At 43.8% G+C, this 260,632-nt stretch overlaps 3 protein-coding genes across 7 annotated transcripts in view; 2 read left to right on the forward strand and 1 right to left on the reverse strand.

Moving 5' to 3' along the window:
* TRAF6 (TNF receptor associated factor 6) overlaps positions 1-7,146 on the forward strand; it is a 26,370-nt gene extending 19,224 nt beyond the window's left edge. The window contains exons 5-7 of the mRNA XM_032166251.2: positions 1,540-1,611; positions 3,969-4,046; positions 5,964-7,146. Coding sequence (XP_032022142.1) covers positions 1,540-1,611; positions 3,969-4,046; positions 5,964-6,776 — 963 coding nt within the window. The 3' untranslated portion in view covers positions 6,777-7,146. The remainder of the gene's footprint in view (positions 1-1,539; positions 1,612-3,968; positions 4,047-5,963) is intronic.
* A 28,366-nt stretch (positions 7,147-35,512) lies between these two features.
* Positions 35,513-205,132, reverse strand: PRR5L (proline rich 5 like). Of its 5 annotated transcripts, none has more exons than XM_058446694.1 (11): positions 204,962-205,132; positions 203,671-203,798; positions 198,195-198,343; positions 95,677-95,963; positions 93,589-93,669; positions 79,550-79,598; positions 67,005-67,062; positions 61,140-61,231; positions 52,143-52,283; positions 47,227-47,353; positions 35,513-36,059 (listed from the first exon to the last, which is right to left on the reverse strand). In XM_058446694.1, the coding sequence occupies exons 4-11, from the start codon at positions 95,838-95,840 to the stop codon at positions 35,665-35,667; spliced, it is 1,107 nt and encodes a 368-aa protein (XP_058302677.1). In that variant the 5' UTR covers positions 95,841-95,963; positions 198,195-198,343; positions 203,671-203,798; positions 204,962-205,132; the 3' UTR covers positions 35,513-35,664. The 5 variants fall into 5 exon arrangements, with proteins under 5 accessions (XP_058302677.1, XP_058302678.1, XP_058302679.1 ...); XM_058446695.1 differs by having other exon boundaries at positions 203,671-203,824; XM_058446696.1 differs by lacking the exon at positions 204,962-205,132 and adding an exon at positions 204,594-204,657.
* A 49-nt stretch (positions 205,133-205,181) lies between these two features.
* COMMD9 (COMM domain containing 9) lies at positions 205,182-221,948 on the forward strand. Its single transcript, XM_032166254.2, has 6 exons — positions 205,182-205,275; positions 213,373-213,498; positions 215,544-215,683; positions 217,028-217,062; positions 217,899-218,002; positions 219,404-221,948. Exons 1-6 carry the CDS (start codon positions 205,225-205,227, stop codon positions 219,542-219,544), a joined length of 597 nt encoding a protein of 198 aa, XP_032022145.1. The 5' UTR covers positions 205,182-205,224; the 3' UTR covers positions 219,545-221,948.
* Positions 221,949-260,632: the final 38,684 nt, after the last annotated feature.

Raw genomic sequence — 260,632 nt, forward strand, 5'->3', positions numbered from 1 at the left:
TTTTTTTTTTTTGGAGATGGAGTTTCACTCTTGTTGCCCAGGCTGGAGTGCAGTGGCGTGATCTCAGCTCACCAGAACCTCAGCCTCCTGGGTTCAAATGATTCTCCTGCCTCAGCCTCCTGAGTAGCTGGGATTACAGGCATGTGCCACCTTGCCTGGCTAATATTTTTGTATTTTTAGTAGAGGCGAGGTTTCTCCATGTTGGTCAGGCTGGTCTCGAACTCCCGACCCCAGGTGATCCGCCCGCCTCGGCCTCCCAAAGTGCTGGGATTACAGGCACGAGCCACCACGCCAGGCCAAAAGTTTATCTTTTAAAAAGAAATTTGGAGTGCCTAACAGCATCATGATTATAGGACAGTTTTTATATTCAGAAACTGAGATAGATTAAGTAGACTTGTATTAATAGTGCCAATAAAAAAAGCTAACACTGAAATCTAAGCCCTTGATCCCTATCCTATGTATACTTTTATAAAATAACCTACATATAATTTATGTTCTTTTATTCTATTACTTAGATACTTCCTTAAACTACAGTTTTTATAAATTCACGTTGGCAGTTTTTCCCCACTTTGAGATCAAGCATATTATATCCATTACATTGATAAAATATTCAAAAAAAGTCAGCTAACTTGTTATAAATGTAGAGAAGTCTCAGTCGTAGAGTAAAATGACAACTGTTTTTTGTTTTTTTTTTTTTTGAGACGGAGTTTCACTCCTGTTGCCCAGGCTGGAATGCAATGGTACAATCTCGGCTTACCACAACCTCTGCCTCCTGGGTTCAAGCGATTCTCCTGCCTCAGTCTCCCAAGTAGCTGGGATTACAGGCGTGCACCACCACGCCCAGCTAATTTTGTATTTTTAGTAGAGATGGGGTTTCTCCCTGTTAGGCGGCTGGTCTCGAACTCCTGACCTCAGGTGATCTGCCCTCTTTGGCCTCCCAAAATGCTGGGATTACAGACGTGAGCCACCGCGCCTGGCCCGAAAACTCCTTTCTAAACTTTAGTAAATTAGATTGACTTAACCTGGAAGGCTAATTATTTCTCAGCACATCAACTAAAGTCATTATATTCTAGAAAATAAGGCTCACCCTTCTGGGGCATATGAGAACCTGAGCACCAAACCCTCATGTCCTAATAAAAGATTTGTTCTTTAACTCTACTGACAAGAAATTTTAATTAAATCATCATGCTGCTGCTGAAAATTTTTGGAAGAAGATTACCTTTGGAGAATTATAGCCTCGGCAGATGATGTCCAAAGTAGATACAGGTGTACCGCCTCAGGATAAAAGGAAGGGATTTGAAAAATTATTTTTTATATACTACCCTGCTCTTTTAAAGAGCTGGAAGTCGAATGAATCTCATTATTACACTGGGAAAGAGAAAGAAAATAGCCTTTATATATTACTTTCACTGACTTTTGCTTTGTACAAATTGATGTCCTTATTTGTTTATAGTGAAAAATTGCTTTTTATCAAAATTAGTTGTTTTCACTTTTTCAGATATTCTCATGCTTTAATTATATTTCTCTAATAAAATTCAGATCCATGACCAGAACTGTCCTTTGGCAAATGTCATCTGTGAATACTGCAATACCATACTCATCAGAGAACAGGTATTATTCATTTTCATAAATTATTATTTTCATAAACAGCTTAAAGAAGTGAATTAGTTTTTTAATTGAAAATTTGTATCAATAAGGCAAAGAAATACAGATTGAAGAAGTATTAGAGCTGTGTGAAAAATTTTTATATAAGTTAATATAAGTAATAAATACTTTCAGTGAGAACAAAACATCAAGCCCTTTTTAAGAACTTAAAATTCCTAGGTCATTAATGTAATACCTGTGCTTTTGTATATTCATAAAAGTTCCCAACAAAACCAATTTTAAGATAAAAATAATCAAAAGTAAGCATCCCCATTTAAAGAAAGAAAAAACTAAGATATATATATATTTACACACTGTGAAATGAGGATCTCAAGTGTCCAGAGATTGGCTGAAAGAATAAGAGGGAACAATGAAATAAAGGAAAGCAGTTCTGTTCAGTAGGAGAATATTATTTGTAGCTGTAATCCCTGAGGCATACAGGGACGTTTTCAGATTTTCAGGACCTGTAGCCCTTCTGTTCAGTTGTCCTGTAGGCCACTGACCGGGCATCATTAGAAGTGGTAATTATAATAGAAAATTATATGGTGGGTTTTTTTTGTTTTTTGAGATAGAGTCTCAGGCTCACTCTGTTGCCCAAGCTGGAGTGCACTGACACAATCATGGCTCACTGCAGCCTCAAATTCCTGGCTCAGGCAATCCTCCTACCTCACTCCCCCAAAGAGCTGGGACTACAGGCGTGCACCACCATGCCTGGCTAATTTTTTATTTTTTTAGATTTTTTGTAGAAATGGGGTCTTGATATATTGCCTAGACTGGTCTTGAGCTCCTGAGCTCAAGCAGTCTACCCACTTTGGCCTCCCACAGTGCTGGAATTATAGGTGTGAGCCACCAAGCCCAGCCCAAAGATTGTTTTGACTATTAGTAGAGAAAGGAAAATTCCATCTGATTGCTATCTTCTGACATTTGGGGAGTTACCCACAAAATATGAATATTAACCATTAAATATTTATATACCCATGAAATCTGTAAACCCAGAGATCATTATTGATATACCTTACTGAGAAGCAGCAAGCAAAACCTGTCACTGGACAAGTTTGTTAACCTTAAAATGTTTTCATTAGTTTGTTAACAGACTCTTAATTTTTCCAACAAAGCCTTAATTTGAAGGTGTTAAACTTCTTTTGCTTATGAAGTCCTAACTCGTTTTCCTTTTTGCTCTCTTTTAGTATTTAAAGGAAACCATGCAACAAATTAAAACCCAGCAAAAGAAAATACAGGAAAAAACCCTAGGCTAAGAGGCAGAAAACCTGGGTTTTAGTCCTAGGTTTAAACTATATTAACTGTGGTTTTAACTGTGCCCTCTCATCTTTAACAAGTTGACATTCTAAATAGATCTGGGATCAGCAAACTGGCCTGCCAGCTAGATCTGTCTCACTACCTGTTTTTGTAAATAAAGTTTTATTGAAAGACAGTCATGCCCATGTGCGTATGTCTTGTGTGTGACTACTTTTGTATGACAATGGTAGAGTTTAATACTTGGGACAGAGGCAGTACAGCCCGTATTTACTATCTGATCCTTTACAAAAAATTTTATTGGCCCCTGTTCTACACTGTTCCCTCTTGAGAAATGAAGGGTTGAATTATAATAAATGGTCTCAGGTACTTCCTGTTTGAAATATCTACAACTATAGCTACATTAAATTTCTAAAGGGAATTTGGCACCTCTTTGAAAAAATATGATTGAGTATAATGGATCTTACCTTAGAGAATGTGTCTTAGAGTCCCAAAATCCAGGACTGAGACTTTCTTTAGAGCTTTTATTAGTGTGTTTAAAGTACCTTCTAACATCTGAGTCTCCCCATTGTAGCTGAAATATGCCCAGCTTAACAAAAGTTAAGAAGAGTTTTGAAAGGTGGTCAAAGATGATTTTTGAAAGGTGGTTATGAGGCAAGTATGGGTGTAGTCAGTGGCTTCAGTGCATGCAGTTGACTGGTTCCTATTAAATGGCCTAGACCATAGTGGGAGTCTTAATCCAGTTTGCACTTGTAGCTATTGTCAGGTGTTTTTTTCTGTAAAGTGCCACTAGAGGGTGCCAGTTCCCAGCAAGAGGAACAAATTTCATTTTCTTGAAATGAATTTTGAATAATTGGAGGGGATATTATGAGATGTTGATATTTCCTTTCTCTATAACTTTTGGAAGTAGATGTTCTTTTAATTTTTGTGGGTAATGGTTTATGCTGCACCTATTCAACTGCCAGTGTGGTACAAAAGCAGCCATTGACAATACAGTTTAAATGTGATCGCATCAAACTAGAAAATGATATGCAAGGAAGAGATTTTTCAGCCTTTGTTTTGGATTTCAGATGCCTAATCATTATGATCTAGACTGCCCTACAGCCCCAATTCCATGCACATTCAGTACTTTTGGTTGCCATGAAAAGGTAAGGTTTTTTTTTCTTTTAATTCTTGAATATAAGTAAAAAAAAAAAATACTCCGTTACATCATGTAGTGGAGAATAACAACAAGAATGTAGATGTAGTTGTAAAGCAGTGTAATAAGTTATATAATAGAGTTATTCGTGGATGCTGTGAGCAGAAGCAAAGGCATACTTAGCAATGCCTAAAGCATTCAGACAGACTTGACAAAACATGATGCTTTGGGCTGAATCTTGACAGGTGAAATAGTTTTCCAAGAAGACAAGGGAGAGAAGACCAGTGAGAAAGAGTGAGCATGGTGATTTGAGGAACTAACTACAAGTAGTTTGTGTTGTGCTAGTTCAACCCAATAGCAATGTAGATGATTTGAGGTGGAGGTGGGGGTACTAGTACCTGAGCTGTTGGAATACCTAAGTGAAGACAGCTTGAATTATGGTGATGACCGTGAAGATAGACCTAGGAGCCAGTACATATTTAGGAGAGAAGATCTGTTGCCTGTGTGACTAAATAAATGTGATGAGTGAAGGAGAGGGAGGCATCTAGAATGACTCTTGGTTTCTGGCCTTTGTCACTGGGTAGATGGGAGGGCCATTCAGCAAAAAAGAGTGAACACAGGAAGAACTGATTAGAGGTAGAGTTTAAAAAAAAAATCTGTTTTAATGAATTGAGTTACAGATAATGACTTCACCCAGCTAGGGAACAGGTGGGATGACTGACATCCATTATGTGCTGTCTTAAGCCCCAAAGAGAAATTAGGACTCGGGGTATTGCTTTGGGGAAGTGACTTGTGATAATGGAAAGTGTGATTGAGATCATATAGAGTATGTACAGGAAAGAGAAGTACACCAAGGAAAAGAGCCATGAACAAACAGTATAAGAAACAGATGAACCAGGCAAAGAGACAGTATTATTATGGTCTCCAAAATTAGTTTCAAGATTCATAATCAGTAGTGTCAAATGTCTGAGGTGGATCATTGTTTATGATATGTCTTTCTTTTTGGAGAGTGCAGTTACACTTTTGCTTTTCCATAATACTTTTTTTTCCTGACTTATATATAACAAACATACATTTAATAATTTAAAAAATAAAATGAGCAAAATGGTATGGTTATATTTTGTGGAAAAATTCTGTATTATTGTGCTTAGAGAAAAAGACTTGAAAGAAATAAAATGTTAATGGAAGTTAGGTGAGATATTAGGTAACATACTTTCTTTTTGGTCATCTATATTTTCCAGGTTTTTTAAAAGACTATATGACCTTTTATAATAAAAATTGTTGTATTATGAATGTTTTTCATATAATAGAGTGTTCTTAATGACCTTAGAATAGCATGATGCCAGGAAAAATTCCAATTTGCAATAGATTTATATACTAGGAATTGCAGACAATATAGGTAGACTATATTCTTGACTTTAAAAAAAAAGAAAATAATATTAACTAGAGAGAGACAAAAGATCTTCGGAGAGGTTTGTCCTTTTTTGATGGGAAAGATTTTAATAATTGTATTCTAAAGGCAAGTGTTAGAGGAAGAGATGTTTGAAGATGAAAAACCACTGAGTAAAATCTCTGGGGTGTTGCAACAGGTCAGGTGCCATTTAGAGCACAGGTAGAATGTTAATCTCGGAGAGGACAGGCATCTCAGAAAAGAAGGATGTGTGTAAAGACTGACATTTTTTGTAGGTGGGAGGGAGATTTAAATGAGTGAAAGCTGGGAAAGTAGTCATCAGATAGTCTGTTTTTCAGTGAACTAAGAGGCAGAGTCGCCTCATTGGATCAAGAATCTGTTGAAGGCAAAGGAAAATTGTAGAGAATTGAAGGAAGTGGTGTGACTACTTGAAAACTTCTTATTTGACCTGGCCAGGTCCTTTTCCTACTCCTCACGGTATCTATTCCCAGCCTAAGGCTTGTGCTTGATTTTTAGATGCAGAGGAATCACTTGGCACGCCACCTACAAGAGAACACCCAGTCACACATGAGAATGTTGGCCCAGGCTGTTCATAGTTTGAGCCTTATACCCGACTCTGGGTATATCTCAGAGGTCCGGAATTTCCAGGAAACTATTCACCAGTTAGAGGGTCGCCTTGTAAGACAAGACCATCAAATCCGGGAGCTGACTGCTAAAATGGAAACTCAGAGTATGTATGTAAGTGAGCTCAAACGAACCATTCGAACCCTTGAGGACAAAGTTGCTGAAATTGAAGCACAGCAGTGCAATGGAATTTATATTTGGAAGATTGGCAACTTTGGAATGCATTTGAAATGTCAAGAAGAGGAGAAACCTGTTGTGATTCATAGCCCTGGATTCTACACTGGCAAACCCGGGTACAAACTGTGCATGCGCTTGCACCTTCAGTTACCGACTGCTCAGCGCTGTGCAAACTATATATCCCTTTTTGTCCACACAATGCAAGGAGAATATGACAGCCACCTCCCTTGGCCCTTCCAGGGTACAATACGCCTTACAATTCTTGATCAGTCTGAAGCACCTGTAAGGCAAAACCACGAAGAGATAATGGATGCCAAACCAGAGCTGCTTGCTTTCCAGCGACCCACAATCCCACGGAACCCAAAAGGTTTTGGCTATGTAACTTTTATGCATCTGGAAGCCCTAAGACAAAGAACTTTCATTAAGGATGACACATTATTAGTGCGCTGTGAGGTCTCCACCCGCTTTGACATGGGTAGCCTTCGGAGGGAGGGTTTTCAGCCACGAAGTACTGATGCAGGGGTATAGCTTGCCCTCACTTGTTCAAAAACAACTACCTGGAGAAAACAGTGCCTTTCCTTGCCCTGTTCTCAATAACATGCAAACAAACAAGCCATGGGAAATATGTAATATCTACTAGTGAGTGTTGTTAGAGAGGTCACTTACTATTTCTTCCTATTACAAATGATCTGAGGCAGTTTTTTCCTGGGAATCCACACGTTCCATGCTTTTTCAGAAATGTTAGGCCTGAAGTGCCTGTGGCGTGTTGCAGCAGCTATTTTGCCAATTACCTCTTTGTTGTACTTTCTTGGGCTTTTGCTCTGGTGTATTTTATTGTCAGAAAGCCCAGACTCAAGAGTACTAAACTTTTAACAATAATAATAGACTTTCCTTAAAACTTCAGTCTATTTTTATAGTATTATATGTAATATATTAAAAGTGAAAATCACTACCGCCTTGTGCTAGTGCCCTCGAGAAGAGTTATTGCTCTAGAAAGTTGAGTTCTCATTTTTTTAACCTGTTATAGATTTCAGAGGATTTGAACCATAATCCTTGGAAAACTTAAGTTCTCATTCACCCCAGTTTTTCCTCCATGTTGTTACTAAGGATATTCAGGGATGAGTTTAAACCGTAAATATAACCTTACTTATTTAGTGTAAACATGTCTGTTGAATAATACTTGTTTAAGTGTTCCTTCTGCCTTGCTTACATATTTCCTTGAGGTTACAAAGTAGCATCTTCCCCAGAGTTTATTATGCTGAGAACCATGTGGATATCAACTGCTCATTGTTATGCTATGTAACCCTTTTTGTCTATTCAGTGCAGAGTGAATTTCACAGCTCTGCATATGTCTTCATTTGTTTAATGCTTACAAGACGGGAGATGCACACATACAATCAGCAACAAAAATTGAAAGTAACCCAAGTAGTCAGCGTATGTGGCATCTCATTGGTGGTGACAGAAGCTATGTGAGCCAGAAGCTTTCAGCTCTTTTGAATACCCTCTGGTTTAGTTCGATTAAAAAGAACAAAATTGATTTCCTAAAATCAGAATTTTTTAAAACTTGGGAGATGATTGGAGATACCTAGGAAGTCACCAAACTAAGATTAGAAGTCATAGTGGTTGTATCACAACTTAGCTTGAGTACGTTGCTGTAGCCTAACAACTGCAGGTTCTGAGAAGGATCCTGTGGAATCCTGGAAGTAGCCAGATTTTCCTAATAGGGAGATATGATTTTTTTGTGTGCCATCATGTATTTGTTAAAGGCCTGTATATAGATATAAAATATCGTGGAATCTAGTTCTCAGGGAGACCTGCAACTAGTATAAGCTTATAAAGGATCTAAAGATCCATCCACCATTTAAAGTTGTCTGGTAATGAGAGATGACATTGTATCCCCCAGAGAGGCCAAATCAGAGTCCCCAGCCAGGGTTCTAGATCAGCCTTAATTTCAAGAGAAAGCCAAGGGCCTCATCTGCAGGGGAGTGTGGTTTTCAGCCCCAGCGAGTGTCACTTTGAACTTTCCCTTTGCTTTTTTCTCTCTTCTCCCTCCCCACCCACCCTTAGGCTCCTGATCTGGTGAGTTTGTTATGGAGTGAAAATAAAAGTCAAGCAGAGACCTTGTTTCCTGTGCCACCATTAGTACCACAAGCTCATGGCTAGTTACCACATTATTTCCTGGCAGTTTGTGTCCCTCAGCTCTGCCTTCCAACCAGCGCCTGAGAATCACTGCATACCACCCTCTAGGTAGGGAAACCTACACTGCTGCTGTTCCTGTGATTGTTTTACAATGAATAAATAATTGTCAACTTCCGTTTAAAAACTAAACAGTATTATTTTTGTATTTGCATAGAAAAAGCCTGAAGGAAATATACTAAACTTTTTGTTGGTTTATTTTCCTTTGCGCTTATATTTTTTACATTTTCTACAGTAAGTGTGTACTTTTATCAGAGAAAAAAAATGTTGCCACAAAACATTCAATCTCTACGCCCGCAGCTCAAAAAAGGAAATGATATTTAAAAGCTTCCTGGTCAGATTTCTATTAAAAGCATTGGCTGTGCATTAGGTTCAAAGAGGAGTCATTTCCTGCCTTGGTGATACTATTTTTTTCTACTAACTCAAGAGTCTTTAAAAAAAAAAAAAAAAAAAAAAGTTGTTTTGCCTAATTTCAGCTTTTAGCAAGCTTCCCATCTGTAAAATGAGTTGGACTAGATATTTCTACAGTCCCCTCCAGCCATAACATTCTGTCTCAAATTAAGTTCCAACCAGCAGAACATTGACAATACTTAATGAAAGTATTTTGCCAGTAGAAAATGTCTTTAACTTACTCTTTGCTGACACTGATACTTTCCTCTAATTTAGTGTCTGTCAGCTGGGTCACATCTTAAGTAAAATGAGCAATTTTAACCCCCAACTTTTGGCATTTTGTCATAAACCAGCCAGTTACTTTATGCTGGTCATTCATCATGACTACAAAGTAGAATAGTCAAGCTGTCATTCCAAATAGAAAACTTTTGACTTCAATCAGAATTAAGCCTTAACCTGGAAAGTTGGTTTCTTCCTTACATTTTCCCAATCTCCTACTCTATTCTTAAACATGCTAGTTTCACTCAGTTGGGTACACAAGCCTTTGGGCTTTATGTTGTATGTTACTAACCACCTTTTAACATTTATCTTTTGGCATCATTCTGGGACATTACTAAATTAAAAAAGAGATTGTTTCTTCTTTTTCTGGAGATGTCCAACCAAAGGTTTTTGTTTTGTTTTGTTTTTTGTTTTGAGACCGTCTCGCCCTGACACTCAGGCTCGAGTGCAGTGGTGCAACCTCGGCTCACTGCAACCTCCACCTCCCGGGCTCAAGCGATTCTCCTGCCTCAGCCTCCCAAGTAGCTGGGATTACAGGCGCCCACCACCACGCCCAGCTAATTTTTTTGTATTTTGAGTAGAGACGGGGTTTCACCATATTGGCCAGGCTGGTCTGGAACTCCTGACCTCAGATGATCCGCCTGCCTCAGCCTCCCAAAGTGCTGGGATTACAGGCATGAGCCACCACACCCAGCGTCCAACCCAATGTTGGATGAAACTTGCTGCATGTCATACATTTTGCTATTGGCAAACAAGTCTGAATGTTGAAGTTTGGTAGTTTATTACTATATTAGCAGCAAAGACTGTTTATTGGTGTACTACAATATGATTTAACTTTTATTTTGGGGATAAATAGTAGAAAAAAGTGAAAGAATGAAGGCAGGTGTTTTTTATCCTAATGATGGAATAATACAGAGATATTGGATGATCTCTAGCAATTAATTTTTGTGACCCATATAAAATTATACAGGTCACAGTATAATTCTCCATTACTGTTTTTATACCAGTAAGTCTTAGATAAACTAAGAGCATGCTTATGAATTATGTGTACAGTTAGAATGCATTATTTTTACAGAGGAACAATTGCTTGTATGTACTAACACTGTTCTCTTCTTGGCTTGCCTCAAGTTCTACTCATTATTTTATATAAAATACCATTAGGCTGGGCACGGTGGCTTAAGCCTGTAATCCCAGCACTTTGGGAGGTGGAGGCTGGCGGATTGCTTGAAGCCAGGAGTTCGAGACCAGCCTGGCCAAAACGGTGAAATCCCATCTCTATAAAAATACAAAAATTAGCCAGGTGTCATGATGCATGCCTGTAATCCCAGCTTCTTGGGAGGCTGAGGCACGGGAATCGCTTGAACCCGGGAAGCAGAGGTTGCAGTGAGCCGAGATCACGCCACTGCACCCCAGCCTGGGTGACAGAGTGTGACACTGTCTCACAAAACAAAACAAAAACATCAGATTCTGTTTATGATGCCTAGTTGCTTACAACCTAAGCAGTGCAATGCCTTAAGGAAATGAAAAGGAGCCATAAGTAGTCATTTATATTTTTATTTTGAAGTGTGCTTTTTCTAAACTCCCAGATTGACATGATGGACTGTAAGTTTCTCCGTTTCTATCCTTGTGCTTGTAGAGTGTACTTGGCACTTAACAAATTCCCAGTATCCAGAAAGATGATCTGATGAAATCAAATTGGATGGATCTTGGCAGACTGTGACACTCAGTTACAGCCTTCACTTTCAGTCAAAAACGGACACTTGCAAGGAGATGCCTGGTTGTTTCACTAAATATCACTTGTGTCTGTAATATTTTAAAGCTTTTTCCCCCACAGGAAATTCGGGTTATAAAATCCCAAAAAATAACTCTAGGTGGGAAAAACATTTTAGGAAATGAGAGATGTGGTGCTGCTTTTCCTCTCTCAGAGTGCTTTCTCAGCAGGACACTAGCCCTGCCTTTAAGATGGGGAAGCTGGGGCATGTGCCTCTGCTCTTAATGTCTGCAGCTCTGAAGGTAGGTGCTGTCCCACTCGGACAATCGCCCAAGCAGTAGTGACCATAGTTCTCTTCTGTGCAAGTCCCCAGGAGAAGGTAAACTCTGTGGAATGGGGATGTGTTCTGGTTGCTGCTGAATCCCCTCTTCTTACCACAGTGCCTGGCACATTGCACACACTCAAATACGTAATAATGAACATTTAGTGAAAGCAGCAGTTGAAGCTGACCAATTGCTGGTGCCTTAATTGTCATGTAAATTTTAGATGGTAAGGTGCAGATGTTACTTTTTTTCTTCAGCACTTTATGAAATTTCCCAAACGTGCAGAAATGTTGAAAGACTTGTATAGTGAACATCTGCCACCTAGAATCTGCAGTAATATTATGTTACTTTTGCTTTATCACTTGATAGATGTTACTTTTAATGAGACTTCAAGTTTGGTTTCTCTAAACAAAATATTCTAAAATAACTGAACAACTTTAATCAATTTGTCTTAAGTTCTTTGGGGGAACTTGGGACATTTGCTTCGTAACTGGAATTGTAGCCCTCACTTTAAGCTAATTTTAAACTTTGTACATTTGTTATGCTGAATTTCAGTCTTATTTATTTTGCCTGAAGGGGTATTTTTTATAATGGATTTATTTGAAGTTCCTTGATAAATTGTGCAGAATATTCTTGTGTTATTTTTGCACTTGATAAATTATCTAATTTCTGTGGTGAGAATGTAATTTGGGGCCTATTTTGTTTATACAAGCTTCCAGAATTATGCTCTCAGAGGGATGAAAAGGTATAATTTAGCATATACGTCACTAAATTAGGAGCTAAGACAGATTTTCTCCTGATTGACCATGGGTCAGTCAGTTTTGTCTTCGTGTCCTTTTCCCTGTAAAGTAGAAACTAGAATTTGAAATTTAAATATTAAATAATGGGTAACATTCATCAATGTGTGAATCTATTAAGAAAGACACTGTGAATCCAGGGAGGCTTCTCATAATTCTATAAACTGTATGAGAAGCTGTGGAATGAAATCTGACTTTTGAAAATTGAAACACATCCAATGGTCTTAGCACAAAGCCTGCTGTTCCTCAGAACTTAACTATTGCCACGGAATTTGTAAGCAGTTATCCTAATCCATCTGGACTCTGAAAATATATCCTTTACGAGAGGGAGTGAATGCAAAGATAAGGGTGGGGAAACAATCATGAAAAGAATGAAAATCAGTGTTCAGTTTTAAGAGCAGGTTGTATTGAAGGAAGGTATTAAAGGAATTATCCAGATTTGAGGCGGCACATCTTCCACCACTCCCCGCACCATCAGTATGCACGGAGCGCATAAAACAAGCCCTGCTCCTAATGGCAGTGAAACCTCGGATGGCCTCCATCAGGTTAATACAACTGAATTGCTGGGCTGACTTAAGAGTGAAGGACTCCATTTTAGTAAGTAGAGAAGTGTGACCTTTCTAAACCCAGGTTATGAATGTGGATTCACACTTACCTCACAAAGGCACCTGGAATTTTAACTTTATGTCATGTCTCAGTACTGGTTGCAAGGTATGACCAAAACTGTTCCTTGAATGGCACCTTTTTGAATATTAATTTAGAAGAAAACATGCCAGACTGACATACCTACCCCCTCCCCACTGTTATTACTTCCTTACCAGCCCTATGGACTGCATCGATGTCTACAAGAAAGCACTCTTCGTTAAAATGAAATATATATATTAAAATATGATAGTCCAAGTGGTTTTTGTTTTTGTTTGAGACAGAGTCTCGCTCTGTCGCCCAGGCTGGAGTGCAGTGGTGGGATCTCAGCTCACTGCAAGCTTTGCCTCCCAGGTTCACGCCACTCTCCTGTCTCAGCCTCCCGAGTAGCTGAAACTACAGGTGCCCGTCACCACGCCCGGCTAATTTTTTTTTTTTTTTTTTTGTATTTTTAGTAGAGACAGGGTTTCACCGTGTTAGCCAGGATGGTCTCGATCTCCTGACCTCGTGATCAACCCACCTCAGCCTCCCAAAGTGCATGGATTACAGGCATGAGCCACCGCGCCCGGCCCAGGTGGTTTTTAATGAGATAACTATACTTTGGTTTTTGCTTCATAGTTGTTCTATTTGGGGGACTGTGTAACTCACTATATTGGAAGAGAACAGTTTCAGGCACTAGTTTTCACTTGAAATAACTAATACTTGCTCCTTCAGGAAATGGTAAGTGAGGTTTCATTTTACTCCTTGGTGTGGGCTGTGGTTTCTGCCCTGGGGCCTTTAAGACTGCATTTTATGAAACAAAATTAAGCCTAAAGAGAGAGGAACTTCCATAACTACTTTAGGTCCAGTGAGAAAAACAGATAAATTGAAAGTGTGAAGCCAGATAACATGAATTTATTCCCAAAAAATAGAGGCAGAAAGGGCTGTGGCTGTCTCTGCCTTCTCCCTAGTTACCAAACTCCCTGATTGGGTTTTTAAGCAAAGCTGCCTCTATTGTGGAGCTATTAACAGCATTTTTAGGAAAATTTCTGTGGGTCAACCCCTTTCTGTTCTAAAGTAGACTCAACTTCCCTAAATGGAGTACAAAAGCTGGTAAGATATATAATTACTTTATAAATGCCACCTTAATTTTTAAATTAAAATTCCACTGTTAATTCCAGAGTAAGCAATAAATTTTTAAAAAATATTCCACTTATTATTTTTGGTTAACTTCTCAACACTTCTATCTTCTAGTCTATTTTGTACATGTCTGTTACTCTGTTGTCAGATTTTTAAAATTAACTGTTTTACCAGGGCCAGCAGTGGCAAGAATACTTTACCATGACACTTGTAACCTTGTCAGGGAATGATGCATAATCACAGTAATTTTTGCTTCGCTTGCGTAGGGTTTTGCATATTTCCATAGAAAAGCAAGTCTGATTGTCACAGAACTTACACTCCTGAAAGGTAAATTATAAAACCACACTGAAAAATAGATTCCCAAATTCTGAGAAATAATTGTTCCTGTCCTTCCCACTTTCCCACTTGTTCTAATCTGATTAGCAGAGACTGAATTTTGTTTTTAATGTGAGTATTGGGGGTGGGGGACACTTGTCCAGGGAGGTCTGGCCTGTCTTAATCCTAGCTTCATTTCCCCCCAGGTCACTTAACCTGAAGCTAAATAGATAAAGTAGACAAAGCCCCAGCAAAAGTGTTTAAAGTAATAGTGGTGACTCAGCACTTTGGGAGGCCCAGGCATGAGGATCACTTGAGGCCAGGAGTTTGAGACCCCAATATAGTGAGACCCCACCTCTACAGGAAAAAAAAAATTAAGTAGCTAGTCATTGCCTTTATAATAAGTAGGAACCTGAAAGTAAAATTTATTTCAGCCCTAATGTAGTATTCCTTTGGCGCCATTGTGAAAGGAGAAAAGGAAAGCTCAGGTTTTCTGAATACAGCTGGGCTAATAGAGTTAAATTTGACTTTTTAAAATGCCTTTAGGGTCAGTTTTTTGCAATTTTTTTTCCTTTGGCTCAGAACCCACAGTAAAATTATATAGATTGATCACAGAAAGAAAATACGCATACTAACTCAGCTGAAACAAAAGGTTTATGAAACACTTCCCTTTACCACATTCTATGCTTTCTGGTAATTTCTGCCCTTTTTTTAACTTTTAAAATGTAGTCCAGGACACAAATGAGTTTATAAGACTGCAGTTTGCCTCTTGAGTCAAGACTGCCCAGAAGGTTAGAGGCCAAATTTGTTCACACACACACACACGAACACTGTCAAGGATCTTTAGTCCACAGGGGTCAGCCTGACCTCCCAGGACCCTATTTTCAGGGCTCCCCACCCCAGCGCAGCCTTGCTCTAATTCCATGTGGTCTGGGCTCCAGTCCATCCAGCTCCTGCAGCCTCGCCTCTCAGGGCCTGGTCCTGTTGCTTCTGCCTCTCCCTCCTTCCCCCAATCTGAGGTAATCTCGTTTTCTAGAAGGAAAAACCCCATCTCCTCTCTTTTCCCCCAACATTCGGGTCCTCTCCCACTCCACTTCTCTAAACTCTTGGAAGAACTTGAGCTTTAGGAAAACAAGGTCCAGAAAGATTTACAAACTCCTTTGTTGTATTTTTTGTTAGTTTTGCCCCTGCCTCCCGAGGCAATGAGATAGGGTCTTTACTGTTTGAATGAGAGCAAAAGGGAAAAGAGGGTTGGGACATCTCAAAAAAATTATTTTCAACACTGAACTCTCCTTAATTAGACTGTGCACTTTCAAGAAAGGGCCAGACTTTTGTAGTTAGGAATCAAAGATACCTATTTTTGGCCCTTGTTAAAGAATAATTTTCAAAAAAGCATAATGACTCTCAAAACAAATACCAAATGAGCTCATGTGAAAGGTTTTATTTCACTCTGAGGAAATAAGGCACGTTATAACTGACTCAAAGGAGAATCCAAAGAAAAGATACTCTTATGGACCAGGAATATTGAAATAAATATGCAAATGGAGCCAAAACTAGCTTCTTCCACACTGCAGGGAGAAAGTCAAGAGAACCTCCTGGATAAGACAAAATTTGCATTTCTAGAACAATTATTTTGCATTGTTACCAGTTATGTACAGGACAGAGTTGTAAATTAAGCCCCTTTAGACTCAAAACCAGATAGCCCTGTTATTCTATTCCAACTCTCATTTTAAGCCTTCTTAGAATCAGCTATAAGCTGAAGAGTGTGCATAGACTAGACAATGCATAGTGTGCACAAATTTTTCACCACATTTGCAATAATTCAATTCAGTGTTTGAATTATAAATAAATAGGCTTTTGGTGCCCATTTCAGCCTAGAATTTGACTTCTCTTGTCGATTGGTGTGAGATGATAGCTGCTTATAGCTCCTACAAAACTCCCAACTGGAGGACATTGACAAGGCAAGAATAGAGCAAACCCAGCTCAAGAACCACGTGGCAGTAGGTGGCAGCAAAACTCTTTCTAAAGAATGCAGCCTTCGGGAAATGCAGCCTTCAAAAAAAAATTGTAAAATAGGATTAACCTCGAGTCCTCGGACCTTTAAGGAGTCCATAAATCCCCCTGAGATTGTATGCAAAAGGTTACACTTGGTGCATTTTTCTAGGAAGAGGATTATTAAATTTTTGCTCTAAGTATGGTGAAAATTACAAAGCATTTTCCGCAAATATTGGAAATCTTCTGTCCCAACTGTCATATTAATGAGTTAGCCGCCAAATCAGCTTCGAGTTAGAAACAGCTGAGGAATTATTACGTCAAGGCATATGAAACTGATATTTTTTAAGGTCAATTAAAAAGTCAAATATCAGCCATGTCATGTGATTCAACCTATTTATACAGATTCCTGGTGGTTCCCAGCCCCACCTGCTTTCTGATACAGCCAATAAGTGGATGAACACCTGAGATCACCTACCACATCCAAACTGAAGTTTACGAAAATGGATTGTTGGATTCCAGCCCATCCCAGGCCTCAATGTTAAACTTCAGCTAACTCCATCCACTCTGAACAGTGTGAATCCATATGGCCTTAGATCATCACCAGCACCTAGTTTACCAGGCGATGTTCTCAAGGTGTCTAGTCTGAGTACCATCAGCTTCAGAATCTCCTGTGGAGCTTATTAAAATGCAACCACCAAGGCCCACGTCAACCTCCCTGAATTAGACTCTGATGGTGGGAGCTGGAAGGGGGAAGAATCTACATTCAAACAGGCTCCCAGGTAGCTCTTCTGCACCTAAAGAGTAAGCACAGTGGATAGGAGGAGAAAGTATGAGTTAAGGTATATCAGCTATATCAAAGTGTAATTGATAAAATGTTAAAATTGTGACTCCCATTCAAATATAGACATATGTCAAAGGTTTTATTCAGCTCGTTAGCTTATGATGGAGCCATTAGCTGGGAAAGCTGATTCTTGCAAAAGCACTCGAGGAAAAAGGCTTTAAATAATCCACCAGGAAAAAATATTTTCAAAATGAAAAAAGTTAAAATTAGATTGCTAGGTTACGGATGAAACTGGTTAGTGTCCTGCAGGCTAATAAAATCATAACCTTTGGAGTTATCTCTCTTACCAGAAAGGAAAATACAATTAACATGTAACTTCACAGTATCTAAATAGCAAAGTCAAACACATATACATTCTTCTAGAAAATTAAATGATCCTTGTGTGGACTTGTTAAATACTTCTTCAGTGTGACATTGAAAGAACATGCCACTCAACTTTTTGCCTTATGTTCAGGTTTTAAATAACTCTTTTATACAGTGAATGCAACAGAACATAAATGGGTGGACTCTACAACTCTGGGTAAGACAATTCAGGCAGTTCAGGCTGGAGCAGATATATTCAAAAGCAAGAACCAATTCAGAGGGAGAAGAAAACTGACTAATACAGAGAATTGATAACCTCTTGGATTTATTTTAGACACTTAACTACAATCATCCTCCTCCTTTTTTAACAAGCGATTTGTCCTCTTCTTAGTGTTTTGTTTATAAGCTAGCCATTCCCTAATGATTTCTCTTAGAAGTTTATCCTAAAAGTTTACTAAATTTTTGAACTTTGTTCTTTTGTTTTTAATCTAAAAATTTGGGTGCTGTGTTTGTTTAAACATCAGAAATGTCCTCTGATTTTTAAGAAACAGTTACCAATCTGGGGGATTAAACTGTGACCATCAAGAAACATGAATCTAAATAGAAAAACCATGTGTTCCAAGCCAACCTCAATGTTTTCTCGTAACTTCTTTTGCCTTTAGAGGGAGAGATTAGGAATGAGTATCTCTGTTGTAAATAAACATCTAAAGTTCACCAACTTCATTTCAATTCCTTCTACTAATTTCAAGTAAAATTAAAATACAGTAATTTTTTGTAAAGTAATCTTGATGGTTATCTCTAAGTAGGATTACAGACGTTTATTTTCTTCTTTGTACTTTTCTGTATTTTTCTTTTCTGTATTTTTTAACCCAAAAAATAATTTTTTAGCTAACTTAATTTAATTAGCTTGTTAATAAATTAACTTGATTTTTAAAAACCTACTTCATTGATCAAATTTACCATTCTTTAAGTTACTGATAATATCAACATCTACCATTTATTGGCAATTTAATTTTTTTAAATTGATGTTTTATTTTAAAATAACTATATTGAGGTATATTTTACATATCGTAGAATTCACCAATATCAAGATATTTATACACCAATATTCATAGCAGCATTATTCACAATAGCTAAAATGTGGAAACAACTCAAATGTTCATCAGTGGATGAATGGGTAAACAAAATGTGTTATATATATGCAATGAAATATTTCAGCCTTAAAAAGGAAGGAAATTTTGACAAATGGTACAACATGGATGAACCTTGAAGATATTAAGCCAAGTGAAATAAGCCAGATACAAAAGGACATATTTTGCATGATTCCATTTATATGAGGCACTAAGAGTAGCAAAATTCATAAGAGACAGAAAATAGAATGGTGGCTGCCAAGGGCTAGGGGAAGAGGGGATCGGGGAGTTAGTGTTTAATAGGTACAGAATTTCTGTTGGGGAAGATGAAAACATTATGGAGATGGGTGGTGGTGATGGTTGTACAACAACATGAATGTACTTAATGCCACAAAACTACACTAAAATATGGTTAAAATGTTAAATTTTAGCTTATGTGAGTATTTTACCACAATAAAACACACACATACAGAATGAAATTCTGATACATGCTACAACTTGGATGAATCTTGAAGACATTATGCTAAGTGAAGCCAGGCACAAAAGAACATATATTGCATTATTTCACTGAAAAGAAGTACCTAGGGCAGTCAAATTCAGAGAAAGCAGAATGGTGGTTGTCAGGAGCTGGGGGAAGGAGGGGATGTAGAGTTATTGTGTAATGGGTAGAGATTCTGTTTGGAAAGATGGAGAAAGTTCTGGAGGTGGATCATGTAGTAATGTAAATGTACTTCATGCTACTGAACTGTACACCCAAAACTGTTAAAATGGCAAAGTTACGCTATGCATATTCTACTGCAATTTAAAAAATAACCAGTATCAGGTGTACAATAATTTTTAGTAACTTTACCAAATGGTGCAACCCTCAGCATCAATTAGTTTTAGAACATTTTCATCCCTGCAGTAAGATCCCTGATGCCCATTTACATTTAATCCCCATTGCCATCCAGAGCCCCAAACAATTAGTAATCTACTTCTGTCTCTATAAATTATATTCAGCTCCCCTGGACATTTCATATAAATGGAATCATGCAGTAGGTGGTCTCTTGCATATCACTTCTTTCATTTAGCATGTTTTTGAGTTCTGTTCATGATGTAGCATGTGTCAGCAGTTTGTTTCCTTTTGATTGCTGATTAGAATTCCACTGTATAGATATGCTTTGTTTGGTCTATCCATGCATGTCTCAGTTGATGGGCATTTAGGTTGTTTACAGTTTTGGCTATCATACATAATGCTACTATGAATACTCTCATGCAAGTTTTTGTGTAGACATGTTTTCATTTCTCTTAGATACCTAGGAATGGAATTGCCAACTCATATGGTAGTTTTAGGTTTAGGTTTTGAGTAACTGCCAAACTGTTTTTCCAAGTGGCTCCACTATTTTACATTCCAACCAACAATATAAAAGGGTTCTCATTTTCTCCATATCCTTGCCAACATTTGTTATTGTCTATCCTACTATGTCCATTCTAGTAAATGTGAAATGGTATCTCACACTGGTTTTGCATTTTGCTGATGACTAATGATGTTGAGCATCATTTCATGTGCTTTTTAGCCATTTGTATATTTTATTTGATAAAATGCCTGTTCGGCAGAAATAAAGATGTTCTTTGAAACCAACGAGAACAAAGACACAACATACCAGAATCTCTGGGACACATTCAAAGTAGTGTGTAGAGGGAAATTTATAGCACTAAATGCCCACAAGAGAAAGCAGGAAAGATCCAAAATTGACACCCTAACATCACAATTAAAAGAACTAGAAAAGCAAGAGCAAACACATTCAAAAGCTAGCAGAAGGCAAGAAATAACTAAAATCAGAGCAGAACTGAAGGAAATAGAGACACAAAAAACCCTTCAAAAAATTAATGAATCCAGGAGCTGGTTTTTTGAAATGATCAACAGAATTGATAGACCGCTAGCAAGACTAATAAGAAAAGAGAGAAGAATCAAATAGATGCAATAAAAAATGATAAAGGGGATATCACCACCGATCCCACAGAAATACAATCTGCCATCAGAGAATACTACAAACACCTCTACACAAATAAACTAGAAAATCTAGAAGAAATGGATAAATTCCTCGACAAATACACCCTCCCAAGACTACACCAGGAAGAAGTTGAATCTCTGAATAGACCAATAACAGGCTCTGAAATTGTGGCAATAATCAATAGCTTACCAACCAAAAAGAGTCCAGGACCTGATGGATTCACAGCCAAATTCTATCAGAGGTACAAGGAGGAACAGGTACCATTCCTTCTGAAACTATTCCAATCAATAGAAAAAGAGGGAATCCTCCCTAACACATTTTATGAGGCCAGCATCATCCTGATACCAAAGCCCAGCAGAGACACAACCAAAAAAGAGAATTTCAGACCAATATCCTTGATGAACATTGATGCAAAAATCCTCAATAAAATACTGACAAACCGAATCCAGCAGCACATCAAAAAGCTTATCCACCATGATCAAGTGGGCTTCATCCCTGGGATGCAAGGCTGGTTCAACATATGCAGATCAATAAATGTAATCCAGCATATAAACAGAACCAAAGACAAAAACCACATTATTATCTCAATAGATGCAGAAAAGGCCTTTGACAAAATTCAACAACCCTTCATGCTAAAAACTCTCAATAAATTAGGTATTGATGGGACATATCTCAAAATAATAAGAGGTATCTGTGACAAACCCACAGCCAATATCATACTGAATGGGCAAAAACTGGAAGCATTCCCTTTGAAAACTGGCACAAGACAGGGATGCCCTCTCTCACCACTCCTATTCAACATAGTGCTGGAAGTTCTGGCCAGGGCAATCAGGCAGGAGAAGGAAATAAAGGGTATTCAATTAGGAAAAGAGGAAGTCAAATTGTCCCTGTTTGCAGATGATATGATTGTATATCTAGAAAACCCCATTGTCTCAGCCCAAAATCTCCTTAAGCTGATAAGCACAGTCTCAGGATACAAAATCAATGTACAAAAATCACAAGCATTCTTGTACACCAATCACAGACAAACACAGAGCCAAATCGTGAGTGAACTCGCATTCACAATTGCTTCAAAGAGAATAAAATACCTAGGAATCCAACTTACAAGGGATGTGAAGGACCTCTTCAAGGAGAACTACAAACCACTGCTCAATGAAATAAAAGAGGATACAAACAAATGGAAGAACATTCCATGCTCATGGGTTGGAAGAATCAATATCGTGAAAATGGCCATACTGCCCAAGGTAATTTATAGATTCAGTGCCATCCCCATCAAGCTATCAATGACTTTCTTCACAGAATTGGAAAAAACTACTTTAAAGTTCATATGGAACCAAAAAAGAGCCCGCATCGCCAAGTCAATCCTAAGCCAAAAGAACAAAGCTGGAGGCATCATGCTACCTGACTTCAAAACTATACTGCAAGGCTACAGTAACCAAAACAGCATGGTACTGGTACCACAACAGAGACATAGATCAATGGATCAGAACAGAGCCCTCAGAAATAATGCCGCATATCTACAACTATCTGATCTTTGACAAACCTGACAAAAACAAGCAATGGGAAAAGGATTCCCTATTTAATAAATGGTGCTGGGAAAACTGGCTAGCCATATGTAGAAAGCTGAAACTGGATCCCTTCCTTACACCTTATACAAAACTTAATTCAAGATGGATTAAAGACTTACATGTTAGACCTAAAACCATAAAAACCCTAGAAGAAAACCTAGGCAATACCATTCAGGACATAGGCATGGGCAAGGACTTCATGTCTAAAACACCAAAAGCAATGGCAACAAAAGTCAAAATTGACAAATGGGATCTAATTAAACTAAAGAGCTTCTGCACAGCAAAAGAAACTACCATCAAAGTGAACAGGCAACATACAGAATGGGAGAAAATTTTTGCAACCTACTCATCTGACAAAGGGCTAATATCCAGAATCTACAATGAACTCAAACAAATTTACAAGAAAAAAACAACCCCATCAAAAAGTGGGTGAAGGACATGAACAGACACTTCTCAAAAGAAGACATTTATGCAGCCAAAAAACACATGAAAAAATGCTCATCATCACTGGCCATCAGAGAAATGCAAATCAAAACCACAATGAGATACCATCTCACACCAGTTAGAATGGCCATCATTAAAAAGTCAGGAAACAACAGGTGCAGGAGAGGATGTGGAGAAATAGGAACACTTCTACACTGTTGGTGGGACTGTAAACTAGTTCAACCATTGTGGAAGTCAGTGTGGCGATTCCTCAGGGATCTAGAATTAGAAATACCATTTGACCCAGCCATCCCATTACTGGGTATATACCCAAAGGACTATAAATCATGCTGCTATAAAGACACATGCACACGTATGTTTATTGCGGCACTATTTACAATAGCAAAGACTTGGAACCAACCCAAATGTCCAACAATGATAGACTGGATTAAGAAAACGTGGCCAGGTGCGATCACGAGGTCAGGAGATCGAGACCACGGTGAAACCCCGTCTCTACTAAAAATACAAAAAAATTAGCTGGGCGTGGTGACGGGCACCTGTAGTCCCAGCTCTTCAGAGAGGCTGAGGCAGGAGAATGGCGTGAACCTGGGAGGCGGAGCTTACAAAAAAGTGAGCCGAGATTGCGCCACTGCACTCCAGCCTCCGCGACAGAGCAAGACTCCGTCTCAAAAAAAAAAAAAAAATGTGGCACATATACACCATGGAATACTATGCAGCCACAAAAAATGATGAGTTCATGTCCTTTGTAGGGACATGGATGAAACTGGAAACCATCATTCTCAGTAAACTATCGCAAGGACAAAAAACCAAACACCGCATTTTCTCACTCATAGGTGGGAATTGAACAATGAGAACACATGGACACAGGAAGGGGAACATCACACTCTGGGGACTGTTGTGTGGTGGGGGGAGGGGGGAGGGACAGCATTAGGAGACATACCTAATGCTAAATGACGAGTTAATGGGTGCAGCACACCAACATGGCACATGGATACATATGTAACAAACCTGCACATTGTGCACATGTACCCTAAAACTTACTTAAAGTATAATAATAATAATTTAAAAATGCCTGTTCGGTTCTTTTGCCTCTTTGATTGGGATGTTTGTCATCTTTTTAATGATTTCTAAGAGTGCTTTGTTAATTCTGAGTGCAATCCTTGAACAGATATGTGTTTTACAAATACTTTCTCCCAACCTGCTGCTTATTTTTTCCGGTTTTTAATGGTGTTTTTTAAACTGCAAAAGTTTTGAACTTTGATGAAGTCTAATTAATGGTTTTCTTTTATGGACCATGCATTTGATAGCATATCTAAGAAATATTTGACTAAGTCAGTATCTCAACAATTTTCTTCTCTGTTTTCTTCTAAAGTTTTATTGTTTTAGCTCTTACATTAAGCCTGCAATCTATTGTTGATTTTTCTGTATGGTGTGAGGTGAGTATCTAATTGTCCCACCACTAGTTGTTGAACAATGTAGAACAGTTCTCCAATCAATTGCCTTGCATCTTTGTAAAAAAAAAATTGACTATAAATATAAGGATTTATTTCTGGACTCTCAGTTCTGTTTCATTGATCTGTCTATCTTTGTGGTAGTAGCATTTTGTCTTTATTACTGTAGCTATAATAAGTTTTGAAATTTAGAAGTGAAAGTCCACCAACTTTGCTCTTCCCTTTCAAAATCATTTTAGCTAGTATAAATATTTTGTATTTCAACCTTAATTTTAGGATCTGCTTCTCAATTTCCACCCAAAAAGCCTGCTGAAATTGTGATCAGAATTGCATTGAATTTGTAGATCAGCTTGGGTACAATTGCCATCTTTGCAACACTGAGTCTCCCAATTCATGAACATAAAGTGTCTCTCCCACTATTTACATCTTCCTTAATTTCCCTCAACAAAAATGTACACTTCTTTCATCAGATTTATTCTGGAATATTGTATTCTTTTTGATGCTATTGTAAGTGGAAGGTTATTCTTAATTTCATTTTTGGACTATTTATTGCTCACATATAGAAATACATCAATCTTGTATCCTTTGACCTTGTTGTATTATAGTTGTCTTTTCCTTCTAAGAGGGGCTTGTGGGTGTGTGTATGCCTCAAGATTTTCCACATAAAGGATCATGTCATCTGAAATAAAGACAGCTTTGCTTTTTCCTTTTCAAACTGGATGCCTTTGTTTTTCCTTTTTGCCTGACTGCCCTGGCTAAAATCTGCAGGACTATGTTGAATGGAAGAGGCAAAAACGGGCATCCTGTCCTTGCTGCTGATCTTTGGGAGAAAGCATTCAGTCCCTCACCATCACATATGATGTTTTGCTGTAGGTTTTTGCAGATGTCCTTCATCAGGTTGAGGAAATTCCCTCTATTCTAAGTTTGTTAAATTGTTTTTTTTTTTTTTTTTTTTTTATCATGAATGGTGTTGGAATTTTGAAGTTTTTTAACTCTATTCATAGTAAAGACATCACATGCCAATTACAGAAATTAGGAACATATAGACAACTAAAAAGAGCAATATAACATTCAACACTCATGATTTTACCTACTCAGAGACAGCCTAAACCTTTTCTCTGCCATATGTATGTATATGTGTATGAATACGTGTGTGTGTGTGTGTGTGTGTGTACCTTCTAATCCTGCAAGGTAGGCAGACATGATTAACTATAGTTTGCAGAAGAGAAAAAGACTTGCCAAAGGCTACACAGCTAGTTTAGCTGGGCATGAGAAAGGATCTGACTGATGGCAGTGGCAGCAGAGTGACAGAGAAAAAAGAAGGTGGGGTTTAAACCCTAAATAGTGACCCCTGATTTCTCTGTGAGCTGGTTCCCTACCTTGTGCCCACTGGCTTTCTGGTGGCAGGTTTTGGGGCTGAGCCTCATGGCTCTCACACATTGTGTTGGGGGAACCCACAGAAGGGATTTCTCTTGAGTGGAGCAACTTCCCTGTGGGAAACCAGGGGCTCTGAGGGGCTGCCCAGCAAGCTCTTGCCTTTCTCAATGACTGTAATTCTGCTTGGCAATTGATACTACATTTTCCAAAGAGTGGAGGAGTTTACATTGGAGTTAAAAGCAAAGTCTCTGGAGCTGAATTATGTCTTGGCCCACATTCTGGGGCTGCCACTTATTAATTACTCCATGGCCTTGAACAAGTTAACTTACCATCTCTGTGCCTCAGTTTCTTCATGTGTAAAATATTAATAATAATAGTATCTACCTCACTGGGTTGATATGAGGGTTAAAGGAGATAATATAGAGAAAGCAAGGATTATGCTAGCAACTGGCTACAGTAAACCCTAAATAAGTATTAAATGTTATTATTACAATTATTTGCCACAGAAATATCCTTGGAGATCTCAGAAGCTTGGAAAACACACAGGTCTTTTGGACTCCCCCTACATAATTCTAGTTGTCCATCACCATAGCAGATGCCACAAACTTAGCCCATTTTTTCTGGAGGCTTTTCCAATTGCACCTGCCCAGATAGTAAGAGGAGCAGCAGTTGATGGCAATATTCTGAGAGAAAGTGCCCCTCTGGTAGCTCAAGGGCAGATATAAGGCTGCATCCCCAGACTGCCCACTTTAGGAAGTGCTTTATTTCGTGGTTTCCTCCATGTTCCCCCTCCCACCCTGAAGACGGGCCCATTTGCTTCTCACTCTCAGGGCTCCCAAGCCCCTTCTGCATAAGCCTGCTGCCTGTCCCCTCTTTCAGCCATATTTACATTTGGGGGAAAGAACATGGTTAGAGGTTGCTTGGGAAAGATTATCTGAATTTTTCTGCTCTGGCCACCCACATATGCATGCATGGATTCAGCCCAGGGCAAATGAGTCTCTCTTTATCCCCAAGAACTGCTGAACCCTTCCCCTTCAACTCCAAGGGAAGGACTTAACAGAGGTGAAGTCTAAAACCATGTGAGATGGTGCTCCTTAGAAGCAGCTGGTTGGATCAGGGATGGATTCATGATTCTTGAATCAGTCAGATTCTTGAGAATTTGGCACAAGAAATTCAAAGAAGCTAGGCTGTGGTCTGTGAATTGGAAGGTTCCTTAGACTCAGATTGGGATAGCCTTTTGGGGATCATGTGTACCCAAAGGCAGAGCATTTACAAAGAAGTGTGTGTGTGTGTGAGAGAGAGAGTCAGACAGACTACCTTTTTCAGTCCAGAGTTCCAAGAGTCCCTGCAGAATGTCCTGCCCTTGGGTTAAATAATACTCCTGTGTGCACAGGACCTCTCCAACTAGTTCAGGCAAGCATACCACAGGCAGTATGGTGCTTAGAGAGCACAGCAGCGATTAAAAGCTCTTTGGCAAGAGATCAGACAAAACTAGGTTTGAATGCTCGCTCTACCATTTTCTGGTTGTGTGACCTTAGGCAAGTTGCTCAAGTTGCTCGATGTCTCTGAGCTTTAATTTCCTCATCTAGTAAAATGGGGATGATAATATTTACTTCATAAAATTGCTCAGAGGACTACACAAAACAAAGAATATGAAATAGGATGGTGCTTGGCATATAGTCGATGACCAGTAAATGATAATTTATGTACAGGTTAAGCATCCCAAATCCAAAAATTCAAAATCTGAAATGCCCCCAAATCCAAAACTTTTTGAGCACCAACATAATGCCCAAAGGAAGTTCTCACTGGAGCATTTTGGATTTTGGATTTTCTGATTTGCGATTCTTACTTGGTAGGTAGGTATAATGCAAATATTCTAAAATCTGAAAAAACCCTGAAATCTGAAGCACTTCTGGTTCCAAGCATTTTGGATAAGGGATACTCAACCTGTATTACAATTCATATCTTCTCTTTGAATTGACCTTTTATCATTATGAAATTTCCATGATACTAAATTGGTAACACTGTTTCTTTTGCTAGTGTTTACATGGTGTATCATTTTCCATTCTTTTATTTTCAATCTTTCTGTGTCCTTATATTCAATGTGTGTCTCTTATAAACAACATATTATTTTTTATCTTGTTTTACTAAACTTTGTTTTTTCATCAGAGTGTTTACTCCATACATAATTACTGATATAGTTGTGTTTAAGTCTACTAGCTTGCTTTGGGGCATGACCCTTACTCCCAGACTGTGGCCCTTTGGGGGTCTCAACCAAAGCCCAGGATGGTTGCCAAAGCCCTTGCACCTCAGTAGGACTTGAACCTCTAGCTCCTCAGCATTATGTGGCAGCTGAACTTGGTTCACATATTTAGCATCCCAGTTGTTTTCCTTTCTGCTGATTTCCTCTAGTTCTCACTGTACGCGTGCATCTTAGAAGTCAGTCAACAACTTGAGGGGAACTTGTGTGCATATTTCTCATTCAGCCCTTCCTATCATTTTACCTTCAAACTCCAGCAGCTCTGGCAGCTTTAAACTCTCCTCTTAGCCTAGTCAGACTGCTGCTTTCTGCTGTTTACTCCCTTGTACCCTCACCCACTCCAGGGACTCGGGGAAATCCTCTCAGGGGAAAAGCCAGGAAGAATGTGGAGCTTTCCTCATGTTTCCTTTCTCTTGGGGATCACAGCCTCTCAGGTCCTGCCTGCACTGGATGTTCTCCAGTTCCTTTCAACAGTTCCTTTATATATTTTGCCCAGCTTTCCTAATTATTTTATAAGGACAACTAATCTGATACCAGCCATTCCCATATGGCCAGAACCAGAAGCCTCATGCGATTTCCACTTATTGAACCCTTCTCAAAACTGCTCTAGACTAGGCAGCAAAAGTTTCTGTTGGCAGTCAAATGACTTAATCCTTACTTCAGCCTACAGAGAATGAAATGACCTCATAATTTGGACCGCAAACAAAGCTATCTGAGATATTTAACTGATATCAGACTGAAATTTAAGCACTTGTTAAGAGTTATGCAGTCTTGAGAATATAAAAGAATTCAGAAGTCTATTTGGTTCAAGGTATTTACATGGCCTAGGATTTCTCTCAAAAGTCATTAGACCTAGGCTAGAATCACTAAGGAAATGAAAAGCCAATCTAATGAGCAACTTAGTGAGAAATGCATACTGCTGAAGGTAACTGAAGAACTAGGCAATTGTACGATACAGGAACAAGGGCTCTGAGGTCACTTCTTTGAAGCTATGAAGTCATTGACTAAGCAACCACAAATAGGACCCAGTGTCTCTTGGGGACTCAGACAAGAATCAGTCATGCTCCACCTATAAACTCAAGAATGCTGAGAAGCAACCACCAAAATTACTGGAAGGGATATAGTTTTCTTAGGTGGGAGGAGAAGAAGCCACTCAATGTCTGCAGCTCTGGGTCTCACACCCAAAGGAAATTTCTGGTAGTGATTTGCCTTGGTTACCTGGAATGGTTATTATCTTCTTTAGTGGATATTTTTTCAACCCTGGTTCATCAGTCAGTGCCTAGTCAGAGAACAAAGGCCACATCGATTAACAGAGAGAATTTAATATAAAGAATTATTAATCAAAAATTGGACAAATAAAATGGCAAAGAGGGGACCCAGAGGAATCACAGAGGTGGTAACTACAGGAAGCAACTACCACCCTTAGAACTGGGGAAACAAAAAGAAGTGTTAGGGGTCATTGAAATTTAAAAAGTTAGAGGAGGGGCCCCAGAGGGCTTCAGAATTCTGAGGAGGGGCCCCAGGCTGGACAGCGCTTATATCTCTAAGAGGAGATGTTGAGGCTGGTTCTGGGAATGTGGATAAACTGCAAACAGTAACTCAACACTGCTGCTGGACCCAGCTGTCTGTGCCAGGTGATGTGGACAAAGACAGGATGAGCCCAACTCCTCTCCCTCCACCAGTCCCCCAGGCTCCCTCTAGAGCCCTCCATTGGCAGAACCTACCAGGGACCCAGCTGACAAAAGCAGCAATGTGGTCTGCAGAATCCCAGCCACAGCATCATAAAAAAAGGAAAAGGCTCGAAACTGAGAGACAATATCTCTCCAACACTTCAGGAAGGTTTAGATTTAAGGGTAGAAGTATTTAAAAGAAACAAAACCATAGCATTAATATTTTATATTAGGAAGGAATATGTGCCTATTTGGTGTTTCAGAATGTGATGTTTAAGCGAATAAAGCCCATTAGACTGACAGTTTTACAACTCCACTTTAAAATGTATAATTGAGAATTAATTTAGACTTGAGATTTTTTTAATGGTGACATCTAAGTTTAAGTAGAGTATAAAAACATTTAAGAGCACTTAGATTTATCTTTTAAGTTAAATTTATTAGCTTCTATAAGAGTTTAAAATTTGGGATGATTTTGCTTGTGGTCAGAAAAACCAAAGTACTTAAAAAATAAATATATTAAATTTCTAAATCTGTTTTAAAATGTTTGAAGTGCTGAGCTATGCTTGTAAATAAGAGCAAGCATTATTCAAACACTCCTCCAAAGTTATTGCCAAGATCTGCTAGACTTATAAAATAGAATAATATTTGTAAGCTGAATTTAAAAGCATAAAAAAGTTTAAACTTTGCATCTGAAATGGAATAGATTTTAAAGACAAAATTATATTTATTAAATTAAACTTACTAAATTATTACTTTTTTAAAGACAAATTTTAACATAAGTTTTTTTTAAAAGCCCCAAAATCTTTTCTACATAAGAAATTTACTGGCCAGGATACCAGAGTCCCTACGCCATGAGGTTTTCCAGAAATCATTGCAGAAAAGCAAGAGATGCAGCTTTGTTCCTCAGCTTTTCTAGAAACGCTGGAACATCTCTTACCTTGTAGCAAGCTGAGGAGATTATGCGCCTGGCTTAGCTGTTCTTCATTTTCTATCAGGCTGGGGTACCTCCTAGAATAGAAAGGGATGACCACTGGACTTGTGGCGAACCTGAGGTCAAGTCCCAGCTCCATTGCTTAAAAGACTTAAGGCTCAGTTTGCTCATCTGCAAAATGGGGGTGATACCTGCCTTGCGAGGTTGTGAGGAACAGCATAGTACTCGGCCCTCAAGCTAGATTCCTGAATGCAGAGAGGGTTGGGGCAAGGAGGCTCTCACCTGAGCTCACTGGTCTGGGACACTCCCTCTTCTTGGCAGGAGAGCTTCTTCAAAGAGATGGCCCTATGGCAAACAACAGGTGCTCTCACTGTCCTCAGGACTGCCAGGTCCCAAAGCAGTCTCTTACCACAGACAGAAAGAGGGCAGGCCAAGAAAATGAGCTGGCTCTGGAGCAAAACATCAGCCCCGTGAACAGGGTTAACTCTCTGCAGGGAAGTGGCAGACATTGGCTGGAGCAAAGACGATGAGTTGCAAGAAGGGCTCAGACTCCCACCTGTGTTCACTGGGTCACCTGGCCACACAGCCTCAGTTGGAACATGCTTGGAGAGAGCTGCATGAGGAAGATCCCTACCTAGAGAAAAAGGAGAGAGGTAGTGTCCTTTCTGCGCATACCTGGGAGGGGCGGGGTGGAGATCAGAATTACACCATCCCATTCATGTATTCAATGCACATGACTTAGAAACTTCTCTGTATTGTGAGGCCCTAAGCCTGCAAATATAAATCCTACACATTCTTGCCTTCCTGGATTAAGTCCCTGAGAATGTATAGAGGTTGAAGTGCCTGCTTCTATCCGGAGAAGTGGTGGGGAGGGCCCCCAGGGAGAGGGAACAGTGGGAGCATGGCAGGAGGTGTGGAGATGGAAGGCAGCTTCCTGGGACAATGAACAGTCCTGGTGAAGCTGTTGGTCTCCAACTCAAGGGAGTCAAAGAGCAGCCAATGAGGCTGGGAAGGTAGGTGGGGCCAGCTTGTGAAAGACCTTGAAGTCAAGTTCAGGCGTATGGATTATATTGAAAGCCAAGGAAAAGTTTTAAGCAGGGCTTGCATCTTAGATCAAATGGGAATGTCCATAAGGGAGAGATGGAGTCTGTACACAAATACAGGAAGTACCAAGTTGTATAAGTCCAGACTGGGGATGGTGAGGGCCTGACAGAAGGCAATGAGGCAATTAGAGATTGGAGCCTGGGACTACAGAATCGTGGTCTCTGTGGGAGTCTGGGCCATGGTGGGTGGAGGTCAGGCCATAAGGTCCCCAGGCCATGTCACCCAGTCTCCCTTGGACACTGAGACCAGCACTTGTATGCTGCAGTTTCATCTTCCCAGGCTCCCCAGTACATCCCATGGCTGGCCTTTCTCCTGCTGGGAGAGAGATTTCAGCAGAGGAGGCAGCAGAGCAGTACCCACAGAAATCTTCAGTCCAGCTGAGGAGGGATGGAGACAATAAGAAGCATGCCAGAGAGGACACCAGTGCATCTCTGGCCAGCTGAGGGGCTCAAGGACATTTAAGGACTTTCAGAAGAGCTTCAGCCAACTTACCACTGCTCCTTAGCGTGAAGGCAGGGTGAGCCCCTGGGGTGGACACTTTTTGTCCATCTTGCTTTCCTTCTCTTTTCCCATCAGATTCCACTGGGCTGGAGGACAAGGAGTTTCCTCAGTAGCTAAGCTGTTCTTTCAGGAGCTTGCTACCCACAAAGAGTAATCAGTAGAAAAAGCAAAAACTAAGGATTATGTGGTAATCATTATTCTGTGGGGTAGAATAAAGACCTCCCCCATCAAGGATGTCCACATCCTAATCCACAGTACCTGCGATGTATCCTACAAGGCAAAAGGGACTTTGCAGATGTGATTAAAGACCTTGAGTTGGGAGATAATCCTGGATTATCTGGATGGGCTCCATGTAATCAACAAGAGTCCTAGGGAGGCTGAATGTAGTTTGGAGTGATGCCATGTGAAGGGGACTCAACCCACCATTCACTGCTGGCTTTGAAGACGGAGGAAGAAAGCCACAAGCCAAGGAATATGGGCAGCCTCTAAAAGCTGGCAGAGGTAAGGAAACAGATTATCCCTGAAAGCTTCCAGAAAGGAATGCAGCCCTGACACCACCTTGATTTCAGCTGAGACCCGTCAGACTTCCAACCGATGAACTGTAATAATAAATGTGTTGTTTTGAGCTGCTGAGTCTGTTATAGTTATGGCAGTGATCGGAAACAAAGCAGATTGTAAGGCTGGCTCCTTGTCACTCAGCTCTTGGATCAGTTGACTTGGAGAGAGACCTCCTTTGGCCATTCTACCCACAGTCATCCTTTCTTCACTCTCCAGTCACTGGCACTTTGCCATTTCATCCAGTGTTGTTTGGTAGTTGTGATGCTTGTGTTGACCTGATTTCCACCCTTCCTCCCTGCAGTGTAAGCTCCATGAGAGCAGGCACCTTGGTTATTTGTCCATCACCGTATCCCTAGTACCAAGAAAAGTGCCTACACACAATGGAAGCTCCACAAATGTTTGATGGGTAGATGGGTGGATGAATGAATATGATGGTGCACTGCTATGTCATGGGCACACTAATGACATGAAACCTATTGAGGCAGAATGCTCAGTGGTTATTTACCATAGTTATGACCTGCAAAGGCTCAACCAAACATACACAGTCTCCTTTTACATCCTACAGGATTACTAACCAGTCATACCTCTTCAAAGGCTCTTATTAAGTCTTTAGAGGTCTCAGACTGTTGCTGCTATAGGCCTCCTAGAAGTATTTATGCAGAGTAAAACATTATAAATTTCCTCTGCCAAACAGAATCAGAGGGGAATATATGAGATCATCCATGAGTACATATGGTAACTGTTCCCTCTAGGTCAAGTAACTCTGGGAAGACAGGCCAAGCTGGTTTTAGAAAAAGTGTTGGCTTCTCAGACTTTTTTTCAGTATTTTCTAGCTCCACAATCTGTTTCTCCAGGAAATGAGTTGCCAATCCAGTCCAGGATTGCAAACAAAACCCAGGGAAGACTGGCTGAGCTAAGGCTGCTGTCTGACTGTGGAGTAGAGGCAACAAGAAAAGAGGAGGCAGAAGTAGGGGCAGGGAGTTTGAGGGAAGGATGCATCAAGATCTAATTTGGGAAAAAAAAAAAAAAGATCTAATTTGACTGCTATACTTGCAAATTCGATCAAGACACCCTTGGGGCACCCAGCATGAGAATAGGGTAACATGGACAAAATGTTGTTTATTGAATCCGTTTTGGAAACAGACAACATGAAAGGTTTCTGTGAGCTCACTCGAAGAGTCATGATTGCTTCCTGTCATCAAATGTCAACCATAAGAAAATCCTAGCATAAATAATGAAAATGAATCTAGGAGACAAAAAGTGGTTAAGAACACCCCAGCTGTCACTCTTCCAACAGCTCTCTGATAGCTAACATGACCATAAACATCAATAAAATTTTTATAAGTACAGTCTATTTACTGCACAAATACCAAATGTGTACATCGATGGTAAAGTTGTAAACTGGCTAACAGTCATCAGCAATTAAGTACACTGGGTCTATACTGACACTCCCATTCTCATTTTAAGAGCCTATATATTTAATTGGTGACTGCTCTCCTCATCAGGGACATTTAAGACATGGAAAAGGCATTTATATACACATGCACGCATGCACATATGATTAACCTTACAAACTGAAAAAGTAAGCCCAAGCATGATTAATTACTTTGCCTGGATCAATAAATACTAGTCTCAAATGTTAAGTGTACTAATAAGGACAGAAGCTATCAGTTACATAAATCATCATGTTGCTACCTACTGATGCTCCATTTGCTAATGCATGTTAGTCAATCTGTAGACTTTATCCAACACATACATAGAGATTATTTTTTTGTTTGAAATTCTCAGCAGATCACTTTTGGACATCTCTCTCCCATCGCTCTTAGGATGAAAATGAAATAACTCTTAAAATAAAATTTCTGAATTCCCAGCCATCAAGAGCACAATTCTAATCATATTTCAGATCTTCACCCAGAAGGGAAATGCCATCATGAGTTAAATGAGAAGGTCTCATCACCATGGCAGCTTAGACTGATCTTCACCTTCTCTCAGCACCCTCTTGCCATATTGGAAGCCAAGGTGGCTCATCTCTTTGAGATTTCATAAACACCAACAGGAAGGGTCAGAGGGGGAGCCTTGTCTTTGTTTCTGGAGCTATTATCAGTGAGACCGACAACTGCAAAGAGGAGGATAGGGATTCAAGGTGGATAAAAGCCCCCAGACCTGGAGGGAGCAGTAGAAGGATGCAGCACCGTGCCAAGGCCTGTTGCCCCCATGTGCTTCACATGCTAGAAATTCTCGGCATTTCTTTAACCACAGGGAATAAACATCCTTCCAAAAGGTCCTGCTCACATCTCCCCTCTCTCCCCACACTGTAAAGCATGGAAACATTCATTTTCCATACTTCCTGGAGAATCCTCTGCCTATGAGGCAAACCGGGTCTCCCTACCCCAATGCAGCTTTTCCTAGAAACCATGAAATTTACAAATTTACGCAAGCCATTGTGGATTCAAGTCCAGCTGCTTCTAGAGCTCTGTGACCTAAGAGCCCTGCCCACCATGGATCTCTTTATCCTGAACCACTTCCAGTCTCTTTTCCCAGGAGCTCTGCTTGTGTTTTTAGTGTGAAGACTCACTCCATTGGAAATGAACAGTGCAAGATCCTATGTGCAAAATTTGCAAACATTTTTTTTGAAACGATACACGTTTTAAAAATTCAAGTCAAATCCAGGTACAGGCCAGTTGGTTGGTATCAGTTGGCCCCTCACACCCACCATAGGAAAGCATGATGAGAAAAGTCGGTTTCTGAAATGAGAGAGACAAGAGGCACCAGCTTCTTACCTGGGGGTGAGTTCCTTAAGCTTGAGAGGAAGCCTGAGAGGGAAATGCTGAGGCTCAATGAAAGACAGGGCAGCTCCAGCCTCTCAGCCCTCCTGGGTCAAAAGCCAAAGGCCTCTGTGCAACCAGCACATAGGATCTGGATGTAGGTGAGGATAGATCCTCACCCACCAGTGGGGTAACTTTCCCAGCAATTCTGAAACTAAAATAAGGAAGGCACATTCCCAGAGCCCTGCTGAGTAGGGGCTGCAGACTATTTTCACTCTACACAAAATGGGGGAGAGGAGTTCTCTCTCCACTAATTTTTCACCCATAAATCTCCACATCACAAGGAACCTAAAGGGGAACTCCAAAGGCCAACACATCCTTGGTGGTTGTGTGTGTGGTCCTGACAACCTCCTGCTCCAGAAATGCCAGGGGCATTGGATATGTCATTGGGAGCATCAGGCAGTCCAACATCGGAGGGGGGAAGGCCCAGAGATGAGGATCTGAGTCAGGCTGGCAAGGCTGGAGTCAGAAAGTGACCATTAGGCAATTGGTCACTACAATTGGTGGCTACAAAGAAGTGGTCACAGTCACCAAAATAAAGAGGTTTACAACAACGGTTTTGACCAGGACAGTGCCCTAAAAGAAATAAGGCAGCATCGCAAGAGCAAGAGCCCCCCTCGGTAGTCCACAGAGATGGAGGGGTCCTCATGCTGGTTGCAGAACAGGAGGTGGAAAGGCCTGGGGGTGGCGACTCAGCTGAGGGAAGCACAGTTCAGCTCCGAGCCCTCCTGGCTGCCCCTGGCCCCCTCCTCCAGTCCATCAGGGCTGTCGGTGATGTTGGGCTCACTGGAGCACTGCCGGTGGGGTGGGGGGAAGCTGGGTGGCAGGAGCAGGCACTTGTCCTCACTGCCGGCCTCCTCTCCCAGGCCCGAGTGCATCATGGTGGCCATGGCCAGCAGCTGGATGTCCGAGTGGGCATTGGCCACCGTGTGCCGCCGCACACTGCCACACTTCTCCAGGTAGGCTTCCCCCTCCTGTTCTGTCAGTGGGGTCAAGACCATCTCATTCAGTGGCCGGCTGACTGTGGTTATTGGGGAGGCATAGTTCAGGACAGTCACCTTGGGCCGGACCCTGGAGTGCCGCCTGGCTGCAAGAGAAAAATCAGCAAAGACTGTTATTGGGGAGGGGGTATTGGTGCTCAAAAGCTCCTAATCCAACGGGGAAAAGAACAAGGTGGTCGCTCAACCTTTAGGAGCAGCTCTTAGGTGCAGCCCTGCTACAATGCAAGGGAGGAATCTGGTGATACCTAAATGTTTCTCTTGCAACTTTACCTGTTTATGCCAGATCCTGCCTGTAATCAACACTACCCCACATATTAGGTGGTCACCAACAGACTTTCCTTGACAGATAAGAGTCAAGGGAATCTGGTATGTTTCTCAGCTGCTGCCCAAGCTTCATTGGATTTGCCCTAAATTCCCTTTCAATCAATGTCCTCTGAGGACCTGGGCATGGGATGGCCAGCTTCCAGAAGAAGCACCCTGGCTTCCTGCAGGAGTGGCCTCTCCCAATGCCAACAGGTGACATAAAAGAGCCGTCATAAGCTGAAATCCAGAGGAAGAGATAACTGGGGAGTTACCTCAGTTGTCAAACCCAAGGTAGCAGGACTATCTTGCAAATCATACAGAACCACGACTATCAATGGCCCTCATCTCCTCCCAGGTCAAGGGTCTCAGACTATGTTCTGTTCAAGTCAATTCTTCTGGACTCAAACAGCCTTTAGCATCATCAAAGAACAGGCTAGGTTCCATGGATCACCCCAAGGAGGCAGACACAGGAAGGCTGGATACTAATTATAAAACTGCTGCTTTTTGTGGTTTTTTTTTGAGACAGTTTTGCTCTTGTTACCCAGGCTGGAGTGCAATGGTATGATCTCAGCTCACTGCAACCTCCGCGTCCCAGGTTCAAGTGATTCTCCTGCCTCAGCCTCCTGAGTTGCTGGGACTACAGGCGCCCACCACCATGCACAGCTAATTTTTGTATTTTTACTAGAGATGGGGTTTCACCATGTTGGCCAGGGTGGTCCTGAACTCCTGACCTCAGGTGATGCACCCGCCTCAGCCTCCCAAAGTGCTGGGATTAAAGGTGTGAGCCACCACGTCCAGCCTAAACTGCTGCTTTTGAATTCTCATCACGTTCCAGAAGCTGTGCTAAACCTAGACATTTTAGCTTTTGAATCCTCCCCAAAACTGAACCTAAGTCATGGTATAGTATCAGTTTCCACTTTCCAGATGAGAAAACTGAGTCTAGAGAGGGAATAGCTTACCCAAGGACATAGAGATAGAAGGTAGTTTAAGCTGGGACTCAAACAAGGTCTGTCTCTCTCCAGCCCCTTGCTCTTCTAGCTGCCCATCCAAGGCCCACAGGTAACTAGGGTAGGGGAAATACCTTAAGGGAAGGATGAGCCAAGTGGAGGGGCTTCAAGGGCCGGAAAAAGCACGCCCATCTGGAGATAGGAAACTTGCCTGGAGGATGTACACTGGAGATGGACCTTTAGGATGGCAGAACTCCCAGAAGCGGGAAAGGGGAGACAGAGTTCTGAGCAATGGCAGCAGCCTGAGAAAGCTGCTGAGACAGGTGTACCATCAGGTCACAACCTGGCTGGAACAGACTCCAGGAGACAGTGGAGAGGTGCCCGGACAGGCAGATGGAAGCACCCGTGGTACCAGGTCACAGCAGAGCTGCGGGGACGCAGTTAACATCAAAGGTCATAGGGCAGGATGGACTGTGCTCAGGAAGCTTCCTTGGGCAGAAGTGTGGCAGAATGGGCTGGAGCCAGCGAGGCCAGCAGCGAGGAAAGCCAGGGAGAAGGCTCAGGTATTATATTCTATAATAAATAGGGATCGCATGTGAAATTATCTATTATTATTATTCCATAATATTATACATATATTATATAGTTTCTATATATAATATATATTATAGTTATATATAATATATATAGTTTCTATATATATTATATATAGAAATTACTATTCTATAATAAATAGGGATTGCATATGACAAAAGGTAATGCTAACATCAGTGTCAAAGTGAGAGGTGATCAGGAAAGGAAGTAGAGTTGTGGTGATGAGAGTAAGGTGAGGAGGATGGCCGCTGGAGACACCACAGAGACACTACAGAGATACTACAGAACCCCACAACTAAGAGATCGTGGGAGTGGGGCAGGGAGGAGGAGCTGTGGGACGGAACAAGGGAACGGCAGACTTGGGGGAGGGGCGACGGATGGGGAGGATGCAGAGGAGGCAGATCCTGAGACCCAGCGCCAAGTCCTGGTCACATCACATCTGAGATGCTGAAGGGGCAACCTCATCGGCCGACAGACATGCAGTTTTGAGCTGGAAAAAGAAGTTTTTATCTAAAGACAGAAATCTGATCATTTTCAAATAATATTTAAGGACAGTGAGAAATGATAATATTTGGTGACAAAAGCAGGATATAAACAACAGTATTATATGCATTTTGTCCCTTTTTAAGCAAAACTGGGGTTATACTGGGTGTTGTATTCACCCACCACACCTATGCACCTTGGGAAAGGCTACATCAAAATACCTAGTTACCATCTCTGGGTAAAGGTATTACCCGGTGATTTTTAAAATTTCATTATCTTTTTATTGATACGTCTTTAAAATTTTCATTCCATATGTGGGCATTTTACGACAAGAAGAAAACATTTTAGGATATGAAAATCAAAGTCCTCTGGAACTTAGTAATGTCTGGGGCCCTCTGAGTAGCTGTGACCTCTCTGAAAATGAAGATGGGGTAAAGGACTACATTATTCAAATGTGTACACCTATGCTGGGTGGACAAAATGAGAGGGGCTAACAGCACTACTTTCAGAGGGGCTAAAGTATTAACAGCTAACACACAGGATAGCACTTAAGAATGTTGGGTGCTGATCTGAGCATCTTGTATCTGTGAATAATTAAATCCTCTCAACCCAATGAGGTGGGTACTGTTATCACCACTGCCACTTTACAGATGGGGAAATTAAAGCACAGAGAGGTTAAATAACTTGTTCAACATTGCAAAGAAGAGGCAAAGCTGGGACTGGAGCACAGACGGCAGCCTCCAAAAACCAGGTGAGCCCCATTGCCTTTCCAGAAGGAAGGAAACCCTAGGGTGGGTCAGAGAGGCAGGAGAAGAACCAAAACACTCAGGTAACTGAAGCCTGGGGAGTAGAGTCCCAAGAGAGGAAGCAAATCTGACAGCGACACCCCAGCTCCCAGGGCCTCTGCTCTCCCACCTTCACATGGGCTGCGCTAGGGCAGAAACCTGCAGAGTTTGGAATAGAGTAAGCACCATGACAAGGCTGGGTCCCTTGGTCCCAGAGAAGTCCCCCAACCCATGCTCCTCTTGAGGCAGTGCTGCCTCCTCTGCCACCTAGGCCTGGTATCATGTCACGAGCTGAGCGGCTCTGGACCTGAGAGAGGCAGAAGTATGGGATGGTCCAGCCACTGCAACCGGTCTGGCCGGGAAAGAGTGAGTTTGAAGGCACGGCCATGGGAGAAACACAGCTTCAGAGGGCTAGGGGATGGGTGGGTTCTGTTCTGGGCCTTCTTTTCAGCCTCCCTTTCTGCCAGTGCACACCTCTCCCCAGCTTCCCAATCACACACATCATTTCACCTGTCCCTGCCTTCCACAGTGCCCATTATCTCTGACACCCTGAGGACCCAAGAGAAAGGTGTTCCCTCTGCCAGCCAGGCAGGACAATGCTGTGGGGAGAAAGGGAGCGGGGCCCGATGGTATCAGTATTTCCACCACACTCAGACAGGAGGGGGAACACCCCACTTTCCAAGAGGAAAGCAAACCATGCTGTTCACAGACTGGCCATGGGGACACGTGGCTCATGCTGCTTTAGTTTACTCTCTGCTCTTCCAGTGGATCTGGAGGGCCCTAGACATGTGTGTCAGCCACTTCCAGAGCCCATGCTCCCGGAAGGAGATCACAGCAAGACCTGCCCACATCCGTCTGCAAAGCTCACAGCAGCTCCCGTCATCGGACTGTTGTGTGTGTGTATAAATAATGAAGAGAATGAAATTCTAACCCTTTGGACTAAATCTTGAGTCTACTGGCTCAGAAGCCCAAAGGGCCTATTTGGTGGTAACAATAACAATGTTTCAAAATCAAAGGATAATACATAGAATTTAGAGTGTAGAGTGTGTCCCCACCCATGATCTCGCTGTTTAGTCCCAATCTCCCTCCAAAACAGAGTTGTTCTCGGTATCCCCACTGCACAGATGAGGAAGACTGAGGCTCAGTCCCGTTTCTCTTGGGTTCTAGATGGCAGTGCCCAAACTTTCCCCACTACGCGCTGCTGTGTCTCAGGGGACTGCTGCTGCCCTCAGAAGACATGTTACTTGAAGCGGCCCACCCACTGAAGTCAAGTAATAGCAAACACTGCCCCCCAGCAGATGCTAGACAAGAAGCTGACACTGGCGCCCCTCTTTGGTGTTAAGAGACAAAACGCCAAGGAGCAACCAAGAATGTGCCAGGCATTGGCAGCGGTTCCTTCTGAAGCATGGATGCTCGCACTCTCCAAGTTCCACATTTCTATAATTTTCCGGCATTCTTATAATAACCTGTATTACTTTTATGATCTCCAAAATCAATAACTATAAAACAGAAGCACCAGAAGAGTTCAAAGCAGCAGGGATCCCATTGGAAAACTGTCCTTAAAAAAAAAAATGCCCTTCAGAACAATTCATTTCTCTCTCACTGCTGATAGAAGTACACACTTCAGATTGCTGTTGGGAAACCCATATTGGGACCTGAACCCTACAACTAGTCTAGCAGGAGACGGGACGAGACCTGTCTGGAGAGCATTTGCTGCATGCAGATGTCTGGGCCTCTGAGACTGGGTACGTACCTGCCAGGAGGGGTTTGTGCAAAGGGTAGGGTCAAAGAGGTAGACAGTAGTGACATTATTTCTAATGTTGCTAGAGATTTCAATGTTTTATTTTGTTTTTTGTTTTTTTGAGACGGAGTCTTGCCCTGTCGCCCAGGCTGGGGTGCAATGGTGCGATCTTGGCTCACTACAAGCGCCGCCTGCTGGGTTCATGCCATTCTCCCGCCTCAGCCTCCAGAGTAGCTGGGACTACAGGCGCCCACCACCACGCCCAGCTAATTTTTTGTATTTTTAGTAGAGACGGGGTTTCACCGTGTTAGCCAGGATGGTCTCGAACTCCTGACCTCGTGATCCGCCCACCTCGGCCTCCCAAAGTGCTGGGATTACAGCGTGAGCCACTGCGCCCGGCCTCGATAATGTTTTATAAGAGTATGGGAGACTCCTCTCTTTGGGGAAGGGGTATCTGGAAAGATACAGTATTAATGTTAGATTTGATAACATGGCTGAAACTTGGAAGAAAGGCTGGGACCAGAGAGGACAGAGGGTAAATCGAGAGAACAGGAAATCAACTTGCTTGGCAGACACACGCAGCATCTTTTTAGGAAATGAGAATTCGTCTGATGATTTCCGCAGGTCCCAACCCACAGGGATGAGCCAGGGAAAGGTGTCTCCAATGATCCTTGGAGGGCCCAGGCAGCAAATGGACAAGAGAAGCCACTCTGGCTGCTCACAGGCCAAGAGCTGGAGCCAGAGTGAGGGGGGCTGCCCTGGAGGAGGAGACCCCAACACCACCTGTCCCCACCTTCAACAAACACTACTACCTGTACATGCAAAATGCTGCACTAGCTGCAGAGAAGAAAAGAAACATAAACCTGATGTGGGGCCCCCAACAGGGGCTTGAGCCCAGCACACTTGTGTACCTCCATGCATGTATGTTCACATGTCAGGAGAAAGAGTTCTTAGGAGCAGCTATTGGCTGAGCGTCTATGATATGCTAAGTACTGCACCAAAAAGGAGGCGCTCCACTGATGGCTTCTAGCCACTTTGCAGAAGAACCTCAAGTTGAGATGTGGAATAACTACAGTCATAGTGATGAAACCAGGACTCAAACCCAGAGCTGAGAGCACAGGCCCAGCTCATGACCCCCACACACAAATAACTGTTAGAACAGGTCAGTGTGGCAAATGTCAGGTCAGAGATACAGACGACAGCACCCTGGAAATTGAAAGGAGAAGGAAGAGAAGTCACAAAGAAAGCCTATTTCAGATGGGCTGTGCTTCTCTAGGCTTGACTTACAGACTGAACCACTCACTCACAGGAGAGGTCTGTGCCAGGTCCTGGGATGCAAAATCCCTGCTCTCAACGAGCGAGCTCAGTGTAAAGGAGCGGCTGAGAAATAGGACATGGCAATACAGCAAGGCAAGGCCACGGATGTGGTTTGGGATCCAGGGGAGGGATTGGAGAGGTACACACAACCTCCTTGGGGAGTGATTCCACGGGCGCCAGGCCGCCTTTAGCTGGGCGTCCATAACACAGCAGGCAGCTCTACCCGGCCCTTCCCTGAGACAGGGCAGCTTCTTCCTCCTGCTGGCTCTGAATGGAAGGACAGGGCCTCTGTGCTCAGCCCTCTGTGGCTCAGAAGTTGCTCCAGGCCACACAGCTGAGCCCCAGCTCTTGTGGTTTCCAAGGCCCTGCTCTCTCCACAGCTGCCTCAGCCTTCTCTCCCCCTGCTGATGACTCACAGGAGAGGCCACAGCTCTTCCTTCTACTTCTGGGTGGAATGTTTTCATTCCCAAGATTGGGTGTGGGCAGAGCCGGGACCACAGGGACCGCAAGGCTGTGTTGAGTCCCCCAGGCAGACAGCGTTTCCTTGCTAAGTTCCCGCCAGACTTCAGAGCCAAGCCTCAGACAAGTGCGTCAGCTGTGTCCCCACTGGGAGGTCAGGCCTGCTGGGCCCCTTGGGAGGCCTTAAAACTGAACGCCAGGCCCGGGGCTGGCAGACAGCGACCGACACTCTTGCATCTTGTTCTCCTCCCCAACCTTTTTCTTCTTTGCTCCCGGGAAGACAGGGCCCTGTCACCCAGGGAAGGGAATCTCCCACTAAGGGACTGATTACCCTGTGGGTACCCCCTGGGGCTCCAAACCAGCCCTTCCCTTGCAGTGGTGCCCTTTTAGCGGGAAGAGGGCCAGGTCCTGCCATTTCAGCTGGCATCTCCAGGCCACCTCTGCCTCCTCCTCTTCCCTTTCACATGGGGTGAGGCCAAGGGGAGGCTTTATTCCGTCCTCACTCACCAGGAGCCCTGCTGAGCACTGGCATTCACTGGCATTCATCCCCTCCTTTCAGACCCCCAGAGAGAAGCAAAGCCTGGAGAAGGCCGTCCTCGGGCCCTTTGTTGGGGACTTGGTTCTCAGGCTTTTGATCTCCCAGGCTCCCTGGCCAGGCCCCACCGGAGCGACCGCCATAATACGGCCATCGTGACCCCAGCACACCAAGCCCGTGGTGGGCGTCCCTCTCCAGGCTGGCACCTGAAAGCCGTGAATGCTGGCTTGTCACGCAGAGAAGTTACAGTATCCTGAAAGAGAAGGGCCCTCCCCCAGGGAGTCACAATGGACGGAGGCCTGTGGGAGGCCAGGGCCTTTGTGTGGGAGAAGTCGAGCGTGCTGCTGAGCGTGTGCTCGGGAGGGCCCTGCAAACATCAGGGAAACAGCCGGGAGACTTCAGGGACTTGAAAGACACGGCAAAGGCCAGCCTCTGAGGAGTCGGCCTTTTAAAAAAAGTTTCACTATCCTCTTCCTCCTCCCTCACCAGCTCCCACTGTTGCAGACAAGTGGCTGCTTTGGAGAGGGGGGCACATTCTCTCACTCTCATCATGGGCCTCTGACCCATGCATACCCAGGGGTGAGGCCGGGCTGGCAGGAAGGGACACCTCCCGAGAATCCTCGTGCAGTCAAACACAGATGCGGGCGCGTGGGTGCAGTGCGGAGCCCCGGGAATAAACCGCTTCTCTGGCTCTGGTCACCTACCCTGTGGGTGACCTGGAGACTGAAAGCACAACAGTACCTTGGAGGATGGAATGAGTTACGTGCCAAAACCCTGGTCAGTCATCCAGTGTGAGTGGCGGCTTCTGAGGGGATGGGTGGCCCCGGAGCCCGGCCCACTGCCTGCGACCACGCCTACCTGCGACCACGCCTACCTGCGACCACGCCTACCTATCCTCTGGCCCAAGTGAGCTGCGGCAAAGCCCTCCCATACGTAAAGGGGTTTATCACCCCCAGCCGGACTCCTTAGTTTTTACTTCAGCCAGCGATCTCAATGCTCCCCTCCCACAGGCAAAATAAACCTTTTACTAAGGGGTAGACGGAGGCCCTGAGAGTCCTCTCTTTATCTGGAAAGCAGTGTCCCCGGTCAGGATGGGCACCGCTGTGACCACTTTAGCTTCTTAGTATCCAGAGACATGGGGTGAAATGTCTGGCTTAGGATCCCTCTTGGGCTAAGGAACACCTCCTGGGCTGTCCCTTAATAAAGTCACCTCCTCAAAGTTGGCAGCGGTCAGTGGGGGTGGGGGCGATGGTAGAGCATGTGGGGCAGCTGATAAAGTATCCACAGCTTGAGGCATTGGAATCGTGGCTCCATGTGACCTTAATCCTCACTTGCTTCCCCTGTAAACCTGGGAACAGCAGTGTCTGCTCCATGGCCCAGCATCCAGCACCCCCAGCACCATGCCCAGGACGAGGTCTGTGTCCAGTAGCTTCCCTTGCCATCAGCTTCCTTGCAACGCTGAAGCCCTTTCAGTTCCTCTAACGCTCCTTCCTCTTGCTCACCTCCTGTCCTCCAAACCCTCCCAAGGTCCTCCCCTTGGCCTTGGGATAGTCATCCCTCTCTGTTTACTCAGCTAACTTATATTCATCCTGCAGGTCCCATCACAGACACCATTACTTCCTCCAGGTAGTCTTCCCTGATTCCCTAGTCAAGATGAAGTCCCTGTGCCCTGGGACCCGTGGCCCCTGTACTTTCCCCCTCAGAACATGTGTACACTGATGAGACACTGCCTTGTTTGTGACTTCTTCCCTGGGCTGTGTGCACTGGAGGGCAGGGATGGGTTGGCTTCATTTACGGATATATCTATAGCACCTCCCAGGGTGCTAGGACAGGGTCTTAGTACACATTTGCTGAAATGATAATTTAAAATTAACCAGAAGAGGGTCACATCCTTCCCTCCCTGCCCCTAGTGCGACAACTCTCCAGAGGCAGGGACTGTCCTAGGTACAAGAATAAAACCTTGAGTCTTTGCTTTATAATTTGGCAAAAGTGTGCGTTATTCTTATTTTAGGTGGAAAGCTAAAGCTATCCCCTCTTAGAGTGAGTCCTCACTGAACAAATGTCCCAATCGACTCTTGTTCCTGGGATAGGACACCAGAATATGCCACCACAAAATATGCCTCTTGGGCATAAGGATTTATGAACTGAAGGCAGTTAAGAAGCAGACAGAGGAAGCTCTCTGTCCTCCCTCTATTTGCTTAAAGACAGGATATAGATGTATAAAGACAAACGGTATCCCATCCCACTTCTACCAGGGAGAGCAAAGGTTAACCACTGAAGACAATTTTAGACCCTTATCAGCCAGCAATGGCATCAGAGAAACCTACGTGAACAAGCCTCACTAACCAGCCCTTATCTGCCATCTATTTCCCTTGCCACAAGCTGCCACTTCTGAAGACTCAAAGTTGTTTTTCTTTGCCTTGTCACTTCTCTAGAAATTTATTTTTTGTTGTTGAAGATGCTATATAAGCTGGAATTCAAAGCCACGTATTTAAGAACTACTAACTCCCTGGGTGTGACCCATGTATGTATGAAACATACAATATTAATAAGCTGCCGTTTTTCTCCTGTTAATGTGTTACAGGGGTCTGTTCCAACTAAGAGCTTAGGAGAGTTGGAAGAAAAACTGTTTTTCTTCCTCTACACTGGCATTAGGCCCAAACAATGGTGGCGTTCCTGCCATGGCCCAGCTAACCTGCTGACGTCCTGACAGCTCCCTGGATGCCCCCATCCCCCAAATTTGGTGAGCTGAGCCAGCAGGAAGGTGGGCTCTAGGGAGACCGCAGCAACATGGCGCCCAGCTCAGAGTGGGGCTGCAGAAGACTGTTTTCCTTCAGTGTCATTGAAACTCTGGCTCATTGCAGCTCCTGGGAGGAATGAGTGAGGAAGGGAGGGAGGAGGGAGAAGAACCAGCAGGCAGCAGGCTAGGGCCAGCACCCTCTGATCTGTGGTGGCTGTGGTTAAGCTAGTGTCTCCAGAAAAACATGAGCAGGGTGGTGAAAACTGCCAGCTGGCCCTGGCTCTTGCTGTGGTAGAGAGGCCCAGGAAGGGGCAGGAACCTCACTGGAGGACACTCCTTTCTTTGAAGCTCAACAACTACAACTCCATTAAAGCGAGAAGAGGGGGCATCAGGTTCCCAATTTGAGTAATCAATTTCCGCCTCTGCATCTCTCTGTGGATGCTGGTTCCCCTGGCCCCGAAGTACTGTTGCTGCCATCATCTAACATTTTTTGAGTGCCTACTATATGCCGGGCACCATTCCTGGGGACAGAACAATGAATAAAACTTTTCTGCATTTTGAGCGTTTATATTTCAGACAGTAACTGGGTTTATTATTATTATCATTACTGGAAGCCTTATCATACAGCTATTTCTACAAAGACTGGTCTGAGAGCTATTTTGTATTATATTATAGAGATATTTGTACTGAACCCATCTAGACTGCAGTGTCACTGAGAGAAGGAACAGATCTGATTCATCTCCAGATTTTCCAAGGTGCCTGGTACAGAGCCTGACACTCACTGATGCTAGGTTTACAGCCATCAAAAAAAGGCCCCAACAGGATTTGTCCCCAAATCCAGGAGCCCCTCTCCTTGCCATGTGGTGGTACCTACAGAAATGGAGTGGGAGACAGCAACTCGGTAACATCTGGCCATGCATACAAGTTGGCCTGACATTTCCAGTTGGTTTCAAAGGGAAATCCATCACAGGCGGTTTCTCTACTCAACCAGAGGGAGGGTGTAACAAAGCACAGTTTCTGGTGTCAGATACAGAAAGATTAATGTCCTAGGCACACCAAAATAATCAAAGCCACTGATCAAAGATGTGGATCAGACAAGCACCACCACAGAGGCACAGTATCGGTCCTTGGGGAGGAATCATCAAGGGGGAAAAGGTTACTGCAACCTCCAGAGGCCAGGAACGTGAGTGCTTAAGATGCACGGATTTGCACTGACCCGCACAGGAAGCAAAAGGCTGTGCTCTGTTAAACAGTGCTGGTATCAATGCTCAGTTAAACAGTACTCAGTTAAACAGTGCTTGTATCATGATCACTGCGCCTCTTGACAACTTGAGAGCCGCACTCCTTACCCAGCGTGTACGTGGGGCCTGAGAAGCTACGGTCCCCGCTGATGCCGAGGAAAGGAGAAACCACTTGCTTCACCAGCTCCTCCAGTTGCAAATAACTCTCGCTTGGGCCTGTGGGCTCGTGAACACTCTGGAAAATGAACAGCCAAGATACACAAAGGTCAGTGTTCATTGCCATGACGAGCAGGTTCGCACTCAACAAATCCTGATTGTCCTCCTCCAATGTACAAGGCTGTGTTGCTGGCAGGCAGCATCCTTGCAGTTAGAATGAAGGAAACTGAGGCCTGAAGCCTTAGTCACTTGTCATGGGTCACTGCAATTAGAACTGTGCATGGTTAGTACCACAGCAGCCTCTCCCATTGGGCCACCAATGCAGTGTGGGTGTCCCACCTCCAAGGCTGGGATCTGGCTGGTCTCAAAGACAATAATCCTACCCATACTGTCATCGTGACAGGTTCATAAACAGCACAGAGACATGTAACATATATTAATGCACGGAGGTCTCCTGACAATGCAAAGAGGAAGGTGCTCTTATTATCCCTCTTCTATGGATGAAGAACTAAAGACCCAGAGAGCTTAAATACCTTGAACAGAAAAACACAGCCAGTAAATGGCAAAAACCCTGGACTGGAACCCAGACTATCTGGCTCTGATCCCCTCTTCTGCCACTTGCTAACAGCCTAGAAAAGAAGAGAGGGAAGAATATGGAAAAGTTCAGGGCTATAAGAGAAAGGGATAATTCCTTCTGAGCCAGGAATAGTTTTAGCACCAAGATGAAGAGCCAATTAAAAACCCCGGCATGACAGGAGTCCTCAAAGCGAAGCCCTGAGTAAAGAATGGTCAAAACCAGAAAGGAGCCAGTAACCAATGTTTTCTAGAAAACTGGCAGACTCCTGGGGAGTTCAGCTTCTTGCTGGAAAGGACTCAAACATGCTGTCATGTTGAGGGGCTGCAAAGAAGCAAAGACCACCTGGCAGGAGAGGGGACTGGCCAGGAAAGAAACAAATCTCCATGGGGCTGTGCCCAGCCCAAGGGGTTAACAAGCAAATTCTTGAAATGGAGTAGACTCTAAATCACTTTCACTTTCACAGTAGACTCCACTCCACTGCGGTGTTGCAGGGATTGAAGGGGAAGCTGTTCAGGTAATGAGGCAGGAAGGGCTGACTCCTGCATGTTGGCAACCCCAGGGGGAGAGGTAAGGTGCTAAGGAAACAGGCTCTTCCTTGGCCCCTTTTTGGTACCATTACACCGAGATGGGTGCGGCCAGGGGCTGAGGGAGAGAGGACACAGCTTCAGGAAATACAAGGAGGCTGAGGATGGGGCTACGGTGAAGATTTGGAGGTAGAAACAGGGCCAGAAGAGATGCAGAGAAAATGAGTGGCTTCTCCCCCAAACCTTCCATACATGCTAAACAGGGAGGAACCACAGAATAAGGAGAAGTGGCAAAAGGTGAGAAGAAAACGGATAATGAACACGTGATTTGGAGCTGGAGGGTTTTCTCTCAGAAAAGTTGCTGCTGAGAACTTGGCTTGTTCACGGCCCTCTAGGAAGGTGCTGTCCTCAGCCCTTGGCTTGGCTGCCAAACAGCTATGGAATTTGTGTGGTCCAGCGTAAAATGAAAATGCAGGGCCTCGTGTTCAAAAATCAGTAAGAATGTCAAATGGTGATGGGAGAAAATAAAACCAAGCTCAGGGTCCTCTGAACACAGGCTGCACACCCTGCCTGGCTGGGGCCCCTGAGAATGCACCATTCTTACGGTGGTCTCAGGACCTGTCTGCATCAGCTGGGAGGAAACAGATCTTCACACTGGTCAATATCTCTGATTCTGCCTCTCACTGGGGCAGTTTGAAGGCAGAGCACATGGCCCACTGTAGGAGTATTTGTACATCTTGGGAAGGGTGGAGTTGGGTCAGGGACATTGTGGAAGAGCGACAGAAATGACAGAGCTGAAGGCCTAAGAGCTCTTTTCTCTGTAGCAGGGTCAGGTAGTTTTGAAAAATATCAGCCCCAGGTCTCATGGCACTGTGGAAAGTGCAGGTCTAGCGAGAGAATGGACAATTCTAAGTACCGAGGCCTAAATTTCCTGTAGCAGATATGGCCCCAGGGCAGTGCCACCTGGAAGTTCCATTCAGATCCAGAGGCCGTTGCCCTTGCTGCTCAAGATGGACGTGGGCCGGGAAAGATCCAGGTTCTTCACAGTCACACCCCTGCCCCAGGCCCAGGCTCTAGAGCTCCTGGCGAGGAAGAACGTGGGCCAAAGGCACCATTCCCAGGAAGCCTGCAGGGGAAGTGATGCCAGATGCCCTGCAGGAGAGAGGGACGATCTTTAATGATCTGTAGGATGCCTGTGGGGCATTTCCGAGTACCCTGGGAGACTGCAGAAGGGAGGCAGTAGTTGCCTAGAAAGGCTAAATGGAGGTAGGAAGACAAGGGCTAAGGGATGGGGAGCAATCCAGCTCTCTTATAAATGAGTACAAGACCTTGAGAAAGGTCGCCACCTTCTCTGAACCTCTATCTCAGCTGTGAGATGGGAAAAATCATGGTATAAACACAGGAGGAACCATTCCTTTGCCTGACTTTCTGGAAATTCACCATGATCCCAGAGCTTCTTTGACTGTACTTCCTTCTGCCAAGAGAATAAGCCCTACATGACGGTCACCAACATGGGTGTGAGGTCAGGGACCCAGCATCAGTCCTGCTCAACCTTCTACTGGCTGGTGCTATATTCCCTGGACAGTGTTTAATTAATACCTATTATGTGCCAAAGACTGTGCTGGGTGCTGAGGGCACAAGGGCAAGGAGAAAACATTGACCTGCCTTGATTAGACAGGGGCTTGAGGAGCCCGGAAGACAAAGTGTTCTGAGCAGGAGGAATGGTGAGCACAAAGATCCCATGGCAGCCAGGAGAAGCCAAGAAGACCAGGGCAGTGGGGAAGTCAGGTTCCAGGCAGGGATGGAAGGCTGGGAGATGCTGAAGGCCAGGCTGCAGACTTGGGCTGTTTTTCTAAGATTGATTGGAAACCACTGAAGAGTTTGAGGCCATCCCATGGAGAGCAAATGGGGGCGGGGACCAGAGTGCATGAGGGTAGATTCTCCTGGGCAAGCAGTCTCACCTGTCTTTGGGGACTCAGGGGCATGATGACAGCTTTCTCATATGGTTGCAGGGCTACCTGGCACAGAGCCCGGAATGTTGGAATGTGATAGGCGTTTTTCATTATAGACACAGGCCCTCCTGTTCCAGCAGCAACAGGTGAGAGCCTTCACCTGCAGGACTGGACCAATTCTCCTTCCCACAAAACCAAACAAACCACCACCGCCCAAAACAAAGGAATCGCTTCTCAGCCCTCAACTGTTATAAACTGAAATGGGAAGATGGGAGCCTAACTTCCCGAATTTTCCTATCAGAATCCCAAAGGGCTCATTTTCAAGACTCCTTATTCAGGAAGCATATTCTAATTAAGGCTTCTCAGACCCGAGCCCCACATGCATCTTTCTATCCCTCTCCTTCTCCATCTCTTCCATAAAAATACTTGACCTGGCATTCCGGCCAATTACACCCACCCTCATCCTATTAGGCAACTCTTCCTCCTCTCTAATTATAGGAAAGGGGGAGAATGCCCAGAAGGATGGCCCAGCTTCAAGGACTGAAAGAGAACACCAGCTGGGGGATGTGGGGGAAGGATTGGGGCCCCAATGCCTGACATTCTATAGCTGCTGTGAGGGCAGCAAGGGGTCACCACTAGCCTGATCAAGGATGAAGCCATCTTCCAGCTTCAGAGGGCTCAGAGCTAATGCTGCAGCATCTGAACTTGTTACAGAGGTGAAGAGGCATAGTAGTCACCTCTTGGGGCTGTCCCTAGCCAAAAACCCTACTCTTTGAGAATTGTGTGTCCCCACCCATAGGAATGAGTTTGCCAAGCCCATGTTTATACTGCTTGATCTTATTCAAGGGTCATGGCTGATTGGGCAAAGAGGAATCATCTAGCCCAAGCTGGACCAATTAAATTATTTCCTCTGGGGAGGAAGCACGGTGTGCATAATTCCAAATCTTATTGCCTCTTCCTAGCTGAGGGACCTCAGGCAAGCACACAAACTTACTAGGTTTCATTTTCCTCACCTCTAAAATGGGAATAACAACAATGCCTACTTTATACAGTGATTGTCTGGATTATCTGATTAAGGAAACAACACACTTAAAGTCCTTGGCCTGTGCCTGGCACATAGCCAAGGATCAATAAGTGTTAGCTCAAATTCCTAGTATTGATTTAGAATTGGGATTGAGTGACACTAGGCAGCCACTGGGCAGTCTCTTACTGGAGGCACATCAGCTGTGAGGTGTCACATTCGATCAGGTACAAACCAAACACAGAACATAAGCCTGCAGGGAGAAAAAGACCAAGTCCAGGAAAGATAGGACAAGATGAAGACAGACAAGGTAGCCTAGACAGACAAGGCTAGCCCAAAGTAGAGACTAGGAAGTAGAGAGAGGATGGTGGCTTCATGGCCTGGGACAGCCTCATTCCTGGTTGTAATCCTTCCTGAAGTCCATGTGCCCTGGGAGCTTTTCAGGGAGTTCCTCATCGGCTTAAGCTAGGCCAAAGTGTATTCTTTGCTGTGACTTGCAACTTGTGGCTCCCTGGCATCACTGGAGAGGGGAAAAGGGCATCTACTTCCTGAACGAAAGACTATGCTTCCCTCACTCCCCAGTGTAGTCCTGGCACCAAGCACAGCACCAGGACCTAACAGGTGCTCAGTGAATGCACCTCAAATGAACAAATGAATGAATGAATGAACAAGGGCCAACAAACTAAATAGTAGTAAGCCAAGCTAAGGTGCTCTGGTCACTAGGTTCCTTCCCCCTCAATCTCTTCCCTCACTCCCTCCCTCCGCCTTGGGGCAAGTCTCCAGCACAGCCTCACCTGCAGGATGAGCAACATCTGGACAATGGACGAGGGCAGCTTGGACTGGGCCAGCAGCAGCAGGTCACCCAGCTTCACCTTCAGCAGGACCAGGTCTCGGAAGCCCAGCAGGGAGATCTGGCGGATAGTCAGCTCCTGGCCCTAGAGAGGACAGAGAGAGGGCCAGGAGGTGAGAGCTTACTGAATCTGCCACCAACCATGCGGGGTTCAAAACAACATGTTTATATAGCACCAAAGATGGGATGAGGCGTCTGCAAGGGCCAGTGTGTCTTTCAAAGAGCCAAAGACCTGGCTCCTCTAGAATTAAAAAATGTTGTTAAGATAAGGCATGACTCAACCTGCCTACCTAAATGACCCAAAGACAATACAAGACACATATAATCAGGGCCACACTATTATAAGTGCTATGAGTGGTCAGGAAGGAGAGAAAGAGCAAAATGGGAGAAACAAAGAGAAGATCAATACTACCTCCCTACATTCAAGGCTGTTTTCTCAACTTCATCTATAATATATCTGAACACCTATCATACAAATAAAGAAGGAAAACACAGGACCTCTTAGATTGTTGTATAAATACCGGTAATTTAGGAAGAAAAATAAACAGGAAAGTAGGAGGAAAGGGATTTGTTCAATTGTGGGGATGGAGTAGGGAGAAGAAGGTGAAAATAATAACTATAAATAAGTTAATATGTATTAAATTCTATGGGCCAGGCATGATTCTACATAGTTTAGATGTCAACAACACATGTAATCCCCACAACCACCCTTTGAGATAGATACCATTATAAAACCCACTTCACAGATGAAACACCCAAAAATCCAGAGAGTTACTATAATTCAACCAAAGTGGAGCTGTGTTTCAAACCCAAACTTCTTGATTTTAGAGCTGCTCAAGTTTCCCGAGCCCAAAAGAGAAAGGACGGTGCACTTTTCAGACTCTCCTTTGCACAATACATACAATGTGCACTAAAAATCGGTTGTTCTTGGTAGAGCCAAACCCATGTCACAGATGAAACACCTGAAAACCCAGAGACTTACTATAATACACCCAAAGTAGAGCTGGGTTTCAAACCCAAACTTCTTGATTTTAGAGCTCAAGTTTTTCAAGAACAAAAGAGAAAAGAGGGTGTATTTTTCAGACTCTCCTTTGCACACATACATACAAATGCACTCTAAAAGTCGGTTGTTCCTGGTAGAACCAAAGACATCATTAGGGTACCCTCCCAAGCTGACCAAGGTTTAAGGATGTTTTATATTTCCTGCAACTCTGTAGAGTTTTATAGAAACATGGTCAAGAGTGGTTTTGCTATCTCCATATCCCCGGACCCCCCCACATCCAACAGATACACAAAATCACCACCCGTACCTTTCAATAACATAAAAAATTATAAATAGAGCTCACATTATGTTGGGTGCTTTAAATAAGTTATCTTATAATGAGGGACTTTGATTGGGGTTTTATTCCTTCAATATCTTTTATAAGTTGGACAGTTGGTACTACCTCTGTTGGATGGATTGATGGACAGAGATGCTGAGGAAACAGGAGAGAGCCAGCATTAGGCAGCATTATTCTGGCCAGGTCCTGGCTCTTTGTCCTGTGTGATGCTGGAAGCAGAGGGGACATAAACAACTTTTTGTTCACTACCTTCCAGGGAAGTGAACAATAGAACTGTCTGATTTAAACTATAGAATGTGGGAAGAGAGAAAAAGGAAGACTGGGGCAGGCAACCTTCTAGAAATTAGAACAGCAATTCTGGTAGGAAGGAAAGACTGCACGGCAAAAGGAAACAATTCTAGGACCTCCTGCTCCAACAACTGCCAAATCACTTTCCAGAACTGATTATCTAGGAATTCCCTAGAAGGTCATCAAGGCATCCCGCAGGACTCTTCATTCCCCCGAGCTGCACTCCAAATAGACAATTATTTTGCCTTATTGTTTTTGGTTTTGTATTTACATTATAAAACATTTAAAGGCAAAGATTAAAACAGATCGAAAAGGGGCTTAAGGTAAAGTTACAAGTCCTCTTCGTCTAATCTCTTATTCTCACTCCACACTGGTAACTGCTCCTTGAGGTTTTTATTTATGTTCTGGATTTCTCCAGAAAGTTCCTATATCCACAAAATCACATATAAAACCTTTAAACCCACACAGAGATTATACCCCTCCTACTGTTCTGCAGCTTGCTTTTGTTTCACTTTGTGTATTTTGGACATCTTTTCAAACCAGCACATATTGACCTCCCTCACTCTTAAGGCTGCATAATATTCTACCACTATATGAACACACTCTGTGTAACCAACCATCTCCTGACCAAGATGCTTTCATTTGCACACGTGTGTGTGTGTTTCAAACATATTTATCCATGCCACATGGGCATATTTTATCAGCATATCCAGATTATTCTCCTGCAAAGGAAAATTACTCAATCCAAAGATGCCTTTAAAAAGTCTTTAAAAAATTCTGCCATGTTGCTCTCCAAAAAGATTGCATCCATTTGTACTCCCAGCAACAGCGTATAAGAGAGCCTACTGTCTTACACCAACTGGGGGAATGATTTCCTAAGTAGCATGACTAGGAAAATACCGGTCATAACCCCACTTAAGGCAACTCTCAGGAGCTGTGCCTACACTTCCATAACAGTGCCAGTATATGGTAGACACTCAACAGTCACCCATTGTCAACTCATCTGCTCAGCCCATGACATGGGAAAAACTCGTCCAAATAACTGGATTATCTGCTGTGATTCCAACACATTTTATTGTGCAGAGAATAATAATGATAATGATATTGATGATGATGGCGACAATTCTTAAGCCCTTACTGTATGTCATATGCAAGATTAGGTGCTTTTCATGTATTATCTCACTTACTCTTCTTAACACTCCTGTGAAGCAAGTTTTATTATTTTCTAGAAGAAAACCAAGGCTCAGAGAGGCAAAGTTACCTTCCCAAGAATATCAAGATGGTAAGTGGCAGACTGACGATGTGAACCCAGGTCAGTGACATGGTTTGGATATTCGTCCCCTCCAAATCTCATGTTGAAATGTTTTCTCCAGTGTTATAGGTGGGGCCTAGTAGGAGGTGTTTGGGTCATGAGAGCGGATCCCTCATGAATGGCTTAGGTGCCCTCCCCTTGGTGATAAGTGAGTTCTCAATTAATTCACATGAGAGCTAATTGTTTAAAAGAGCCTGGTGCCTCTTCCCCCATCTCTTGCTTCCTTCTTTCATCATGTGATACACTGGCTCCCCATCACCTTCTGCCACGGTTATAAGCTTCCAGAAGCCTCACCAGGAGCAGATGCTGATACTGTGTTTCATATACAGCCTGAAGGACTATAAGCCAAATAATAAACCTTGCTTTTTAAAATAAATAAATTATCCAGTCTCAGGTATTCCGTTATAGCAATGCAAAATGAACTAATACAGAAAATTGGTGCTAAGCAGTAGAATGTTGCTATGAAGATACCTGAAAGTGTGGGTAATGAGCAGAGGTTGGAAGAGTTTGGAGGGCTCAGGGCTCAAAAGATGACAAAAAGACAAGGGAAGGTTTGGACCTTCTTTGAGACTAGTTAAATGGTTATAACTAAAATACTAATAGAAATATGGACAGCAAAGGCCAGGCTGAGGTGGTCTCAAATGGAAATGAGGAAGTTATTGGGAACTGGAATAAAGATTACCTTTTTTATGCCCTAGCAAATAACTTGTCTGTATTGTGTCCATGCCCTGGGGATTTGTGGGAGGTTGAACTTAAGAGTGATGACTTAGAGTATCTGGTAAAATAAATTTCTAGGGTGGGCGTGGTAGCTCACACTTGTAATCCCAGCACTTTGGAAGGCCAAGGCGGGTGGATCACAAGGTCAGGAGTTTGAGACCAGCCTAGCCAATATGGTGAAACCCCATCTCTACTAAAAATACAAAAATTAGCCAGGCGTGGTGGTGGGCACCTGTAATCCCAGCTACTTGGGAGGCTGAGGCAGGAGAATAGCTTAAACCCAGGAGGTGGAGGTTGTAGTGAGCTGAGATTGTGCCACTGCACTCCAGCCTGGGTGACAGAGTGAGACTCTATCTCAAAAAAAAAAAAAAAAAAAAAAAAAATTCTAGGCAGCAAAGCATTCAAGATGTGGCATGGCTGCTTCTAACAGACTAAGATCAGGAATAGGGGTTAAGGAATGACTTAAAGTTGGAACTTATAATTAAAAGGAAAACAGCATAAAAATTTGGAAAATTTGCAGCCTGGCCATGCAGTGAAGAAGGAAAAGGCATTTGCAGGAGGGAAATACAAGGGAGCTGTGGAACAATCACTTCCTAGAGAGATTTGCATGACTAAAAGGGAAACAGGTGCTGATAGCCAAGACCACAGTTTAAAAAAGGCCTTGAAGTCATTTCAGAAACCTCTGGGACAGTCCCTCCCATTACAGGCCCAGAAGCCTAAAAGGAAATAATGGTTTTGGAGGCCATGCTCAGGGGATGCCCAGTGCTACCTCAAGACACTGCTGCCCACATCCTAGTTTCTCTGGCTCCAGCAGTGGCTCAAAGTGCCCCAGGTACCATTCCAGCTGTTACTCTGGAGGGAGCAAGCTATAAGCCTTGGTGGCTTCCAGATAGTGCTAAGTCTACAGGTGCACAGAGTGCAAGAGAGAAAGAGGCTTCGCAGCTTCCACCTAGATTTCAGAAGATGTATGGAAAAGCCTGGGTGCCCAAGCAGAAGCCTACTGCAGGGGTGAAGCTCCTACAAAGAGACTCTACCAGGGCAGTGCCAAGGGGATATGTGGGGTCGGAGCCCCTGACACTTCCTAATGGAGCTGTGGGAAGGGGGTTCCTGCCCTCTAGACCCAAGAAGGGTAGAGTCACCAGCTTGCACCCTGAGCCTGGAAAAACCACAGGCACTCAACTCCAATCTGTGAGAGCAGACCCAGGGGCTGGCACCCTTCAAAGCCACAGGGGCAGAGCTGTCCAGGGCCTTGGGAGCCCATCCTTTGCATCAGTGTGCCCTGGATGTGGAACATGGGGTCAAAGACTATTTTGGAGCTTTAAGATTTAATATCTACTCTGCTGTGTTTCAGACTGAAGTGGGGCCTGCTGTCCCTTTCTTTTGGCCAAATTCTCCCTTTTGGAATGGGAATGTGTACCCAATGCCTGTGCCACCATTGTATCTTATAAGTAAATAACTTATTCTTGATTTTACAAGCTCATAGGTGCAAGAAACTTGCCTTGAGTCTCAGATGAGACTTTGAACTTTGGACTGAGTTGATGCTGGAAGAAGTTAAGACTTTAGGGGCCTACTGGGCAGGAATGATTGTATTTTGCGATGTGAGAAGGACATGAGATTTGGAGTACCAGGGGCAGAAAATATGGCTTAGATATTTGTCCCCTCCAAACCTCATGTTGAAATGTGATCTCCAATGTTGGAGGCGGGGCCTAGTAGAAGGTAGAGTCATGGGGATAGATCCCTCATGAACGGCTTGGTGCCCTCCCCTTGGTAATGAGTGGGCTCTCACTCTTTAGTGAGTTTTCACTGTATTAGTTCTCACTCTATTAGTATGAGAGAGCTAGTTGTTTTAAAAAGTCTGCCACCTCCTCCCTATCTCTTGCTTCCTCTCGCCATGTGATACACTGGCTCCCCTGTTGCCTTCCACCATGAGTGAAGGCTTGCTGTGGCCTCACCCGGGGCAGATGCTGGCAACTACACTTCTTGTTCAGCCTACAGAACCATGAGCCAAACAAGCCTCTTTTCTTCATAAATTACCCAGTCTCGGGTATTCCTTTATAGCAACACAAACAGACTAACACAGTCAGTCACGAGCTAACTCTGCATCTCATGCTTTGAACCACTTTGTTCCTCTTTGGTGCTGCTCCCCCTCCCACATTTCTTCCCCAGCTTATTCTGTTGCCATCACTTCTTCACATGAAATACCTGTAGTCATTTGGGTCTAGACTGGGCATGGGTAGTTATAGCACTCACCTGGAGAACATAACGGATTTTGCCTTTGGGACTTCTAAGCCCATGGTTAAAAATTATACTCTCAGAAGAAAAGGCCTGGATTTATAAGCGACCAGCAGGGCATACTGAATCAGTTCCCAGTACCTCCTGTGTTTAAAGGTGAGTTTAACCGGGCCAAGGACAGCAACATGCCACCATCATTTATGTTAGAACTGGCTCCAATATCCCAATCTCTCAATATCTAAATTCCTCCCCAGCATGGGTAGGGGGGAAATTTTATCTTGAGAACTGCTCACTGGTTCCCAACCCATAAAGACTTTTCTATATGCAGAATCTGGCCTTTGATGCAAGCAGAAAATACTTTTAAGGGAGGGTATGGGGTACCCGGTTTATACCAACCTGCCACATAAACAAGTTAATCATTGCTTTCTTAGAGGATCATTTGGGGCCATTAACCAGAGCACTGGCTTGTTACCAGGCCTTAGCCATCTCTTAGGCCCACAATGAGTCAGAGAAGGAATTCATACTAATCCAGAATTCACTTTTCTTTTCTTGTTTTAGGCTTGATAGGGAAAGCATAACAAAACCAAGCCTGTCTCCTAACAAACTACGTACTCCAAAAACAATAACAGTGCATATCCCTGTTACCCAAATGCCATCCAGTTTCTCTAGGCTAAGCACAAAGAAAAAGTAAAGCCTAAGAGCATACAGTTCTATGAAACTATAAATATGTGAACCTGGATCAGCTGAGAACGAAAAGGAGGAGGAAGGCACAGTTTGCCTTTTTCTGGGTATGCTATATACCTTTGATGACCATTTGCTACAGATCTTCGCCACCTCCCCAGAATATTCCCTGTCCACAATCTGAATTTGGACACGCCCATCTCACCCAAACCCAATTCAGCTAATTGAATAAAGCAGGGTTAGCACACGCGAATGGCCTCAGGAGTTGACAGGAAAAGGGAAGCCAGCAAGGTAGGGGGGCCATGGCAAACTCCAGAAGAGAAGCAGAATTCAAGTCAGTCATTGGGGAGTGAGGAGGTGAACAGGGGCAATATTATTTGTTGCCAGATCTTACCATATTTCAAGAGAACCAAATCAGAGCTATCCTTAGACCCGCATGTCTGGGCTCCTGCCTGGCTCTGAGCTTTTAAAACCCCCCTCCCCCACCTTTGCACTCTTGACTATACTGGGGCTATGTCCACCCAGATCCTGCATTCTCCATTCTAGAACCATCTGGACACCTCCACCCTGGAATTCCCTACACAAATGGTCCGAAGAGAGACCCAGGGCCCCTCGAAATGGTGGTACCAGGTTGCTGTCCTGGGTCTGGTTCAGCTTGCCTTTAAACACAGGAGGCACCAGGTACTGATTCAACATGCCCCTTTGTCCACCTACAAATCCAGGTCTTTTCTGCACACCCCTTCTAGTAGGGTTGCCAGATAAAAACACAGGATGCCCAGTTAAATTTGAAGAGTTTTTCAGTATAAATATGTCCCAAATATTGCATTATTTGCTTATACGTGCAATTCAAATATAACTCAACATCCTGTATTATTTATTTATTTTGAGACTGGGTTTTGCTCTGTTACCCAGGTTGTAGTGCAGTGGTGCAATCTCAGCTCACTGCAGCTTCGATCTTCTGGGCTCAAGTGATCCTCCTACTTCAGCCTCCCTTGTACCTGAGACTACAGACACAAGCCACCATGCCTGGCTAATTTTTTTTTAATAGAGATGGGTTGTCATCATGTTACCCAGCCTGGTCTCAAACTCCTGGGCTCAAGCTATCCACCCGCCTCAGCCTCCCAAAGTGCTGTGCCTGGCCAACATCCTGTATTTTTATTTGCTTAATCTGGCAACCTTATCCCCATGTGTATCTTCCTGAGAGAAGACTCACTAATGGCTGATGGGTGACTACTGTAAGGAAGTGGAAGGTTTCTGCAGGCTACAGGACAGAGGCTTCTATCTGTACTATCTTACTGGAAATGTTATGGGGTAGGTCTAACATGGAAAATGGAATCTGTAAGCATAACCTCCCAGGTTTTAAATATTTGACAAATGTTTTCAGCAATCCAAAATTCCTTTAAAGCACTGTTCAGACCAAACAATCTACGTGGGCCTTGATCTCTGGCATAAGGTAATTCTACCCATTGCTTAATGGCTGTGTTCCTCTGCATACGACACCCACACTTCAACAATACCTAATTACATATGAAGCCTCAACCCCAGCGGGAGGAGAAAAGAGTGAGTACACTGCAGCTTAAGTGAGAGAGACATGTATTTTGGAGAGGAACATCTATAGGTCAACCTCCCTTAGGGGTGGCTTCGACCTGGCAGTGATCATCGTAGCATTAGCTCTACAGAGACAAGGGGGCAAGGGTATCAACACAAATGGTGGAAGGAGTGGAGGACACAGAATAAGAATACTAGAGGTGTCATTCATATTTTATTCTAAATTCCTCGTTTTGAAGGAGATACAATGGAGCTCTGCTCACAGAAGATAAATGACTCTGCCCAAACCCACACTGTTGAATCTAAGTCTACAGATTCCTAGTCCAGTGTTCTTCCTACTGAATCACGTAGGATCCCTTACAGAGGAACACGGAATGTTACTCCTTTTTCATGATTTGAAGGCAACAGCAAACTTGCTTTAAAATTGTGCTTTAAAAAAAAAAAAAAAAAAAAAGGCGGGGAGAGAAGAAAGATAGAGGCAGGGGAGAAAGAAAGAAAAGAAACAAGAAATCTCCCTTCCCCCATCTTCTCTACTTCTGAAAACTAAGAAAAACAAACCACTCCAAGAATATAAAGACATACTCAAAACCAAGAGGGTAACAAGAGCCTACAAATTGCTAGTTCTGCAGGCACTCTTCTTCACTTGAAGTTAGGTACTAAATATAGAACCAGAGAGCCCTTAAATAATCTCTAAACTCCTTAACCAATGCAAGCGCCCAATCTCCAAGGTTTCTCCCATTTACCAGGAGCCCCCAGGCCGCAAGGGCCAGGAGAGAAGACAGATCGCTGAGGATGGCAGGAAGTGGTCCCCAGTGAGACTAACCTGAACTGGATAAAATATTGCCTGCAGGGTAGGGAGAGTCTCAGTGAAGAAGTGGTCCCAGACTTCAGCCAGAACCTCAATGCGATTTTCACCTACAAGAGGGCGAGAAGATGGGAAGGGAGGAAGAAAGAAAAGAATTCGTCATTACTTGTAGGAGAGGCCAGAAGACAGTTCCACATAAAATGTCAAGCTGCACATGCTAAAAAACTTGCAGCCAGGAGCTATCAAAGCCCAGAGAGCAGAGATGTGGTGCTATAGGATCTTAATTCCAGGCTAAGACCAACAGAAATTCTCAGGGCAGAAATATATTCCATCTCACAAGGGTGCATGTAATGATCCTAACTCTCTGGTCTTACTAATAAGTAATCTAAACTTACTAGTCTTCACTAGTAAGACTCTGAATGGGAGGCGCAGCATTAGGTGTGGGGAGGAAAGGGAGCACATTACTTACATTTGATCTACAAGGTTTTACTATAGTAAATGTAGGACTGGGTGGGAAAACTCAACTGAAAATATGCAAATATGCCTTTCCATCCTCCAATCCAGAAAAGGGAGCTGACATCTTAAAATCACATAGTAATTGTTATTACATGAATGGTTACAACATTATCCAGCACTATGCTAGTTTACTTACCTATAAGATATCTCATGACTAGACTCTAATACCCCTGCTTTACAGGCTCAGAGAGGCCAACTAACTGCCCCAAAGTCACACAGCTCGAAGGCAGAGCTGGGATGCCAGAACCCATGCTCTTGGCCAGTCTTATCCAGGAAGATCATGTGCACAGCTATATACTGTTTTGTTTTCTTACTCATTAAGATACTGGCTTTATTCTGGGTTTCAGCTGTCAATGGAGAGAGACAGAAAGAGGACCTGGAAACTGTTTTCTCCACCCACTTCTTTACAGTAACTGGGAAGGCAGCATTCTCTGAAAAGGCCATCTGCAAAACACAGCACCTGCCTCCTGATGCTGTCCCTACTCACCCCGAGGATCAGGAAGCCTAAGCTATGGCCAAGTGTCCCTGCAACCCCAGGCTGGAGAGCACACAGGTCACCCAATGCCATCGGAAGGCTGTGTGAGGAACTCTGCACCTCCAGGAAAGACGGGCCCTGGCAGAGAGAAGCCTGCACAGCAGTTGCTGTTTAATGACCTAGATATCAGAGCTGATACTGGTCACTGCCTCTGCTCATCCCAGGCAGAGAAACTGGGTCAGCCAAGATTAGACACTGAGAGACGCGTTTGGCAAGACACCGCCAGTTCCACTGAATAAATCTTGAAAGATTCATTTGGCGCCTCCCGTCTATTATTTTAATGGGCAATAAAAGCAGTGGCTGGGGAGAGAGAATAGAACAAGGGCATGACTAGTAGCCAGCAGGTCCAAAGATGTGCAGATTTTGAAAGGTCAGGGTGAAATTCACAGGGGGAAATTGCAAATCCAGGGCACCCTCAACTTTCCTGTGCAAACCACTGATCACACTTTATTGGAATGGCTTATTCACTTCTTCTCGTCACTGGAACGGGAGTGGGAATGGAGCCCCATCTGTCTTGCTCATCATAGTGCTTAGCATGGTGCAGCCACTTCAATAAATCAATCTTTTAAAATCTTTGCATGAACGGATGGAAAGTGCCAAGTGTATAGATTTTTGCAGATACCGGGGCTGGTGAGTGGAAGGAGGTTACCATTTAACCCAAATATGGGACAGTGTAGAACAGGACTTAATAGTTAGCATGAACATTTTCCTTTGCTCCTAGGATAAGAAAACCTCAATAATATGATCTACACAGCCCAGGAGAATCCACCTCCTCCTTCTGGGTCTTGATCCTCTCTTCTGTATTCCTGTCAGCCTTTGGGCTCTAATCATCCCTCTTTCAGTCACCCTTCTCTGTCATGCCACAGGGCCTTTGCATGTGCTAGCCCTTCTGCCTTGACTGCTCTTTCTCTCCCTTCTTTACCTAACCTACTTCTGTTTATCTTTCTAGTTGCAGCTTGAACATCACTTCTAGGGGAAAGTCTCTTCCCATCGGTCAAACCACCCCGCTGCAGATTATATTCTTTTTTTTTTTTTTGAGACGGAGTCTCGCTCTGTCACCCAGGCTGGAGTGCAGTGGTGCAATGTTGGCTCACTGCAAGCTCCGCCTCCCGGGTTCACGCCATTCTCCTGCCTCAGCCTCTCCAAGTAGCTGGGACTACAGGCGCCCGCCACCACGCCCGGCTAATTTTTTTTGTATTTTTTAGTAGAGACGGGGTTTCACTGTGGTCTCGATCTCCTGACCTCGTGATCCGCCCGCCTCGGCCTCCCAAAGTGCTGGGATTACAAGCGTGAGCCACCGCGCCTGGCCAGATTACATTCTTAGTACTTGTCCTAGGTACAGTTTTATACTTGGTGATGATTTGATTCATGTGTGAGCTCCATGAGGGCCTGTAACACTGTGATGGTTTTTCTGAGTCCTGACTCCCCAGCACCTAGCAAAGTACTGGCTCATCTCATAGTAGATAATCAAATAAACAATCAAATAAACATTTGATTGAAGCAGTCACTATCCTCTTTCAAATATAGGCTATGCTGTTTCACTGCAGGGAGGAGGAGGGGGAAGTCTAAAAGGACCCTCTCAAATACTGAGTCATCCTGGTCCCTAAAACCAAGGTGAACTCCAGCACCTGGATAATGTACCCCAGAGGGCAAAAGGTTACTCCGGCTTCTTTGTTGATGTCCCTTATCTTAAGCCTTCTACAACCAAGACAAGCAAAGGCCCTCTTGATCTGAAGGAGGGGAAGAAGAGAGAACCTTGCAGGTCAGCACTGGTGCCTACTTACTCCCCCTTTCAATACCAAGACAGAATGCTCATTGGCACACAAGGTAATTCTGCAACCCAGCAGCAATAAAATGCCTCCCAAGAACCCAGGTCTAATTGCTGGCTGAAAACTTCGGAGAGTAATGGAGGTTTTGGAAAGTGTTCAGAGAAGAACATCAGACGGACACAGACACAGCAACAGGGTAGCCCTGGGGGAGAAAGAGTTAAAGAACACAGGTGCCTTCCCTTCCAGAAACAGCCCATAAGTCAAGGACTTAGCTCCCTGCAAAAATGAAGGGAGTTGGATGGACGGTTCTAGATGACTGTCCTATAAATCTGCCCTCTAATGTAACACAGCAGTTTAGGTCACCAGAAGTATACAGGTAAGCATAAGAAACTTCCTAAGACTCAAGGTCACTAAGGCTCTAGAAAAGATAAAGTTAACATGGCGTCTTCTGCCCACAAAACAGCAACAAGTGGATATGAACAGCCACCTGTCTTTTCTGCAGCAGTAAAGAAGGGGTGTGTATATATAGACATGTAAGTACCTAAGCAGAGATGTCAACAAAGAGGAGTTTGTTCAGTGACTGGACAGATCATATTAATTATTTTCAAACTCTGTTTTATAGCAAGAGAATCCTTTTATCCAAACAAAATTTTTCTTGGAGTTCTAATACATAAAATTAAAAAGTAGAGATGTCTGGTTGAAGATGGCAGAGCCCCTTAAAGGTTCCCCACATGCCCATTCATTGTACAGAAAAGGCCCCAACACCCAGAACCCTAGGACTAGAAGAGACTCAAAGAGAATACCCAGGCCTGGTGCTCTCAGGCCATGCCAGGGCAGGGGCACAGAATCTTGGATGAACTTTGTTCATCCTGTCTAGCCCCATCTCTGAGTTTTCACTCTGAGTGTATCTATGATGAGGGTTACTTGGGTGAGAGACATTCAACTTCCCCTTTTAAAGGCACTTGAACCTCTGGTTTTATTCAGTATCTTTTTCATAGAGCTGTTTTTCCACATTTCCAGGAGCTTATAATAACTCCCCAGATAACATACACACAATTAATATGGCCAGGGATAATGTTTCTTTTCCCTCCCTTTACCACCCAGTTGTCTTCCACATTTTTGTACTAGCCTGACTCCAAAATGCAAAAGAGGGCCAGGCACGGTGGCTCATGCCTGTAATCCCAGCACTTTGGGAGGCCAAGGAGGTGGATCATTTGAGGTCAGGAGTCAAGACCAGCCTGGCCAACATGGTGAAATGCCTACTAAAAACACAAAAATTAGCTGAGCGTGGTGGCACGTGCCTGTAATCCCAGCTATTCAAGAGGCTGAGGCATGAGAATCACTTGAACCTGGGAGGTAGAGATTGCAGTGAGCCAAAATCATGCCACTGTACTCCAGCCTGGGCCACAGAAGTGAGACTCTGTCTCAAAAAAAAAAAAAAGCAAAAGAGCCACTAAATTCTTGGTCAAAGCAAGTCACCTAATAAGCCCCTTCCTTTGACACATGAGAGGATAAAGCTAATGTAGCATACACATACGATGGAATATTGGCCTTAAAATAAGAAGGGAATCCTGTCACATGCTACAACATGAATTTGAGGACCTTATGCTGAATGAAACTCAGCCAGTCTCAAAAGGACAAACACCGTATGATTCCACTTATAAGACGCCTAGAGTAGTCAAAGCATGGAAACAAAAAATAAGATGGTGGCTGTCGGGGGCTGAGGAAAGGGGGCAATGTTGGGAGTTGTTCAATGGACGTGGAGTTTCCATTTTGCAAGATAAAGTTCTAGAGATCTGTTACACAACAATGTGAATATAATTAACACTACTCAACTGTAAAGTACTGAAATTACAAAGAGGGTATATTTTATATTCTGTGGGGTTTTGTTTAACCACAATTTAAAATTTCTTTTCTAAAGGCCTTAGGTTATTGGGTATTTATAAGGTTGAAAAAAAATGTTATCGATGTATTCAAGGGAAGAATGGCTACAGGTTCAGCCAACTCTCAAATGTGCAAAGGTTAATTTCTAACTTCTATTCTTCCCAAGGCTTGGTAAGCATTTACTGTATGTCAGACCTTGGAATTTTCCAGCGTCAGTTTCTCATTTTTCTTCCTACTTTGTCTTTCTAGGAGTCCCTTTCCTGGACACAGTAGTGTCTTTCCCAGGGAATGGGAAGAAACAAAAGGATGATGACATGACACCTAATAAGTCTGGATCTGGAAGTAAGTTTGATCTACGGGTCATCAGGCTGCAGCAGAAAAAAAAAGAAAGGATCCAGTATGCTTGCCTGCTGTGTGCCAGGTATGGTGTTAGCCACTCATGTGCCTTATGTTCCCTACAACCCCTCACCCCAATTTATCACTTCAAAAATGATAAAAGCTGAGACTTGGAGAAACTAGTAACTAACCAAAAGTCACCCAAGAAGGAGGTGGCAAGCTAAGATCAAGCCCCACTTTGGTGGGAGCTAAGAGTAGCCCTTGGTAGAGTCATGGGGTTGGCTAATTCTTGCCTTTGGAACCTGTTTCCATCTCCATTCAGTTCCTTTCTTTCCTGTCAGTTGGACTTTAAACTCTAAGATCAGGAAATTTCCCTTCATCTATCAAATCATACCCTATTGAGTGACTGCCTGCTTAGCCTAATGTCCCCCAAATGGACAGGACTCCTCTCTTCTATGACTCCCCAGAAATATTACAAAGGCCTGTAGGAAATAGCTCAGGACAGACCAGAGGAAATAGCATGGAGGATTCACAGTACAATTTATACCTTCAAAGGAGACCACCAGCCTGCGTCCCATTAAAAAAAAAAACAAAACCCTGAACAAGGTCTCCAAAGAAACCACCACCACCCATCCCACTACATTTTTCTGAAACATAGTTCTGACTTGCACTGCTGTGAGCAGCTGATTCAAATGAAAGTGCTGCCGCCTAGGTAGGGAGGAAACGGACAGGGTGAATCACTCGCTTGGGGCCTGCCCCTTCTGGACAGAAGCATCTCAGCTGTCCAGACATCAAAGGCTGAGTCACAGAGGCCCCAGTCTACCAGGGCTGTCTTGTACTTGCCTTCACACAGCTTGATCTTCTCCTCCACAAAGAACAGTCCTTTTGCAAGAAGCTGGTTCTGCCAAAAGAGAACAAAGAACATAAGAATTTGGGCAACTCCAGAGCGTGAGTGATGAACCCTCTTCCACTTCCAGTGGGCAAGGGCACAGAGTTCTAGGCACTTGTGTTCTAGCCATGACTCGGAGTTTAAGAAGCCTTTTTTCCTCTTGGAAGGCCAAGGCTTCAGGAGAAGACAGTAAGACTTCCCATAGCAAAAGAGCGAGTGAGATAAGAGGCAAACCCAACCGCCGCCCTCATCCCTCAGACCAGGGAAGAGGCATGACACAAACTTGGATGAATTCGCTATTGTTGACACCCAGTGTCCTAGAGGCCCTTAGTGATCTAAACCACAAAAGGGAGCATTGAGGTAATGGGAAACTACGCAGAAATAACATATTTTTTTAAAAAAAAGATAAATTTGGGCTTCTCACACTAGCATGAAAGAGACTGCGTGCAAAATCTTAAGCAGCAGTGAATATGCATCTGTCAATGAATGTGTGCATGGGAAATTGTGGAAAGGGGAAGTAAAGTCCTCTTGCAACTGCAACTAACAATTGTTGAATGTCCTGTCTACATCATAAGCTTTATATCCTTCATCTCATTTAATTCAGTCCTATCAAGTTGGTGCTACTTTCCTCACTTTACTGATGGTCAGTGAAGAGACTGCTCAAGGGAGACAGACCTGGTCTTCCTGGGTCTGTAAGCCATGTTCTTTCCACTCCACTTCACTGCCTTCTAGCAAGTCTTCCCACCCAGACCCCTTTCTTCCCTTGAAAGGCTATAGCTGGCCCCCTAAGACTTCTGCAAGTCACAGAAGCTCAGAGATCAATGACGGGCTGGTGTCTTTACACTCATGTCACATTATTAGATTACCTAGGCCTATGATTATGGGAGAGGCAGCTGCAAAGGTGATACGTATCTTACCAAAAGACCTAATGCATTCTTTAGCCTTCTCCTTTATAAAACCCTAGACCCTATTGCAATGATAAAAGAAGCATATGGAGCAGAGTGGAAATAACTTAGGTATCAGTTCAAGTTCCAGCTCAGCTACATTCTAGCTGTGTCTTTTTGTATTTAATTTCCCTGAGTCCCAAGCTCCTCATCTGTAAAATGGCATAATACTAGCAATACCATAACGTTCTTCATTATAATCATTATAAACACATTAATCATTATAAACACATACACACAGTATTTTATGTCCTTAGTAATCAGCACTGGTGGTAGCAATAGTAATAGCTGCTATCTCAGCCCAACTTCTTCAAAAAAGGAGTGGGAGGCTGAGAGTCAGTAGTGAATGGGCCTTTATAAAATGTACTAATAGAACATTTTATCAAAGGTACTATCCTATTTCTGCAATGGATACACAATTTTAACCAAATTCATACTCCTATTAAGATTTACAAAATATGATCTAATTTGAAAAAGTAACTGGTCATCATGTAGTTCTTTCTTTTGAGACGGAGTCTTGATCTGTCACCCAGGCTGGAGTGCAGTAGTGGGATCTTGGCTCACTGCAACCTCCGTCTCCCAGGTTCACGCAATTCTCCCACCTCAGCCTCCTGTGTAGATGGGATTACAGGCACCAGCCACCATGCCCAGCTAATTTTTGTACTTTTTTGGTAGAGATGGGGTTTCACCATGTTGGCCAGGCTGGTCTTAAACTTTTGACCTCAAGTGATCTGCCCACCTCGGCCTCCCAAAGTGTTGGGATTACAGGTGTGAGACACCACACCCAGCCACCACATAGTTTCAAGATGGCAGATAGAACACCAAATCAAAGTCACAGTGACACCATATAGGAATACACCAACTTTGTTAGTTAAAGAAAAAAAAAGCAATTCCTTCACAAAGAATTGTGAAACACACAGGCAATAAAGACAAAGCCCTAACCTGTTCTTTAGCTTCCAGCCGAGTTCATGAATCCCAGCTGGGTCATGGCAAGATTTTCCGGGTCAGAAAGCAAGAAAATACTCTAGCACCAAGTCAACATCTTGTGACAGCTGAGCTTGACATGAGTGGTCTGTTGAGGTGTGTTCAGATGGCAACCACTCCATCTGAATGCTTCTGAGCACAAATGTCAATTGTGCCCTGCGTCTCTGCCTGGTTGGTCCCTTTCACCTAGTCCAGGTGAGGTTCTCAGAACATCCCCTTAGCATTCTGTGCACGGGCTCCTGAATGCCATTCTTCTCAGCACCTCTAGTGTCAACACTGATGTCCCAGGCTTCTATTAAAACAACTTTCCTAACCCTCCCTAATTTCACATTTCTGAGATGCACCTATAGAGGTAATAGAGATTGCCTTTGTGATGCAATTTTCATCATGTTGTTCTATCGCTATAATTATCTACATGGGGGGAGGATAGGGGGAACTGAGGAATGGACAGAAATAAAAACCTAGTCCAGGTGATAGCATGAGTTAACAGAAATTAATTCAAACCATTCATTTGTTAGAATTTTAGGTCCTTAGGAGTGAGGACCATATCTTATTTTAGTTAGTACCCTTGGCTCCTGGTATAGTACCTAGAACATAGTAGGTACCTAATAAATATTTACTGAATATATATACTATTTTAGTGATAAAGATTTTTTTATTTTTAAGAAGCCAAGATAAAAGACAGAATATTTTAAAGAAGAATAAGTGCTATAGGGTCCCTAAGTTTGTTGCCATTTTCTTCATTTGAATTAGAAAATCATTTGAAAATTACATTGTCCATATCTTATGGAATAAACCTCAAAACATGGCCTGGATTTTCCTTCCTTTCTTCTCCTTTTTAGGTCTTCTCCCTTCAAGGAGACATTAGGAAAAAAAATCTTTTTTATATATTTTCAAGGAAAAGTAATTATTCCTATATTATGGAGAAATGATAAAGAAAATACTCTTTTAAAATTTGTCACAATACACAGCATGGAAATTCTATAGCTTAGACCAAAATAAGAGAAACACAAACTTGAGGTTAGAAGGGGTCTTAAGAATCATCTATACATTCTCTCCTCTCCCCAGTCCTACGGTCAAAATCAATTGATCACACACATTTTGATGATATTTAGTGGATCCATTTCCATTTTCCATGAGGCTAAAGTACCTTTCAAAGGCATCTTGAAAATCCTTATATAACCCCCTGCCCCCAAGAGTCTGTAGATTTTGCTCTTATCTTATAGTTGTATAAACCGAAGCTAGACGTAGGGTCTCCCTCTCCAAAATTCCAATAAAAGACATGAGAGTGAGGCTCAGTCTCTCTACTACTCATGTTTTATTCAGCACACCCTATCAGAGTAAGGATCTTTTGAGTTAGCCAAGCCCCAGGACTCTCTTCACTGGGGAACCACTGCCATCCACCCAATGGAGCTGTGCCCATTCATTCATGCTCCAACAACCGAGCCACAGCTGCATCTTCCAGCTTTGCTAATGGGTCTCATACTGAACCCCAAATCTACTCTCTAGAGAATTTGAACCCCAAAGGGTCTTGCATTCTTAAGGGCCTTGTACTCTGAAGGCCTCCACTTGCAGTTGGGTGCTCTGCAGTTGATTCTTAGGATTTTTATCTTTGAATTTGTGTTTTATAAGTGAAGTCTGAAGGGATAACAGAATATGCACTGGGGTCTAAAGCCCCAGCTCACTCATGGCCCTGCCTCCTCACCACCTCCCCAGGAGGGATTTTCAGGCACCTACACCTCACCCCTGGTGCCTGGGCTCCACCACCAATGTCACCCTACTCCCAAGGTGCTGACAGAGTCATGTTGGTGGAGGCCTCCGCACCGGTACAGGGAGAGTCAGGACTGGGCATGCACCCCACAACGTCTTGGGGAGAGGCATAGTGCCAGCCATCCTGCACTCCCTGGGCTGGCAGTGCTGCGCAATTGCTGCTGACTCGAAGGGGACCTCTCACCCACCCTCCATCCAGGTACCAAGAGTGCCCAGTGCAGACGTGCAATCTCTTGAGATTACCCGCCCACTATGAGCTGCAGTGGCAGGCCCATGGGAAGGGGCCCATGGGAAGGGGAGATTGGCATCCCCACACCAGTCTGGTTAGTAGAGTTGTTTTAGAAGAAGCCAGGGACACCAGTGTTGACATTAGAGGTGGTGAGAAGAATGGCATTCAGGAGTCCTTGCACAGAATGCTGAGTACCCACATGTTCCTTCTGCACTGGGCTCTGCAAATTATGAAGCTCACCCTGTCACTTCACCTAAAGATATGCCAACCTGACATCTGTGGGGCTTAAGACTGCTCAACTGGGTTGAAGGCGGGGCAAAACCCAGCCTTGGCTCAGGCAGCCATCTTGCACTGTTCGTTCTTCCTAAGTGTCCAGTCTTCCTGGACCTCACCTCACAGTATTCCCATCCCCTGATGAATGCCTGACTCCAGAAGTTTCTGAGTGTTTGCTGGCTGCTGAGCTGTTGTAGTGATGGAGCCGTATGGTAACAGAGCTGGAGATGACCCAAGTTTCTCTTGTCCCACTCCTTGCCTGATGGCACCAACCCTACCACCTCCCCAGGCGGAAGACTAAGCCAAAAACGGTTACTAAATAGTAACCACCCAGAAAGCAACTTGGGACTTGGAACTGGGCCCATTGTTACTTAATGCATCCTCTCCTCACTCACCCCATAAATGAACTTGGACACAGTCAAGTCGCACTATAATGAAGTGGCAAAGGAGATGGAAGTGAAAAAGAAAAACAGCTGATATATCTAATTTTCCTAAGACATAGAAAAACGGGCTGCAAACAGAAAAATGACGCTTAGCTAGGAAAAATGTAAACAAGATGTTTGGGGAAAGGCGTCTAAAACCACCCAGTCTTCAGTGGACAGGAAAGACCCAGCTCCTCCTGGGTCATCACAGAGGGCGGGTTGGAAGTGTAGGCAGAACAGAGCAGAGGGTGGCCATGGGTGGTGCGGGGCTACCAATGATGCATGCCTCCTGCCAAGCAGTTACCTTCCCAACCCGGGGGGATGGACCCAGATGAGATGGGTAACCAAGAAGGCTAGGTACAGGGAGAACCCCATGTTCCCAGCAGGAAGAACTTTCCACACAGACCAGGAAGCAGGAATTCTGTAAACGCTCAGGCTGCTAGCTACCGTCCCTTTTAATGTTTTAGTGGTGATGATAATGCAGTAAGAATGTCAGTGGAGTCAGTTATTGGTTTCTACTCAGTGTCAGACACTGTCTTACAGTCTTTTCCTGCCTTCTCACATTTTACTTTCGCCACAACCTATCCACTTTTTACAAATAAAGAACTTGAGGCTCAAAGAAGCAACTAGCAAGTGTGAGACCAGACTTTGCACCAAGGTTGGTCTGAATCCAAAGCCCATATCTTTCCCCTGTTATATTCTTCTGGTTTACTTAGCAATAGTAATAAAAATACTGATACAAATACTTATCACTCGTTGACTGCTCACTATGTGATCAGGCACTTTGTGTACGTCATCTCACTTAGTAACCACATCAACCATATGAAGTAGTTCCCATGATTCCACCTGGATTACTATTAAGAAAACTGAGCATCAGAGAGGCTAAGTAACAGGGCTGAGAGCACACAGCTAGTAAGTGTTCTAACAAGGATTAGAACCCAGACCTACTGGCAGAAGGGCTGGTGCTTTTAGACATCATGCTCTCCTGCCTTAGAGAGGTTTCTTATGTCCTTGCCCAGAGAAGAAAGCAGATGGGATCCATTACAGATTCAGATACTGGGGCAGTTGGCTTGGCAATCTCAGGCCATGGAACTGGGTTCTGCCACAGGGCTTCCACCCAGCTGGGCCTTCCTCTCGACTATCCACATTCAACATCTAGCAAGGGGAGTGCCTGGCACTCGAGTGGATTCCATTTCCAAATGAGATATTCTTTCCTACCCCAGAGGGGTGGCAGCTGTGTTGCTCTGCCTTCCCAGAACCTGCGTTAACCAGTTTCACTCCAGACATTTACTTCTGGTGATATCAATGTCTTAGAAGGTTCCTGTTGTTTGGCATAAACCCAGGGCTATAAATTATAGGCCACTTCCAGTTTTTTTTTTTCCGCTATGACTTTGAAAGGCCAGCCATCACCTCTAACGATGTGCACATCTCCTGTGAACCTGGATGCCTTCCTAGATAAACAACAAAGTCTTACAAACACAACTCACTCCCAGGCCCAGAGAGTTCCTAATAAGCCAATGTTGGTGTGGGTGGGTGTGATGAGACCCACGAGAAGTCCCCAGATGGAGATTGAAGAAGTGGAATTGGTGCTAATGCTAATTCTTCATTTAGCACTGTTTCGGCCATAGTGAAAGTGTGCATTGGGGCCTTTAAAAGGTTATGTTTATAAGCAAGAAGGAAGACAGTCCATGTCTGACTTGCTGAACACTCAACACAAAAACAACAACAAATAAAGTAACCCTGGAACTCCTCCTGCCTGGGTTTTTGGATTTTTTCCTGGGGATTCCTTGAGGGCATTTAAAATACAATGCAAGAGATTTTTCTTCTGTGGCCAGATGACCTGGACTGTGTCTTCATGCCACCATTTACTAGCTGTATGTATTTGTATCTTAGACAAATAACCCCCATCTCTGAGCCTCAGTGGCAGCATCTGTAAAAGGGGGATACGTAATAACAGAACCATCCTCATCAGTTATCAGGAGGAATAAATGAGTTAGCCCAGGAGAAATGCTGAAAGCATTGCCAGACTTGAGCATGCCTCACAATCATGCAGGACTCATCAAAACACAGATCGTGGCTGGGGACGGTGGCTCACGCCTGTAATCCCAGCACTTTGGGAGGCCGAGGTGGGTGGATCACCTGAGGTCAGGAGTTCGAGACCAGCCTAACCAATATGGTGAAACTCCATCTCTACTAAAAATTACAAAAATTAGTCAGGCATGGTGGGGTGCGCCTGTAATCCCAACTACTCGGGAGGCTGAGCCAGGAGAATCACTTGAATCCGGGAGGCGGAGGTTGCATTGAGCCGAGATCATGCCATTGCACTCCAGCCTGGGTGACAAGAGCAAGACTTTGTCTTAAAAAAAAAAAAAAAAAAAAAAAATAGATCACTTGGGCCCTAATCCCAGAGTTTCTGATTCAGTTAAAATTTGCTTCTCTAACAGATTCCCAGCTGATACTGAAGCTCCTGGTTCGGGGACCATACTTTGAGAACCTTCAGCTTAGAACAATGGCCAGCATATACGTGCTTGAAAATGTTAGCTGTCATTACCATTATCATTAATTCTGTTCTCCTTATAGCTCTTCAAGAGCCTCAGAGAAAGTCACCTTATTGCTTTCCATATCGAACAAAAATTTCCCGACGCTTCCAACTCGGTTTCTACTTCTCATGCCCACTGAATCACTGAGTGCTTCCACTATTTTAATACCACGTTGTTTCCAGCATCTACTCCTACCTTTTATGCCTCCCCCATCAATGCCCTAAGCTTGGCTCCTGCCATTCCTTTCTCATCTACAGTAAATCACCAAATTCCATACATAATGAGTTCCTGCAAATACATACTCGTATAGAATACCACACTTCCATGATTTAGGAGGAATTCTGTCCTCATAGAGCTTGAAAGGATTATAAAATCCCTAATTACACCTCATCTTCAGAGCTCATTTTCGGGTGATATATTTTCAGCCTTTGGTACCCATGTGTTCCTTTCTTCCACAACCTGAGTCCAATGAGGATAAAGATTTGCCACTTCTGCAAGCCTATTGATTTTCATCTTTATCTCAATTATATTAAGACCTGTGGTCATCAATTTCAAGATCCATTTTTTTCCACAGAGACTCATAAAGTACGATAAAAGTACAATCAAAATATTCAACTAATTGTACAAAATTCAAATAATTGCTAAGGAGATTAAGAATGGCAAAGCTGCTGAGAAGTGACCTCTGGCAGGCAGCCAGCCCCACAGCAAGTAGCCCAAGACACCCAGGGGTGCTTCTCGAAGCCCCCAGTCTGGCTCCACCTCATTCTTGCCCCTCACAGTGGCCAGTGGGAGCTTCTAGGCCACCCCAAAGCTTATAGATTCCACAATGCTGTTCTTCTCTAAGTACTGGCCAAATCAAAAAATGCAACCTCTGATGACCTCTCACCTAAAATCATAACTTCTCCTCTGTCTTCTCACCTGCTCCACTTGTTCAAAAACCCCCTGTGTAGATAGGCCCCAATTTTACCTTCAAAGCAGAGTGTATGTGGAATTCCTTTTACTACTTTCTGTTCACCCAATTAGTTCTTTTTCCATTTTGGGAGTCCTGCTTGTTAGAGAAGCCTGTCCAGCTGATCAAAGAACAGCTGAAACTTCTCTCTCCTCCTCAATTTGGATTTAGAAATCACAAAAGTTACCTTCACCACTCTTGATCTTTTCTCCATCCAGCTTGCCATGAATCCTTGGAAGTCCTATCTGTCCCAACAAAGTATAATTGCTTTTTCTGGGCCTGATTTAAACTCTTTGCCATCCATCCAGGTCTTCGGTTAATGCTACACTCCCTTCAGCTCTCTGCCATATGCTGTAAACTCTAGGGGAAACTGGCCTCCCGGGACTCTTGCAGATAAGAGCAGCAAATGGAAAAATACATATATATGCATACATGCACCCACACATACACATACATGCACACAAATGTATCTCACACATTACCAGGTATCCATGACCTATTGACAACTGTAGTAGCTAAGTTTCCTCTCTTCCTAGTATTAACCCATTCAAAGCCACTGACTCTAGCCTGAGTTTCTATATCAAGCAAAACTCCAGTTCCAAAAAAGGAATTGAACTTTCTGGGCTTGGGGGAAAAGGTTATAACACACACAACAAAGCCAGTAGATAGAGAATGGCAGAAAGTGCAATCTGCAAACACGCCCATGCTGTGAACCACCAAGATACCTAATTAGGTAAATAGGAAAATCCAGAACATTTCATATCATCAATTTCAAAAATTACAAGAAACCAATTATCCCTCAAAGCTGTCACTAGTATATAGCATTTCTCTCGGAAACCTAATTTACCTTACGGGCACAATTCAAAACAGAGGGAAAGGAAAAAAAATCAATACTGGAAATGTCAGAGATTTTTCCAGCCAGTGCCTTATGGATGTCTAGCTGGGCTTCTGCAGATCACACAGCTTGTCTTCTCTGTGTGCAGGCATGAGATAAGCACAATTTTCCTACCTGCTTTCTCTTGGCCTCACCTGGGGTCATTTTCATTATTCCCCACTCAGGACATTCTGTGTTAAGACTCACAGAATGTAAAATGAGAATGTTCACTTTCAAAAGCAGAGTCACATAAAGGGCTGCACGAGTGGCAAGCTCAGAGTTGGGGGTCAGGGTGAGGAGACAGACTTGACTGCTGAATGCAGATGCCTGGGCATGGCCATCTGAGCCTCTGCAGCGTGGAGCCCAGCACCCAGGAAGCCCATCTTTCACCTTTCCCGACAGCCAGGTCCATGGTTTTGGTGACTTTCCTGTCCACCCCTGGGTTCCATTCCTCATCTGTCCCCAGGCCTTCCTTCTGCCCCTTTACTGGAGGAACACACTTTCTGGAGTTCCTCCTGACTTTCCCTCCTGAAATGACATCTGACAGTCGAATGTGAAGGCTAAGCTCGCCTCTACAAGCCTTCCCTCTGGGACGTGTCTCCTTATACGGAGATTTCTTCTGTAAAGTGAATGGTTTGAAACCAGTGCATTTTTAAGCAGTGCCTGGTAATGGGCTTTCCAAATCTGAGTCTCTTTTGAACCACCTGCATGACTAGGGCCAGAGCCAGGGCCACCTACACGATTATTCTTTGCATGCTATTTTTCTTATATCAATCCACTTTTTAAACACGTAAACATGTTTAAAACAGAAACCATAGCAACATCATTTACACTAAGTGGAATGGAACTCAATGATCAACTCAATGCCAACAAAATAACGTTAAGAAATCCTAACTAGTCAGTGTCCCTAGCTGAAGACACTAAGTTCGAGGACTGCTCCTCCTTCTTCAAACAAGGGAGATTGCCACGTCCTGGAGGAGGGGAGAGGACACCATGGTGCAACTCAAGATCCTCTCTAGCACAATTCCAAGGGCAAAAGGAAAAAGAGGAGAGCAGTTTCTAACCACAAGCCCTAATGTTATTTAATGTCATTGCATGCATCGCCTAAAATCATTTCAGTGATCTGTGGCAGAAAATCCCTCCCTCTCTCCCAGGAAGGTTTACTGAGTATCTACTTTGTTCCAGGAACTTTGCAGGGAGTGAGGAACCAAAAGACAAAGAAAGAAAAAAAAGCTGTGTGCCCACATGACACTTAAAATCTATTTAAAAAAACAAACAAACAAAAAAAAACTGTATCTAGGAGAGCCTTCTTTCCAGATCAGCACCTTAAATAAACTTCGATTTAAAACTGTGAAAACCAGTCCTCGCCCCACACCCCGGCAAGAGACTCTGTATTCACAAAGCAGCTTCTCTGATTATGTTCCCGATAGGAAATGACAAGTGGTTATTAGTTTTTAAGCATCTGGCATGCTTCATAAGCAGTATTAACCACCCCCAAAAACCTCAGGGCTTCCCAGATAAACAAGTCCCCACCCAAACACCCTTTCCTATCTGTCCTAGGGGTAACCCCCAGCGCCAAAAGACAAATGACATTTAAAACCTGATTGAAACCATACCAAACCATGGAGCTTTTAAATGTCAAGGAGGAAGGCAATTCAACCCAGTAGGTTTCTCCAGGACTGGCTGAAAAACCACTTCTCTGCAGTTAGATTTTAAAAAAATCAATCAGTAGAGACAGCAAGAGAAGAGAATGAGGCCAAGACTGACCTTTGAGTCAAGGGCGACTGCAATGATTCACATTTGTGACTACTTATCTCTCTCTTAATCTTTATGTTTGTCTCTCCCTGAACAGGAGCTGTCTTCCAAGCAGCTGAGACATATGACCCGATTGAATTCCAGGCTTCTGTTGGGTCTTGGTTTGTCCAGATTTAGAGGAGCTGTCCGTGTGTGTGTGTGTGTGTGTGTGTGTGTGTGTGTGTGTGTTTAAACAACTGACATGTCATTCTTTTAAAGTGCACGTAAAAGTTTAAGCTTCCTGAATCTCATAAAAAAAAAAAAATTATAAAAGGATGCCTGTACTGTTTTCAAAACCTAAAATCTCTTTAAACTGTCTTAAAAGTATGCTCTATTTGGATACAGAATAACATTGCTAACTTGAAACCAAGATGTTATGCATTTCATGCTACTTTCCCATTAAAAGAGATGGATTACACCTTAGAATAACACACAGGCACTTATATAAATTTAATAAGCACTTATTACTGTCTTACTCTCTGCTAGACACTGAGCACTTTTTATAAATAACTTATTTAGTCTTCACAACAACCCTATAAGGTTTGGTCCTATTACCGCTGTTTCACAGAAAAGGAAATGCAGAGAGGTAAAGCAACTTGCTCAAGGTCACATAGCTAGTAAGTGGCTATGCTGGGCACTGAACCCAAGCACTCTGCCTCTAAAGGCTGTGATCTTGACCACTACCCTATACTGCCCCTCTACACACTACGTACAGAGTGCTTTACATGTGTTATTTCACATAAAGCATATAATAACCTTTTAAGGTAAGTTGTATTTTTAGTCCCATTTTACAGATGAGGAAACTGAGGCACAGGGAGGTGAAACAGCTTGCCCACTCAGCAAATGAGTGAGAAGTAGGGATTCTGACTTCACTAAAGTGCCGTCCAGTCAGTGACTCCAACACTCCCCATTCCCTCTCCACCATATGCCTTTGGTTAGAGTCACGAAAACAGCTTGTGTCTGTGAATTAGAAACCATCCTCTGATTGGTCCTGGAAGCTTAAACTCACTAGCTTTATACCAACAACGTATAGACAGGGGAGAAGTCTGACTATCTGATCCAGACAGTGGATCCAGATGTGGTATGATTCAGGGTCCCCTGGGGGACCCCCACTACCCAAACTCTTTCAAGGGATCCCCATGGTCAAAACTATTTTCTCAGTAAGACTAAGCTATTTGTTTTTTTCCCTTACATTCTCCACGAGTTTACAGTGGAATTTTCCCAAAACTACGTGACATGCAATATCATTACAAATTGAAAGTGAAGCAGATAGAAGAATCCAACTGTCTTCTATGAAGCCAGACAATGCAGAGATCTCCTTACTATTTTATTCTGAGAGTTGTTTTTCATAAAAATATAATTAGCACTAGTATGTAATAGGCTTATCACTTAAATACATTAAGACATATTTTAAAGCTCTTCAGGTTTAATTTGTATTATGGTAAAGATAGACATAACCCAAATAAGCAATACATTTTACAAGTGTAAAGCGGTCCTGAGACCAAATGCCTGAGAACTGCTGCATGGGACTGTGATCTCCATTAACTGCCGGGACACACAGGCCTGGTGCCCCTCTGCAATGTGCAGCACAGAGCGGGGACTTGAGATACCTAATTTTGGCTGTTGAAGGAATGTCCAACTGTACAGTATTGGCCACCCCCTTTAGGTCCATGCCCCCACATGCATGATAATGATGGATGCTCAGATCCACACAGCTTACCTGAAAATAGTCTGTAATGAATGATCCGAGTTCACTCTTCAACAGCCGCCTGGGGAGAAGGGAGAAGAGAAACACTGTCAAGCAGCCCTTGACGGTACAGCTCATGGTGACAATGTGCTCACCAGTGGCACGGGGTGGGGCCAGGTCTGAGATGTTGAGGGCACTTTCTTAGGTCCTGGTCCCCGTTCCCCCATTGTTATCATGGAATTGCAGTGATGGGAATCCTAGAAGGAGATGCATTCCTCAGTTCACTCTGAGAAAGTAGCACTGTGAAGAGGGCAGCTGGCCACAGGAAATCCTAATTCTAGCAGAGCTGCTAGGGGCAGGCCAGGGCACCTGACTTTATATGAAGCAAAAGGAAGGAAGAGAAAGACAATCATTTTGCACTCCTCCACATCTGCAGAGCACTTTATAGTTTAAAACACATTTTTCATATATTCTTCAACTAAGGATTATAAACTGTATGTGGGGTGGAGTAGAAGTAATTATTATTCTTCCTGTACAGATTCTAAAAATTATGCCTCAGAGAGTTCCCCAAAATAAGTCAGTGGCAGAGCCAAGATTCGAACCTAGACGTTCTGCAAATTCAACATCTTTTCCCATAACTCCACCCTGTCTCTCCTCCAAATCCAGAACCCCCTCCCCTCACCCTAACTTAAAATTCAACTTGGTACCATGGTTTGGGTGGTCTTACAACCCATGCCCAATGGACTGAGGCAGTCTTCCCAGGGGACCACAGCAGGGAGAATAGAGAGATTTTATTTATCCAGCAACGAAGATGTATTGAGCGGCTCTTCATGTGTTACACGTTGTTCTAGCACAAGGAGTTCAAAGGTGAATGAGACAGACAAGGTCTCTGCTCTCTTCTTGGGGGCTGATGGATAGATAGCACGTTAATAAATATACTCACAAGATGATTTCAATGAATCTTAAATGCTAATAAAATACAAATGGAAAATAGGGCTATTGACACCAGCTCTCCTTTTCCCTGTGACAAATAATGGATCCATCCATACTATTCTTTATTTTGATCCAGACAAGGTAAGGGAACAAAAAACAAGAATAACTGGCTCCCCAGATCCAGTTAGTAAACCCTTCATGATTTCAAATGATTTTCTTTACTCATCCCATTGGCTATGGCTATTAAGGAGCAAATGCTCAAGTTTCCGACAACCCTTGCTGAGTATTCACTCCCCCAAAACACGTTCACTCACGTCACTGAAGGATAAACAGGCGGTTACAGCAAGATGTTATGTGCAGAGAAAACAGGCACAATAAAATTAAGACAAAAGAATAGAGAACCACCCATGATTTGAATTACTGTAGCAGAAAAAGCCCTGGAAAGCCACAAACACATGTTGAACAAAGAAAATACCTTCCTTTTCCCATGACAGAATATATGTCTGTTGTGGATGCTGCATTTTGAGGGCCAATTTAAAGGCAGTCTCATGGAGGGCCACCCCGTCAACACAACCCAGGAGTTCTCCTAGATGTGGGCAGGTCTGATCCGAGAGAGGGAAGCTTTCATCAAAAGCCACTGGACTAAGAGCAGGTTGGCCCTCACTAGTCTTTGAGGCAGAGGCTAGACGTGTCTCTCAGACAGGAAACAGCAACCTAAGGGGCAGCCCCAAGTGGACGGAGGCTTTGAAACAGGAAGAGGTAAGGAGATTGCTTCTGACCACAGGAGGGAGAAACACCTCCTAACAAAGTCTTCGTGGTCCTTGGGAAGTCTCAAAACCATAGGTGAAGAAGCCAAGCTTTGCGCACAAGTGGAAAAACAAGTCCTACCGATAGGCTACTTAGGGAAGAGCTTCCCAAGGAGATATCTTGGGTACTCATGATGCTGAGGGACTAATGTGGTTCTGAGATCAAATAATACACTGTGGAATTGGTGTCCCAAGGAACCCACAGTGGGAAAACGCTATGGTCATGAAGATGCCATGGGTAAGATTGAAAAAGAAAGAGGTCGGGGTTAAGGGGGCCTTCAAAATAAAAAAATATGGACACCCTCCTGGAGAGCAGCATGCAGGAGGGATCTATGATGGTGTAATAATTGTGAGTTTGGGCTGGATATGATTGAACAAGTAAAGGTTGCCCTGGGCATCTCACAGCGGGATGCAGAAAAGCATCCGGATGCTACCCAGTTGAGGAATCCAAGACATCTCCTCCCCTCCTATCAGGGAGGGCAGGAAGGGGCTTCACTCTACAGGGAGGGTGGAAGCACAGCAGCCTTACATTGCAGCTAGGGTGCAGCAAGCCATAGCCAAGGCCAGAATTCCGCAGTGTCCCAGGAAGAGAAAAGTCTAGGTAGAAATCAGCCAATAACGGGGCAGAAGCTAAAGAGCAGACATGCAAATTCCAAGACAAAGACTTAGCAGAAAGGACCCTGAAGCTAGAAGCAGCTGTAACAGGGGGGATGAGATGGTAATGGGTAAGAATAAAGAAGCAGAACATGAAGAGGGGCCTTTCGCCATGCTGACAGTGATAACCATTTCTTTACTGAGGAGGAACCAGACACGACGTGGTACTGCTTCATATACTTTAAATGTAATGGGCCATAGCCAGGTACAGTAGGAGAACCACACACTTGTCCTTTTATCAAATGCAAAATGCAAAACCTTCTCCACTAGGTACTGTTCATAGAATTATCTGAACAGAAAAGACCTTTCTTAATCATTTAAGTCAAGATTCTATTGCTCTACATGGACAAATCAGTAAGCTACACTGTCCTTATCCCTTACAAAATCCTGCCTTCTGTCTGGGCATGATAACATGGTTAGACAGGGTCACATGTTATATATATGCAGAGTTTTTCACTGCAGCAAAATATAGAAATCAACATAAATATGCACCAATAAAGTGCTAATAAAAAGATTATGTTCATCCAGGCAATGGAATTCTATGCAACTATTTTAAAAAGGGAGTGAAGAAGTGCTCTAAATAATGATACGAAAGATCTAATTCATAGTAAGCAAAGAAACAATGCAAGATACAGAGCAGTGTGTACATACAACAGGCTACCTTGTAAAATGGGAAGAGAAAAATAAGAATACACATTTTAGTTTACACAACACTAGCACATTTGTTGGTCAATTCCACTCTTATAACTTGCTGTTCAAGTCTGTATTACTATATGAATGGGTTTCCCCATAGGCCCTTAGAATTGAAATATATATCTCCTTGATTTTTCAACACAGAGAACACATATGCATTTTATTTATTTTTTAATTAATTAACTGTTTTTTATTGAGACAGAGTCGCACCCTGTTGCCCAAGCTGGAGTACAGTGGTGCGATCTCAGCTCACTGCAACCTCCACCTCCCGGGCTCAAGCGATTCTGATGCCTCAGCCTCCTGAGTAGCTGGGAGAGCAGGCGCCCAACACTGCTCCTGGCTAATTTTTCTATTTTTGGTAGAGATAGGGTTTCACCCTGCTGGGCAGACTGACCTCAAACTCCTGACCTCAGGTGATCCGCCCACCTTGGCCTCCCAAAGTGCTGGGATTACAGGCATGAGCCACTGTGCCCGGCCCACATATGCATTTTTAAAGATCATACGTAAAAAAGCACTGGGTTGTGTGTCCTCTTCTCCATGTCTACACGTAAAGCCTTGGAGAAGCTTGAAGTTGTTGCTGGAAATTACGTAAGGCAACACAACACTTCAGCCAGCTTGATTCCCTGAAGTTCCAGGAAGACGCTCTCCTGTAAATACCACATCACCAGACCCCAGTCTAGTCCGCAGACCCTGTATAAAGCATCCAGTATCATCAGCTGTGTTTCCATATGTATTCCTTATACACGCATAAAGAAACTCCGGAAGAATACCCAATAAGCTACTGTTACTAATACTTATCTTTAAGGAAAAGAGAATGGAAAACTGGTGTCTGGGATACAGGGGTGGAGACTCTGCTGTATACCCTTGCTATATGTGTAAAATTTTCGAACCATGTCAATACAAGCCTATTCAGAAACAAATTTTTAAGATTCTGAAGTTAATAACCACCACCAAGATTACCGCAGAATGGCCAGAAGCCCGAGAAAGAATCGCAGGAGTAAGTCCCTACCAAGGGCACAACATGAGGAAGCAGGGTGTGTACCAGCTAACAGAGAATCCCACAAGTCCCGGGAACCCACCAGTCCAGACCTGCCTCAAGCTGGTAACCCAAGAACCCTTGTTCCCAGGACTGTAGAGTGAAGAGATGAGGAAAGAGGGCCAGGAGTCCCCAGCAGTGCTGGCTAGGCCAGCCTGTGAGCAGACTGTGGCTGAGTCATGTTGCAAATCTACAATCCATGTCTATACTCTGTTTATTCTGCTTGCATTGGTTGATAAGGAAAGAATGCTTCTGAAGAAAACCTCTATTCTTGTCTCAGCTGAATTGAGAGAAGGGGATTTTCCACACCTCTGTTCCGATACACCATCTCCAGTGGAACTTGGCAGATGCTTCCCCACTTAAAAGCTACCTTCCCCCCACCAAAAAAAGAGGAACTGAGTGGAGACCCCATTCATTAATTCTTTGAATCTTAACCATTTACTGAAAACATAATGTTATGTGTTAGACATGGTGCTGGATGCTAGAAGAAAAGGATGAAACAGAGCTCAATGATTTCTCCTGGGCCCTGTGAGAGAGTGATCTGGGCCACTCTCTTATAGGGCCCAGGAGGTTCATCTTACCCAAAAGATGAAAGTAAAAAATATCAAGGCATTAGATACCTAGGCCAAAATCACAATGGGACAATTCACCCTGTAGCCTTACTTACTTTTACCAATTTAATTTGTAAAGGACAAGAAAGAAGAGAAAAGCTGGAGAGAGACAGCCAAATTAAAGAGGCTGTGGTTTGTGGTTCCCTAGATGCAGGAAAGATGAAAATCCTGATTCCTAATACCTAGGCCGTAAGCTCCTTTGAGGCTCAGGCCTAGAATCTGGCAGCCCCCCTTCCACTTTTCCCACTCTATCCTAGGGTTGCTGCCCTGTCAACAGAAAAGCAATTACACGTTAGAACAAACAATCATCGTCATCATAAGGAATAATAAACAAATTGCTCTTAGGATGGAACCCGGCATTTTTTCTCCAATTAAAGTTTATTGAGCACATTGTCCAGTGGGTACTGGACACCACTGTCAACAATGTAGGCATTCCTACATTTAAGCCTAAAACAGAACTGTAAGCAGCAGTAATATCCTCAATTTTAATACACAAGGAAACTGACCCGAGCAAGCACAGGCCAGAGATAACAAGTGTCTTGTTGAGATCAGGGAGCCCAGAGCTGCCTGGCTCTGCATCCTGGCAGCCACTTAGTAGCTGTTGTTAGCCATGACCTGGGAAAATTCACTGGTTCTTCATACTTCAATTTCCTCACCTAGAATGTGGGGAGGATAAGGATACCTACTTCACGGGATTACTGCACAAGTAAAATGGGTTAATCCTCATCAAATTGCTAGAACACTGCCAGGCCCACAGCAAAGCTTGGCAAGCATGAGCTACTATGATTTCACCCAGGACTCTGAAGCCCGGGGTCTTGAAAACCCCAGCCCACTGCTTCTCAGCATCTTCCTACAAGGACAGCCACACTAGCATTTCCTACACCTGGGATTGAGGACCCAGGAGAAATTCATAAAGCAGGTAATATGTTAGGTAGGGCCAGACCAGCTGATGAAAGGATAAGAAGGTAGGAAGGTGGAGGCAGAGCTTTGGAGAAAAGAATTGCCGGGACGTGTAACTGACATGAAAGCAACCCCTCAGCCTCAGCAGCCCCCATATGCCATCTGTTTCACATATTGGACTTCCATGCCTGGTTTCATTTGAAAACAGAATTCTGCTGCTACCAACCACCACAAGCCACTGAGCTAGAAAAAGGGAAGCCGGGAGCTGAGGGTAATGTGAAGGGGACACTTACATGGGGCCTGACCAAAATGAGAAACTGGGCATGAAGTTCAGCCAGAAGCCAAAAGAAGCCATAACAGCGGGAAAATATGGGGAAGCACTGACTGGTCTACATTATCTCACCCTTTCTCCCTCCCGGGCTGACCAGCTGAGACACCACCCCAGTTGACAGGATTTCCTGTTATTACACAGACCTGCGATCTCACGCCTCACCGTCTTGTCAACTCAACTTCCCACTTCTGTGGGCTTAAAGGTAAAGGAGGCATTACTAAAAGCTGGAATCAAGCTGGTGGAGAGGCGCAGGGACAGCAGGATGGCAGCAGAGTGGGCAAGCGCAGAAGTGACACAGGGAAATCACCTCGGACGGAGTCAGTCTGCCTTGCACACAGAGAAAGACCCAAGGAGGCAAAATCCCGCTGCTTGTCCCAACTCTCTTCCCACATGAGGTTAAGGAGGATGAGGCAGCTTGCAAGAAGTGCTGCAGGTTAGCCAAGATAAGTTGGAATAACCATATCAGTAGTTAATATTTCTGCGCCATCTGGCAAGTAGGGTTTGCCCCAAGTTCTCTGGCCCTGCACCCTGGCCCTTTGGCGAGATCTGCCCAGACCGCCTCAAGATCCAGGAACAGCAGGGGTCCTCCAGAGTCCTGTGCCCAATGCTGTAGCTGGTCAGTGCCCATCTAGCCTGACTGCTGAATGCTCTGAAATCACCCACCTCAATTCTGCAATAGGATATGTTTCAAGGAGGCAGCTTCTCTTAAGCAGGAACAGATAGAAAGGCCCCCTCCCCTTCTCTGGTCCATTCCATGGGAGCCCATGGGAGGTGGTGTCCTTGACTCAGGACATGGAGTACTCACACCCTTCGGGTGTCTGCATCCTAGTGGGTGGCAGTGGGAATAGTGAGAAACATGGAGGAAACTGACAGAGCATTTATTGAGCTCCTAGCTATGTGGCACACTATGCTCGGCAGTCTGCACACAGAATCTCAAATTCTCCAACAGCCTTACAGGTAGGAGTGTATCCTCATTTTGCAGATAAGATTGATGCTCAGAGCTTTGCCACTGGTAGATCCCAACTCAAATGGAGGCCAACCTAATCAGGCAGTGGTACCCCCCATGCTACAGGGGCAGGCGGGCAAGGAAGGGAGGCAAGTGAGTGTGTACTGTAAGGACCAAGAAAGTCCCTCTAAAGCCAGCAGCCAGGCCTCAGCTCCCCTGATAGGCTCCATGCCAGACCATGAGTCCAGTGCCCAGATCTGACCTTTCCAGAGAGGCTGGAAACCTGGAGTTTTAGGTGAGACGTCCAGATTTCTAAACAACTTTTAGGCCAAATCACATGCGCCAACCCCATGGGTTTCCAATCTGCCATTTCTAACAACCCTTCTTAACCTGAAAGCCAAGTATGTTATTCAGCCACAGCAGGTACAAGGTAGTAACACAGCATCACGCAGAGTCACCCGGACCAAGAAGAGACCTCATCTTAATCCCTCCAAAACTAGGCTCCTCAGAAGGGCAGTGGCCCCCCTTACCTCATGATCTATTCATGAACCTATGCCCAGGTACATCAAGCCCAAATCTGGATCATGCCAGCTCTGTGTGGCTCTTGCAGCCCACTTACTAAGGGTTTAAGTATGTGGGAAGCTTGGGTTCAAATCCCAGCTCAGGCACTTACTGGCTACATGACTCTGGGTGAGTTATTCCACCTCTCTGTATCTGTACTTCCTCCTTGTAAGACAGGGATACAGTATCTATCTCACAGGGTGTGGGGAGTTTTAAAAGAGTTGACGCATATGAAGCACTTGGAGCCTGGCACATACTAAAGGCTAAGCAAGTGTCTGCAGTTATCATTACCTTGTGGCATCAGGCCTGGGACTGGTCTACGGTATCAGCCTGTGAGCTGGATCCAGGCTCACCTTCCTCCCGTCCCCTCCCAGCTCTCCCCCCTACTGTGGGTCCCCCTCTCCTACAGTCAACACTGTTAATGAGATGGAAAAATTGGAGGTGGATTTCCCTTTGGGTTTCAGGCAACCAACTGACTCAGAAGGAAGATATTTCAACTCAGACCTGTCAGGGATCAAACACAATTCTTGGAACCTCCTCTTTCCTTGAAAATCTCTGGGGTTTTCTTCACACCACCTCCTCCCTCCCAACAAGAACAGAAGCAGGTTGGTCGGAGAGGGAAGGAAAATGTGCGTTTCCTGTCTCAGGCCGGCTGCAGATAACTCATCTCTGGTTTCCGGAAACCTCATCTCTGAGCATTTATTTCTGCAGAGAAAAAGTCCTCCCAGGGAGTTTGAAGAGGCGGGAGGGCATGGAGTGAGTGGTGGTGGCAAGAATGTTAGATGCTCAACTGCCCTTTCTGCCTGCTCCCACTTCCGATTTCAACTTGGGTATCATTTTCTCCTAGGTCTAATTATGTGCCCATCCTCCACATGCCCCCAGCACTCCAGATTCCACCATCACCCCTCTAAAAGCGTTGCCTGAGAACTACCTGCCCAGTTCCTCTCTCATTCTACTGTAAGATCTCCAAAACACAAACCACCTACTCAATGACCACCCCAGTACACAGCCCAGTACTGGGCAGAGCACTCCACATTTATTCAATAAATAAATCAATGAATCAATGGCCCCTCCTTCGACACACATACCCCAACACTCAAAGACTGAAAGCCCTTATAAGAACATTGGCAATCAGGTTCTTCAAAGAACCAGCAAACATCAATCTTGCTTTTTTCACGCTTTCCTAATTCTTCTCGGTCACATAAAATCAGTGGGAGAGTTGGCAGAAAAGACTGTTTAGGGAGAGTGTGCTCCTGTGTCAGCTTAGCTGCTCTTGTTCTTGGAAGGGCTCATGAAACCCAAACCTCTAACCCTGACTTTTCCTCGCTGCCAAAATGCAGCCACATCAGGGGTGAGGCTGGAGAGGGGTGTTAAAAACCGCACTAACACCCCATTGAGAATTCAAAACAAGAAGACTCCCAGAATGAGCCCGAACTCCGGCAGATGGAAATTTAGGGAAGCCAGAATTGTTGATTGTGATGCCTGGGGATTTAGCTAGAATACGTCTATTCTGAAAGGTCATTTTCTTGCCTTGAGAGATATTACAATGTGCAAGCTGTGCCTCCTAAGGCAGTTTCAATAGGAAATATTCCGATTTATGGTTTTCATATCAATAGACCACGTACCCTGACTTTTACATGGGGCAACATTGGCTGCTTTATTGAGGTGAGACATTTCTGATGGATTTTTTTTTTTTGAGACAAAGTCTCGCTCTGTACCCCAGGCTGGAGTGCAGTGTGGCACGATCTTGGCTCACTGCAACCTCTGTCTCCCAGGTTCAAGCGATTCTCCTGCCTCAGCCTCCCAAAAATAGCTGGCTGGGATTACAGGCGCACACCACCACACCTGGCTAATTTTTGTATTTTTAGTAGAGTCGGGGTTTTGCCATGTTGGCCAGGCTGGTCTCAAACTCCTGACCTCAGATGATCCACCCGCCTTAGCCTCTCAAAGTTCTGGTACTACAGGGTGAGCTGCCGCACCTGGCCTGACGGATTTATTCTTAAAGTGTGGAGAAACCTGTCTTTGGATCCAATACTGTGTTTTAGAATTTGACCGTCCTCAGTCCCAAGTTCTTCCTCATAATTACTTCAAAGTCTATCTGCTAACACTTAAACTAGAGTCTATTTTCAAAGACATGTCTTAAATGGAAAGGCCACTTATAATAATGACTGCATTACAAGACCCAGTTACATAAAACATCTACCTTCCTAGTCATCCTTTGCATTGACTACTATTTAAATAAATTTGTATTTCCCAGGTACATACTAACCCTACAGATAGAAAGTGGCCAGGGTGGCTGGGATGAGTGACCCAAAGAATCTGATTTAGGCTTTGACCCCAGACTTGGACACTCCATCAAAAAGTTTATTACCACTTGGCTTCAGTAGAATGGAGAACTGAGAAAGTCATTTCCTCTTGTTCTTTTCTCTGTGGAATGGAGAAACAGCTGGCTCTCCTTGTAACAACTTAGCCTCACCCAAACTTCAACTCCAGGCACCACTCTTTGTGGATTCTATCCCGGACTCTCTAGTTCAGAGTGAGCTCACCTCATCCAAACTGCTGGAGAAGTTTTTTCTGAGACAGGCTCTTGCTCTGTTGCCCAGGCTGGAGTGCAGTGTGCATCATCACGCCCAGCTTTTCATTTTATTTGTATTTTTTGAAGAAACCGGGGTTTCATTATGCTGCCCAAGCTGGTCTCAAACACCTGGACTCAAGCGATCCTCCTGCCTCAGCCTCCCAAAGAGCTGGGATTACAGGTGGGAGCATGACACCTGGCCTGGAGAGGGTTATACACAGCACTATTCACGGGGTAATTCATCACATCGGCCTGTGCTCTCATGCATCGTACTCACCCATTATGTATCACTTTAATATTTCTTAACTGTTCACAGTAATAAGAATCCTATGGCTAACATTTATTAAACCTTTATTAAATCACCAGACCCTGTACTAAGGATGCTTTTAGCATTATCTCAATCCTTCCAATGACAATGAGGTTAATGCTATTATTATCCTCATTTCATAAAAGACAAAACAGACTTAGAAAAATGAAGTCACTTGCCCAAGGTCACACAGCTAGCCCAGTCTTGATCCCTGGTCTCTCTGAATCCAGAAACTGCTCTCTTCGGTTAAAAATTTCTATTAAACTTAGCACAAATCCTCTTGATATAACAGGACTGTCACAACTGAAAAATGGGCTGAAGAACTGAGGCTTCTCTGTTTGCACATCTCTTTCTGACATCCCTACCATCCTGTGCCCCACCCTCTCCACCAGTCCTGCCTCAACCATGTTGAGTTGATAGATCTATTCTGCAAACAAGTCTTCCAAAAGGAAAATCAAAGCCCAAGTGTCTACTTGAATGTAACAGAGAGCAGCCTATTTCAGTGTTTAAGACGCTGGAATAAAGGCAGCTGTGTTTACCTCCACACAGGCACTTGCTGATGTGGGAGGGCTAGCTTCATTCAACTTGGGACATCCAGGTCACATCAATGCCTGGGAGATGCTTCACATTCTCAGTTATATTCTGCATCTCTGATGTGAAAGCCTATCTCCATCCTCTGGCCTTCTCTAAAATAGTGTGGCTAGAATGCAAGGTACAGAAATATGGGGAAGGAAAGCTCTAATTTTTTTTTTTAAGTTTTGGCTTATTCTGGGCTCAATTTATATCTGGGCGAATAGTTTCAAACCTCAACCATATGTATTTCCCACTAGTGTGAAAAATCACTGCAGACACAGAGGAACATCTAGCACCCCTAACCCCAACACTGGAAAGGAGGGCTGGGGGAGTGTCCTGCTCCTCAGGATGGTGTTAGTCACAGGATGTGATAAGAGATGGGCTCACAGAGACCTTGGGAAAGGAACGATGGCAGAAAAAAAGATCAGGAACCATCAACTTAATCCTTCTCCCAACGTAAGACCTCTCTTTCTGACACTACAATACAGTGCAAAGAACAAAGGTGTTGCTATGAGTCCCCCCAAAATTTATATGTCACAGCCTTAACCCCCAATTTGATGGGATTTGGAGATGGGCCTTTGAGAGATACTTGGGGTTAGATGAGGTCATAAGAGTAGGGCCCACATGATTAGTGTTGTTACAAGAGACATCAGAGAGCTCTCTCTCCCCATCGAGTGCAAAAGAGGTCATGTGTACACGCAGTACACATCTTCAAGCCGGGAAGAGGGCCATCACCAGGAATGGAAATGACCAGCACCTTGATCTTGGACTTCCCAGCCTCCAGAACATTGAGAAATAAATTTTTGTTGTTGAAGTCATCCAGTCAATGGTATTTGTTATGGCAGCCCCAGTAGACTACTACAGGTATCTAAGTCAGAAAGGAGTTCAAATCCTTTTGCCACTGCTCATTGCTGTGTGACTTTGGACAAGTTATTTAATTTCTCTATTGCAGGATTTTCTCATTTATCAACTACTCATAACAAAGGGCTGTGGGGAGGGTTGAATGTGTTGATGTAGGAGGAAGGCACCTAGCATTTTCTGGGACTCAACACCCCGAAGCAGCAATGCCTCCCCAATGCATGCAACAGCTGGTATTATAAAAGGGCAGCTTCTTGGCCATATTCAATCCACAGATGTGTTTTGTTTGGCCTACACCAATGTTTGGGGAAATTTGGATTATTTAACAATATTTAAAAGTCAGAAAATTTACATAAACATCTCCATTTCCAGTTCTTCTTGAAAAATAACAGATGTATCGGTGGGCCTGTGTTCTACCAGGGTAATCCTCTTTCGACAGACGGCACCATCTCACCACCAGGCACCCACGCCAGCTTCACCCATTCAGAAGACCTTCTTGGTACCTGAAGTCTTTTGAGTTAGCAGCCCCTGGGCTACCTGAGCTGGTGAAATCTGGCTTGGCCTGTACTTCTCCCAGCTGTCCACAGAGCTTTTAAGTACAATTTCAGGATCAGCCTCCCAAAGTGAAAAACAATTAGCACATTCCTGAGTCCCTGTTTTATTTATTTATACTTCTATTGTGAACTAAAGAACCTCATGGAAAGGCCAGAATTTTAGTTCTTAGAGAAAAATGAAGCTTTGCAACGTGGGGGTTGGCTGACCCTGCTTTGCCCCTGTCACTCAACTTCTTGGGGCCTCAGTTTCCTCCTTTGTAAAATGAGGCCTTGGGCTAGATATCTTTTGACTTTTCCCATATTTATGTAAGTATGATGTGAAATTTAAGAACATGGATGGAAATTTAATACAATTCTAAAGACTTTAATGAAAGTAGAGCTCTTAAAACACCTCAATGACCTTAATGCAGGCCTTAACGAACTGTAAACAGGACCAAACAACAAAGAACAATGGACTTGTTTATTGTTCTGCCCACTCCAGGGTTGGGTCTTTAGCCTTGAAGTTCTGCACTTAACATATCCAGAAACAGATGAATACCAGGGCATAAAAAGACCTGATGGAGGCAAGGCATGGTGGCTCACGCCTGTAATCCCAGCACTTTGGGAGGCTGAGGTGGGTGGATCACGAGGTCAGTTCAAGACCAGCCTGGCCAAGATGATGAAACCTCATCTCTACTAAAAATACTAAAATTAGCCAGGCATGGTGGCAGGCACCTGTGATCCCAGCTTGGGAGGCTGAGGCAGAGAATTGCTTGATCCCAGGAGGCGGAGGTTGCAGTGAGCCGAGATGGCGCCACTGCACTCCAGCCTGGGCAACAGAGCAAGACTCAGTGTCAAAAAAAAAAAAAAACCTGATGGATCGATCTCCTGTCCCTAGAAGATCCTGGTGCACTGAGCCCTGCCTGACTTGCTGCTCTCATTTCACCAAAACATACACCTAACTGCACAGCTACCCAACTTCTGGTGCTCTATGCATGTGGATGGGCCTTCTTTTGGTTCCTTGCTCATTGCAACCACAGGAACTTTGCATGCGCAGTTTCTACCAACTGGAGCCCTGTTCACCTAGGTAATTTCCATGGATGTTTCAGATCACAGCAGCAGCATCACATCCACCACTCCTGGCCTCCTTGACAAACATCAAGTCATTTTAACATATGCTTTCATCACATCAGCTGTGTTGGAGTAGCTGTCTTAGTTGCACTTTTACATTTCACATGTGTGGCTAGTTGACTAATGATTCTCTTCCCAATGAATATAAATTCCAGGAGAGCAGGGTCCATGTCTGTCTTTGGTCCTTGCTGTCTCTCCAGTGCCTGGCCAACAGAGATGCACTCAAATGTTTGCTAGTAAGTCACTTAGTAAAACGAAGAACGCAATAAAGCCCCAAGCAGTCTGGTTCCAACAGCTAAGCTGAATTACCTGTTATGATGCCTAATGGTTAGGAAGGGCACAATAAATGCTTACAGAATAAATGACAGCTGCCATCTATCAACCTCTACCCCTTCCCCCACAAAACACACTACCTACTGAACAAATGATTCTCTCTGGATCAGAAGTCTAGACAGACACAGGTCTCAGAACGCAACAGCCATGAAAGCAGCATAGCTGACAGAAGAAGCAATAAGAATCAAGCAGGGAAAAAAAAAAAAACCATAAAGTCTCCTAAGGGGGTAGCCCTCTGCCCCTGCTCAGGATTATAGGGGAAAATGGCACCAAGTCTGGCCTGCCACATACCTGATGTTTTCATTCAGGGCATAGAGCTCGTTGCTTTGCAAGCCGCCCCCTTTGAAAACGTTGATCACAGCGGTCTGAACGCTACAGGAAAAGAGAATAACCCTTGGTTAGAGAATCTCCCTTCTTGGGCCATTTCAATAGCAGCTCAGGGCTGAAGGTGGGTGGAGTGACCAGGAAGCTCATAGCACAAACCTGGCCACACACTCCATCCATCCTCCATTTCCTCCTCAGTGTCCTTGGAGAGAAAGGAAGACCGAAGCCGAAAGGACTCAAAAGCAGCCCCCACTTTCTTGCAAGCCAGCAGGTCTTCCTCCCTCACCTCGCTGGTGGTCCTGCTGGTGCAGCCACACTCAAGGGCAGCCAGTGGTATCTGATCGCAGGAAACTGCATGGGCCTGGGAGATTCCAAATGGCATTTCCTGCAAGCAGAAGCTGACCCATGCCTGCGGTTCTTTCACAGCCACTGTCTTTACAGGGAAGCTTGGTGGCCCTGAGCTAACATGAACCGGTAATTCCTTTCCTTTTTAACAGCACTTTCCTTGGAAGAATTTCTCGCAGTCCAGCCTTACAGGCCCCTCATATTTCCACTCCTGTGAGGTGTACCGGCAGCAGAGTTAGTCCCTTGAGAGGCCATATCGGGGCTTACTCCACAGCCCCTGGGATGACAGCCCAGTGTTTCAGCAAAGGAGCTGCTTACGATCTTGTCTATATTAAGGGCCCTGGCGTTTTCTTTAAAGAACAGGGATCCATTTAACACCAAAACATTTTGGAGCCCCCTCTCTCCATCCCTATCATCAGAGTCATGCTTTCTGTGTCCATTCATTGAAAATATCCGTAGTGGGCCAGGCACGGTGGCTCACGCCTGTAATCCCAGCACTTTGGGAGGCAGAGGCTGGTGGATCACTTGGGGTCAGGAGTTCGAGACCAGCCTTACCAACATGGTGAAACCCCATCTCTACTAAAAATAGAAAATCAGTCAGGTGTGGTGGCGCACACCTGTAAACCCAGCTACTCAGGAGGCTGAGGCAAGAGAATCACTTGAACCCGGGAGGCAGAGGTTGCAGTGAGCCAAGATCGCACCACTGCACTCCAGCCTGGGCAACAGAGCAAGACTGTCTCAAGAAAAGAAGAAAGAGAAAAGATCCATAACGATCCAAACTACAAAGAATTCAGTCATGCTTCAAAATAATGATGCATTTAATTACTCCAATGTCTGCAAAGATTTGAAAAACAGTAGCCCACAAGCATATAAGACATAGTGCTGATTCAGTCTGCTCAATTCTTGGTGCACAAAAGGTTGGCGAGACACCTAACAAAGCTCTGTGCCTCCTCTTCCAAGCACCTGTGGCTCACAGGTCTTCATAATCTTGGGTTTATGCCAATCATTTAATTTTTCACAGACATGTTTTATCTTCCCAAGTGGGAAGTAGGTTACTTAAGGTTTCTTAAAGAAGCCCACTCTCGGATATGCTGACAGTTTCAGGTGTGACTAATGAGCTTGAATAGTGACTGTAAATTCCAGTGCAACTGTCCCAGTCTGGTAAACTGACTCTCCTGACAGGCCAGAGGCTCTCAGTGGTCTATTTTCTGGCTACTGAAACAAAGAAAGCTAACAGACACACTGGATATAAAAAAAACTTGCTCTCTTGGCCAGGTGTGGTAGCTCACACCCATAATCCCAGCGCTTTGGAAGGCTGAGGTGGGAGTGATCCCTTGAGGCCAGGAGTTCAAGGCCAGCCTGGGCAGTATAGTGAGACCCCCCATCTCTTTAAAAAAATTGCTTTTTTAATTAGCTGGGTGTGGTGGCATGTGCCTGTAGTCCCAGCTACTGGGGAGGCTGGGGCAGGAGGATCGCTCGAGCCCAGAAGTTTGAGGCTGCAGTGAACTATAATTGCACCACCGCACTCCAGCCTGGGTGACAGAGTGAGACTATGTCTCTAAAAAAAGGAAAAAAAAGAAAATTTGCTCTCATCATTATTTACCCCCATAATCACGGCCTTCCCAGAATCAGCAGAAGCTCAGTCAGCCCCCGGATGCCTGCCTCCCCGCCATGGCCCTTGGCAGCCCTCCACCCCACATCCTCCTTCACCTGTTCCAGGCTGAGCTGGAGCTCAGCTGCAGAGCCTGCCGAGTCGCTTGGAATCGGGGAAGGTCGCTGAGCACGGGGGAGCTCATGAAGCGCGGTCTAGGCCTGCGGAAGGAGCCCATCTTGTGGAACTCGACGGGCAGAATGGGAGCGAAGCCGCGGGTCATAAGTCCTGGTGACAGTTCAGCTTCACCTCTAGGACCAGAAGGTTCTGAATGCCCTCAGAAAGGGCTTCTCCAGGGGCTGCCTTCAGGCCCTCAGGCTTTCTTAAAACCACAAATAGCCAACACCTGAAAAGAGAGGGCAGCTTTTATTGAGAACTCCTGGCCTGAGAACACCTCTTAGAGGAAGTTGGCTGGGACTTTCCAGCTTAACTACCCCGAAAACAACTGCGGGACCCAGCAACAGCATCTATTCCCTTGCAGGTTCCCATTCACAAGTTTGTACAGGTCTCTTTTCGGTTGTAACAGTGTGGTCACCCTCAGGTGGGAAGACAGTGACCATGGGGCCAGCCTAAGGCCAGTCCTGCAGAAAAATTATTTCTAAGCTGTGCTAGACTCCGGTTCCAATATGCACCCATCAGTTTGGGCACTGCCTGGGTTCCTGTGGCCCACGATGTTGTGCAGTAAGAGATGGATTTTTAAAAAATGTCTCAAGGAGGACACAAGAGCTCCTCATCCTGGCATTGATGACCTTCCATGATATGCCCTTACCATGCCAGTCTGCATATATTGCTCAGTTTTTCTCAAAGTATCAGTGACTCTTCACTCGAGCACATCTCACCTTCCCTTACCTGCTGTTCCTTCACTCATTTCATCAGGACACACTCACTGAGTGTTTGCTATCTATTAACCACTGTGAGTTGTAGAACATCCAAAGATTTCTAAGACCAAATCCCTGCCCTCAGGGTACTCAGTCTACGGAGAAGATAACTGTCTTTTTAAGCATTCTCTCATGCAATAAATGTTTATTGAGCAGCTACTATGCACAGGCACTTAGGCACTGGGAGGTATAAGATGGCTCCAGAGGCCCTGGTGCCCTGCCCCATGGAGCTCGCAACCAGCAGGCACTCTTCTATGTCATGCACAGTCCTTCCCCCACGCTTTTGCTCGTACCAACTACTCCTCTTGCCCAGAATTCTCTTCCTTTTTCCCTCTGCTTATTTAAACCCAACTCGCCCTGCAGGGTTGGGTTCAAGGACACTGTCCCCTTGTAGCAGTTGCTGGGAGACTTCATGGCTTCGAGGTTAAAGGCAGTGGCTTCAGGTTTGAGTCTTAACTTGGCCACTCCCAAGTTGTGTGACTTTGAACACACTGAGTCTAAAGTCCTCAGCTGTTACTAATGCCCACTTTCCAGGACTGGAGGGACGAAGTGAGATCATGTGACATGGCTGGCAGAATGGCAGAGCCATGGGCCTCAAAGACTGGCTATTTCTATTCACATGAATTTCTTTCTTTCCTCGACACCTTTGGACCTGTAATTTCAGTCTCTTATTCTTTAGTGACTCTAAAGTCTAAATGAATGACTTAAAAGGTGAATATTAGAGTTCAGCAGAGTGAAGGACAAAAGGAAACACCACGAGTCTCATAGTCACTTTTTACTTGAGGGTTTAGTAGGTTTAGCCCAGAAGTATTTTCACTGCCATCTCTCTCACCAGCTAACTCTGCTATGTCCCAAACACTAGTGATGCAAGAAAAAGATATTCTAGCCTTAAGTCAACCTTCAGGTTGCCAGGGGAGAAGGTTTTGCAGCTCCAGCTGGTTAGCATTTGAAGAAGGGGGAACTGAAGTCTCACCTCCAAATCAAACACGCTGTTGTGGTCAGAAGAGTGAGTTAAGCCACTCAGATGGACCCGGAGGCAAGCCATCCAGAGGGCACAGGAGGTGTTAGCAGCTATCTGCAGGCAACAGGCATAGCAACAAGGAAATTGTAATACGAAGAGGCAGAAAAGAAATGGCTTGTCCTGTCTCTTAACTTTTTTCTTTTAAGGAAAGCAGACTTACGTCCTGTTTTCCTGGACAGTCTTTGCCCCTTCACCTCCTGCTCAGAATGAGTTCAACAGTTTGTTAAACTTTATTAACAAAAGAAGCATAACAGGCCTGTCAAGTTTCAGAAGGCCTCAGCAGCTTCATAAATGCCACTGCAGCATGGAAAGATCTACACAAACCAACGAATGAGGTGACGAAGAAATAAAAAGCCACAGAAGGTCCTTCCGTATCCTTAAACTGGCTAGCTTTGAGGTTTCACTTGCCCAGTAAAGGTCACACTACTGAGACAGGATCCATTTCGCTGCCCTTCTTCAAATGGGCCTGCTAAGTGCAATTCACCTGTGTGAATTAACTCCCTTTGTGAGGATCTTAAACGAGTGAACCGAGCTGCCTCTCATTCCATGGCGCTGGTACAGGGAAGTAGAAAAGTGAGCAGAATGGATCGTTCCAGGTGTTTACCCATCACCTTCCTGCCAAAACACCCACTTCTCCAGGAAACTGTAAGACACTGAGGATCGCAGCCTGGCTTCTGTCCCCGTCCACTTCTCAGTTAGTGTCCCCAGGCTGCCTAGTCCAGCAAAGCACCTGGGCAGCCCCATCCACACACTCAGCCTCTCTTAAATAAGGGTCATTTTCAGCCTATGACTGTGGCTCCTGTGGACTCAGATAAACCGCAGAGTCACACACAACGAGTTGCCACTGACTCATTTTTCTCCTCCAGAATTCGCCACTCTCGATCCTGACAGCTGAAGAGAACGTGAAGCTTTCTTTGTCTCCACCGTTCCTACTGCTGGGCGGAGCCAAGAGACCTCCCCAGAGCAGCACAGGGTGGAAGGAGGAGGCCATTGGGAGCACTGACAAGAGTGGCCTAAAGGGAAACGCTGATACACCCTGGGTTCACCTGCTACAGCGCTGGCCCCACAGGCGCAGGCCTGTCCTGACCTGTATCTGACAAGTCAGAAAATGACAGAACAGACGGTGCCTGGGAGTGGGGCCAGTCCAGGTCCCATTTACAGATGACAAAGGTATAGCAAAGAAGCAAAGAAACACGTCCAAGGTGCTCGAGGCGGGAAGACAGCCAGGACTGTGAGAGCTGTTCCCCGACACCTGTTTGAGCATGTTCCCCAGCTCCCCCAGGCCATTTTGCAAACTCCTTGAAGACAGGTGTCGGGCTTTATTCACCTCTGTATCCTCAAGACTAAGCTCACTGCTTAGCCTGGAATCCCAGCACTTTGGGAGGCCGAGGTGGGTGGATCACCTGAGGTCGGGAGTTCAAGACCAGCCTGACCAACATGGAGAAACCCCGTCTCTACTAAAAATACAAAATGAGCCAGGCATGGAGGGGGTGCATGCCTGTAATCCCAGCAACTCGGGGGGCTGAGGCAGGAGAATCAGTTGAACCTGGGAGGCAGAGGTTGCAGTGATCTGAGATCGTGCCACTGCACTCTAGCCTGGGCAACAAGAGCAAAACTCGTCTCAAAAAAAAAAAAAAGAAAGAAAGAAAGAAAGAAAAGACAAGAAAACAAAGAAAAAGATGAAGGAAAAGAATTAAGAAGGCCGGGCACAGTCCCTCGCATCTGTAATCCCGGCCAAGGCAGGCAGATCACTTGAGGTCAGGAGTTCGAGATGAGCCTGGCCAATATGGCAAAACCCTGTCTCTATTAAAAGTACAAAAATTAGCCGGGCATGGTGGTGCGTGCCTGTGGTCCCAGCTGCTCAGGAGGCTGAGGCAGGAGAATCACTTGAACCCAAGAGGCGGAGGTTGCAGTGAGCCGAGATCGCACCACTGCACTCCAGCCTGGGCGACAGAGCAAGACTCCATCTCAAAACAAACAAACAAACAAACAAAAAAAACAAACAAACACACAAAAAAAACTTGAACATCAGAGATGCTAAGTAACCTAGCCAAAGTCACACAGCTAGTGAGTGGCAGATCAGTGACTGGTGCCTCATTCTCCAGCCCATTCCCACTTTTCCATGCTACCAAACTCAGCCAGAAAACCAGAATCGAAGCCACTAAGTTAGGAACTAAATTTCCTATCAAAAGTTCAGTCTCATGCTGAGATAAATAAACTGGCATAAGGAACTCTATGACCAGTTCCTTATGGAACTGGAAGTGGTGGCAAGAGGAGTGGTGAGAAAGGATGAAAGGAGAAAGCACAGCTGCCTTAGACACCCACTCCCTACGAGCTGTGTGACCTTGATCAAGTTACTTGACCTCTCTGAGTCTCAAATTCCTCCCACATGAAATGACCCTGAGTGACTACCTGAGGGTTGGAGGATTAAATGAGTAAATATTTGTCAAGCACTTAGAACTGTACCTGGCAAAGAAGTGCTACATAAGAGCTCATTCAATAAATAAAACCATGTTGTCGTAGTTATTTCTAAATTGCCAAGCCATGACAGCAGTAGGGATACAATAGCAGCTCCCTCTGCTTCTGGTGACCCAGCAGCGTCTGGAAATACTCCACTGAGGAGCAGACAAGTCCTCTGAGCCCCCATCCCCATCACAGTGCACCCAGGCTTGCCTCCTTAGCCCTTTGATAACTCGTGACGTTATTTACTGACCTACACCTCTGTGTAGCAAGTTCCTCAGCTTGAAAGTGTTCTTCTACACATGGTGTGCTTCTAAGTCTTACCTCAGTCCTGTAAGGCAGATGGAGCAGACTCTGTCACAAATTAAGAAACTGAGGCCTGAGCAGGTGCCTGACTTGGCCATGGCTGGAAAGCTGTCAGGTCAGGGATTCAGCCCTGGCCGGAAGTCTCCCAGCCTCACGCCTGGCTCACTGTTGAGGCTGCCAGGAGATTCCTTTTTTCTTTTTTCCTACATATTTCAAAATATTTTCATTACGAAACATACTTTTAAAGTTTATACACACACAAACATACATTTTAAATAATAATAATAGGCCAGGCATAGTGGCCCACACCTATAATCCCAGCACTTTGGGAGGCTGAGGCGGGCGGATTGCTTGAGCCCAGGAGGTTGAGACCAGAATGGGCAACGTAGTGAGACCCTGTCTCTACAAAAAATAAAAATAAAAATAAATTATTCAGGCATGGTAGTGTTTGCCCGTATTCTTAGCTATTCAGGAGGCTAAGGCAGGAGGATCGCTTGAGCCCAGGAGTTCAAGGTTACAGTGAGCTGTGATCATGTCACTGCATCCCACCCTAGGCAACGGAGCAAAACCCTGTTTCTATTAAAAAAAAAAAACTAATAAATAAATAATGATGAACTAGTACCTACTTAAGAAATAGAATGTTACCTTGGAAACTCTATGTGCCCCTATTTTTCTGATAATAGCATACTTGGTCAATTTTTATAAAAAACATAAGCATTCACATAACTCTATAACAAACACAGTGAAAGGCCTCTTTCTAGCCACTTAGCATAGAGCAGCTCTATCTTGTAGAACTTCGAGATGACAGAAATGTTCCGTATTTGTGCTCTCCAATATGGTAGCCACTAGCCATACATGGCTATTGAGAACTTGAAATGTGGGTAGTGCAACTGAGGAACTGAATTTTAATTTTATTTAATTTTTAATAGCTGCACACATGTGTACACACACATTCTTCTTAATATCCTAATAAGAATGAGTAATGTTTTTCTTTCCTTTTAATAACACATCATGGCCATCTTCCCATATCACTACATATTGATCTGCTTTATTATGTTTAATGGTAGCTTGACTATTCCATTTAGGAGGTATTACGTTTTATTTCACCAGTCCCCTATGGGTAGATATTTAGGGAGTTTCCCCTTTTTTTTGTTACTAGAAAGAATGAGCATATCTGTGGGTCTTAGGCATGACATGAGCATGTTTGTAAGGTGCCTTCTCAGCAGTGGAACTTCTGAGTCAAAGGGCCCAGAAATTCTTAGTTACGACTTAATATCCACCCCCACCAGAGCCTAGAAATAGCATTGCAGAAAAGATGTTGAGAAGTATAATGCTTATAGTTCTGAAGGAGGTACAGCCACAAGTGTGTATCACTCAGAGCTTTGGGGGCAGATAAACCCTAAAATCAGTGGTCACGTTGACATTCGCTCACTGCGTTAGGCAGAAAAACATCTCCCCACCCCCCATAAAGACACATTCACTTGTCACCAAAACCTGTGAATATTATCTTATATGGCAAAAGATGTGATTCAGTAAGAATTTTGAGAAGAGAAGCTGGTCCCGGATTATCCAGGTGGGCCATAAACGCAATCACATGTGTCCTTATAAAGGGGATGCAGAAGGTACTAGAGACAGAAGAGGAGAAGACACAGACACACATAGAGAAGAAGGTGATGTGGAGACAGAGGCAGAGACTGGAGTAATGCAGCCACCAGGAGCTGAAAGAGAAAAGAAGCAGATTCCCCCCTAGAGGGAGTACAGCCCTGCCCCACCTTAATTCTGCACTTATGGCCTCCAGAACCAGGAAAGAATATATTTCTGTTGTTTGAAGCCATGAAAGCTGTGGTCATTTGTTATAGCAGCCACAAGAAACCAATACACACACAGTGTGACCTTGGACACCTCTGAGCTGCAGTTTCTACATCTGAAAAGTGGGAACAGGAAGAGTTACCTTGGAGAGTTGTATTGACTAGAAAGATTGTCTATGAAGTACTTTGCATGGTTCCTGCAACTGTATAGGTGCTAGACACAGGTCCAGTGGAGGCTGAGAGAAAAGGCACCCAAGTCAGGCTGGTGTCACCACTTCCTGTGGGGCATTGAGCAGGTAATTTAGGATTTGCAAGATATTGGATGAGATGACTCAAGTAGGGCTTAGAACACTCCTTGAACACAGCAAGTGCTTGATAAATGCTACCTATGGTTTCTTTTATTGCCTCCATTACTACTACCCCTGTATTAGCCTGTTCAAACTGCTATTACAAAATACAGCAGCCTGCATGGCTTACACGACAGAAATTTGTTTTCTTACAGTTCTGGAGGCTAGAAGTCCATGATCAAGGTGTCAGCAGGGTTGATTTCCTTTGAGGTCTCTCTCCTTGGTTTACAGATGGCTGCCTTGTAGCCATGCCCTCACATGGTCTTTCCTCTGTGCACTCATGCCCTTGATGTTTCTCTTTATGTCCAAATTGCCTCTTCTAGGACACACACACAAAAATGGAAAGACATTCCATGTTCACTGATAGAAAGAATCATTATTGTTAAAATGTCCATACTATCTAAAGCAACCTACAGATTGAATGCAATTCCAATCAAAATACTAATGACATTCTTCACAGAAATAGGAAAAAAAATCCTAAAATTTATATGAAACCATAAAAGACCCAGAATTGCCAAAGTCTCCAGAGCAAAAAGAACAAAACTGGAGGAATCACATTACCTGACTTCAAATTATACTACAGAGCTGTAGTAACCAAAACAGCATAGTACTGGCATAAAAAACAGACACACAGATTAATGGAGCAGAGTAGAGAAACTGGAAACAAATCCATACATTTATAGTGAACTCATTTTTGACAAAGGTGCCAAGAACATACACTGAGGAAAGGACAGTCTCTTTAATAAATGGTGCTGGGAAAACTGGATATTCATATGCAGAAGAATGAAACTAGACCCCTATCTTATATATAAAAATCAAATCAAAATAGGTTAAAGACTTAAACCTAAGACCTTATACTATGAAACTACTAAAAGAAAGAATTAGGGAAACTCTCCAGGACATTGGACTGGGCAAAGATTTCTTGAGTAATACCCCATGAGCACAGGAAACCAAAGCAAAAATGGACAAATGAGATCACATTGAGCTAAAAAGCTTCTGCCCAGAGAAAGATACAAATCAACAAAGTGAAGAGACAACCCACAGAATGGGAGAAAATATTTGCAAACTATCCTTGTGACAAGGGATTAACAAAGAGAACATATAAGAAGCTCAAACAACTCTACAGGAAAGAAATATAATAATCAGATTTTTAAAATGGCCAAAATACCTGAATAGATGTTTCTCAAAAGAAGACCTACAAATGGCAAACAGGTATGTGAAAAGATGTGCAACGTCATTTGATGTGGTTTGGCTCTGTGTCCCCACCCAAATCTCACATTGAATTATAATCCCCATGTGTCAGGAGAGGGACCTGGTGGGAGATGATTGGATCATGGAGGCAGTTTCCTCCATGCTGTTCTCATGAAAGTGAGTGAGTTCTCATGAGATCTGATGGTTTTAAAGTGTGTGGCAGTTCCAGCCTTGCTCTCTCTCTGTCTCTCTCTCCTGTCACTATGCTTTCCCTTTGCCTTCCCCCATGATTGTAAGTTTCCTGAGGCCTCCCTAGCCATGCGGAACTGTGACTCAATTAAAACTCTTTGCTTTATAAATTACCCAGTCTCAGGTAGTTCTTTACAGCAGTGTGAAAATAGACTAATACATCATTGATCATCAGAGAAATGCAAATCAAAACTACAATGAGATATCATCTCCCCCCAATTAAAATGGCTTTTATGCAAAAGACAGGCAATAGCAAATGCCGGCGAGGATGTGAAGAAAACGGAACCTTCATATACTGTTGGTGGGAATGTAAATCGGTGCAACCACTATAGAGAACAGTTTGGAGGTTCCTCAAAAAACAAAAACTAGGGCAGCCATATGATTCAGCAATCTCACTGCTGAGTATATACCCAAAAGAAAGGAAATCAGAATACAAAGGAGATATCTGCACTCCCATGTTTATTGCAGCACTATTCAAAATAGCCAAGATCTGTATGCAATCTAAGTGTCCATCAACAGATGAATAGATAAAGCAAATGTGGTACATATACATAATGGAGTACTCTTCATCCATAAAAAAGAATGAGATCCTGTCACTTGCAACAACGTGGGTGGAACTGGAGATCATTATGTTGAGTGAAATAAGCCAGGCACAGAACAACAGACTTCACATGTTCTCATTTATTTGTGGTAGCTAAAAATTAAAATGATTGAACTCATGGAGATAGGAAAATGATGTCCACTAGAGACTTGGAAGGGGTAGTGGTGGTGGGAGGAAGGGGAGATGTTAAATGGGTAAAAAAACATAGGTAAAATGAACAAGATCTTGTATGTGATAGCACCATAGGGTGACTACAGTCAACTGTGTTTTAAAATAACTAAGAGTGGGCCGGGCGCGGTGGCTCACACTTGTAATCCCAGCACTTTGGGAGGCTGAGGCGGGCAGATCACAAGGTCAGGAGATCGAGACCACGGTGAAACCCCGTCTCTACTAAAAATACAAAAAAAAAAATTAGCCAGGCGTGGTGGCGGGCGCCTGTAGTCCCAGCTACTCGGGGAGGCTGAGGCAGGAGAATGGCGTGAACCCGGGAGGCGGAGCTTGCGGTGAGCCGAGATCGCGCCACTGCACTCCAGCCTGGGCGACAGAGCGAGACTCCGTCTCAAAAAAATAAATAAATAAAATAAATAAAATAAATAAAAAATAAAATAAAATAACTAAGAGTATAATTGGAATGTTTGTAACACGAAGAAAGGAGAAATGCTTGAAGTGATGGATACCCCATTTACCCTGATGTGATTATTATGCATTGCATGCCTGTACAAAAATATCTCATGTACCCCATAAATATATACACTAAGTACCCACAAAAATTAAAAATTAAAAGAAATGTTCTATGCCCAATGTCTCCGAGTTAGAGAAACTAGAATTTTGGTCCATATTCCTTTCTGAAGGACCAATGCCATTTACATTAAGAAAAATTCCCTTCAAAAGCAACTTAAAAGTTTTGGTGCTGAAAGGGTTAACTTCAGTTATCTGGAAAGCCCAGGCCCTGGGTCCAGGAAATTCCGTGGCAGTTACAGGGTTACTGGGAGGTGTCACAGGCCTTGCTAACACTCAGCTTATATGAGTTTCTTCCAAAACTTCCAAGATGTGTTTCTTGGAGAAAAAGAATGTGTCATCTCACTTTCTCCTCGCAGCTGTCACACCAGGGCATGGAGATGGGGCAGAGCCCTGCCTGCTGGGGCAGTGGGTAGAGGAAGATGCTGCACTTAGTGGAAAATGCAAATGAATTCCACTAGGGCTCCAACCTTTGACTCTGAAAAGGGAAGTAGAATCATGGCCCAACAACTTAAAATAAAGAAGTGGGTGGCTTATAATAACTCTGAGGCTTCCAGGAAAAAGCCATTCTGAGTGTGAATAACAAAGAAGTCAAAGAAAACAGCCATGCCATCTGATGTGACTGCCTGGAAAACAAGGAGAAACTAGTTCCCAGGGAAACAAGAGAGATGGCCTCTTTTACACATAACCCTTGGAAGCTTCTGCAGTCAGAAAGCCCAGCATGCCAATCCTTCCCTGGACCATGAACACAGGAATGACCCAATGTCCTTCCACACCACCAGGATTTAGATAATGATCGGTCAAACTCAACTGATCCATTCTCTAATTGCAGTCAGAATGGTCTTTCTAATGACAACCTTGATGATCATGATAGCACCATTTACTGACTGCCAACTGTGAGGTGGGCACTTGACATGTATTATCTCAGCATTTTAAAAATGAACTTAGAGGGTCTTGACTTTTAGTGAAATAGAATAGAAAATATCGGAGTGCATCACATTTGGAGAAAATAAACTTATTCATGTTTACTGGGTTAAAATGCCTCATTTATTTCATACCTCATATGGCACTCAAAACTACATAAAAGCCACCTGTTTGGAAGCACCTGTGTCTGATCTTACAACCACCAGAAGGCAGGTGCTATTACCAGCCCCAGCTTACAGAAAAGCAAATGGAGGTACCGAGTGTTTAACTTGTCTCAGGTCACACAGCTCATGAGAAAGATGCTGGAACTAGAACCCACCAGTCCATAGCCCACAATGCTTATGTCACTGTTTGCTGCGATGCCTTCAAATGTTCCCCACAAGTCTTAGAATAAATTCACAAACTCCATCCTCACAGGCAGCCTTCTCACCACTCTGCAGTTCTGCGCATTGGCCTTCCTTCAGGTCTTCCACCAGCACCTGCTCTGCCCCGCCTCAGGATCCTTCCATGTGCTGTGGCCTCTATGTGAAATATTTCCCACCCAACTCTCCAGGTTCAAACCTGCACCCCCTTTATAGCCCACCTTCACTTGCTCAGAGACACCCTCCTTTCTCCTCACCCCTGATTAGGTTCCCCAGAGAGCACCCTCCCCACTTCCTTTGTCGTCTTGTCATAATCTGCCTTAATAAATGACTACAGAATTATTTGTTATAGGTTTGTGAGGCCCATAAGGACAGGCACTGTCTGTCATGTTCTCAGGTACATCTCCAGGGCTTAGCACAGGGCTTAGTGAAGCAGGAATTCCATAGATTTTCTCTGAATGAGTAAATGAGCCAGCTGTGTGTGAGGCATCATTGCTGAGAGACAGGAACCATAAGCAGGTGTTGGCTCAGAACACCAACATTTAAAATTACATGGACATTTTGGGAGGCCAAGGCGGGTGGATCACCTGAGCTCAGGAGTTCAAGTTCAGCCTGGCCAACATGGCAAAATCCCGTCTCTATCAAAAATACAAAAACTAGCCAGGCATGGTGGCGGACACCTGTAATCCCAGCTACTCAGGAGGCTAAGGCAGGAGAATTGCTTGAACCTGGGAGGCAGAGGTTGCAGTGAGCCAAGATCGCACCATTGCACTCCAGCCTGGGTGACAAGAGCAAAACTCTACCAAAAAAAAAAAAAAATTACATGGGGCTTCTCCATGGGTAAACACCATGGTATTGAACTCTGACTAACTTGGCTTCAAAGCCAGCCTCTACAGCTTACTAGCTGGATGACCCGTGTACGTTCCTCATAGGCTCTGAATTTCAGTGTCCTTGTCTGTCAAATGGTTGTAATGCTTATGTGCATGTTGTTAAGATGAAAATGAGATAACCTAGATCACGGCCTCGCCCTGAGTAGGGGCCCAAAAAGCTATAGTTAGTATTAATATTTTTATACAACGTTGTGTTCTTCACAAAACCCTCTTAGGCTTCACAAGGTGATGGGTGGTGGGGTTGAGGGAGACAGGCACTCAACACGCATCGCTGGAGGGAGAGCAGTCTGAATTGACTGCTGTGGAAGGAAATGTGACAAGATCTACCGAAGTGACAAAGGCCATACCCTCTGACCCAACAAATCTATTTCCAAGAATTTTATTCAAGGCACATCAAGTGGCTTATGTAACACGGGTTTTTACTGCAGCCTTCCTTATAACAACAATGAGCTGGAAATACCCTAAGTGCTCACCAACAGGGAACTGACCATATGTAAACTATGGTGTCCCATATACTGGAAGGCGATGCAGCTCTAAGAAAGAGCCGACCTTGGGCCGATCGCGGTGGCTCACGCCTGTAATCCCAGCACTTTGGGAGGCCGAGGCAGGCAGATCACGACGTCAGGAGATCGAGACCATCCTGGCTAACACGATGAAACCCCGTCTCTACTAAAAATACAAAAAATCAGCCGGGCGTGGTGGCAGGCGCCTGTAGTCCCAGCTACTCCGGAGGCTGAGGCAGGAGAATGGCGTGAACCCGGGAGGCGGAGCTTGCAGTGAGCCGAGATCGTGCTACTGCACTCCAGCCTGGGCGACAGAGCGAGACTCTGTCTCAAAAAAAAAGAAAGAGCCGCTCTTGAATGAAAGAAAGGCTAAACACAGAGCCACGTGTACATTATGCTACCATCTATGTAAAAAAGATAAAAAAGAGCATTTACCCTTTTCATTGCATGTGCGTAAAATGTCTCTGGAAGGGCAAACCAGCAACAGATAACACTGGTTTCCCCTAGGGCAAGGAGCTGGGTAGCAGCAACACGGTAGGGAAGTCTTTTCTCTATAAGCCCTTTTGGACTTTTTGAATTCAGAAACATGAAAATGCCTTACTTCTTCAAATACATAAGTGTAAGGCAATAGTGACTCCCCTAACCTCCTTTCCCCAAAAGGAAGACAACAAATAAAGGTCATATGATTTCTTCAAAGTCACCCAGCTGTTAGGAGGAAGTCAGGATTCAGCTTCTGATCCCAAGTTGGGCTCTAGCAATGACAGTTCATTCATTTGACACCAATTTTATTTATTCAGCATTTATTTCACAATAGGAGTGACCCTGTGCAGGAACATATGGGCTAGCAAATAAACACTGGCAGGAAAAAGAGATGAAAGGAAAAACCGATATCTTTTCTTTTTTCTGCACTATGCATCATAAATGAGCCAAAAGGGCCAGGCTGGGACCAGCTTAGGGAGTGAGGCAGGTGTGGACAGTAAGCTTGCTTTACTACCAGCACCTGTCCTGGCTAAAGGAGGCAGCCACTACTCAATCTGATCTGGTGTTTGCCATCTTAGGATATAAGCCCAGTTTTGCCAGATCTGATTTTTCCCAAGAAAAGCCAAAAATCCAAATTTTTAGAAATGTGAAAATCACTGGATTTGTAAGTGTTGGCAACTAATTCACCAGGCCAACCAGCACTGTGAAGGCCAAACATGTAGGTTTGTGACCTTTATTCTACCCCATCACAGCTCCAGCCTCCAGCCTTCTTAGACCTTTCATGCGGAGCCTAAGCCAGGTATAAGGTAAGCCTGCACTAATCAGTCCCTGTGGCCTTGGGCAAGTCACTTCACTTCTCTGGGTCTGCTGACTCACCAGTTAATTAACGGTTTGGCCCAGCTGATGGCCACGATGATCTTTCACCATCTCTGGCTGTGCATTCAGCCCCTACCCTGGGAGCCATACACACTGAGAACCTTTGAGAGAGGAGGCAGGGGCGGATACCCTAACACAACACAAACTCAGAACCGTCCCTTAGCCATGTTTGAACTCCCACCTACCACATCATCTAATTCACCAGCCTCTTAACTTAGCGGCTGTCTGTCTTATCTCACTGTCAGCCCATCACCAATTTATTTTTTTTTATACTTTAAGTTCTAGGGTACATGTGCACAACATGCAGGTTTGTTACATATGTATACATGTGCCATGTTGGTGTGCTGCACCCATTAACTCATCATTTACATTAGGTATATCTCCTAATGCTATCCTTCCCCCCTCCCCCCACCCCACAACAGGCCCCAGTGTGTGGTGCTCCCCACCCTGTGTCCAAGTGTTCTCATTGTTCAATTCCCACCTATGAATGAGAACATGCGGCCCATCACCGATTTCCTATGAAGCCTTATGTATGTATATAATACATACTCCCCTATGTATTATATACACACCCAGATACAGGATAAGCCAGCAGCACCCAAGGTACTGCTAAAGGAAACACACAGAAGGCAGAACCCTCCAAGCCAGCACAGGAGACTAGATCTGGACCCCACGCCTGCCCCTGCACCAGCCCATTGGATGGAAACCAGGTCACAAGCAGATTTTTCAAAAGTGGTGGGGCCATTTGGTCAAATCAATTGTCAACCATGACTATTTTGTTATCATTATGACTGCCGATTAGAATAATATTAACTATCATCAGAGGCTGGCCATGATGGTCAGGACTGTGTCAAGCCTCCATTTGCATCTATTACCTCAGTTAATTTCTACTCTAAACCAATGAGGTAGGTTTCATTAGGCTCATTTTGCAGATGAAGAAACCGAAGCATAGGGATTCACTTGCCCAAAGGCAGAAGACTAGGAAGAGGAACCAAGAGGCAAATCCTGTGTGACTCCAGAGCCTGAACTCCTGACCCCTCTGTTTTAAACGATGCTCGTGGGTGCCACACACAGAGCCGAGAGATTAAACGCCACCCATTGCTTCCCTTCGTAAACATCACCCATAGCTTCTTACCCTAGAGCAAGAGGACTCTGCCCCTCAAGGAAGGAGTCTCTGTTTCCTTGTGGCACCCAGACCAGGCTGCAGTTGTTGTGTTTGTTTACTTGTTCAGTGTCTGATGAGCCCTGACAGTATGGAAGCTCCTTAAAGGCAAAAATCTTGCCCGTCTTGTTCACTATTATATCCTGGAGCCTAGCACAGTACTGAGCACATAAAAGGTACCAAATAAATATTTTTATTTTATTTATTTTTAATGTATTTTTAATTATTTTTACTTTTTTTTTGAGACAAGGTCTCGCTCTGTCACCCAGGCTGGAGTATGGTGGCACAATCATAGCCCACTGCAGCCTTGACCTCCTGGCTCAAGCAATCCTCCCACCTCAGCCTCCTGAGTAGCTAGGACTACAAGTGTGTACCACCACACTCGGCTAATTTTTTGTAGAGACAGGTCTTGCTGTGTTACCCAAACTAGTCTTGAACTCCTGGCTTCAAGTGATCCTTCCATCGCTGCCTCTCAAATTATTGGGATTACAGGTGTGAGCCACCATGCCTGTCCAAATATTTTTAAACGATAGAATAAAAGGTGCATTTCCAAGCCACCAGGAAGAGTGGCCTTCCCATTTCTGAGAGATCAGAATAATTTTCTTTGCTGCTGACTAAACTTGGGTCCACCTAGACATTATTGTCCACAGGGACGTAGACCTGGGCCACATGGGTGAGCAATCCTGAGTCTGTTTGCTGGTCAGTGGAGCCTACAGACATAACAGAGCAGAAGTGCCTGCTACATAGCAGAGCATATTTGTTTCTATTAAGGACCGATCTTTGCAACCCTTAGGAGACAAAAGCCGGCCAAGGAATGAACACTGACTCTTAAAAACAAGAAAATGTTAGGGGTCAACTGTGAACTATGGAAAGGGCTCAACAGGAAGCAAGAGAACTTTCTCAGGCGCTACTGGAAACCGAGTGCAGACAGAAGAGTCTGAGAGTCCAAATTTGCGCAACAATAAATATTAGGGCAAACAGGATACACGCTCAAGTGTTTATCTCTGCTTAACGGTGTTCACTAAATGTCCACAGGATTCAGAAAGCTGACAATTTAGATGCACCTAGAAGTAATTATATCATCACATCATCATCACATTGGACTGCAAGTCACTGTATAATCACCAGAAAAATCCCCTTCTGTGGTACAAGTTAAGCAAAGTTGTGGGAAATAACCACACATCTTATTTACTCATGTATAAGCCCACTTTAAGTATCAAGTTTCTTGGAGTGCATATTGTCTGGGTGTGACCCCCAAATGTCATCCAGAGTGATTCTGCAGCGCCTACCAGATGGTAAGCCAAAAAGTCTAGACACAAGCAGTAGCTAAGACTGACCATTATGTGGGTGGGCAATTACATTTCTGACATGTAACATATATCAAACCCTGGTGAGTGAAAGAGTAGTCAAAAGCTACAGTCTGGCGGCCAACAAGAGTTTTAAGTGTGGGAAAATGTGCTCTAGATTAAAATGTGCAACTTACTTTAAAAAATTAGCTCCACTCTCTCATTTTAGAAATAAGATAAAATGTTTTTTTCATAAAAAAAGGATATGAGGCTGGGTGCAGTGCCTCACACCTATAATCCCAGCACTTTGGAAGGCCAAAGTGGGAGAATCCCTTGAGGCCAGGAGTTTGAGACCAGTCTGGACAATATAGCCAGATCCCATCTCTAAAAAAAAAAAAAAAAAAAAAAAGCCAGGCATGGAGGTACATGCCTGTAGTCCTACCTACTCAGGTGGCTGAGGCAGGAGGATCCCTTGAGCCCAAGAGTTCAAGGCTGCAGTGAGCTATAATCACGCCACTGCACTCCAGCCCGTGTGACAAAGTGAGACACTATCTCCAAAAAGAAAGAAAGAAAGAAAGAAAGAAAGAAAGAAAGAAAGAAAGAAAAAAGAAAGAAAGAAAGAAAGAAAGAAAGAAAGAAAGAAAGAAAGAAAGAAAGAAAAGAAAAGAGAAGAAAAGAAAAGAAAAAAGAAAAGAAGAGAAAAAGAGATGAAAGGAAGGGAAATTTCTTCTCAGGTAATATAGCCAGGTATAACAGGCATTGAATAGAGGCTCAGAAAACTGATGGAAATATCCACATATGATCATCTCATGGAGGTAATGATTAATTCAAGTCCATTTAACTCAACCAAACATTAGAGTGTCCACTGGATGCCAGGATCTGAGTAAAGGAAGTTACAGGGTACAAAGAAGAATAAATTATCTTCTCCCAGGGAGCTCAGGGTTTCTAAGGAAATATCCAAAAGTAATACTATAAATGCAGACACCAAGGGCTGTAATTGCAGATGGACAACTGAGACAAGGTTGAGGCAGAAAGGTTAACTAACATTCTGGAATTACGAGGCAAAGCTAATGAAAGGTCAACTGAAAACTACAGGTTCTCCACTTCCTTGCCCATAACTCTAAAGAATACGGGGCCTGGAGACTGGAAAGGAAATTTTGAGAAGGAAAAACAAGCTTTCGTAGGTAAGAAGCTTTAAAAGTTCAAGGTGTATCCAAGGTCTTAACTATGAAAGATCAGGTGTAGGATGAAAATATCACATTTCAACAAATATCTAGGGAGTACCTACTACCCTTGCCACAAAGATGAGCCAGATATGGCTCCTACAATAATATAATAATAAAAGGGAATAGTAATTGGTCATGATTAAAGAAAAAGACAGGGGAGGCTGAGGTGGGCAGATCACCTGAGGTCAGGAGTTTGAGACCAGCCCGGCCAACCTGATGAAACCTCATCTCTACTAAAAATACAAAAATTAGCTGGGCGTGGTGGCAGGCACCTGTAATTCCAGCTACTCAGGAGGCTGAGGCAGGAGAATCACTTGAACCCGGGAGGCAGTGGTTGCAGTGATCCGTGATCGCACCATTGCACTCCAGCCTGGGTGACAGAGCAAGACTCCATGTCAAAAAAAAGGGAAAAGAAAGAAAAAGACAGGAAAGCCTAATGCTGGGATGGGAAACAATGCTTACAGCAGACCGAAGCAGAGAACATGAACAAGATTAGCAGGCCAGGTGGGGAATGTGGCAAACTAAAGAGAGTCAGACTCCTTTCGGTTTATTACAGAAAAGCTGAAAACCTGTGTTCAGATGTCAACTCTCCCAACTTTTAAATACTGGAAAAAATCATCTTGTTTTCTTCTTTTCCCCAAAATACAATGCAAGCCAAACAGTACATGTCTGATGCCAAAGTTTGGCCCACGGGCTGCCAGTATGCGACCCTTGCATGGGACTGAGTGGGGACAAATGTACACAGCTGTTGACTGTGAGGGCCAAAGGAATGATGAAAAGAGATATTGTGAAGGTTACAGAGCTAAGCCTCGAGAAAAAGAAATACAGCCCTGGGAAAAATAAATAAAGTAATTGAACCAAAAAAATTAAACTCCAGAGGCCTGTGGTATAACAGTTGCCACTAACATCTGCACAGCACTTTATAGTTACTAAGGCTCTTCCTCATGTTATCCTACTTGGCCCCCAACAATCCTAGGAGGTAGACACTATTATTATTCCTATTTTAGAAGTGGAGAGTTTCTGGTTCAGAGCATTTAAGCAACTTGCCTGTGTGGTCCCATAGCTATAGAGGGATAACACCAGAACTCAGGTGTAGATCTTGTACTTTTACAGACTCTCAAAGAGAAGAATTCCAGGCCATCTCTATCACCTTATTTTTAAAGAATATAGATTCCTGGGCCCTCCCCTAGTCATTTTCATTCACTGGGCCCAAGATACCTAAATTTGTACTTCCCAGATATCTTCCAAGTGATTCTGATGCACAACTAGGCTTGATAACACTGGTCTAGACCAATGTCCTCAACTAGGGGCGATTTTGTCCCGCTGCCTGGAGACACTTTTTGATAGTCGTAACTATGGGAGTGGAGGGTGCTATGAGCATCTAATGGGTAGAGGCCAAGGACACTGCCAAAAATCCTACTATGCACAGGACAGCCCCCACCACAAAGAATTATCCGCCAAAACCATCAATAGGGCCAAGGTTGGGAAGCCCTGACCAAGGCTCTAGTGCCCTGCTACCCACATTGTAGTCTGGGAATCAACAGAATCAACATGGCCTGGGAGCTTCTGAGACACTCTGGCCCCAGCCCAGACCTACTAAATCGGATTCTGTGGTTTAACGGGATCTCCAGGTGATGCATGTGCGCTTTCAGAAGCACAGCTCCAGACTACGCTTCGTTGGCCATCAGGGAATTTTAGAACAGAATGGAACCTTAGTGGTAGGCCAAAGTCATTACTTTGTAAATAGGGAAACTGAGGCCCAGAATAACTGAGCAACTCACCATGGTCATCTCCGCTTGCTTATGGCAGAGCTGAGATCAGATTCCGGATCTCAATTCCTCAACCTGTGCTGTCTCCATGATGCCCGTTAGGACCAAAATGAGGGCTCATTCAACAACCCTGCCTCTCTGAAAAGTTGATACTAACCTTGGTGGGGAGGTTTTCTTTTGTTTGAGATGGAGTCTCACTCTGTCACCCAGGCTGGAGTGAAGTGGCGCGATCTCGGCTCACTGCAGCCTCTGCCTCCCGGGTTCAAGTGATTCTCCTGCCTCAGCCTCCCAAGTAGCTGGGACTACAGGCAAGTGCCACCATGCCCTGCTAATTTTTTGTATTTTTAGTAGAGACAGGGTTTCACCATGCTGGTCGGGATGGTCTCGATCTCCTGACCTCATGATCCACCCGCCTCGGCCTCTCAAAGTGCTGGGATTATAGATGTGAGCCACCGCGCCTGGCTGGTGGGGAGCTTTTTTGAGGCCTGAAAGGAATCTATTGTCCTGTTGGTGAATAATTTAAAAAAAAATTATCCCAAACACCACAAAAGAGTACCATGTTTACCCACTAATTCAGCCTGTGAGATTTTTTACAAGGAAAGTGGCCATACTGCTCCCATAGTGGTGGTGTCTGGGAGCTGGCATGATGAAACAGTTCTCCAAAATGATGGCAGCAGTCGATGTGGTCTCCTCAGAGACATCTGGTGAATGATATTGAACCAGTTCCAGAGAAGTATTTAGAATTAAATGGCAAGCGTAAAAGGGTTTACACCAAGGATTTATGTGGCTGAGGTCACAAGCAGGTTGTGACAGGGTTTGAGGCAGCTTAGTTCAGTCTGATACAGACACACATCACAGCCAATGGTAGATTTTTCTCCCCCTCCCCACCCACCCCTACCCTGCCCCCTGTCCTTGGGAAAAAGACAAAAACAAATCCTTTCAGCTATTCTTCCAGGCTCAACTTAAGCTAACATATACTCCAGTTCCTAAACAGCTGAGTCCATTGCAGTCCCTTAATCCTAGTATTTGCTGGAAACCCAACTGCTGTCAAAGATGCCATCAACAAAATACAGGACGCGTCCTGTGTCAAAAAGAACCAGCAAAGTTGGAGAAAGTACTGTAATAGGTAAAGTAAGGAGAGAACGGGAAAGTGGAAGTGTTGCCGGCATTTGGCAACCAGCTAAAGTGAAACCAGAATATTGATGTGTGGCTGAGGGAAACATATTTGCATCTCAAAATTGAGGGGAGAAAAAGAAGAATGAAAGCTTTGCAAGTTTAATACATGAGTAAATACATAATTTTATGTAACATATAATTATATACTAAATAAATTGAACAAATAATTAATGACAGGTTGTTTGGAGGGGGTAGATGTTTATGAGGTCTTCCCACAGGCCACGGTCAGATGGATTTCTACCGCTCTCCACAAACCCTTCTAGCTGAGCCTAGCCGTGAGCTTCTGCTTTTTAATGAAGCTAGTATATAGTGATGTCATTTATTATCCTGCTCCAGAAATGCAATAGTTTTTAAAAGGGGGGGGGAAGTAGAGAATGTCCTCTACACATTTGAAGAATATATAAAAGCCTCTAAAATCTCAGAATATGTTACAGCTGGAAATTTCAGGGAGTTTTAAAAAAAAGTCAGCTTAAATTTAATAGACTGTTTAAATTCTTAGCAAGCGGCATTTCTTTAAGCGCTGCTAGACAGAACTTAATCCAATTTAGGTAATCACTAACCTTTGCTTTTTTTCTCTCTTTCTCTCTCCGGTACATGAAATCCGAGGATTGATCTACAAAGGCCATAAACTGGCAAAGCATAAAAAAAGAATATTTAAAGAGGGAGACTGAGTGACTGGAACCTCAAAGGGCCAAGTCTAATTAAAATGGAAACAGGTCCCACAGGCTCCCTAATTTATATTGACTATAAAGCCAACACTGGGCAGCAGAAGGCATCGGGAGGGAGGTGGAGACACTTCCCCACTCTTGCCTTCTGGGAACCTCATCTGGTGTGTTCTGCAATGTGACAGCCATCCTCGCCCAGGCCAATGCTAGTAATTCTCTATATTCAGAATATCCACAGGTCTGACTTTCCTTCTTCTGTGGCATCACTACTGTCAGAATTATCCAGACTATCCTTTCAGGCTTCACTGTTCACCCACCTCCTGTCCCCTCATTTTAGAGTCCCTGAATAGCTCCGGCCTTGACTTCTGATCCAGAAACTTCCATGTGAACCACTAGGATTTTCTTGAGAACTTGGGACCCTGGGTTCTCCATGGAAGGCCTTCAAGGGTAGATATCAAAATGTACTGAAAAGAACAAGACGCTTGAGTTCATGGCTGTGTGACACTGGGAAAGTAACAACCCTCTCTGAGCCTCTGCTTTCTCATCTGAAAATAGAGAAAATACCTTCCTACCTGAGTTGTTGGGAGGCACAAATACCATTACCATAGCTATACCTGGCTCACAGAAGTTGCCCAATAAATAAGTCAGCTCATTTGTTTTCACTGTACAAGTTTCAAAGTAAATCTTGGATCCCCAGGTACTGACAAAAATGTGAATTAACTCAAGTTCACCTCTGATGCCCCATCACTGCCATCCATCCCCCTCCTTGGCTCCATGTGAAATCTTCTCTTGTAAAACAGTGCTTTCTGCTTATCAGGGTACCACTCTCTTTGTTCCCCAATTCCAAACCCCATAATATTCTGTACAAAATATTTTATTCCTATATTTCAGCAACTAAAATATTAATTCACACCGACTTGTTAACAAAAGGTCATTTCTACAAGCATTGCCTTTAACACGTATTTACATTTTACATACAGAGAGGCAGCTCTTGAGAACAAACCTTTAATGATGAACATCTGACATTGTAAGGATCTTTCAGAGAAACTCACACACTATTTTTCAAATCAATTCTGTATTGGGTCTAGCTCTGCAAAAAGAATGAAAAGGAAAAAGGCTGCAATTTAAAAGAGATTTCAGCATATTTTACCTTATACGAAAGGAACAGCCACAGGAAAACAGACACATGCATACCTACAAATCATTAGTATGGAGAAATCTGAAAAAAATTAAGTAATCCACAAAGTCCTTACTGAATTCAATTTTCTACAGATAAATGGCTTTAATGTTGAAGATACATTAAGTCAAGGAGCAAAGTGAGGATTATGATTTAGGTCTGGACTATCAGCAAGAGATTTTCAGATAATCAGTATAACAGTTTTCTAAAGACAAGATTAGGGCTTTTTTCCCCAATAACTGAGCCAATCTGTAACATTCTGTGAAACTTTAAAAATAAATAAAAAGCCATCAATCTAATCAACTATAACGTGAGCTAATCAACGATGGAGAATTGAAGGGAAAGACATGTCCAGACTATGAGTCTGGAGTAACAAATCTGTAATCCATTCTCAGCTCCATCCCTGCGTGTATGGCCTTAGACAAATTACTTAAATTCTCCAAGCCTCAGTGGGCTCATCTATATGATAGGGATATGATAGCACCTATATCATTGTTTGCATGAGGAGTATATAATATTATCAAAGTCTCTCAGTGCAAAGTTTAAGACATCATAAGACCTCAAGAGGTGTTTGCACCTTTCCCCTTTTTAAAACAAGTGGCACATATTTGTAATGTTCTAAGACAGAACATTATTGAAATTTCACCCCACAGAAATAAATATATATCCATGGCCCTCTGGACCTGAAAGAAATGAGGTCCCACCCTTGAGAAACAAACCAATCTAAACTAAGCCTTTGAGAAATAAGCTAGTTAGACTTTCTTATTTCTAGTGCCTTTCTTCTTTTACATATTAATGGTTCCAGTTGTTAGAAGCATCAGTAACAGACTCAAAGAACAATGGTTGCAGTTGGAAAAACTGAAGACAACTTTGTGGATTGACCAAGCATCACTTCCCTTATCTGCAAGGCTACATTCTACAGAAACCGCTCTAAACAGCACCCTTGATCCTGATTCTAGGGCTGCAACCAGGGAAGACTAACCAGCCAGGTTCCACAGACAGGAGCCCTGCACCTTCCTCAGTCATAATGGGAACCTTATCAGGGGCTAAATTTTAAATGTGGCTAAATTAGTTTCTGCAAGCTCCATTTCCCCTCCTGACCCGCTAGCTGCTTCGTGTTGTCAGTAACAGCGCCTTCCACCCCAGAGCAATTTACCACAGCTCAGCACTTTGAAATTTTGCAGTATGTAGGGCAATGAAATGTCATGACTGCAAATTTCTACGGTGATCAGGATCACCAAAGAGAGGTCAAAAAGGGTAGTCTCCCGGGCTTGATCAGCAAGGGTCCCTTGAGGATGGTGGGGGATGAAGGCAGTCCATTGGGCCGGTGGCATCCCTTTGGTCCTTAGCATGGGTCATCTAAATGTGCACGTGTCGTCTGGGCAACAGGTCCAGAACTCTGCCCAAGCAGGGAAGCCCGGAGATTCCAGCCCAGAGCTTTTTCCGCGCGGGTCTCCGGGGCAGACGTGCAGCTCAGACGCAGCGCGTGAACCTTTCGTCTTGTGGGGCGCATCGCAGTAATTGAAACCTTGCACACCGCAGGACTGCTGTGGCGTCTATAAATACTCAACGCCTAACTGCTGACAAACAAAACGCGGGCTCCTGGCACCGCGGGGGAAGAGGCGGCGGCAGCATGTGACCGAGGACAGGGGCTGGGTAGAACTGGGGGAAACCCCTTTTGCCAGACAGGAAGGCATCCCTGAGCGGATTCCTGAAGCACAGTTAGCAAGCACACAGCCTGGTCCCACCCGGGGCTGCGGCCTCTAGGAAAATGGGCCGGAGGGTTGGGCAGGCAGGGTCCCAGCTGCCCGGGCGGGGCCCCCAGAGCGCCCCCTGCGTGCAGCGAGCTCGGCGTGCCCGCACAGTAAGCGCGCAGAGGAAAGCCTCGCCGAAAGGAGGGCAGGCGGGAGAAATAAAACGGAAGGGGGATACTGCGGGCTCCCAGCGCGGGGTCAGCAGCCGGGCCGTCCCAGGGCTTGCTCGCAGCCGGTCCCGGCGGGATCCCCACCGGCTGGGCCCTGGCCCGCCCTAGTCCGCAGAGCGCGCCCGTGCAGCAGCGCACGGGACAAAGTGGCTCCCTTCCCTGCCCTTCTCTCCCACGCCTCCCTCCAGAGAAAGGGGGACCGCCGGGAAAAGGCTGCTGCAGGCGCGACATCACCCGCGCTTAAGCGGGGACAGCTCTTTGGATTTGCCCTCCAGACCCAGGGAGAACGAGAGAGTCAAACAAGCCGACTTTCTTTTTCGACCTCCCGGCTCAGCCTAGGTCCCACGATCACCAGCATCCCCATCCCACCCCACGGCGGTACCTCAACCACCCTAAACAGCAGACCGGGAGCGTGGCCTGCCCACCGCCCCACCATGGTGGTCGCGAGTAGGATCCGCTACGCCTGACTGCAGCGTCCGATCGGAGGATCCTTAACCATGCAGGAGTTCCCACCTGGTTGCCCCCCAAATGTGACACTTTTCCCCAGCTCCTACCCCCGCCACGCCCCGCCCCGTCACATTAGTGCGCGGTAATTTTCTGCTCGATCCTGCGCGGTTGCTGAGCCTATGACTCCGGCCCCTCTCAGAGACGCCCCCCACCCACCACTCACCTCCTTGGGGTCTCCGGCGTGAATCACCCCGAGTCGCGCACACCCGCCGCCCGCCTCCGCCCCAGACTCCGCGCGCCTAGGAAAAAGTTTCCGGTCTTCCCGAGGAAGTTTTCTCACCGGAGGGAAATGAGAGACCTGGATGGTTCTCCCCGTCGCGCTCTGCCCAGCTCTCCCTCCCTCCCTCCCTCCTCCCCCAGCTCTGCCTTCCGATGGGGTCCCGTCCAGCCTCGGTTCCTCTCCAGCGCGAGTCAACAAACGCTTCGGCCGCGGAGCTCCCACAGCCAGGCTGGTGACACGTTTCCCTCCTCTCTCATCTTACGGCCTCCTCCTCCTCCTCCCCTCTTCCTCCTCCTCCTCCCGCTTTTCCTGTCCCAGGCACCTCGCTTTAGTTTCTCTCCAACAGCCCCCACCTCACTTCACCCCATCCCACTCCCCCTCCCCTTCAGCAACTCTCACCCTGCTTGGGAGAGCAGAGGGCGGGGGGGCCCTGCACTTACATCGAGTTCAACAATTTCAGGAAATCCAAGCTTTTTGACTTAAAAAAAAAAATGCCGAGGAGGATGCAGCAGGTCAAGGGAGCTCCGTGCTTGCGTTTCTCTCACACAAGGGGAGATCTGCAGCCCCCACCCCGGCCCCGCTGCCCCGCTGCCCCGCTGCCCCGCAGTGGGAAACTGCCAAGTCAAGAGGTGATTCTGGGGCTCACTTAAAAGGAGCAGGGCGGAGCTGAACAGAGGACTGGAGCCTGGAACTCTTTTTTTTTTTTTTTAAGGAATAGTCCCTAGGGCGATTCCAGAAGTTGTTTTAAGCGCATTGATGAAAATATAATGCAAGTGAAATCTTTCCCTTGTTTGCAAATTCTTTTAAAGCTCCCAAACTCATTTTCTAACTGCAGGTTTAATGAATTAGAGGGTCCTTCAGAATTTGAAACCACAGAAAGCCAACAAGCCAAAAATTAAAAACAATGCATAATTATTTTGAAAACTGTTGGTGTGTGTGTGTGGTTTTTTTTTTTTTTTGGCAGGTGTTAAGAATTTAGTGCAGCTGTTTGCAGGACTCACTACTTGCATCATTTCACCCTATGGTTGAGCAGGAAATACTTTTAAAATGCTGCCCGATCGCACATCACACACAGGCTTTGAAACCACAGTGGCATTTGCTGAAGAAAAAGATGTGCATGTCCTTTTATCTCAAAACTGAGCAAGACTCATTTTCATTTTTTGATTTGGTCATTGCGACCCTACAAAACCTATGTGTTAGGGTGGTGTGGGCATGGGAGCGGGTTGAGGAAGTTCTGGGTGTCTCATTTGTCCTGCGATATTAGATAAAGTTAAAAGATCCTCAACAGAAGCCCTAGAATGATGAAGGGCTTTAGATTTCATCCCAGGAATCACACACAATGAAAGAGACTGGGCATGGGACACGTGCCTGGGAAACAAAATCTTTTTTTTTTTTTTGAGACAGTTTCCCCTCTGTCATCCAGGCTGGAGTGCAGTGGCATGATCTCGGCTCCCTGCAACCTCCACCTCCCCAGGTTCAAGCAATTCTCATGCTTCAGCCTCCCGAGTAGCTGGGATTACAGGCATGCGCCACCATACCCGGCTAATTTTTGTATTTTTAGTAGAGACAGGGTTTCACATGTTGGCCAGGCTGGTGTAGAACTCCTGACCTCAAGTGATCCACATGTCTCGGCCTCCCAAAGAGCTGGGATTATAGGCATAAGCCACCGTGCCTGGCCAGAAACTGAGAAGACAATGGGCAGGGAGGAGACCTAAAAGAGGCTGGTCTGAGGGATTCAGAGGCAAAGCCTGGAGCCAAAATGGCAAGGTCTCTACAGCAGCTCCTCTTCTTCCCATCCTCTGGTTATTAGCCAAGTTACTTAACTTTGCTGTGCCTCAGTTTACTCATATGAAAAGGGGATAAAAGTAGTAGCTATGTCTTAGGGTGGCTATGAGGATTTAGTGAATTCACACAGAAAAAGTGCTTAGAATCCCTGCTGGGATTCAAAGGATATTAAGCTATCATTATTCCTATCATTATCCCTAGGGCCTGGGAAGTGGAAAGGGAGCTAGTTCTACCCGGCTGCAGGGAGATCAGTTTGGGAACATCCATTCTACATTGCTAACTCTCTCAATCTCCTTCGAGTTTTATTTCAATGAGACCTACCCTATTCCACCTATTTAAAGTTGTAATTCGCCCCTCCCTCCTAGCCTCCCTCATTCAACTCTGCTTTTTTTTTTTTTTTAATAACATCTATAACCTTGTAACATATTGTATGGTTTACTTTAAGAAAAAAATTATGGCTGGGTGGGGTGGCTCACGCCTGTAATCCCAGCACTTTGGGAGGCCCAGGCGGGTGGATCACGAGGTCAGGAGTTCAAGACGAGCCTGGCCAACATAGCGAAACCCCAACTCTACTAAAAATACAAGAATTAGCCGGGCATGGTGGCGGGTGCCTGTAATCCCAGCTACTTGGGAGACTGAAGCAGAGAATTGCTTGAACCCGTGAGGTGGAGGGTGCAGTGAGCCGACATCACACCACTGCCCCCCAGCCTGAGAGACAAAGCAAGACTCGGTCTCAAAAAAAAAAAAAAAAAAGAGAGAGAGAGAAAGAAAAATTTTAAAAATTATTATCTCTCTTTTACCACCTCCTACTTTCAGGGTAGAACATCAGCTCTATAAGGGATCGCTTTAGTTAAACAAATCCGATTTTTTTAATTCACTGATATTGCCCAAGTTTCTAGAACAGTGTCTGGCACATAGTATGTACTCAGCAAATGCCATAGAAATGAACTAATTTAGCATATGCTGTACTGATTGCCTATGGTGGGCAGGGCATTGTGCAATAAGAAAAAAAAGTTAATCATGAGGCCTATCTAAAGATGAAAGAGGCTCCTCTGGAAGAAGCGTACTTCCTGGTAAAGAGAAGTATTCACAACATAGAAGCATGCCATAAAAAAGTATTGAAGGACTGAAAGGGAAGTTTAAAGAGGTTAAATTCTTTTCTAACCCTAAGAGTTTCTCATTTTGTAAGCAGATATTTTTTCTTTCTTTCTTTTTTTTTTTTTTAAACAGGGTCTTGCTCTCTCGCCTAGGCTGGACTGCAGTGTCTTAATCATAGCTCATCATGGCCTCACATTTCTGGGCTCAACTGAGCCTTTGCCTCAGCCTCCCAAAGCACTGGGATCACAGCCACCACGCCAAGCCAGAATTTTCTTAAGATGAGAAGTACTCAGTATTTCCATGGAAATCAGAGCTTCTCCTTAAGGACCATTAATGCCAATATATGATGCTTGTCACCACCCAAATTCTAACCAAAATTCTACCTAAATGTCAATGGGACTTTGCTTTTTCTTATTAAGAAACAGAATCTTCATAGGAGAAACCAGTGTTGGTCATTCTATTTAAACATTAATTTATGAGGAGGAAATTCTAGGTCTTTATTAGATATATACACAGCTTGCCATGTCCACAACCTCTGAAATGGAAGTCAGTCTAATCAAGGCTCCTGTTGAAAGAGTAGCTATCCCTTAGGCAGCCCCCTTTAAGACTAAGGGTGGGCACCTAACCCAGGTGCATCCAATCCATAGATTTGTCCTGTGAAAATTTTGGCCCCAAAAAGTACACTTCACCAGTAAGATTACACTTTAGGAATATGAACACACACACACACACACACACACACACACACACACACACACACACAACTATTAAGCAGAGCAAAAGCTGAAGTTTGTGACTTTATCTGAACTCTAGATTCTAAAAGCTGCAGACTGGCTGTGGGCTCGTTAAATGTTATATATTAGATTGTATTGCTTGAACCTCATGAGGTCAACATTGTTTGAATTACTTGCCAATATTTTAAAATTACAAGACGTCATGCAAAAATACAGATTTTTCAGCTTGCCCTGAAAAACCTAGGGGACCTGGCATCATTCTTGCTGCAGGCCTGCACTCCGTAATTGGCTAGTTCTGCAGTGCTTTTTCTCCCTTTTAGGGAGAACATGCAGTTTCCAGCTTGCCACAATCCCAGCCACTCCCTGCTTCTCTTGTTACCAGCCTGATCACCCATTTTCCTGCCACTCTGAATGCAGCTTGCAAGGGATGCGGACACATAGTTAGAAGCGTCCACAGCTATGAGCAAGCAGAAATTATGCAATAGAATGGCATGGGTTCAAACCATTTTACAAAGAAAACCTTGCTTGGAACCACATAATTTGAACACTATTGAGATAAAGGAAGCAGTAGAAGACAATTGGACATCAAGACCAGGAGAAGCAGAGGCCCTCCCTGAGAGGCTGCTGCCTTGTGATCAAAACCACCTTTCAGATTCTGTTCTTCCAGAGGTCCGTTGTTCTACTTTTGCTTTGTTCCCATGACAATGCCTGCCCACCCCATTCCCATTACTCATTTCTACGCCACGCAGAGCCTAATCAGACCAAGTTCGGGCAGGGTTAGGTGACTTGTTTAAAGTTATACACAGGCAAAAAAGGACAGGACAGAGATCTCTGTCCACTCTTCCTCTGATTAACTGCTTCCATCTCTGAGTAATAATGAAAATTACTCAATTTATGCATCATCGCATTTATTTATTCATTTTATTATTTTTTTTTATTTTTTTATTTTTTTGAGACGGAGTCTCTCTCGTTCACCCAGGCTGGAGTGCAGTGGCACGATCTTGGCTCCCTGCAAATTCTGCCTCCTGGGTTCAAGTGACTCTCCTGCCTCAGCCTCCCAAGTAGCTGGGATTACAGGCGTGCGCCACCACACCCAGCTAATTTTGTATTTTTAGTAGAGACGGGGTTTCACCATGTTGGCCAGGCTGGTCTCCAACCCTTGACCTCGGGTGATCCACCCACCTCTGCCTCCCAAAGCGCTGGGATTACAGACCTGAGCCACCATGCCCAGCCCACATTATCGCATTTAATGCCCTAGGGGTCTGATATACAATAGGTGTGAAACAAATGTCTTCCAAGTTTAGGTGTTTAAACTTTGATCTCCCTCCACAATAACCCCAATGTCTCATACTATGATCTAAAAGTATTCCAATGAAGAAAAACATACATCCTCCCATAAGTTTTCTCCTTTTGTAGATGGAAAAAAGGAGGCCCTGAGAATCCAAGATCCTTTGTTAATGCCTAGCACAACTTGTGAGGAGCACAGGTGGATCTCCCAGCTGCGTGCAACATAAGAACACACAGTTTTTCAGGTCCTCAGAGCTCAGGTAATAAAATGAGTTAATGTAGTTACTCATGATAAATACCAATCTAGATATAAAACTTGCACAAGCACTCAATATACCACCACAGCACTGTACTATCCATAAAAATGGGACCATTTGAGAAATATGCTCAGCATCTGATCTAACACCAGGGTGCAAAATCAGTGACCTTTGGTACAGCATGGAGATTTAGCACACAAATGATAAAAGTTTGCCCTCCTTCTGCCTTCCTTGTAACTTCCATAGTAGAAAAATTGAGAACCCTGAAGTCTGCTTTTTGGGAGAATTTTGGATGACATAAACAAAATAATTTTTTTAGTCCCTTTCATCCTTCTCTTGTTAGCAATGGGGTATTTCTGCTATGTTTGGTTTTATCATCGTTTCTGTCTTTTGATATTGGGGAGTGTCTGCCCTCCATTCTAAAGTGGCTCGTAGTGAATTAAATCTGACTGTCTTTTGAGAATAATTTGAATAAGCAAATCTTAACAGGGGAAAAAGAAATTTGGTGATCCTACTTGAATTTTTCTTGGATAATTTTCTTCTTTTTTTTTTTTTTTTTTTTTTTGAGATGGAGTCTCGCACTGTCACCCAGACTGGAGTGCAGTGGCGTGATCTTGCCTCACTGCAACCTCCACCTCCCGGGTTCAAGCGATTCTCCTGCCTCAGCCTCTCAAGTAGCTGGGATTACAGGTGCCCGCCACCACACCCAGCTAATTTTTTGTATTTTTAGTAGAGATGGGGTTTCACCAGGTTGGCCAGGCTGGTCTCAAACTCCTGACCTTGTGATTTGCCCACGTTGGCCTCCCAAAGTGCTGGGATTACAGGTGTGAGCCACCTCACCCGGCCTCTCGGATAACTTTCAAGGATTTCAATTATTCCTTCCCACAATCCTAAGTCAGTCAGTTGGTCAACAAATACTGGCTGGCCACTTATTGGTGTCAAGCACCAGTGATGCAATGGTGAACAAGAAAGACAAGGTTTCTAACACCAAAGAGCAGAAGACAAACATTACACATGGAAACAAATGCATAAAGGAGATCATCTCAAGTACTGATGTGTGCTATGAAGAGGATAAACTAGAGTGACTGGAAATAAAGAAGAGAAATGCTTTACGTAGGGTCATCAAGGATGATCTTCCATAGAAGATAACTTTGAAATTGAGACTTAAATGATGAAAAGAGGCATCTATGGAAACCGAAGAATGTTCCAAACAGAAGAAATGGTCAGTACAGAGGCCCCGAGTCAGGAAGAAGCATGGCAAGTTAGAAGGAGAAAGCAAGCCCCTATGGTTGAAGCATAGGAAACAGGTGGGGTGGGGGACAAGATGAGATCCAAGCAACAGAGCAAGGTCATGGTAAGGTCCTGGTAAGGAGTTGGTCACAGTGGGGAGTCACCACTGCCATGATCAAACATGCTGCCATTGTATTGCCCAGTTCATTTCCTAGAAGGCCTTTTGCATCAGTGGAAGACACTCCATTGCAAATAATCCCTCTCTGCATCTTAAGACAGGATCGAATGGGAAACATTCCAAATAAATACCGAGTTGCAGGCTGGGCATGGTGGTTCACACCTGTAATCCCAGCATTTTGGGAGGCCAAGGCGGGTGGATCACCTGAGGTCAGGAGTTCAAGACCAGCCTGGCCAACATGGTGAAACCCCATCTCTACCAAAAATACAAAACAATTAGCCAGGCATGGTGGCAGGAGCCTGTAGTCCCAGCTACTTGATCCTCCTGCTGAGGCAGGAGAATCGCTTGAACCTGGGAGGCAGAGGTGTGGTGAGCTGAGAGCACACCACTGCACTCCAGCCTGGGTGACAGAGTGAGGCTCCATCTCAAAATAAATAAATAAATAAATTCCCAGAGTTATCCAAAACACAAGAGATTTTCATCTTTCTTGGTGATTGTAGATGCCTTTGGGGAACATCTAACCAGACCATACTGCCTTTTCCAGGAACCATCACATACCTCAGACTCTGCAGAATGGGGCAGTGGATTGTCCTAGACCTGTATCAGGTGACTGGTCCTGGGACTGGGCACCTGACACATGAACAGATGAGATGTGCCAATCAAAGTGTCCTTTGGGATTCAAACTAAGGGACCCACATGCTATATAAGATAACTGGTCTCCCAGCTTCATCCTCCCCCAGCAGAAGCTGGCTTCTGGTCTCCTCACAACACCCAGCCTCAGCCTCAGCATCACTCTCTGCACTGCAGTCATCAGGACTGGCCACCTTATGCCCTGCATCCTTGTCTCTGCCCATCAGTTCAAAGATCAGGGCCTAAGGTTCTCTTAATCACCCCAGATTATCATCACCATGTGCTTTTATCCATCCCAATTTCTGACCTGTCTCCCAGCCCTTCCTCATTCCCAAACCTCCTTTTGTGCACCCTGAAACCCATAGTCCATCACCGGCAAAATCCCCTACACTTCGACTTCTTTTCTGAGCATTTCCTTTGCCTTTATGTACTAACTCAGTGGTTCTCAAACATTTTTATCTCACGACTCTCTTTAAAGTGATTGGGGACCCTAAGAGCTTTGATTTGCGTGGGTAATATCTATCAATACTTACTGTATTTGAAATTAAAAATTAAAATTAATGCATTCAGTTTAAAATAATAGTAAAACAATCACATATTTTATGGAAAATAACTATATTTTCCAAAACAAAACAAAACTAAAGTACTGGGAAGGAAGGTATTGTTTTACATTTCTGAAAATCTCTTTAATGCCTGGCTTAATAGAAGACAGTTGGATTCTTCTACTGACTTCTGCATTCAATCTGTTGTTGCATTATCACACATTACGTAGACTCTGGAAAATTCCACTATAGAGTTGTGAGAGAATGAGAGTGATAAGGTGAATAATATCTTAGTTTTCTATGAAAATAGTTTTGAGCTGTGGATCTCTGCCAGGTCTTAGAGATTCCCTAAGGGTCCCTGAACCACATTTTGAGAATCACTGTTCAAAGTGAACTCTGCTTTTCTGCTGAGGCCCTAAAAATCCTCTCAAATGATGGTAGTTTCTCTCCCACACTCATGGCATGACTGGACTTTGAGATAGAGTTATTGTTTTCCTTGTTTTTTTGTGCACTTCCAGACCACAATCCCTCCCTAAAATCCCCATCAAGCCACTAGACTATTCTACTCGCTATCCCCTGCCCCTGCAGCGGTCATTACAGATTCCTGGGTTATCTCCCTCTTGCCTTGAAATTTTCAGACCTGGTTTATGATCGTTTTCTTAGATGTTGCTCATTTCATAATTCTCCATGATTTTAATATCCATAGAAATAATTTTCCCAATATCCCAGAAGCTCAGATCCTTGACCTCCGCCCTGATGACCTCGTTCCCCACTCTACGGCAGGCACTTACCCTCACAGTCAGCTTGACGTCGTTTCCTATTTACACCCACTGCCACTCTCTTATCACCACCTCCCATCTTTCATGGTCATTCCCTGTAGTGCTTTGGCTCCCACAAATCTTCAGCTCCCCTGAGATACGCTATCTTAACCCACGGCTGATCATCCTCAAGTCCTCATTTCCCTCCTCACCCAGATTAGATTCCCTTGTTATATTAACTACCTCACATACACCCTGGACTCTCTTACCCTTTTGTTTACCTCATACACTTCATTGTATTTACTTTGAGAGAGAGACAACAACAGAGAGAGAGAGAGAGAAGTTCTCTGGTCCCAGCTCCCATGAAGCCTGGCTTGGGCTTGTTTCTATGAGACGCCCCTTTTATTTGACATAGTGGGGTCCAGGGTCCAAGTCAAGTGTCCTTTGAAACCCAAATATCTTGACCAGAACAGTCATCCCTTCTAGTATAAGCCAAACCTTAGGTCAATCAATGTTTCCTTGTGGGGAAAAAGGCTAAGGTTTGGACTGAGCCCTGGTAGTACCATTTAAGGACAGTTACGTTTGAAGGCAGTGACAGTCTCAGTTGCAGACACTACCTGTTTCTCAGGGATTTTGTGAGGCCTAAATGAGGTTTAGGAGAGCTGTGTGAAATACTTAGCACAATGCTTGGCACGTTGTAATAGATTTTTTAGTAACAAAGAAAAATAATTAGATACCATATTTAAAATAAGAGACTTTGTGTGTTATTGACCAACCATTATGTTTCTTTCCCCAAATAAATAATCTCAATTCTTTCATGGCAAAGCCTAGTATTTTATTCTATTCCCAATTTGGTAAACATATGTTTTAGCCTTTATTTACATTCTGATGTGTATTACTGCATGCTGTTGAATATAAATGAGACTTCAATAAGTGGTCCGAGAATATGGAAATACAGTCGTAATCTTAAAAATAAAAAAAGACATTTACACCCTTCCCACTTCAGAAACAGATAAAATCAAGATACGGAACATAATCACATGAATATAACATAAATAATGACATAAAACAGCCGTCTGCATTGGATATATAGAAAGGCGAATGGAATAAGCAAAAATTTGTGTATGCTTATTCATTCCTGTCTGTGGGAGAAGGGAGGAGAAGGGAAGGAAGGGAGGGCAAAGAAGGGGAGAAAGAAGGAGAGAGGAGTTTTAAACTCTACTGTGAAGGAATTCTGGCCAGGATAGTTTATCCAGGCTATTCAAGAGATCCGATCAAAAATTCCTCAAGGCAATCTCAGCCCCTTTCCTCAGAGTCAAAGCCTACTGTACAACCCTCTAACCACTAATTTAGCGTCCTAGGCACCATAATACAAGGTACATCCCATAAAAAGTAAGCTTTGGGGGATTAACTCATGCTAACTACATTCCCCAGAGAGTGACGAATAAACTAAAATACTAGTTAATCGGCAATTTGGTTTCTAGGACTTTCTACCTAAAATCACATTTATAAATTATCTCTTTAGCAAAAGAGATGTCATTAATAGAAAATGTATTTGTTTTTCATTTTACTCTAAATCTTCCTTTGCAAAATAGAATTTACATTATACTCTAAGTATGGCGTATGCCTCCCTCTTCCTCCCTTTTTGTCCTCTCTCTCTCTCTCTCTCTCACACACACACACACACACACACAAATATGGAATTGATAAAAACAAAAAAATTACAACTGACATTAATATTAATTGCAAAAAAATATGAATTGCAGATGTACCATGTGCTGACACTGTGTGAGGTACTTTGCAAGCAGTGGCTCACTTACTCCCCAGACAACACTAGGAAAGAGGTGCTATTATTATCCCCATTTTATAGATCAAGAAGTTGAGATTAGAAGAAATAGCTTAGTCATTTCCCAAGGTCCCACAGCTTGACAGAGGTAGAAATAACTACAAATTATACAGTTTTATTTCCCAATGTAAGTTCTTCAGTCATCTTGACCTCCCAATTAAGGAAGAGGAAGTTGCAAAACTGTTTGGGGAAGATAAATATTCTCATCCAAACCACTCATTGCAGGGAGGTTTTCTGCTGGATGTGAGAAATTAGATTTCTGCAAGAGCAGAAAGTGAACAGACGAAAGATGCCCTGTCCCCTAGCAGAACCTGTACTTAGCGGTGCTTGAATGTCTCACTCAGTCAAGGTGAGCCACGCCAGCCAGGTGGATGACCGTCCTTCACAAAGAACTCTCTTCTTTCTCCAGCATTAACTGCGGGGCAGTTCTAGTCTGACAATAACACAGACTAGCCCATCACTCAACATCTGCTTCAATTCTTTTCCTAAATATAATACTCGTATTACCAGAGTTTTGGTGTTTCGGCCTGGCTTTCATTGATGAAGTCTGGCTTAGCTATCCTAGATGGGCATTTCTCAAACTGTTCCCCAAGAAGGGGAAGGGATAATACCATGAAATGTTGCCAGTGTTGCTGGAGAAACATTCCTTAGTCTAATAACTTTTGGAAAAATACAGCATGCAATACTGGAAAATGCAGTCGTATATTAAGAACTTGGAGGTGGTCTTCAGAAAAAAAAACATTCAATAGTTTAATTTCATTTCATGGAATACTATTAATAGCTTAAGGAAATAATATTCTGCAGGATATAATTGGGAAATGTGGTCCTAGACAAAAGAATTCCCTGTCAGTCAAACTTGCTTTGAAAGGGCCCGAGACTGTATAAGACGAGGGCAGATCTTAATTGAGTCTACTCAGTAGACTCTGCTTTCGGCTTTTTAATTTCTTGGATGACTGGTCTGCTGATAGTCTCCCAAATTTACAGAGAAAAAAAAAGCCCTGCTTCAGTTTCCACTGCAGAAATAAAGCAAGTAACCTTGAACAATCATTCCCCCTAAGTGCTTTATCATAAGAACCAGCTACCTCCTTCACGGAAGGGATGATGAGACCTAACAGATACGATCTAAGGACGTTTGATAGGAAATCAGCATGAGCAGCCATTATTTACTGAGTTTATAATAAGTACCAGGCCCAGACTAAGCCCCCAGCAGACGGTAACTCGTTTAATCCTTACAGCCTGCCTGTGATGCACGGATCACTGAACTGTCCATTGGGGAATATCTAGAACCTCACACAGTGCCTCCTCCACTGAGCAGCCACTCAATAAATGTTCACTAGAGGAAGGAAGAGAGAAAGGAATGGAGGGAGGGAGAAAGGAAACGAATTGAGGTTTAGAGATGTCAACGTCACACCTTTAACAAGCAGGAGAGTCAGGACTCAAACACGGGAGAGCAGAGCTCTTCCACACCTGGACAAACTGCCAAGCTTCCTGCTCACTAACACACAGCCAGCCTCTAGGAGCTGGCTTCAGGCCCTGGCTACACTTGCTCAGGACGTTAGCTTCGGGCAGCTTGTAGCTTGTATAATCAAAACCGCTGTGTTTATATGGCACTTTTTTTTGAGTTTGTAATAATGCAATAGGTAAAATTTACTGAGCACATACTAAGCATCAGGCACTACTCTAAGAATTTTACAAAGCTCATTCTCCATGACCATCCTAAGAAATAGGTGCAATTATAACCTACCTTACAGATGAAGACACTGAAGAGTAGAGAGGTGAGGTGACTTAACCTCTAATTAAGTGGTGGAGTCAGGACTTGAACTGAGGCAATTTGATCCCCAAATCTCTGCATATAACCTCTTTACTAAATTCATTCCCTCTATCTAATGACAGACCTCATGAGAGAAGGAAAGGACAAAGGCAAGTCCCATCCACAGTTGGATAATTATATATGTGTATTAATTTAACCCCCAAAAATGTTTACTATGCATAGCTCTCAGCACATCACAAGTGTCAACTCACTAATTCTCCTAAAACATAAAACAACACTATCAGCCCAGTGCAATTATTATTATTTCCATTTCACAGATGAGGAAACTGAAGCACAGAGAGGTAAGTAACTTGCCCAAAGACACACAGCAAATGGCAGAGCTGAAATTCACACCTGGACTTTCTGCCCCCACTAGTCTGTGGGTTTAACCACCACAGAGTGCGGCCTGACAAGAACACGCAGGTGCCTTATTTAAAAGTGAAATACCCTCCCAAGACCAGTGGCTAAAAATGGTCTCCAAGAGGAAGGCAGAGCCATCTGTAGACCTGGAAATTAAACAGGGCCACGGAGCTTGAATGACTTAATCACTGTTCAATTTAGATTTCCTGGCTGAAAGGGTTCCTGTTCCTCGTACTGGAAATTAATAGCCGATTGTTTCTTGGCATTCTTGTGGGAGGGGTGGGCCATTTTCCTCTGGCCCAGCCGTTCCTGGAAGAGTAATTCCTCGCCAGTGTCAGGCAGGTACAGAAAGACTGGTAGGTAAAGGGGATCAGATCCCTTTGTCAAGTGAGCTTAGCAGAAATCGGTCAACTCCTGCTTTTTCTGCTGGTCTAGGAGCTGGGGCCCTTCCTCCACTACTTGCAGGAAACCTGCCCAGGGGGTTGATTCATCTCTCAAAGGCGGGTCAGGAGGAAGGGAAAAGAAAAGACAAGAGTCAGGTCATTTATCATCAGAAGGGGCAAAAGAGCTTCTAAGGAAGCAGCGAGGAGCTGTAACCACAGCATCTGCAGAAAAGGCATTGAGCTATTAACAGTGAATTCTGCTTAGTACAGTCAATCTGTCCCCAGCTAATCTGGAAAGAAAGACACGAGCTCCCAGAGGTCAGGGAGTGCTCACACTTCCAAAGCACTCCAGGAATATATTTTAAATAACTTGTGGCATGAATGTCAGTTAACAGCAAAGAATTGGGCTTACTTTTCTCCTGGTCCATAAATATTTGCCTCTCTTTCTGTCTTCTGGTATGATACAAAGAATGGTGTGTGGAGTCTTGACCACAGCCTGATTCCCGGCCACTCTGTCCCTCTCACCTCATCCTATGCCCGGGCACACGGAGATGCCTGTGGTCTGGGAAAGGCAGTAGTTACTGCACACAGGTCGAGGGTGCAGAGACAAATCAGGCTCAGGCCTGGTGCAGTGACATAGCCATGTGAACCTGGGTGCATGACTTAATGTCTCTGGGTCTGGAGCACCTTGTTCTCTCTCTCCCCCTTGGAAACACCCACTTCCCCTGCAGGAGCCAGGTCAAAGGGCTGCCCTGCTCCTCCATCCCAGGCAGGCTGCCCAAGCACTCAGCACACAAACCACCACCCAGCCACCACCCATGCAGCATTTGCCTCCTCTTGTTACAGTGATCAGTTTACCTGTCTGTCGTCACTCATAAATTATAAAATCAATGACAGCACATTATTTATCTTTGAATCCCCAATATCTAAGCAATGCCTGGGCTATAACAGAGAATACATAAGACCTTTTATGGAAGGAAGGAGGAAAAGTGGAAGTGAGGAAGGAAAGATGGGTGGAGAGAAGAAGGGAGGACAGACATAATCGATTAAGCTTTCAAACAGAAACAGCAGGCATGGTGTGAGAAGTGCTAGAAAAACATTCTTTCCCCAATATGTCAATTCTGCTTGCCCGGTGTCTAAAACGTCCTTTTTTGGAGATTTGTTCCTGAGGTAAAGATACTGTCTCTGGTTCTCCTTGTCATCGTTTCCCACCAACCACCGCCCCCGTCCCCCCACCCCCACCCCGCCAAGGGTGATGTGTGAAACTGTCAATAGCCAAGCACCTTAGCATTCACTTGCAAGATGGATTTTCTAAAGACAAGTGGGGAAAAGGCACGTCAGCACTTTGGTGCTAAAAGTGGAGGAATAGGGGCCCCAAAAAGGGAAGGGAGGGATCCGTTTCAGTGAGTCAGAGTCATAAGAGTGAGAGCATGCGATTCCCATACCCACCCTGCCCTGCCCTCCCATCGGAAGCATTCTCCCTTGCCTACATCACTGGAGCAAGTTCTGTTTTCAGGACGGAGCCGGTGACCGTTCGTCTATGGAAGGCAGGAGTCTCTGGTGACTGCCTGCTGCCTTGGTGCTGACAGAATGTCTTTTTTTTTTTTTTTTTTTTGCCTTTTATGTACTCATCTGTTATTACTTCAGCCCCCACCGCTTTGAACTTGGTAAGGGAAAAAGACTCTCTACTAGCACCCTCCAAACTGAACGGACCCTCAGAGGTCACTATATCCAACTGTGCCTCATGCTGGAATCCTCTGTAGCACCTCTCCCAAGCCCCTCCAGAGAAGAGAGGCTCGCGATCTCTCTTTAACAGCCGTTCCAGTTTAGAAAACGACAAGAGTCAGATATAACCTAGAACCCGCTGCTCTAAAACAAAGGAGAAAAACAAGTAAAAACAAGTGACTTGTGTTAGGTCACACTTGGGAACATTCTGCGGAAGTCCAAGGGTAATGAAAAAGGTTGTCTCTTTACCTCATTTTTTTCAGTAGACATTGATTTGCCCACATAAATGAACAAGTATAAACAAACACACTATCATTTCATCACGTTCCCACAATGATTTCTTTCCTCTGGGAGAAACAGTAAATACCTAGAGATCAGTGACTCAAACTTTTTGAACTCAGTACCCCTTTAAAGTCTTAGAAATTATTATGAGCCTTAAAGTCTTTTGTTTTTATAAGTTATATCTGTTGATATTTAACATATTAGAAACTAAAACTGAGAAAATCCTTGGTTCTTTATTAATCGATTTAAACATAATTTTAAAAGCCATTACAAATTCACATAAGTAACGTATTGTTATGAAAAATAGCTATATTTTCCAAAAGCAAAAAGTATATATAGCAAGAAAAGTGGCTTTGTTTTTTATTTCTGCAAATCTCTTGAATGTCTGGCCTAAGAGATCTGGATTCTCATATCTGCTGTGCACTTAGTCTGTTGCAATACCAATGCCATGTCACCTCCAGAAAACTCCACTGTATACTTGCGTGAAAATCAGAGTAGAAAAGGCAAATAATAAATTAATATTGTTATTCTTGTTAAAATAGTTTTGAGCTCATGGACCTCCTAAAAGGATCTCAAGCAACTAAGATCAGTTACATAGGTGGGGATCAGTGCAAAGTGAAAATGCTGTTTCTTGTCCAAAAGTTACAAAGAATTTCAAGACAGCCACAGCAGGACATTGAACTGAGCTCTGAGCATGGGGCCCTGTGTGACTTCACAGTTTCTGCAGGCAACTTCAGGGGTCTCTGACCACGTGTCGAGAACTGCTGCTGTAGAGTTACACTTGCTTCTTGAATCAAATGAGTGGCTTAAGACAATTAGTGTACACCAGGGTGATATCAAGTTAGGAGTGTGTGCAAGTATGTGTGTTTGAGCTGCTGGATCACCAGGTATAAGTGTTCTTGAGTACTAACATATACCTAACAAAATAAAAGCATAACTTACACAGATTTTCCCCCTGGGTGTATATCATAAAACCTTATCCTCCTATTCAGCCTATTATTCCATACTGACCCTAAACACACACACACACACACACACACACACACACACACACACGCATTTATGCATGCACACACATAGCCCTTGAGCTGATGGGTTGCATGCACATGGGTGTGTGTGTTATATGTGTGATGGGTTGCACATACCCCTTTGTGTTCCAAATGGCTGCACACCAGATAGTCAGATATTTGTCATGGTTTCCTGTTTTGGGTTTTTATTGGGTGACAGGCTTTGATCAGCAAAACTGATATCTCTAGTCCCCATTTTCCTGTTTGGTACCTTATACATAGTAGGCACTCTAAGCATTTGCTGAGTTAAATTTTATAACTCTGGTGGTTAGAGAAAATTATGCTTATTAAATACTGTTAGTAACTGATGGTTGGCACATAGATACCCCATTTGATCCTCCTTCCTGAGAACTCAACCCTTAGGGAGGTAACCATCCCACTAATAATAGGTAGACTTGTCCAAAGAAGAATAGTATGTCATTGTTATTCTACTAGAAACAAGGTAGCAATATTTCATGATTCTCCTGAGATTCAGGCATGAATTTAGCTAATAAAGAACATAAGGTTTCTGTAGTATTTGTGTGTGTGTGTGTGTGTGTGTGTGTGTGACACAGTCTCACTCTGTCGCCCAGGCTGGAGTGCAGTGGCATGATCTTGGCTCACTGCAACCTCTGCCTCCCAGGCTCAAGCAATTCTTATGTCTCAGACTTCCTAGTAGCTGGGACTACAGGCACGCACCACCATGTCCAGCTGATTTTTGTATTTTTAGTAGAGACGGGGTTTTGCCCTGTTGGCCCTCAAACTCCTGACCTCAGGTGATCCACCCACCTCGGCCTCCCAAAGTGCTGGGATTACACACGTGAGCCACTGCACTCGGCCAGGCTTCTGAAGTATTTAAAACAATGCCCTATAATTTCTGTTATAGAACAGTCTGGATTTATCCCGTCTCTGTTTCTGTTGATCCGCTCCTTTGGGACATACTGTTAGTGTCCTCACGGCATCTGCTCTGGAATTGTCACGTCTGTATCTTATCTGTTATTTTCTATGTTTTAATGAAAGTGTTACACTAATTGCTGATGTCTTTGCATCATTATTGATTGTCAACATTTGATCACAAACATTTATGTCTTCCTAAAGAACAAAACACCAGAATAAAATGATAATTAATATGTAAAAAATTAAAATTAAAATTAATGCCCTAGACTCCAAGTAACAAATTAATCCATTTCCAAGAATAGTATACACATGTATAAATATAATGCAGACTCTATTACAATTCTGGTCAAATCACCTCTCTCTCCAACACTGAAGGATGTGACTGTGGCCTCTCTCCCATGCCAAGACAAAATCTTACAGTAAGAGGATTAATCTTTCACCTAAAATGGCAGAATATCCTTCTATTCTCATTAGAAGTTAATACTGCTCCAAGTACAAAGGACCCCTGGATCTTTAGTTCAAATCTGCCACTTACAGATGAGGAAACAGGCTCAGCGACATGAAGTGACTTATTTGTCCAAAATCACACACAGCTATTTAATGGCAGCACTGGGACTCAAATGCAGTTCTCCTAACATTAGATAAAGGACCATCCAACCACAAGAATATGAGCCTGCAAGTCAATGTGGGTCCAGGTTACTGATAATCCAACCACTGATTACTAAAAATCCAAGCACTGATGTATCAGGGATCGTTAATAAGTAAAATGCAAAACATCTCCAAATCTAGCCAGGTGCCAAAGCCCTTAACCAGTGCCCTGAGCACTATCCCCTCCCAGATGTATAAAGTGTCTTTCCTTCCTCTTCAGTATCTTCATCCTCTTCCCCTTTACCAGCCCTTTTTCTTACTTCCGTTGTGTATTTATCACCTTGGGAAGAAGAAAAAACAAACCTCTACATGGCTGGCTACTCCTTGTGGTTGTAATTCTGTTTCTTTCCTGACAGTTACTGCCAAATTCTTGGAAGTTATATACAGGTGTACCTTGGAGATATTGCAGGTTTGGTTCCAGACCATAGCAATAAAGTGAATAATAATATCACAATAAAGTGAGTCACACAAATGTTTGAGTTCCCTGGTGCATATAAAAGTTATGTTTATACTATACTGTAGTCTATTAAAAGTGTGTGCAATAGCATCGTGCCTAACAAATGTACATACTTTAATTTAAAAATACTTTACAGCTAAAAAATGTTGATCATCTGAGACTTCAGTGAGTAGTAATCTTTTCTGCTGGTGGAGGGTGTTGCCCCAATGTTGATGGCTTCTGACTGACTGGTCAGGGTGGTGAGTGCTGAAGGTTAGGGTGGCTGTGGCAATTTCTTAAAATAAGACAACAACGAAGTTAGCCTCATTGACTGATTCTTCCGTTCACAAAAATACTCTTCCTTTCACAAGAGATAGCTGATAGCATTTTACCCTCAGTGGAATTTCTTTCAAAATTGGGGGCAGTCCTCTTAAACCCTGCCACTGCTTTATCAACTAAAGTTATGTTAATATTCTAAATCTTTGTTATTTTGACAATGTTCACAGCATCTTCATCAAGAGGAGGTTCTATCTCAAGAAACCACTGTCACTCATTAGGGTTGAAATCAACTTCTTCTAAACACCTGTTAATGCTGAGGTTTCCACTTCCTCCCATGAATCACAAATGTTCTTAATGGCACTTGAAATGATTAATCCTTTCCAGAAGGTTTTCAACTGACTTTGTTCAGATCCATCAGAGGAGTCACTATCTATGACAGCTTTAGTCTTACAAAACGTATTTCTTAAATAATAAGACTTGAAAATCAAAATTACTCCTTGATCCCTGGGCTGCAGAACGGATGTTGTGTTAGCAGGCAGAAAACATTAATCTCCTTGTACATCTTTATCACAACTTCTGGGTGACTAGGTGCATTGTCAATGAGCAGTAATGTTTTTAAAGGCATCTTTTTTTTTTTCTGAATAGTAGTCTCAACAGTGGGCTTAAAATGTTCTGTAAAACATGCTGTAAGCAGATGTGCTGTCATCTGGACTTCTTGCTCCCCTAACAGAGCACAGGTAGAATATATTTAGCATAATTCTTAAGGGTCCTAGGATTTTGAAAAAGGTAAATGAGGACTGATTTCAACTTAAAGTCACTAGCTGCACTGGCTCCTACGAAGAGAGTCAGCCTGTACTTTGAAGCTTTGGAAACAACCACTGACTTCTTACTAAAATGAAAGTCCTAGATAGCATCTTCTTCCAGTGAAAGCTGTTTGTCTGCATTGAAAATCTGTTTAGTGTAGCCACCTTCATCAATGATCTTAGCTAGATCTTCCATATAACTTACTGCAGCTTATCCATCAGCCCTTGCTGCTTCACCTTGCGCTTTTATGTAATGGAGATAGGTTTCTTTCCTTAAACCTCATGAACCAACGTCTTGTAGCTTCCAACTTTTCTTCTGCAGCTTCCTCACCTTGCTCAGCCTTCATAGAATTAAAGAGAGCTAGGGCTTTGCTCTGAATTATGCCTTGATGTAAGGAAATGTTGTGGCTGGTTTGATCATCCATCCTAACCACTAAAATTTTCTCCATATCAATAATAAGGCTGTTTTGCTTTCTTATTATTATTGAGTTCACTGGCGTAGCACTTTTAATTTCAAGACCTTTTCCTTTGCATTAAGAACTTGACTGTGTGGCCCAAGAGGTCTAGCTTTTGGCCCATCTCAGCTTTCAACATGCCTTCCTCACTAAACTTAATCGTTTCTAGATTTTGATTTAAAGTGAGAGACATGATCTTTCCTCCACTTGAACACTTAGAGGTCATTGTGGCATTATTAATTGGCTAATTTCAATAATATTGTGTCTCAGGAAATACCAAGGCCCCAGGAGAGGGAGAGTCAGGGGAACAACCAGTTAATGGAGCAATCAGAACGCATATAACATTGATTGATTAAGTGTGCCAACTTATCGGGTACAGTGTGTGGTGCCCCAAAACAATTACAATGGTAACAGCAAAGATCACTCATGATAGATCACCATAACTGATAAAATAATAATGAAAAAGTGGGAAATACTGTGAGAATTACCAAAATGTGACACAGAGACATAAAGTGAGCACACGCTGTTGGAAAAATTGGGCCACTTGACTTGGCCAGATGGTTGCCACAAACATTCAATCTGTAAAAAGCACAACATCTGTGAAGTGCAACAAAGTGAAGCCGAATAAAACAAGGTATGCCTGTAAACCCTGGAGGCTTCCCTTTTCTCACTTCCCTCAACTCCCTTGAGGCCTCACGGTCTGGCTGCCACCCCAGTACTTTACAGAAACCACCCACTCAGAGACCAATGATCTGCTTGTTGCAAAATCAAATGGCTTTAACTTGGTCACAATTATCCTTGACGTCAATGATCATGCTTCCCTACTAGTGACAGCCATCGTAATAATACAGAAGCTTTGATACTTAAAAATAGATCAGATGTTGGCTGGGCATGGTGGCTCATGCCTGTAATTCCAGCACTTTAGGAGGCCGAGGCAGGCAGATCAATTGAGCTCAGGAGGTCGAGACCAGCCCAGGCAGCATGGTGAAACCTAGACTCCACAAAAAATACAAAAATTAGCTGAGCATGGTGGCATGTGCCTGTAGTCCCAGCTACTTGAAGGGCTGAGGCTGGAGGATCGTTTGAGCCTGGGTGATCAAGGCTGCAGTGAGCTGTTCGCGCCACTGCACTCCATCTTGGGCAACAAAGTGAGACCCTGTCTCAAAAAGAAAAAAAAGCAAAGATCAGGTGTTAATAGGCCGTTTGTAAATTCAGTAGTTAAAAGCATGGGGCCAGGTGTGGTGGCTCACCCCTGTAATCCCAGCACTCTGGGAGGCCAAGGCAGGCAGATCACCTGAGATCAGGAGTTCGAGACCAGACTGGCCAACATGGTGAAACCCTATTTCTACTAAAAAATACAAAAAAAAAAAAAAAATAGCTGGGCATGGTGACACGCACCTATAATCCCTGCCACTCAGGAGGCTGAGGCTGGAGAATCACTTGAACCCAGGAGGCAGAGGTTGCAGTGAGCTGAGATTGCACCACTGTACTCCAGACTGGGTGACAGAGCAAGACTCTCTCTCAAAAAAAAAAAAAAAAAAAAAAGGCAAAGCAAAGCAGAGCATGGGCTCTGGGGTCAGACTACCTGGTTCAAATCTTGCTTGTACAATTCACTAACTGGGTCCCTTAAGCAAGTTGTGCCTCCACTTCTAAATCTATAAAATGGGCACATAACACTAACTAGTTCACTGAGTTTTGGTGAATATGCTTAGAACTGTCTGCCACATATTGCATTCTCAGTAAATACGAGTTGTTGTTGATGCTATATTTCTAAATCCAAGGTGAAAAAGAAGAGATTAAGTTTGCAATCATCACGCACATATCCACCAAACAGAAATGTTCGTTTAGGCTTTGAAGTTTATGTTTCTCTTTGCCACCGTAAAACATTCCTCTCTTGGACATCCTTCCTTAAAATGGATCAATTTGTAAATCTGTTGAGGCAGATGAGACCTCCCTCTGCTGATGGTCTCTGGAAATATCTGAGAGGTATGGGATCCATGAACCAATCACCTGAGATTCATTTTAATGAGGAACAGATTCTAATGAATGAACTTAGCCTCACGGAATGCCTATGGCTTACAACAATCATCTCCAAGCAGCATTTTCTCCCAGCTACCCCTTTACGTTCTCCAACCTCTAGCCATCTCCTGAATTTGCATAAGGCATCTGAAATTGATGCTGAGCTCTAGCCACATATTCCAGATTTTTTCCAGTTTAGTCTTCACTTTTCCTTGCCCCTGGCTAATAACTGTCTTGTGTGTAAGCTCAACATTTTTCACATACCGTACGATTCCCTCTTTGTTCTGCGCCATCATAACCACAATCACAAAGGAAGACGTTGCTTGAGTGCTCACCATGTGCCGAACTCATTTCTAAGTATTTAATATGTATCATCATCCCCATCATCCAATGCTTCACTTCAAAGGCACATGTAGCATTCTGCATTTTCTCACTTTCTTTTCTTTTTTAAATAAATACAGAATGGTCCTATTGTAATATATTTTCTCACTTTCAATTTTAAAAAATGACCTCTACTTTCATTATGACTGCAGCACATTCCTCTCACTGCTTCTGTGCATATAGGAAATAACAGGCTTAGTAAACTTTCTGATACCTCAAAACCCATCACAGATGCAACCAACAAATTATTGATAAGGGACAGCCAGATGGCCAAAGCTAAAATAACTGCCCCAAAGACTTATTCCAATCTTTGGTGGCAGTTGATGTGCCTTTGCCTGGAGCACAACTTTGTTCCTAGCAATAAAATAGTATAAACTGAACGATAACTAGAGCAGCTTCCATAGGTTTGTTGCATGTTTACCAGGTCCCAGTTTGTGCTCTCTTTATGCTAAGAGCTTCCCATGTATTATCTTATTTTTGTTTCATCTTCAAAACAGTCAGGAGGTGACTACTGTTAGGATTTCCATTCTACAGACAAGGAAACTGAGGTTAAAGAAGTAATTTGCCCAAGTAATAGTAAGCCAGAATTGAGACACGGGCGCTCCTGACAATGAAGTCTATGTCTCAGCCGCCCGATGCCTAGGTTGACTTCTGCCGCGGTCTACTCTCCTGGCTTTCTAGCCACTTCTGACTACTGATTCTTTGTCTCCTCTGGCTTCTCTCCTCTTTCCCTTTCTCCATGGATTCTTGAAGTCCTAGGAATGGTCTCTCATTTTCACAGTCACTGAGCTTGATTATAAGCCCTCTGGAGCAGGGGTCCCCAACCCCCAGGCAGCGGATCAGTAACAGTCTGTGGCCTGTTAGGAATGGGGCCGCAGAGCAGGAGGTGAGTGGTGGACAAGCAAGCATTACTAGCTGAGCTCCACCTCCTGTCAGATCAGCTGCAGCATTAAATTGCAGCATTAAATTCTTATAGGAGCGCTAACCCTATTGTGAACTGCACATGTGAGGGATATAGGTTGTGTGCTCCTTATGAGAATCTAATGCCTGATGTTCTCAGGTGGAACAGTTTCATCCCAAAACCATCTCTCCCTAACCCTCCGTGGAAAAATCATTTCCACAAAACTGGTCCCTGGTGCCAAAAATGTTGGGGACTGCTGCTCTAGAATCCAACCCATTCATTCCTGTCTCCCTAAAGACTGTGACAGCACCTGGCAATAGTACATAAACAATATATTTTTGTTGAATGAGTGAATGAACAAATCACTTTTCTCAAGATTATTTGGAAAACAGTAATCATTTCATTCTAAATGAATGATACGAGCCTTACCCTTTACAATTTTCTAGTTTTCTTTGACTTATGTGATGCTGGAGCTCATCAATATAAGACACTGGTTCTCAACCAGGGGCAATTTTGTCCCTCCACACCCACTCCTCTGGAGACACTTGGCAATGTGTGGAGATGTTTTTAAATGCCACCACTGTAGATGTGCAGAGAAGGAGAAGATGCCAATGGCATCTAGTGGCAAGGATGCTGCCGAACATATGATGTGCAAGACAGGGATGTTGCTAAACATCCTACAATGTGGGTGACAGTCACCCACAACAAAGAGCTATGTGAGTTTGAGGTTGCAGTGGGCTATGATTGTGCCACTGCACTCCGGCCTGGGCGACAGAGCAAGACTCTGTCTGTAAGAAGAAACAAACAAAACCAAATATTTTTACACCATCCTTCTCAGTCAAGTGGGTCAAGGGCTTCCTGTCACTTCCAGGACAAGGCAGAAATCTATGTGACCCACAGGACTGTGCCCAATATGGCTGTCCACCTCTTCAGTTCATCTCACACTGTATTCCCTCCCTCTGTCCTCTCTGTCCAAAAGTCAATAGTGCTGAGGTTGAGAACACTAGTATCAGGGTTTGTTCTTCATAAAACTGGTATCCTGGTATCTGAGGAGGGCCAGGGATGTCTAAGCCCCACTGTTTAGCTGAGTGCCAAGTACTGCAACCTGGGATTAGCACTGCCCTCTGAGCTGAATAGAAGAAACAGGGGAAAATTGGGGATCCAGCCTGAGGATCCAGAGATCTAATTACTGGCCCTGAAGCCAGGTACCGACATGAGTTACTCCTGTAGGCAAGTTGTTTAACCTCCCTGGGCTCAACTTTTCATCTGTAAAGGGGAAAGGGGGAAGGAGTAAGGTGAGCCCTACCTACATCTAAAACTCTCTAGTTTCAAAGGTAAGTAGATGGGACTCAATTAAACTAAAAAGCTTCTGCACAGCAAAAGAAACAACCAGCAGAGTAAACACAACCCACAGAGTGGGAGAAAATCTTCACAATCTATACATCTGACAAAGGACTAATGTCCAGAATCTACAAGGAACTCAAACAAATTTGCAAGAAAAACAAAACAAAACACAAATAATCCCATCAAAAATGGGCTAAGAACATGGATAGACAATTCTCAAAAGAAGATATACAAATGGCCACCAAACATGAAAAAATGCTCAACATCCCTAATGATCAGGGAAACGCAAACTGAAACCACAATCCCATACCACTTACTCCTGCAAGAATGGCCATAATCAAAAAAATCAACAAATAATAGATGTTGGCAGGGATGCAGCAAAAAGGGAACACTTTTACACTGCTGGTGGGAATGTAAACTAGTACAACCACTATGGAAAAAGGTGTGGAGATTCCTTAAAGAACTAAAAGTAGAACTACCATTTATCTAGTAATCCTGCTAGTGGGTGTCTACCCAGAGGAAAATAAGTCATTATACAAAAAAGATATTTGCACATGCATGTTTATAGCAGCACAATTTGCAATTGGAAAAATGTGGAACTAGTCCAAATGCCCATCAATCAACGAGTAGATAAAGAAATTGTGGTATATATATACCATGGAATACTACTCAGCCATAAAAAGGGATGAAATAACAGCATTTGCAGCAACCTGGATGGAACTGGAGGCCATTATTCTAAATGAAGTAACTCAAGAATGGAAAAGCAAACATCATATGTTCTCACTCATAAGTGGGAGCTAAGCTATAAGGACGCAAAGGCATAAAAATGATACAGTGGACTTGGGGACTTGGGGGAAAGGGTGGGAGGGTGGTGAGGGATAAAAGACTATACACATTGGGAACAGTGTACACTGCTTGGGTGATGGGTGCATCAAAATCTCAGAAATCACCACTAAAGAACTTGTTCATGTAACCAAACACCACCCGTTCCCCAAAAAAACTATTGAAATTTTAAAAAAGAAAAAATAAATAAATAAAACTCTCTAGTTTTAACAAATTCTGAAACATGAACTTTTTTTAACCGGTCCTCTGTTTCATGACCATTCCCAAGTCAAGCTTTATGTTTACCTTTAAGAACCTCTTGCCACTGTCCTTCTTATTCTTCACTCCCTCTTATTCTTCACTTCTCCACCACTTCCTCCTCCCCGGCACACACATGCACACACACGCACTCACTCACACACACTCACACATTCACACACACACCCACACCCACACACACACTCTCATATTCACAGACTCACACATCCACACACTCACCCATCCCCCCCCACACACACACACACTCACTTATCCCCCCACACACACACTCACTTATCCCCCACACACATACATCCACCCCACACACACTCACACCCACCCACCCCCACGCACCCACCCTCCCACACCCACACCCCCACACACACACACACACTCAAACACACTCACTCTCTTCCTCCATCCGGGCCCTCATTGTCACCACCTGGATTACATCAAGAAACTCCTAATCGACCTCTTTGTCTCCAGGGTTAAACATTTTAACCTGGATTCCCAGCAGCCCTTCCTATATAGCCTAAGGTATGTTTCCCTCCTCCTAGTGCTCTTCTCATCCTCCCCAGAGAGGTGCTCGTGTTTCAGATTCCTTCTGCAAGGAGGCTTCTCTGAAGTAACAGGAATCGCCTCTTCTTTGCTCACATTCTAGTGCCAGGTTCCATTTTCCTCTTGCGATTTTTCACCACCCCTTCCCTGCAGCTAGGAGAGCAGTACTGGCCCTGGGTTACAGTGCTCAGCACTCGGCTAATTGGTAGGGCTTATAAATCCCAGGCTCATCTCAGCCAGCAGAGCATAGGTTTTAGGAAATAATAATAAATCCATATATCTGTGTGCTTACAATGTGTCCAAACCTCACCTAGGCCACAGAATGGGGAAGATGTGCCTCAAACACACCGTGGGAGGCTGGGGTAGGCTCATTGTTTCTGCCTGCCAAAGACGGGCACCACGGGATTCCAGAGAAAGAACAGAAGGCCCCTCGCCTTCCTTCCCAGGAACAATCGACCAGAAGGAAGCGGGATACTTGGCCAGGACTTCCCTGCAGGAAACCCGGGTCCTACTTGGGCCTCCTGTTTACCCTCCCTCACTGGTCCTGGTTCAGTTCCAGGTGAATGATCAGCCTGTTTGGTAAACAGATGCCAGAAAGAGGCAAGTGCAAGCTCCTATGGAATTTTTTTTAACTTTAATTTAGTTGCTTTTAGAAACAACAGTTTTTGAAATCTTCAATTTTTCTTTTTTTTTTTTGGCAGAGTCTTGCTCTGTCACCCAGGCTGGAGTGCAGTGATGCGATCTCAGCTCTCTGCAACCTCTGCCTCCCGGGTTCAAGCTATTCTCCTACCTCAGCCTCCCAGGTACTGGGATTACAGGCGCCCACCACCATGCCCGGCTAATTTTTGTATTTTTAGTAGAGATCATGTTTCACGACATTGGCCACACTGGTCTTGAACTCCCGGCCTCAAGCGATTCCCTCACCTTCGTCTCCCAAAGTGCTGGGATTACAGGCGTGAGCTACCACACTCAGCCAAAATCTTCAATTTTTCAGCAAGGGATGCTAAGTACATTTTACATCAAATGTACCCTGAACCTACTGTGTGCCTGATACCCCTCTTGGCCCTGAGAGAATAGGAAAGAACAAGTCTTTTACTATACGTGAGTGGTCATGGGCTAGCTAACTAATTTTCTGAACTCCACTGCTCATCAGTAAAGTAGAGACATTGGTACCTGAGTTATAGGGTTGTTGTGATGTCATTCGATATTGATTATCTATGAAGACATCTGGCACCATTTCTGACACACAGCAATCTGCTTGAACTTGGCATCGATTATTCATTTTAAAATAATTTTTTAAAATAGCTATTAATATGAAAATATGTAAGACAAAGATCCAACTCTCTCAGATCTTACTTACAGTTATGGTTATGACACAGCCATGTGAGATTATTCATTTACGATGCAAACCAATATAGCATAGAATTACCAGCCCAAATGGGCAAGGCAGACAGAGGTGCCCGGAAGTTCCAGGAAGGAGATAAACACATGGTCGGAAGAGGTGGGGACTTGGTTAGCTAAAGGAGGAGTGGGATTCTGATGCACAGAAGGGTGAGGCAGGGAACTCGGGCTTTGGGCACTGTGTCACCTTTGATTTACATCCTTCATTTCTCTCTCCAAGGATATATCCATGGAGTCTTTCATCCATCATCTGCCTTATTAAATAGGGACAATAGATACCGTGAAGCCTGTTTTACAGATGAAAACAACCAAGGCCCAGAGAAAGCCTTGCAGCCAAGCTATCACCTTGGTTTTGGCTAAGAAGAGTATGGGGTAAAATGTTGTGAAGTTAAGGGGACCAGCATGTCAAACACAGCTAGAGGAGTAAACTAGAAGACTACTCCGGCAGCTGTTATAGTAGCGACCACAATAATAAGAACCAAGCCAACAACAAACTGTTAACATGTACTGAGCACTTACTGATTGTGCCAGACATACCGGAAATTGCTAAATGTGCACTGATTCATTTGATTCTCATAATGGCCCCATGAAATAAGTATTATTATCATAATCTTATTATGGCTCTTTTACAGAGGAAAAATGGAGGTTTGGAGAGATTCAGAAACTTTTCCAGGGTTGCAAAACCAGGTCTATCTATCCCAAAACTCAGGCCCTGAACCACCATAGGAACTTTCTTCCACCTCCCCAAGCTCCTGAATGTTGCAGAGACCAGGTCCTCCTGAAATATTTTAGAAGGAGGCTATGTAAGGATCTCGTCCTTACACGCTGGCTGGACCATCATCTGCTCGACAAGAAGTGGATGTCAGTGGTTCAGGGCACAGCCTGGAGCATGGGTAACAGCTCTTTTCTCCTCTCTAGGATGTGAGGGCAGCTTTTATTCCTTCCATGCTTGCCCTGTCTTCTTCAGGCTCAGCAAGCTCCACTCCTCTTCACAGCACTTCCACACTCTTCACCTTCCCAGTCTCTGTCTTCAGCAAACATCTAGTTTGTCCACGTCTGCCTTACAACTCAGCACCCCAAAATTAAAAGAAAGTCCTAGATATGGTTTGACTGTTACAAAAATCACTGGGACTGTCCCCTCTATTAATCAGAAAATTATACTTTCATTACCACCATTTCAAACTATGTTAGGCTTTTAGCAACTGCTGGTTTCTTGAAGCTTGTGGTCAACCAAAATCCCCTTAAATCATGTCAAAACTGTCCCATTCCATAGGCAAAGTCATTTCTATACATCTGGGAATTCCCACTGCATATATATTTCATTTTAGGAATGTGAAAAAGAATGTATGAAACAATACATGTGTTTCATTTCAAATCAGAGAAAACAGAAATGAATAAAGAAAAAAACGAAAATCACCCTACTGCCAATCCCACTCTTTTTCTCCCCAAAGTAACCAGTATTAATAGTTTGGAGCATATTCTTATAAAACGCATACACAATATTCAAAGTTTCTTTTCAAAGATATCATACAGTATGCAAAGTATCTGCAAACCATGACCAGTAGACAAAATCTGATGCACTGCTTGCTTTTGTAAATAAAGTTTTATTGGAACACAGCCATGCCTATTCTTTTGTGTATTGTCTATAGCTGCTTTTGCACTACAATTGCCAAGCTGAGTAGCTGTAACAAAAACTGTACGGCCCACAAAGCCTACAATATTTACGATTTGGCTCTTTACAAAAAATGTTTGCCCATTCCCATCCTATGCACTATACTAGCTTGGTTTTTCACTTAAGAAAACATTGTGGACACCCTTTAGGTCACTGCCTATGGAGCTAATATTCTTTTAAAAGCTGTCTAGTATTTCATAATATGAATGATCCACAGTTTCTTCTATTATTTCACTATTGCTAGACACTGAAATTGTTTTCAGGTTTCTGCCACTACGGACAATGCTGTAATAAACACCTATTTCTTTCTTTCTTTTTTTTTCTTTGAGATGGAGTCCCGCTCTGTCATCCAGGCTGGAGTGCAGTGGCGCGATCTCGGCTCACTACAAGCTCTGCCTCCCGGGTTCACGCCATTCTCCTGCCTCAACCTCCCAAGTAGCTGGGACTACAGACTCCCGCCACCAGCCCGGCTAATTTTTTGTATTTTTAGTGGACACGGGGTTTCACCGTGTTAGCCAGGATGGTCTCGATCTCCTGACCTCGTGATCCGCCCGCCTCAGCCTCCCAAAGTGCTGGGATTATAGGCATGAGCCACCGTGCCCGGCCTAAACACCTATTTCTTAAATCCTTCAGAAGGCTGGGCTGGTGGCTCATACTGTAATGCCAGCACTTTAGGAGACTGAGGCTGGAGGATCGCTTGAACACAGAAGTTTGAGACCAGCCTGGGCAGGATGATAAGGCCCCATCTCTACAAAAAAATTAAAAAATAAATCCTTCAAAAGAAATTGGGTATAATGAAGAGAGCCAAGGGGCTCTCAAGAGAAATACAGCCCTAATCTCAAACGTGACGCTCTCACTGTGTCAATAAGCCTCTTCAAGCAGCAGTTATAGCCAGCCCTGGGTGTTGCCATGCTCCCGGGAAAGGAATTATACTTCTAGGAAACAGAATATGTCTCCAAGTGAAAATCTTGTCCTGATAGACTCACCTAGATGCTTCCCAGCTTTCTGCCGAAGCACAGAGCTTTTCCCGGAGCATCTGCTGTTACCTGACCTACCCATACCTCCCACTAAACCCTCCATTACAACCCAGGCATTAGGCTGGGGCACCCACCACTGCATCCAGGCAGGGTTTTCTGCCACTGCCAGGGCAAGAGGCACCTTGGAACAGGGAAGAAGGAGTTAGGCTCAGGAGAGAAGATACCTTTGATCCTAGAGATGGAGGGAATATATACACAGGTCACTTGTTTCTAATCTTTTGGGGATCACGGACTCCTGAAAGCTATAGACCTTGTCTCCCCAAAAACTATGTCTCTTTTTTCTGCATGAATTCTTCATAAATTCAGGGCATGCACAGAATTCCTGAAGATGCTATCCATGGGGCACAATCCCTAGGTTAACAACCCCAGCTCCAGGTACACTGCAATCACGTTCCCTACAGCGGGTTACACACTGCAATCATGTTCTCTACGGCGGGTTACCCGCCCCTTGTCAGGAGTTTAAGACACAGCATATTTCTCTGTGATTCATTAACACTTCCCTTCCTCCCATCATCGACCTTGTGCCTGCTGTTCCAAAGGACTTCCTCAGGCTGGCAGTCACGTGCCCCCTTTTTCCTCTACCTATCCTGTTTGGGAAGATAAACGGACTTCCTAGCCCTCAAACCACCTCTCACCGGGCACAGAACACAACCATCAGTCCCACGGGCCGACACCATCCTTCCTGCCGCTGCTCTCACCCTGACCTCCCTTCCTAGCCTCCAGTCAAGCCCAAACCGGAAAGACCCTTTTCTCTCTAGCCCTTTGCCATCTGGAAAAGTCTTCCGGAACATTCCTGAAAGCTGTAAATCTTTGTGAACTAGTTTTTCCTTTCTGGCCCCTGCCTGAAAATTTGATGACTTTGTTGTTGCTAAATTTTAACAAATCAAGCTTGGCAAAAACACTTCAAAAATGCCAAATTCAATAGTCAAGGAGGAGCTCCGTGGGTATTTGTGCTGCCCCTTCCTTACTGGTCAGAAAAGTAGCACTAAATAAACCTGACAGCCGGTCAGTTCATTCTCAGTCAGAATACTCATGGTTTTCATTTATCTTGATTTTTTCATCTCAGTCTGGAAAAGTAATGCTCATTTTTTGTTATTTACAAAAACAGAGTGCACTTTAGTGTATTCTAATGCCTCATTATGTCCATTAAACTGTCCTTGCCCGTTGACCCAGTAATACCCTTTCCAGAAATCTGCCGATAAAATACTAAGAAATGTAAATAAAAATTACCTTCAGAGATGGCCGTCTTGTTGTTATTGACAATAGCAAAAAGTACAAATAAAGTTAAATGTCCAAAACAGGTGGTACAATATAGCCATAGAATGCAACATTATGTTTGCCTTAAAAATGATGTCAAAACGTTTAATAATATCAAGAAATATTTATAACATGTTAAGGAAGCAAAACACAAAACTGTAAATATAGTGCAATCTCAACTAAATGTGCATGGAAATAAGTCTGGAAGTAATACACCAAGACTTAATATGATTTTCTCTGAGTAGTGGAATTAAACTATTTTATACATTTATATATTTTCTAATTTTTCTATGAGCATGCGATTTTTTTTTTCCTTTGAGACAGTTTTGCTCTTGTTGCCCAGGCTGGAGTGTGCAGTGGCACAATCTTGGCACACTGCAACCTCCACCTCCCAGGTTCAAGTGATTCTCCTACCTCAGCCTCCTGAGTAGCTGGGATTACAGGGACATGCCACCATGCCTGGCTAATTTTTGTATTTTTAGTAGAGACAGGGTTTCTCCATGTTGGCCAGGCTAGTCCCGAACTCCTGACTTCAGGTGATCCACCCGCCTCAGCCTCCCAAAGTGCTGGAATTACAGGCGTGAGCCACCGCACCCCGCCAAGCATGTGATATTTTTAAAATAAAAACAACATAAAACTTATTTCTACACAGTAGAAAGAACATGGGCTTTAGAATCAAATGACCTAGATCTATATTCTGACTGTGTCCTTGGATAAGTGACTTAAGCTTTCTAGACCTGTTTCCTCAACAGTAAGTGGAGGTAATAACAGTGTTTACATCATGGAGTCATTGCGAGAATCATGTGTCTTATGTACGTACTCTTAGTTTCTTTTTGGTAAGGGAAGGAAACCACTATAAAGGCTGATGGGTGAAGGTTAGCTACTCTTCTACCACCCAAGAGCAAATCTCAGACCAAATCTTCCACACTGCCAACGTTTGCCAAACTTTTAGAGTGAGCAGCGATAATGTTGTTCCTATAGCCTTTACTGCGTGCTCAGTGAAGTCCTTGTTCGTTGTCTTTTTAGCTGTTCAGACCAACCTCCACCTTGCATGAAAGGATCCCCAAGGTAGGTGAAACCATATTTCAGAGGCAAAGTTGTGAGATCCTTACAAACAGCCTCAGGCAACAAAGAAATCCTCTAAGTAGCTAGATAGAGGACCTTATAAAGGCGTCTTATATACTTTTCACACAGGGTAGACACTAATAATACTTTTTAGCTACTCTGCAAATCTTGCGTATCACTCACTGAGAGTACATGTACTCCCTTACAGATATTGAACTAGAATTTGTCTCTGTCTTCTGTTTTTTAACATTTGAAACAATTCTGAATGCATTTCTTTTTTTTTTTTTTTTTTTTTTGAGACGGAGTCTCGCTCTGTCGCCCAGGCTGGAGTGCAGTGGCGCGCTCTCGGCTCACTGCAAGCTCCGCCCCCCGGGTTCATGCCATTCTCCTGCCTCAGCCTCTCTGAGTAGCTGGGACTACAGGCGCCCGCCACTACGCCCAGCTAATTTTTTTGTATTTTTAGTAGAGACGGGGTTTCACCATGGTCTCGATCTCCTGACCTCGTGATCCGCCCGCCTCGGCCTCCCAAAGTGCTGGGATTACAAGCGTGAGCCACCGCGCCCGGCCTTCTGAATGCATTTCTGATTAACATGGAATTCTGATACAAATCACACAAGACAGTCACATCCTGGTCCTGAAGGAATCATTTTGGGGTCTTTGCCCAGCTGCCTTTGAGATTGTCAGCCCTTCATGCTAAATTGTGAATCTCCGTAAGCTGCCAATCACTTTAAGAATCCCTTTTGCAAAACCATGATCTCCCTCAAAACATCAAATTGTTCTTGCCTTTCAATTTAACAATTTACTTATTGAAGTCTGTTCTAAAGCAGTTGTATCCAGTGCCAGGCACGCAGTCCCTGGTGCATCGCCGGTATTTTTTTAAATGCCTGCAGGTTTTTAAAGACAGACTATGAGAAAAAAACAACGTGCCAAAGTGACACATGAATTAATTTTTTCCCATTTCTTTCTAAAGTGTGGCTACGTTTAAAGGGGGAATAAGACTGGATTGTAAAAGGTCTCTGGTCAGAACACTGAGAGGAAAGAGTCAGCCCTGACCCTGAAGTTCCTAGGGCCAGAAAGGGTGCCACATCCCACCCTGATTCTAAGTCTTGCTGTACCTCAAGGGATCCCAGAAGGAGGCCTGCTTTGGTATTCTGAGAGTTCTCCATTCAGGGTGGTTTTATCAGAGAAATTGAACCAGAAAGTATTCAGCTCAGATAACAGGATTAATTAACATTCTTCTCATTCTTCAAACAACTGATCAGGGTGGAGTACCACCCATGTCTTATCGGAAGTACACCTGGCACACTTAGAGCTGCCTGAGACTGTCCTGGGATTTCCCGAAGTCATTTCTTTCTGCTGAACCCTAGGCTTTTCTAGGGATAATGTGTAGTAATAACACTCCCCTTTGTTCTTATGGGGCATATTTTTGTCCTCTGTCTGCCCTATTGATTTCCAGCTTTATATTTCCAGGCTAGTGTTGATAGGCCAAAGCCAGCCTACATAATAAAGATAATGGTGATAATAATACGGTTTACAGAAACTTCTCTGTGGACTGGTACTAGGCTAAGCACTTGGTGTTCACCAATTCACCCTTAGTTGAGCCTTCATGGAGTGCGGAGTGGGACATGGGGAGTGCCTCAGCTCCCACTGCCGACCCACCTTGAGTCTGCTGTATCCTCCCAAAAAGATCTGCCTCCATCAAGACGTTCAGAAACAATGGCTATTTTGCTGACGACGTTATGCAGAGATGGGCTTGTAGATGGAATCACAGTGTAGATAGAACAGTAGGTACTTTGAAACATTTCCATCAGCTGTCCAATGTCCACCCAACATTTCTTTCCTCTTCCAGTTGTCTCTTCGTTTCTCCTGTTCTCTTCCCCACATTTGCCTCTTTAATTCTCTTGCATATTCCAGAGCCATTAAGCACTGGCTGTAACCTCCTTGCAAAGCCCAGCTGGCATCTCAGCGTCTGGAAAGCCAGGTAAATACCATAGAGCGCAACAACTTGACCTTAAGCTCTTCTTTTGTGGGGAGGGGGTTCTTAGCAAATTCTAGCCACTATTATTATCTGATATAACCCTTACAACATTTATGAGAGGCAAGAGCTCTGTACTGTTATTGTTCCCATTTTGTGCAGCAAGAAACAAGCTCAGAAGTTAACTTGCCCATGATCACTTGGCCAGATTCAGAGTTGGGAGCTCCAGAGCTGTGGGTGGTCTTAATGGCTCTGCTTACTGTGATGGCATGTCCCATTGAGCTCCAGATAGTTCCAATTGAAGCCTGTGCTCTTCACTCTCAAAGCACTCTGATCTGGAATCCTATGATCATCTTAATTATGTATGCTAGAGGCTTGTCCATTGTTGCATCCACAGCACCTGGCATATCGAAGTACCCAGTGAATATCTTCAGCTCTCAGGTTGGTCTTGGGACAGCCGTCACCCCCCTGAACCAGCCATATTCCCTTTGCCTCTGAATTGCAGAAGCTTTCAAATGAAATTCTGACTTGAGCCAAGCATATAGAGGGCTCACTTTCCCATGGCTGCCAGGCAAGTAACCCTGCCCCCAAATTAATCTGTCTCTGTGTGACAGGCTCCATTTATCATGTTGTGGACTCTGCAGCACAGGGAGGCTCAGGAAGGCTGGGCGACCACTGTGGACAGTGGCATAAAGGCCAGGATGCTTACTTAGTCCAGCACCATGTTTCATATCTGCCTCTCCATCTGCCCACCTTTCCAGGAGAGAATCTGGGATGGAAATGGATTACACTTGTTTATGGGCTTATGTTTCAAGTGAGAGTTGGACGGAGGCTTAATAGAATTAATTAATTCCCTCTGTTCCATGAGAGATAGAAGAAAGCGCTCTTTACCACAGCTGGCTGAGACGGCCCCAGAGACACTGCTAGGTGTTCAGCTGGGATCCTTTCATTGCCCCCATCTCTAGTGCAAGTTCAACTTTGTTTAGAGCAGTAAAGAAAAACAGTCTTTCCCTGCTTGCATGTTATTTGTATAGGAAATCAGCTCTGGGGTTTTTGTAGTTTTGATGTGTCAGCTTCAAGCAGCACAGGGGGCAGGGGCAGGTTCCTCCCTGCTTCTCTCTCCTTTTAGAGCAGAGACACAAATTCCATTCTCTGCATTGAGAGGTAACAGTGCAGAGCTTCAAAGCAAAGACTCTGAAGCCAGAATGCCAGGGTGTGAGTCCCAGCCATTTCACTACTGGTGTGGCCCCAGTTCCCTCATCTGCAAAGTGGTGCCAGTGTAATAGTAACTCTTCCCAAAGTGGCTGCAGTGATAAAAAGTAAAGCACTTCGAACAGTGTCTGACACATAGGGTTATATGCATGCGCGCTCTGTATTACTATTATCAGTTATTATTTGTGACAAGCTAGAAAGCAAAATGAATATGGCTATAAGGGCCCAAGTCATAGGGAGGAGGAACTGTGCCATCTTAGACAGCACATGCCCCATCTGCACTTGGCAGCCTGAGCCCATGGGCATACAGACCCAGTGTTTCCAAAATATGCCAGTTTTTCAAGAGAAACTAAAAATCCAGATTTTGTGTGACATCGAATTTGCAAATGCTGACAACAAATTTAGAAACATTATTAAATACTGGGCTGGACAGAACAAAACAACACAAATTGGTGAGCCCGGTCCGGCAGGGGGGCTCCAGACTGAAGCCTTTGCTCAGTTACTCCTTACTGTCACTGCAGAATGGATGAGATCAAAGCTGTACAGAGAAACACAGCTGTGCGCTGGATGGCAGCAACCGTGCAGTAAGGACGCAAGGAAGGGGAGACCAGAGGTTGAGAGCTCAGAGAAGAAGCTGGGTGCGGTCGTTTAGGCAAAACACAGAAAGAGGTGAATTGCTTTTATCACATCCAAAGTAGGATTTGATAACCAAAAGGGAAGGGAGGGACAGATGGCTGGCAGCTGAGACTCAGATGAGGAGTGGTAGGTTGGCAGTGCCTAGGCTGGGGCAAGGCCATCCCAGACCAAGAAAGCTTCCTAATGGGTGGGGTAGCTGGCATTGTCCACGTTGTGGATGGATATTTTAAATAAAGGCAGTAAATCTTTAAATTCTGAGACCACCATTGTTTTCCAGTCACCTTCTTACCATAGTGACTAAGAGCCTAGGCTCAGGAATCAAGCTGCCTGGATTAAATCCTGGCTTCACCCCTTACCAGCTGTGTGAGTTTGGGCAAGTAACTTAACCTCTCTGTGCCTCATTTTTATCTGTAAAAATTAATGGTGCGTACCTCCTAGATGTCAAAAGAAGGAAATGAAAAGACTAGCATAGTGCCTAGCATATCGAAGTTAATAAATATTATTGTGAATATAAGTTATAATAATTTAAATACGTGTCAGCTTTTATTCCTCAATAAACCAACAGGGATTTATGAAGTACTTAATATATGCAAGTTTTAAAACCAGATTCCAAGGCCAGGCATGGTGGCTCACACGTGTAATCCCAGCACTTTGGGAGGCCAAGGCGAGTGGATCGTCTGAGGTCAGAAGTTTCAGACCAGCCTGGCCAACATGGCAAAACCGTGTCTCTACTAAAAATACAAAAATTAGCTGGGTGTGGTGGCAGGCGCCTGTAATCCCAGCTACTCAGGAGGCTGAGGTGGGAGAATTGCCTGAACCCGGGAGGTGGAGTGTATTAGTCCATTTTTACACTGCTGATAAAGGCATACCTGAGACTGGGCAATTTACAAAAGAAAGAGGTTTAATTGGACTTACAGCTCCACATGGCTGAGGAAGGTCTCACAATCATGATAGAGGGCAGAAGGCACTTCTTACATGGTGGTGACAAAAGAGAATGAGGAGGAGGCAAAAGTGGAAACCCCTGATAAACCCATCAGATCTCGTGAGACTGATTCACTATCACGAGAATAGCACAGGAAAGATGGGCCCCCATGGTTCAATTACCTCCCATTAGGTCCCTCCCATAGCACATGGGAATTCTGGGAGATACAATTCAAGTAGAGGACTGGGTGGGGCACAGCCAAACCATATCACGGAGGTCGCAGTGAGCCAAGATCAGGCCACTGCACTCCAGCCTGGGCAACAGAGTGAGACTCTGTCTCAACAAAACCAGATTTCATAGGCAATATGAGGATTTTGAGGAGTGGTCCAACATCTTATTCCGTACAAAATTCCCAACACAGAGCACGATGTCACATGTGAACTACGTGGCCAATAAATATTCCCTGCGTAAGGGGATCCTGCCCTCGGGAATCTAGAATGAGGGGTTGAAGTGAGGGGTAAGACCTAAGTGTGTAAAAAATTAACAATGAAAGATTTTAGCTTTTCAACTAATCCAAAGAAGAGAAATCCAAGGCAGAAGAGAGTGATTATCTGAACAAATCTCATGGTCATTTCTAGAAGAGTTCCACGTCAGAAGTCATTTCAGATTCCAGCAATTAGGGGAAAGAATCATGGAAACAAAATTATAGCTTGGATGTGAAGCAAAAAAGCATTCCAAGAGGGGTGAATGAATGGAAAGAAAGTGACAAAATACAAGGTGTGTTTTAGAGACTGTGAACAAAGGAGCTCAATGGGGATAGAGTATTAAGAACTGCAAGTAAGTAAAGGAAACCTGAAAAGCTGGGTTGATAGTTGATTGAGAGACTACCAGATGTCTCCCCTTCTTCCTTTTAAACAAGACATCTAATTTATTTTCCTAGGATAGACTATATTTCTCAGCCTTACTGGTAGCTGGGTGTGGCCATGTGACAAAGTTCTAAAGAATAAGACTTAAAGGAAAGTCCTATGCACAAATTCTGGAATGTGAACACAATGGCTGAAACTTCGGCACCATCTTAGATCATGAGGCAGAATGTTAAAGATGATGAAAGGAAAAGAAAGGGACCAACCTCCCTGATGAATATATCAGCCCGGGATGTCTGACCTCTGAACTGTTTCACATTAAAGAAACTTCTTTGTGATATAAGCCACTATTATTTTGGATCTTAACCTGTGCCTGAAATTATTCATAACTGATGAGCAAGCCAAAGACTTCACACCTTTGTCCTGGAGCAGCAGGCAACCATTGGAAGTTTAGGAGCAGGCAGGTTGTAAGATGAACATGTGGTGTGGAGGATACCATGAGGAACAATATGGCAGCAACTGTTCAGCAAGGACGCAAGGAGGCTAAGAGCTCAGAGAGGAAGTTGAGTACAGCCATTCAGGCAAGAAGAATAAATGAGCATGTGCTGAAACCTGTTTGGAGGTAAAACCATTCTAAGAATTGGGATTTTAAAAAGTCATAAATACACAAGAGAATTTTCTTAGTCCATTTGGGATGCTGTAACAGAATGCCCTAGGCTGAGTAATTTACAAAGAGCATACATTTACTGCTCACAGTTCTGGAGGCTGGGAAGTTGAAGATCAAGAAACTAGAGGGCTAGATGGTGAAGTCTTGCTCTCTGCTTCATAGATGGCACCTTTTGCTGAGTCCTCACGTGGCAGAAGAGAGGAGAAGCCAGAAGGAGCAAATAGACTTCTCTAAGCCCTTTTGTAGGAGCACTAATCCCATTCAGGAGGGTGGAGTTCTCATGGCCTAATCACCTCTGAAAGGCCCTCCTTCTTAATATTATTGCATTGGGGGTTATTAATTTTGGGGGGATGACCCATGGGGGAATGACCCATGACCCAGCGACCATGGCAAATATAATGCATTTTGAAAATGTTGAAAAGGTTGTTGCTTTTTAGTAACAATCTTTATGGCCTAACTCCTCTATGCCTTGGTTTCTTCGTCATCTATATGATAATGGAGATAATAATTTACATGCCAGGATAACTGTAAAGATATTTATTTATTTATATATGTTTGTAGTATACCTGTAATGTGGCCCCACACAGTGCTAGATGCTCAGGATACAGAGGTCAACAAAACTCTTAAGAAACAGAGGTACCCATCTATGAGGGACAAAGGCAATAAGTAAATAATGATATGAGATAATTTCTTCAGTGACAATTGCTATGCAGTTTAGAAAACTATGGTACATAGGTGTATTACAGGTGGCATGCAAGAAGATTCTAAGTGGAAAGCAGACATTTTTAATTGTAATAGCTATATGTTTATAACACATCTTAGAAAAATATATGCTTTTCTATTGATGAGAATGATGTTTATTCATTCAACAAACATTACTTAAGCACCTACCAGGTACTAGATTAGGCACTAGGGGAATACAGCAGAGAGCAACACAGAAAAATCCCTGACATACCAGCGCTGGCATTATACCTTAAAAAAAAAATAAAATTAGGCCAGGCATGGTGGTTCACACCTATAATCCTAGCACTTTGGGAGGCTGAGGTGGGCAGATCGCTTGAACCCAGGAGCTCAAGACTGGCCTGGGCAACATGGCCAAACTCAGTCTCTACTAAAAATAAAAAAATTAGCTGGGTGTGATGGTGCATGCCTATAGTCCCAGCTACTCGGGAGGCTGAGGTGGGAGGATTGCTTGAGCCCAAGAGAAGGAGGTTGCAAGTGAGCTGTGATCATGCCACTGCACTCTAGCCTGGGCAACAGAGACCTCATCTCAAATTTAAAAAAAAAAATTAGTTTTCTTTTTTAAATACATTTAACTTTGAAAAAGAGAGTCTATTTTATTAAGTAAACAATCCCTGGTTGGTTGGCAGATATGGCAAAAATGGTGAGGGTGATACAAAATCAGCCGCATTTGGATGTGCTGGGTCTGAGGCAGCTCACTAAGTACCCACGGGAAGAAGGGTTGTCCAGGCTGGTGCTCCTCCAACCTCATGGCCACATTCCCTCCCAGGTTCTGCTCGCCTCCTCCCGTTTTCACCCCAAGGCATGCAGTTACTCCTTTGACTATGTTCTGCAGCTTAAACAAGATTAAATCAGAGTATTTCCATTTCAAAATGTAAGAAAACCCACTAATAGGATTCACTGAGGCAAAGCTTTGTAAATGAATAAATGAAGGACACTTTGAATAAGAAAATATTTATAAAGAAAAGTGGCTTCACTTTTGCTTATTATATAGTTGGCTAACCGTGAGTCACACTATGGAGAACATGGTTTTTTGAATCTATATTAATATCCTATAATTATCCTGTCAAAGCTCCCACTTAAGTAGACCATATTGTATTTGCATTCTAAATAAATACCACGTACTTGAGAATAATTTGTCTCCTTGAGTAGATCAATAGAGCCCTACTTCTCCAGTTAAATGAACAATATAACCACATCACAACATGTGGCTGCTTTCCCTGGAGCCTGCTGCACACCAGTCCTGTTTCTACCCTAAATAATTCAAATTTCCCTTATAGGAAAACAGGCATTAATGAACTGTACAGTAACTTTCATTTCCACAAACTTTACTCATTTCACATTACCCCCCAAACACCACACACACACACACACACACACACACACATCGCCACCCAAGCAGACAATATTTATAGAAAGGTTTCTACTCAGCCAAGCATGGTGGCTCATACCTATAATTCCAGCACTTTGGGAGATCAAGGCAGGCAGATCACTTGAGCCCAGGGGCTCAAGACCAGCCTTGGCAACGTGGAGACACCCTGTCTCTACAAAAAATACAAAAATTATCCTGGCGTAGTGACATGCACCTGTAGTTTCAGCTACTTGGGAGAAAGGCTGAGGTCGAGGCTGCAATGAGCTATCATTGCACCACTGCACTCCAGCCTGGGCCACAGAGTAAGACTCTGTCTTAAAAGAAAAAAAAATCTCCACTCAAAACATAGATGGAGACTTAAATAAACATTTTTGGTGGTGGTACAGATCAAACGATCAGATGAAATACTATTCAGCATTTCAAAAGCAATACCTAACAAAGATAATTACTGGGTGAGTGAGTGTTTTGCAGTCAGAGCTCAGTGGAAGTACAAAATTATTCCTTAGCAACCTCAGATCAATTAACAGTATGAATTATGTATAATGGATTCATTCATTTGATCACTCAACAAAAGTTTATTTAGTTCCTTCTGTCTTGCTAAGTACTGAGTTAGATGCCAGAATACAAAGGTGAACAAAAGGAGCCTACAGTCTAGCGTATGAGGAAGATGTAATCAAATTACCACACAAATACAAAATTACAAACTGTGAGGAGTGCTACATAGAAAAGGTAAGTGTAAAACAAAAAGGGGGCCTGACCTATTTTGAAGAGTTAAGATCAACCAAAAGCCAAAGGACAAAGAGTGGTGAACCAGGCAAAGAGGGAGGGGAAAGGGTTCCAAGCAAAAAGAAATAGAGTAAATAATAACCTTGATGGTGTACCAGAGGAGCCGAAGCCAGCAAATACTAGGCGGAGTTCAGAACTAGCCAAGAGTAAGGTACAAGGCAGGCAAGGGCCAGATTGCACAGGTTCTTGGAGGCCGTGGCCAGGAGCTTGTTTGGACTATATTCTGAGACCAGTGGAAAGCCACAGAAGAACTTTAAGTAGAGAGGGAAATACAATCAGATGTACATTTTGAAAACCACATACAAGTGGCAGTGTCAAAAACACCTGCTAATTGTCCCTCAGTATCCATTTTTCCTTTCTTCCACAGTCATGAAATTTCCCCAGGACCCAAGACCATCCAGGATAAAGACTACATTTCCCAGCCTCCTTTGCAATAGGTGTGTCTCTATGACTAGAAGATGGCCAATGGCATGTGAGCAGAATTGCCAAGTGGGAGGGGCTTCTAAGAGACTCCCATGTGCTCTTCATTTTCTTTGGCCCTTCCTCCATGGTGCAGCCTGGAAACCAGATGCTACCATCTTGGACCATGAGGATGAAGGCTCTTGTGCAGGAGCAGCACAAAAAGGGGATCCTGGGTTCTTGCCAAAGTGGACTGCTTTGCTAGCCCTGGACAGCTCCTTTTACTTTTTAATTTATTGAGCTATAATCTACATACACTTTTTATATACAAGAAACCCCTGCATCCTTTTAAAGTGTACAATTTGATTTGTTCTGGCCGTTGTATACAGCTGTGCAACTACCAACACAACCAAAGTTCAGAACATTTCTACTATTCCCAGAAGATTTCCATGCCCTTGTGCAATTCATCCCCAACCCTACACCCAGAATGAGGCAATCGCTGATCCGCTTTCTGTCACAGTCTATTTCTCATTTTCTATAGCTTTCTATAAATGGACTCATATGTTACACACTCTTCTGTGTCTAGCTGCTTCCATTCAGCATAACTATTTTGAGATTAATCCATGCTGTTCTATACATAGTTCATTCTTTTTTATGACTGAGTTGTATTCTGTCATATGGTTGTGCCACACTTCATTTAATCCACTCACCAGTCAATGGACATTTGGGTTGTTTACTGTTTGGGGCTATTGTGTACATAAATGTGAACATTTACATATAGTCTTTACATAGATGTATGCTTCATTTCTCTGGGAGAATACCTAGGAGTGGAATGGCCAGGCTGTATGGTAGGTGTATGTTTAACAATATGGGAAACAGCCAGTTTTTCAAGGTAAGCATGTCATTTTCCATCCCTACGAGCAGCGAATAGGAGTGCCATTTGTTCCAGATCTTCCCAATACCTGGTCTTGTCAATCTTTTGAATTTTAGACATTCTAATGAGTTCTCAGTAGGCTACCTGGATTTTTTTTTTATTATTATACTTTAGGTTTTAGGGTATACCTGGATTTTTTTTTTTCCATAATTTTTTTTTTAATTATACTTTAGGGTTTTAGGGTACATGTGCACAATGCTGGATTTTTATATGAGTAAAAAATAAAATTTTAAGTTGTCCTTAAGCCACATTATTTTGGATTTGCTATCACTCTTGGCCAAAGCTAAATTCTATTGAATACAGAAAGCAAGGAAGGAAGAGGAAGACCAGTTAGGAGACTCCTGTAGTTCCGACAAGAGATGATGGTAGATTGGAGTAGGGAAAGGCAGTGGATATGGAGAAAAATGAATGGGTTATTAGTCCATTTTACATTGCTATAAAGGAACACCCAAGACTGGGTAATTTATAAAGAAAAGAGGTTTATTTGGCTCATGGTTCTGCAAGCTGTATGAGTACAGTGCCAGCACCTGCTCCTGATGGGGCCTCAACAAGCTTCCATTCATTGTGGGAGGCAAAGGGGAGCAGGCATGTCACATGGCGAGAGAGGGAGCAACAACAGGAGGAGGAGGTGCTAGGCTCTTTAAACAACCAGCTCTCACATGAACTAATAGAGTGAGAACTCACTCATCACCAAGGGAAGGTCACAAAGCCAGTTATGAGGGGTCCACTCCCATGACCCAAACACCTCCTACCAGGCCCCACCTCCACCACTGGGGATCACATTTCAACATGAGATTTGGAGGGGACAAATGTCCAAACCATAGCAGATGGATTGGTGAGACATTCAGGAGATAATGGATGTAGGATTCCATGATAAATTAGGTTTAGAGGGTTAAGAAAATCACTCAGGTTATATAGTAGAGGAACGGGGTCTCAGAACCAGGCCTATTTAATGCCAGAGAATACTCCCAACTACCGCCCTCTTTGTCCCCAAGATGCCAAAGTCACATGGAGGAGAACTGGCAACAGCTGCAGCTTCAGCTATGGCAAACTTACAGTTTTGCTGGTTTGGTTGTTTGTGTCTTTGTTTTGTTGTGTAAGAGGGCATTTTAGGCAGAAGGAAAGAGGATGTACAAATGACGGTGTTGGCATCCATGGGTTTTTTTGGTAATATTATTACATTTTTGTTAATACTAATGAAATTATTACTGTTATTGATTTCTGTGTGTACCTTCTTTTAACTTCAAATACAGGAGGGGATAAAAATTAAAGGACTTAAATAAGAATGAGCCTATCTAAAGCCAAGAACTAGACTAAGAGCTTTAGGTGAATGATTTTTTATTTCATCCTCACAACAATCCTGTGATTTTCTGCACTTTACAGGTAAAGAAACCAAGACCCAGAAAGGTTAAGTAACCTATCTAAGGTCAAACAGCTTGTAAGGAGTGACACTTATGTTTTGGAACTTCATTTCCAAATATATATACATACATAGACATATTCTGTTTTTCTGGAGAACCCTGACTAATGCAAGCTCCAAATCATAACTACCTCTTTGAATCACATTTTTCTATGAACTCGTGGATATACATGAATAAAAATCTGTCTTCTTCTCTTGCTAATCTCTTTTTTCAGCTTAGCTCACAGTTTAATTCATGGTCAATCTGGCTAACATTGAATGGATTTATTATAAGGTTTGAAAATGAGTTTTAATATCAATAGCATTTCGATAATAAACTAGAGTTTGCTGTTCTCCCTTAAAAGGATAAAGTTTCTTGGATTATTGTTCTGCTCTTAGTAGGAAGTTATGAAAGTTTGTTTCTTCTTTTACTTTTTGAATAATCTACTGAGGAAACAAGGATTCTCTGTCTTATCAGAATAATTTCCTATGCTTTATGTTATCTTTATCATGTCTTTGATTATTTAAAAGAACCAAATCTTTTTCTCTAAATGACCTATGATTCTATTTAATCAAGTGTTCAAACTTTTTGACATTTTTGACAACTTCCCAAATGAAATTCTAAATGAATTCTTCTTAACTTCAAACTGATTTTGAGATCAAGACTGCTCCTGAAAAATCTGAAAGAATTTGTTCTCTTGCCTTGTAAAAAGAGAGATGTTAAACAAATTAGGTTATTTGACATTCTAAATTGCCTATGAAGCATTGTCAAATAAAAAGGGATTCTTAACTGTCTCTATGTTGCATTAGTACAGGTATATGTTATTAATATAAATATTTCAGAAATGTATAATGTTCTTAGAAATCTGTCAATGTGGACCAGGTGTGGTGGCTCATGCCTGTAATCCCAGCACTTTAGGAGGCCAAGGCGGGAGGATCAATTGAGGTCAGGAGTTCAAGACCAGCCTGGCCAACATTGTGTAACCCCATCTCTACTAAAAACACAAAAATTAGCCGGGCATGGTGGCGGACGCCTGTAATCCCAGCTACTCAGGAGGCTGAGGCAGGAGAATCACTTGAACCCAGGAGGCAGAGGTTGCAATGAGCTGAGATCACATCTCTAACACCGGCCTATACAACAAGAGGGAAACTCCATCTCAAAAAAAAAAAAAAGTCTGTCAATGTCCTTGCTGTCCATGATATGTCCTGGCAAATGTTATCAGTCATAATTCTAGTTATTGTCTCTAAATGTTGTATTAATATGTCACAGAGACAATGAAATTTTCTTAGCAATTACATTATAATGAACTCTCATCATACCTTTAACCACAGCCATTTTAAGTCTTTTGTCATCCACAGATAGTTACTGTTTTACTCTGATGCCTCCCTGAATGCTATTACAATCAGCAACTGGGCAAAGGGCTTCATGTTTAACAAAAGGGCCTGTCTCAAGACCCACGGAAAGGGATATGACAAGTACTCAGAAATACAGGTTTCCAATTACATTACCTAAGTAACCTGATGATTATACCACTAGACTGAGTTAGGATTTCCAGAACTAATAGAGGAGTCAGGGGTTCATAAAACTGCTAAGATCGAGCGAAACAAAAATGAATTGCATAGGACTAAATGAATTGATGAAGAAGAGTTAAAATGTTTGTGGCCTTTTTGTGTGGAATATTGTTAGTTCTTTAATGATCTATTTTCTGGGGATATAAGGAACCCCTTTCTCTTTTCTCTTAAACTATCTATAACTTACAGCAATTTAGTAGATTATATGTCTGTAAACAAAAATGAAACATTCATCTTTTTCTCTCTATAACCCCCCCAGAATTCAGAAACTCTTATTGAGTATTCTTATTTTCATGGCAATATAGCTATTTGCATAAGTTTAATAAAAATCTCTTCCCCTTGAAACAAGAAATAATTGGAAACATAGGTTATATTATGAAGGCTTTGACTAAATTGTCATATTTGAGACTGATGTGCCTTGAATCAGATATGACCAATATTTTAACAACTAAGTTTGACTTTATGGAGTCAATGCTTTAAAAAGCCGCCTTGGAAAAATAGACCTGGTTCCTGGACTACAGGGTTCCCAGCCTTACAGATGAGTAATGAAGGTCACTTTTGTGGCAGTCTCAGGAAACAGTATGTTTTGAAGACCTCAAGAAGATAGGAATTCACCCAAATCTATAGGGACTACAAGTGAAGTCTGATAGCAAGCTCTTGGCTTGACTTTTTGCCTCAAAGGCTTTTAAAGGTCCAATCTGAGGTTCATTATAAAAGTTCCAATAAAGCACATTTTTAAAAGTTTGCATGGTCAATTACCATTTTTGCTGCACTTATGCAAATACATGATCAGGCCATATTTTTTTTTTTTTTTTTTTTTTTTTTTGAGACGGAGTCTCGCTCTGTCACCCAGGCTGGAGTGCAGTGGCGCCATCTCAGCTCACTGCAAGCTCCGCCTCCTGGGTTCACGCCATTCTCCTGCCTCAGCCTCTCCAAGTAGCTGGGACTACAGGCGCCCGCCACCACGCCCGGCTAATTTTTTTTGTATTTTTAGTAGAGACGGGGTTTCACCGTGGTCTCGATCTCTTGACCTCATGATCCGCCCGCCTCGGCCTCCCAAAGTGCTAGGATTACAAGCGTGAGCCACCGCGCCCGGCCGATCAGGCCATATTTAATGAGATGGCTTATTTTATAAACAAGGGTAATCTTACTTTGATTATCTTTGAGCAAAATGGGAATAATTGTAGAGAGAAATTTTATATGCAGTGGAAAACTATGACTCACCCTGTGGGTTATCAGATTCCAGTCTTATTCATTGTTCTTTGAGCTGTTTTTATCTCAATGTAAATTGGATCCTGCTCTTTTACACATTTTTTCAGCAATTAATGTTTCCAATTTTTCTCCCACCTTCCTGACTTGAGAGCTAAAACTGCCCTTTTCCCAAAGCTCTGGAAGTTGAAGCTGGATGAATTCATATAACTTCAAAGGATTTATCACAACAGTTTGGGCCAGTGAGAAAGTTCACTAGAACACCTCATCTTCCATGCCACGCTCAAGGAAATAACCATGACTACAACATTGCCACTGTCATCCTCATTTCATCATCCAAAGACACTTTGGGCCCAATTTCTAGAAACCTTCTTGACTGGCTGCACTCTAGACTAAAAGAAAAAAAGGAAAAAAATGAGCTTATTGTCTGCTTCAACCATTAATCTTTGTTTTTGTTTTGTCTCCATAGAAATGCCCTTTATTAAATACCTGATTGTTTCCAGCACATAAAGGCCTAACTTCCACCTGCACCACTGCCTCCTGAAATGATTTACAAATGTGTAACCTTTCCCAGGATTGGAAGACTGGTTAAATGGAATATGGGGCAATCAAATAATTCTGCTCCTTATCTGTGACATTTCTAGGAAAGTTTCAGATGAGGGAATGAAGAGAACCAGAGTTTACCACTATAAAGAGTATTTTTTTCTGAACATCCCTCATCTGCCTAAAAGCAGAGCCTCCCAAAGAAATTTGATAGCCATTAATGCCCTCTATGGGAGTTTCGCAACCCAGGAAGATAGATTCCTATCACTGGAGATGAGAAGTTGGCATCGGGAAAAACATATACTGCCACTGTGTTAAAGAAATACCTGAGACTGGGTAATTTATAAAGAAAAAAGATCTGATTGGCTCATGGTTCCACAGACTGTACAGGAAGCATGATGTTGGCATCTGCTCAGCTTCTGAGGGGGCCTCAGGAACCTTTCAATCATGGTGGAAAACAAAGAGGGAGCAAGGCACTCCACATGGCTGGTGCAGGAGAAAGAGAGAGGGGTGAGTTGCCACTCACTTTTAAACAACCAAATCTTGTGGGAACTCTATCACAAGAACAGCACCAAAGGGGTAAATGCGCCCCCATGATCCAATCGCCTCTCACCAGGCCCCACCTCCAACATTGGGGATTACAATTGGACATAAGATTTGGGCGGGGCCACAAATCCAAACCATATCAGCCTCAAAACTCATATTTCTCACTCATATTTCTGAGTCCATTTATCTTTCCTAAAAGTCATTTGTTTCCCTTCTCTCCCTCTTTCCCCATTATGATAGTATAAGACCCCAAATTCTAACTGCTTTTTAAAGTCACATTTTTCTGTCAGCTTCATGTACATACATGAATATTGCTAATCTGTCTTTTGTCATGTTGACAGAAAAGGTAAACTGTAACATATTTCAATAGATTTATTCTGAGCCAAATATAAGGACCATGACCTGTGACAACCCCAAGAGGTCCTGAGAACATGTACCCAAGGAGATTGGGTTACAGCTCGATTTTGGAAAATGCTACAGGCAGACATCAATCAGTAAGTGTAAGGTGTACATTGGTTCAATCCAGAAAGGCAGGAAAACTTGAAGTTGGGACAGGGGGTGCCGATAGGGGTACCTCCAGGTCATAGGTAGATTCAGAGATTTTCTGATTGGCAGTTGGTTGAAAGAGTTATTATCTAAAGACCTGGGGTCAATAGAAAGGAGTGTCAGGGTTAAGATAAGGGATTGTGGAGTCTAAGGTTCTTATTACGTAGAAGAATTCTCATAGGTGACTACCCTTAGAGGAAACAGATGACCAGTGATTTCTATTCAGACCTTTAAAAGTGCTAGATTCTCAATCTCTTGAGAATCAGAAAAAGACCTGGAAAGGGAAGAGGATTCTCTAGAGAATGTAAATTTCTCCTACAAGAGAGAATTTTGCAGGGACATTCCAAAACATGTCAAAGAAATATATTTTGGGTAAAATAATTTCTTTCAGGGCCTGCTGTCATGTGATGCTATACTAGAGTCAGGTTGGAATTTGGAATCTTATTGTTACAAAGAGTATGTTTTGTCAGTCTTAGGATCTCTGTTTGAATGTTAATGCTGATTGGTTGTGCCTGAAATTCCAAAGGGAGGAGGGTAAAATAAGGCATGTCCAACACCCCCATTCCCATCATGGCATGAACTAGTTTTTCGGGTTTACCCTGGAATCCCCTTGGCCGAGAGGAGAGGTCCATTCAGTTTGGTGGGCATCTTAGAGTTTTATTTTTGGTTTTCAGTCAGTTTCATTTGTAGTTCCTCAATTACTGAATGTAAGAAGGTAAAGGAGAAGTATTTCCTCCTCACAGTGTAAATGAAACAGAGACTGCCTCCACAGGTTGTGTTAAATTAATAGCTACCTGTATACAAGAATTATTCTGCTTGTCCAATGGCCCCAACTGGGGGCACAGAGTCAGAAAATTCATTAAGTCAATTTTCCACTCCACTTTAACTTGCGATCTAAAGGTTTCATATCACCCTCCTGTTTCATCTCTAACTGGCTTCTAGTGGAATTCACCCAGTGCAGACAAAAGGGTTTTATTTCTGCCCCTAACTAGGTGAGGTGTTAACAACCACTTACCATGATATTTAATTGGGTTCTTAAGAATGGTTTAGATTCTTTAAATACTTATGACCTTTCCAGGTGGCATTTAAAAAGTCATTTCAAGAGTTCAGCCACTTTAACTGAAACAATCTAATGGAGCCTCTGCCAGCTAGCTCCTTTCGGGGATGGGGGTTGGGGTGGGAGGAGGGAGGAGCCTGTTCAGCATACCACAGGGGTACATCAGTCAAATGAGGAATAGAAAACCTGCTATAGAACAAATGACTGGTGAAACTACCATCAGAGTGAACAGGCAACCTACACAATGGGAGAAAATTTTCGCAACCTACTCATCTGACAAAGGGCTAATATCCAGAATCTACAATGAACTCAAACAAATTTACAAGAAAAAAACAAACAACCCCATCAAAAAGTGGGCAAAGGAATGAACAGACACTTCTCAAAAGAAGACATTTATGCAGCCAAAAAACACATGAAAAAATGCTCATCATCATTGGCCATCAGAGAAATGTAAATCAAAACCACAATGAGATACCATCTCACACCAGTTAGAATGGCCATCATTAAAAAGTCAAGAAACAACAGGTGCTGGAGAGGATGTGGAGAAATAGGAACACTTTTACACTGTTGGTGGGACTGTAAACTAGTTCAACCATTGTGGAAGTCAGTGTGGCCGATAGACTGGATTAAGATAATGTGGCACATATACACCATGGAATACTATGCAGCCATAAAAAATGATGAGTTCATGTCCTTTGTAGGGACATGGATGAAACTGGAAACCATCATTCTCAGTAAACTATCGCAGGGACAAAAAACCAAACACCACATGTTCTCACTCATAGGTGGGAATTGAACAATGAGAACTCATGGACACAGGAAGGGGAACATCACACTCTGGGGACTGTTTTGGGGTGGGGGGAGGGGGAAGGGACAGCATTAGGAGATATACCTAATGCTAAATGAGGAGTTAATGGGTGCAGCACACCAACATGGCACATGGATACTTATGTAACAAACCTGCACACTGTGCACATGCACCCTAAAACTTAAAGTATAATAATAAAAAAAAAAAAGAACAAATGACTGACCCAGGGTCTTCAAATCAATGGAATTGGGTAAAAAGAGGGGAGAGGGAAAACTATTAGAGATTAAAGGATTAGACTCAAGAGGTAGATCAATCAAATGTAATTTTGGTTTGGATCTTGATTCCAATAAACCAAGTGCTAAAAGATTTTTTTTGAAAAAACTGGGAAAATTGAATGTGTATTGGGTATTAGAAGATCCAGTTAGAATTGAATCATAGATGGTTGTAATTTAATTGTGAGTGATAGCAATAATGGTTTGTGTGTGTGTGTGTGTGTGTGTGTGTGTATCTATTGGGGAGACACACTAAAGTGTTTAGAGATAAAAAGTTATAACATTTGCAGTTTACTTTAAATACACCTGGGAGGAAAAGGTGTATATTGGAGGATGAAGGCACACAGATTAAACAAAATCAGAAAAATGCTGATAATTATTAAAACTGGGTAATGGGTATGTAGAGGTTCACTATTCTAATTTTGTATGTTAGATATTTTAAATAATAAAAAAGTAAAATAAAAAGGCACACGTTGTTGCTGGTAGTGTAAATTAATACAAATTCTTTGAAAAAGAATTTGAAATACCAAAAATAATAAAAATGTTTACCTCTTAATAAAAAACAAACAAAAAATCCTCAGCATTTTTGCAGACCAACAACTGACTCACAGGAATCTATCCTAAGAAAATCATCCCGGATATGTGTAAAGATTACTGAAAGGATATTTGTCCTGGAGGAGGTTCGAATGTCAGAACATGAAAAACAACTGTAATTGCCATCAATAAAAATTAGTTTAACTTATGGAAAAAGACTATGTTGGTGTATCATGTCGTTGAGAGACAGGAGTAGCTGGATTTCCCAGGCCGACTAAGAATCCCTAAGCCTAGCTGGGAAGGTGACCGCGCCGTCCACCTTTAAACATGGGGCTTGCAACTTAGCTCACACCCGACCAATCAGATAGTAGAGACAGCTCACTAAAATGCTAATTAGGCAAAAACAGGAGGTTAAGAAATAGCCAATCATCTATTGCCTGAGAGCACAGCGGGAGGGACAATGATCAGGATATAAACTCAGGCATTCAAGCCGGCAACGGCTACCCTCTTTGGGTCCCCTCCCTTTGTATGGGAGCTCTGTTTTCACTCTATTAAATCTTGCAACTGCACTCTCTTCTGGTCCATGTTTGCTACGGCTCGAGCTGAGCTTTCGCTCAGCTGTCCACCACTGCCGTTTGCTGCTGTCACAGACCTGCCGCTGACTTCCATCCCTCCAGATCCAGCAGGGTGTCTGCTGTGCTCCTGATCCAGCGAGGCGCCCATTGCCGCTCCAAATTGGGCTAAAGGCTTGCCATCGTTCCTGCACGGTTAAGTGCCCAGGTTGGTCCTAATCGAGCTGAACAGTTGTCACTGGGTTCCACGGTTCTCTTCTGTGACCCACGGCTTGTAATAGAGCTATAAAACACACCGCATGGCCCAAGATTCCATTCTTTGGAATCCGTGAGGCCAAGAACCCCACGTCAGAGAACACGAGGCTTGCCACCATGTTGGAAGCGACCCGCCGCCATTTTGGAAGCGTCCTGCCATCATCTTGGCAGCTCTGGGAGCAAGGACCCCCGGTAACATCATCATGAAAAATGCTGTTGAAAAATACTAATATAAAAATGTACAAAATGGGTTTTTAAAAAGATTACAAAATAATTGGCACCCTACAGTCAGACTTTCACTAAAATTAAGAAAATAAAAAGATCTTAAGAGAATGAAAAGATATACCTTGAAAGTCACAATGATTTTCTCTAAATAGTGGGAATATAGATGACTTATTTTCTACTTTTTAGTTTTCAGTATTGTCTAAAATTCTAAATATAAATATATATTTGTTTTCAGATTAATTTTAAAAGAATATATTAAATTTCTTAATGTTAAATGTCATGCTTTACAAATGCAAAAAGCACTATTTTTTCTTAGAATTTTTTGACAATGACTATTTTTTGAATTAAAAAAATTGTTTTTAATTTTTGTGGGTACATAGTAGGTGCATTTATTCTTAGAATTTTTTTTTTATTTGCAGTAAAGGACACTAATTTCAAGTGCCCAACCTAGTGGTTTTTTTATATATGTACACACCCAGATGTTACCACTGTAGTCTCAGGCATGCTATGTGGGCACTGCCAGCCAGCTTCAGAGATGGGTCCAGGTCCTTTTAAACACGTTAGTTGATGCCCAACCTCTGGGGACACAATTTCTTTCTGCAATGGGTTCATGACCTAACCTGGGCAAATGAGCCTTGAGAAGACGTTTGCTAGAAGCTCATGGAAAAGAAACTTTCTTGCTTTTCTGAACAAGCTACTGAGAGAGCCCCTTTACCCTTTCTACAGGATCTGGAGGAGGAAGCAGGCAGGCCCTGGGTCTACTGGCAACCATCTGTGATCATGAGTTGAGACTGTATTACCAGGAAATGATCCCTACAGAAGGCAGAGTGCAGAGAGGATGAAAACAATCTGAGGACATTATTGAGTGCTGTATTAAGCGCAGCAAATTACATGGGCCAATAAATACCTTTTCTTTCTTAAGCCTGTTGTTATAACTGAATGCATCCTACTATAATGGTTAGAAAATAAAATATTTTAAAAATAGGCCTCTGTTACTTTTTTAACTTTACAGAAATAACTTAAAAGCAAACAACATCAAAACTCAAAGAATTATTTTTTTAAATTCCATAATAAGAACTGTAAAAAAATAGGAGAAACTTTCTTTCTAACAGGAGCCTATTTCTAGAAACCAATTAAATCATTACAAGTAATAACAATTTCTCTTTACAGAGTACCACGTGCCAAGCCATGTGCTAAGCATATTATATGCAGTATCTCATTTAACCCACACAACAATCTCATCAAGAGGGTTCTATAAATATCCTCATTTTACAGATGAGGAAACAAATATTCCAAGAGTTTAAATAATGTGTTTAATGTTGCACAGTAAGAAAAAGACTAAACAAAGATTGAGTCCTGATCATCTAACTCTGAAGCTCCTACTCTATACCAGTACACACTCTGCCTTTCTAAGCAAGTAGCATGCATAGCTCTAATCCGTACACCACCTTACCAGGTAGGGCTAACAGCAGATGAGGAAATTAACGCTCACAGACATTATGTAACATGAAGGAGGTCCCACAGCTACAAAAAGATAAGCCACAGGGCACAGAGCGTCGTCTCAGAGATTAACAGGCAAGATGATGAATACATGGAAAAAGCCACCAAAGCTTGGCACTCAAAGAGCCCTTAAAGATTCCCAGTTCATAAAAAAAATTAGCCGGGCGTGGTGGCAGGCGCCTGTAATCCCAGTTACTCGGGAGCCTGAGGCAGGAGAATCGCTTGAACCCGGGAGGCAGAGGTTGCACTGAGCCGAGATCGCACCACTGCACTCCAGCCTGGACAACAGAGTGAGACTCCGTCTCAAAAAAAAAAAAAAAAAAAAAAAAAAAAGAGATTTCCAGTTCATCACCTTCTTTTTGTTCTTGAAGAACTAAGGCCCAGAGAAATTTCTTATCTTGCCCAGGGCAACACAGCCAGTAGGGGCAGAGGTACAACAACACAAGTCTTTGTTAACCAGCATGTTTTTCTAATACACAAGACTGCCTTTGATGAACTGCATTTGCAGGGCACCTGCTGAATACACTTGATATGGGAACTTTTTCCTGTCTTAATGGAGTAGATCCAGCCTCCAGTACCTGTTTGTCTTAATATAGTCCCCTAATTTTCCCTACAGAAACAACCTCTTTCCTCCTGTGTGCAGCCTTAAGAGGGCTGGTAAATCCCCCTCCCCTGGACATGTGACTTCAGTCACAACAATTGAAATTTCTCTCCTGGGAATTTGTATTTTGTCTATGCTTTATTTTGATAATAAATCTTTGTTTTTCCCTAAGGAATTTAGAGTCAATTTCCATTGTCCACAACCTAAGAACCTATAACACTTAAGGCCTTTTTCAGTTGCAAGTGTTAGAAAACCCAAGCCAAATACACTTAAGCAAAAAAGAAGGAAATTTAGTGTCTTAGATGAGGGATCCACAAAGTATTGCTCTTGTGCCAAGCCCTCCCTACAACTCCCTGCCTTTGTAAGTAGTTTTATTGGAACACAGCTAAGCCCATTGTTTTATGTATCACCTATAGTTTTGTGCTCCAATGGTAGAGACCAGTAGCTGTGATAGAGACGATATGACCCACAAAGCCTAAAGTCCTTACTATCTGGCCCTTTACGGGCAAAGTTTGCCAATCCCTGACTTAGGTAGATTAAAAGTCAGGCGCCACTAGATCAAGGGACTCAGATGACATTTCTAAAACCCAATCCGTCCATCTCTTGGCTTCTGTCTGCTTTCTTCCTTGTGTTAGCTCTATTCTCAGGCTCTTTCCTGTGGTAGCAAGATGACTGTATCAACTCCAAATCACATCTTCTCAGCTTCATCCTCTCCACCAGCAAATAAAATTCTTGGGCCAGGCCCTCACTACTCCTAATCAGCCTTTCACTGTGGTCCCAGGGGTGATACTTCCTGATTGCTTTAAGCCAATCAGGATTAACTGCAGCTGAGAGTGTTTGCTTCTGCTCCTAAATTTCCTTTATCCCCTTTATTTCATACAGTGCCTACTCAAGAGTTAATAATCCATTTTATTCCCAATCAGGAGAGAAAAAAGTGATGAGTATTAATGGCTTCTATTATTAAAGAAAGCCTTGATATATGATTTAGTATTAGGACCTTTCTAGTAAAAAATCAAGAAAAGTCAAGGAAATCAGTTCTCATCAGGCCAAGCTCTCATGAACAGCTTCCTTTGTTATGTTTAAGCCTCTGACATTTGCTACATAATTGGAACCTTCTTTTTGGCCTTTCCCTCCCATTTCCCTTCTCTCTCACCTGTCCTGTGACCCAACTTCCTCTCAATTTCTCTTCCCTTTTCCAGATATCCAGGATTCTTCCTTGGCTATAGTCCATGGCTGCTCAAATCTCCGTCTCCCTACACTACCTAACCTTTCCCCTGAAATCCTATCCTAGTACAAATTTGTGCACTCCAAAATTTCCTCCTTTTCTTTTCTGCACCAACCACTCGTACTTTTAGTTAGATGCTAGACAAGCAAATAGATTAAACTGAATTATATCAAAATGTCCATCGTGATTCATAGCTAACAGTAGCTCCACATACCTATCCCTCTCAGGCATGTTGAAAATGAGCCCAAACGAACACCAACTGGCAGGACTTCGCAGATTCACCAAGTTTCGGGGTTGGAAGGAAATTAGCCAATGAATCTAATGGTTCTCAACTGGTAGATACTAGTGGGAAGTGTTACAAGCAATATGGTGTAAATAGTACCAAATAATTCATTTAAATTATTGACTTAAAAAAGTAAAGCAAAGATAGGTAAATGGAACTCCAGTCAGGCACTTAACAATGGAGACACATCCTGAGAAATGTGTTGTTAGGTGATTTCATCATTGTGCAAACATCACAGAATGTACTTGATACAAACCTAGATGGTACAGCCTTTGCCACACCTGGGCTATATGGTATACATCGCTCCTAGGCTACAAACGTGTACAGCGTATTGCTCTACTGAATACTGTAGGCAATTGTAACACAATGGTAAATATTTGTGTATGTAAACATAGAAAAGGAACAGGAAAAATATGGCATTATAATCTTACAGGACAACCATCATATATGCAGTCATTGACCAAAAATGTTATTATGTGGTATATGACTGTATATTAAAATTAGAGACTTCTGTTTATCAGAAAATGCCCATAGCAGCTAAATTCTCATATCTAGACTATGTAAATAACTTTCGCAAACCAATAAGAAAACTTGACACTTGAACAGGTATTTCACAGAAGTGTCAGGATATTCAGGTGGCTAATAAGCATATGAAAAAGTGCATTCACTTATTAACCCACTGGGAATATGCCAGTTAAAACCACCAGGAACCAGAATAATGAACAACTGGAACTCACATCACACTGCTCATGAAAATGCAAATAGGTATAGCCATTTTGGAAAACTATCTAGTGTCTACTAAGCTGCTTAGTACTTGCTGAACATGGACAACCTAAAGCTGAACCAACGTTTCTACTCCTAGGCATATTATGGAACTAGCCAAATAACTCCAAACACAAACTCAACTTATGGGGAGTTGCAATTTAAAGTCTGTAGGAAAAGCGACAAATCTCAAAAAGACCTTGAACCTTCCTTAAATTGTCCATAAAATACAGTATACAGACACACTATCTCTACCATTTGGTGCATGCTAAACAGTTTACATAGCAAAGTTCATTTGATCCTCACAATTCTACAAGACAGGTTCTATGAACCCCATTGTAGGGATGGGCTCAGAGAGGCAGAATAACTTGCCGAAGATCACACAGCTAAATTGAGAGAGAGCTGGGGTTTAAGCCTGACCCCAGTCAGTGTTCACACGCTTATCCATTCCGTGCTACCTCTCCAGCTGGTTGCCCTCACTAAGGCAGACAAGCCCTGTAAAGGCAGAGAAGAGAGAAGAATGTTTGAAGCTTCCCTGTGCTCCCACTTCCCATGGCCCTATTTCACTCATCAACCCAGATGCTAGCCTTTTCCGGAAAGTGTTGGTTTGGGTTCTCCTCTTCTCCAATTTCCCATTCAGAGCCTTAGTCTAGACTAGGAGTGAAGCCACCTCTGTACAGATTATAACTGAGGAAATTGTGACAGTGAAAAAGATCAGACCTAATTGACTCCATCTTGCTTCTAACATTTAAGCTGTCCTTGTTCATTCCTAGGCATAAGCTGAACTAACCTTAGGAAGGAATTTAGTTTATAGTTTGACTCTGAAACAAAATTGATAGTAACCCTTTCCCAAAAAGACCCCCTTCTTGCCTGGGCACCAGTCTGCCTTTGTAGGACTAACAAATTAGCTACCAAACTAGAAATTATGTTTTAGGGGTCATGCAGCCTCTGGCTGCAAGAGTCTGACCCTTCCCAAATTGCTCCTAGGGATAACACCACTATTGTAAAACCTAAGATCAGTGCTTGAGATATTTCACAGACCCTGCACTGGATGGATCAGCTGACACCACCCAGACCGGTAATCTGGCTCAACCAGTTCTGTGAACTGACCCAGGAACAGAAGACAGCAAGAAAACTTCATTTCAACACCCGCCCCCCTCTCCCCGTATGCTTCCATTTCCAACCTGACCAATCAGCACTTCCCACTTCTCAAGCCCCTACCTGCCAAATTCTCTTTAAAAACCCCCATCCCCAAATGCTCAGGGAGACTGATTTGAGTAATAATAAAACTCTGGTCTCCTGCACAGCTGGTTCTGCGTGAATTACTCTTTCTCCATTGCAATTCCCCTGTCTTGATAAATCAGCTCTGTCTAGGCAGTGGGCAAGGTGAACTCATCGGATGGTTACAGGAGGAGGTGGCAAACCACAGCCATGTCCAGCAGATCACCTGTTTCTATAAAGTTTTATTGGAACACAGCCAGACCCATTTGTATCCTTTATTGCTGCTTTTGCCCTACAATGGCAGTGCTGAGTAACTTCAACACAGAGCATATGGCCCTCGGTGCCTAAATTATTTTCTATCTCGCCCTTTATAAAAAAGTTTGCTGATTCCTGTCCTAGACTAATAAACTTCCCCTCAGTCAATCCCCTATAACAACCAGGAGGAGGTTGATTTTGTCACGTCCTGGTCCTGATAAGCCTCCTGGTCACTCAGGCTCCATCTCCATGAACAGACATCTGGAGGCTCTTAGTTCAGAAGAATTCTGAGGGGCTCCAAACCTGTTTTCTGCTCCTAACAGGCCCACCCACTTCTTAGGTAGCTAATCCTAGAAGAGCTTGTTTCAGGCAAGGCAACTACACTCATCTGTGTGAACTGCGTTTATGTCTAATTATCACACAGCACAATATTGATTTTGCATATCCTTTACAATATCACATTAAATTTGTTGTAAGCTTTCTTTGATCTCAACACTAAAGTCTGCTCATGCATATTCCACCTTCATAACTAGTTGCTTGTGGAATATGGCCAATTGCTCACAGTTTATACAAAATCAGAGGGAACACTGGTCAAGAGTACTGAACTATTCTCTCATACTCCAGATTAATTCTAAGGTGTAGCTGATGAAAGGATATTACTACAAAGCTAACAGCCCAAAAAGAAGTTCAGATTTTCAAATGAAATATCAAGAGACAATTATTAGTAAGTTTATGGACTGTGTAGTGATTTAATACTTCTAAAGCCAAAGCTATCAGCTTAAATAACTTCTGTCTTGACTAAAGCCTTCAGCAAAATAACATCGGGATTTCCAAAATACATCTATACATCAAATCAAAATACAAAATACGTCAGCAGAGGAGGCAAATATGCTTTCTTATCCCAATAGTTCAATTAAAAACATACACTTTTAATAATAACAGCTACGCTTTTCTAAATTCTTACATTGGACTAGACTCTGTTTTTGCATGCATTAACTCATTTCATCTCCCCAACAGTCATAAATAAGCACGATTACTATCCCCATTTTACAATGGAGGAGACTAATGTGTAGTGATTAAGTAACTTGCAAAAGTTCCTAGTGCTGTCTAGATAGCCCTGTTCACTCCTTTGTGCCCTACAGTCCTTATACACACATCATAAAAAGTTGCCAATGCCCATTTTCTACTGTGAGAAATCCAATTTAGATGAAGGATTCTGCTATATAGTTATACAAAAAGTATACATTGCGATGCTATTAGACACCAGGCGCTGTTCTATGTTTTGCAGTCATGATTTCACTTCTTCCTAGCAACCTCCGCAGTCCTTGCATTATCTTCATTTTTCAGTTGAGTGACCTGAGACTCAGAGAGGTGAAATAACTCGCCCAAGGTCACATAGATAGTAAATAACAGAGCAGGCACTTAATTGGGGAATGGACATTTGGATGTCTGCAAAGTGCTTTGAGACCCCTTAAGGAAAGTGCCGTCTTCATACATCAATGAATCTAGTTGAAGACGTTGGGCTGCGATGTGTAGGATGGAGTAATATTGTGGGTCAGAGCGGGGGCAGGGCTAAACAGCTGTGCTTACTAAAAAGAGTAAGGAATTTGAAGTTCCCCAGAGGCAGAGCAAAAACAACACTGGAGGCTGCTATGGGGCAAAGGGCATCAAGGGGAACCCTTAAAACATAGCCAAGTGGGACTTTAGAGAGAAGAAATCCTGAAAGTTGTGAAAGTGGTTTGCAGGGATGTGCAGGTGCATGTGTGTGTGTGTTGAAGTATGTGCAATATACATCCCCTCACCCCCTCCTCAGACCTCACCAGCTCATTGTGAGCCAAGTCCACGTTACTCACTGATGTGTGGGGAGATTCTTTTCAGATAACTTAACCCTAGCTGTGGACTGTTGCAAGGCAAAAACAGAGATTGCTCATGTGGGTACAGGAGCCCAAGCCCAAGGGACCAGCTGACTTCCCATCCAAGTTATGTAAATAATTTACAGGGAACTTATTTCAGTTCCTTCTTGCCAACTACATGATTCAATTGAATTAGGTCCTCTTTAGTACCAGGTACTAAACAAATAAACGAAAAGACTCATTACAGGGTATTTGAGACTAAGTTTCTACACTGCTCACTATCAAACAGGCACCTTATCCATGTTAATTATTTAACCCTCACAATCCTATGAGGTAGAGATATTGTAACTACCATTTTACATCAGAGAAACTGAAGCACATGGAAGTTAAATAACTAGGTCATAACCACACAGCTGTTAATAAGAGCACTGCTGGGACTTGAATTCAGGCAATGTGGCTTCAGAGCCCATAATCTGAACCACTACACCAAACTGCCCAGTGCATGCTGCCTAGAGTGTCGTGGAGTGAGGAGAAATCAGCAATGGCAGTAATTGCAGTGCCTTCTAACCTCCCACCTCTAGTTCCTGAGTTGACCATGGACAAATCCTATTTAGTATTCTTCCTCAAGGTAGATTGAACTGGCAATGCAGACAAGGTCAATCATGCTGTTAAAACTACAGGTTGGCTGCTTCTCGAACCTTAATTTGAGGTGCTTGGTTTTTTCATACAGGAAAAGACATTGGGAATGAACTTGGACTCACAAGCCAGATGTCCAGTCCCAGGTCCCTCCATTCTTAGAGCATCTCTGCCCCACTCCCCATTACATCTGTCATTGGCTCACCTGCTGCTTCAAAAGGAGACAGCATTTGGCTACCCAACAAAGCAAAGTGTCTCCAGCCAGAATGCAGGGACCAGGACAAAAACCATCTTTGATATATCAAACATTTTAAAAACTTGAAACACACATAACTCTTTGAGCCCCGAATATTGGTGTAGCTTAAAACTTCTTCCTCAAGGCAGGATGAAACATGTAATAATATAAAGGGTTAGGAAATCCCCAATAGCACAGCTGATACCTGCTTTTTTCTCACCCCAACCAAGATTAAATCATCAAGAAGGAAACTTTAGGTACATTTCTTGACCAAGGTGTAATCTGGTTTTCTTTCTGTGAGACAGAAGACTGAGAACTAACAATTTGGTGCTGTTGAAGGTAGCTGTGAGGGGGTTCCTATTAGAAGAACTATTAACTTTTAGAGTTGATTTTACAATGGCATTAAGCCATTTGGTTTGCAATTACACAGGGAATAAACATTAATAGGACGTTCTGTGAACACAGCTGCACACCGACATCTGGCATTGCCTCTGGAATCCTAGAGGATACATCTGTCAGTAAAGTGGCTCCTCCAGAGACCCCCACACTCAGCCCTTGGAAGCCGGAATGGAAATGCAGCTGCTGCATCACACAGCAAAGTCAGAAAAGGGCAGGTTGCCCTGCCCAGGCTGAGAAACCATAGACTTGGTTCTACCTCAAGTAGAGGGTTCAGGGTCTGTGCTCCTCACCACAGAGATGACTCAAACTCATAAAAACAAACACTAAACTCTATTGAGCAACTACAATGGGCCAGACACTGTGCTGTGCACTCTGTATGTTATACTTCATAATAGCGAGATGGGTAATAGCAGTATTTCTGTTTTACAGGGGAAGACAGAGGCTCAGAGAGGATGAAATAGGGACCTAAGCCCACGTGTTCAGTAAGTAGCAGAGCCAGGACTTGAACGTTGGTTTATTCTGATGGAGGAGACCATGCTCTTATCCATCACCTTATACCGCCTCTCAAGTGAGTGGCAATGAACAGCTGGTCCAACAGATCATACAACACTCTGGCTGGCTCAGCCCTTAGCAGGCATACTTCCAAGCACCTACTTGGTGTAAAGCACACCTGCTGAGTGAAATGTAGACAGCACAGCAGTGCTGTGTTTAGCAGATGGAGATGGTAATCTCTACCTTCAGAGTACACAACCCCTGTTCTCCCATTTGTACTTTCCCATCTTTTCTTCCCCTACTTTTTTTCCCTTTCCCAAAGTCACGGTAAGATACACTCAGATGACTCATGATCTGAGGAACAAAGCAAGTATTTTAATCAGTTGCCCCTATGTCTTCCCCTCCTTGAGTCTTTCTCTAGATGTCTAGGTATATACAGACAATATATTTACATGCTTCTCAAAAAATGGTAATCAGTAAAAATTCTCTCTCCCACCCACACTCCCATCTACCCTGTTCCTACTCCCAAGCCATACCTATTAGCATTTTCTTGTGATTCTTTCCAAACTTCATGCATATACAAGACACTACAAATATGTTATCTCTTCTCACTCCTTCCCATTTCACTAGCACTTTTTTCAGTGAATATTCAGGGGGGCATCTTCATTCTCTTTTACAGCTACATAGAGTTATATTGTATGGATTTACCATAATGTATTAACATTTAACCTTTCCCACATTACCAAACATTCAGATGGTCTCCAAGCTTTTGTTATTCATAAGTTGATACTTTGAACTCCTTAAATCTATACCTCAATTGGCTAGAGCTCAGAGAGGAGAAAGATAGATAGACATCCAAAATTCCAACACCATCCACCACTAAAAGCTCTCAGAGTAAAAAAGCAAAATATTTAGCAAAAGCCCCTGTGTGAAAAGCTCTTACTATGCCAGGAGACTGCCATATCTACCTTTTTCCAAAGACCCCATTTCTCCTCAGCCCAGAAAAAAAAGTGACATCTTGAACTAGGTAACCCATACATAGAGCATTAGTGCTTAATGTCTTAGAGTTTTCATAAAAGTAGTAAACCTCCCCAATTTTTTTTACCATAACTTCAGATGGTTTGTTAAGCTAATATAAAATTCAACCCAGCATAGCCTACCAACTCAAGAGGGGGCCAAGCAGGGAGGCCTTTGCTTCTTTGGCTGGGCCCATTAGGAGCCAAGCAATAGCCCTCTCCACTAAGACATTTGCTCCCCCCGCTCTGCCCCATCCAAGCCAAGGATGCTTGCCTGAAGTTGTGAAAATGTTGTGTTGGTGCTAGACATGTCACCAAGAAGTGGTATTTCTTCTTCTACCTCTTCAAGTTTTTTACTAAATACTGCTATGCCAAGCAGCCACACCTTAGAATGGGACTAGCACTGAACAAAATGAGAATTAAGAAACTTTGAATACGCTTGACATCCTTTCCTTCCCTAAACTCAATTGCTGCATTCTCAAGCTCTTCCTTCCTCCCACTCTCCCTGTAATTGATGCTATGGGGTGCATTATGCCCATGCACATGAAAGGCCAGAAAATTCAGGATTGATGTGCCTGGGAACATTCTTTTTTTTTTTTTTTTGGAGATGGAGTCTCACTCTGTCACCACGCAGAGTGCAGTGGCGTGATCTCGGCTCACTGCAACCTCTGACTCCCTGGTTCAAGCGATTCTCTTGCCTTGGCCTCCCGAGTAGCTGGGATCACAGGCACACGCAACCATGCCCAGCTAATTTTTGTATTTTTAGTAGAGACGGGGTTTCACCATGTTCGCCAGGATGGTCTCAATCTTCTGACCTTGTGATCTGCCCACCTCGGCCTCCCAGAGTGCTGGGATTACAAGCGTGAGCCACCGCGCCCAGCCCCTGGGAACATTCTTAACCAGTGACTGAGGAAGTTGCTGTATAAATATTGCAAGTCCTTTTCCTCTTGGGTGGGAGAACTCTGGGGTGCATGTTCCATGCTGGTTCTGGGAGTCCCCTGGTAGGATTTAGCTTCAGTCACCCACATGGGTAATTTTCTTGACAATTCATCTTTTATTGGCTCTTTCCCTTGCCCACCTAACTTCCTTAGTGTGTAACAGTAACCTTCCAAAAAAGTTGCTTGCATTTGCATCCTTGTCTCAGGGTCTGCTCCTCAGTGAATTCAAACTAAGAGGCTCTACTTCGCCCCCATTAAATGCTCTCTGGGTGGACTCTAATGGGCTCATTCTTATTAAAGTGTAAACAGCTCCTAAGGATCAGGGGAGTGAGTTTCAAAGCAGAAATATACTTAAGGCAGTAGTTCTAAAGCAGTGGGCTGGACACACGGGAGTTCTTGATGGGCTTGCTGCCAAGTTTTGATCTAACGGTAAAATCTATTTTTGCAACAACTTATTGTTATTCACTGTCAGACAGAGTTGTGAACCCAGAATACCCTTGGGGACAGAGTAAATTGGGTTACCATTTGCAGCACATATGAGTAAAGAAGCCCAGCATTATGTCAAGCCACAGATTGATGATGTGTTCTTTTGAGAGGACACAACAGGCTTCCAGGTCAGGATGGTAAATTGTTCTGCTCTAATAGTGATGGTGCTGGTGGTAGTGGGGATGATGGTGGTGGTGGTAGTGGAGATGATGGAGTCATTCTTTGACATGGAGTCAAAGAATTGCCACATAACTAACAGGATAATCATGGGTGATGTACAGACACTTTGAGACATCATAGAACTGTAAAAGTGACTGTGTTGTCATTACGGTGGACTTGTTGAGTATGGTTGAGTCTCTTCATCCCTTTAATCTTAGAAGTGTGCCAAAACACACACACAGAATCTTTAATTGTGGCTTTCAGATTACAGCCAGTGAGAGGGATCTGGAAGAAAGAGAAGACAAGGAAACATTTTCGGAGACTTTGAAATCATATACCACCACCACCATCATCATCCCCACTACGACCACCCATCATCCCCACTACCACCACCACCAATCATCCCCACTACCACCACATCATCCCCACTACCACCACCATCATCATCCCCACTACGACCACCCATCATCCCCACTACCACCACCACCATCATCCCCACTACCATCACCACCATCATCCCCACTACCACCACCACCATCATCCCCACTACCACCACCACCATCATCCCCACTACCACCACCACCATCATCCCCACTACCACCACCACCATCATCCCCACTACCACCACCACCATCACCCCCACTACCACCACCACCATCACCCCCACTACCACCACCACCATCATCCCCACTACCACCACCACCATCATCCCCACTACCACCACCACCATCACCCCCACTACCACCACCACCATCACCCCCACTACCACCACCACCATCACCCCCACTACCACCACCACCCACCATCATCCCCACTACCACCACCACTATCATCCCCACTACCATCACCACCATCATGTTCACTACCACCAACAGTAAAAGACTTGGTTCCAAATAAGGAATGTTTAAACTGACTGTGATATTCAGTTCTCAGGTTTACATGTTGATTTTCTTTGAAAAAAATCCCATCACTAAATGTACAGTTTGAAAACCATAGATATGCCTGATAATTTTATTCTTAAAATTATGCCTAATTTGCAGGTGAGAGAAATTAAATGACATGCCTGAAGCCACAGACTAGACGTGAGCTAAACTGGTACACAGCTGTGGTCCAAAACCTCACCATGTCTAGTGCTCTTTCTTCTACATTATTCTACATTTGCATATTGATGATGAAACACATGGTTTAGTAATTTCTTGGCCTTGATGCTTGTTTTGGTGAGAATAGGTCAGAAAACAGTTTATAGAAAGTTCTTAGAATTTAGGCTGCTCCAAGAAACTCACCAAAACAACTCCAAGTCATTCCCTCCCTGAGCCATACTTAACACTTGTTATTCCAGGAGCTGCTTTGATGAGACATATTCTCACAGCTTATCTAATGTGTCTACACTGTCCATACACTTTTCTGAATGCCGTCAAATTTCACCTGTATCAGTCTACTATTGCTGCAATACTGCTGCAAAATAAAAACTTTGTGACTGAGGAAAATAAGCCTTTCTTTTTCTCACTTACAGATCTGCAGGTTGACTAGGGCAATTCTGCCTTAGTTCAGGTTTGTGTCTGTTCCATGCGACTGATTCTGGAGTACAGGGAGAAAGGGCAGTGGCTACCCAAGTTATGCTCTTCTCTTGGCTGTCAGAATAGCAGAAGGCCAAGCCAAACAGTGCAAGCATTATTTAAAGCCTCTGATAGAGTCATATCTGATCACATTCCGTTGACCAGAACAAGTCAATGCCCAAGCCCAGAGTCAGTGACTCAGGAAGTGTACTGTGTCCCAAGGTGGAAGGGAAGTGAGTGAAGATTTACTGAACAATACCTCAATCTATCACATCAGCTAAAAATGTGATTCCCATGAAGGGAGGTCAAGCAGGTCCTTCCAAAGTCCTCCAAATCTAAAATGCAATACTATTAATCAAGTTAGTCCTATAAGCTGCCAGGAGGAGACCATCCCAAAGGGACCTTTCCTGAGAGACCCAGGGGGAATGTGTAATGGCACTCTTCCAGGCTAGAGACAGCAAGGTAGAAATTATCTAGTGGAGACCGTGGCATTTCAAAAATCAACGACTTCACTTCTAAAAACCTGCCCAAACCAAACTTTCAAATCCCCTTTCTTTGAGGATTGCGGCCTGAAGATAGAGAGAAAGACCAGATGTGGATTACTTATATTCTCCATCCTCAATAATCAATTTCTAGCAATGGAAGTCTTGACAAAGACACAGAACAGCACAGCAGCTAAAAACAGACTACTGAGTTTCACAATTGCATGTTTGAGTCTCTACCAGTGCTGGACACATTGGTTCTTCCTTCCAACTCCACAACATCAATTTCCCCTCTTTCTTCCTAATAAAATCCCAGTTTTGCTCACGAAATGTTCCTCCTCAGGGGACAATGACCCACCTCCAGCACAAACCCCAGGAATAGACCTAGAGGGAATTCCATTCACCTTGCCAATGATTGGTTCCCAAATAGGTAAGTGACCTAGATTGGGCCAATGAGACACACAGTGTGCCTGTGGGGGAAAGTTTGCTGGAAGGAAGAGAAAGGGATTTCAAGAAAAATTTCCTCACTCCAAGGAGAAAACTCTAGAAATAAACTGTCCCTCTCTTCTTCCCCTGGATGTAGCAAAGGGAAATGTGGGGGGTACTTTTATTTTTTAAACATTACACAATTATTACATGTTCTTTTTTAGCACTGTGAGAAAATAGAGATAAGCAATACAAGAAAAGGAAGAGAAGCTCACACCTGATCCCATCGCCCACAGAAATCACTGTGAACACTTGTGCGTATTCTTTCAGACTTTTTTGGTGGTGGTTGCTTTGAAAAGGAAAAGGAAACAGAAAAAAACTGGTATCCTCATGCACTGCTTCTTGGAGGGTGCATTGGTAAAGCCTTTATTAGAAGGCAACTTTGCAAGATGATTAAAATATAATAATAATGAACTTCCCCTTTTGCTCAGCAATTCTGCTTCTGGAAATCCATCCCCTGGAAGCAACAATGAAGGTAGTAGGTACATAGATTCAAAGTGCCGGCACCCACTACTCACAAAGCAAAGACTTGGGACCAACCCAAATGTCCATCAATGACAGACTGGATTAAGAAAATGTGGCATATATACACCATGGAATACTATGCAGCCATAAAAAAGGATGAGTTCATGTCCTTTGCAGGGACATGGATGAAGCTGGAAACCATCATGCTCAGCAAACTATCACAAGGACAGAAAACCAAACACCACATGTTCTTAATCATAGATGGGAATTGAACAATGAGATCACTTGGACACAGGGCAGGGAACATCACACACCAGGATGGGGGGCTGGGGGAGGGATAGGAGAAATACCTAATGTAAATGATGAGTTGATGGGTGCAGCAAACCAACATGGCACATGTGTACCTATGTATCAAACCTGCACTTTGTGCACATGTACCCTAGAACTTAAAGTATAATAATTAAAAAAAGAAAATATGGTACATATACATAATGGAGTACTATTCAGCCATAAAAAAGAATGAGATCCTGTCGCTTGCAAGGAGATTCCTGGCTAAGTGACATAAGCTAGGCCCCAAAAGACAAAGTGCCAGCACCTTTCTACATACCTTATGTAATTCATTCAGTCCTCACAGCAATCTTGCTTTATTTAATAACAGCTTTATTGAAATATAATTCATATACTAACTCAGTCCATTTAAACTGCTATAACAAACGCCATAAACGGAATGGCTTATCAACAACAGAAATTTGTTTCTTACAGTTTTGGAGGCTGGGAAGTCCTAGATCAAAGCACTGGCAGATTCAGTGTCTATTGAGGGCCCACTTTCTGGTTTATAGGTGGTGCCTTCTTGCTGTATCCTCACTGTGGAAGGGGTGAGGGGTCTCTCTCCAGCCTTTTAAGTAATGGCAAAAATCTCATTCAGGAGGGCCCCACCCTTATGACTTAATCACCGCCAAAACCTCATCGCATTAGTAATTAGGTTTCAATAGATGAATTTCAGGGGGACATAAATATTCAGACCACAGAACCTACCATACAATTCAACCATTTAAAGTATACAATTCAATGGCTTTTAGTATATTCACAGATAGGTGCAACCATCACCACAGCAAATTTTAGAACATTTTTATCACCCCAAAAAGGAAACTTCATACCCATTAACAGTCACTCTCCATTTCCTCCCTTCCCACTCAACCCCAGCCCCTAAAAACCGCTTATCTACTTTCTGTCATTATACATTTGGCAATTCTGGACATTTCATATAAATGGAATCATATAATATGTAGCTTTTTATGACTGACTTCTTGCACTTAGCGTAATGTTTCAAAGGTCATCCATGTTGGATCCTGTATCAGTACTTCATATCTTTTTAATGTGCCATAATATTCCTGTGTGTGAATATGCCAAATTTTGTTTATCTCTTCATTAATTGATGAACAGTTGGGTTGTTTCCACCTTTTGGCTATTATGAATAATGCTGCTATGAACATTTCTAAACAAATTTTTGTGGCAACATGTGCTTTTATTTCTCTTGAGTATATACCTATGAGTGGAATTGCTGGGTTAAATTGTAACTCTGTGTTAACCTTTTGGGGAACGCCCAGACTGTTTACAAAGCAGCTGCATCATTTTATATTCCCACCAGCAGTGCATGAGGATTCCAATTTCTCCACGTCTTCTCCCACACTTGTCATTTGTTTTTAAAAATTATATCCATCCCAGTGAGTGTAAAGTGCGTCTCATCATGGTTTTCATTTGCTTTTCCCTGATGGCTAGAGGAAGATTATTATCATTACTTTCAATGTACAGATGAGGAAACTGAGGCACAGAGAGGGTAATTAATTTATATATCATGGCTTAGTAAGTGTCCAAAATTGTGTGTGTACAACAGTACATGCAAAAGGAAGTTCGCTGCAACACTGTTTGTGAAAACAAAAATTAGAACTGTATGTTTACTAGCAGGGGTTTATCCCTGCAGAGAACCATTATGCAAATATTAAAGAATGAGGAAGGACCATTCATGCTGACACAGAATGAGCTCCAAGACATATTGTCAGTGAAAAAAGCCAGCCACAGAATCAGATGTACAGCACAAACCTGTTTGTATTAATACATATGTGGATTGGAAGGCTCCTCACCAAACTGTTCACAATATCCCCTAAAATAAAAGCTCCATGAGAGCAGGGATTTTTGCCATTTGGCATATGGTGAATGGCTGTATTGCCAGCCTTCAAACAGCACAGAATAACAGCTGAATCTGTTGTTAAATGAACAATTCCTTGAGACAGAGGAATGGAAGGCAGGAATAGATGTAGATGAACTCATTTTATTCTGCAGACCCATGTCCTCTATACATGAATTCATGTAGTAGTTATATTATTTTTGACACAGAAAAAAATAATGAGGAATTCTTGAGGCCTTTAGCAAGAAAACGATGAGGTCCCCAGAGAGTTGGTATATAACTGAGGAATGGGCTCTGTCTCTTCTGAGGATGCTGCGAGGACCCTCCTGGGCCACAGTGTCCTGCATTTCAAGTGAGTGCAGCTCTCACCCAGCTGAGCTCCACCTCTTAGGGTTGAATTGGGGTTGATTAGCTGGTGGGGCAGACACAGGCCTGCTCCTGCCCTGCTGGACATCCCACCCTGATCAATAAGCTCTTCTTTCAGTTAACAGAAATCCAATGTTGGATTGCTAGCAGTGAATCTTGTTTTCATGCCTGAGAAGATCTTAAAAATCAATAAGCATTAGAGGGACATGACCATGTATTGTTCGTTCTACTGTTTTTTCAATATTTGTTTAATTTTTCATTCCGGTTAAGCCCTCTGAAGAGGCCCAAGGATCAAGGGCTTCTTGTGAAATACAGTCAGGTGCATACGTCACATCACTCAAGGCTAATGGCAGGTGAGTGAGTAGAGAGACAATTAGGGAAGGGACCAGGAGCTGTGGTTTGGCTCTGTTTTGCCAGTCAAGTCAGGATAAAGGAACGATCTGTATTTTACAACAGGTGCAGATTACAAAATTCAAACAGTGAAAATGGCAAGTTGCACCAAAAGTGAGGATTAGCGGAAGCCAGGAAAGAGATACGTAGGTTGGGTGGACAACAGGCTGCTCCTCACAGTTGAAGGGGATGTTATGGGTCTGATAATGTCTTCTCAATTTTTTTATGAGCAAGGTATCTCCACATTCTCCTACTCTAGCCCTTTTCTCTTGCCAAGAAGGCGCAGAGCTAGGTGTTCAGTGGGGTATGGATTGGGCATTGTCTTTGACTTCCCTGACACAACTGTTCAAGTACCAAGTCCTATTGATTCCACTCCAAAATAACTTTCTGTTACATCTGTTTCTCTCCATCACCACTGGCATTGTTTTAGTTCAAGTCACCATCACCTTGAGTCTGGATGTGTACGGTTGCTTCCTAAGCTGTCTTCCTGTCTTGAGGAAGAGTCCTGCTTCCCTCCACTTCCTTCTCCACACAGACAGACTAAACTCAAGAGGCAGTGCTGCCTTGCGATTAGGGCAGCGTGGGCTCTGGAGCCAGGATGCCTGGGCTCGAGTCCTGACTTCTCCAGATATGTGACCTTGAGCCTGCGACTTCACTCTTCTGTGCCTTGGCTGGCTTCTCTCTTAAATAGGGGTGCTAACCTGCACATACTTGATAAAGGCATGGCGAGGATTAGGCAAAGTGCTTAAAACAGGGGCTGCCAGATCCTAGCAACTGCACACATGTGAGCCAGCATCTTTCTTTTTTATTTTTATTTTGAGACAGAGTCTCGCTCTGTCACCCAGGCTGGAGTGCAGTGCACTGCAACCTCCACCTCACTGCAAGCTCCACCTCCCAGGCTCAAGTGATTCTTGTGCCTCAGCCTCCCAAGTAGTTGGGATTACAGGTGCCCGCCACCATGCCCAGCTAATTTTTTGTATGTTTAGTAGAGATGGGGTTTCGCCATGTTGCCTAGGCTGGTCTTGAACTCCTGAGCTCAGGTGATCTGCCTGCCTTGGCCTCCCAAAGTGCTGGGATAAGAGGTGTGAGACCCCAAACCCAGCTGAGCCAGCATCTTTCTGAAATGAAGCCCCCCTAGTTATGCTGTGGTTGGGACAGAGTCCCAACTCCCCCATACTCCTTATAAGACTCTATGGGACCTGCCTACCTTTCTCTTCCCATCTCTTGGTGACTCTGCTTCACATTTGACACTCACGTTAAATGTCTTTTTGTTCCTCTAGCAAGACAGGCCAACAGGCCTACACACAGGCTGTTCCCTCTCTGCCTAGTACATTCTCCCCAAAATTCTTCCCCATCCCCCCTTCAAGGATCACTCTTCCTCAGGTCTTAGATGCTGTTTTCTTTAGAAGCATCCCTCATGCATCAAATTCTGATTAGAGGCCCTTCATTGTGTTCCTATGGTACCCTTACCTCCCATCAATGCGCTTGCTACTTTGTATTTTCCAGTTTTTACTACAAAATATTTCACACAGAAAAGCCAAAAGCCAAAAGTATAGTGCAATAACAGTACAGTAAACTCTCATATACTCCCAACAATTGGTAACGTTTTGCCATATTTGCTCATTCTCTTTCTGTCTCTCCTCTCTCTATATATTTATTTGTTTCCAAGTAAATTACAGACATCATGACATTTCACTCCTAAATATTCCAGCTTGCATCTCCCCAAAAGAAAAAAAGATGAGGGGGTATTCTCCCACCTAAAACACAATACTTTCATCACACCTTAAAAAATTAATAATTCTCTAATATCACTGAATGCTTGGTCCACATTCAAATTTTCCCAGTCATTTTCCAATTCTCTCTTAGGGTCTTCCTGCTCCATTGCATTTGAATTGCTCCTTCATTGGCCCAAGGGCTCTGTGAGGAATGGAAGGTGTCCCCTCCGCTCTCCTCTCCCAGCATGCAGCTCAGGGCAGCCCCTCCGTATGTTTATTAAAAGAAAGGACAACCCCCTGACCCCCCATGCCCCACTTCCCCCAGCTGGGAAGGGTCCTCAGCCCCCTACACACACACTGACCCATCATGGCATAGCATCCCTTCTGTGGTTCAAGTCGGAAACCTGAAAGACATTCTAGACCGACCCCTCCCTCAGGTGGCTGCCACTCTCTCCAGCTTAACCCCTCCCCATTCCCATGATCTCAGCCAGGGCTTCGATTCTGCCCTTCATCTTCCCTCACCCCTCTCCCTGAGCCTTGACGCCTCTGATGCTCAAGTGTGTCCCCGTCCTGCCTCAGAGTTCCCTCTAAAAGACAAACCCACTCTGGTCACAACTCTGCTTCAGACCCTTCTGTGGCCCTGCCAGGGCCCAATCTGCCTACCAAGTTCCAATCTGGCAGCTCCTCCACCTTCTTCCCCCTCCCTCTTCTGACCCCTGCCCTCCCTTGACCCCTGGTCTGTGCTTGAGCAGTTCAAAACCATCCACAGGTCTCCAAGCACACCATGCTTTTCCATTCCTCCACGCCCTCTCCCTGAACCACCCGCTTCCAATGCTTTACCTTTCTCTGAGAACTGGAGAGAAGCTCAGACATCATTTTTCCCAGGGCCCATTCAATGACCTGCCCTTTCCTGGCAGAGAGCCCACAAAAGTCTTGGGCACAATAAATGTTTGTTAAATAATTGCTGAGTGGGTGAACAGAAATATCATCCTCCCCTTCCTCCCTGGACGGAGGCAGCTGCAGCTCCAGCCCATCCCAGGCCTGTGCCCTGGGCCCCAACTTCAGCCCAGCCCAGCCCAGCCCAGCTCTGTGCGGCTGCCAGATGAACCTGACACAGCCTTGGCAGGCAGCCTTTGAACCACTGCCAGGCCCATACGTAGCTTTCCCTTTCCTAAGGAAGAATGGGCAATGACAGGCTTGGGCTTTTTTATTTGTAAAGAAAATAATTAAAAATCTAAACAAAAAAGAGGTTTTTTTTTTTTTTTAAAATAGTTTTATATTCAGAAGTCCTCTTTAGGTTAAGTACCTCCTGGGAGCTAGAAGGTGAGATGATATGGCCCCTTCTGCCTTGAATAAACTTCTCAGAATGCAATATTGCTGATATAGTTTGAATGTTTGTCTCCTCCAAATCTCATGTAGAAATGCGATTGCTAGCATTGGAGGTGGGGTCTAGTGGGACATGTTTGGGTCATGGGGGCAGACCTTTCATGAATGACTTAGTGCTGCCCTGGTGATAATGGAGTGAGTTCTTACCCTGTAAGTTCACAAGAAAGCTGGTCGTTGAAAAAGAGCCTGGCACTCTCTTGCACCCTTTCTCGCCATGTGACATGCTCCCCCCTCACTTTGTGCCATGAGTAAAAGCTCCCTGAGGCCTCACCAAAAGCTGAGCAGAAGCAAGTGCCATGCTTGTACAGCCTGCAGAAAGGTGAGCCAAATAAACCTCTTTTCTTTAAAAATTACCCAGTCTCAGGTATTCCTTTACAGCAACACAAAACAGACTAACAGAATTGTTTTTATGCATTTCTACAAAAAAAAAAAAAAGATATTTCACTTGTACTTCATTATTCTGCTAATTAAATTATAGTGGGGCAGGGATGGAGGACTTTCAAGCAGTCAAAGAACCTTCCTGGGTACACAGAGCTCATCTCACAACATACCTAAGAAAGCTTCTGATGCACCTGTTACTCCTGTTGCCAGCCCCTGCATCACAAGTGGTGCAAGCAGCGATGAAGTGTTTGTTGTTGTTGTTGTTGTTGTTTACCTTTATAGCTTTCTGCTAAGAAGAAAACGTTTTACCAGCACAGACCAAACTCCAGTAGGTAAAAGCTCTAAGAAGCCTAGATGATGAAGGCCCAGAGAAGTAAATAATGAAGTGGGTTAAAGCTTGAATCTCTACTCCCCTCCCCGCCACTCGCTGAATAATCTCTTTTGGGTGAATTCGTTAACATTTCTGAGCTCCAGATGCCTCTTCCATATGTAGAAGAACTCCTAGGGTTCTTTATGAAAACTAAATGAGATGTTGTTTGTGTAGTGGGATGTAAAAATGACTATGGTCTTAGTTCGGGTATTGCCAAGGACAAAGGACATGTTTCAAAGTGAGCTGTGACACTGAGACCATCATGCAGGGCTGACAAAAGAAGTGGCATGAAGCTGGTTTCCCTCTTAACTGACCATCTCCAGCCCACAAAGACGGCTGGGTGAGGAGAACAGTTGGTGGCATAGAGGAGGAATTTTGGAGAAGGCGATAGGAGCACTCCAAGTCCCAATTGCCCACTACCCACCCTCCAAGAGTGGCCTCCAAGATGCTGTGTCCCTGGAGGTTGACTGTCACTGAGGGCTGATGTCTGAATCATGTCTGCGAATCCCAAAATACAAGAGAGATGGAGTGATCAGCTGGAGTGAAGAGAACGTGGTAGCTTTGGATTTCCTGGGATAGTGAAACCTGAGTATTTTCCATAAGCCAGAGATGTACCGTGGCCAACCTGTGGGATGTGTAGGTCCTTCTGACAAGGACCACCAGGAGGAATGGAAATTTACCTTCAGAAAAAAGCTGACAGCACTTGTTGTAGCCTCAACTATCCTCCCAAAATTTATATGATGAAGCCCTAACCCCCAGGACCTCAGAATGTGACTGCATTTGGAAGCAGGACCTTTAAAAAATGTGATTAAGTTAAAATGAGCCCCTTAGGGTGGGCCTTAATCCTCTCTGACTGGTGTCCTTATAAGAAGAGGACATTTGCACATGCCAGGGGACGCCAGGAATGCACACACAGAGGAAAGACCATGTGAGAACTCAGTGAGAAGGTGGCCATCCACAAGCCAAGGACAGAGACCTCAGGAGAAAACAAACCTGCCAACACCTTGATCTTGGACCTTTAGCCTCCAGAACTGGGAGAAAATTAAGTTCTGTTGTTTAAGCCAAGGGCCCCCAACTCCTGGGCCATGGACCAGTACTGGTCTGTGGCCTGTTAGGAACCAGGCCACACAGCAGGGACAGAGAGAGCACGAAGCTTCATCCATATTTACAGCTGCTCCCAATCATTCACATTACCACCTGAGCTCCGCCTCCTGTCAGATCAGTGGCAGCATCAGATTCTCATAGGAGCACAAACTCTATTGTGAACTGCGCATGTGAGGGGTCTAGGTTGCATGCTCCTTATGAGAATCTAATGCCTGATGATCTGTCACTGTTTCCCATCACCCCCATATAGGACTGTCTAGTTGCAGGAAAACAAGTTTAGGGCTCCCACTGATTCTACGCTGTGGTGAATTGTATAATTATTTCATTATATATTACAATGTAATAATAATAGAAATAAGGTTCTCAATAAATGTAATGCACTTGAATCATCCTGAAACCATCCCCACCCTGGTCTGTGGAAAAAAGTGTCATCTACAAAACTGGTCTCTGGTACCAAAAAAATTGGGGACTGCTGGTTTAAGCCCCTCAGTCTGTGATATTTTGTCATGGCAGCCCCAGCAAACTAATACGGCACTGCTTAGATGCCAGGGAACTAAGGAAGGAGTCTTATTAGGCAACCAGCTTCAAGGGACCAGCAACTCAGAGATCCCCAAAGATGTGAAATAATGGTGCTCTCTGAAGTATCCACAAGATTGTGCCTAGAGAGAAAGAACTAGGTTTATACACCCACCAGAACCTGCCAGTGAAATGCCAGCTTGCCACAGCATTAACCAAGTAAGGACTTCCAGCTCCTTTCCTGCCTCTTCTCTTTTCCCCTTTCCCCTGCCAGGAGTCAGAATCGTCAGTAAGCCAGAGGAGAGAAGGATGGAAGCTTAACGTGGGAAATGAGAAGCCAACCACAGACCCCCTTTCCAAGCTGCAGGCCCCACTGGAGGAGGGAGAAAAGTCTCCACTGGGAACCAAAGTTGAAGATCTGGCAGATTCCCTGGGACTGGACATCCCAATTGCTGAATGAGGCTGTGCTGGAACTAAAAGTGACTTAAGAACTTTTGATTCCTACTATGCAGCCATAAAAAATGATGAGTTCATGTCCTTTGTAGGGACATGGATGAAACTGGAAAACATCATTCTCAGTAAACTATCGCAAGGACAAAAAACCAAACACCGCATGTTCTCACTCATAGGTGGGAATTGAACAATGAGAACTCATGGACACAGGAAGGGGAACATCACACTCCGGGGACTGTTGTGGGGTTGGGGGAGGGGGGAGGGACAGCATTAGGAGATATACCTAATGCTAAATGACGAGTTAATGGGTGCAGGAAATCAACATGGCACATGGATACATATGTAACAAACCTGCACATTGTGCACATGTACCCTAAAACCTAAAGTATAATAAAAAAAAAAGAAAGAAAGAAAGAAAGAAGACAGGCACAGAAAGACAAAAAAAAAAAAAAGAACTTTTGATTCCTGAAGGGGGCCCAGAAGAGTTGTGGGCCTACCTTAATTTTCATCCCAGGGCAAGGGAAGAGTGAGGACCCACTGAAAAAAATCAGGGACAATGATAGGCAAAAATAAAGTTTGCTTCCATAATATACCGTGAGTCCTGTGTATTTGACATATGTTCTCCTACATATGAGGCAACTTAGCCTGGTCTCTGGCCAAAAAAGAGATGCCACTCATTGAGCAATTCTTATCCTTTCAAATTCCTTCACTGTCATCATTGAGCAATGCCATCTTCTTCAAGCAAGACAAAAGCTGATGCCAATAGAAAAATCATTTAAAACAAACAAACAAACAAATTCCTTAAGCTGTCAACTTGGGTGCAGATGTTCTATGAAGCCAGAAACTGAATGTCACCCTCTATACCCCATGACCTAGAGAAGCAGAATAACTCCAGACCAGCAGGGCTGGGCGGGCCTAAGATTCCCATAATACTCAAGAGAAAACTGAATTCAAATCCAGGCTCTGCCATTTAACAACTGTGTGACCCCGGGTGAATGACTTGAATTCTCCCTACTTCAATTTCCTCATCCATAAAATAGAGATCATAAAGTATCTATCTGATGAAATAGCTGCAAAACAGTTAGCATGCTGCCCGGCACAGGGCAAAGGACTCACAATACACATAGCTATCATTATACATCATTGCCTCTCAAAGTGAAATATTGTGATGACCATGGTTTATTAGCAGGATGTTGTAAAAAAAAAATGCTTTACAAGGGGCATGATGATGAAAAGCGCAGATTCTAGAGCCCGACTGCCTGGGTTTCAATGAAGCAAGAATCTGAGGCACGTTGTATAAGGGTTTGCTATCATTACTATTCATTCAATGAGAGACATACAGTAATAGGTATACATATGCAATACACAGAGAAAGAGCTTAGTACTAGCAGCTATTATTAAGGCAACAGTCACCTCAATAAATCTACATGGGCCATGAAGACCCTGGTCACCCAGAGATATCAGAGGCACTGAACAGGGCCAGACAGACAGAGGGTATTTTCCTAACTGGGAGGCTGCTGAACTTGACCTCTGTTACTTTTCGTTATTTATTTAACAGCAAATAGTGGCTCTTTAGAAAATAGGATGTCTTGAAGCCAGAAACCCATCCTCCTTGGGCTGGATACTCAGCCATCCCCTGCAACCCCATCCCCTATCCCCAAGCTCTCATTGTCTCTCTTGTGTTACCTGGTCTGGTTTCTTCTTCCATGGCAGGTGCCACCTTGCTGGGGAGAGGTGAATGACCATGGCCTTCCAGCCTCCTGAGAAGGGGATATTCCAATGGGTCCAGAGCTCTCTGGGCCTGGTTCGCCACTCACTGACCTGGGGCCTGAAGACTGACAGAGAAGCAGGCAGAAAAAATGAAAAGCTGATACCCACTGCAGGAAATCATTGTTTAGCCCATTCCAGACTAAAAAAACAAGTGCAACATTGGAGAAAGGAGGGTAAAGTGTCATTCGGGGCCATTGTTACAGCGGCTGCTCTGTGTGGTGGGGAAACAAAGCAGGCCTGTGTATGTGAGGACAATGCTGTTGTGTTACTAGCTGCTTCTGTGTTACTCCTGGGGACAGGAGGATGAGAAATGAGGCCACAATATCTTCCCTGGTGGACTTCACTCATCATAGTAGCCAGGCCAATCAGAGCTGGGAGAGGAATTTTGGACATTCAGCCCATGGCATTATGTAATAAGGGTCAGGGGACGTGCCTTCAGGTGTGACCACCTGCCTATTTGTTAGTCTTCTATACATGAGAGATCACAAATGTCCCTCTCCTCTTCTCTTACTTGCTTTCAGAAACTTACCCCAAGTTAGAGCTGTAAAGAATGAGACATATCATTTCTCTAAACACAAATGTCATCCACTTCAACGCCTAACTTTTGTGATGGGACATCTGGCTGGGACTAATCCCCAGCCATGCAGCATGTTAGCAGAAGTTGGCAAGACTAGATGAATATTATAAAGCTTGCACCCACTGAACCCCCATAATGAACCAGACACTAGGTCATGAGCAACCTTGCAAAATGACCTCATTTGCTCCTGACTTCAAATTCTGGCTCAGCAACTATTACCCATGGACTGTGAGAAAGTGTTTTCTCTGGGTGCTAGTTTTCCCATCTGTAAACTGGGATTATGATTGGGTTCCTATGAGCATTAAATGAATTAATATATGCAAAACTCTTAGAACAGTGGCTGGCTCATAAAAGTGATCAAGAACCACAAATCACAAATTAGATGCCCACGTTACACCTGAAACTTGCTTGTACTCATGAGGAGATGGTATGGGGATGGCTGGAAAGCCAGGATCCCAAGTGTCTGTATTTAGGCCTGTTATCTACTATGGCCTAAGTTCACCCTGTTAGATCCCTGAGGGAATTGGGCACTAATAAATATTCTCAAGTATGAGACAGGTGACAAATGTGTGGAGAGGGCCCACTGTGATGCAACAGTGTGTGGTGGGAACTGTGGGGATTTGAAAGCCCACACCAGTCTTCAGGGGGCAGCCAGGGCTCAGCCTCAGCCAACTACTGCAATGCAGAAAGGTGGAAACAGCATGGTTGGGCCTGCACATTTTTAAAGAAAAGCCAGAAGGCTAGAGTTTTTATGTCAAGTTTTCCAAGTTTGAAACACTGTGGACCAAACACAACATTGTTAATGCAACGTGAGCCCTAGATCATGCAGTTTGTAATGCCTGATCTGGAAACAGACAGCATTTCCAAGCCAGTGCAACCCTGCTGACACTCAGAGCTTTTGTCCCCAACTTGCACTATGGTCAGAGTGTATGCATCCCCCACAAATTCATATGTTGAAATCTTCACCCCCAGGTGATGGTATTTGGAGGTGGGACCTATGAGGAGTGATTAGGTCATGAGTGTGGAGCCCTCATGAATGGGATTAGTGCCCTTATAAAAGAGGCCCAAGAGAGCTCCCTTGCCCACGGCCACCATTGGAGGACACAGTGAGAAGACACCATCTATGAACCAGGAAACTGTCCTCATCAAACATAGAATCTGCCAGTGCCTTGGTCTTGGACTTCCCAGCCTCCAGAACTATGAGCAACACATTTCTGTTGTTGATAAGCCACCCAGTTTATGGTATTTTGTTGTATTAGCCCATATGGACTAAGACGCCTGGTGAGCTGATCAAAGCCACTCTTTGACCTAGAGCAGGGGCCATAAAGTCAAAAAGATTGATCAGCCCTTTCCCCTTGCAACCCACCCTCATCTCTGGGCTGAGATAAAGGTGAGGAAAAGGGAAACTGGGGAAGTAACAGGAGGGTGGCAAGGGCTCTCCTTAAAGGACTACAGGACCCTTGGCCTAATCCACCTCCTGCAGGCATTCCTCTGACAAAGAAGGCAGCCAGCACTTAGTAGTGAAACCAAAGGGGAGAATAGGAGTTTATTTAAGCTTTTGTAACCTTCATCAGTTACCTCAAATGAACCAAAGTAGCATAAGTGACAAAATGTGTTTGCTATGCAAATGCAACTTCAAAACAAGACTGCTCACAATGAGATATCACTTCATACCCACTAAGATTGCTATAATCAAAACAGAACCAGTGACAAAATGTGTTTGCTATGCCAATGCAACTTCAAAACAAGACCACTCACAACGAGATACTACTTCATACCCATTAGGATTACTATCATCAAAAAGGCAGAGCCAGATGCAGTGGCTCCCATCTGTAATCCCAGCTACTCAGAAGGCTGAGGCAGGAGGATCGTTTGAGGCCAGGAGTTTGAGACCAGCCTGAGCAACATAGCAAACATATGTTTTAGAGACAAAATGTATTTTTTGTCTCTAAAAAAATAAAATCAAATTGGCTGGGTATGGTTGTGCGTGCTTGTAGTCCCAGCTACTCAGGAGGCTGAAGTGGGAGGATCAATTGAGCCCAGGAGTTTGAGGCTACAGTGAGCCATGATTACACCACTGTACTCCAGCCTGGGTAAAAGAGCAGAGACTCCCATCTCTCTCCCTCTTTTTTTTTTAAAAAAAACATGTTGGTGCAGATGTGGAGAAATTGAAACCCTTATACACTGCTTCTGGGGACTGTAAAATGGTACAGTCACTTTGGAAAATAGTCTTGTACTTCCTCAAAAGGTTAAACACAGAGTAATCATATGGCCCAGAAACTCCACTATTCCACTCTTCAGTATATACTCCAAGAGAAATGAAACATATGTTCACACAAAAACTTTGTACATGATTGCTCATGGCAGCATTACTCACAACAGCTAAAAAGTAGAAACAACTCAAATGTCTACAACTGATGAATGAACAAACTATGGTATATCTATACAAAAACATATTATTCAGCAAAAAACGAATGAAGTACTGATACAGGCTATGACATGAATGAACCTTGAAGAAGTTTCTCCTCTTATGCTAAGTAGAGGAAACGAGTACAAAACATATGATATGTGGTCTTTTGTACTCGTTTCCTCTGCTTAGCATAAGAGGAGAAACCATATCATATGATCCAATTCATAGGAAATGTCCAGAAGGCAAAACCATAGAGACAGAAAGTAGATTAGTGATTGCCTAGAGCTGGGTGTGATGGAGAGAACTGGGGGCAGAGGTGGGTGTTGATAGCTAAAGGATATGCTGTTTCTTTAGAGGATGACGAACATGTTCTAAAATTAATTGTGGTGATAGTTGGACAACTCTGTGAGTACACTAAAATCCATTGAATTGTACACTTTAAATGAACAAATTGTATGATATGTGAATGTTAATTCTATTTCAATAAAGCTATTATAAAAAAACCCTCAATATTAAGATTGCTGCCCTTAATCATTTTCTACTAATAAATTCCATATCCCTCGCTTCATATCTGCCCCACTGGAGAAATCAGGGCAAGTGTTCCAAAAGGCTGGTTTCCCCCAAGGCTCAGGGCTCAAACTCGGGGGACTAACTGGCCTAGTTTGTCCAGAACTGTCCCAGCGCTAGCCCTGAAAGTCCTGCATCCCAGGAAATCCCTCATCCCTGGGAAAACTGGGATGTCCAGTCCCCCTCGTGCAAACCTTTGCCCACAATACGGGAAAGCTCTGCCCTTTAGTGTTGCCAATGACTAGAACTGAGAATCCACATAAGCAATCCTTCCCCTTTTGGGGTATAAGTCATCCTTGAGCTCCCCCTAATGGCCAAAAGGTATTTTTATTATTGTTCCCATTTTACGGATGATGAAACTGAGGTTCCAAGAAGGGAAGTAATTTGCTAACAGTACACAGGAGTTGGAAACTGAACCTAGGTCTTTTTCCAAACCCCAAGGTAGCCCTTCCACTCACTCATTATATTGTTTCTCACCACCACCAGATTGATTGTCCAGGAACAATCTTAGATTGTTCTTGCTGCCTGAGGAAGGTAGTCAGACACGCAAAGAGAAGAAACATGAATTTACAGCCGTGGGGACAACAAGGAGACACGTACAGCTTGACGGTTAACAGCGCAGAATCTGGAGCCAGACTGCCCATATTTGAATCTGGGCTTTGCCACTACTTAGCTGTGTGACCTCAGACTACTTAATCTGCCTATGTCTGTTTCTCCATATGTAAAATGGAGATAATACAGTGTGTGTGCTTATATATGTATATGTACATATGTGTGTATGTATATATGTGTGTGTATGTATATACATACGTATATATATATAATATCACAGGATAGGAATGGGAAGTAAATAAATCAGTAAATGTAAGGGCTTAGAACAGAGCCAGGGACATAACAAGTTTATTAAATAAATGAAAGTCAGCACTGATTCCTATATTCAGAACTGGAAAGAAATCAGATTTGGCCTAATGAAAACCAGGCAATGGAACCAAATCATAGAAATGAACGCTGACATTCTGTTTTGTTCCCACCCATGAAAATGTTTATGGTTTAGAAATTGCTGGACATTCTGCAGACCATAGACAAACCTTTACATGCAACATGGCACTGGCAATCTGGGCAGCCCTACCAAAATGGGATGACATGGTGCCATTCATACCATACCAGCCCACGAGAGCAAGGAGAGCTGGGAATCCTCCCGCCGAAGCAGCTCCTGTCGCTCAGCTCTACTCTCTGAACTAGATGGGCGTGATGAACACCATTTTACAGAGGTGGAAACTGAGGCCCAGAGAAGTTCAAGAATTTGTACATGGAAAAGTTAATAATGTGTAGAATTAGGATTTCAACTCAGGTTGAATTCTAAAACCCCTATGCTTTGCTGCCACCATGCATTAATTACTGTTGCTGTATAACAAATTACTTCAAAGCTTCATAGCTTAAAACAACAAACATTTATAATCTTAATAGTGTTTGAAGGCCAGAAATCCAGGCGTGGCTTCACTGGGTGGTTCTGGCTCAGAATCTCTCATGAGGTTGCAGTTAAGCTGTTGGCCAAGACTACTGCCTTCTTAAGGCTCTACTGGGCCTAGAGAATCTGCTTCTAAGGTCGATAATGAGGTTGCTGGCCAGATGCTTCAGTTCCTTGTCACCTAGGCCTCTCTGTAGGACTGTTTACAACATGGCAGTTTGCTTTCTCCAGAGCAAAGGATTCAAGTGAAAGAGAGCAGGGCACATGAGAGAGCACCCAAGCCAGGAGACAGGAACTTCAGTCTTTTTGTTTGTTTTTGGTGCAGTCTTGTATAACCTAATCTCAGAAGTGATATGCCATTCACACTCACCATTTGCTATTGGTCATGCATACCAATCCTGGTACAAGGTGGGAGGTGTCTACACTAGGTTGTGAATACCAGGAGGCTGGGATCATTGAGGGCCATCTTGAAGGCTGATGACCACACTCCTCATTACTCTAAGGTAAGACAAGAAGGCACAGTCCTGTAAATACCAAGGCAATATCCTCAAATAAGTCACAAAAGTTCATCTTAGTCTAATCACTTTTTTGGGTGGTTATTTAACAAATATTCAATTAACCCAAGGCAATGGGCCCAGCCCTATAGATACAGGCAGGAGTTAAACCTAGAACCTACATTGAGTTATAACAGAAACCAGGAATCAGGCCCTGAGGGTTCATGGAAAAGAGAGGCCAAGAAAGAGAGCTAGAATCAGGACGCTGTGACAAAACGGTTCTGAAATCTTCTAATCCAGGAATGGGTTCCTCCTTAGACAATTTGATTTTTGTTTTCCTGAGCCTTGACAACAGCCCCACAGAAAATGGAGTAGGGGAAGGGGAAGGGGGAGGAGAGGAGACAAAGGAACAAATGTCCTTAGCAGCTTACCAGTTCCTGGAATTTCACAAATGGGCATTCTTTCTTAAGCTTGAATATATCAGAACCCATTTTTTGAGCTGGCATTTGCTTAAAAAAAAGTGGAGGGCAGGAAAAGAGCCACCCACATACTAAAGGTAGATAAAGGAAATGTCTGTTTTGATGTATGGTCTCTGAGAACAGGGCAAATCAGAGTCCAGTACTGCCCATGCAAAATCACTCTTTACAATTATATTCATTATAATTACCTTTTTGAATAAAGGAACTAAATCATTTCCATAAACCTCCTCCCCCATCTCACCCCTGTATAACAAGAACCTAGCTAGGTAGTAGATTTCATTCCATTCCTCTCTTGTCCCCTCTCCCAAACACTTTCTCACCTGCTCTTGGAATCAGATCTTCTCTATGACTATGGGAAAGTTACTAAAAACCCTAAATGATTATTTCCCAATCTGGATAATACTAATAATACCAGCTCCAACCTACTACATAGGCTGAAAAACTATACACGCAGAAGTAATTTTACATTCTTCAAGACAGGATGTGTGTGTGTGTGTGTGTGTGTGTGTGTGTGTGTGTGTCAATTCCAAGAAGCCCGATAATGCACAGCCTCATTTTCATTCCAAACACTGGTACGCTGGTCACTCCTGAACAACTACGTTTCCAAAGCGCCTGCCAAGCTTGCAGGTGCATTCCCCAAATGCGCCAGCCCACTCACATGGGTCAAGGGAAAACCTGTTTCCCTGACCTGGTAAGTAGACAAGTCAAGCCAATTTCCTCCCCGAGGAAACCGTCTTCCGCCCTGGTCCCCCTAGTCCTTCGGTCCTAGAGTCCCGGGGTTTAGCCATCCAGCCGCCGCGTCCGTCTTGATCCGCGCTCACTGCCGCAGCACCACAACCGAAACGTCTTCTTCCACTCTGAAGGACTACAGCCCCCGGCAGGCCTCGAGACAACAGCGAAAGCCACGTGACTTCGCTTCGCTGGGTGCCGCGGTCATGTGACTTCGGGAAGATGGCTGCCCTGACAGCGGAGCATTTTGCAGCACTCCAGAGCCTGCTCAAGGTAAATCGAAGGGATGGGGACAGCGTGAGGTGGCCCTTTGTCTCCGAGACTTTAGACGGAGCAGGAATTGGGAACAAATTGACCCTGGTTTGGAGCCACAACTCTGCTGCTTGTTCTCTGTGTGATCCCAGGCAAATCGTTGCGTCTTTCTGAGCTTTTAAAAAGTAAGAACAAAATATCGTTTTGACAGGAACGTAAGATAAAAAAAAAAATAATGGGCATGAAGGCGCAGTACAACCTCCTGCTATTAGTCTTTGGGATTGATTTTCGGTATTGGTGCATTGAACTGGTAATTGCTAGACCCACGTTGTCAGTTCCCCATTTCATCCCGTAGCCCCTCCTGCACTGCACAATTAAGAAATTATCTCCTACTGCGTCCGCCCAGCCCTTCGAATGACCTGTGCGTTCAATGTTCCCTTGAGGTCCAGATTTTCCCTACTCGCTTTGACCTGTGAAAGGGGCGGGACACACTCCTGATAATCATTTGAAAAGTTGTGAGGTCGAAAGGGACCTACTTCATAAGGCTTTGTAAAGCTCAAATGAAGTATTATTATTATTTGAGACGGAGTCTCGCTCTGTTGTCCAGGCTGGAGAGCAGTGGCGCAATCTCGGCTCACTGCAACCTCCGCCCCCGGGTTCAAGCAATTCTATGCCTCAGCCTCCCGAGTAGCTGGGATTACAGGCGCCCGCCAACAAGCCTGGCAAATTTGTGTATTTTTAGTAGAGACGGGGTTTCAACATCTTGGCCGGGCTGGTGTTGAACTCCTGACCGCGTGATCCACTCGCCTCCGCCTTCCAAAGTGTTGGGATTACAGGCGTGAGCCATCGCGCCTGGCCGGAATTATTTAACATTATTTTCCTGTAGGAGAAAGGGCAGCTTTATTTTCCTTCGTAGAACTTATCGCTAGCTATTTGCCCGTTGTCCGTCTGTCTCATAAGAATGTAAGATCCATCAGGGACCTTTCCTTTCTTCCTCTCTCTCTCTCTCTTTTTTTTTTTTAAACACCAGGTGAAGAGGATTGAATTACTCTCCTCAATTTATGGCACATCATCATCATCGGTCTATGTAATAGTCTCTGTTTTGTTTTACTTATTTATTTTTTAATTGCCTTCTCAGTGTTCATTACTATTCTCCACTCCTAAAGAGATCTACTCTTTTGTTCACAAGTGTTAATGCCCAACAAGTAGAACAATAATACCTGGCACACAGCACGTGCTCAGTAAATAGCTGTTAAATGAATTAATAAATGAAGTAACAGAGCTGGGACTGGCAATCTAGGGCTCTCAGCTCCCAACCCAGTGCCTTTTCACCTTCATTTTGGCTGCTCTGTACCTACCGCCGCCCCCATGGTTGTTGGTCTTATGCACTCTTTTCTTTTAAAAACTTTAAAAGATTAATGTGTAGTATACATACAGAAAAGTGCATAAACCATACATTTACAGTTAAGTGATTTATTACACACCGATGTAACCACCACCAAAGTCAAAAAATGAAATGTTAACAGTACCCCAGAAGTCCCCCTTTTGCCCCTTCTTTGCTTCCTCACTTTCTTCCCCAACAGTAACCTCTATGTTTGCTTCTGATACAATTCATTTACTATTGCCCATGTTTGAACTTTACATAAATGGAATAATACAGCATATACTTTTTTCTATGCCTGGCTTCTTTTGCTCACCATTATGTAGCAGTAGTTCATTGATTTTCATTGCTACTGTCCTATGTACTTTCTTTTCTTTTTAAAAAAAAAACTTAGACTTTTTATTATGAGATAATTATAAATCCATATGTAGTTGTAAGAAATAATGTAGAGAGATCCCATTTATCCTTTACTCAGTTTCCCTCAGTTCTGCAGGATTCTGCGGAACTATACATAATATAGTATATATGCTATTATGTATAGTATGTATATAATATATGGTATACATACAATATAATATAGTATATAGTATACATACTATATGATATACATAGTATATAGTATACATATATAGCATACTTACTATTATGTATAGTTCTGCATGGGGAAATTGGGTAAAGGATAAATGGGATGTCAATAGCTAATGTCAAAAGTATTGATTTTGACAGTCAAAATACAAAAATTTCCACCACCACAAAGATTCCTCATGAATAGCCACACCCTCCTTAACCTTCTGAGATTGACTTTTTTCACTCAGCCTAATTTTCATCCATGTTGTGTGTATCAATAGTTCTTTCCTTTTTATTGCTGAGTGGTATTCCGTGTAATGATTGTCCAACAGTGTTGTATTGTGTAGTTTTCAGCATGCACATCCTGTATTTCATTTTTTGAGCAATTGCAAATGGTTTTGGTTTTTTTTGGTTTGTTTGTTTGTTTTGAGAGAGTCTCGCTCTGTGGCCCAGGCTACAGTTCAGTGGCACGATCTCAGCTCGCTGCAACTCCCGCCTCCTGGATTCAAGCGATTCTCATGCCTCAGTCTACCAAGTAGCTAGGACTATAGGTGCCCACCACCACTCCAGGCTGATTTTCTTTTTCTTTTCTTTTTTTTTTTTTTTTTTTTTTGTATTTTTAGTAGAGACAGGGTTTCACCACGTTGGCCAGGCTTGTCACTAACTCCTGGCCACAAGTGATCCACCAGCCTTGGCCTCCCAAAGTGCTGGGATTATAGATGTGAGCCACCACGCCCAGCCCGTATTTTTAATTTTAGTGTCCACATGTTCATTGCTAATATATAGAAATACAACTGATTTATGTATGTTTATCTTCTACATGCAAACTTGCTAAACTCACTGTTTCTAGGAGTTTTTGGTATATTTCTTGGAATGTTCTACATAGAAAATCATGTTATTTACAAATAGAGACAATTTTATTTCTTCCTTTCTGATCTTCACACATTTTATTTCCTTTTCTTGCCTTATTTTAGTGGCTAGAATTTTCAGCACTGTGTTGATTCAGAGTGGAGAAAGCAGATGTCTTGCCTTGTTCTCAGTTTTGGGGGCAAAACATTCAGTCTTTCACCATTAAGTATAATGTTCACTGTAGGTTTTTTGTAGATACTGTTTATCAAGATAAGGAAGTTCTCTTCTATTCCTATTTTTCTGAGGGCTTTTATCAAGAATGGATGTTTAATTTTATCAAATGCTTTCTCTGCATTGATTTATATCATGTAATTTTCTTTGTTAATGTGATGGATTACATAGATTTGCAAATACTGAACCAGCCTTGCATCTGTGGAATAAATACCACCTGGTCATAGTGTATAATTATATATAATATATAAGTATATAATTATATGTTTCTATTTGCTAATAAAATATTATATATATATAACATCTCTATTTGCCAATATTTTCTAAGAATTTTCGCATCTATTTTTATGAGGGATATTGGTCTGTAATTTTCTTATTTTTCTGTACAATTTTGTGTGGTTTTGGTATCAGGGTAATACTAGCTTTGTAGCTATATAAAATCATTTAGAGAGTACTCCATCATCTTCTGTTTTTCTAGAGGAGATTGTATAGAATCAGTTCATTCTTTTCTTAAATGTTTGTTAGAATTCTCCAGTTAAACTATCTGGGCCTAGAGACTTTTTTAGGAGCCTTAAAATTGTGAATTTAATTTTCTTAATAGTCATAGGACTATTCAGATGATCAATTTTATATTAGGGGAGTGGAAGTAGTTTGTGTTATTTGAGGAACTGGCCCATTTTATTTAAATTATCAAATTTATGTTTATAGAATTTTTCATTAAGTTCCCCTTATCCTTTTGATGTCTGCAGGATCTGTGGTAATATCCTCTATTTCATTCTTAATACCGATAATTTGTGTCTCCCCTCTTAACTTTGTCGGTCTTGCTAAAGGTTTGTCGATTTTTATTGACATTGTCAAAGAACCAGCTGTTTGTTTCATTGATTTCTCTATTTTCAATTTCATTGGTTTCTGCTCTTATCATTGTTACTTCCACTGCTTCCTTTGGGTTTATTATGCTTTCCTTTTTATAGGTTCTTGAGGTGGGAGCTTAGATTATTGATTTGAGACTTTTCCTTTTTTCTAGTATATGCATTTAATACTATAAAATTTCATCTCACCACTTGCTAGGCTGTGTACCACAAATGTTGATATGGTGTGTTTTCATTTTCACTTATTCAGTGTAACTTTTAAAATATCCCTGAGACTTCCCCTTTGACATATGGATTATTTAGAAGTGTACTGTTTAAGTTTATAAGTGTTCAGATATTTTTCTGTTACCTTTCTGCTATTGCTTTCTAGTTCGATTCCATTGTGGTCCCATTGAACACACTCTTCATTACTTCTTTGAATTTGATGAAGTTTGTTTTATGGCCCAGAATATGGTATGTCTGGGTATGTATGTGTTCAGTGGACACTTGAAATGAATTTGTATTCTGCTGTTACTGGGTATTGTTTCATGAATATTAATTTAATTGATTGATGGTATTGTTGAGTTTCTTCTATATCCTTGTTGAATATCTGTTTAGTTATATCAATTGTTGAAAGAGGAGTATTGAAGTCCTCAGCTATATTTGTCATTCGGTCTGTTTCTTCTTGCAGTTCTGATAGTTTTTTGCTTCACATATTTTCCAATTCTGTTGTTGGGTATATACACATTTAGGACATCTTCCTGGTGGATAAAATCTTTCATTATTATATAATGTCCCTCTCTGTCTTTGGTAATTTTCTTTGCCAGTGAAGTTTACTTTATTATTAATTTAGCCACTCTTACTTTCCTCTGATTAATGTTTGCATGATATATCCTTTTTCATTCTTTTACTTTCAACCTGCCTTATATCTTATATTTGAAGGGAGATTTGTTGTTGTTGTCGTTGTTGTTGTTGAGACAGGGTCTCGCTCTGTCACCCAGGCTGGAGTGTAGCGGTGCAATCTCGGCTCACCGCAGCCTTGACTTCTCAGGCTTAAGCAATCTTCCTGCCTCAGCCTCCTGAGTAGCTGCTGCTACAGGCAAGCGCCACCATGCCTGGCTAATTTTTGTATTTTTTTGTAGAGGGGATTTTATCATGTTGCCCAGCCTGGTCTTAAACTTTTGGGCTCAAGCTATCCACCTGCCGTGGCCTCCCAAAGTGCTGGGATTACAAAGCCTAAGCCACCACGCCTGGCCAAGAGTTTCTTATGGATAGCATTTGAGTCATATTTTTAATCCACTCTGCCAATTTTTGTCTTTTAATTGGTACACTTATACCATTTACATTTAATATAATTATTTGTATGTTAGGGCTTTTAAGTCTACTATTTTATTTTTGTTTTCTGCCTGTTCTCTCTTGATTTTTCTTTCATTTTACTTTTTCCTGCCTTCCCATAGGTTATTTTAACATTTTTTTAGAATCCCATTTTGGTTTATCTGTAATGTTTTAAAGTGCATTTCTTTTTATAGCCTTTTTAGTGGTTGCCCTAATTACTACATTCTATATACGTAACTTATCACAGTCTATTGGTGTCATCATTTTACCAGTTAGGGCAAAGTATAGAAACTTTACCTCCCTTTATACCTCTTTATCTTCCCTCATTTATAATTGTCTTAAATATTTCCTCTATATACATTTAGAGCCACATCAGATATATTTTTTGCTTCAGCCTTCAAACATAATAGAAAACTCAAGAAAAGAAAGAAAGCCTACAGTATTTATCCATGTCTTTGTTTGCCCTGTTCTGACTTCCTGATTGTGATGGTTTATTTTAGGTGTCGACTTGATTGAGGGATGCCTAGATGGTTGGTGAAGCATTTTTTCTGAGTGTGTGAGGGTGTTGCCAGAGAAAATAGATGTGTGAGTCAGTGGACAAAGAGAGGAAGACCTGCCCTCAATGTGGGCAGGTACCATCCCATTGGCTGGGGACCCAACCGGGCCAAACAGGTGGAAGATGGGGGGGTTCCCTTTCTCTCTGTTCTCTCCCTTCCTTCTAAAGCAAGATGCCTTTTCTCCTCTTACCCTTGGACATCAGACTCTGGGTTCTTCATTTTTTGGACTCTGGGACTTGCACCAGTGGCCTCCCAGTGGCTCTCAGTCTTTTGGCCTCAAACTAGGGGCTGTACCATCAGCTTCCCTGGTTCTGAGGTTGCCAGACTCTGAGCCAAGCTGCCAGCTTCTCTGATCCTCCAGCTTGCAGATGGCCTATTGTGGGACTTTGCCTCTGTGATCATGTGACCCATTTCCCCCTAATAAATCCCCTCTTACATACCCTGTTGGTTTTGTCTCTCTGGAGAGCTCTGGCTAGTACACTGGTGTTCCAGGGTTTCCTGTTTCATTGTTTCATTTCTGTTTAGAGAATTTGTTTTAACCATTCTTTTACAGCAGATCTTGTGACAGATATTCTTAGTTTTTCTTCAACTGAGAATGTCTCGATTTCCTCTTCATTCCTGAAGGATATTTTTGCTGGGTGTAGGATTCCAGGTTGACAGTTTTTTTTTTCCCTTTCAGCACCTGAAAAATATTGTCACTTCTTTCTTGCTTCCATGGTTTCTGATACGAAATCTGCTTTCATTCTAATTGGTTTTTTTAATAGGTAAGGTGTCATTTTTCTTTGCTTTAAATATTTTTTTCTTTGTCTTTCATTTTCGAAGTTCAATTATATGTCCTGGTATGAATTTCTTTGGATTTATCCTGTTTAGGTTTCACTCAGGTTCTTGAAATATATAGGATTATGTTTCTAAGTAAACTTGAGAAGTTTTGAGCTATTATTTCTTTGAATATTCTTTCAGTCTTGCCCTCTTTTATCATCTCCTTCCAGGACTCCAATGATATAAATGTTAGATTTTTTGTTGTAGTCCCACATGTCCCTGAGGCTCTGTTCATAATTTTGTCTCTTCTCTCTGCTTTTCTGATTGGGTAATTTCTACTTCTCTGTCTTCTGGTTCACTGATTCTTTCCTCTATTCTTTCCATTTTGGTGCTGAGCCCATCTACTGAGCTTTTTATTTTGGTTATTTTATTTTTCAGTTCTAAAATTTCCATTTTGTTGTTCTTTATATCTTCTATTTCTTGGCTGAGGAGGCAATTTTAAAAATTGTTTCAAGCAAGTTCATAATTATTTGTTGAAGCATATTTATCCTGGCTACTTAAAATTCTTTGTCAGATAATTTTAACATCTGTCATCTTGGTGTTGACATCTATTGATTACCTTTTTTCATTCAGTTTGAGATCTTTCTGATTCTTGGTTTGATGAATGATTTTCAGTGAAAACCTGGACATTTTCATATTGTGTTCTGAGAATGGATTTTATTTAAATTTTATGTTTTAGCTGGCTTTCTGTGGCATTGCTTAGGCAGGGGAAGGGGGTGCCACCTCATTACTATCAGTTGGAAGTTGAAGTCCAGGTTCCCCACTTGGCTTCTGTTGATACCTGAAAGCAGAGGTTCCTTGTTACCACTGGGTAGGGGTGGAATCTCTGACTCTACGTGGTCTCCACTAGTATCACAGAATGATGAGGCTTGTTACCAGCTGGTGGGGATAAAGGTCCCAGCTTCCTACTTGGCCTTCTCTGACACCTCCCCAGCAGGAGTGTTGGGGTACCTCATTATAGCCTCACAAGTCTTCTCACTCAGGTCTAGGCCTCCCACTCAGCCTTTGTTGACATAGAGGTGGGTGGGGCTGCAGTTTTTCTGTGATATTTGGCTGCAGTGTAGCAGTTGTCATCTAAAAGTTTTCTGTCTTCCAAGGCTGCCCCTTTGTTTGTCCTTTAGCTAGACAGAAGAGCTATTTATTGTAGCGTTTTTTCCCCTCTGCATCCATTGTCATTTCCAGGTTGCCCCCTTCTTCAGCTGAAAGTCTGGGATATATGAAGCAAAAAAAATCCAGGGAACTCACCACTGTGTCATTCCTTGTATTATGAGGTCCCTAGCAGATCTGCCTCCTTCTCTCCTGCTTCCAGAGTCTTATGTATGTTTTCTGTATAGTGTCCAGAGTTTTTGGTTGTACTTAGCAGAAAGATTAGGGAAAAGTACATCTGTTTGATCTTCCTAGAATCCAAAGTCTTATGTACCTTTAAAATTTAAGTCTCAAAGGTATCATGTATGACTAAGACATTATTACTCAAAACTTGTGTTTTCAGAGTCTGAGTTTTTTTTTTTCCTATCTGTGATTTAATTCATAGGCCTCCTCAAAAGATGTTGTCAGACAGCTGTGTCAAGAAAGCTTTTCCAGTTCAGCCCTTGGCTCGAAAAAACTCTTGGATATTACATGTTCCAGCTTGTCTGTGACCCAAGAGGAGGCAGAGGAAGTAAGTGTGGTCAGAAATGACCTTTGGCCACTGGCCCTCTTATTAGTCTCTTTCTTGACTTCCCAGTCATTGCCATGTCCAAGGAAAATCCCTTGAAACATCTGTTGACACTGTAGCAAACTTTGATAAATGGGACATGAATGGGAGAACTGTACCCAGAATCAGAGCTCCTGACCATTTTCTTTCAGACCTATTACTTAGACAATGTGGAACAAAAGCCAACCTTTCTGTGATTTTCTTTTCCAACCTGTAACTTGCTGATGCTCATAAATTGTTAGCTGGACGGCCTGCATAAGATTCAGGAGTAGCCACTGCTAGATTCCATCAGGCTTCCTGAGGTGTGCTTTGTGTATCTCACTCCCTCCTCACCCCTCTGTCCCACAGAAGGTCCCCTTCTCCTCAGCTCACCTGATCTCAGCAGGTAGCCAAGAGGGAGATTAAGGTAACTTGTGTTAAGTTATTATGTAGCAGTAACAGCCTTATCTTTCCAAGGCAAATATGTTTTTAAAACAGCAGTTTCTTCATCTAAATGGGCCTATGTTTTTGGATTTTTTTATTTTTGAGACAGGGTCTCGTTTTGTTACCCAAGCTGGAGGGCAGTGGCATGAACATGGCTCACTGCAGCCTCGATGCCCCAGGCTCAGGCAGTCCTCCCAACTCAGCCCCACGAGCAGCTGGGACTGTAGGTGTATGCCACGATGCCTGGCTAATTTTTGTATTTTTTGTAGAGACAGGGTTTTGCCATGTTGCCCAGGCTGGTCTTGAACTCCTGAGCTCAAGCAATCCACCCACCTCAGCCTCCCAAAGTGCTGGGATTACAGGCATGAGCCACTGCACCTGGCCTATGTTTTTTGTTTTAATTCTGGACCTTGTTTATTGAAGTGAGCTGTAGAAAAGGAAAAGGAAAAAGCAATATTTTGGAAGTGATTTGGAGACTTATTTTGGGTTCCCCCGAAAGTAGATTATTTGGGAGATGATTCTAGAAAACAAAGCAGTGGGGAAAATCAAACAGGGAAGGCAAGTCAATAAAAGAGGATGTTAAGAGCAATTACTGCTATGGAAAACTTGGGATCCTGTAAGAAGCCAAGTAGAACACCTCTCAGAATTGTTCCCCGGGAGGACAGAGAGGCTTGGCCATTTATCCATGAACACCCACTCTCATTGGTGGAAGGTTAACTTCCCTTCACTTCCGGGTTGTGTCAGGCAATCTGCAGTGATATCAGAGAAAGCCCTAAAGCAGAGAAACAGTTACCTCCAGAGAGTTTTTTTAGGTTAGCTAAGTATTACTCTATTCACAAGACCACCATGAACCACTCTTCCACTTCGAAGTTACAGATTCACTTAGAAGGACCTAGGATGGGAACACAGCATTTTAGCAGGACGGGCAGACACGCCTCTTCCCAGGAGGAACCCGCACAGCCGGCCAGGAGCTGTTTGTTCTCTTTGCCCTCCTGGGCGACAGTTGAGAGGAAAGGACATGAATCCTACTACCCTGGATTCAAGGCCCTCACTCCACAGGAGCCGGTATCTTGTGTCACAGTTCAGTAAGCACTGCTTCAGGTTCTCAAAAGGAGCCTGTAGCCACACATAGGCAAGTCCAGAGCTACAGGCGCCCCAGGTATTTATGCAGTCCTCTCAGTCCAGAGGCTTGGACCAATGCAGTGTTGCTTAGTAACACAGCTGACTTTGCACTGCTCTCAGGTTACCAGGGAAACAGCACCAGAAAGTTAACTGAAGGTCAGATTCTCATGCAGAAGGAAAAGGGCTATATTAACTCTTTGCGCACAATTGGAGAGTTTCTGACAAGCTGTCAGCTTCCTAGGTCAGGCAGCTGCATCTGTCTTCTAAAGCAACAGGTGAACTCGGAGGCAGGCCAAGGCAAGTGGGGCATGAGCATGTGCCACAGAGGCCTCTGGACTTGTGACTCAGTTGAATGACTGTAGCAGTGTGCAGCCTTCGGGGTGTAGAGCCCTGCCCCTGGCTCTGCCTTGTGCCCCCTGCCTGCTGCTTCTGTTACAGCTACAGGTGGTTCCGTTATCTTGCAGCTGCTCCAGGCTCTGCACCGCCTCACTAGGCTGGTGGCATTCCGTGACCTGTCCTCTGCCGAGGCGATTCTGGCTCTCTTTCCAGAAAATTTCCACCAAAACCTCAAAAACCTGCTGACAAAGATCATCCTAGAACATGTGTAAGTGCTCATTTCTTGAAAGTCCCTCCTAACTTTTACATTTCTTATTATTTTTATTCTCATTCTAGAAGTAGTAATATGCTCATTGTTGAAAACTTAGTAAGCCCGGATAAGCAAAAAGAAAATAAGACACCTATAATTCCACCAGCCAGAGGTTAGCGGTAGTCTCTTCTTAATGGAAAGCCTTTTAAAACATGTTTTTTTTTTCTCTTTACTCCTCTGTAAGAGGTCGATGTTTTGTTTTTGTTTTTACAAAATGGATCATGCTGTTTTGTAACTTGCTTATTTTCTGTTAACAGTATTAACGATAGTGACATTTCAGGTCAATATTTACCTTCAATATCATTGTAATGGTTAAACATAATCCTGTTATAGGAAGAAATAATGTATAATTTAATTTTAAAATTTCTTAATGTTGGACACTGAGGCTATTGGCACTTTTTCATTTCAGTGAACAATTTACAGTGAAAACCTTGCTGGTGTGCTTAATTATTTTTTTACTGGGTTAAACGTAATGGACATTTTGAGGGTTTGGCCTTAAATGTTCAAGTTGGCCATTAGAAAGATTGCAGTATTTTTCCACAGTAGTAGGATACAAGTATACCCCTCTCCCTACACCTTCACTGAGGGGATTTTTTTCTTACATTTTTCCCAGTTCCACAAATGGCAAATGGTACCTCATTTCAATGTCCCTATCTTTGACACTAGTGATGTCAGATATCTTTTTCATATGTTTAATGATCTTTTTTTTTCTTTTGTGAAGTATCTGTATATTTTCTTGTCTAGGAAGTTCCTTTTAAACATGTACATTTTAAGCAGAATTGATTAACTGTTGGTTAGCAGAAGGCTTGAACAGACCTCTCTAATAGCAATAACTGATAATGCCTATTTACCAAGGGTTTTATTGTATATTAAGAACTTTCTCATACGTGATCACATTTTACTATGTTTGTTGTAGCATTAGTCAGGTCTGTTTGGATGTGTTTTTGCAAAAGATGCAATATTTGTCTATGCAGTAGGTGCTCAATAAAGAGAAGATAAGTTGACCTTTTTTTCTGTTTCGTCTTTGAGAACAATAGCACAATAAGATTACGATACATTGTATTTTCTTCTTTTTTGTCCTAAACTATGAAAACTGACAACTCTTATGGCCTTAACATCACTGAGCTTTGTAAAACAAATAAACAAAAGACTTTCTTGGAGGGAGGGGTTTCTGTGGTCCTTTCCTGTTAGCAGGTGATGACAGGTCTGAAGATCACAGGAAGGGCCAGGTCCCCTCTCTGTCAGAAGAGTCAGTCTCATCCCCTTTCCATTATTTTTTCCTCATCTTTCCCTCTTAAACAGGTCTACTTGGAGAACCGAAGCCCAGGCAAATCAGAGTGAGTACCAAGAAATCTGCCCCGCCCTTCTTACTTTGTCTCCCCAGCCCCAGCTCTCAGTCTGCCAGGTGATCAGAGATTTCGACAGAAACCAAAGTGAACCATTCTAGTCTCAACCCATACTCTGTGTATGGTGGGTTTTTTTCCCCTAATTCTACTTTTTAACTTTTTTCTGATTATAAACATTATGATATAGGCATGTTGTTAAAAAACAGAAATATCCAAAGCAGAAAGTGAAGTACTTAAAATAATGACATTTCAATTGTGAAAAAAATTAACAATAATCAAAAATAGTTTGAAAGGCTGAATAAAAGTCCATGTTGAATAAATGGTCATTACAGTAACTCTGAGCCAGCCACAGTGCTGGAGCAGTTAATCTGCATTAAGTCATTTAGTCCTCCCGACAGCCCTGTGAGCTAGAAGCTCAGACGTTAGATAAGTGGTAGCACCTATATTCAAGGCAAGTCCGTTTATCTCTAAAACAAGAGCTCTCACCACTATTGCTGAAGCTACACGTTTCCTAAGCCTCAGGCCATGATTTCTTCTGTGCCTTCTGTAACTTCTCATTTTGCCCTAACATCTGGAGGGCTGGGTGTTCAGGCAGAAGCCTGGATATGCTACCACTGTGAATTAGTACTAAGTGCAGGCAGCACAGAGCAATGGGTAAGGCATATGACCCGCTGTGGGTCTCGGGCTTTGTTTATCTGTCTCTCTCAGGGACTTGCTGCATAGACCAATGCATTGCATGTGTGCAGTCCCCAGAGCTGCCTGTCGTAGAATAAATGCTTGGTGAACACGGGTGGCATGAGCATTGAGCTGAGCTGTTCCTTCCACAGTCTCTCTGCCACGCCTGGTTGACCTGGACTGGAGAGTGGATATTAAAACCTCCTCAGACAGCAGCAGCCGCATGGCCGTCCCCACCTGCCTGCTCCAGATGAAGGTGCGTTCACTGTCATGCCATTAGAAAGAAGAGGCAGCACCCCTGTGGCCATCTAAAACACCGGTCTCCAAGGTTTGGGATCTCTAACCCATATATTTTTTTAAATCACCATCCCCTTTATCCTCCTTTGTTTAGTTACAACGTGTATGTATACTACTATAGTAACATATTATGGACATATTAAAACAATAAAACAAATACAAAACATATTTTTAAAATAATTTGCTGATACCAAAAGGTAACCCTATACTCTTAGCAGTTTAGCTTTAACAACAGTGGTGTGCTTCCAGATTTTGAATAGCCTGTCTGATCATTTCAGTGTACTTTAGCAATTCCTTGTCCAGTGATTAGGCTGTCATTATTCGTAATGTGGCTGCTCAAGCGTTTCTGTTAGTGGCTGGGCGCAGTGGTTCACGCCTGTAATCGCAGCCCTTTGGGAGGCCGAGGTGGGCGGATCACGAGGTCAAGAGATCAAGACCATCCTGGCCAACATGGTGAAACCCTGTCTCTACCAAAAATACAAAAATAAGCCAGACGTGGTGGCGGGCGCCTATAGTCCCAGCTACTCAGGAGGTTGAGGGAGGAGAATCGCTTGAACCCAGAAGGTGGAGATTGCAGTGAGCCGAGATCACACCACTGTACTCCCACCTGGTGAAAGAGTGAGACTCCGTCTCAAAAAAAAAAAAAAAATAGTTTCTACTAGCAGCTGGAGAAGTGTCAGGTCTTCATTTTCCCGCTCACATACCTTTGCTTCATTGGTGTTGTCTTCATTTTATAGTTATTTTCAGGAATCTTTTTAAGCTACATATCCATTTTGTAGTGTTTGTTTAGTTAAAACTAGAAATGTAATGCTATATCTACATAACCAGACACCCAGAAATTTACCACTTGTAAGAAAATGAAGAAGTAAGGGTGCCTCTAGCAATTAAGTTTTAAATATTAGTGTTAATTAGTAATTAGTGTTAATATTAAATATTAAATCTTAACTTCTTAATTTTTTAAAACTAAAAGTTATAAGATTGTTCCTGCATCCCAATGCAGGATCGTCTTAAGTATCCAAGAGAGCCTGCTCCTTAAAGTACCAATGTAAACACACATAATGTTTTCTTACTTGAATGCTGAGAGTTAGGGTATCAGAGAGGTGAGTGAGCCTTGGCTTGGCCTTCTTTGATACCTACCCAAGGCACTTGTTGCAAATGGAGACTGACCCAGGCCTCTGAGGCATCTCCTGTACTCTCCCTTACTGCTAAATGACCCAAGGGCTGCTGCTCTCTAGTGCTTAGGAAAGAGCCTCTCTTCAGAGGTTCAGCAGAACTGAGCTCGGCCTCGCAGGTTCAGGGCTCACTTAGGGAGATAGGAAAAGAGGCAGCTTTGACTTTCTGGGCTGTGTTCTCTTTTCAGATCCAAGAAGATCCCAGCCTATGCGGAGACAAACCCTCCATCTCAGCTGTCACCGTGGAGCTGAGCAAAGAAACACTGGACACCATGTTAGATGGCCTGGGCCGCATCCGAGACCAACTCTCTACCGTGGCCAGTAAATGATCCAGCCAGCTGCCAGGGCCACTGCCATGACCCAGCTGCTCATGAGTGATAAATGTCTCCCCATATGCAGGCTGCCCTTGCAGCTGCAGCTGACAACAGGCAGGATGGTGGGGACAGCAGGGGGCTACTGCCATCCAGAAGTTACAGTTGGATTGGGAAGAAGCAGCCAGATCCCCCGCTGTTCTCCTCACTCATCTTTCTCTTTCTGAAGCTGGAGAGCAGAAGCCCCCATCTTTGAAAAGCTCCTGAGTGCAACTTAATTACCACATGGCAGGGTGAGGGAACATTTGCGTCGTCAGCTGCTTCTGCAAAGCTGTTTGGGAAATTCAGGCCCAAATCATGCAGCCTATCCAATAAGTCTATTTCCAACATTAGCTCTAATTAGTTCATTTCCAATCCCAGAACACGTGGAGGGAATCAGACAGGTGATGCCAGCAGTCCCCACTCCTCTGTCAGGGAAGCCAGGCAGAGCCCACAGAGCATGGTCCATCCAGAGTGTTCCCTGAGCCCCCTCCACCACACTGGCACCCCTCTTCAGTGTAGGAAGTCTGAAATGGGTGCTAATTCCCTTCTTCATGAAACCAGGGCCCTCTTCCTTGATCTAATGCAGCCACTCCTAGGTGAAGAAGTGGGAATAATTGGAAATAAACAGTTCTAAAACTTCCATGATTTTTGTAGCTTCTTTTGTCCCCAAGTTGTGGCCTTTGGCCAGTACTTTCTCTAGTTTTTAAAGATGATCCCAACTTCCTAATTCCCAGCTAAGCCCTTGACCCATGGTGTGACATGAAATCAGGCAAATGAATCACACCACCTTCTGTGTTTTCACCTGTTACACAGAACAAAAGGAAGCAAGGCAGCCAGGCGCAATGCCAGCACTTTGGGAGGCCGAGGCAGGCAGATCATGAGGTCAGGAGATCGAGACCACGGTGAAACCCCGTCTCTACTAAAAATACAAAAAATTAGCTGGGCGCGGTGGCGGGCGCCTGTAGTCCCAGCTTCTCGGGAGGCTGAGGCAGGAGAATGGTGTGAACCTGGGAGGCAGAGCTTGCAGTGAGCCAAGATCGCACCACTGCACTCCAGCCTGGGCAACAGAGAAAGACTCATCATCTCAAAAAAATAAATAAAAAATAAAAAGGAAGCAAGGCTAATCATCAGTATGTGCTTGTTACAAGAGCTATGATGAAGGCACTCCTTCGAGTTTAACCAAATGAGATCATCTCTGTCGTGCCTCACGCCTCACAGGGACTCCATGTGTGAAGATTTCCCCCTTCACTCTCCAGATCATCCCCATGGCAACAGCTTGCAGCCTGCTCTTGGAGTGCTTTGTTTTGGCAGCTTCTCTGCTAGTTTGTGTATGGAGTGAATGGAGGAGGTAAATCCGCAGATTAAGAATATGCTCTCAGGAGTCAGGCAGCCAAGGTCAGAAGCCAGCTCTGCTTCTCAGTGGTAAGATGCTTGACCTCTAAATCTCAATTTTCACCCACTTTGTACTTTTTTCTGAAATTAAATGAGTATAATAGTAGTACCTACTTGATAGGAGTTTTGTGAAAATTAAATGATATAATACACCTAAAAACACTTAGTACTGTTACAACTAATAGGAAAGGCTTTGATTATTAATGGATGAGAGTAGAAAGCTTGGTGTATTTATTGTCTCATCTACTATAACAGAGTTGGTGTGAGAATTAGTATTATTATCCTCCCTTTATTGACCAGGAAACCAGCTCATTGAGATTGAGTCATCTGATGGTAAATGGTCTCATTAAGAGGTGGACCCATGTTTCTCTAGCCTTCTCTTTACAACACAGGACTTTGCAAGGAACATATAATTCTGTGACTAGCGCCATTTGGAGAATGTTGAAACTGAAGTAGAGATGAGAGATCTTACGTCTGCCTACCCAGTGAGATACTAGGAAGGTCAAGGGAAAAAAAATTCCAAGCTCTTCTTTATCTGCTATAGGAAATGAACATTTAGTTTTTTGCATGCAATGACAAGAGGTCAAGGACCCCAGAAGCCAGCCCACTAATTCCAAGTTAAGAGCCCCTGGTCGTACCCTCCAGTTGAGCTCAGCCTTGTCACAAATATACCCCTCTCCTTTCCTTCCATTCCCCATGACCTGCAGAGAGAGATCTCAGATACCTTCCTCTTGGCCTCCCATGGGCATCCATAAGAAACTTACTTGAAGCAAGAAGCCCAGTATAGGTGTGTGGGCAGTTGGACATTTCCTCTAGCCAGATCTGTCCGAATAGAGCCATCTGGGTACATGACGCAGAGGGCATAAGTCGATAAATAACTGGAAAAGTCAATAAATGTTTGCTACCCTTTACCGCGTGTTCATTTAAGGCATTTGTTTTCCTCTGTTAGTGATGATGGATTGTTTGTAGATACCATATTTCTGGTTAGCCTGCCCCTATCTCAGAAGGGCCTCCTGGCTCTTATCTGTTGATCTCAAAGGAAGTTGGCTCATTCACTGCTTGTCTGGTTTCCCAGTAGTACTTTGTGTGATGAAGCAGCTGTATACAAACTGTCCTTCCTGAGGGTGTGGCAAGGTTTGGATGTCCAAACTCCATCCACAGAAGGACAATGATCAATCTCACTGGTGCCTGTGCTGGCTGCCCAACACATCCCACCCAGCCACCCACCAACAGGGGTCAGCATCTGCCTCAGTCCTGATCAAATGCATGTGCCACAGCGATTGTCTCATGAATGTTCATGATTCCAATCAGCCAATCTGAGTCTGTCCCTGGGGCTTTCTCTGCTGTAATTTCTGAGACCACCTCCTGCCTCTAGGCTCTGACAGCCAGGCCAGTGATGATGGGGTCCATCTTCCTGCCACACCGAAAGCTCGTCTGCAGTCGGAGAGGCCATCTAGACCCCAGAGGTTGGGAAGAAGATGAGAAAATCTCGGTGCCTGATGCCAATCCCACTCTTCCTCCTTTGTATTCATCAGGATGGACCAGGCTTGTGTTAAGATGTACCCAGGATTTGTTTTAATCTGGAATGGTAAGACTCACAGGCACAGAGGTGATTGTCATGAGGAAGAAGTCTGTGCTCACAGAACCCTAGAAACAGGAGGCATGGCATGCCACGTAGGGCCACATGGGGAAGGACCATCTCTTTGGGGCTTTTGGGGAAGTTGGAAATAGATGCTCTTTTTCCTTCCTGTTTATCATTAAACACTGAGTCCCTCATCTCTAGGGAGGGGACTTCTTATTTACCCCTGGGTTGGGAAATAAATCATGACAGCAGCAATCAGACAACAGCAGAGAAGTGTATGATCTGAACATTTGTGGGATGCTATGATCCCTGGAGGAGCCCTTCACACTGACCCCATGAATGGCCCTCAACACATGCGCGAACAAGGAGCAAGTGTTCTGATAAGTGCTCTCGCAGTAGTCCAAGGAAGAGGCTGAAATTTGACTCAGCAAAGCCCAGAGGGAAAAGGGAAAGTGGTTTATGAGTGTCCTCAGGAGCTATCACATCCTAGACACTAGGCACTTTCATCTAAATGACTGATGACCCCAGTGTTGTCAGTGCTCCTCAGTCAGTGGGTCAGACTTGCCCTTGGCACAAGGAGGGTAGTCAGTCACTCCTGGTCCCCTTCAGAGGGACCTTTTGAGAAACAAATGTAGCCAATTACTTATATAACCCCAGGCACTCTGTCCTGAATCCTAGGTGTTCCACCACTGTGGAGAAATAGGTTAGTCCCAGACACATGACACCAGCCTGTGAGGCAGCTCCGGGTCTCAGCTTCTCGAGGGAACATCGCAATTTCAAGTTGGGAATTAATGGCAACACCTGACAACACAACACAATGCAGTAGCCATCAAGCAGGAAGCCTGAGCACTCCACTCTCAGCTGTGCCCTGCCAAGCAGTGGCTGCTGTCTGTCGGAAGCAGGTAGCAAGTCCAGATCAATCTAAGGACATTCCATCTCCATCTGGCATCAAACCACCGTGCTCCCTGTGCCAGTTATTCTCAGGATTTGTTTTAATCAGGAATGGTAAGACATAAGGCACACAGACGTGGAAATGATTATCATGAAGGAAGAAGTTTGTACTCATAGAGCTCTAGAAGCAGGAGGTGTGGCACATGGGGCCACATGGTTTGGAAGGATAAGTGTTGTTGGTCAGGAGGCAAGGAGAGGAGAGAAGGGAGAGCGTGGCCCCAAGCCTTTATTGGGGTTTTCATAGGAAGGAATGGTTAAGACAAGGTACATATGCTGGCTAAGTTTAGGGTTGGATAGTTTGAATAATTTGGATGGGTTCAGGGCCATAGAGATGGTCCCTAGTTGTCTGACCCTAGGGTGACTTAGGGCAGAGGGAATATTGGCTTGGTGTGTGAGAATTTGGTTTTAAAAAGAAGAAGATGGTTGGGAGTGTGGGCTCTGGATTGGCTGGTTTGTACATCAAAGGCATGCTCCCAGGAGAACTGTTTGCTCGCTCGCTCTCTCTCTCTCTAGGAATTTGCTAGCCCTGAATGGGGCGACCTCTTTGGATCAAGGACCCAAATGTTAGAGCATGAATAATACAGAAAATAAGAACATATACTCAATACAAGGTTATGCTGCAGTAACAAACGATCCCAAAGTTGTAGTGGCTTTTTACACAACTAAAGTTTCTTTGCCAATGCTGCACATTCACTGCAGGTTGGAGGAGGAGGGCGGGTATTCTGCTCACTGTAATCACTAAGGGCCCAGGATGATGGAAGCTTCATCTCAACACATGCCTCCACAATCACCAAGGCAGGGAAAGGGACGATGGCAAATTGCACGTGTGATCTTAAAGCTCCTGCCCAGAAGTAACAGTCAGATCGTATGGGCACACCTAACTATGAAAGGGCAGAGAAGCTAAATCCTACCATGTGCCAGGATGGAAGAGAAGTGGGACATTTGTGATTAGTTCTGATGACTACTGACACCTGTCATTGGAATCAAAAGATTCCTCTTTTGCTTAAGCAAAAGGAAGAAGAATTGTTCAAAAGAATTGTGGCCAGGTGCAGTGGCTTGCGCCTGCAATCCTAGCACTTTGGGAGGCCAAGGCGGGCAGATCACTCGAGGCCAAGAGTTTGAGACTGGCCTGGGCAAGATGGTGAAACTCTGTCTCTATATAAAATACAAATATCAGCTGGGCATGCTAGTGTATGCCTGTAGTCCCAGCTATTCAGGAGGCTGAGGTGGGAGGATTGCTTGAGCTTGATCGAGGTGGCAGTGAGCTGAGATTGCACCACTGCTCTCCAGCCTAGGTGACAGAGTGAGACCCTGTCTCAAAATAAAATTAAAAAAGAATTGTAATAACACATGTCCCGACACCCCATTTCAGCTTTTTTTCTCATGATATAATGATAAATCTCCTCACCTGTGTGGCACATGAGAGAACTTGAAACATTTTCTTAGATATCATCTTACCTCTTCACACAAACCTTCTGAGGTTATTGTAGCATCAATTCACAAGTATTTGTGCATTTTACTGAGGAGAAGTCAGCTCAGAGTAGTCCGGGGTTGAGCTGGAACTTGTATCTGGGGCTTTCAACTCAAAAGCCAGTGTTTTCTCCATTCCTGCCTCAATCTGCGGAAGAGAAAACATGATTCTTTACAAATCGCCTAAATTTCCCCTTATTTTGGCAACTTTCGGCTCACCCCGTCATCAGTCCTGCCTTACCATCTCCATCTGGATCATGGTCATTTTCCTTTGCCTCCCTTTTCTGGTGATTTTTTAGGTCCAAAGACAAACTGGCATGAGGACCAGACATTTGGGTTCTTCCCACACAAGCCAATTCTCTGCACACACACAGTGGGCACCATGTCCAATAGTCATTAGTCAAGCTCTGTGGTCTGGTATTTACAAATTTCCAGGAAACGAGTCCAGCGTGGTGCGAGAGGCTCTCCGTTACTTTGTTCAGTAAGCTGAGATGTTATCGGAAGTGACAATTTTTAAAAAATTATTATTTGTTTTAATCTTTTAATCTAGAAACCATTGGCTACCTGGCATTTTGAAGGTTTTCCAGTGGTCGAACGTTTACAGGAACAATTGTGAACCTGTGACTGTTGGCTTCCAAATACTGATCGTTCCTAAACATTCTCTTACCAGCATAATGTTGACCTTTGCACAACTTCCTTCTTTCTTTGTTACTCACATTTCTGTGATTTAATCATCCTTTTTACAAGTACTTTAAGAAAGAAAAAATAAAAAAGATTTTCTAGTAGTGTTCACTGGTTGGTGTCAGAGGACCCTAAACTCTAAGGAGAGGGAATGGTTCTTTATTTGGGGAAGCGTCAAGAGCTCTTGAACCGTTAGTCTGAAAAGCTGAGTTTCTATTAGCCTCAGGCCCTTGGGAAAGTCTCTAATGGGCTTTTAGGTCTCATCTGTAAGTAGAGATAAGATAACTACTTAAGTAATGCATCTCATAGATTTACAGTAAACTGCATAGACCCACAGGCTGAAGAATGGAACTTTCTTGGCTATTGTTATCAGTGTTGAACAAGCCATATACCTAACACACATACCACACGGTAAAAGACAATACTGTCCCAACAGACTGAATGAGAAATGATTTGAGAGACGCTCTGGGATAGCAGAGGGCATGGGGTCATTGTTATACACATGCTGGATCCCCAGCTCAGGGGATGGCCTCTGGTGAGAATTTCAGGAACTCGATAAAGCTCTTACTCAAGATATTTTTGCTTATTTGCTTATTGAACATCATGGAGCAAGAGTCACTGTATTAGGAGATTGATTTGGCTGCTTTAACAAAAGCCCAGCTTCCATGGATTAAAGTATTTAGAAGTTTCTCTCTATGGAAAAGTCTGAGCTGGTAGGGGCTTTGAGCGGGTAGGATGGTTCTGCTCTGGTTCATAGACTCAGAATCCTTCCATCTTGTTTTACCAACCACCAAGTATTGCCCTCATTGCTGCGAGCAAAGCCTGTGCCCCATCACCCTCCAAGTCTATATCCCAGCCATGGGAAAGAGGGAAGGGGAAGAGGATGAGGAGGAGGAGGGTATACCCTGGAAGTTGCCACATTATTTTCACTCATATCCCACTGGCCTCAATCACATGATCTATACTTACCTGCAAGATAGGTTGGGAAATACAGTCTCTGCTGGGTGGTCTTGTGTGTAGCTAACACGTTGTGGTGGGGGAGGGCAGGAGAATGAGCCAGTGGGTTTCTGTATTTTACTGAAATAGAGCAGATAGTGAGAGACAATTCACAGGTACGGTCATAAACACCCACTCAGCTGACTACAGCTCAGTGTGGCTTAATTTATCAGTTGCTTTCCCGGAAGCAGGTTTTCTGCAGGAAGAGAAAAGAACAGAAAGGAACTATGCAGTGGTGGGGAGGAGCAGGTGGTGATGTGGGTGCTTCTTGAGGACAGAGACCATGTCTGATTCACTCGGTGTCCATGATAGCTTCCACTGTGACTGGCACACAGTAGATTGCCCCATAAATGTCCCTTTGCATCCCATTGCTTCCACAAACTCACAGGATTTGACCTGTGTAGTAAACCATGCCTGAATTAGATTGAATGCAATAGAATGGCAGACTGACAGAATTCACGCTCACTTGAATTGCTCTTCCTAAATCGACCTCAGCTGGGCCCTAATTCACCAACTAGGTGATTTCATCATTCTCCACCTTGCTTTCATTCTCCAGCATTGATTTCTGGCCTTTTATTGGTTTCGAGTCTGTGAGCATGGAAGATTTGTTCATAGCGGTCTCCCAGCCACACTATTTGGCTTGGGTAGGAAGAGGTAGGGATTGGGGACTCTGGATGAGGGTAGGAAGGAGCTGCTGCTGAGGTGGTAAGTGCAGGGGCAGACGTGGATCTTCTGAGCTCCTGCCACTGTAGAGTTCAGGGACCAGCACTTCCAAGGGGTCAGCAAAGTCTCCAATTGCTGGAGGAGGGCAGGAAAGAGGCACTAGCCCTGGGCCTGAGCAGAGGTGGCAGCATGGTCACCGGGGCTTTGCCCCGCCATGCCCTGTCTCTGGAATGCCTTCCCTTAATCCTGGCCTAATTCCTATTCGTGCTTCTGGATTCAGGATCAGCACCTAACAGGGGCCCAGGAAGTCAAATTAACTGGCCTGTCTTCCCCACCTGCGTTTTCTCCATCACTTCTCAGCACACTGCATTTTAATGGTCTGTGTCTATACCTTCCCTCACACACTGTTCACCTTTCTGTTCCCCACACCTGAGCGCACAGATAATGGGCAGCTTCTGTGGGTACCGAGAGTTTCCTGGCACCAGCTGAACTGGAAGTGTATCCCTGGGGCTGCTTCTATAAAAGAGATCATTGGTCACCTGTTTGGTGACCCAAGGTTCTCATGCGCAAAAGCCAAACCTCACCTGGGCGCAGCTGGAGCTTGCCCGAGATGCCCAGCAGATGGCGCAGTCGTCCTCCTTATCTTCCCACCCTGGCCTAAAATCGGAACAAAGACCAGGAAAGCTGAGGGAAGGTGGGGTAGCGGGCAGGCCTCTCCTAGAAACCCGCAAGGGGAGAAGCTTCCTGCAAAAGAAAACCTCAGGCCCAGACCCTTCACCTACAGAACTCTCCCGCTCAGGCCCTGGGCAACATAGAGAAGGCAGAAGACAGCAGGCAGCGCAGGCCCACCCAGGGCACCCATTCAACCCTGCTCCCCAGACCCAGCTGCAGAAGCCCCCAGGGTCTCCTCAGTGCTTCTGAAATGCCACCATTAGGGCCCATTAGATACAACTCTCCAGATCAGGTTTTGCTCATGGCAACCATGCAAGTCCCGCAGTCTGTCCACAGTGGAACTTTCTACACCTGGACAGGTGGTGGGGCCAGGATTCAAATTTAGGTCTGCTTAGAGCTAAGTCTCAGTTTTTCATCTCTAAAAGAGAGAGATGGAAAGTATTTTTTCCTGGCAATGCAGCTTGGAGGGGATTCATTGTACATGAAGGCGTCTGAGAAATAAAAGATGCCCAATGTTGGTTTAACTTCAAATATGTACACAGGTGCCTCCACTGGGGTGAGCCCATCCAGACATCAGAGGACTCGTCAGTTCTTTTCTGAGAGTAGGTTTGATGTGATGGGGTTGGGGGGGAGGGACATGGCAAGGAGTCCTTGTCACCTCTCATCTGGACGAGTCCAGAGGCCTCCAAACTGGTTCCCTGCCTCCCATCGTGCCATCCCTCTCTCCTCACCTCCCATCCTTCCTCCACATTGCTGCAGGTGTCTTGCAAATGGAAATCTAATGTCACTCTCCTGCCTAAAATACTCAAATACTCAAAATAAAGCCCAAATTCAGAAAAATATTATTCAGTGTCCTTTACAACCTGATTTCTGACGACATTTTAGTCTCATGAAATAAAACTAAGAAATGGACTTAAATCAGAATCAGCAGTGCCAGGGCCGGGGGCTGGAATGGGTCCTGGGTGATGATTCTGGTCAGCTCTGGTCCTCAAGGCCAGAAGCAGTGACAGGATGAGGAAGAAGGGAATGAAAGGGATTGGTAGCCCGCATTGTCCAATTCTCGATCTGCGTTTTCTCAAGGGCAGGGCCTGGGACAGTGCCTGCAGTCACAGATACTCAGTTAGGATTTGTTGAATGCATGTAGGAATGAATGAACAAATGAATGAAAAAAATGGCTATCCTGACAGGGACTAGGGTTGACTGAGTGGTCACTCAGTCAGTGCCACCAGCCACTGCCTTTTGCTAACCTCAGAGCCTGGAAGGGGCACTGCTGGAGGACAGTGAGGCTAAGGAGAAGGGAGCTCGTCTCAGCTGCACCATCTGGGACCCAGCTCTAGGGATCTGGGTAACGGTGGCATCTAGGGCAGAAATCCCAGAGGCTGCTATGCCCACAGCCTCTGAATGCTTGTCCCAAACCTCCCAAGGAAGTCACCCAGGCCGCCGAGCCCCCGGGAACCCCCACGGTCATCCAGGGTGCATGGGCATGGCTGCCAGCCATCTGTTTCCCAGGATGGCTTTCTCCCTGGCAGAGATGGTGAATCCAGACTCCTCTCTCCCATGTCAAACAGCCAGCTGCAGAAGCCACTGCATTGCTGCAGTCTGCCTGGTCTCTCTTGTGACCCCATTTTCCACATCATTCGCCTCCACTCCTCTCCATATGTTGGTTTCATTTCAACATTATCCAAAAAGAACTCCTCCCTCTGGTTGGTCTGTTGAGCCGTCTCACAAAATGAAATTCATAGCATCTGAAGCAGTGGGAAACTCTTCTCTTTGCTTGTTAGCAGAGACATGGGTATTCCCTTCATCCCCCCTCACCACCTTAGCCCATCCTCATCATGATCTCTCACCTGGAATACTGGATTAGCCTCCAAAGGGCGCCCTGCCTTGGCCTCGTCCTTCCCAAGTCCAGCCTTCTCAGTGCTTTCCAGAAAGTAAACTTGATCTTGTTTTACCCCCTAAACCTGGTCCCACCTTCCCAGGCTTCTCCATCTTAGTAAATAACAGCTCCAACCAGAGACATGGGAAACATCACTGCCTCCTTCTCTGCCTGCTGCTGCACCCACCTTCCTCCCATTTAATCCATTAACAAGACTTGCTGGTTCTCTCTCCAAAATATACTCGCATTGGTCCATTTCTCTCCATCTCTGCACCAACTTGGTTAATGACTCTGTCATTTCTCACCTATGGTAGCCTCTAAGCATGATGACATCTGACAATCTCTGCCTACTGAGCTCATAACACCATCCTCAGCACTCCATTCACACCAACCTTCCTTCAGTTCCAAGAGTCCTCCAAAGTCTTTCCAGCCGCAAGGCCTGTGCACTCACTGCATCCCCCACCCACCCCTCGCCCTGCTCCAAACTGTAACACTCTTTCCCCTGCTCCTGAAAAGACTGGGTTCTTCCCATTTTTTTAAGACTCATCTAAAAGATCACTTTCTTAGAGAAACTTTCTCAAGCCATGCTCTCTAAAGAAGATTCCTTCTTTTCTTCTGAATCACAGCATCCTGTTCATTTCTTGCCCCCGCCACTCCACGCCATGGAAAGTGTTATTAATTCAGTGAACTGAAGTGCATTCTAATTTATTTACCAGGCTCATTGTCTGTCTCCCCACTGGAGACATGAAGATGAGCAACTTGTCCATCTTGTTCGATGTTATATCCCCATAGCCTGGCACGGAGTACCTGCTCAATAAATATTTGCTAACTGAATGTAATAAATGAATGGAAGATGCATCATGGCACTGTCCTGCTTTTCTCTGTCAATGGCTTCCCATTGTTCCCAGTATGCTGTCAAAACTCCAAACTCCATAGGGCTGTATTAGAGTTTCTTTACGACCTTACCTCAGCTCACCTTCCCAATGTCCTCATTAGGTTTACGGGGCATCAATCTGGAAAGGCTCAAGCCATAATGGGTTCCTTGGTGCAGACAAGAGCACTGGCCTGGCAGTGAGAAAAAGGGACATTGAACAAATGATCTTTGTGATTCCAGGCAGTGCTTCCATTCTGTGCAGTCTGAGGTTTGTTTGAGTGTGTGGTTAGTTTGTTTGTTTGTTTGCTGTTTGTTTTTTAAACCATAGCTGGGATGAAACTCTGAATCAAGAAGCCAAGGGAGAAATTTGAGAAGAGAAGCAACAGCTCTTGCTGTCTTGGATGGCTGGGAAGGGATATGCAGAGATCAGGAATCCCTAGTGCTGACTCGGGCCAGGCAGCATCAGGAGTCTCAAGAAAACAAACTCTGGAGATTGGCAGGTCCGAGAGCAGGGCGGGGGCCACACCAGTCTCTTTCACCTTCTATCCCCAGTGCTTAGTCTTTGGCAGATGGTAGGTCCTTGGTGAAAGGTTGGGGGGAAGCACTTGCCATGGGGACCGGAAACCCCGTCCCACTCCTGTCACTGCTGAGTGTCATCGAGATCACAAGAAAGGCCCCCGGGCCATGGTCCCTCTCAATGAGAAGCGTCTATGGATGGCAGGGGCAGGGCTATTTGCCCCACTCGTCTGCCCTCCTCAGACCTCAACTGAGCCTTCAGCCGCCCCGGTGAACATGTCCTACTGGCCCAGCCTCAGTTTTGCTCCCTCCACTGCTAAACGTATCTGACAGATTAAACATCTTTGCTGGCTCTTTGCAATGGCTCTGTGTCTGGATAGGGTTTCTTTCCTTTTCTTTTCTTTTTTTTTTGAGGCAAGGTCTCGCTCTGTTGCCCAGGCTGCTGGAGTATGGTGTGATCTGGTTCGCTGCAGACTCAACCACCTGGGCTCAAGCAGTCCTCCCACCTCAGCCTCCCAAGTATCACACACCACAACAGCCCAGCTAATTAAAAAAAAAAAAAAAAGTACAGATGCAATCTTGCTTTGTTGCCCAGGCTGGTTGCAAACTCCTGGGCTCAAGCGACCCTCCTGCCTCCACCTCCTAAAGTGCTGGGATTATAAGTGTGAGCCACTGTGCTCAGCCCCCGGTTTCTTGCTCTAATCCTCCCAAGCCCAGCAGCACCAGGCAGCTGCCAGGATTGAAGAAGGCACTTCCGAGTCTCTAAGTCAGCTTCCTCAGAGAGTGTTCCCTCGATTCCTAGGTGTGCAGCTCTGGGTACAGACCTCCGGGCTCAGCCCTGACCACAGATATAAATTGAGCCTCTGCAGCAGGGATGGGGTAGGAGGAGCTGAGGGTATCTAGGGGCTTTTTCATGAACCACAGTCCTTCCAAGCAGCACGAGCTTCTCCACAGCAAACCCCAAAAGCTGTGTGCACTTCTGATTAATCCACTGAGATGAGTCCGCTGAGAGGGCAGAGTATCTCCACGTTCACACTGGGCACCAGAAGTTGTCACACAAAGCCTCTGGCGGGCATGCACACTAGGTCTTTGAATCCTCATATCCCTCAGCGGTGGTTTTATTATCTCCACTTCCTCAGATCAGGAAACAGAGCCTTGGAGATGAGAAATAATTTGCAGGAGGTCACAGCTAGGTCTGGCCCCAAGTCCAGTGGTTTTTGGCTTCTGGACAAATTCAGGGCTGGGAAGTTACAGTGTGGAAAAGGATCATCCTCAGAAGATAAAAGTGTCAAAATCGACGAGATGGCCCCCCAGGAGTGCCAGTGATCTAAAGCTGGGAGCTCCAGGAACAAGGAGAAGGGGGCTGCCCCAGATGGACCGAGACCGGTCAGAGACCAAGGAGGCTGGGGAGATGTCTGGGAGCCTTGTGACATTAGGAGCAGCTGGAAATAGAGGAGGGAAAGAAAGAAGGAGGCTCAGGAGGGGTAACATCAAAAGGCTATCTCGTGGCAGGGGGGATGCATGTTATTCCAGGTGGCAAGGCAAGGTTGGCGTGGGGAGGACAGTGGGGAGGGACAGCTGGCTGGCTTTGTAGGATTATTCTCTGGCTCTAGGGGTTGAGAATGGTAAAAGCTAGTGCTTTAACATCAGGTGCCTCTGTAGGTTCTTCAGAAGCCTCCATCCGAGGGTCCTAACACAGGTGCCTGTCTTCTCCAGTGGCCACTCAGGACTAACACCTCAGTTTTCTGTGATCCACTCCATTTACAGGCTTACTCTGTTGAAGCCACATCAGCGCCTCCAGGCTGAGGTTATGCGTGGCTTGGAAATCCTAAAATATTTACCATCAGGCTCTTTACAGAAAAAGTTTGATTAAAGTTTGATGAAAAAATAGTATATGTTATACACCTTGCTTTTTTTTTTCTTTAACCCAATAACCTATCCTGAAGGTCTCCTTCTATCAGTACTTAAGAGCGTCTTCATTCCTTTCTGGGGCACACAGAATACCATTGTCTGGGTGGACTATGATTTATTTAGTCAGTTTCCCGTTGGTGGACAGTTAGGCTGTTACCAACCTTCTGCTATTACAAATGTGCTGCAATAGGTAGATTTGTACAGGAAGCTGGAGAAAGTTCCAGGAAATGTATATGCCCAGATCTCAGCACAGATCTCCTGAGGCAGTGTCTTTGGAGTTAGAGTCCCAGGCATCTGTATTTTTAGGAATTTCCCAAGTGTTGCACATACAGCCAGGTTGGGGAATCACATTTATAGCTCATGCCTTCTGATGACAAGAAAGGCTGGATCCCCTTTGCTGGTCCCATAAGAGTACAGAGAGGGAGGCAAGCATCTCTCATCTCGCAGAGGAATATCAGTCTTCAAGGCCTGGTTGGCACTGGCCCCCCAAAGATTGGAGAGAAAATTAGGAAGCCAAAGTGGTATTGTGATCTCAGAGTTTTTTTGTCTCTGTTGAGACACAGTCAGAGCCTGTTCTGGCCCAGGGCAATGATGGGGAGGTACAGGGGCTGTGGAGCAGGTGGAGGGACCCCCGGGGAGGCTGAGCTGGGGACATGACATCTGGCTGAGACTGGAAGCATAAGTAAGAGTTAGCCAGAGGGTAACAGCTCTTGCTGTCTTGGATGGCTGGGAAGGGATATGCAGAGATCAGGAATCCCTAGTTCTGACTCAGGCCAGGCAGCGTCAGGAGTGTCAAGAAAACAAACCCTGGAGATCGGCAGGTCTGAGAGCAGGGCGGGGGCCGTACCAGTCTCTTTCACCTTCTATCCCCAGTGCTTAGTCTTTGGCACATGGTAGGTCCTCGGGGAAAGGTTGAGGGGAAGCACATGCCACGGGGACTGGAAACCCCATCCCACTCATGTCACTGCTGAGGGTCATCACAAGAAAGCCCCCCCAGGCCATGGTCCCTCTGAACGAGAAGCGTCTACAGATGGCAGCAGCAGGGCTATTTGCCCTGCTAGTATCCCCTCCTCAGACTTCAACTGAGCCTTTAGCTGCCCCGGTGAACATGTCCTACTGGCCCAGCCTCAGTTCTGCTCTCTCCCCTGACAAAGGAGGGAGGGACACAGGGAAGACGGCCAGGCAGAGGGACAGCACGTTCAAAGGCCCAGAGGAGACAGTGAAGGGCTCAGAACTGACTGCAGGAATTCACGCTCATTCAGTCTGGCTGAAACCTCCAACTCATGGGCCTGTAATTCTTTGATTCCTGTTTTTTTCTCTACTAGGCTGTGAGGTTTATAAGGGCGGGGCCTGTGCCCTTTTCATCCATCCCTTTCTCGTTTCCCTCCCTCCCTTCTTTTCTTCCTTCCCTGCTTCTTTCCTCATTTTACCTCTTGGCTATATCACTGGTGTCTCAAATATTGGTGAGTGAGTGAGTGAGTGAATGGACTGGATGGTTACCCCAGGGAGAACCAAGTCTTGAGTGGTCTGCATTTGTTCTGAAGCCCTTTCTCCTCTCTTCTGTCCCTCTCCACCAGCACAGTGGTTCCCAGGGGTGCCTCTACAGCACCTTCACGCCGTCTCCAGCCCAGCAGTCCCCCGCTGCTCCTGCTTGCTGGAGGTGGGGCTGCTGGGAGCCTGGCCAGCTGGGGGAGAGTAGTAAGAAGTGGGTCCCTGCTGACCTGTCCTTCCTTAAGCTTCGTCCTGGACCTTTTCCCTCTGAACCTTGCTGCCGACGAAGATGGAACACCTGCAGAAGCTCTGTACTCCATCCAGACGAACAGTGGAAGCTGCACGGATAGTCCTCCCCAGGGCTGGAGCTGCCAGGGCTCAAAGGCTACCACAGCACAGAACTCTGGGCCTCACGACACACGTGTCCTGGCCTCATCCAACGCACTTCCCTTTTCCAAACCCCCTGAAGCGTCTCACTTTTCTAAGCTATGCATTCAGCGATTCCTGCAGGGGGAGCACTAGTCCGGGAAGAAGGGCCGCCATCAGCTGCCCAGTCCCGGGTAAGTCGCCTGCCCTCCCATCTGCTGAGTCCTGGGATAAAAGAAACTCGCTCATGCTAGGAACAGGGCTGGAATCAGGGACTCCTCCCAAACCCTTTTTATTCTACACAGTGCAGACCTGGCTGTGATCTGCCTCCTTTCCTCAGAGCCCCACCCTGTGGCACCTTCAAGTGAGGCTCCTTTGTCATCGCTCCCTCACGAGTTGTAAAGAGCGGTTCTCTTCTCTGTTCACGACGTGGGTCCACTTGCCATGCCCTTCAGTTCCACTGTCCACACTAGTTTAGGTGTAGCCCTCACCTGGACTCCTGACATTCTCCTAACAGGCTTCACCCCTTCTGTTGTCCCCTGAAATCCATTCTGTGCCGGATGGCTGAGTGGTCACTTTAAACCCATTTGATGTCATCACTCCTACACTTAAAACCTGCCACGAGGCTCACCACAACACCTGCGCTCCTTGTCCCAGCCTCCCCGGCTCAGTGGGCCCCCTCTCCTCCCTGCACTTTCCCCAGGCACGCTGACCTCCCTCTGTTCCTCAATCACATTGAACTCCCTTCTGCGCGAGACCTGGGCACCAGCTCTTTGGTCGCCCTAGAACACACTTCTCCCGGATCCACGTGTGGCTGCGCAGGGTCCAGCCCCAGTGTGACCTTCTCAAGGAGGCTTCCTTGACCACTCAACCCAAAGTCACAGAGCATCTTTTTTACGTATCACACTTGCTGAAATGATTTTGTTTGGCATTGTCTGTGTACTCCCACTGGAAGACGAGCTCTAGGAGAGTGTGAACCCTGTTTGTCTTTTTCACTGTGGGGTCCCCACCTTCTGGAGCTTGAATTCCCTTCTCTTTAGAGCTCTGTGGGAGCTGTATCTTTGTCACGGTTCTGAATCTTTTCAACAAACACTTTTGTTAGGCAGGAGGTCCACCAGCCCCTTGCTTTTGGTTTTCAAAACTTAACTAAGATTCACAAATTAGAGCTCAGATCCAATCTCAGAGGACGCAGAATACTCCAGTTGATTGGCTTCTCTTTCTTTGATGTGAAGCCCTTTGATTTCTCCTATCTGCCTGTTGCCTTGCCCCACTCCATCTGCCTCCACCCTCCACAGATGGGCCCCCGGCCCCAGCCCTACTCCCTTGCCACCCATCCATCAAAGGAAGACAACATCGGCTCAGGAGTTCCTGAGCTTATCTGAAACAAAGAACACTAGAAAAAGAAGATACAAACAACATGCAGGGAGGGGAACAGGGCTACCAGAGGCCCTGGTCACAGAAGAAGTCAGCCAAGAAGCGTGCCAGGTGTCTGTGAGGGCACGCAACCCTGGCCCAGTGACTCACAGCATGATGGACTCACTCTCGGTCAAGGTTTCCCCTGCATGAACAGCACCCACTGAGCCAGGGAAACTCTAGGGGAAAGTCCTAGAGAGCTATGTCTTAACACCAGCTTTGCCTTGGAATTTTTACGGTGTCTGCATCTGTTTATTCCCTTGTCTCTTTATCTCCTCTTTAACCACTGCCCCCACCCCCTGCCCCAGGTGATATAAGAAAGAAAATAATAGCATTATGAGCCAGACACTGTTCTGAGCCTTTTAAATGCTTAGAATATTTCATTCACACAATAACCCCGTAAAATGAGAACTATTATTCCCTTTTTTCACAGAAAACTGGGCACTGGGGAAGTTATGTAACTTGCCCAAGTTCACACAGTTAGTAAGGAGAACTGGAATTTGCTCCCAGGCAATCTCATTGCAGAGTGTGCACTCTTAGCCACTCCACCACTTTTTCTCTAGTAGGATAAGGGAGGCGAACAAGCCTGTTAACTGTGACACCCCCATGTAAGCATTCATTATTATTCAACCTCTTCTTCCCTGGCTTCTAGCATCCTCTGTGTCTCTATTCGAGTTTTTCTGCCCTGGGGCACAGAGGTGCCCAGGTGGACCCCTACCTTCTGGGAGCCAAGCACCCAGTGCACAGCCTGGCATAACAGGTGCACAGGTGTTTATACAGCTGGAATCCACCTGGGAGGGTGGTTGAGGAATGAGGGAAGGAGGATAAAATGGTGGAAAAGCTGGAATTCATAGTTAGATATTACTGGTCATTCTATTAGTAATAAAAAATAGCTAATGTTTACTGAGTTGTAATTCCATGTCAGACATGATTTGAAGCATATCAGATATCAAATGAAATGGTTATGCTGTTGATAAGGGTAAGATTATATATCAGATAAGTTGATATTTGAAAAGCTTATGCTGTCCAACCTCACAGATGGCCTCCAGGGATCCTCGCCTCCTGGTAGCCTTATCCACGCTTAGTCCCAGCCCAAACTGAGTCAGGGCTGACCTGTGTGATGCCAGTGCATCACGACTTCCCCCTTGGTCTCTTGGATCACTCGCTCTGAGGGAAGCCTGCCCCCATGCAGGGAGAACACTTAGGAGGTCCTATGATACGGCCTGTGTGGAAAAGAAATGAGGCCTCTGGCCAACAGCCACGTGAGTGAGACAACTTGGAAGTGGATGTTCCAGCCCCACTTGAGCATTCAGATGATACAGCACCAGCCAATATGTGACAGCACCCCCATGAGAGGCCAGAACTGCCCAGTGAAACACCCCTGAATTCCTGGTCCATAGAAACTATGAGATAGTACATGGTGGCTGTTTTGTGGTACCGCATACCAAAAATAAAATTCTAAGGCCCCCCGTCATCTGAATGGACTTCCTCCTCAGCCAGGGCATTCTTAAAATTTAACCTGAAAGACTAGTTCAGGGCTTGATGAGAAGTAGGGGTTGGATATGTCTCATTATACCTCTCTGGCATTAACATCAACACAGACTTTAGTCTGATAAGAAACATTTTACAACCTATTCTCTCTGAAGCCTACCATCTGAAGCCTTCCTCTGCAAATAAGAATTGGTCTCCACAATATTTTTTCTTAACCCAGACATTCCTTTCTATTGATCCCACGTCTTTAGATAAATTCAACCGTCAATCAGAAAAATTTTAAATCTACCTATAAGCTGGAGGCCCCTACTTCAAGTTGTCCCACCTTTCTGGACCAAACTAGTGTATTTCTTAAATGTATTTGATTGAAGTCTCATGACTCTCTAAAATATATAAAACTAAGCTGCACCCTGACCACCTTGGGCACATGTTCTCAGGACCTCCTGAGGGCTGTGTCATGGGCCATGGTCACTCATATTTGTCTCAGAATAAGCCTCTTCAAATATTTTACAGTGTTTGGCTCTTTTTGTCAACAACACTAAGTTTTGGGGTAATTTGTTATGCTGCAATAGATAATGAATACATCAACTCTCATTTAGTCATCACAACAACTTTACAAAGTAGAGCCTTAAATTATCCAGCATAAAGCTAGAATGGGGTGGTGGCAGGCTTCTAGCCCAAGGAGTCCCACCCCAGAGCCTGCTCTCTAGATGTTCATGGGACGGTGCCCCTCTCTTGAGAGATTCTCTGAGAGACGTAGCAGACCACAGTACCAGCCTCGCCTCAGTATCACCTTAAAAAATAAAGAGTACTGTGACCCTTCTCTAAAGATTTTGACTCACTTTGTCTAGAATGGGGCCTGTAGCCAATTCAAGGCCTGAATATTTCAGGACTCCCCAATCTTCTCAGAACTCCTCAGTATGCAACTATGGCTGTCCCATTTGACTAGTCAGGAGGCTTAGACTATGCTGCAGTGACCAGAAATCTCAGTGGTTGAACACACAGAGGTTCATTTCTCCTTCCTGTCTCAATCTCACACCAGGTGGGCAATTCTCCTCCATCTTGAACTGTGCCATCTGGAACACGTGGCTTCCTAAATCACTGCAACAAGGCAAGGGAAGGAAAGCAGAGACCATTCGACATCCAAGACTGAAAGTTACTTATGTGATGCCCAATATTCCTTGGTCAAAGCCCAGTCACACGAGCCTAATACAACTGCAAGGGAAGCTGGAAAATATGAAAAGCAAATGCATATCTGGTGAATCACATCAGTGCTCTGCCACACATATGATTTGCTGGCAATAATATACTATGTTGCAGATTTCTGTTTATCTTGATTTCTCAACTAGATAGAAGCTCTTTGAGGTCAAGAACAACCTTTAATTTCTCCCCTATAGGGCTGATCACTTGGTCACTGCTAAATGTACTCCTCCGGATAAACTGGTGATGCAGTCATTCTAAGGAAGTGACTAGTGGCCATGTGACATAGAGTCTGACAGATTTGGGTGCAAATCCTGACTCTAACCCTCACTTGGCAAGTTCTCGAAGCCTCGGTTGTTCTGCCTGTGAAATAGGAATGACAATGAAGTTAGAGTGCGAACTAAATGAAATAATTTAGAATATCAATTACCTGCGACACTTCATGCAACAGAGAGGAGGCTCAAAAATGATACCTATTATAATCTACAAAACCAGGGGCATCAAGAAGGATGAAATTCCTGGGGGCCTGTGAGCCCCTTGAAATTGTATGCAAATATTTTGTATATGTATGAATCCATAGGGACCTTTCGCTACTCACTTTCCCTGTTTATTTATAAAAACACATGTCATAATTCATTGTAAAATGTTTGCATATTATAGATTATAATAGCTCATGCATATTGAGGGCTTACCATATTCCAGGCACTGCTTTGGGTGCTTTGTATGCATAACTCATGAAGCCCGTGAACTAGATGCTGTTATTTTCATCCTTATTTTACAGATAAGGAAACCGATTCGCAGAGAGGTTAAGCTGCCAAAGGCCCCCCACAGCCAGTAAGTAGCTGAGTTGGTCTCAGCTCAAACCCAGGCAGTCTAACCACACAGCACATATCTAATGTCAGTCGTACTCAGACCAGCGGCAGCAGCAGCAGCAGCAGCGGCAGCAGCAGCAGCAGCACCTGGGAGCTTGTTAGAAACGTGAATTCTTGGGTCCCTCCCCAGACCTACTGAATTGGAACTCTGGTTTTTAATGAGCCCTCCCGATGATTCTGATACAGGTTAAAGTTTACGAACCCTGTGCTCTGCTATTGTGCTGCTTCTCCACCCCGTCAGTTAGTTCTTCTGGTACCTAGCACAGGTCTGTGGCTTACTGAATGAACAAATTAATACTGTCACCTATACATAACTCTGGTTCAAAACCTTTCTTCTTGCATCTGATGTCAGAAGCATCAGAAGGAAAAGTCCTGCCCAAAATAAATTGGAAAGTGTCCTCCTTTGTCCTGTTGGGCTCACCTGCACCCCTAGCTCTCCTCGAACTGGACAAATCAGCCATCAGAGCAGATCAGTGGTCAAAACCAGACCAGAGCCCCATGCTCTCTGCATGCCAAGGAAAAGGCAGAGAGTGGCTGGCTGTATCCCCGGGATGCTATTTTGTTCCTTGTCAACCACCACGCATCTCAAACAAGCGTGTAGCAAACAGATTGCAGCCCGGGACTCTCTCCGCCCTCTGCCCCAGCTATTCCTGCCTTGACACCCAGCCTCTTCTCTGTGATCCCTCTGATAGCCAGATGGCAGCAGACACAGTAGCAAAGGCAGCTCCAGGCAAGCAGCTCCCAAGCCAGCTGTGTATTTGATTAACAAGAAAGCCAGGCAGATGCAGCTTATCGGGAGGACTCACAAAGGCAGCGAGCAGACAGCCACAAAATGCCAGCCTGTTTTATCCTCTGCCCAGCCAAGGGAATTTTTCATGTCGATTCTGATGTTTGTTAAATGATACCGTAATGACAACCACTATGACAAAGCCCTTTCTACGGGTCAGGCATCCTGCATTACAACAACCTTTTGGTGGAGACAGTGTTATTATTATCCCTAATTTACACATAAGGAAACTGAGGCTTAGAGTGACAAAATAACTCATCCAAGGTCACAGAGATGGTAAGTAGCGAAGTCAGTTTTCAGACCTGGGTCTACTGGACCCCCAAGCCTATATGACTAACCACTGCACTACACAGTGCAAGCCAGCATGGTGCACTTGAACTTGGGCCTGAGCAGGCCTGATGGGGCTCTTCATGCAGCTACAACCCATCTTTGCAGCCTCCTGGAAAGCATCTCAAAAAGCTTATTGAGCGTAATGTTCACAGCCACTTATTGAATAGATCCCCTTTGTTTAGAATTGTGATATTTTGTTGATCACGGATTTTTTTGCATTAATTTTGATTTTTAAAAATATTGCATTAAAGTATTATTTATGTTGGCTACTGAGCTTTCTGGCACCCCCTTAAATTTTGTGCCCAAGACAAGGGTCTCACTCACCTCACCCTAGTCCCAACCCTGTTTAATTCTGCAAGGTAGGGCGCTGGTGCAGTGTGAATAAATGATTGCACATCTACAGATGGGGAAACTGAGGCTTGAGGGGGACAAGGTGTGAATAATTTACCCAAGGGCACACTGCAGGTGGCTTGGGATATATTTAGTCCTGGGCTTGTCTGACTCCCGTTCCTCTGTTCTCACTGCACAAAGTTGCCCCGAGAGCATTTCTTTGAAGTCATTCAGGACTGCTTTGCTACAAAGTTGGCCTTCCGAGATGGCCAGAAACCCACCCTGGGACTCCTATATCACACAAGGGTGCTATGATGGCAGATTCTGCAGACCCACCAGGGCACATTGGCTCTGCTCACCCAGGTAAACTCCTTGGCCTGCAACACACAAGTAAAGAGAGGGAAAGGGCCTCAAACTAAAAGGGCCCTGGAGGACGGATCTTCTATGCCTTTCTGGAGGCTGGGGCTGCACTGAAGATGCAGAGGCAGCTCCCAACCCACCCTGTGACCCACCCACCCAGCAGCCTGCGGGAAGATGAGGACATCAGGCTCTTTGTCTCTTTTGTCTTTGGTTTCCCAGCTACTCTCTGAGAAGCCACCTCATCTATTGGATGGAAATGATGGAGGCACTCTTTCAGCAGGGATGCTTTGTTTTTCTTCTGGTTTAGGCCTCAGCTGGGTGTTTAATGTTCCCAAGGAGACAGCTAGTCTGCGGAAGAATGGGAAGAGGCTTTGCCTTTGCCCCATCCCCTGCTGGGCAGTTCTGTGCCTTGGCTCTGGCTTAGGGGCTCTGGAGTCACGAATCCTGGGCTTTCTGGACAGAGGGCACTTTAGCAAGGTTAGGAGCCTGGAATGCAACAGAGAGATATCAGGGAGGGCAGCCAAGGGCTTCTAGCCTAGACAGCTCAGGTTGGTTTCAGAGGCTCAGAGCAGAATTTGGGAACCCAGTGGCCATCCTAGGCCAAAATATAAACCATTCTCCAGAAATGAAAGAGGAGAATTCAGCCCCAATGCAAGCCATCTTCTTGCTGTTACTGGTGTCTCCTGGCCTCAGGCCACTTTTCAGAGGGTTGGTCACCCACTCCCCAGGCAATAAAGCCTCAGCTCCCAGCACTGGCACTGCAGGGCACTAGAAGCCAGAGATTTGGTGAGCTGTAGTCTTCCCCTTGGATATAGGCTCGAGTTGTGGACATCTTCTGTGAATGTCTATTTAGGCATCTCCCTGGCTCTGGTCCTTGAAATACAACAGAGTTCTAAGAAAGAGTTGACTCTGTCACCCCAAACGCCCAGCCCAGGAGGACTGCCCTGAATTTTTAAGGCAGTAGCACTTTAAGAAATAATGGCAGACATGATAGTGGGATGAGATATCGCTTGGCTTGTATATAGTTATCTACTACTGCATAACAAATTATCCCCAAACTTAGTGACTTGAAACAGCATTTATTTTCTCACAGTTAATGTAAATCAAAAATCCAGGCACAGTTTAGCTGGGTACTCTGCCTTAAGGTTTCTCACAAGACTGAAATCAATGTGTTGACTGGGGCTGTGGTCTCATCTGAAGGCTTTGCTGGGAAGGGTAACTTGCAAAGTGCACAATAGTAGGATTCAGTTTCCAGCTGTTGGCTGGAGGCCATCCACAGTTCCTTGACAGATTGGCCTGTCCATCAGGACAAACATATAAGAAGAAAAAGATAAGTCAGTGTTTTGTAACCTAATCATGGAAGTGACATCTCATCACTTTTGCCTTATTCTATTGGTTAGAAGCGAGTCAGTAGGTCCAGCCCATGCTTAGGGAAGGGGATTACACAAGGGCAGGAATATCAGGAGGCAGAGACCAATGGGGTCATGTCAGAATCTGCCTCCCATAACTTTTTGGGCTGAAGAGGCTTTTTCTGCAAGCTATACATTTGTCTTTCTGGAAACCTTCTATTACCTGCAGGGAGTTCCTTATACAATGTGGCCATAATGACACTGGCCATAATGGATTGGACAAGAGTAGAATACCTGACCAAAGACAGCCCCAGTGGGGTGGGGGGCTCAACTCCACCCGAACCCATTTTTTGGCAAATTTGAATGGAAAACTCAGAGAAAGACAAAGATCATTCACTTATTCAAAAGAATTCCAGGCACCGGGTATAAAATAGTACACAAAACAGGCATGGTCCCTGTCTTCACAGGGTAGATAGGCAGAGGTGTAAAGATGCAAAGTGCAAAAGCAATAGGCAAGAACTGGGAAGGCCACGAACTAGGTAGGCCATTAGAGATCATGAGAAAGCAGCAGCTATGAGGGAGGTAAAGAGAAGAGGGAGAAGGATAGTCAGTAATGCAGGAGGAATAGGAGCAGAGGCAAACCATAGCTGAGCTGCCCCAGTGGCAAGCCCAGGTTTAAGGAGAAATGGATGCCTGCTTACTAGCTTAGCAACTCTATTGAAGAGATACCATCTTTCCTGAAAATCCTGCAGATCAAGGAGGACTCTGATTGGCCCAGGTTGGGTCACTTGCCCATCATTGAACCAAGGGGCTGGAGTTCCCAACCAGCCATCTCTGAGTCACCTGCTAGGCTAGGGGAAGGTGAAGGAGCTGGGGTCAGCTTCACTTAAAGCACATGAAAAATGAGTGTTGATTCCAGAGGTAGAGACCCTGGGCAGGTAAAACAAAAGATGTCTATTGTACATGGAGTTTAGAAGAGGACAACCAGGAATTGTTGGGTGCTAATGTCTCTCTGTGAGGCATCGCTGGACAGATTTCAGATAGTTGTTTTTCAGTTTCTACACAACTATGGGCCATTCATTCCTCCAATGGTTCTTCTGCGTGCAACCTCCAAAGGTAATCCTCTCAACAAGTTCTGAATTCTGAGCACAGAAGGCATGTTTTGATCCCTGGGCCAGTTGTTTAAATCAGAAACTCAGATGTTTACTTCCATTTCTAGCGTACTGATTTCTATTAGGCTACATGTTGAAAATTTTCTACACTGGCAACTTGTCTTTCAAACATATTTTTTTCCTATTCTCCTACTTTAGGTCAGAGGACATTAAAAAAGAGAGAGGATGACTCTCTTTTGACTTCGGCTGTGGGTGCACTCAAGAATACTGTTATGAAAGGTTCTTGGCATCTGTTGATTCATCCTTGTTTTCTTTGCAAATTCAAATCTTTGTCTAAGCTGCCCTGAAGCCATAGTGTGCTGGAACTGGCTTGCGCTGACTCTTGAGAGCTTCTGTACCCCATGCTGCATTAGGTCATATCTTGTGGTTAGCTTGAAACTGGCTATGGTGGGAATATTTACAACATGGAAATCTGCAAATGTTATGATTCATAGCTTTCCTCTACTCCCCCAACACCAAAGAGCTGGTGGTTAAATATTTACCAGCACACCACTGCCTTCTAGGAAAAGCCTTCTGACATGGCCTTATTTTAACAACTTTCCTATTTCCTTGTGCTTTTAGGGCCATTTAAGAAATTATGGCATAGCTGAGCTATTTAGTTTCTCTCTTTATCTCTCCTACACTGCTACTTTTAACATTTTCCCTCACCAGAGAGCCTGACAATGCAGTAGACTAGTAGGTATATATCTGATTGCTGGGGACAATCAGTGTAACAAAACCCTGAACTCTGCAGCAAATTTCTGCCTTCCTTCCTGAGGTTTACAAAAATACTTTAATTATATCCCTCAGTTTAGCTGTAGACCGTGGTTAAAATTCAGCTTCTATAGATATGCCTTCTGGTCTAGTAGTTTTCAGGGGCTATTTTGCAATGTAATTGTTCTTTTCCTGAGACAAACTTCCTTAGAAGCTCAGGAGAGAAAGAGCAGAAGAAATAGAGGAATGCAAGTGGTGGTGATGAGCAAGCAAACAGAGCCGAGCATAGAGGAGAGAGTTCTGAGTCTGAGCAGGAGCTAAGTAGAATTTTTGCGACAGGTTCTGTCCATATCAATGCTTTGAGTCCTTAGTCTATCCATCAAAAAAGCTGACTCCTGAAATTTGAATATGTTTTTCTCATCATTTTCCAGAGCTATTGTGAAATGTATTAATTTCCTAATTTTGACATGTCACAATTTCCCCAAAATGATCAGTTCTCAGTGTTGGGGGCTGAATTTTGTCTCTCTGAGATTCATATGTTTAAGTCCTAATCCCCAGTATTTCAGAATCTGACTGTAATTGGAGATAGAGTTGTCATAGAGGTAATTAGGGTGAGCCCTAATCCAATATGACTGTCATCCTTCTAAGAAGAGAAGCTTAGAGCCAGGTGCTGTGGCTCAAGTCTGTAATTTCAGCTTCTCAGGAGGCGGAGGCAGGAGGATGGCTTGAGGCCAAAAGCTCGAGACCAGCCGCGGCAACATAGCAAGATCTCATCTCTAAAAAAATAAATAAAAATTACCTGGGTATGGTGGTGCATGCCTTTAGTCCCAGCTACTAGGGAAGCTGAGGTAGGAGGATGGCTTGGGGCCACAGTGAGCTATGATCACATCACTGTACTACAGCCTGAGCAACAGAGCAAGACCCATCAAGAATAAGAAAAAAGAGAGAAGGAAGAAGAAGGAGGAGGAGAAGGAGAAGGAACAAGAAGGAGGAGGAGGAAGAGGAGGAGGAGGAGAAGAAGAGGAGCAATTAGGACACAGAAAGACACAGAGAGAAGACCCATATGACAACACAGGGAGAAACCAATCCTGCTGACACTTTGATCTCAAACTTCTAGCCTCCAGAATTTCAAGAAAATCAATTTCTGTTGTTTAAACCACTTGGTCTGTGGTACTTTGGCATGGCAGCCCTAGCAAGCTAATATACTAAGTAAACAATTTTGTTTTGTCACTTACCAAGTTAAAAGTAAATTCGTACAAAAAGCATGAGTTCTGTTAGGAAAAGGTTGAGGCTTTGACCTAGCCAATCTCATGACAAAAAGACCACCATAGTTAGTCAAAAGTGTGTGTACTTGTAAAGAGTGTTTCAACCAACCAAGCAGAATCTAGGAAGAGGTCACACAATCAATGATGCAACCACTGTTGACCTTGGGATAGACTGAACAAAATGCCCTTGTTTTACACGTTGATAAGATAGGGAACATCCTCATAAAATTTGGAAAGGGATTGAGAGCAAAATCTGATCCATCACTTTTGCATGAATTAATTGCTTATCTGCTGAACCTCCAACTCGCAGTCCTCAGGGCTAGCTTGGATGGGATTGGAGCCTACGCCTCCAGCTATCCTTGTGGAGCACTCTCTCATGCATTTAACAGACACAAGACAGTGCAGATTAAATCAGAGCTGCACAAGATGAGACTTTGTACAAATAGTCAAATAAAAACAAAAGCAAAGCAAGCAGGAAAAGAATAAGCAGATTAAAGGCAAAAATATTCAACAAATGATGCATTTCCAAAAAAGAAGTGCTAATTATACAAAAAGACTGAGATCTCATTTTCTTGTACAAAGAACTATTTGGTTATGAATTCTAGGATAACAAAATAAATTCAGCAAAGACATTTTAATGAAACACGTCAGGGAAATCCACAAAGTAAGTAGAATTAGGGCACAGAGGACCTGGGCTCAAAGCGTCTGTTGTCGAGTCCCATGGAATTCTGCCAACTAGGCGTTTTCAACACAATCTCATTGGGACCTCCGGATTTATCAAAGCAGGAGACCACCACTCAAAACCTGAATATCTTTCTTAAGTAAGGAATACCCATTGTGCTCAGGAAAATTTCTCCAACCAAAGTAAACTGCCAGTCTTTTATAGAGTTATTGGGAAGAGTGTTTCAGCTTGCGTTGCTTTTAGAAGCAGGGGTGGGTTGATATCAGCCTTAGAAGGATGTTCACATAAGCGAGTCCACCAGGGATTGGTTTACTTACACATCATGAAGCTGCTGTGGATTGGTTGGCTTTCAGTTTTGTTCATTGAAGTGAGTTACCACTCATCAACTTGTCCAAATTGTAAAATTAGCTTTTCTTTGATACAAAGATTATAGGACTGTCATTGATGGATTAGACAGGTTCAAAACAAAGTGATGGAAACTTGTCATCCTGACTATGGAACAACCAATTATTTCCTAGGATTGTGGGAACACCATGTAACAATCATTGTATTTTGCCTATTTATTTCACTTATTGTCTTTCTCTTCACTGGAGGAGACATATAGGTTCCATGAGGGCAGGGATTTTGATGTATTTGATCCCTGCTGGATTTTCAGCATTTAGATCAGTGCCTAGCACACAGTAGGTGCTCAATAAATATTTACTAAATGAATGAGGGAGCTTGACCTCCAGACCCTGAACTGTAGAAGCCACAGGGAAGATATGGTTTGCTATTTGCATTATTTTTTTAAAAAAATCTCTTACCACGGGGGCTGAGCTGGATCTAATCATGATAAATGCTTTTGAATTTAGGGTGATTAATGAACTGTGGGACAAGGCTAAGTGTGTGGTATGCTCATTGCCTCTTTTTTTTTTTCTTTTTGAGACAGAGTCTCACTCTGTTACCCAGGCTGGAGTGCAGTGGTGCGATCTCAGCTCACTGCCAGCTCCGCCTCCTGGGCTCATGCCATTCTCCTGCTTCATTGTTCCCAGTAGCTGGGACTACAGGCGCCTATCACCATGCCCAGCTAATTTTATTTTGGATTTTTAGTAGAGATGGGGTTTCACCGTGTTAGCCAGGATGGTCCCGATCTCCTGACCTCATTGCCTCTTCAGATCACATTCCAACTCTACTGATGCTGTACATGCAACAGATTTTGGACACTGGAGGCATCACTTGGATCATTAATCTTGCAACATTCTTGCCTTGGCTTTGTAGTAATAGAGACTTTCTGCCTTTGGTCTTTTCTTCCTGGAAAGTGAATTCCAGGAGGAGATATATCATAGTGACCAACAACTTAGGCTGTTAGTAGAGGTGTCACTTTGAGAAAGGTCATTAAACTTTCCTGAGCCTCAGTCTCCTCCTCTGTAAAATGGAAATAATAATAGAACTCATTCACATACTTATTTTTGTCACTGTCATCACCAGCAGCAAACATGGTCATCCATGCTGTGGGTCTCTAACAAACTCCCCAGGTCCCGGCACTAGCCTGCCAGGACCCTAGAGTCAACAAGGATGGACAGAGAGGTCATGAGCTTTTCCAAAGAGCTGACTTTGATGAGAGTTAGAAGAGGAATGGTGAGATAAAAGTTGCTGATAGGCATGATCAGCCCAAAATGACTATATTTCCTCTATACATTCAATGGGAGGAACCAAGTAAATCCAAGAAAGGTAGTGGTGACAGATTCTTTTGTTTGGTTAATTCAATACCTAACCTCCTCCCCGCTCACCTAACTTCACTATAGAGGCTGGAAATGTCAAATACTTGCTTTTCCAGCCTCCCTTGCTGCTAAAGATGGTGATGTGACTGTTTGGGCCAATGACATGTAAGTGGAAGTCTCCTGGGGGATCAGGAAGAGCTTTCCTGACAACAGGGACATAGTTATTGTTGCCATCTCTTCCATCTTTCCTGACTTGACTTTGGACATGATGCCTGGATCTGGGGCAGGCATCTAGTGACTGAAGCAAAAGCATTATTCCTGGAGCTGGGACAGACATCCAGTGAGTGAGGCAAAAGCATTAGGGAACTTGAAAGTGACTTCCAGAGATGCCAGTCCTGAAATCACTGACCCACTGAACGAAGGCCAGCAGCCACCTGTAGACTTTTGCTATTAAGAAAAACAAAACAACAACAACTGACGAACCATATTTGAGTCAGATTTTTTAGTACCTTGCAGCCCAAAGTATTCCTAACTGATCCAATGCTGCTTGACCAGGAAGGAAGCCAGTATTGATTGAACTCCCTCTGCACATCCTCCAAAGATGCATTGCATATTAGTCTTCAAAGGGCAGCCATGATCCGCAGAGTACCTACAGGAGACCTACCGAGGGCCTGAAGAAATTTGACTGTAATTACTTTTGCATGCTGATAATCTTTGGGGGCCTAGATTCAGGTCTAGGAGGAAAATGAAATGAGGGTTGTAGTAGGCAGAATAATGGCCTCCCCAAAGATGTCTGCATCCCAATCCTCATCCTAAGTAACGTGTTACCTTACATCATAAAAGGGATTCTGCAGATATTATCAAGTTAAGAATCCTGAGATGGAGAGATTATTCTGGGTTATCTGGATGGGCCCAATGTAATCATAAGTGTCCTTGTAGGAGGGATATGGGAAAACGGGAGAAGGACCTGTGACCACAGAAACAGAGGTTGGAGGTTGGCCACGAGACAAAGAATGTGGCAATGTGTAGAAACTGGAAAAGGCAAGGAATGGATTATTTACAGGAGCCTCGAGAAGAGATGCAATGTTGCCAACACCTTGATTTTATCCCTGTGAGATCCATTTTGTACTTCTGACCTCCAGAACTGTAAGGTAATACATTTGTGTCATTTTCAGCCACTATGTTGATGATAATTTGTTCCAACAGCAATAGGAAACTAATACATGGGCCTTCTACTTTCAAATGTGCTCTATCCTTTTCTAAAATCAAGGATCTAGCTTTTATCTTATTATAAAAATCAAAGCCTACTCTGTTATATTAATTAGCGCTAGACTGGAGAAAATATGATTTTCCAATAATATACTCTAAGGTCTGTCCCTTGGGTGTTTCTGGCCCTGTGCTGGTCTATGCTAGCCTGTTTGTACTCAGATCCACCCGCCAGCCTTTCCCTGTTCTCTGCTCTGCTTCACACTGCAGAAAACTACACTTTCAAGAATCTCTTTCCAGCTGGCATCCAGCTAAATTTGGCCAATGGGCAGCACTGACAGAAGGTGGGAAAAAGGGAGAAGCCAGAATATTTCTTCATCTTTCACTCTGCCTCGAGTGGCAGCCCCAGCTCTGGCTGTATTTCCTTGTTGGCTCCAGTTCTTGCTGGACAGTTCTTCCTTCTGTGGTCCTAGGATCCACTGGGCATCAGCTACCATGATTTTGGCTCCTCCCTTGGTCCCTGCAGCCTGGGAATGAAATGATTCCCTGCAGTTTCTAGTCTCTGGGTTGTTCAGCTTATCAGCTCTTCCACCCCATGAATAACCAATTCCTTGTACTAATTGCCCTTTGTTTAAAAGACCTACAGTGGCTGCTTTTCTGATTTGCCCCCTCCTACAAAGCCACTGCAGACAGTCCCACAGTCCTACATTCTCTGGTTTCCAACCAATCTACATGCTCTGAGGGTGTGGACTCTGTCTTCTGGGACTATGATAGCACTTGACATGTGCTGGGCTAAGTCTGTTATATTTGATTTAGTCATGGTTTAAAAGAAGGGGAAAACAAGTGTGGCAGTGATGGCTTGTTCTCTGTTTCCCACTCTCCCTTACACAGTAACAGAATCTTTGGCCTTTAGCTAGGCACTCCACATGGCTGCCCCCAAAAGCCCACCCTTCCCAACGTCCTTACCAACTAGATATGGACATACAACTAAGCTCTGGTTGATAGAACATGAGCAGAAGGGAGGTGTGCAACTTCTGGATTGCACCATCCTTTTCTCCTCCTCCTCTCTCCTGTTGGATGGACAATGGCTACGGTGGTGGGCCATCATCAGACAAGAGGACAAGGGCAACACCCAAGGATGGCAGAGACACAGGACGGAAGGAATCCAGTCCCTGATGTCCTGAAGCCATCATAACAGCCCTGGATGCCTTGTGTTTGAACTGCTAGAGTTGGGGAGAAACAGACATCTATCTTGTTTGAGCAAGTCTAGTTTTGGTCTCAGTCAAGCAGCCAAACCTATAGCCTAATCACCGCAGTGACATCAGGAGATGCTGAGATTGGCCTGCAGTCAGCCCCTCTGTGCTTATGCCCTTGTGGCACTGTCCTTCCCTCCCTTTGATGGTGATCCATGAGACGAAGAACTTTTTTGTTCTGTAATGAATTCTTATCTCCTGGCACAAACCATACATCACAGACCTCTACTACATGCTTGCAGAATGAATGATGGAATCAGAGGCCTGAGGTATATTTGCCACTTGTCTTCAGCAGGGGGTCACCATGAGTACTCAGGATCTCTTGACCTGTTGGCTTTGGCTTTCACATGTCCATTAATCACATTAGAATCGCAGTATTATAATGACTTAAAAGTTACTTATTTAATATTCTTACTTTACTCACATGGAAGTTAAGCCCAAAAGGACCACACAGCAAGCTAGGAGTAGAGCCGGGATTGAAATTCAGGTTCACTGCCTATGAGGTCCATGCTTGTTCTACTGCTCCAGGGCCCACTGTCTATATGTAAACTTTCCAGTGGAATTGCTTCTGTTCTTCCCCTGAGTCTGGTTCTGGGAGCTCTCTGGCTCTTCTTGCATCTCCTCTCTGATGGTTTGGATTTGGAGTATCAGGAAGAAGAATGTGCTGGGAGCTCAGCAGGAAATATCCTTTGCCTGGGTGCTCTGCGGCAGTTTCTGGGAAGAGTCTCCTCTACTGCAGCACCCCAGCCTGGGAGCAAGGATATCCAGCTCCAGTGCCTGTAAGTTGGGGGTTAGGTTTGAAGCAATAGCCTCTTTCTTCGTTTCCTGAATTCTGGCCTATAATGTATCAATACAGAGAACTGAACAAAATGGGGCTCAAAAGTCAGGTTCGAGAGTATGCAACCAAGACTGAGGCCAAACGAAGCTTTTTTTTTCTACCTCTATCTGTGATCTCTGCAGAAATGGCCACACTGAGCATTCGATCTAGTCCCAGATGGAAGAGCTGGTGTCAGAGAGCAAACACCTGGCTCAGGCTTCCAGCAGTGGACTCTGCAGAGTCTGCTTTCCACCCAGAGACTGGGAGGGCGGGTATGCTCAGGGCACCTGTTTCATATGGTCCCATGAATTGGCAACTCTCCTACATGCATGCATCAGATAAGCTAGCCCTCCTCCAGCAGGGAAGAAGCATGAAGGAGGGTGGGGAGAGAGCAGATTCCCCTTTCAATGAGCCAGTATAGGGATGTGCAGATAGCAGGAGCAAGAATCCTTTGGAGGAAGTAGCAGATGATTAGGGAGAGACCAACTCAGTCTCTGGAAGGCTAGGGCCTTGGCAGATGCATGGGTAAGATGGAAAGGGAACTTGGACCCAGACCAATCGGGTTGAGATCCTACCTACTGCCATCACTTATGAGCTCTGTGACCTTGTGTGCAAGTTATTTAACCTCTTTGCTCACAGGTTTTGCATCTGTAAAATGGAGATGATAAGAGTGCCTATCTCATGAGATTGCTGGGTGGATTAAATGAGATAATGCCTTTAGAGCACCTAGCCCAGTGCCTGGCACATAGGAAGTGCTCAGTAAATGTATATTTCCTTCCATAGTGGGAGGGTGGAAGAGGCGAGGTTCTGAGACACAAGTCATGAGCTTAATCTGCTATACTTGGTGTCATGTGGGCCCAGGACACTGCAGTGGATAAGCCATGGAGTACAATCCAAGAAAGTCCCCTGAAACTCTGCCCTCCACTCTGCCCCATGAGCTGTTAGACCCACAATCTCTTTCCCCTGAACTCCTTCCTCTCCCCTGAGGGCCTCTGTCTAGTTGGAGAGATGCTGAGAATATGCCCAGCATGAGTCCACCAGCCACCTGCCAACTGCCTGTCCCCTCCCTCCCTGCTTAGACAGATCACCCTTGTCAGACGTGGCAGCAGCCCGCTTCATCACTCTAATTGCACTGTGGTTTGCGTTCATCAAGGAAACAGCAGGGATTCCAAATTAAATTCCAACATGCAATTTAGTCAAGATATAAGGCCTATTGAGAGACTATCTGCAGAACCCTCCCCCAGCCCTTTCTTTGAGAGGTAGAATTTCCCTGCTATCAGTGCTGCCAAGCCCCATGCCTGTCTACTGGGACCAAGACTCTCTGAATTGGGGATTCTCCCTGGGCTGCTGGCCAGTTGCTCTCCCATTTTACAGACAGGGTTGCTGAGGCATAGAGAAGGGTCTTAGACATGGAAAAAGCCCTGGGGCACATGGAAGCCAGGACTGGCCTGGGCTTGTCTATCTTTGGGAATTGTGCATAACAGAGTATCTTTCTGGCACACTCTGAGATGACAGAGGAGCCCATTCTGAGTGGTAGGAAGGCCCATGGATCTCACTGTGAAGAGCAGAACCATTCTATTGGCACTCGTTTGCTTGAAAGAGGCTTCTGAGCAGGGTCCAGGCACCAACCCACTCTCTCAGGCTTCATACCAACAGGCCAAGCCCTTCCTAGCAGACCCCTCGTCCAGGGGCTTCCTGACTGCTTCCAGCCCCCAGTTTCTGCCAACTCTGAAACGTTTCATGACACCAGAATTAAGATGACAAAGTCAGTGGGAAACCACAGATATGACTGGGTGTGGTGGCTCACAGCTGTAGCCTCAGCATTTTGGAGGTGGAGGCAAGAGGATTGCTTGAGACCAGGAGTTTGAGACCAGCCTGGGCAACATAGCAAGATCCCGTCTCTAAAAAATAAATAAATAAATAAATAAATTATCCAGGTGTGGTGGCCTATGCCTATAGTCCTAGCTACAGCAGAGGGTAAAGCAGGAGGATTGAATGCTGCAGTGAGCTGTGGCTGCATCACTACACTCCAGCCTGGGTGACAGGGCGAGACTCTATCTCTAAAAAAAAAAAAAAAAAAAAAAAGAAAAATTAAAAAAAGAAAACCACAGATGTGAAGAAGCAATTAAACTGGGAAGTCGCAGAGTGAGGACTGTTCTTCTGGCTCCCTCCTTTAGTTCTGCCCAGACAGGCAGTGGGTAGGTGCCCAGACTGAGAGCCTCTCTCCAGAGGAGCATCTGCCACAGCACCATCCACAGTCTGTGGTTGTTTACTGCCAGAGACAAATCCATCCCAAGTAAGCTTTGGACTCAGATGAGGAGTACAACAAAATGCCAAAACACCCTCTGGGGTCCAGGGCTCCCTACAGTGGGGGTTGGGGTACAGGGACACCAAAGTCATGTGAGCCGAAACCCTGGAAACTCAGCTAAAAGGAAGAGCTTCTGCAAAGCCAGCCCTGCCTGGCAAAGCTGCATTTCTCCAGGGGCCCTGGATTCAGCCCCGAAAACTGCACAGATTTCCAACCATTTAGTAGAAGGAGAACCATGGTTTTAGGGAACTGATTGATTTTGAGAGCAGCAAGGCAGCAAATAACCCCTAGGGACATCCAGTCCTGCTCTAGAACCTGAAGGCAGGAAGTAGACATTTCAATCCAAGCCTGATGTCTTCACTTGAAGGTGGAAGGCAGTGACTGCCCCGCTCCAATTTCCCCAAAAGTAACAGCAAACGGAAGAAGGAGGGGACATCACTCCCCTAAAATGATGGCAAGGGTAAAACAGTGATTAGAGCCCGGGCTTTGAGCTCAAATCCGAGATTGAGGACTTACTAGCTTTTGGTGTTAGAATAAGCTCCTTATATCTCTAGGCCTCAGTTTTCCAATCTGGAAAGGGGGTAGAATAATAGTATCCATCTTCCACGGTTCATTCAGAGTAAAGAGTCAGCAAATTTTTCTATAAAGAGCTACATAGCAAATATTTTGGGCATTTTGGGCCATATGGTCTCTGTTTAATGCTACAACTCTGAATGAAAGCAGCCAGGGAAATAGTACATGAATGGGAATGGTATGTCCCAACAAATCTTTATTTACAAAATAAGCAGTGGGCCAGATTTGGGTTGTGGGTCACATTTGCCAACTCCTGATTCAGAGGATTATGTGTTAGCAAAGTGCTTGGCACAAAATAACGGAAGAATAAATGATGTTACTACTACTATTATTATCAGCCTTGCTGCTCTGCATTTGGCCACTTAGATCATCAGGTGCCAGTAAATAGCTCTACTTCCCTTCTCCCTGCATTATCCTGTCAGTTAGTCAACATATTAGTCCATTTTCTCATTGCTATTAAGAACTACCTGAGATGCGGTAACTTAGAAAGAAAAGAGGTTTAATTGGCTCATGGTTCTGCAGGCTGTACAGGCAGCATGGGTAGGGAGGCCTCAGGAAACTTTGAATCATGGCAGAAGGCAAAGAAGAAGAAGGCACATCTTACATGGTGGGAGGAGGAGGAAGAGAGAAAGCAAAGGGGAAGGTGCTATACACTTTCAAACAACCAGATCTCATGAGAACTCACTATCATGAGAACAGCAAGGGGGAAGTCCACCCCCATGAATCAATTACCTCCCAACAGGCCCCTCCTCCAACACTGGAATTACAATTCAGCATGAGATTTGGGTGGGGACGCAGAGCCAAACCATATCACTCCATTTCCAAAAAGGGCATGTGAATGGACCCACTCAACTCCTGGGTGCAGGTGCAGTCAAGATTTTGTCCTGACATGATTTGCTTAATGCAAATTCCCAGTTCCTTAGCATTTAAAAGGAAGGGCAGTTTGGATTCATAGTGAAGGAACAATGACAGGACTTCCCATTATGCAGCCAAAAAACACATGAAAAAATGCTCATCATCACTGGCCATCACAGAAATGCAAATCAAAACCACAATGAGATGCCATCTCACACCAGTTAGAATGGCCATCATTAAAAAGTCAGGAAACAACAGGTGCTGGAGAGGATGTGGAGAAATAGGAACACTTTGACACTGCTGGTGGGACTGTAAACTAGTTCAACCATTGTGGAAGTCAGTGTGGCGATTCCTCAGGGATCTAGAACTAGAAATACCATTTGACCCAGCCATCCCATTACTGGGTATATACCCAAAGAACTATAAATCATGCTGCTATAAAGACACATGCACACGTATGTTTATTGCGGCACTATTCACAATAGCAAAGACTTGGAACCAACCCAAATGTCCAACAACGATAGACTGGATTAAGAAAATGTGGCACATATCCACCATGGAATACTGTGCAGCCATAAAAAATGATGAGTTCATGTCCTTTGTAGGGACATGGATGAAACTGGAAAACATCATTCTCAGTAAACTATCGCAAGGACAAAAAACCAAACACTGCATGTTCTCACTCATAGGTAGGAATTGAACAGTGAGAACTCATGGACACAGGAAGGAGAACATCACACTCCGGGGACTGTTGTGGGTTGGGGGGAGGGGGGAGGGACAGCATTAGGAGACATATCTAATGCTAAATGACGAGTTAATGGGTGCAGCAAACCAACACGGCACATGGATACATATGTAACAAACCTGCACATTGTGCACATGTACCCTAAAACCTAAAGTATAATAATAATAATAAAAAATGTCTATTACCCTTCACAAGGGACTTTCCTTTGCAATATCGTGTGGATTTCTCAATGCTGCTTGAAGAGTTAATGACTATTACAACCATTTTATAGACAAGACACTGAGCTTTGGTAAGACAGACTGATATGTGTGAAGTCACAAGATCAGGAGCAAAGCTGAGACTTGATCTCAGATCTTTGGACTCTAGATCCAGTGCTCATTTCTCCCACAACTCACCTGGGCTGAATATTGGATTAGTTAGGATCTTTGCTGCAAATGATGAAACCTATTTTGCTGATTTAAAGAGAAAAGGAATTCATTAAGTGGCCTGAAGAGTTTCTGGGAGGGCCAGAGAATTGGGCTTGAGCAGAAGTCATTATTCTCAAAGTATTCGGGTGGTCAGACACGTGGCTTCACAGTCTTCTTCATGAGCTTATTGCAATACCATTCTGAAGACTTCATGTAGCAGCACCTTCTTGGCCTTCCTTGCCAGCTCGTTTCTCCATCTGTCCCAGGCCCCAAGCTAGTGGCCTTGGAGGTAATGTCCCAGATCCTCCAGCTTTCCAGACCATCCCTCCACCAGCTCTTTCTGCATCAGGATAAGCCCTAATTTCCATATGAAATCCCTTATTCCTGTAATACTTGTAGTGGCTCTGACTGATCCCAGCTGATACACCAGGCAAAAACAAACATCATTTTCACGAAAGGATCACTTATTAGATCTAAGCCAAGCCAGCAAGTGGGGTCAAGACATTCACATTCAATCATTTCCTGGTAACTGAGGGCTGAGTTATTTAAGCAGTTTATTCTTCACGTAAAAGGAGGCTGGCCCTGTCTTCTCTTTCTATAATTTCTTACCTCTTTTCCCTGTTTGAACAAAGTGTCAGTTTCTTATCTCCAAACTGGGGATGCCACCATTTTTAAATAGAATCTGCGGTCCTATCCCTGGGAAGTTGCCTGGCATGTCTGTGTGCTCTTAGTTGGTTCACAGACTGGCACAGCAAGAACACACTTCCAAGATGGTCTGGCCCAAGTCCTCTTGCAAAAGAGTCATACCTACTGAGGGGTCACCAAAAGAGCAGGCCCCCAGGTGGGCATGTGTTCAGGTACCACCTCCATCACTTAGTCCCATTCTTCACATTCCAGTGTATTGTTTATAATTTCAAGGTATTTCAACTCACCTTCCCAAGTTTTCATGTACTGCTTTAGTCTAGGGATCAATCAGTATCTTGGTCAAGAAGGAGTCTGGTACTTCTGTCTTCCACAAATCTCAGTGTGGCCACAGCTGAGGTCCCAAAGACATCAACAGCAAGATTCCAAGTGGCTGTGGCTCCTGATGGTTCTCTGATGGGGAAGAGTATTCTAGGGATCTTGAGAAGGCTGTTCCAGCAAAGGGAACAGCAAGAACAAAGTTCGGGAGCTGAGAGTCTGCCTGGTGGGTTCAAGGCAGGAGGGTGGTCAGGATAGCTAGCACAGGGTAAGGGAGAAGGGAGGAGCCAGGTGGTGGAAAGTCCCATAGACTAGCATTTTGATCTTTCTCTGGAGTGAGTTGAAAGTTATTCAGAGTCTGAGAATAGGCTGTGAGTGGTGGTGTCCGGAAAAGTTATTCAAAGATTCTGAGAATAGGCTGGGAGTGCTGGTATGTGCCTGGAATCATGGCATTTTGGGAGGTAAAGGTGGGCGGATCGCTTGAGCTCAGGAGTTTGAGGCCAGCCTGGACAACATGGCAAAACCTCATCTCTACAAAAAATACAAAAATTAGCTGGACATGTTAGCCCACACCTGCAGTCCCAGATACTCGGGAGGCTGAGGTGGGGAATTCACTTGAGCCCGGGAGGTTGAGGCTGCAGTGAGCAGAGATCATGCCACTGCACTCCAGCCTGGGTGACAGAATGAGACCCTGTCAATAAATAAATAAAGGAAGGAAGAAAAGAAAAGAAAAAGATTCTGAAAATAGTCCAAAGGGAGGCAATCTAGGGGAGAGATGATATGAGCTGTGTGGGGTTGAAAAGTTGTCATTCTAGAAAAGCCACATTTGGACCTAACACAAATTTCCACCAGATCCCAGATCTTGAATCTGATTAGATGGAATGGTTGGGTGTCTTCTTTCAGAAGGGGAAGAAGAGTGCAAACACAGATTTGGTCACCAGTACCAAAATCCATTTCTGGTTCTTCCTGGACACACAGCTAATCTAACTTCTCAGCCTCTCTTACAGGTAGGTCTGACCATGGGACTGACCAGGTTCTGAGCAATGAAATGTGAGTGGAGGTGTGTGTGCTGCTTCCAGGTCTGGCCCATAAACACTGCCCATGCATGTGTGCTCCTTGTAGTGCCTTTTCTCTGCCGGCTCACTGGGATGACTCACCGTCAAGCGTGACCTTGAAAAGCATGTAAAGTCAAATACAGTCTGATATTAGAACTTTAGAGTGAACTATCCTTGCTCAGACTATAAACTCAGCCCAATTGAGACATCAGTCATATTTAAATTAACATGCTTCCTCCAATATTTCATCACAGCTCCCCATGATTATGCCTTCAAGCTCTCAATCTAATGGAAATTCAGCCCCTCAGCTCCTGTGACACAAGCTGTTCCAAAATTTCCAGTGGATGGTTCTCTAGATATTGACACATCCTAACTTTCAGGTATAGACCAAATGGTTAACTATGGAAAGCCTCATTAACTGCATGCATACTTGAGTCTAGGTCTTTAGGTAGCTTGATAAGGGTGACGAATGGGAATATATTCCTGATCCATCAGCTTAAAAATACTGTGAAGGATGGGGAAACTCTTGGCAGGATAATTGCCCCATTTCCGTGGTTGGGAGACAGTTCTGAGCCCAAGAGATATTTGGGGTATCTTTAGGGCAGAATTCCTCCTACACAGCTTATTCATGACCGTCTCACAAAAGTATACATGATCCAACCCCAACTTGAAACTAACCTTGCCTCATAGGTTTAAGGAAAGGCTGTTGAGTCTCCTGAAATTTTCACTGCAACGTTGCCTGTTTCTTTCAGACCATATAATGCCCATGGTTATGTTGTCTGAAGCTTGTAGTTGTCTGGTATTTTCTTATGTATATTATAAATTGTACCAGCCAGTTGTGAGTCCCATTCTTTAGTGAGGGTTTACAGTAGATATATTGGTATTTGGTCTACTACCAGACTCTTTCCATATGGGAATTTTCCCTTTCCCACTTCATGTAATTCAGGTGGGGCTGTCAATCAAGGGACTGAGACCCACTCATAGTAGTGGTCACATGACCAAGAACAACCAATCGTGAGTCCGTTTAAAGGTTTCTATAGATGCTAGGAGACAGTGCCTCTCCCGAGACTGTGAACCTGGGTTTTCTGGACTCTCTTTTCCATGAGCAAGCAGGGCTGAGAAACTGGCAAGGGAGAAACAAATTCCTAATGAAAGCCGTTGAGCAGCTGGATCCAGGTCTGCTTGAACCCAAAAGTTCCATAATCTTGGACTTGGTTGCTTTAGACAATATACCTTCTAAAATTTAATGCAATTAATCATGTATGAGTCAGATTTCTATTACTTGTAACTAGGAGTTCTAATTAATGTCCTATGAACTTGTTTAGCTGTAGGATGTCAAGGGAGTCAGTATATTTTCTCACTGACCTTTTCCCTAAGGGTCTCACTGGGTGCATAGTTAGGTACATTCATGCACTTCCACTACAGCCACCTCAATCTCTTTCTCATTCAATTCACTCTTAGAATCTACTGCTTTGCCTGTGGGTTGCAAGCTCAATGTAGAAAATGGATGTCCCAGGTCACTCACTCCCACGGACCTTCTCTAAAAGACAGATTCCTGTAATCCCAGCACTTTGGGAGGCTGAGGCGGGTGGATCATGAGGTCAGGAGATCGAGACCATCCTGGCTAACACGGTGTAACCCCGTCTCTACTAAAAATACAAAAAATTAGCTAGGCATGGTGGCACACGCCTATAATCTCAGCTACTTGGGAGGCTGAGGCAGGAGAATCGCTTGAACCTGGGAGGCAGAGGTTGCAGTGAGCCGAGATTGTGCCACTGCACTCCAGCCTGGGCAACAGAG

Source organism: Hylobates moloch, unplaced genomic scaffold (assembly GCF_009828535.3).
Source record: "Hylobates moloch isolate HMO894 unplaced genomic scaffold, HMol_V3 SCAFFOLD_11, whole genome shotgun sequence".
NCBI lineage: Eukaryota > Metazoa > Chordata > Mammalia > Primates > Hylobatidae > Hylobates > Hylobates moloch.

Bases quoted from the DNA above. Each gene is read 5' to 3' on its own strand.
- COMMD9 (XM_032166254.2), top strand. From the start codon at position 205,225: ATGGCTGCCCTGACAGCGGAGCATTTTGCAGCACTCCAGAGCCTGCTC. The intron at 217,063-217,898 runs GTGAGTACCAAG...TTCCTTCCACAG, and splicing joins CGAAGCCCAGGCAAATCAGA to TCTCTCTGCCACGCCTGGTT. The intron at 218,003-219,403 runs GTGCGTTCACTG...TTCTCTTTTCAG, and splicing joins CCTGCCTGCTCCAGATGAAG to ATCCAAGAAGATCCCAGCCT.
- PRR5L (XM_058446698.1), bottom strand. From the start codon at position 95,840: ATGACCCGCGGCTTCGCTCCCATTCTGCCCGTCGAGTTCCACAAGATG. The intron at 79,599-93,588 runs GTATGTGGCAGG...CCTTCTCCCCAG, and splicing joins GCCCTGAATGAAAACATCAG to GCGGCTGTTGAAGAGTGAAC. The intron at 47,354-52,142 runs GTGAGGCTGTGC...TTCATTTTCCAG, and splicing joins AGATGTTGCTCATCCTGCAG to AGTGTTCACGAGCCCACAGG.